Source organism: Pelobates fuscus, chromosome 3 (assembly GCF_036172605.1).
Source record: "Pelobates fuscus isolate aPelFus1 chromosome 3, aPelFus1.pri, whole genome shotgun sequence".
NCBI classification, from domain to species: domain Eukaryota; kingdom Metazoa; phylum Chordata; class Amphibia; order Anura; family Pelobatidae; genus Pelobates; species Pelobates fuscus.
Window position 1 is genome coordinate 269,410,781 of NC_086319.1, and position 288,358 is coordinate 269,699,138.

Sequence of the window (288,358 nt, forward strand, 5' to 3'; positions counted from 1 at the left end):
CAGACCAATTGCTTGATGTTATCAGATAAGAAGTCTGGTAGTTAATGAATTAACAGCCTTATTTGTCGCCAATTAGAAAGCAATTAATCATAGTGCTTCTATTTCTGAGAGGAGGTCTTCAGAGCTACATGGGGTAAGAAAAAGAAGACCACCCACACTCATTAATGACTCTACCATCTCTGGACCAGCATCTCCATTGGGATCTACTGTACGAGCAGTGCGTTTTGCTACCTAAACTAGATTATAACCTCATATGGTCTCTCTCTCCAGATACTGCAAGAATTTTTTTTTGTAATAAAACATTTTGAAAAAAAAAAGGTCCCCGTGTGTCCTTTATACAAGATAAAACAGCGTGTCCCAGTGTTCAGGATAGAACAGAATGCTGGGAGTGGGTTTCATTTATCTGACGGGGGAGGAGGGAAGGGAGGAAGAAAAAACGTCTATCGTGACTTGGTAACTAAGATGACCACATATTGTAAAACAGTCTGCTTGGAAGGACGCCAAGGAAGATTCACACAGTGCACATTTTTTCATTGACATAGGAGAAAGTACAATTTATTTCTCGAACATCAAGCAATAAAATCACTGGCTTATAGCTGCAGAGATTTTTGAAAATGTGTGCAATTTTAAGCAGTTGTGTGTTTTCTTTCACCATTACCTATGCAATAAGTATAAGTTGTTATGGTGAGTGGAGTGTCCCTTTAGGCTCTATATAAATTCCTGTTGCTCTATAAATACTGTAAATAATCATGAATAATTTGTTGATAAATACACATATTCCTATGACGTTTTTGCATACTATTACAAAACATTGTTTTAAAAAACGTTGAGCTCGTACACTGCATTAGGACCATTTGGAGAACTCGGTCTGGTTTATCCATCACCAGCCAGCAGGGAAAGTTTATTTCTTAACACTGAGATGTTTGTGCTGTAACTGGAGGTGACAGAGTTGCCAGAGGGTACTGTGAGTGCACTAATTAATAACAGTCATTATCTTCTTTATTGCCAGGAGGGGTCAAAGACACAACACATACTGGACATGGCTCCTGCTGTGCACTGATGGGTTGCAGAAGAGATACAATAAATATTCACTTTCTGGCACTTTTAAAAGGGCATTCCAAGGTTGGCTCACAACCCATCTTATGCATTTACTTATGGATGGTATACAAACATTATAATTGTTTTTATTGCCTAACATTGGGCAAAATAATCCCATTACAAATTTGGGATGGTGGAGTAAAAAGTGATGAGGACCTTGCTTCATTAAGCTTACAATTTAAATGATTTCTTTTTAATTCTAATGAATTTACACCATTGAATACAACATTGAAAATCACCATGTTATGTTAGATTTTGTTCATGAGATGCTCTCTTTTCTTTTGTATTGATATTAAAATTTTTTGCAAATTATGTCATAATCTAGTTCAGACAAGGTAAAACCAGGGCAAGTATTGCAAACCAAGAGAAATGATTAAATGTCTGCTCTTCTCTGTATGCTTTTGTCACGTATTCATCCGCACATAAAAATGTGATTGTTTCACATTTAAATTTTATTTTAGTCCTTGTATTTTGTGACCTGTAACTTTCAAAATAAGCTGAAATCCTACACATATTATGTACTCTTTAACCCCTTCAGGACAGAGTCAGTTGTACACGTTCTGATCAAAACAAAACGTAAACAAAACCTGGAATTTGCGCTATATGTCTGTTAAACCATAATTCAACTCTTTAATGTTAAGTACACCCACGCATTTTATATATCATTTTGTTCAGGAGAAACAGGGCTTTCATTTCATATCAAATATTTATATATGAAACATAATTTTATATGAATAAAAAAAAATGTAACTTTGAGAAACTAAGTAATTTTGTTATTTTTCAAGTTCTGCATGGCATTTTAACTGTTAATATCATAATACTGTTAGTTTTTACTACAAAAAAATACACATATTTGTATTCAGCGATGTCTCACAAGTACAGCAGTACCCCACATGTACAGGTTTTATGGTGTTATGGAAAGTTACAGGGTTATGTGTAGGGCTTGTAAATTAATGGACTTTCTGCCTGGGTTGTCAGGCAGGTCCCTTGAATTATAAATAATAAAATTAATTAATTATGTAAATATAGTATATAAATATACACGTTGTATATATGTATGTATATATATATATTGTCAGAAATCTTGAAAAAATGCGCCCACACGCAACTATGTGAATATTACCAACAATCAAATTATCTGACCCCTGATCAATCAGGGTTTCATCCAAATCTCTCAACTTCGACTGCCCTCTTACATTATTAATAAATGATCTGCCTAACGTCTGCAAATCCTCAACTGTACACATGTGTTTAAACAACACAGTAATCTACACTAGTGAACCCAATCTACCGCAGCTTGAGGCTGTGCTCCAAAACCAATTCACAGAGGTAGAAAAGTGGATAGCGAATAACAAACTCTTCCTAAACACAAAACTATTACAATGATCTTTGGAACTGTACCTAAATTACGTAAACTACAAAATCAACAACTATGTATCAGAACAAATTCAAATAGCACACTGACAGCAGTCTGTTCTTTTAAATATCTAGGTATGTAGCTAGACCTCAATCTACCCTTTGGCCTTCATATTGAAAAAAATATCTTCAAAACTTTACCCTAAACTAGGTGCCCTGTACAGAAACAAATCCTGACGAAGCCCTACAGTAAGGAAACAGATAGTGCAAAGATTTCTAATGCCGGTCATTGATTATGGGGATGTTGTTTATGCACCCACACCGCAAACCCACCTTAATAAACTTAATACGTTATATAATTCATTCTGCCGCTTGATACTAGAATGCAATTACTTTACCCACCATTGTGACATGTTAAAAGAGCTAAACTGGCTATCACTGGAATCCCGATGAACTCTTCTCTTTCAAGCCTTATGCATAAGAGCTTTTCTGGGAAGCATCCATCCTACCTGAGTAGAATGTTCTCACCAGCTGTTCCGACCTCATATAACCTCCAATCCAGTACTAGTAGGATATTTAGCATACCGCAATACAAAAATAAAGTGGCTCGATCCTCATTTTCCTACAGAGCACCGCAATTATCAAATAACCTCAGGGACACAGTCAAATCTTCAATCTAAAATCTTTTAAGCAATCCATGGCAATATACTTCAGCACAGAATGCACCTATCATGGTTGAATATATTTATCACCTGTTATATGTTAAATTTATATATGTGTATGTATATATATATATATACATATATCCACCAATGAAGAGGAGCACTCAGAAGGACTTTACAATCGTGAGTTTATTATTCAAGTAGTTTTACATCAGCATGTAAATCCTGTGATTCAACGTTTCGACCCCTCAGGGTCTTTTTCAAGACCCTGAGGGGTCGAAACGTTGAATCACAGGATTTACATGCTGATGTAAAACTACTTGAATAATAAACTCACGATTGTAAAGTCCTTCTGAGTGCTCCTCTTCATTGGTGGATATATATACGACGCTGGAAGCACCGGAGGCAAGTTTTATCTACACACCATTCAGGGGTGAGTGCCCAAAGGATTATTTTGTTTATATATACATATATATATATATATCGTTTGTATATTGTATTTTTGTAATATTGTACCCTATTGTAACAATGCAATGTTTTGTGGACCCAGGACATACTTGAAAACGAGAGAAATCTCAATGTATCCATCCTGGTAAAATATTTTATAAATAAATACATAAATAAATAAATAAATATACATGTACCCACACATACACGTACATACGCTTATGACATTACATTTTTTTTTTCAATTTTTATTTTATGTATATTTTGCAATATATGTATAATATATACATATAAAATACCGTATTTATCGGCTTATAACACGCACTTTTTCTCCCTGAAAATAGGGGGCAAATGATGTGTGCGTGTTATACGCCGATATACATATTTTTCGCTCCATAAGACGCACTTTTTTCCCCCTCAAAAGTGAGGGGAAATGTCTGTGCGTCTTATGGAGCGAATGTGAAGGTTTACTTACCTGTCTTGAAGCGTGGGCCGGTGTCCAGCGCGCACCGCGGTACTGGAACTTCAATTTCAGGTTCCGGTTTCCGACGGGACTGAAAGGAAGTGCGCACTCAGTGTGCACACTTCCTTTCAGTCCTGCCGGAAACCGGAACCTGAAATTTAAGTTCCTGTACCGCGGTGCGCGCTGTGAAGCCGGCCCACGCTTCAAGACAGGTAAGTAATTATGGGACAAGGGGAGGGAAAGTGCACTATGGGACAAGGGGAGGGGGGACACTATGGGAGGGGGGGAGAACACTATGGGATGAGGGGGGAACACTATGGGAGGGGGTGGAAAATACTATGGGAGGGGGGGAGAATACTATGGGAGGGGGGGGAAATTTCCTTCTTAAAATGAGGTACGTGTTATACGCCGGGGCGTGTTATACGCCGATAAATACGGTAAATATATAACTTAATTCTTAGTGTATTTTGGTATTAATATATAGATTAATACCAAAATACACTTATTGTTAAATTATATATGTATTATATATGTATAATATGCTAATGAGGTATTTTAACTTATTAACTTATATTATTAACTTATTATATATTATACAAGTATAATGTATAATGAGTGTGTGATTCTAACTTTATTTTTTACAGTTGAGGCACTAGGGGGACTGCCTGAACACTCAGGCAGTCCCCCTGCAGGCAGTCTCATAGACTGCTTTGCGGCCATGTGATTTGTGACGTCTGTGGCGATCACATGGCCCTGTAGGGCCGGAAAGGAAGCAGGGGGACTGCCTGTCTCGAGAGGCAGTCTCCCCGGACCGGGATCGCCGGTCCAGGTAAGTAAATTGCGGCCGGGGAGCTAACGATCGTTTAGGCTCACAAAAGGCGGGGTGGCATAGTACGCCCTAACGGCATTAAGGGGTTAAATCAAGACACCTAAATTAATTTATTTTTAATTACTTTTTCTAAGTCGGACATATTATGCACACGTTATTATTGCCAAAACGGTGAAAAATATGTTTTTTGGGGTTTTTTTCCACCCATTTTTTGCCATGTTTCTTTATAATAAATGAGAATTTATATATGTATATGTGACATCGAATTTTTGTCCTCTAAAAAACGGTATATAATATGTGTTGTTGCAATAAATGAGAAGAGATGCAAATTGTGGTTGAACACAAACAGCAAAAAATGCAAAAATTGCTTGTGTCCATAAGTCCAGCTTCTGAAGCTGTGTCCTTAACCCCTTAAGGACCAAACTTCTGGAATAAAATGGAATCATGACATGTCACACATGTCATGTGTCCTTAAGGGGTTAAGGGGTTAAGCAGTGAGACGTCAGCGGCATGATCTATACACAAAACCTTCTTCATTAATCTAAAATAGTTTGGGTGATTATCTCGTCTCTTTAAAGGGACTTCTCTAACCTGGAAACAAACCTAATTTATTCATAAACAGGCTTATGCATTAAAAATGTGCAAAAATATGAGCCTGAACATTTAGATCTTTGATGCCTCTCTCCCTTGCTGTTGAGTTGCCAACCCTTTCTTATTGTGCAATGTTTCCACCGCTGACAGAATGGGCAGTTTTCCCAAATCAAACATGGCCGCCCGCGCACATCCTGGGTCTCGCCGTCACGATTGCGTCATTTGCGCCACTCCAGCGCAGGGGGCTCTCGCGATAGCGGGACAGGTGTGCGGTTGCTAAGGCCGCCTGGTTACCGGGGCCTTTGACAGAGGGGACGGGTCCAGGCAGCTCCTCCCCCGTTGACGTGTCCTTCACCCGGTGCTGAGTGCCAGGGAGCCGGGTCCCAGGTAAGCGAGATCCTCCATGCCCCGTGTCTGCCAGCCCTGCCCTGAGACCTGCTCTCCATGGCTGGCCCCGCCGCGGCAGCTGCCCTGGGCTGCCTTTCCCATCATGCCTTCCCTGGCTGAGCATCATGGGAGACGTAGTCCACAGTAGCTGCAGCCCCACAGGTTGGCTATTGCTGTATTATCATACAGGACAGGTACCCTGTGTATTCTATAAAGCGCACTGACACATACTGTGACCCTGTGTGATGGTTACAGTCCTACCCCCTTGGGCATGGGCTCTAAGAGAAGGTGGTGGGGGGGGATCACAGCCCCCTCTGTGCTGTGTGACAGCTGCAGCCCTCCATACAGACACTCAGACTGCAGTATCCCCAGGGAGAGACACGGGCCCTAATACACACACTGCACCTGGCTGAGTGGGGATTGCTTCCTTGTCTGGTTATGCCGACATAGATGGTTGGCCTAGAAATACAGGAGCTCATCCTTATTAAAAATAAGAATGCCCAGACAGTGAAACATCTGTCATAGCCCATGTAAACCATGCAGTTGCTTTTTTTTTCTGCTTTAATTAACGTGCATTTTAGGTTATGTTATTGATAGTTTTGGTCTCTTTTTAAGACTGCAGCTTGGTTTGAAATTTGGTTATCTTGCTAAATTCTTATCTAAATTGCTCTTAAAAACGTTTGTGAGTTTACCAATTTAATGTACTCGTGACCGCCCAAGTTTACTACATCTTAGTAAAATGTTTTTTAACCTCTGGGACAGGACCTAAAGTTGGTCCCCTTTGCTATTCCCAAGAAATGGGACAGGTAAATAATATTTAATTTGTTAGGTCCCAGCTGCCCACAATGAGTGCTTGCTCAGTGCAATGATGAATCTTAAATCTGGGAAAAGTCTAATTAAAGTGGCACACTATGTACCACAACCACTTACTGTAGTAGTTATTATACCATGGGTGCTGCCTTCAAACTGTTTGGAGCAATTTAAGAAAAACGGGTGATTTCCTCAGGACCTGTAACATAGCACTCTGTCCAGCTTCAATGATTTATACATCATTTCAAGCCTGAATCCATCTGAGAACTCCTAAACCTAAACCATTATGTGTGAATGGGTCACTCTGCAAATTTTATAGCATGCTAATGCTATTATACATAATCTTGGTGCTGTTACAAATTGTTGAAGTGTTGGTCCAACCACCATGACCACTTCAGTGGTTTTCTCGAGTTAGTATGTGCAGCATTTTACTAGGAAACACTGTAAGTAATTGGCTGAGAGCGGTCAGCTGATGCTCTAGTCTAAGCCAATGAATGTCGAGGGCATCAACTTCTGCAGAAGTGGGAATAAAGTCCTCTGAGCCCAGCGGGACCCAGGTAAATTGGAAAATGGTTTAGCATTCAGGGGTACTCCTCACGTTAAAACAAGTAGGCTGTAGTTGTTAAGATGCTTGGAGTTACTCTTTAAGAGTCAGTGTGCTTGTGTTACCTAGCTAGCACATTGCCAAAACAGGAAGACAGTTTGACCACCCAAAATAGTTGCGATTTCATCTTTTAAAAAATAAATAAATATGTATATATTGACAAACAATAACAGTTATGATATACAACTGTAATATATGTTTATTGGCTTACATTTTTTTCACTGTGTACTTGTTAATGATAGTTTTCATATACAGAGTAATTGTCAATTATCCTCCCATTTCTTGGTGATATAAAGGAGCGGTTTAAGCAACATATTCTTGGTCAAACTGTTTTGAAATGGTTTGACTGAAATGTCAGGTTCCCAGGGCACCCACATCCTAACTTATAGGTACATAAGCCGAAAAGATGTGTCCATCAAGTTCAGAAGTTCTTACATCTGTTAACATAGAAACATGTTCTCAGATGACTTCAGCTTGCCAGAATTGCTTATAATTTTAATCTATATTTTAATGTAATTTCATTGACTCAGCATGTCAAAGAGTGGTTCTAAAATATGGATGAAATTGCAGCTTCTACATTAGCAATTGATGAGCAGAATTTTTGGTCTAATATGCAAAAATGGTTTGTCCACAAATACCTACCCTTATAGTGTTGTTTAGCAATGCTTATGTAGTATAGTGCCATCCCTGTAAAATATTGTATACTTTGTACAACAAACAAAATTTGTTAATACTAACTACTTCTATCTGTGTGTAGGTGGAATGCGTTGGAAACATTTATGGGAAGTACCTGTGCAGTTATGGGGTGAACTCCTCTTTCTCCTGTTTGTTTAACTTTGCTCTTTGCTGGAGTTCTTCAACATGGCAAGGTGAGTTGAGAGACCACATTGTAGGAACAACACTAAATGTAAATATATCTTTGGATAACACTAAAAAACTATATATATATTTATCTATATAACTTTTGTATTATCACACACACAGGGGGGGGGGGGGGGGGAGCACGGCATGGTGTAGGGGGGGCCATGGCCCACTCTGGCCTCCCCCTAGCGACGCTTGACTTCTGACAGAGACATAAGTCTACAAGTTCACCTGTGGTTTTTTTTATTTTTTTATTTCCTGCTAGTTTATCTCATTTTGTTATGGGAACCTGTGCTTGTGTAAACAACTGGTGTTCATGTGGGATGATTATATATATATATGTATGTATGTATATGTGTGTGTGCGCATCATATTTAATACAATGTTTAACAAAAATCTGCACACCAGTCAAGTCAAAAGACTTGCTTTTCCCAAAGAAATCACAAATTGCAGTGATGTTACTACTGCAAAGGATTCTGGGTGGGCATATGCAAATTCAACAAAGAATCACATTTTTGCCTCATTCCATTTTAAACATGCATTCCTTTGAGTCTGTGTTTCCTGTATATAACAGCTTTGAAACACAACTTGGGAAAAAGGGAAAACTGTATGCAGCCTTAAGTGGTACACAATACAAAGGGGGATAACCCCTAGTAGAAACAAAGAAAATAATTGGACATTGTGTACCAATGGAGAGGTATCAGGGAGAGTAGTCTTATAGAAAGTACGTAATGGCTCCAGAATAGATATAGGAGTCTAAGGTGCAGGTATACAACTAGAACCACAAAAAATAAGAAGAAGAAAGAAAAAAAGTATTTATTAATTAATTAAAAATTGCAATTAGCAATCACCCAAAGTGCTCCACACTAAAACAATAGTGGGAACCTGAAAATAATAAAATCAACAATTGATAAAGAGCGCAATGGCTCAATATAAAAATCTCTGTAAACATACAGTTAATGAATAATCAACAAAAGCACACTTCTGTGCTAACAGGGAAACTGAGATAGAAGTAGCTGAATATAATACTGTTATGGGGGGTATACACCTGGTAGTGGTCAGTAGAATGACATAAAGCGTATGAATACTGCATACAATGATTACAAGATACAAATAATTCTCATATATATTCAGTTGAACCAGAGAGTAAGTATGTTATATAACTGGGCAACATAAAAATAAATAGTATCTTGGTAAGTGCCTTAGGTAGATAGTTACAATGTATAGTTGGCGTGATAGAGAAAAAATGCAGAAAGGTCCAATGAGGAAATCAGCTGACCTCATAAGGAGTACCACTACACAACAAGAGTTGGTATATGGTTATGGTGCACCCAAATTCCTAGTGCAACGATAGAAAAGATGCAAAGCCAGTGAACCACTCATGGACAGCTGTTTCATTGTTAATGCAAATCATCAGCATGAGTTTGGTTACTGGCTAGCTTTGAGGCTTGGAGGTACTTGCGAAGCAACAACAAAGCAAAAAATGTGCACACCAGTCAAGCCATAAGACTTGCTTTTCCCACAGAAATCTCAAATTTGCAGTGATGTTACTACCGCAAATGATTCTGGGTGGGCATATGCAAATTAGTTCAACAAAGAATCACATTTTTGACTTATATATATATATATATATATATATATATATATATATATATATATATATATATATATATATATATATATATATATATATATATATAGCAAAAATGTGATTCTTTGAGGCAGTATTTACAGTTGCCCAATAACCTCTACATTAAGCTGTACTGATTTTAAATTGTCCAGTACTGTGGAATATCCTGGCACTATATATATATATATATATATATATATATTATTTTTTTTTACTTTTTTTTTATGAGTGTCTCTGATTAAACAGCCAAGCAGTCTACCTGATTCCTGCCAGCAAATTGATGTCTCTCTCTATTTCAAACATAGGCTCAGCATTGCTTGCCTCCTTCCAGCTTCCTGGCACTTTAGTCTCTCTCCAGCCGGATGTCCACGTGTTCTGAACACCACCCTCAGGCAACTTGTAATGATCAGTGCAGTGGTTGTCATCTTGTTTTTACTGATATACTCTCTGCTTCTGGTCCGGACAAAGTTCAGCCGCACAAACAAAGACAAAAAACACACCAGGTAATTAAATCTTTGAGACGCTGATATGTCAGATAAGGTCCTTTTGTCTGTGGAAATGCCAGCATAAAGTAAGAATACCTGTTGTTTGTCTTAGGAGTAGTTTCTCAAATAACTTTTTCATGCATATTTTGTAATTCGTTCCATTTGCCCTTTACCTTCGAGGTATCTAATGATGTATGTTGCTTATACACTACGCCAAGAACTGAGGTAACTTGACACGAGCGACAAATTCTGGACAAAAACCAAGCTAGTATTATAAGTTGGAGATGTGCAACCCTGGTGTGCAGTGGTTTAAGGCTGCATGCCGTACCCCTGTGGATGTACACAAATAGTTATTTTACAGCAGTGTGATACTCTGAAGTCAAACAGGAACGATTATGAATTTGAGGCAGTAGGGGGACATTAATGATTGACCATATGGGCAAGTATAAAAACAAATTAAGTTTGGCGCTAAATGAGCTTACTAATATGTCTTTCTGTTTTAATGAAAGATTAATCGTATTCTTTGCTGGTTTCAGCTTCTATCAGCTCACTTTTCATTTATTTTATATCCAATGTTTTCCTACTATTTTTTTTGTTTGTTCATATTTTGGCACTCTGCCTAAGAGTATGAGAACATTCTCAGATATTAGATTTGCACTTCTTACTCAGAAAAAGTAACACATTGGCTACAATTGGCATTAACATGTAACTCTTTTAGATTACATAATTATGTTGCAAATCCCTTACAAAATGCAATTCCAGGTATAGGGGCATTACTCCCTTTGCTTTGCGACTGTCCATGATTAGGGGTTACAAACTGTTGCTGTGTGTTAGTTGATTAATATAATTTTGCTCATACCTTCATTACTATTAAAGGTTCACTGAGAATAATAATGTGTCAGCTGTTGATAAAAGTGTCCTTTGAAGACACAAAACAAGTTTAGCTGACCTAGCATGTGCCATATCGCCTCCCCATCCCCCCATTATGCATAGATAGCACTTTGTTTATTTTGCTGCCTTTTCTGCTTCTATGCATTTTTTACAATTAGATACTAATTTGGATACTTGGTAAGCAGACGATATCTTTGTTTTAACTCCTTGGTATAATTTCTCATTTCTTTCATTGGTGATTTTATTTATTTTCTATTTATGTGGGGGCTACCCTATTATTTAACGCTTGTTGATCATATAATCACAAAAAGCTCTTGTTCCCATATTGGCCTTCAGATTGTAGAGCACATGTTTTGATAGCCTTTCCGCCCTTCAGTTTAATGACATTCTTTTAAATGGCTGCCTGGGTATGTCTTTAAATATGTTGACTTCCCAGTGCAGCTCCCTCAAGTCCTAGGTGTTATGTAAAAGGTATCTTTCTGCTGCCCCTTCAAAAATATTTAAAGCAAATATGACATAAGGAGCAGCATCGACACATTTAAACGTTTACTGGGTTGCCCAAGAATTAGTAGCCAGGATAGATGGAGGGTACATAATAACATCCTCCGGGTGGCTTTAGAATGTGCTGGGAGGGTGCTCTCTGGTGGGCAAGTCTGGAACAGCATAAAGAAACAGGAAAATTTACAAAAACACAGGGGAAGCATGGGAAACAAACCCTGCAGGATCCAGGTGGATATTATGTTAATCTATTTAATAAAATTAAATTACTTAAATAAAAGTAAATCTATTTAATAAAATTAAATTACTTGCAGATTAATATATCTTTTTTTGGTGTGTATTTCTTTCACTATATCTCCGGTGGATCTGCTGTTTGGGGGCTGATTTCCCTACACCCATTACATTTCATGTTTTTGTATGTTGGCAAAAAAACCTAGCATTTCGCTACTATTATTATTGTGTTTAGATTAGTAAGTCGCTAATATTATTTTTGTGTTCAGAACTGCTAATGCAAAATGTAAAAAAATATTTATATTTTTTTTAAAAAACAATTATTTTATTGACATTGAATTCTTTTTTTTTTTTTTCTTTCCCTGCAGATACCTAGCTCATGTTACAGATATGGAAGCCACTGACACAAGCAACCCTAACCTAAACTACGGTGTGGTTGTAGATTGCGGTAGCAGTGGGTCACGGATCTTTGTATACTGCTGGCCACGCCACAATGGTAATCCACATGATCTGCTGGACATCAAGCAAATGAGAGACCAGAACAGAAAAACTGTGGTCATGAAGATAAAGCCAGGTATGACGTTTACAGGAACATAGGAAGTAATATAGAAGTTGATGTTTTGAATCCCAATATGAGTGTCATCTTGTCAGTATTTCAAGTTTACTTCCTCGGCAGTCTGGATGATTGGCCACATCACTTCTTATACCCAAGGTCGATAATTATTATTATTTTTTTTTTTTTTAAAGTAACTATTTGTTTGTCTAATTTTTGTGGGGGGGGTTATTTTTAATAAAATGTTTTGTAGGAAAAATCAATCTGTTCTGGCAGTGTGAGGGAACACTGCTATATTAGTCTCAGAATGGCACTTTCAGTGTTCCCTGACTAGACTGGGTTAAAAAAAAAAAATCAGGCTGCTCTAAAACACTATTTAGGGAGCAACATAAACCCAATGCAGAGGGGAATCAGTCTCTCATGTGAAGAGCCGGGGCGGAGACAGAGACGCTGTGAGCCTGAGAGGCAGAGACTGCTAAACCTGTATAGCAAGAAAAGGTATTTTGCAAGTGTTTTATTTTGTTGTTTATTAAACTATTGGGCTCTGCTTAGCTACCCAGTAGCATAGAGTGTTCTATGTTAGTTAGTCTCCAGAGTAAAGTAGGATTTTATTTTTTGTTCAATGTTTTGTTGTGGCTATAACAGTGGTTCACAAACCTTTTAGGTTCAAGGCGCCCTTAATATTTCAATATTTTTCCAAGGCGCCCCAAGTTGTGGTAACAGAGGAGATCCCAGCGGAGCTGCAGGTTGGAGCTCCCCCGGGTCCTCTCTCCCTCCCTCCCTCCCCTGCCGGCTGCAGCAAAGTTGTCAGGGGAGAGGGAGGCACATTTCCCAGTGCTATGATCATAGCACCAGAAAAATATCTTGCGGCTCCCCTTGCGCCGCGGCACACAGTTTGGGAACCACTTGGCTATAGTAAGGCCAGCTTGCTAAAAAAAAACTTAAAAAAAAAAACAAACTTCACTGATATTGGGTAAAAGACACTGTTTCTGTGGATTTTTGTAACGAACCTCCTGTACTTTCGTGAAGTACGTTCGTTCACACACTCCCGAATTGCTAGAGGCTTAGTGATTATAGCCTATTCGCATAGTACGCTAGTTTGTTCTCTCTCCCGAAATCCAAGCCGGTCGTGAGAATAAATCAGTTGGTTCGTCGTTCACATACCCAAACATCAGTCGAGACTTGATGAAGGGTACACCTGGAATGTTTTATTCCGGTCAAATAGCTCACTTATATACACAGACACCCAGCATGGGGTCTCAAGCAAAAGCATAGTAAAACACGCACCAAACACTCCCACAACACGCCCCGTAGTCTCTGTGTCTGGGAGATAATTTTGTGTACTTTGCTTAAACTAATTATCTCCCAGGCACTAGAGTTACAAAGTGTAAAACATAAAATATAAAAAATACACATAATATATATCTGAACCCCCACAAGCATTATATCCCCGGATAGCCTGGATCTGAGCTCCCAAGTTGTCCAAATAGCTCTCAGATCCCACAAACACAGCCGAATCGCCACTGGGCTAAAGTTTTGACTGACTGCACATGCGGCGTCTGTCCAAATTAGTTCCAGAGAAATAGTGGTAGCGGTCAGTCAGTTTCGGGAGTTCAGAACCGGACAAAATGTCGAACTGTTCCCCCTGGCTCATAGATAGTGATTGTTCATGCAAACAATCCTACCGAACAGCGCTCTCTTGTCTTGTCGGGAAAAGAAGCAGGCGTTCGTGTAAAATCACCAGTGTTCGCAAGGCTTTTACATTTAAATACATGATTTTTTTTTTCTTTTCCTAGATCAGGTATTGTTATACATTATAGTACATGTTGTTGTTTTTTTGCATTGTTATTTTGCATTTGTCATTTGAAACAATGCATATTAATCTGCTACATAATGAAAATTACAAATACAAAATACTACAGTACTGCATTACAGTACTTTTGTAAAAAACACTGAATTATATTATGCCATCTCTTGCCAATACAGGGTATTGGGTCAAATTGTTTTTGCAATGGTTTGCCCTCTTACCTGGTCCTGGCAGTGCCTACTCTCCTGAACCTGCAACTCAACCCTATCTTTTAATATAATGATCCTTTCATCAAGTTTTGGAAGGACATTGATTCATTGCTAAATGAAGTATATGAATATGAGGAATATGAGGAAAAACCCGTTCCTACCTCTAGATATGACTGGATCCTTCAGCCATACACATGCATCTTGGGTCAGACAGTGTTTTAATTTGACAATTGGTCTGAAGCAGGAAAGACCATAGAGACTATATAGAGGAGAACTATTCTTTTGCAGAATAGTGCTCTGTGTTTCTCTTTCATCATTACAATTGTTCTCCATATTATGTTAGTTTGTTCAGGTTTCTAGAGGGGTTTTACATTTAAATACATGATCTTTTTTTTTCTAGATCAGGTATGTTATACATTATAGTACATTTTGTTTTTTGCATCTGTCATTTGAAACAATACACATTAATCTGCTACAAAATGAAAATTACAAAATATTGCATTACAGTACTTTTGTAAAAATATGAGCACTGAATTTTATTATGCCGTCTCTTGCCTCATAACACTGGTAGCAGTTAATTATTGGAATTCAATTGCTTTAAAAAGATGGATCCAAGGATACTTGGAAGCCTACCATTAATAGGTGGTGATCACATTCTCTAGATTTGCATAGTTCATAGTGTTTTTCTTATTTCCAAACACTGCCACCCAGTGTTTTGTAGATACAACATACACTTGTTTTAATCTCTTAACTGTCATCCATAAACATTGTGAATGCCTAGGTAACACCGATAACAGTCATTTAAAATATGTGATCATATTGGTAGGTCACTGCCATACTGTGCCATTTGAGTCTGTACTCTACTTATAAAGTGGCAAAAGATAAATTATATAATATGATTTGCTACAACACATACATGCATGAGCATTGACTAGTAAACAAAACAAACACTAGTGAAGTATATCCACCATATTATTCCTAAACTAATAATAAAAAAACATAATCTGTAAAATAATTTATTTCTGAACTTATTGGGCATTTAACATTGATCCCAATGATTTATTTTGTACAATTACTGAACGCTAGTGTGAGAGATCAGACATATGTAGTTGCTAAGTGATTCCACCTCCCTGCCTTGCCTGAAGCCTGGCAATCAAGATGGCTGCTCAGCCGGAGCCTGCTGATACAGATAGCCACCTGCAGTTGGCTACTCAAGTTTACAAGTTCATCCTGGTATTCAATGCTGTTTGTGAGCTATTTTTGGGCAAAGCTCTGGGGTCAGAGACCTACCTTTGCTCCTGCATCTCGAGCCGCGACTCCCCAGAGCCATCCTGTGGCCTTATGTACCAAACTATGCACACAAAAAAACAAAACACATTTATATAAACTTAAAATGCTTTAACAAGTTTACAGTTACTTTGGGTGTTTTAATTAGCAAGGCACAGTTAATTATATTTTTGTAAGGACATTAAAAACAATAAAGGAACATTCGATTGACACTATTAACAGGAGACCTGAGTGTGCATGTGTGAAATGTAACCGATTCTGATGGAAAAGGGCATGAACCTGGCAGGTATTAGTATGTGCATACAGGTTGAAAGTGATTCATGAGGACAGGTCCTTGCCTGGCTGGTTCCTCGAAATTTCCAAACTAGTGATAACTGACATTATCCATTACCTGCCTGTAGGCTTGTAATTAAGTAAGTGTTGACATTAATGTCTGATTTCCAATGAACCCCTTTGTTTCTGTGTATGCTTCTAGGGTGTGTCAGATAATGTGTTTTCTGTCAGGTGGAAAATGCTGTAATAGTAAATGAAAATTATTGTATGTCTTAAGAACAAATGTATGTGCATTTGTAATACTGTTTTGAAATGTATGTGACATACATATCTTTATAGGGTCCTGTTTTTTTTTTCTGCATGACTGTTAGAAAACAAAAACATGTTCCCTATATTTTTATCTTTCTTTTATAAAGTGTTACTTGGGTCCACTTTAACGAACATGTTTTGCTAATGTTTGCCATTTTTACCTGTTTATATGAAGGCAGTAAAACAAATCTTGTGATCAATACATATTGTCACACAAACTACAGATGCAAATGGTTCTTGTTAGATTGTACCCAAATCATTTTTATTGAGTGGTACAGATCACAGTAGAATAGGATTGGTTCACTTAATGCTGCACTTGACTGCAGAGTATGTTGGGACTTCATAAATATAATAATCTCATGACAAAATATGCACCACACACAAAACCAACTGTTCCAGATTTGTGGTTAGGTTGTAATAAAAGGCTTAAAAGGACACTATAGTCACCCAGACCACTTAATCTCAATGAAGTGGTCTGGGTGCAGTGTCTCTGTCTTAACCCTGTAATGTAAACATTGCAGCTTTTGAGAAACTGTAATGATTACATTGCAGGTTTAAGCCACCCCCCCCCCCCCCCCCTCCCCCTAGTGGCTGTCAAAATAAGTGAGATACAGTCACGTGATGCCTAAGCTCCATAGGAAAGCATTGAATCAATGATTTCCTATGGGAAAGTTTGAACTAGTAAGCAGTGCTCACGTGTAAGGAGTTAACTTGTGTAGTATATTTACTGATTAATGCAATACTGTAATATCTACTTCAGCCATTTTTTAATATCTCCATGGCAGGACGTCCATCATAAGTGCCATGGACAAGGGAACTATATAAGAAAAGAATCATTGATGGACTTGTTTCAACTGGTTTCTCTCCTTTACCAGGTATTTCTGAACTTGCCAACACTCCAGAGAAAGCAAGTGACTACATCTCACCTTTACTAAACTTTGCTGCTGGTCACATTCCCCGAGAAAAGCACAAAGAAACCCCCTTGTATATACTTTGCACTGCGGGTCTTCGAATCTTGACTGAGAGGTGAGAGTGACTAATGCCTCCTAAACTCTACTGACATTCAGGCTGTGTGCATGTTATGCACTGTTAAACCATTATACACAGTATGAACCTGTTCACTGCTAAAGGCCCTTGCAATAGACTAACTAATGTTGATTTAATTTTGAGTCAATGGTATATTATGTTATGTTTCCCATAGTATTTAATTTTCCAGTGAATATATTGGAATCTTTTAGAACAAAAGGTTTAAACCTTTAAATGCCAAAAGGATGACTGATTGGGAAAAAATGCTTTCCCCCACCATCTTTGGCATTCAAGGAATTAAAGACACTCTTTGTATCCGGCTTTATGACAGTCAGCACTAACTGTAGTTCTTGGTTTCAGCCAGCAGGAGGCCATCCTTGAAGATCTACGTACAGATATCCCAGTTCATTATGACTTTCTCTTCTCTGACTCCCACGCAGAGGTCATCTCGGGGAAACAGGAAGGTACTGAGGCAGCATAGTCTGCAGCACACACAACAGATCCCTGTCTTAGGACAGTACTTCCATTTTACGTTTAATCTACCCTTTCATATAGATATAACTTGTTCTTGCATAGAGTGTTCATAGCAAATGGTGAAAAGCTTATAGTCAGAAAATGAATTTGACTTTAGTAATGGCAACATGCATAAAAATCATGCTTACACCATTCTCATTGAATGTTGCCTTGTCTGCATTGTGAAGATACTTTAACTCTGTGTTAAATTATTTTTAGGTGTGTACGCCTGGATTGGGATCAATTTTGTCCTGGGGCGCTTTGATCATATTGACGATGGTGAGGAAGATATCACGATTACTCATTATGTTCTTGGCATTGTGTGTGAAGGGATTAATTATGGATAAGAGATTGCATTTTCACTACTGATTGACAACTGAATTGATATCCGACTTACAAAATTTAGCCCAAAATAGTCCATTTGCAGAAGCAAAATCTTCACTTCATAAAGTTGGTGTTTTTTTTTTTCCTACTCATTTTAGTTTTTGTAAGTCGTCATTGTAACAACTTTTTACTGAAAACACCAAAGATCTGTTACCCCTGGTTGTATTTTTCCCTCTTTCAGTTTTCTAGGATTTTAATTTGTGTATTAGCTGTTTTCAACATTTGCTGAGGCCCTCCTGAATTCCCTTCTGTAACTTCTTTCTGTATGGAGTGTTCTATATATGTGTCTGTCTATCTCACGCTGTCTGCTCCTACAGAGGATGATGCTGTGGTGGAGGTGAATGTCCCCGGTAGTGATGACAAAGAGGCCATCTTGCGTAAGCGCACCGCTGGCATCCTGGACATGGGTGGAGTATCAACCCAAATTGCATATGAAGTTCCTAAAAGTGTAAGCTTTGCCTCCTCCCAGCAGGTCATTATCAGGACAATTTTATTTATTTTTTTAATTTGCTCTTTTGTATGCTTTCATTTATATTTGTGCTTGTTTCATTCCAAGCTAAAGTGTTCTTTTATTTTTTTTTTTTAACCAAATCATAGTAAAACCCATTCAGCTGCTTCAACGTGTATTTAGATAAGGGGCTTGGCATTATATTTACAGTTTTGTATTAATTCTTAGGGCTGGAACAGTAATGCATTAAATAAATCATAATCCGAAGCTGAGGGCTTCAGACTCCTGGGTAATGTGAGGGAGAAAAGGAGATCATAAAATCTGATTTAAGATGCCCTGAAATGTATAAGCCTGCTGGTCCAGAGATCTTTGGGGCAAAGTAGAAGAGTCAAACTCCAGTTGTGGACACCTACCCAAAGTTGGTGAGGTTTCTTACAAACAGAAGCAAAGTGTGTGAGTTGGTAGAGCTGCACACCACTACTTCTCCCCAGAGATTAGTGGGCTGTAACACAGAACTTCCAGGGCAAACCCAGGAAGTTAACAGAAATTATAGAGTTTGAATAGGAAAACAGCAAGTGAATACTTATTCATGTGCTATATATGCCTATTTTAAATGTATAAAACCCTCTGATTATGTGATCTCTCTGAATTATTGGCCTATGCAAATTGGAAGATTTCTTATTGAGTGTTAATGCTAATTCGGGAAACTAAGACCTTTTGTATTGACTGAATGAAACTATTTTAAAATACTATTATTTGCGTTTGGTTTCACATTACATCCCTTTCTCTTCTCTGGTCATATACTATCACTAGCAGGTTCTAGTTGCAAAATGCTGGTTACTTATGTTCAGTACATGGAAACTTTTTTTTTTATTTTACATCTTACAGGTAAACCATTCCATAGCAGGTAGTAATACAATATTTGGTAAACAATTTACAGGGAGTTTTACCAAAGTATTTGTAATAGAAGAGTGGACAAGATTGTGAAAAATTAAGCTATTCCCATTGTAAACCAATGCTTCACTTTTAGGCCTTTGCCCCACTTTTAAGATTCACTTCTGCTCATTGTGTTGAGTTGTTTTACCAAAGCAATGAAGATGAGTGTCACTCTCTAATGCAGTTCCATTGAATAGTGATGGTTCTCTGATGGATACATATCTTTCCCAAAGGCATGTGCTATATTAACTCTGAGAGGTTTTTCAGTGTTAAGTCAATGATTCTATTGTTGGTCATCAGTAAACCACTGATTTGTCGGGATATCTTTTGACTAACCTTGACTCAAACGTCCATGTAAGAAATGATACTAATATCCATAAATAAAACACAAACCAGGTAAAAAGATAGTGAACTCTGTGTAGAGTAATGAGAAATGAACTCAGGACTGAGAGACACAAATTGCTCAACTTACAGGACTTTACAAAACCATTACAGGATGCACAAATCTGACTGCACAGGATCCGAATTAATCATTTACAATTGTTAGCAGTGAAGCTCTTTCCTTTAATTACCCTAGAACATTGTAGTGTTTCCCTAGGCTTGTGTCAATGTATATATAAATGAAACTAAATAAATTAATATAGTGTAACCTAGTACAACACCAACTTTGGTGTTCAAACGGCTTTTATTCGTGTCATCGGATACGTATAACAATGCGATAAGATAGTAAAATAGGAGACACGCAGGTCTCGCAACAGTGGGAGCAGCCATATAAATATAAAGTGATGAACACCAAAACAATATTAGCAAGTAAAAGGTAGTACAGTAGCAACATTGTTAGCTTCGTTACAGTACATGTAGTAAATATGCAAACATCTGTATCCTATAATCGGTTGCAAAAGGGTAGGTTTATCAATTCTGTGTGAGCCAGATAGTGACTGTGTAGTGTATGGACAAGATACGCCAGTCATCATAATGGCCGTGTACAGCCGAGGAGTATCTTTGAAGCGGATAGGGGCTATTATAACATCTGTGATAAGGTTGACCTGAAGAGATAAGTCAGAGAGGAGACTCGTCGTCCTATAAATTATTGAGGGATGATGGGTTTCTATTGGGTCCCATTGCCTCGCGCGGGCCCTATTTTGTCGTGCGGGCGGTGAAATCTGTAGGTTCAGTCTATAGTGGAGGGCAGCAATGATTTAGCGGAGCATCCGCATGTCACCTGAGGCCCCAGCCCATCTTACCCTACTAGTAGACTGTTGGTGAAACTAGTGTGCACGGGCAATGGGGACAAATTATTGCGTGGGGTCAGGGAAAGAGAGCCAGTGGTGTAGGAAAGAGAGCACAGTAACAGAAGGTGATATGGAAGAGAGAGAGGAGGGAAGAGAGAGAGAGAATAAGGAGAGGAAGAGGGAAAAAAAAAAGGGAGGGGGGGTGGGAGTGGGGGGAGGGGATGTGGGACCGAGGTGTTCCGCGTAATGAGGTGCCACTCGTCCAGGGGCGCAGGTGGATGAGGGGGGGGGTGTAAAGGGGCACCCTTCACGGGCCACGCCCCCGCCCATCCCCCCCACCCCGCCCCGCCACGTAAGACAGCCACGGCCGCCACCTCTCGGTATGCTTCTCCTCCATACCTATCAATGAAGCGTGGATCGATTCCGCCCTATATATCTCCTCCACCCTTTCCATCCAGAGACCTATCGTCGGGGTTACATCTTGCTTCCAGTGTAATGGGATCAGAGCCTTGGCGGCGTTCAACAGGTGTCGGAGTATAGATCTTCTATACACCCCGATGGTGTCTGGTGTAGAGTGTAGTAGAGCCACCTCTCTATCGAATCCACCGTCAGACCCCAGTATTTCCTCCGTTCGCCGTTTGATCTCGTCCCAGAATGGCGTGATGCGTGGGCATTCCCACCAGATATGCAGGATCGTTCCACGTCCCTCCCCACATCTCCAGCAAGTGTCAGGTACCGCCGGAAAGATCCTGTGTAGGCTGTCGGGCGTTCTGTACCAGAACGACAGGAGCTTATAATTAGTTTCCTGATAGCCGGAGCTAGAGGAGCATTTGTGGTGCAGGACCAGGATTTTTTCCCATTGAGTCGCGGTGAATGATATACCCAGGATGCGTTCCCAGCGTCGGCGAAAGGTGTCCGCGTTCTCCAGATGGCCTGTAAGGAGATGCTGGTAAATGAGGGACGTGGGTTTGGCTAGGTTGGTCCGTCGGTCACAGAGTGTCTCAAACCACGTCAGGTCTCTATGTAGAGATTCTCTGTGTGGTAGGGTTTGGTAAAAATGTGTAATTTGTGTGTAGCGGAAGATTTGCATTGCGGACGGTTGGTCGTTGTCTATCAATTCCCGTAATGGTATTACGCCTGTGTTATTCAGCAATCTATGGATGGAGAGGGATTCTTCCCCTCCTAGGATACTCCAGGATGCTGGTGGTAGTCCACCTCCTATGTGTGGGTTATGTGACAGCTGTATCAGCGGGCTCGGCGTTGGAGACAGTTGCGGTAGTTTTCTGATGGTGTCCCATGTTTTTAGTGTTTGTGCCACTGTGGAGGGGCAGTCATGGGGCGACATCGGAGGTCTCTTCGAGTTCCATACCGTAGTGAGAAGAGACGACCCCATGTGGCTCTTATCTAGTTCAATCCATTGTTTGTGTGCTGGATGAGTATGCCATTCCAAGATCCGTTGTAGCACTGTAGCATGATGGTATTTGCGAAGGTCCGGGAGTGCAGTTCCACCCCACGCTCGTGGCAGGCATAGGATCTCCTGTCTGAGTCTCGCCTGTCTTCCGCTCCACACAAATCGTATCATAGCGGTCCGGAGCGATTGAAAGTACGCCGTCGGTAGGGCTAGAGGTATCGTTTGGAAGAGGTATAGGATCCGGGGCAATATATTCATTTTCAGGATGGCTATGCGGCCGAACCATGAAATATATGGGTACGACCACGCCTGTAAATCCCGGCTTATTCTTTGCAGCAAGGGTAGGAAGTTTGTCCGGTACATGTCTCCTAGATCCCTATTAAGGGCGATGCCCAGGTATTGCATGTGGTTCGGGCACCATCTGAACGGGAATTGGCGCTTCAATGCGTCGACCTGCGCCGGAGAGGCCGAAATGTTAAGTACCTCACATTTAGGTATATTCAGTTTAAATCCCGATATCTCCCCGTAGGACTCAAATGCCGACATCAAGTGAGGCAGGGTGGTCTCGGGCTTATTGATGATGAATAAAAGATCGTCCGCATACGCCGCCACTTTGTGGGTGATGTCCTTGTTGGGAAATCCGAGGATCTCATCCGATCTGCGCACAGCTTCCAGGAACGGTTCAAGGGTGAGGGCGAAGAGCATGGGGGAGAGCGGGCATCCCTGCCGCGTTCCGTTCCGGATCTGAAAGGGTTCGGTGAGTGCACCGTTTACTCTTACTTTGGCGCTTGGGCAATGATACAGCGCACCTATCCACTTCATTATGTTCTCCCCAAAGCCCATCTCCCGCAGCGTAGCCGTAAGGAATGACCAGTTTACCCGGTCGAATGCTTTCTCAGCATCCGTGGAGAGCAATAGAAGGTTATCATTTGACCGTCTCGCCAGATGTTGGATGGATTGGACTCTGAGAGTGCTATCTCTGGCCTCACGCCCGGGTATGAAGCCTGTCTGGTCTGGGTGGACCAATGTCGGCAGAAGGCCTCCGATCCTGATGGACAGTATCTTGGTCAGCAGTTTTATATCTACATTGAGTAGGGAGATAGGTCTATAGCTGCTGCAGAGTTCGGGATCCTTCCCCGGCTTCGGGAGAACCGTGATGGTAGCAGCCAGTGATTCCTGGTGGAATCGAGCGTCTCCGATGAGAGCGTTGAATGCATTAGCGAGTTTTGGGATTAAGATGTGCTGGAATTTCTTATAATAGTCTAAGGTGAAGCCGTCCGGACCTGGAGCGCGCCCTGTTTTAGCTGCTTTGATCGCTCCTGCTACCTCCGCCTCTGTGATCGGTATCTCCAAGTCCTCCGATTCCCCTCGTTGCAATCTCGGCCCCACATAGGTCTCGATATAGTTCCGCATTTTTTCGTTTCTATCCGCTATCTCCTGTGGCTGCGTCGGTTGCGGAATGTTATACAGTGAGGAGTAGAACGTCCGAAATTCCGAGGCGATCTTATCCGGGAATTGTGTAGTAGTACCATCAGCTTGCCGTATTCTGTTGACCTGGGCTAGTCCCTGTGGACCTTTAAGCATCCTGGCCAGTAGCCTCCCTCCTTTGTTAGCATGCTGGTAAAAGAAGGCCTTCGAGCGTTGCAATGAACGATAATGACAGGTCGTCATGTGCGTCTGTAGTTGTCTCCGGGCTTCTAGTAATTCCGCGTATGTCGACTCGAGTTGTGATCTCTTATGTTGTGCCTCGAGTGTGGATATGCGGTCCAGAAGGTCGGTCATGTGTCGCTGTGATTCCCTCCTCTTTTTGGAAGCGATGTGCATTAGTGTGCCTCGGATAACGCTTTTATGCGCCTCCCAGATCGTGGTCGCGAGTTGGTCCTCCGTTGTGTTGAGCGTAAAATATGTATTGAGTTCCTCGGACACCTGTTCCCTGATTGTCGGGTCTAGTAGTAGCGAATCTTGGAGCCTCCATGTCCATGAGGTCGGGCGCATCCTTGGGGAATCTATCGTCATAGTGACGGGGCCATGGTCTGACCACTGTGCAGCCCCTATCTCCGCCGTTTGAATTGTCGACAATCGTTCTTGTTGCATGAATATATAGTCTATTCTCGAGTAGCGTTTGTGGATCGTAGAATAGTGTGTGTATTCCCTGTCATCGGGATGCAGTGCACGCCAGCAATCCACAAGCCGAAGGTTCCGTAAGGATTTCAGTATGTTGCGGAGGGCACCTTGGGTGATGCAGCTGTGTCCTGTAGACGAGTCAGCAAGGGGGTATAGCGGTACGTTGAAGTCGCCGCCTAGAATCAGGGTTCCTTCCGTGAAGGAAGAGAGCTTAAGGAGGGTTTTGCGTATGTATTGAGCTTGATTGTTGTTCGGGACGTAGATTGTAGCGAAAGTGTATCGTCTATCGTGAATATCTCCCTTAAGGAAGAGGTATCTGCCATTTGCATCCGATAGACGGTCCGCTTCGCGGAATTGAAGCTTCGCCTCCAGGAGGACAGCCACCCCAGCCCTGCGGGCCGTGGGGTGGTTACTACAGGCGGCGTTGGGGTAGTGCTTGCTTTTTAGCATTGGGGCTGCACCCTCCTTGAAGTGCGTCTCCTGTAAGAAGGCTACAGATATACGCCTAGCGTAGAGGTCCCGTAGGAGCTGCGTCCGACGTTCCGGGATGTTGAGACCGTGGCAGTTCAAAGATAAAACTCGGTATGGGTCGGGCTCGTAGGTCGCAAGGGGGCGAGAGGCCGCGGCCGTTCCCCGCGGCATCGTGGTCCGCACGGGCAGGGGGGGGGAGCGGGGAGAGGGTAAGGGGCGGGGAGAAGAGAAAAATAAATGAATAAACTTATGGGGGGGGGAATGAGAAGAAGGAGTTAGGGAAGAGCGTGAGAGAATGGAGGGGGCGTCAGTCACACCTTAGCTCCCTTTCCCCTCCCAGGTGACGTTACCTCAGTTAGAGTTGAGAGTAGTAAACGGGGGTTAGAGTGTACGCCTCAGATGAGAGACGGCAACTACACCTAGATGTAGGTGCAGAGGAACCCTCTTAGGAGGGTGTTTTCGTGTGACCACGGCGGCAAGCGACAGTCGGGTCTGCCAGAGCAAGTCCAGCAGCGTCCAACTACCGATTCCCCGCGGGAAGGGTTTGTTCACACGAATATGTTCGGGGTTAGTGGGTGTGTCCGGCAAGCATCACCACCTGGGGTGATACCTCTCTCGTATGAAGAGGTAGATTAGGGTCGTGGGCAGCCTACGGGCGCTCCGCCACCTCGTCAGTAGTCATATGTCACTTATATGGAATAGTGCAGTTAGCAAGTTGTGTCAGCGGTCCCAGGGGGCCTGGGTGAAGGGGGTCTTACGTCGTTTTTTGTTTGGGGTGGGGGAGTAAAGTGGGGACCAGGCAGGGGGCGAGCTTCACCTATATCACGGTCTTCTGTGAGGGCGGTAGGAGTCAGAGTAGATCGTCGGGTATCGCTGGGGTGTGGGATGGGGTGGGAGTACAGCATGTTTGCGGGCTGGGGGGCTAATGTCCAGGAACAGGGGTATCGGCCGGTCTAGTTGAGCTTGCTCAACGTCCATCAGTAGGTCCAGCATAGCCTGGGGGGTGTCGGGAAGGGGCCAGTCCACCACTACCAGCAGTAGCTCGTGCAGCGTCACCTGTGTGACAGGGGGTGTTAGTGGACTAGAAGACTGGCTGAACTAACATCAGATGCGTACCCGGGATGGGGAAGGCGCAAGTGTATCACGTGGGAAAAAGGCATAGCAGATAAGACATGTCATTTTTCACATTGATGCTTAAACATGGGACGTCCGGGTATTGAAATGCAGATATACATGTACATGTACATGTTCAGAAAACACAATACATTCCCCCCCTCCCCCCCCCCCCCCCCCCCCCCCGCAGCATGCAGGCCGAGAGTTGAGACAATAGGTTAAATAATAGCCTCCAGGTATTGCATAGTTACCAGGGTTGTCCCTCCACTCCCGCCAACCCCCCCCCCCCACACCCCTGTTATCTGTTAATTGCTCCCCTTTTTGCCTTTCCCCATGGCAGTCAAGATTCCTCCTCGTCATTAGTCATATGTCAGTCACTTACATGGGATAGTTTAGTTAGCAAGTTGTGTCAGTGGCACAAGGGAACCTGGGTGAAGAGGGTCTTAAATCGCCTTCTTGGGAAGTACAGCGGGGTCCTGGCGGGGGCAAGTCAGAGTAGGTCGTCGGGTATCGCTGGGGCGTGGGATGGGGTGAAAGTACAGCATAATTGTGGGCTGGGGGACTAATGTCCAGGAACAGGGGTGTCGGCCGGTCAAGTTGAGCACGCCCAACATAAGGTCCAGTGTAGCTTGGGGGGCGCCGGGAGGAGGCTAAGTCACCACCAACAGCTGTGGCTCGTGTAGCGTCACCTGTGTGACAGTACAACACCAACTTTGATGTATATAAAAAGTGAGGAAACCCACTCACATATATTGAAGCTCAATATGATGGCTTGGATATTTATTGCTTCTTTGCCTTTATGGAACACTATAGTGTGAGGAATACAAACATGTATTCCTGACGCTATAGTTATAATTCACTATTTAGGTCAGAGATTTAAAAATCCAAGGTCACCATGCGAGGGAGCTGTAAACTTCAAGCTCTTTTTGCTATGCTCCCTCGCGCACCCTGTTGTGATGCCAGGAACCAGGATATGATGTCACTCTGGCCCCTGCATCACTAAACAGTGCACGAGGGAGCAGAGTGAGAAGAGCTTGAAAAGGGAGGCTGAGTGGACTTAAATTGAAAAAATACCAGAAATTATTTGTGTCTCTCTCTTTGTCAGTGAGTGTGTTTGTTTAGGTGATCTGCCCCCTCCGATCACATGGGACAAGTGTTTTTACTCGCCTATTTTTCAATACCTGTAATGGTCTTGCTGCAGCTTTCCCGCCTGCATCTCTGAGATAATCAATCTTGATTATCTCATCCAATGCCATAGGAAAGCATTGGGAGGCTATTGCGTATGCACTACTTAGCATTTCCTCAAAGAGATACATGGAATCAATGCATCTCCATGGAGAACATTCGCCGCCTCCATGCAGAGCGTGGAGACACTGAACATAGGTGCAGCACTAGACTAGGAATCACCTCTAGGTGTCACTAGGCAGTAATGTAAACTTTGAAAAGCCTGCAGGGACAGGCTATAGATACCAGAATCATTTAATAACGCTGTAGTGGTTCTGGTGACTTTAGTGTATCTCTAAGAATTATATTGTTGTTGTTAAAATGAAGCTTTGTTATTTTTTTTTTTTTTTTTTTTTAAAACCTGGCTCCTAACTTTTTTTAAATTGGCTCCTAGATTCCAAGCAAATTTGTTAAGCCGTGATTTAGGTTTCCACTCCTTCTACACCTTGCCCCCTGTTAAAAAGGTGTTTCTACTCACCATAGTTCCACAAAATGCCATGCTGCACCAATCTGAACCTCCTCATAGAGATGCATTGAATCAATGCATGTCTGTGGGGAGCACACAGTGCTTGTAGACACTGAAAGTCAGTGTGCAGCACTGACCCAGGAAGCACCTCTAGTGGCCGTCTGAGGAGTGGCCATTAGAGGTATTCCTAGGCTGTAATGTAAACATTAAGCTGTAGTTGTTCTGGTGACTATAACCGCACTCCAGGGACTTCTCCAATCCAAAATGTAGAAAGTTAGCTTTTATTTACAAATTGCAAATTTAGGATCTACCGTCCTAAGGATAACACACTAGATCCTGTTTGTATCTCTGTGTTCCCTGTGTTCCTTTGAAGCAATAAGTCCCAGAGTTGTTTTTTAGGCGATGAGCCAACTTAAAGGCACAGGAAGCAATAAGGATCCGAGCCATCGTATTGGGCTCCAATATAGGTCAGTGGATTGGCTCATGTTTTATAAACATCAAGGGTGTTGTACTGTTTTATACTATATTTTATTCCATTTATATATACATTGACAAAAGCCTATTGAAACCCAAAATAGTTAGGGTAAGTTAATGAAAGCGCTCCACAACTATACACTCTCTAGCTTGTTTTAATTGGGTGTGGTGTCTATAGGAGGAAAATCTACATGAGCGTTAAAGCTGCTGGTTCACAAATGAATTAAATAGCACTATATACATAACTTTTGTACGATTTTTGTTGTCCTACAATTAGTAGCAGATTTGTGGCCCATTTCTCTAAATTGTGTTTGAACACAAAAGGTTAAACACATACTTTCTGGAAAGTTAGAAAACCAGATTGTAGCATATTATAGAGATAAAAGTATGAGAAACAAAGGGACATACTGTAAAATCAGAGAATGTGATCTCTTAGAAAGGATGAGCTCCCAGCAGAAGTAGTAATATAATGCAATAATGGGTAGCTACTAGCAATAGCTTTTATTACAAAGGAATTCAACAGCAACTGGTACTATTGCAGAGAGTTTCTCATATATCAGTGTTTTTAATAAATGTGGCTCTCTGTGCTTTTTAATCAAACCCAACCATGCTTTAATCTGGACGGCTACTTCCACATTTTTTTTTAGCTGTTTAAAAGTTTGTTCCTTTTTTGTGCCTCCTGAAACTGCGAGTATTTTTTATTGGATCCCTTCCTTTCCAGCTAAAGGGAAAACAAGCTTGCTGTTTAATGTTTTAGTTTAGGTAGGATTGACCTCTTTAAAAAAGGCAATGCAGTGAGCACTCTTTAACCCCTTAAGGACCAAACTTCTGGAATAAAAGGGAATCATGACGCCTTAAGGGGTTAAAGGGAAACTTTCACTGCCAGGTTGTCAGTATCTGTATATTTACAGCCTCTCTCATAATGAGACCAGATGTTCCCAAAGGCTTTATTTTCCTGATTAAGCCTTCAATGTGCTTTACAGCCAGCCACATATTATATTACTACTTGTCCTGTAAGATGTTTCTAGAACCTCAAATGTAGCCTAATCTTTTTCAATAGAAAATAGTTACTATGTAGTTTGCAAAGCATAATGGAAAATGTAATCCTATAACTTCTAGAGTGCTAATTATTGGATATACCGTATCTAGATTAAATCATAGAATATAACTGCATTCAGCCTTTACTTGTTATTCACAATTCCAAAAGGCTATAATGAACAGAACGAAAACACATGAAGCCTCTTGCATCATATTTGCTGCTAGGATGGACTATTTCCTTAACCCCTTAAGGACACATGACATGTGTGACATGTCATGATTCCCTTTTATTCCAGAAGATTGGTCCTTATGGGGTTAAAGAGTACTGCTTCACTTATCCTCGGTCCAAATCATAAGATACTTTTTTCGGTTTTCTGTGTTTGTGCTAAACATAGCAAATGAACTGTAGTGCACCATAAACACGGAGACCGGACTCATATTTACAATGGCTTTATCTTTTAGTCCCTGCTCAACAGCTGTCCCACCTTCTTATCTATTTGCAGGAAGAGATGGCTAAGAACTTGCTGGCAGAGTTCAATCTTGGCTGTGATGCCCACGAAACACAACATGTGTATAGAGTGTATGTTGCCACCTTCCTGGGTTTTGGAGGTAATGCTGCTCGTCAGAGGTATGAAACCTTTCTCTTCTCCAGCACCATGGAAAAGAACAGGTCAGTATGATGTAGGATCTCTCAGTAAAAGCAATTGATGACTTATGTTTGGCGTGGCAGGTCACACATTTGAATCCAAATCAGAAGAATTTATAAAACTTGTCAGAATAGCACGGTAGAAATATCACCACTGTTAACTGTGCTTATTAAAATAAATTGACTATTTACTGCTAAATCAGTAGCTGTGGAGTATGCATATGTGATTTACATGAGCCTTCATGCATGCATATACACTTATTTCACACTTGTAATTAAAATGTAGATTTATTAATCCAAAATGTATTGCAAGATACACCCAGTTACTCTGCACACACATTCTTGTATGTATTCATAAATATTACATCAGGTCATACAATTTAACTCTCTGTTCTTCTGTTTGTATACAACACTCATTCTTTGAGATAAAATGTATACATACTTGCATTCACAATCCTCTATATGTCCTCAGGCTACTGGGTAAGCAGCTTGGTATGTCCCCAGATGCTCCATACCTTGACCCCTGTCTTCCTCTGGACATCTCTGATAAAATCCAGCAGGGAGCACACACTTTATATGTGCGTGGCACAGGTGACTTCCAGCTGTGCCGTCGGGTCATACAGCCCCTTATGAACTTGTCCAATGAGACTCAGACTACCTTGAATGGAATCTACCAGCCACCACTTCCCTACCACAATAGCCAGTTTTATGGTTTCTCTGAGTTTTACTACTGTACAGAAGATGTTCTGCGTATGGGTGGAGACTTCAAAGCTGAACGCTTTCTACAGGCTGCACAGGTATGTATTGATATGTTTAGAATGTGTCCAATGTATTATATAGAATGTTACGAAGCGAAGGGATGTCCAATAACCAGCAATGGAGAGAATTTAGTTTGCACATTATGTGTTTCAACATTTGTCTCTTATATTCAATATGTTTTCAGGATTACTGCGCTACCAAGTGGTTAGTGCTGAAGGAGAGATTTGACCGTGGATTATATGCATCCCATGCTGACCTGCACAGACTCAAGTGAGTGTATGGAATGTAAAAACCTTTAAAGGCACTAAAAGGGCATATTTTAATGATAAGATGCATGAATCAGAACTAATTGGATCTTTTTCCTCAGAGAATCCTAATGTAGTATTTATTCATCCCCTTGGAAAATTATCATCCCAACTAGTCTAATGCAAAGTTCACTGTTCTACTCAGCCGTAAGAGTAACATTTGGAGTACTTATAAATGTTCACATTCTCTTCTAACAGCCGGGACATTCACCTCTGGCAGCTCGTTCCTAAGTGAAACAGTCAGAAATCTAAACCCCCATGGCAGAAAATCATGGGATGCTGGCACTGGGGAGCGGGTCTAATAAAACATGATCTAAAAACTAGAAAACTACATTGTTTTGAATGTTTGTGTGTAGGGGACAGTGGTATTTTTAACGGGCTCACCTAATAAATACATGTTGTATCTCTTTAAATGCACTGCAACAAAAGCCGGGTATAATGCAACGTACTTTATAGTTTTAGAGGTGGGTGCAAACTGTGGCAGACACATTCATCACACAGACGTTGACAGGACTGTTTATTGAGAAAACATACTTTAAGGGAAATCTATAGCCTTGAACGTGGTTCCTTTATTAGCTTTTGCATACCTTGTGATCAACGGTTAGAAATGGCCTGGGCCACCAATCAACAATCTTGGAAGAGTTTTCATTTGGCACATGTTTGTGCAATCGCTGTCTTGCCATATAGACCGTAAGAGTATTTTTTTTTTTTTTTTTTTTTTTAAGTACGGTAGTTTGAAATCTATTGTGTTCTTTTAAGAAAAGCAAATGTTTGTTAGTTTAATATTCAGACATTTCTACACTAATGCAGAAAATCCTGTATTAAAAGAAATGTGCTGATTTGTAGCCCTTCTTTTTAGTACAGGCCTACTTCTCCCATCATGCTTAGAACATTCTTCCTATTTGCCTCTAACTTATAGATACCAGTGCTTCAAGTCTGCATGGATGTATGAAGTTTTCCACACAGGCTTTTCCTTTCCTGCCAATTACAGTAATCTGAAGACTGTACTGCAAGTGTATGATAAGGAAGTTCAATGGACGCTGGGAGCCATTTTGTATCGGACTAGATTCCTGCCTCTAAGGTATGAAAGAAGATTTACTATGGTAAAACTCATCAACTGTCCAGAGATAATGGGTAGATCAGTGCTCTTAATTTAATATATATTGAACATTTGTGGAGGAGCAGTTTAGCAAATAACTTTTTTGTTTTTTTTTAAGTGTTTTTAGGAATTTAGTATTTGGGAATTCAGTATTTAGGCCAAATAGCCAAACTGGAAAACTCTAGTGAGCTATTTATTCAATTTGGCTATTTATCCAAAAAATGTGAAATTATTTTAAACTTCTGAACATTCACACTTTAATGAATGATTCTGTCACTCGTTCATTAGGCAATGTCAAGTCCAAAAAACATGAGAAAACTGATATGTATTTTAAAATGTCCTGCCAACACATTGCTCGAGTGAAACTTTAAGTACAGAGTGTGAGTATTTATAGGAGAGCCATAAACAAAATGGAGAATACAGCTGCAAATCTACAAACGAAAAGAAACAAAATAGTTTAACACTGTATGACCTAAAATAAAGGCGCAAATAGGTAGCACTCACAGGATAAAGTATGGTGAGTTCTACCTTATCTGCGCCTTTATTTGATGCCATACAGTGTTAGACTATCTTGTTTCTTTTCGTTTGTAGATTTGCAGCTGTATTCTTCATTTTGTTTGTTGCTCTCATACCATTTTGTAAAGAATATTATCTGGGATATTCCTGGAGAAGGCTGTCACCACTATCCATAGAGATAAGTGCCATCACACTATTTGATTTATATACAGTGTGGATGTGTTTTTGTAATTTATTTATAGTACTCTAACATGTTCAGTATAGTATTGTGGGCATACAGATCAAAGAAATGATGACAAATTAAGGTAAAAGTAATGTTACACACCACAATAGTTGGAGAATTACTGGTTAGTTACCATGTATTATACTAAATTTCATATCTCGTAAAAGAAAAAAAATCCATCTCAGATGTGTAATTGTTAACATTGTAGTAAAGAAGTAAAGTTAATTTGTGTTTCAAAATAAGTACAATGGGTGAAAATGTATATTCTATTTTTTTTGGTCTCCAGTCTTTATGGTCAATTAGAGTTAGTCACTAATCTCAAAATTGAAGCAAATTCAAATCTGAATGTCCATATCAAGGCAAATATGCTCATGCTGAGACTATAGCAGAGTGTCCAAATCAGTTTGTTTACATCAATTTTGCCAGTCGGAATTAACTTCCTTGCAATTTGGAGTTGAGATGTTAAGGTAATACTATAGGAGTTTTTTTGTTTGTTTCATAGTCCTTTTATCAACTTGATATAAGGGGATGTCTCTGTTAACTTTTTTTTCCCCTAACTGCTGGCCTCTTATTTTTTTTTTTTTATCTCCCCTCAGGGACATTCAACAAGATCACTTCCGTGGCAACCATCCACACTGGCGCGGTGCTTCCTTTGTTTACAACCACTACCTGTTCTTAGTTTGTTTTATGGTGGTCCTACTTGCCATTGTGCTTTACCTACTGAGGCTTAGACGCATCCATAGTCGCATGCAGCGCAACACCTCCTCCTCTGCTCTGTGGGTGGAGCAAGGAATGCAGCCCTCTGGGCTTCCAGGACCTCTGTGAGGTGCTGCCAGCAAGACACCGCACGGCTTTCCTTGTCTGCAGGTCGGAAAGGTTTTATTCACTCCCCACCCCAATGTCTTGCAGCTTCTTTTTAGAGTGAAGGAAGGACTAGGATAAATTCTCTGGCAGTGTGGGGGTAAAAATTGGCTCTTGCAGCAGCCATACTTGACAAGTGGGGAGACAAAGCCATGTTTATTACCTCAGGGTTCCCCGTTCTCTCCCTCAGTTTCTCCCAACAGCTCACATGGAGGAGAAAGGACTTTTCACCTTATCATTTGTCAACCATATGAAGGAGACAACAGACTTGTATGCACAGGAAATTTCTTGCATTAATTAATGTTGTAATTATACAAGTCTAAGTGTATTGTGACTGTGTGTAGTTACAATGCCCTACTGATGCCACAAGATATCTTCTCCGAATGTAGCCAGAGAGAGTATTTAAAATTATAGAGAATACTGCCTTAAAGATGATTTTACTATACAGCGAAGTGTGTCTTCTAATTTCTCTCCCTTCTTTGACTCCCCTTTCTCTCTCTATGGAAGTCATCTAGCTTTATTTTCCTTGCTTTCTATACTAATTTATGTGTAGTACTGTCGATCTCTGGCACAGTGTTACTCACTTGTCTTACCTTATCCATGCTCTGCCTGATGAAGTTTGACGCTTTGGAATGTTCAGGAGATCAACTATGAAGCATCTTCAGAAACTGGCTTTAATTGGAGGCACTGACCAGTCCTGTATAATCAATGGAAAATTCTGTAGTCTCTGAATGCTTGCGTTCTGATAGAGAGATCATTAAATATCTAAAATCGAGGTCAATATGTTTCAATTGACTGAACATTCATTCATTAATGGCATGCTTGTTTCTTTTGCCCCTTTGGCCATTGTTATTTTGGATGTTGGACTTAAATCATTCTTTCTCTTTAACTCTTTTTACAGCCCTTGCCCCTTTGGCACCTAGATGGTGGGATTCCATGGTCCAAGCATGTGTTGTACTGCAGTTGTCGGAGTAGTTAAACCTTTGAGGATTTTATTAGTGTTTCCAATAATGCAGACTTCTTAAAATATCACCCTTTCCATATTTATATTTATAACATGTAAGGCTCTATCACTTTGCATTTAAGAGTTAATGCAGCACCACTTTTCCGAAACACTTGTTCATCTGGCGTTAACTGCACCTCTGTGCATGTCTAGGTACCAGCACATGCACTTGGCTGCTCCCTTTGGCACGTGTTTTGTTAACAATTTGATGCAGTACTTTCCGATCGCTTTGCTTATTTTGCTTTAAAGTCACTGTGTTTCATCCCCAGTGTGTGTATTGTATTTAAATAGAGCCAAGTTAAAATCGTGATCTCTGCACTTTTACACCTGTATGTCTCACTGCGGTTGTAATGTAATAACAGGACTTCTGAATTCTTGAAAGCGGTTTGGCCGGGCATGAAAAGCCCGGCATGAAAAGCATCAAGTACATCCCATACAACAACAAAAAACTAAATTCAGGTTTTTACTGGATTTGTGCACAGGTGGTACGAACAAATCAAATTCCTTTTAATCCACACTTGAACGAATCGATTCACCCTGGATTTACCAATGGATTCTTACTCATTGAATGAGACTCCATGGGTAATTCCTGAATGTATCGATTCTTTTGGGCCTAGATTAAAATGAATCTGATGCACAAGTCTAGTTTTCATGGCAAATCAAATTAATTGACAAAATATAGAAATGTTGTTGCTTGGGAGAACTTTACATGCACTGATAACACTTTAAAGCATTTAAAACACGTTGATCTGCCTGCTAAGAATAAGGCCTTATGGTTTGTGCATATAAGGCACGTTCAGATGTAATTCCCAGAAAACTGCTATATAAATTTAATGATGGGTACAGTGGTATGAAGAGGTCCAGGATTGAAATCTTATAGATTATTATATGGAATTGATTTATCAATTTAAAAAGGCAAATCCATTGAAAAAAATTGGAGTTTTTAATGCAAAATGGGTTAAAGCTGAACACAGAAGTTGCTGATTTCTTTTTTCCTATCTTTGATGTTTTCAATTCAGTAGTTGAATATACTACATCCTAAATATATATCATGGTCCGATCACTTGCAGTTCTGGTTTTGGAGGAAAATGTTATCTTAATATAAATATATATATTTCATCTGTAGAAATAGCTGGAGGCTGCAACGTTAATATAATGGAATGCCTTAAGAAAATGCACTGCTTAGTTATAGTTAATATAAAAGAACATACCCCTAAACAGTGTCTTATTTTCTGGTAATAACTATGTCCAGACACTGCTTCAGATGAAGGTTGACGTAAGTTGGAAAGAGGAATTCCAGCTGTGAAATGAGAAAATGTTGAAGTAATGCCAGTACTTGCAGTGCTTCTTTTTGGGCTATGTCTCCTAGCCATTGCCCATTGTTAACCATTTGACAGCCTGGACAGTGACTGATGTCTCCTGAGGCACTAAGAAACATTTACCCTGCCCTGGTAATACATTCCTTCCTGCAGACTAAGTCCTTGTCCTTTTACTTAGTCTGTTCAGTACCCTGTTCATGGCCCTGTGTTTACACTTGCTTATCTTTCTGCTTGCTTCCTTTCAAGTTCCCACCTGCCTTCCTGCTAACTTGGTCTTCTGTAACACACTTCAAGTTTATATTGAATGTTTTTGTTTTCCCACCTCTGTTAATTTATAATTTTATTTAAAGTAAAACAACAACATAAAATAAAACTGACCCTTGGAATTTGACTGACTTGTGATTTGCCTTTAGACCATGCAAAACAAATTCCTGCCTCCAGCTGGCAATGCAATTAATTAGATCAAGATGCTTGCCGTCTGGTTCTGTCCTTGACACTAGTTCTGTCTAAACATGTGCAGCTTCTGCCGTGGAAGAAGATGGGGCGGGGACCAGTAGATTCTCGGAAAATGGGGATTTTGGAGAGGGATATCATATTAGCAGAGTGAGGAAGCTCAGTAGCAGTATTAATTATTCAATAGCTTAAAGGAACACTGAAGCATTATGAATACAAACCTGAATTCCTAATGCTTTAGTGTCCCCATTCAGCATAAAAGCTTTTAAAATAAAATAAAATAAATGATTCCAGCACTTAGGCTCCCTCTGTGCTGTTTACCTCTCCTCCTCCTCCTATAGCGTCATTAGGTTGGACTGTCGCCAGAGAAGCCACGTCATTGGACGTCTAATCCAATGCTACTTAGAGTACCTGCACGCCACATTGAATTGGCAGTCAGGGCTTAGCTCATTGGCTGAGATTTATCAGCGGACACAAATAACTCTCCATACAGGAAAAAGAGATGTGGGGAGCAGCACCCAGCAGACTCCAGTCCATGCTTTTAGCATATAAGTAATGCTTCCAACCAGGGGCGTACCTGGAGCATTTGGCACCCGGGGCGGATCCTTTATTTGGCACCCCATCCCCCCTCCCAACTTTGAAATGTAAACAATTGCACGTTTTTTAAATGTATTTGACACTGAGCAGTGTTTGTATATTTTTAATGTAAGCATGTTTTTGTATGGAGTTTGTGTGAGTGAATGTACGGGTGTGTTTGCACGTATTGGCATTTGAATGCAGGCGTGCATTTTTCTGTAGTGTGGTTTTTGAATATGGTGGTGTCTTTTTATGTAGTGTTGACATTTGGATGCAGGGTTGTATTTGTAGGTAGTGTAGACGAAATGCTGCTATGTATGTACGTATACTCACATATACACACACTGGCACACATACAGATACAGACACACAGGTACACACATCGTTATATAGAAACAGTCATACACAGACACACACACACACACACACACAGAGATATACAGATAGATACACAGACATACAGATACACATGTATATGGGTGTGTTTGCGTAGTGGATGCAGTTTGTGCGCTTGTATAGTGGATTCAGTCTGTGTAGTGTATGCAGTGTGTATATAGTGAATGCACTGTGCAGTGTGTGTGTATAGTGCATAAAGTGTATAGTGTATGCAGTGTGTATGTGTATAGTGTATGCAGATGCAGTGCGTATGTTGTGTGAAATAAGTGCTGCGACTTACCTGCTCGTCCCGTCCTCCTCGACTGGTGGTCCGGTGGCACAGCACGGATGGGCAGTGAAGAGGGGCCCATAACTCTCCATGCTCGTTTCACATCCAGCAGCAGCAGCCTGGTCCTCTGTTCTCGCGATCCGCAAGAGCGTTGCCGTGGGTTGCCCCCTCTGTTCTCGCGATTCACGGATCGCGAGAACAGAGGACCTGCAGCTGCTGGATGGGAATGCCGCCCCTGTGAAAGTTCACCCCATGCACCCCACTAGTGAGTGGCACCCGGGGCGGACCGCCCCCTCCCTTAGTACGCCACTGCTTCTGACCAAAGTAGACTAGACTAGAGATGGCCAACCCCACAGAACAAAGATACCATAGCTAGAAGATGCACTAAAATAAGTTAAAGGGACACTCCTGTCCAAAAATCCCCCCCAAAATAATATAAGATTTAGTCTATATATCTCCAATGAATACATGCACGCATTTTATTATGCTTTTTTTTTCTTAAATTAGGAAATATCTCAAAAGAATTTGCATAATCTGCAGATCTCTCAAGCCTTTGCAAGCCCTCCCTTGTAAACCAACCCAGACCAGCACTCTGAGCAATTCCCTGAATGTCTTGCTCCACTGAGCTAGACAACAAGGAAGTAATAGGACTGGTTGTGTCTGAATGCCAGGAAGTGGTAAACAAGGATAGTTTATAAAAGTTCAAATTTCAATAGAAATTTTTACTTTTTGTCAAATTAAAAAGGACACACACGGGGCAGGGCCGGACCGCCATGCTGACTGGGTTGCATGCAGGAGAGGCTCCGGAGAAATCGGGCCTCTTAGGCAAAATACTGCAACTCTGACACCCGCATGGAACCCAAAGCAAGTACCCGCGGCTGCGGACAAAGCAGCAGAACCTGAGATCGGGAGTTTTGGATCCCCAGAGGGAGGCACGAAACTTCGGGACTGCGACCTACTCGGGAGGGAGCGTGGTGGACGGCCGCTGCCCTGTCTCCATACCCGGACACCGCAAGCCGACCTCATGTAATGCCTGCCGGTCCTGTTTCCCCCCCCCCTTGGGACTGGGGGGGTTACGCCGGTCCCCATATCGGAGGGCTCGGGAAGTGTGGAGACCACGAGGCAGGATGCTCCTGGGGTCAACCTGCTAAGATGGCGACAACACCAGCAGCTCCCGCCCTATGAAGCCCCAGGGGAGAGAAACCGCACCACTCACCCACACATGCAACCGCAAGATCAGCCCAGCGGTGAGTCCTCTACTAATCTTCGCCGGGTGAACACAGCAAACCCCCGGCTTACACAGGCACCAAGCCCGCCAAGCAACAGCATGCCTCCCAACCGGGACAAGGGAGACTCTGCTACTGCCATGACTAAACAGCCACCTTAGACCTGCGGTAACACCTTCAGGTGATGGATTTTACGTCTCCAGAGACTAATGTACGGCACAATATGCCGATACAGAGCCCGCCTGGCCCCACACAGACGCCTGCAGGATCACAGCAGTTGGCTGACGACAGTGCAAACAGCGACCATCGCAGTGGTACCAAAGGGTGGTCTGGAGGAACAACTGGAGGGGCTAGCTTGAGTCCCGACAACCCAGGACTGCTTTCCCTATACAGGACTCATTTGCCATACGGCATTGCAGACGACACCAGATCAGGCGACACAGCAGAACACTACACTGAAATGTACTCTACCTGTCTTGCTAGCACGCTAGGCTACTTAACATGCAATCTTTCACTCTGCCTGGGACTCTACCACTCAGAGACCTCCCTCCACTATCACTACACAATCACCTTGCTCACTGTAGGCGCACTCATGATTAGCAATCTATACCTGATACAAGCTTAAATAGCCTGATTACCCACCACTCACATAACGACCATATAACCATGTATGCATCGACTAGCTACTCTACAAAAGTTCCACTCAATTATCACAAGCCTGTTACCTTTCACAAAAATTAAATGTGCTGGTAACTCTGCCATGATATTGTATGCCACTGAATAGCTTGTACTCGCTGTCGTGGCACTACAAGCTTGTCTGTAATATTGTGCACAAGGAAAAATAAAGAATAAAAAAAAAAGACACTTCACACATAATGCACGTCAACAAACTAAAGTGTTTTAGAGATCTGGAGTGTCCTTTTAATAGATAAATACATTTTAAAAAAGTATAAATAATAATCTCTATCACACACATTAAAAAAAACCAATTGGTGCAGAAGCTGTATGACTTATTAATTTTGATTAATAGCTGATATTGCTCTGTTTTCCTGTATATCCAACTAGCCTTCTTACTATTATTTATTAGCCTACCTATTGTACAGCACAACAAAATATATTGGTGTTCTAGTAATAACTTTAAAGAATTCTTTACACCTCTAGTAGTTCGCTGCATATTAAAAAGACGATAAAATATGCATGTCTTGAGGACCTGGAAGGCATAGATCTATCACCCAGGTGATTTATCACTGTCCCATTAATGGCCTCTATTCCTTTTGTAGTTTATTGTGCTGGACAGATTCACACCCAGATATTGCTGGCAGTCTGAATCTCAGCAGGACAGACATAGATGGCACCTATAAGAGGTTGAGTGGTGGCTAGAGGATTTCAGTAATCCTTCTAAAGTGTTTCCCCCATCCGGACCCCTGCCATGAGAACCCTGAGGTATTTTACCTGTGTGAAAGCATGCACCTTTGACATTGATCCTCAGGGCCCCTAAGAATTGAGGCAAACAAAGCCTGTGTTTATTTGTTTTTATTTATTTACATGTCTGAACAATGTCTATGCTTGCTCCCTGAATCCATTAATTACGAGGCATGGAGGAGAGAGAGAGCGAGACAATGACCTCTGACTCTTCATCAAAACCTCAGAGGGACTTGGTGACACACACAATGCCTCATCTTCATGGTTACTTGAATATGTCCGTCAACAGCTTCTAAGGTCTGTCAAAAACAAATAGGAGACCAGGAGGCAAGGGCCAGAACCAAAAACAAGACAATAGATCTAGCTAATGTAGTCTGCTATGCCCACCCATATATGTTTCTAAACACAGATCATCATTGACCGTTGGTAAACTAGGGTATTAAACGTCCCTCATTCTTTTTAATAAACTTTAGAAATGTTTATTTTTTGTGTTCGCCTTAGTGAGTAGTAGAGTACCAAAAGAACACAAAATCTACTGTTATTTCTGATATCAATAAAAACAGGCTGAGAAAACAAAAAAAATAAGAATTTAATGCATGCACTTTAGAGAGGAGAAAGAAAGCAGGAGGTTGCTCTAAAGGTTGATAGTTAATTTTAAAAGGTTCCACTGGGATCCATGAAATGGGTTTGGCTACATGACAATATAACGCTTTATAGAAAAGATGGTCTTTTCACTGAATAGGCGTCCCACCAATAAGAAGCAGCTGTACAAGAACTTGCTGCAGACAAATATTAATTGGTCCCAAGAACCAGAGGATGAGTTGGGATAAGCCCACTCCTTCATTGATAATTGCCGTATTAAAAAGAAGCATTACCAACACACACATTTATTCTCCTGGATTTTACACATGAAGTTGGCAAAAAAAGCCAAGTCTTCTCACAGAGCAGCTATTTCAATGCTAGCTCTTCCCAGAAAAGCTTAATGGAGCTTCATATGTATATTCTGAAGGCAGCAAGAGATGGTATATGATAGCAATGTGAGCATTTATGAAGCAATTAAAACGATGCAGGAGTCAAGTGATAAACTGCTTACCTACCACACACGTTCAAGCAAAGTACTCAGCACATGCTCAATGATGGAATCGAATGAATCGATCCATCCGCGATAAACTTGGAGTTTTTTTTTAATGAATAAGACTCCACATTTAATTATGCATTTATTTATTTTTAATTGGGCATATATCTAACAATAGCTTGCAGATCTCTTCTCTGAAGCCTTTGCAAGCCTCCCGTTGTAAACCAGCCCAGACAGTGCAACTGCAATTCCCTGCAATTTAGCTCCACAAAGCACTAAGTCATATACGGTTGATTCATTTGGGTGTGGATTATAAGAAATTTGATTAATTTGTGCAGAAAGACAGAGTGCTCTCTGCACTATGAATTTTAAAATTATGAAAAGTGGTTATAGTGCTTAATGATACACTTTAAAAGTGAAGACCGCTATTTTGCAAGTTTCTTTTTTTAAGCAGACATATTACAGGGCTCCACCGCTCTACACAACAAGAAGGTGGCTAAAATATCTGTCCAGCTGCAGCTTCCAATCCATTCTAGAAAATAGTGTTGCCAAATCTCTATCATTTTTCAAGTTGACATATTTATATTAAATAGGAGGGAGAGCATGAAGATGGATATTTGTTGTGATGTCACATTCATTCCTCATTTAAATGAACTAGTCCAATTTGTGGCAGCTTATTAATTGTAGATTATACTAGCTTTAGTGTAACTATAATCTTAATTTTATTAATGACCGGAGGCAAATATTTGCTTAAGTCTCTCTTTACTAGAACTCCACAGCAGCACATTAACATAGAGAGAAACAACCCAATTTTTTTTTTTTTTAAAAAGTCAGAAAACCATAAAAGGCCTCTCCCAACCAACTACTTCCTCTTTCAAGCCGCTACAAAAACAAAAGTATATGAACAATATAACTCAATAGTAGTACCATAAGAACTCAAACAAAGTCAGCGGATGACTCATCCAAGCTCAAAATGAACGTGGAACAGTAGATAAATCCTTGAACTTTATCCCGAAGAAAGTCTTGAACTTGGATCTGTAGACAAACCATTAAACTGAAACGAGATAAGCAGAGTCAAAAACTCTGATTACTGAATGAAATGTACTGTGAAAACATGTAGACCCATAATCAATTACAGATAGTACAACATCCATAAAATCTCACCCTGACTTCCCTCAGGAAGGGAAATAACTGACCTACCTAATCACAGCCCTGGAGAACAGACTATCAACTAGAGGTGGTCAAATAAAACAAACTAAGTACAAGGGTAGGGTGAAACTGGGAGGGAAATATTCACCTCCTGTCACTAATAAAAATTGATATAGTTACACTAAAGCTAGTATAATCTACAATTTTACAACATGACAGGAGGCTTCATATTTGCTTGTTTTAACGATCAGACAGCAAAGCAAAAGAAGCATGATCCGCTGGTCTAAAATTAAATTGGCGAAAGGTATCTTCTCGGGACCAGTTGGCTGAACGCATAATGACCTAGAGAGATGCGCCCGCCATGAAGACACCTGAGGCCGCCGCGCCTCGAAACGAAGGCACTCAGAAGGTCGAATTCACCCCTGCCAATGCTAACAACCATTTAATCCACGGCGCCAAAGTAGGAGACGAGACTGGTTTGTGAGGTCTGACATAAGAAATCAATAACTGACCGGAACGAGAAGGGCGAAGAGGGGAGGTAATTGCCACGTAACGAGACAGCGCAGTCGCTACGCAGAGTTTAGGCGAGTTGCGGAAATATGGATAGAATATAGCAGTCTAATTCAACTTAGTATATCTAGACACCCTGAAGAGTGAACCCTTTCAGAGAGAAAGAAAAGGCGTCAACATCAAAGGCCCGGACGTCTGAAGCACGTCTGAAAGAAATAAGACATAGTAAGATGGCAAATTTAGCCGAAAGGTATTGATTATCAGGCCAATCCTGGAGGAATGACAAAACTACACGTACGTCCCAGAGAGCGGATTACTTAGGCATCGGAGGTCGCGACAGTCTCATACCTCTGAGAAGTCTGCAAACCAGCGGGTCCTGACCAATGGGAAGACCTCTAAGCGGTACGTGGGCCGCCGAAATCGCCGATCTAGCTACATTAACCGAACGATACGAGCGTCCCAGGTCAAACAGGTGTGACAAAGTTCAGAGCGCTGGTTACAGGGCCCGTAAAGGGATTGGTATCCCGTTCCAGGCACCAACTACACCAGGAGCTCCATGCTGACAAATAGCATCTCCTTGTTCCAGGGGCCCAGGAGTCCCAGAGGAGGTCCTTAGCCGACTGCGGGCTTCCCTGAAAGAGTCCAGGCCACTAAGCGTAGGTGGCCGTCCATCACGAGGGGATGAGGATTGCCCCGGGAGTCCGAGAGGAGCATCAGTGGGGATGGCAGGAGCAGTGGATCCTGATGGGACAGATCCAGGAGTTCCAGAAACCAGGCTTGACTCTGCCATAGAGGAGTCAGTATGACAAAGATGCATTGCCCTGTAATGGAGTGGGCCCGAGTAGATCGCCTGGATCGAGGCAGACCACCAACATACATAGCGGGATCCGATCTTCGCATAGAATCCTCCTTATTTCCTTTCGAATGATCGCTATCTTGGATATATAGAAACGCAGGACCACCTGGGATGGAGAGAGCCGACTTCTCCTGGTTGATCACAAAACCCAGGGATTCGAATAAGGAGACCGCAGAGTGCGTCTGACACTTCAGTCTGGATGGTTCCTCGCAGAAGATCAGCAGATCGTCCAGGTAGACGATACAACGGACGCCTTTTGATCTAAGGCTTGCAATCACCGGTTTCAAGAGCTTGGTGAAGCACCTTTAGATCCCGTCTTTTGAACCAAGCTCCTGGCCAGAGGAGGTCTCGTAGGAGATGGATTCCCTCTATCTTTAAATGATGGTATACCACAAAGGCGTTTAGGCTTCTTAGGTTGATCACCGGGCGGAAATCCAGATACTTTTTCCTTACCAGAAAAATCGAGCTGAAGAAGCCCTGCGTGTCCGGATCCCACCGGACCACACCCTTGTCGAACAGGGCTCGAATCTCTGTATCTATCAGGGACTGTTGCACCCTTGAGGAGACTGGAGCCAGCGGAAGTCGAACCTGAGTCGGTGGGGAATGCAAATCCATGACATATCCCCGAACAGTCTGAAGTACCCACACATCTGAGGACATCTCCCACCACTTGTCCCTGCAGTGAAACAGTCTGCCCGCATGCAACAGGGGGAAGGAGAAATGGCAGGAGTTGCTCTCACCTGAAGATAGTCTAGCACGTCCTTGGGCTCGACTTCCTCTACCTCTGTCCGATCTCTGGGAGTAGAAGGACCGGGAATGGTAGGATGGAAAGAAGGATGGTCCAGTGGATCCTCGGCGACCAGAAGCGGCTGGAGACACGACCCCGCTGTCGTCCAGCCCTGCCAAAAACCCGTGAATTGTGTGGGCGAAAGATATGGATAGAATATCCATGGAGGTCTGGGCATTGTCCAATGAGGTGAGCAGATTCACATGCTTATGAAGCTCCTTTATGAAGGGTTCTCCGAAGAGAAGACCCTTAGCCAGGGGGCCCAATTCCTTCAACCCTAATTCAGACAACTTGTTATCCATGCGAAGGACTGCGTTCTGTGCAGAAAGCAACATTCGTATTGCCTAGCAGGCAAATAGAGTGCAGGACCCAGTCTTGTATGGAAGCTGGGTCCAGGGCAGCACCTTCTGAATAGTCCGCAAGCATGAGCATCCTGGATAGAGGGCCCAGCATGTCCTGCAGTTTGTCCTGCGCCAGATGGAGGCTGCGCTCAACCCCTTTCTTAGGGTCCCGTCCTGTGCACGTCATGTACGTGGTGACCAGGGGGTTAAAATCCGGGGTCGCGGCTACCTTGGCCTGGAGCACCGGCCTGGGGCATTCCGCCCAAAGTTTTCTGCAGACTTCCCAATCCAGCAGCCTGCGGACCCAGTAGTGCACGAATTGTGCTATGTGGTCGGGTAGAGACCATTCCGAGGACCTGGAATGGACCGAGGGTCGAACAGGGGTTCGCCGGAGGCGTCCAGGAAGACGTCATTGTCCACTACGGCAGTCGTCGTCCCTGGCACGGACGTGTCCTCAGCCTCACGGTGCCACTTGGGGTCGTCATCATGGTCCTCGCCCCAATCGTCCTCCCCTTCTGAGGGGGACTGGTCCGCCCGCCATTCATCTAGGACAGCCATGGGTGGGAGGGGTATGGAGACCTTCTCCCCTGCGCCAGATAGGCGTTGTCGTCTGGCCAGCAGCATCGGACCTAGACGCTTCGCCGGAGCCTTACCCTTTCGGGAGCGTGGTTCAGAGCCATCACCCTTCCAATAGCGCTTCTGCGCACTTGCCTGCTCTCGTCTAGGAGAGTCTGACTCAGCCGAGTCATCCGCCAGTTGAGGGATCCCTCTAGCGCCCCACTCTGGTTGAGCTTGAGGGAGGGCCCTAGCCAGAGCCTTTTCCACGGAGGTGGCCACGGCCCATTTATCATTGCCTGCAAATTTTGCTCCTGGGTAGAGGGCTCCATAGTGAGGTAGTCGTAGACACCTAGGAGTATAGAGGACAAGTGTTACCAGCAGAATAATTGGGGCAGCATCCCATATAGTGGCAGAGGCAAGTTGGGCAGCGCATAGAAGGTACAAGCGTAAGTATGTAGCAGTCAAGCTTGGCGTTCAGAGACAACGGCACAGTCAGCTCAGGCCAAATCAAGGGGCACAGACAAAGCAGGCCAAGCAGTCAAAGTAGGCCAATCAGAGTGTGCAGTCAATAGTGCCTGAGGGTAGTTCTGTAGGCATGCAGGAACAAAAGAATATATAATCCACAGTTAACGCCAGATACAATGGTGGAATAGACTGACAGGCCAGGGAAGGTCTAAATAGCAGGGGAAATGTGCACCCCTTACATGGACCTTCCACTATCTGCCTTATAGGTACCACAGAAAAAAGGGGGGCCTGGGAGCTTTAATACAAACAGATACCATATAAAAACGTGCGCCTGGAGAAAACTTTGCTTCATGCAAATCTAATCAGTTAAACATTTCTTTCAGCAGCCTGAAGAAATGAGCTTATCAATACTGAGAACAAAGTGCAAACTTCTCAATTAATTTGGTGACAAAATCTAGTATACACTTCCTAGCTTCATAACACTAATATACATGTGTGTGCTCCAACTATGGAGCAAAACAAAGAAGGAAATAGGAACACGTGGTGTGTACATATAGGTCCAATGCCTCCCGCGTGTAAACACACAGAGACAGGATGGGGAACAGAGTGAGGCCGGGAGCCGTTGCTCCCATATTGCCGGCTCGCCCTTTACCCTCCGCCCGCGAGCCGCGTTAATCCGACACTTGCGGCCGGGAGCATGGGAGGGAATGATAGAGGGTCGGAGCAAGCTCCCGCTCAGCGAGCAGTGTCGGTGGGCTGGATCTTACATGTGGGGCAGCCGGAGTCATACTCCGTGGCCCCGGAGGTCGGACAGCAGGGGTCGGTTTACAGAACCGCTCCCCGGCGACCGTGAAGAAGCAAAAAACGGAAGCAAAAAAAAAAAAAAAAGGGCGGGGGGAGGGGAAGGAGAAAGCGGAGGAGAGAGGTAGGGTAGGCAAGGGAGAACCCTCAAAGCCTCAAAAAGCAGACCAGCCAATGAACACCCCCAAAGGCAGTTAAAATAAAGCTCCCCACAACCATAAACACAATATAAACTTCAGTAACAAAAGTATATAAATAATTACCCACAGCCACCCATATGGAACAGAAGGCAGTGGTACGCTGACCTGTGCTTGATGTGGAGTAGCAAAGAAAGAGGAAGTAGTTGGTTGGGAGGGGCCTATTATGGTTTCCTTACTTTTTTCTAATTGGTTGTTTCTCTCTATGTTAATGTGCTGCTGTAGAGTTCTAGTAAAGAGAGACTTAAGCAAATATGAAACCTCCTATCATGTTATAAAATTTACATTTATATCAAGGAATGGTAGCTAAGGGAGACTGCATAGCCCCATTCACAACTATGAGAAAACACTACATAGGAGTTAATTCTATTTATATACATGTGACATTGTCCTGGAGCAAAAACACAAATGGAACTTTTCTTATATCACATTATATACAAAAGTGAAGTGAATGGCTGAGTGAAAATAAAATGGGGTTCTAGGAACCCTCCAACTACCACAAACAAGACCGCATGCTGTCGTGGGGATGGTGCGAGGATAACTCCCATTATTAGAAGCCAAATCGTTTGAGAATTGTTTTATGTCTTGGGGTGTACCGGGCACCTTTCCCCACCTCCACTACTTCAGTCAGGAGGAGTTTTGGTTAGCTCTCCTCAGCTAAGCCCTGAATTGCCAGGCTTAGCTCAAATAGATAGCATCCGGCTGTCTGTAGAAAATAGAAGAGGCAAGAAGCACCACCTGGCTAATCTCGAGTAAGAAGTCAATCTGTTCTAAAAAATTGTGAATACTTAAAATGGAGGGGCACATGGGGAATCATGGCACTATAACCACTACAGCACTTTGTAGTCATTATGAGACAAGGAGTGTGGTTTTTATGTTGATGAATTGTTCCTAAAACTTTATTTCTCCACGGATGTTAAAGGGGAGATTTTACCCAGTAGTATGAAAATTAATTTGAGCTGTGGTTACCTAACCTTTAATTTTAAACACAGTGTTTAGTGAGCTGACTCATAAAAGGGATCTGGGTTTTCAAAAGAAATGATAGCATCTTTTTTTGTTTTGTTTATAGACAAAAATAGGATCGTCAACGGCATCTACTGAGGTATTGAAATGGGCTTATTTACTAAACAGTGTTTACTTAAATCAAATTATTCAATAGAGATTGAGGTTTGATGAATAATTCTTCCATCCAAGAAAAAGATTCTTCAAATGCTTAGACTATCATATTCCTAAATCTTCCATTACATCTCTGGCTAGCTAAAACTCTGATTGGAGAATACTTTTCTATTACGTGGTGATGTAATCTGTCTAATGATTGGAAATGGAAACCCCCTATTAGTTTTCTTAGGGAAGCAGCTATGCAAGGGAATTTAATTACCTATTATAGATTTTCCATATGTGTCCTTACAAAAAAGCTACTGTTTTATATAAATACTGTACAGTATTTTTTTGATATTTTTTTTATTTTTGCTGTCCAAAGAATAACATATGAGCTCACAACAACACTGACCAGTTCAGTAATAGCAAACGATATAAAAAGTTGATATGGCATGCAGATTGACTGCACAATTTTTATAATATGTGTACAATAAAGGTAACTTGGTTTAATCAAGTACTACCGATTGAGCTGCATTCTTATGTAAAAACGAGAAGCCCGGCGAAGTGATATAGGTTACCCCTCACTGGGGGTGGAATTCAATGATATGCTATTTTTAAGGATAGTTCTGGTGCCTTGTGGCTGAATCTGGTGCGGTTTGTCTTTTTTTACCCTTGATTGGTCTCGCTCAACATTGATATGAAAATATGATAAAAATAAAATTCAGCTAGAAACTGTGGGCTTTGGTAGGTGGAAGTAGAACGGTTGGTTCTGTGCAGTGTGGGGGTTGTAAGTAGCCTAGGGAGAGAGGTATGGTAGGGCACGGTTAGTGATGGCGCTCGGCCGTTATGGCTACTAGAATAGTGGGAATCAGTTTGCCACTGTGCAGTACTCCTCTCCCTGCATATAGGGAGTGTAGGGGTGGCGAAGGAGATCGTATGGGCCCATAAACATTGGCCAAAAGGGCTAGAATATATAGTTGAGCTGAGTCAGGGGTCGTATAAAGGAGATTCTAATCCAAGACTGCATGCTCTGGTGCTTAGAAAGGAGCTCTATTAGCTCTGTTCCTTAGGAGAAATGGTGAGCATTTTTATTTTATTTTCCTGTGATTTTATGATTTTGGGTTGTTTTTTTTTTTTTTTTTTTTAAGCACTTCTGACCTGTGTGGTATATTCAGGTTTATCAAAGTGGCAAGATAAGGTGTGAAAGGGCAATACAGGTAGAGCTAAAATAATAATCCAACATGTGTAACAATATCTGCAGAAGCTTGGAATAAACCAATATAATAATCCTTAAATCAAGTTATGATGCGACAGCCTCCTTTAAGCATGGAGAGCGCTCCTGTGAGCTCCGATAAATGGAGCACTGGGGCTCGCGAGAGCATATACACTGGACCATCAGGGATCCCTTCATTGCAATGTTTCTCCTACCAGACCTGCAAGTATAAAGATTCATAAGGATGTATTTTTAATGCTTTCCCCTCAGCGTTTGTCTCTCCACTACAACCCATATTAAAGCCACTATTTCCACACTATAGCCCCTGTCACCCCACTACAACCCCTATCCCTTATACTATATCCTACATTACAACCACTATTTCCTCACTATGGCTCCTATCCCAACAATACAGCCTCTATCCACTCACTACAGCCCCTACCCCCACTACAAAATCATAGTACCACTACATCACATGTCTCCTTCACTACAGCCCCTATTCCGCCACTTTAACCATTATCACCCCCACACTACAGCCCCTATCCCCACAACAACAAAAAACCCTAACCCCATTACATCCTCCATCTCCCATTATATCCTGTTCTCACTTTCAGCCCCTATCCCCCTACACTACAGCTCATATTACCCCTGTCTCCCCCATGACAGACCGTGTCTCCCCATTTTGGCCCCTCTCCCCACACACTACAGTCTCTATGGATGGAGGCGTGAGATGAGCCCATCAGCAGAATGTTGCCTAGGGCCGTTTAATATTGAAGATGGCCCTGAGTATATGACAATGTAATGGCCAGACAGTGTTTGAAAACCTTTATCGTCTTTCTGCTTCAGACCGACTGCCAAATTCAAACAGTCTGACCCAAGGTGTATGTATATGGTTGAAACATCCTGTCCTGTACAAAATGTAAGGGATGAGTTTCTCTTTTTTTTTTTTTAAATCCAAATATACTTAATTTAACACAAAACTTGATGAAATGATTATTATATTAAAAGATATAGTGTTGAGGTGAAATTGACATTTCCTTATTCCCTGACCCCAGCACATGCTCTTTCCCTAGAATTTACTAGTATGAATACTGCAGCAGAGGTAAGGTAACACCCCTCCCCGCCCCCCCAAAAAATCCAAAACAACAAAATAACCCCACAAACAAAAACTTCTCATCCGCTGGACCATGCTGGTGGCTTCAGTTTTGCCTATCGGTCCAGAAATACTTGTTGAATGCAATCTCATTGAGGTATTCAGCTCAAGCCACGCTGGGAAAAGCATATAAATAATAAAGGCATTTTTTAAAATAAATAGCACAACTACAAGCCACATGCCATCCTCACTTTACACCTGGGGTCCCCAACCTTTTTCTTTCAGATGTTATTTGCATTTCCTGTACTTATCAGCATTAGGAAACGCCACAATAGACTCTTTTTCTTACTTTTTTTTTTTCTATTTAAAAAAAAACAAAAAGTTTACTAATAGGTCAATCATCATCCACTCTACAATTATTTAAAATTAAAATGAAAAGAGTTTTAAAATGAGCCCAACTCCTGTTTCAGGTTTTTTTTTCTTAGCGTGGGATTCACTGCATCAAATTTGCATAATATTTTGCAATGTTCTTTGCAATGATAGTATCTGGCAGCAAAAAAACAAACAAAAACCATTTCCACATTGCAAGCCAAATATGTACAAATAGAACATGAAATACCAGCATCATTTCTCAACACATACTTTATGAGACAGCAATGAGACGACGGAAAATTATAGAGTAAATTGATATTTGTTTCCAAATCAACTATTGTGGGCTAAATTTGTTCTTTAATGAGTTCATGCCTTGCATACAGTGCCGTACATACAGGGGTCCCGGCCGCCCTGCGGACCCCTGCAACCGGATGCCTGCCGCCATGTGTTGCATCCCCGGCCCACGCAGTAAAACTGCCCATGCTGTTAGGGCCACCCGATGGCTATGGATTTCCAGGGGGCCCGGTCAGCGCTGCTGCGCTTTAACAGTACGACTAGGCCCCCTTTGATGACATCACAGCTACGAGGAAGTGACTGCCCCGGTCACTCATCCCAACTATCAGATAGAGCAGCGCGGGAGGAAGAGAGGAGGGAGTCAGAGTGGGAACTCTGACTCCCATCAGGCTGAGCCTCCACTGGACCTCAGGGAAGTCACCCTCCTGCATCTAAAAGGTAGGAAACAGGAGGGTGACTAAAATATTTTGTATATATGAACGTTTCTCTGTCTGTGTGTGTGTGTGTATGTCTGTGCATGTGTGTGTATGTATGTGTATATATGTGTCTGTATGTATGTGTGCTTGTATGTATGTGTGTGTGTCTGTATATATGTGTCTCTGTGTTTGTTTGTAGGTTTGTGTGTGTACAGTGGCGTATATACAGGGGTCGCACCTGCGACCAGGCCCATCACCCCAGGGGGCCCGGCCGCCATGCGGACCCCTGCGACCAGGTGCCCGCCGCCATGTGTTGCAGCCCGGCCCGAAGGGGTGGGCTCACGGATCAGTTTTCGCACCGGGGCCCCATGGATCATCTGTACACCACTGCTTGCATATGTATAATACCAGGCCCAGTCCGGACTGACCATCTGGCATATCGATCACAGGATCTCCCCTGTCGGCCCATGCAGGGTCGGCACCATCCGAGCGCCGGCCCTGCTGTGTGCCTTCATGGACCGGTGGGGAGATCAAAGATCTACCTCACCAGCCCACAGGCTGTTAAACGCGGCCGCCGGCAGGTGAGGGAGGGAGAGAGGACCTGGTGGAGCTCTTACCTGCAGCTCCGCCTCGTTCCTCTCACGAGGTCGGAGCGTTGACGCAGGTACCATGGCAACGCTCTGATCTCGTGAGACTGAACTCTAGCCCCACAGGCTAAAGTCCACTCTCGCCACTAGGACCACCAGGGATGGCAGTACAGTCCCCCATCCTAGGCATAAGGTAAGAAGGAAGGGTTTCGTTTTTTTAAAATTTTATATATTTAAATCTATTCCCCCCTCCCCCCCCCCCCACACACACAATCCCAAACATATTCACACACTTACACTAACAGCATCCTCACACACACTCGCACTAACCGCACCCTCAGACACACACAGCACCCTTACAAACACACAGAACCCTCCGACCCACACTGCACCCACATATATAATATATAAAATAACCCTCAGTGAGTTAACAGACAAAGAGAATTAGAAACAAAGATTGTGACGGCAGATAAGAACACCCTCACACACACACACTGCACCCCTCTTATATACACACACACACACACACACTGCACCCTTCACACATACACACAGCACAACCAACACACTGCACCCCTCACACATACAATACATCCAAACATATATTCATACACTACAGCACCCCTCACACTACACCACTACACATATTATGCTCCAGATACACACTAGATCCCTTACCCAATTCTGGATCATCTTGTCTACACACACACACACACAATCTCCTATACACACTCTGGGTCCTTTACACACAAGATCCCCTACACACACACACTGCACCACATACACACACTACATTCCTGGCATACAAACTGGACTGGATCCCCTATGCATACACTACATTCCTTGTAAGCAATCACATACTACATTCTCTAAACACACACTGTCTACAACCCCTACACACACTATGTCACCTATACACACGCTACAGCCCATATGCACACACTCGCTACATCCCTTATACACACTATACCCCTATATACTTATATTACACAACAAACACAAATGAAATCAACCTATTTACACAATACCACACCACAATCAGCTCACTCCACACACACGCAATCCCACAAGCAGGCTCCAAACACATGCACAATACCTTTTCCTGGCCCTTTTGTCCTCTGGTATCCCACTTATGGAGACACCAGAGACAAGTTACAAGCAAACACAGCGCAAACATGTTATTAAATTTGCTTGTGCGGCGCAGAACAAATACAGGACCCTTTTCTCATACTAGAGCTCTTCAGCAGGGCTCAGCGCATTGAACCAACATGCTCACTTTGAGAGGGGGCGTGCTTGTCATTAGTCATGACAAAACACACCCTCTCTGACTCCGCCCGCTTCTCAGGGGGCCACTGTGATTGAAAAATGCCTGGGCTTAGTTTTTTTTCCCCAGTCCGGCCCTGTATAATACTGTATGTTTTAGTGTACTGCACCTCAGACAATTTCTTTCCTTTGCCATCACTGCTCTAGGGTAACCTTCAAAGAGTCCCATTAGCAATTGGGGAGAGTTGCTGTTATCTTCTCGGTAGCAAATGGACCCCCCTATAGACTTACTAGTCAGGGTTGTGTGGAGGTCTCCTGCAGTCTATAGGAAATTTCCTAGGCAGCGGTTTATTGGAGCAAGCCTGTGGATGCCAGCACATGTGAGTTTGCATCACGCATTGTGCACCCTCTATTGCATATGCACAAAGTTACCAAACCCAGAAGTGAAGTTTCAGTTCATTACTTTATAGGCTGGAAGGCCATGTGGGAGTTTTAAAAATCTGATCGGAGGTCTGATAATTGCTCACTTTATATGGTTTTGAGATATTATAGATGCAAGGTCAAAGGGCTGAGAGGGCATGAACCCAATGGTATACGGAGCAAAAAACTGAACGGATGCCCTGACCAGTAGTGTATGTCTGTTAGTATGTATGTGTGTATGTCTGTTAGTGTCACTCCAAGGGTGCATAATTCATTGTTGCACAATAGAATATTAATGTAATTTGTGTAGTGCATATATGAATTGACCACTTGGTAAAGATCATATGACAGAAGGTGTAGTGTGAATTGGAATGTGAAAGGGAGCAGATGGTTTACCATATGCATTGATCCTTTGATTAATCAAAGGCTCTGCAAGGTGTGAGAAGTCACACATAAGTGGCCTGGAAGTCTGGTTTAAATATAAACTAGCTCTCTAAATTGCCATATGTCTAGATTCCCTCTTAGATAAGGGGTCCTTTGATGTGTTAATGACCATTAGCCTTGTGTTCCAGTACCATATCCAAAATAATCATTAATATTTACCCACAGATTAATCATTAAGCCTCATTTTTATTATATTTAGAATGGGACAAGCACAATCTTCTAATCAAGCCCAAACATGATTTGCATAACTTAACCATATGGGAAGGGATTCGGATGTCTTCTACAAGTAAGAAGTGTGACATATCTATGGAATGGAGAAATGGTAATCAATTCATAGATGCAATTATTATTTCTGTGACAAGTACATAAGAGGAGATAGGACCAAATGTTTCCATTTGGATTGATGTTTGTCTGGAACACAAGGGGGTGGTCACTTATAGTTACTATAGGTACGCCTTATCTCCACCTCTGGCCTAGGTTTGGTAATCTACAGGGTATATATCTAATGATACTGAAGTGTGTATGTACTTGCTGGTGGGTCACAATCTAATTCTCAGGGAGTCACCATCTCCCTTACCAGAGACCCCGTGGGCAGTATTGTTACTTTAACCCCTTAAGGACCAATGACATGTCTGACATGTCATGATTCCCTTTTATTCCAGAAGTTTGGTCCTTAAGGGGTTAAAAACCTGAGTAAGTGATTAGGACTTTGTTATTTTATCCCTTTTTTAAAATTTTTTATAATTCTTTATTTTTGCGTGCATGTGAGTTACAGTTGTTTTGTCAATGCCCCAACAGTAGTGACAAACATACAATTATACAAAGCGTAACATTTAGAGGCATTCGATTATATAGCACATTTTTAAGTATGATGCGAGTAATTGTCAAGGTTATATTTAGGTTATTCTGGTGTCAATACATGTAGTGTAGGCATAGTATACTTGTCAATTGAACAGGCTAATGTGGTTTGGCTCGTTCCTATGGCAGCTGCTGTCCTCTAGCCGCTGTAGTTCCACTGGTAGGAGTTGCCGTGAGGGTGCTGTGAGATGGGGCGATGTGTGCGCGTGCCATCTGTCTGGACCAGATCGAGGGGTGGGCTGCTGCGTCTGGTGAGCTGGTTCTACGTTGCTTATACTTGTTTGCCGCTTTTTCAACCTCTTTGCCATGTGTGAGTGCAGGAGTCTTGGCACCTGCGGTCTGTCATGATCCGGCTGTCATCACTTGGTTCATGGGGGCTGCCCCGGGTTCGTGTGAGTTGCATTCCCCAGGGAGCGGGAGGCAGCAGTCTCCCCCGTGCGCTCTGCCTGGTTCATAGTTGCCGCCATTGTAGATGTGGCTTGGGCTGCGTCGTGGCAGTGAGTTGGGGCCTTGAGACCTCTGTTGTGATGTGTGCAGCAGGGTGTGGGCCGGGATCACCCCCACCGGCCCGCAGGGGGGGGGGGGGATGGGGCCCGGTTCGGTCTTCTGAGGAGGTCCGTCTGGACACCGTCGGGCAGGATAGTGGGGCAGCGGCCGTCCGCCCCACTCACCGCCTGAGTAGGCCACATCCGTTGAGGACGACGGTTGTCTCTCCGAGGGACTAAAATGAACATGGTCGCAAGCTCATCTCGGTTCTGGTGCTTCCTCTTAGGTTGGTGCCCGCTTTTGGCCCTCTGGCTGGGCCAAGAGTCCCGTTTTTGAGCAAAATAGTTAAAATATTTCTGGAGCTGTTGTTGCTTGCGACCTGCCAGCATGGCGGTCAGGCCCCGCCCCATCCCTTTTTTTTTTATCTGTTGTTGGTGTAACTAATTTGATTATCATCTATATTTTTGTATGCACTGTGACTATTTTTTGCTCATAATAAATATTCCTTTATTAAGTTCTTTCTTTGTCTGGTAAAGAATCACATTACCTGAAGAGACTAATTGGTGTTTCAATTGCTTAGATATTGTGCTAAGTTTTATTTGGTGGGTTTTATTATTAAGTTACCTGTGGGACCAAAGCACCCCATTTATAAATTGTCTTGGTGGCAGCGTTAAAAGAGTAATATTTTTTATTATTATTATTATGCTTAAGTGTGGGTGGTGTTAAGGGGGATTTTATCATTATTTCCGGTCTAGTGCAGACAAATAGTTAACTTTAACTCATCACCACTACAACTACGTCACACACACTCTTGAAGTAGGGTGTGTTCGTGACATGGAGTGGTCCTTTAAGTGGGCACAGGACCAGGATGTCATTCTATTTCTCATGGGGGTTCTACATATTAAATCTCTAAGGAAATAATTTTGTTCTCTTTAGCAATTGCTTTCCGAAGTTTCTGTCTTCTTCCTCAGCCACAAGACAGCTCTTCTGGTGGCCTTGGCCTCTGGACGCAGGATCTCAGAATTGGCAACTCTTTCTTCAAAGGTTCTTTATACCACCTTCTAGGAGTATTAGGTAGCATTACGTACTACTATGGAATTTCGTACAAAGGTGCTATCTTTGTTCCACATGAATCAAGACATTGTGCTTCCTGCTTTTACACTCCACTACTGGAAGTTCTGCGGACTTGGAAAAACTAGATCTTGTCAGATGTCTTCCCTATTTGTGATAAATTACAGCCTGGATGAAAGGGCTTCGGAAGATACTGCATTTGGCACAGCTGTTATTAATGCTTGGGCCAATTCTTAACTTTCTACAATAAATCTTCTTTTGCAGCAGTATTCTTTTTTTTGTGTCTTTTTTCCAACCCTGACCTATTGGCTTGGGAATAAACTTAGTGAGTGCTGCCATGGATATGGCAGAGAAACAGGAAATTTAATTCATACTTACCGATATTTATTTTCCTGGTAATATGCCATGGCAGCACTGCTTATTCCCTCACGACTTTTCTTAGTTAGTTGGACTTTGTAACTTACGGAGGTGAAAAATGACGGTGGCGGCCTTTTATTAATTTGGGTTTAACTGTCCAATGGGGGTTTAGAGGAGAAAATAAACTTACTTACATACAGTATCGCACAAAAGTGAGTACACCCATCACAATTTTGTAAATATTTTATTATATCTTTTCATGTGACAACACAGACATTTCCACTCAGGGGTGTATTCACTTTTGTTGCCAACGGTTTAGACATTAATGGCTGTGTGTTGAGTTATTTTGAGGGGACAACAAATTTACACTCTTATACAGGCTGTACACTTACTACTTTACATTGTAGCAGAGTGTCATTTCTTCAGTGTTGTCACATGAAAAGATATAATAAAATATTTACAAAAATGTGAGGGGTGTACTCCCTTTTGTGAGATACTGTTTATCTCTATATAAGACTGGGAATATGTCTACTCAGAAACAGCTGAATTGCAACTAAATTATCTAGATTTGTTTGATCCGATTATCCTGATGAAGACCTGGGAAATTACACCTCCAACATTATTCCTAATTCCTCTTCTTACTGTAGCTGTGTTTGTTTTTCCATATAGCAGGGATATTCAGCTGTGATTTGGTTGAGATTTATTCAATCGCCATGAGATTCATTAGTGTGGTTTCAGTCCAGAGAAATGTTTTCAGCCTGGCTATGGAAACTTTAGATGAATGAACTAGCTATAGTAAATTCAGCACTTAGTTAACAGAGCCCTTTGAAAGCACTGGAACTTTCCTACAGACATTCAACAACAATGTCAATCAACATAGTTGCCACTAGTTTCCCCAGAACCAGCACCACCAAATCACCTGTTTGTCTAATGCAACTGCATTTACGTCCCCTGCTCCCATTTCTCCAAAGTTACTGCCCCTTACTTGCCTATTGCTTACACTTTAGTCTCCCAGAGAGCAGCTTACCCTAATATGTCAAATGTCATTGACCGTTTCCCCATCTGCTGTAATATTTATAGGTCAATGACCCGCCTTCCCTAGTATAGTGTTACAAAAACAGTTTTAAGCAAAATGCTTCATATGGTAATATTAAAGGCTTTGTATATAACAGCTGGATTTGGTTAAAGTGATTTTATCATGTAACTGTTCTGTATCTTCCCACATCTTGCTCAAAAGTGAGCTCTCTTGCAAGGATCTCATTTGGCGGTTATAAATGTTCTTATAACTTCGTAAGGGGTAATGTGCAATGAACCAAGGCAGTTTATGATAATGTTTGTTTGATGGTTTCTGGAGATGTACCAGCCAGTGTACTTTGTTCAGAAGCGTGCACAGCTAAGTCTTATTACCAGCTGTAATAAATTCCGTTCTTCAGTGTCTTTTTCCAGGTTGATTGAATTAAGTATTTTATGTATATTTCTTCTTGGGTAAAAGGCTCGCCATGTTAATATACGTCTATATTAACCAATAATACTAATAAGCAATCTGACTTCCGTTTTTTTCAGGTTTATTCTTAGAGTTACGGATACATAATAAACCAACAAAGGATGTTACAGGATAATGGATGTTCAACAGCAGATGGTAATTGCTTGACTCCTGAAGGGAGAGTTAGTCTCTACATAGTTAGCCGGACAAGAACAACCTTGTGCAGCAAGCAATAAGCAACAGCAAACCCTCGTGGGCTTTTGGCCCCTATTCTATATAGATATGACCATAATGACGTCAGAGTATAACCCTAGCCATAGAAGGACAAGACCCCCAACCCACATTCCAGAGTTCTCAGACAAAGCCTTGTTACTTATTATCACCATCTGTTCCTTATGTGAATCCAGAAATCCATACATAATCAATAGAAACATAGAATATGCAATATTCTACACCAGCAGGGTTTTTTTGGACCAGCCGAAATCATTTTAGATATGACCATTGCTTCCATATAGTGTGCAGTCAGACACAGCTAAACTGGTCAAAATCAGAGCTTGGCAAAATGGCAATGACCCAAACACGGTTTCCAGTTTTAATTGACATGTATTGCATATAGACAGGGCCGGACTGGGGATACGAAGCAGCCCTGGAAAAAAAATGTATGCCAGCCCTATAAGTCACTGCGCCATATATTATCGCGTGTAATATGTAAGGCAATGTCTTGCCATGACAGATGATTGAGTAATATACATACATATATATATATACATACATACATGTCCCTACAGGCTTTTCAACGTAAACACTGACTTTTCGGAGAAAAGACAGTGTCTACATTGCTTTAAAGTGACACCGCTAGTGACAGTCACTCAGACGGTCACTAGAGGTGCTTCCTGTGTCAGTGCACCTACATTCAGGGCCTCCACACTCTGTAGGTGCTGAACGTTCCCCATAGAGATACATTGATTTAATGCATCTCTATGAGCAGATGCTGATTGGTGTAATGTTTTGCAGCCAATCCAGTGGTAAATCATTGGATTGGCTGAGATCATCAAGCTTGATGATCTCAGCCATAGAGGCAGGGCCAGTCGAGGGGAGACCAGCACGCTGCGATGGGGGAAAAAAAGGTGAGCAAAAACACTTTATAAACACACATATACACCATGACAGACACAGAAACACATATATACCATGACAGATACACATACCATGATACAGACAGACACACACATATATACCATGACACACACACCATGATAAAGACAGACACACACCCCATGACAGAGACACACACACCATGACACAGACAGACACACCATGACGGACAGACAGACACACACCATGACAGATACAGACACATACACACCCCATGACAGACACACACATGCACACACCCCATGACAGACAGACACACACACACACACCATACAGACAGACACACACACACACACACACCATACAGACAGACACACACACACACACACCCCATACAGACACCATGACACAGACAGACACACACATATATACCATGACACAGACAGACACACACCAAAACACAGACACACCATGACGGACAGACACGCACACACACCATGACACAGACACACACACACCATGACAGACAGACAGACACACACCATGACAGACACACACACACACCATGACAGACACACACACCATGACAGACAGACACACACACGCACACACCATGACACACACGCACACACCATGACAGACACACCATGACAGACAGACAGACACCATGACACACACAGACACAGACACACCATGACACAGACAGACACACCATGACGGACAGACAGACAGACACCATGACACAGACAGACAGACACACACACCCCATGACAGACAGACACACACACCCCATGACAGACAGACACACATGCACACACCCCATGACAGACACACACACACACACACCCCATGACAGACAGACACACACCATACAGACAGACACCCACACACCATACAGACACCCACAAACCATACAAACAGACACCCCCACACACAGACAGATACACATATACCATGACACAGACAGACACACACATATATACCATGACACACACACCATGACGGACAGACACACCATGACACAGACAGACACACACACACACACCATGAATGACACAGACATACACACACCCCATGACAGACACACACACACACACACACCATGACAGACACACACACACACCATGACAGACATACACACACACACCATAACAGAGACACCATGACACAGACAGACAGACACACACCCCATGGCACAGACACACCCCATGACACAGACACACACACCATGACACAGACAGACACACACACACCATGACACAGACAGACACACACACACACACCAGGACACAGACAGACACACACACACACACCATACAGACAGACACCATGGCACAGACAGACACACCATGACAGACAGACACACACACCATACAGACAGACACACCATGCCACAGACACACACACACACAATGACAGACAGACACAGACAGACAGATACACACCCCATGACACAGACACACACACCATGACACAGACACACCATGACACACACACACCATGACACAGACACACACACCATGACACAGACAGACACACCATGACACAGACACACACACACCATGACACAGACAGACACACACACACACACACACACACCATGATACAGACAGACACACACACACACCATGACAGACAGACAGACACACACACCCCATGACACAGACACACACACCCCATGACACAGACACACACACCATGAAACAGACACACACACCATGAAACAGACACACACACCATGACACAGACACACACACCATGACACAGACACACACACCATGACACAGACACACACACCATGACACAGACACACACACACCATGACAGACAGACAAACTCACATTGACACACATAACTCCTACCATATACACATAACTCCAGGGGGTCGTGCAGTGGCTGTCTGTGCTGGCGGCCGCTGGGGCACCCGTGCTGGCGGCCGCTGGGGGAGCTACGCTGGCTCTGCTCTCCCGCCCTTGCGCGCTGCTGAATGAGACCGGGGCCGGAATATGACGTCAATATGGTCTCATTAAGCTGCACGCTGGGGAGCAGAGACAGCGCAGCTCCCCCAGCGGCCGCCAGAAGACCTCCCCCAGCGGCCGCCAGCACGGGTGCCCCAGCGGCCGCCAACAGACCCAGGTGTCTGCCCGGCCCCAGGTGCCGACGGCCCACCGGGAAATTTCCCAGTATCCCGGTGGGCCAGTCCGGCCCTGCATATAGACAATGTTGCTATTAGTACTTCCAGACAAACCAATATTTTTAATGATAAAATTTACAATCTTGCACTTTTATTAGCAATGCCCCTTGAATCCCTCGATGCCAATCTATACAATCTTTCCTTTTTTTTTTTACGGAGCATAAACATTACAATCAGACTTACAATTCCACAATAGCTAGAACAAGTGCATGCAAACACAAAAGTAAACAGTGATATGGCATAGGACAGTGATGGCGAACCTTTTTGAGCCCGAGTGCCCAAACCGCAATACATGCCAACTTTTTTTTTCTTAAAGTGCCAACACGGCAATTGCGTGTGTGTGTGGGGGGGGGGTGCGTGTGTGTGGTGGGGGTGTGTGTGTGTGTGTGGGGGGGTGCGTGTGTGTGTGTGTGGGGGGGGTGCGTGTGTGTGTGGGGGGGGTGCGTGTGTGGGGGGTGCGTGTGTGTGTGGGGGTTGTATGTGTGTATGAGGGGTGCTGTGTGTGTGTATGAAGGGTGCTGTGTGTATGAGGGGTGCTGTGTATGTGTGGGGGGGTGCTGTGTGTGTGTGTGGGGGGTGCTGTGTGTGTGTGGGGGGGTGCTGTGTGTGTGTGGGGGGGTGCTGTGTGTGTGTGTGGGGGGTGGTGCTGTGTGTGTGTGTGTGGGGGGGTGCTGTGTGTGGGTGCTGTGTGTGTGTGTGTGGGGGGGTGGTGCTGTGTGTGTGGGGGGGTGGTGCTGTGTGTGTGGGGGGGTGCTGTGTGTGTGTGGGGGGGGGTGCTGTGTGTGGGGGGGGTGCTGTGTGTGTGTGGGGGGGGTGCTGTGTGTGTGTGTGGGGGGGTGCTGTGTGTGTGTGGGGGGGGGGGTGCTGTGTGTGTGTGAGGGGGGTGCTGTGTGTGTGAGGGGGGTGCTGTGTGTGTGTGAGGGGGGTGCTGTGTGTGTGTGAGGGGGGTGCTGTGTGTGTGTGGGGGGGTGCTGTGTGTGTGTTGAGGGGGGTGCTGTGTGTGTGTTGAGGGGGGTGCTGTGTGTGTGTGAGGGGGTGCTGTGTGTGTGAGGGGGGTGCTGTGTGTGTGTGAGGGGGGTGCTGTGTGTGTGTGAGGGGGGTGCTGTGTGTGAGGGGGTGCTGTGTGTGTGTTTGGGGGTGCTGTGTGTGTGTGTGAGACGGGTGCTGTGGGGGGGTAGGGGTACTGCTGGGGGTAGGGGTACTGTGTGGGGGGTAGGGATACTGCTGGCGGGGTATGGGTACTGCTGTGGAGGGTAGAGATACTGTGTGTGGGGGGTAGGGGTGCTGTGGGGGGGTAGGGGTACTGTGTGTGGGGGGTAGGGGTGCTGTGGGGGGGTAGGGGTACTGTGTGTGGGGGGTAGGGGTACTGCTGATGGTGGTAGGGGTACTGCTGGGGGTGGTAGGGGTACTGCTGGGGGTGGTAGGGGTACTGCTGAGGGGGGGTAGGGGTACTGCTGGGGGTGGTAGTGGTACTGCTGGGGGGTAGTGGTACTGCTGGGGGTGGTAGGGGTACTGCTGGGGGTGGTAGGGGTACTGCTGGGGGTGGTAGGGGTACTGCTGGGGTGGTAGGGGTACTTCTGGGGGGTAGGGGTACTGCTGGGGGGTAGGGGTACTGCTGGGGGGGTAGGGGTACTGCTGGGGGTGGTAGGGGTACTGTTGTGGGGGAGTAGGAGTACTGCTGGGGTGGTAGGGGTACTTCTGGGGGGGGTAGAGTGCTGCTGGGGGGGTAGGGTGCTGCTGGGGGGGTAGGGTGGTGCTGTGGGGGGTAGGGTGCTGCTGTGGGGGGTAGGGTGCTGCTGGGGGGGTAGGGTGCTGCTGGGGGGGTAGGGTGCTGCTGGGGGGGGTGGGGTGCTGCTGGGGGGGTAGGGTGCTGCTGGGGGGGGTAGGGTGCTGCTGGAGGGGTGGGGTGGTGCTGAGGGGGTAGGGGTGGTGCTGGGGATATAGGGGTGGTGCTGAGGGGGTAAGGGTACTTCTGGGGGGGTAGGGTGCTGCTGGGGGGGTGGGGTGGTGCTGTGGGGGGTAGGGTGCTGCTGGGGGGGGGGGGTGGTGGTGCTGGGGGGGGGTAGGGGTGGTGCTGGGGAGATAAGGGTACTTCTGGGGGGTAGGGTGCTTCTGGGGGGGTGGGGTGGTGCTGGGGGGTTAGGGGTGGTGCTGGGGAGATAGGGGTGGTGCTTGGGGGGTAAGGGTACTTCTGGGGGGGTAGGGTGCTGCTGGGGGGTGGGGTGGTGCTGTGGGGGTAGGGGTGGTGCTTGGGGGGTAGGGGTGGTGCTGGGGAGATAGGGGTGGTGCTGGGGGGGTAGGGGTGGTGCTGGGGGGTAGGGGTGGTGCTGGGGGGGTAGGGGTGGTGCTGGGGGGGTAGGGGTGGTGCTGGGGAGATAGGGGTGGTGCTGGGGGGGTAAGGGTACTTCTGGGGGGGGGTAGGGGTGCTGTGGGGGGTGGGGTGGTGCTGTGGGGGGGGGTGGTGCTGGGGAGATAGGGGTGGTGCTGGGGGGGTAAGGGTACTTCTGTGGGGGGTAGGGGTGCTGTGTGTCAGTATCCCCCCCTCCCTCCTTCTTACCTTTAATGAAGTGAGGGGGGGGGACACAGCCATCCCTGGTGGTCCGGTGGTGGTACCGTCATCCCTGGTGGTCCGGTGGTGGTACCGTCATCCCTGGTGGTCCGGTGGTGGCAGGCAGTGCTTCCGTGTCGGGAGGCAGGGGGAGGGATCTGTGATGCTGATCCCCTGTCCTCCCGCACGATGCTGTGTGGAGCGTTGCCATGGTAACGCTCGGCAACGCTCCACACAGCATTGCGCGGGAGGACAGGGGATCAGCATCACAGATCCCTCCCCTGCCTCCCGACACGGAAGCAGAGTAGGCGCCTGCCGTTTCGGGCAGGCAGGTGCCTACTCTGCAGTGATGGCGGACCTGTGGCCGCGTGCCCACAGAGAGGGCACGGCGTGCCACCTGTGGCACGCGTGCCATAGGTTCGCCATCACTGGCATAGGAGATACTTGAACTTTTTTTTATTATAACAGAAATATGTTGATAAAATGCATATATTTTATACCTTATAGGAGTACACAACTATTCAGTTTAGAGAAGTTAAAGGATCACTATAGGGTCAGGAACACAAACATGTATTCCTGACCCTATAGTGTTAACACCACCATTAAGGTGGCTTGCCCCGCCCCCCCCCCCCCCCACATAAAAGTGGGTCCACCCACTTTGTGACATCATCAAAATGGCAGATTTTTAGCCAATCCAATGCTTTCCCACAGGTATGCAGTCAAACTCTCCGTATATGATGGTTTCAGCCTACTCCCATTACAGTTGTGGTTGAAGACAGTGGTACAGTCTCAGCAGTCGGTAGAAGCCCGTGCTGCTGATACCCCTCAACCAACTGTTGGGGTGTCGCGATTAGGACAATAGTGTGCCAGTTCAACATAGTCCATAAGGGGAAACCGACGCCATCAGACTTCACCGGTAATGAAGCTGCCTGCAGGTGAGTCAGTGTAAATGCTCCCAGTGCAGTCTGCATAGTGGCCATTTTGTTTACGGAGCAATGGAAACCGGGTGACTGGAGAAGCTTGTAGGTTTCCATACAGCGTCAGATCCCTGCAGTGGGGACCGGTATAACCCCCACCGGTCCAAAAGAAGGGCGGGGGGGGCAAATAATCACATTCGATGGCGTCTGGCACTTTGAAGAGGTGTTTTCTTCACAGATTAATCCCGTTTCTTACTGTACAAGGCAGTTGGCAGACAGCGTGTATGGCGTCATGAGGGTGAGCGGTTTGCTGATGTCAACGTTGTGGCTCAAGTGGCCCATGGTGGCGGTGGGGTTATAGTATGGGCCGGCATATGTTATGGACAACGAACACAGGTGCATTTTATTGATGGTATTTTGAATGCACAGAGATACCGTGACAAGATCCTGAGGCCCTGTCAGGATCTTATCTGGACAACCAAGATATTGTTTTATTTTATTCTGTTTTATTACTGCAATACCTGTTTCTCGCCACTAGTCAACTCAGTCGCTCTCACCTGCATAGCATGATTATCCAAATCTGCTACAAAAGGCTACACCCAACTCATCACATTGCCTTGACTGCTGACAAGATAACCTACCCGATACCCCCAATAATGACATGACGCCTGAGTATTGGATAAGAGCAATGGCCACAGCTTTATTAAATCAACTTTTAAACACCGCCAGCATTATCACCACCTGGCAGCTGTTGGGGTGACTATCCAACAGACAGATAAAACCGTGTATTTCCAGAGTTCGTACAGCCTGTCTTCTGCCATCAGCCCTAGCAGGCTGCGACTCCACAAAGCCTTGTCTTGTGAATTACTCTGCTACCGTGATGCCAGCCCTAATCCCCATTTTCCGGTATCGCCCCCCCCCCTGCCGACAGCGCTTGTTCTATTCCTGCTTGTAGACCCAAATTAAAAATATCTAAACCAAATTTATCAAGGTGCACTCTATCCGCCCTCATTAAATTTCAATTGTCCTCCTCCAGCTCCACGTGTTGGACCGACACACCACCAGGTCAGTCGACGCACAAACATAGAAATGGTGACGTTCAACTGGCGTCTGCTCCTTTCCAAACCCTTAGCATGCGGCAAGGCTTGCCAGTATGGACGGGGAACAATCGAGGACCATTTCAAAGTACACTAAGAAAACAATGCCAGACACCATGCCAGTTCATGCTTGACAGATTGCACGAAATCCAGGGTCTTAACCCTACCTAAATAATTACCCGCTGCATGGATAAGAATGGCGACAGCCCCTGACACGAATCTGCTAAGAGCAATGAACTCCGGGTAAACTTGCTTGCAGGACAACCTGCGATACCCACTCTAAATCCGCTGGAATACCCAGGTTCCGTCCATAGGAGTGTGACTCTGCCCGTCGAGCTGCCCAATAGATAACCAAATGTCCTAATATCCACATGTTATGGGGAACACACCCTGAAACATGTTACAACAATTGAAGCCGGACGCACAGCTGATATCTCCTGGATGACCATCTACCTAAACGCTGCACAGCCGAACTAGCAAAACCCAAGATGCTAGATTGCGTCACAGCCCCAATTCTAAAGGAATGAGGAGAGAAACCCGTAGGATCTCACCCACAAGCCACCGACGCAAACTGAAAATGAATAAGCGGGGACCCATCTGTGTGTACCAATAGCGAGACCGACGATGGCCTAACCGCCATATAACGATGAAACATCCAAACAGGACAAAACTCACTCAGTATTACCCACCCGGAGCCAAATGCCTCTGATCCGTCTTCGACCTGCTAACATGTAAGTCCACAAAACGATCCGACCAACGCACATCTGATGATAATAACGGGGCAATTGAACGGCAATTGGGGGCTACGAGCTCCCCCACCAGCAAAGCTCCAAAAAAATAGAAGACAAATGCCACCTGGAATAACAGAGTATTGCCATCCGAACCGCAAATCCACAGAAATCGGCAGATGTCGATCCGGAGGCATCAAACTCCAGCCATGGAATATAAAGACCCGTTGCAAGCAAAACTCTTTTGTAATGTCTCGCCATCCCAAAAAGCGAAACAGGAACGATAGAGCAGACAACTATCGTTCCGCCGCTGCGCAAGAGTGACCCTGCTCAAGTAACCTATTCAAATATTTCAAAGTAACCTCAAACAGGGCCGTTTCAGACAGACGCACCGACCCATCCACGAATGACAACCAATCTGCCCATACTGACCTGTATGCCTTCCATGTAGAGGCAGACAACGAGTCCGACACCAAGGACATCAAGCCTCCAAAACTAGGTCCCATAAGTACGAAGGGCAGAGAAGACCCTCTTGATCCGCTCCCGGAGCAGACTCCCGAAAAAGGTCTGAATGAAACCAAGAGAGAGTCAGCTACCATGTTCAACTCCCCGGGACATGCCGTGCCTGCATCCACACATTAAACCTTAAGCTTAACAGCATCAGATGTCGCAAGAGAGCCAGAACTGGAGGAGACGCAGACGATCGATCACATGGGCAGCACTCATATTGTCAGTGTGAAAAAACAACCACCCGATCCTGAAGATCCTCCCCCCATAATGCCAGAGCCACCACTATGGGAAAAAGTTCCAAAAAGGTTAGGTTATGAATAACGTCCAACCCACGCCATTCCAAAGGCCATGCTGCTGCACACCACTTACCCCGAAAGAAGGCCCCAAAACCTACAGATGCCGATGCATACGCGAAGAGGTCCAACTCTGAATTGGACACCGCTTCCTTCAATCAGCATGACAGCCTACTTACCCAGGAAGTCATTCCAGACTTGCAGGTCAGACCGCAGCTTGGTCGTCACCCGAATAAAGTGGTGAGCCTCCCTAATCCCGACAGTCGACAAGGGCAAACGATGACAAAAAGCCCGACCCATCGGCAGAACTCTGCAAGCAAGAAAAGGATGACAAAGCAACACCTGCATAGTACGTAACTGAATCTTCCATGCCGACTTCACCAGATCAACCTGCCTCAGCAGCACTATGAGCTTTTCGTCTGGCAAAACGAAAAACCATGTCCACCGTGTCAATTTCTATTCCCAGGAAAGACAACCTAGTGGACGGCCCTTCTGTCTTCTGCTCCTCCACTGGCACGACAAACCATGTAGCCACTGAGCGGAACGACAACAATAACTGGGCACACCAGTCACCCTCCTGAGGACCCACAAACAGGAAGTCATTGAGATAATGAGTTACCAAATCGATACCCGAAAACTAAACCATGACTCACTGAAAAAACTAAGCAAAATTTTCATAATCCGAACACGAAATGGAGCAGCCCATGGGGAGGCACAGGTTATAGAAATAAGACCCCTGAAATTGACAACCCAGAAGGTGATAACATTACTGATGAACCGGCAACAACCGAAATGCCGATTCGATCCCGCTCTCCTAACCAGCGACAACGCCCGCTCAAACGTGGAGTAGCGCAGTCTGCTGAACTCCTTAACAATATCATCATTCCCCGAACTCCCAGCTGGGTAGGATAGGTGATGAATCATACGAAAGGAACCAGGCTCCTTTTTCGGCACAAACTCCAAGGGCGATGCCCGCAGGTTAGGAAAGGGGAGAACATCAAATGGCCCAGACAATGTGTCGCCCAATATATCATCCTTACCCCAAACCGACCATTATTCGCCAAAAGCAGCTCCAGTGAAAAAACAAAGGCTGACTGAAAAACCCTTCCTCCAACACCGCGGCCTAGCGGAGTTTAGGGTAGACCTCAAGCCACAGCAACATCCTTGCCATGCTCAGTCCACCTTGGAACAGTCCTCACGGGCCCCCGACTTGGGCAATGTCTGCTTTTCCCTCTCAAAACATCGAATAGCGTGATGAGCCCCCCCACAATGCGAGCACTCATGCTTAGACCTGCAGGAGGAGTACCACCTGCAGTGGCTCTCATTAAAGAGCCTACACGCTCCTTTTTTCTGACCAGCCGGCGCACTGGAGAGTGATCCGGCTGCCCCTGGAAAGGACGTGGGACGACTGGGAGTCATGAGCAACAGCCACAGGCTGCTGTCCTGAGTGCTAAAGTCCAATCCAGGACACGTCGCCATCTTTTGTCAGAACTGCTAGTCGTATTGGAACCAGTTCTGACCCCCATAGACCTTATAAGCACCCCAAATAAGGTCCAAATCCCCGAAAGACGACGGCACCCGCTCCGGAAACCGATGGGTCAGGATACTCAAAAAAAAAACAGCAAATCCCTGTAACCAATTCCCAAACATATGTGGGATTTGTTTACTCTTATCTGAATCCCGTGGATCGCCATGACGCAGCCTATCCACAGAATCATTCTCAGGGGGATTTAGCAAAAGTAAATCCACAAACTCCCCCTGGAGGATCTTGTCACGAGACTCCACTGGGACATTCATGCCCAAAGGAGACAACTCACATCCAGGCAGGGAGGAGCGAAAGCCCCCCCCACACTCCTCCCACGCCTGTGCCTCCTCCAGCACCCTGTGCGTGTCAACCCCTGGTCTAGGTGCCGCGATCCCTGGCAACCTATCCACTACAGCCCTAACCAAGCGCAGCAAATTCCCCTTTGCGCAGCCTGATCCTGTCCCAGGAAGCCCCCTAACACGCACTGCCCCCCTGCTAGGCTACCCCAAGCGCTAGTGCAGGCCAACTCACCGCTCACTGCCACGGTAGCAAGCGCCACGAACTCCCATCCGGTCCTGGGATCCGCCTCTCACTGCTCCACTGCCAAGTGCCGACTGCCTCCCGCTCGTCCCGACCTCTTTGCTCTGCTGCTTTGTTGAACCGGACTCTGTGAAAGGCGAGGAGGAGTCCTGGAATGCCTCTGCCTCCTACCGCTAGCCAGAGATGGACTCTCTGCCACCTGCTGCTCCGCTCCCATCAGCCCTGACCGGCCATCACCCCCAACCTGCTCCACTGGAGGCCAGGTAAGCCTGCAGCATCCCGATCGGCTCATCCTTGGACCCAGCAGCCATCATGAACAAGGGGCCTAGGACACTAACTCTCAGTTAACTCAACAGGCCCTAAGCTAACTCTTAATTTAAAAATAACAAAACAATTATTTTGAACAGCAGAAGGCTAAAGGGAAAACTGTTGCAGCCTGTTCCTTCTGCAACTGGTGAGTACCCTCCCCTCTACACCCCTTCTTATACCATCCCATCTCGCAACCTTGTATCTTCCTCAATCCCACCCCTTACTGCAGGGCAGCAGTCATGCCTCCCCTTCCTTACAGTCCAGGCGATCCCTTTACATTGAGAGAAGTTGTGTTCTGAACCTGACAAGCCTTCTGCTCCTGGCTGTTTCTAAAGAATACCTGCTCCTGATTTATTCAAACCCGGGGGCGGGCTGGGAAGGGGGGCAGGGAGGCAATTTCCCCCCAGGCCGCTCTAAACCCAGGGCCGTCTGCACCCAGCAAACAAAGGAAAAATCTGAATCCCCTGCCTCTGGCTGAGGACTCAGATTTTTCAACTTACCTCACTCTTCCTGCAGTCAGTGGAGTCGGCCTCTCCTGATGATGTCATGAGGAGGGGTTGTGACTTTCACTGCTCTTCTCACAGGATCGCTGGGGAGTCTAGGAGAAGAGCAGAGTAAGTCACGCCCCCTCCTCCTGACATCATCAGGAGAGGCTGCCTGCTGCTGCTGTCTGCTGGTTGCTGCACCTGCTGGCTGCTGCCCACCCCTCCCTGGCCTAAGGCAAGACTCAGGGAAGGGGGAAATACACTTTTTTTTCCCCCTCCTCAGCCCCTGTCCCTTTAGTTAGCCCCTGTCACCTTTCCTCAGCCCTGTCCCCTTAGTTAGCCCCTGTCACCCTTCCTCAGCCCTGTCCCCTTAGTTAGCCCCTGTCCTCCCTCTTCAGCCCTGTCCCCTTAGTTAGCCCCTGTCCCCCCTCCTCAGCCCCGTCCCCTTAGTCAGCCCCTGTCTAAAAAACAAAGAAAGGACATTATAGGAATGGTGTGCAACCAGAGATTGGTCAAAAATCATTGGGAGAGTGGAATGATCGATAACAAGTGAATTAATGAAGAAATTAAGAAATGTTATTTAGAGCTGTTTGAGACAAGTGTGAGTATTTTAAATGTAATACTTAGGGGTATGGAAACCACATAAGAAATGGCCAGAAAAGAATGGCCTTAGCCCCTGTCACCCTTCCTCAGCCCTGTCCCCTTAGTTAGCCCCTGTCCCCTTAGTCAGGCCCTGTCCCCTACCTCAGCTCTGTCCCCTTAGTGTGTCTGTATGCATGTCAGTGAGTGTGTGCATGTGCCTGTCAGTGAGTGTGTGTTTTTAGTGTGTGCCATATCAGCAAGTGTGTGCCTGTCATTGAGTGTCTGTTTAGGTGACTGCCTGCCCCCCCCCCCCCCTTTTCGATCACATGGGAAAGGTGTTGTTACTCTGCTCTTGGTGCAATGGGCAACTTGACTGGATTTGCCCCCCAGGCCTGAGGCTTCCAGCCCTCCCCTGTTCAAACCTGATCACAAAAACAAACCAACTTTATTTCTATACTGGACTTTGTTTTCATATTGATTTGGTTCCAACCTACCTGGATATACAGACCTTCTTATTATTTGCAAGTATCCTCAAAGACCCTGAAACTACAGTTCTGATTATAAACCAAAGAGGCTAAAAACCTCAATAGCTACTTTAACCTGTTTTACTTTATCCTTTATGTTAGCTTTATCTAATTGTCTCCCTGTTACCTAATAACCCGCTTAGAGCATATTGCCTAGAGGTCTACCTGGTCCTGTTCATGCCTCCACTAGCTCTCTGTCAGAGCAGGCTAAATCGAGGAGAGAGAATTGGGCAGAGTTATTATTTATTTTTAGGAAAAAGTGGTTGGATGAATCAGAGGTCTCTCTAGCACTCATAATTACTCTGAGTGATGTACAGACTCCGGTTCTCTTCCTTGCTGTATAATACAGTTCTTCATTTAGTTTAAACAGAGGGGCTAACTGTGTCATTAAAGGGTTCACCCCCAGGCTTCCTCCTCATTCACAATTGTAGTGAATAAGTGGGCTGCCCCCTTTGGACGCTGAATAGCTCATATCAAAAGGAGTCTGCCCTTAATCCTCCATCTCATTTAGCGAATAAAAGAAGCCCTTGGAACCAATAAACAATGTATTAAAGCAGCACTGTCATGGCTGCATCTGTTTTTTGTTTTTCTTAACCCCCTCCCAAATCCACTACATCTAATTGCCTTCCTAGTCACCCCCAAATGCCCCAAATGCCTCCCCCCCCCCCCCCCATATTACCTATTTTTCATCTTTATTTCATGCCGAGACCTAGGTCCTGGGCGCCGCTTTCTTTGTGTGGGCAGATGAAGCCCATACTAGATAGCGCCATGAAATTCCCGGGCATGCCTAAATACCTAAGCATTCGCTATTGTCCGAAATTCGGACGGCAATTTAGTTTATTCATTCGGCAGAAAGACTGAAAACAAAAGGGTCATTAAAATCTCCCGAATGTCCCTGCTCGCTATGCCTCGCGTAGGGGCATGTCTACTAAACAGTGAGCAGCCTGTGGCTGCTCACAGTTGTACAAATATTTAGTGTCCCCCCTGAGCCTCCACCTGTGCCCTGCAAGTGGGGGCTATTTAACTAAATAAGGGACATAGGGTCCCCTTTGGCCCCACCTATGAGTGGCGGGTGGGGGCCCTAAAAGCTAATGGGGGGGAGGGAACGTATTGTCCCCCCCCACCCCCACCCATGGGCGACGGGTGTGGGCTAAATAAACAAATACCCCCCTTCCCAGGTGACTAGGGGTCCCCAAGCCCATAGTAACCCCACACCCAAATTAAAAAAAACTAAAGCCCTCCCTCCCCCCGTATCCTATAAATAGTGAAGTGGGGGGACAATAAAACGAAATACCTGTAAATAAACAAAAAATATACTTACCGTTTGATGTCATCTTTTATCTAAAACCTTCCTTTTTCGGCCCCAAAAAGGGCAAATTAAAATCCGGTAAATTAAGCCCGAACATATAAAATATAAAAAGACCTGAGCACAAAAAAAAAAATAAAAAAAATCCAGACATTTGAAAAAAATGTATTCATCTTCCCTCAGCGAGGTCACTGCACAGACTGAGCTGTACAGACCAGGGAAAGGCTTATAAAGCCTTCCCACGCCTTGCAATTTGATTCAGAGCGCTCTGATTGGTAGGTTTAAGCCAACCAATAAGAGTTCTCGTATTGGTAAATAGTGAGCCTTACAGGTAACCAATCAGGTAAGGCTCACTGTTTACCTATCAGAGCACTCTTATTGGTTGACTTAAACCAACCAATCAATAATTGCCGCCCCCCCCCCATTGTCATTTAGGGCACGGTTGGGGGCGACACTATGTTCCCCCTGCTAGTTAATAGAATCCTCACCATCGGGCCATTTATTGGAAGTGGGGGGGTCTTTTTTTTTTTTTTTTTACAACAGACTCGCGGCATAGCAAGTAGGTGCAGATTATTTACTAATACCAAGTAATTTTTACTTAATATTAGTAAAGTTGGTTAAATGACCAATTTAGGTCTTTCAGCCTTTTCGTAGATAGCTCACTATCACTGTTCTCATTCTGTTAGGGTGAAATTCAGTAATTTCGCCTAAATGACAGGATGTTCGGGAATATTGACAGCAGGCATCGCTGGATCACGGAGGAAAGGTGAGGATTGTGGGAAAATTTATCTGACCCACACGAAGTGGGTCATAAATGGTTAAAGGGACACTCCAGGCACCCAGACCACTTCTGCAATAATTACCTTGCAGGGTTAAGTCCTCCCCTAGTGGCTGTCTACTAGACAGCCACTAGAGGTCACTGGACGATTATCTGTGCTAGAGCGTCGCTGGACGTCCTCACGCTGTGTGAGGACCTCCAGCGTCGCTCTTTTCCCCATAGGGAAGCATTGAAATTAATGTTCAATGCTTTCCTATGGGGTGCGCCAATGCGCATGTGCGGCATTGCCGCGCATGCGCATTAGGTCTCCTCGGCCGGCGGGCGGGTCAGTCTCGCCCACCGGCCGACGGAAGAAGAAGGTGGAGCGGCGGGGGAGGAGCAGGCAGTGACGTGGGACATGTCGCTGCCTGAGGTAAGTGACTGAAGGGGTTTTCACCCCTTCAGCAACTGGGGATTGGGGGGTGGGAGGAAGAGGGAACCTCCAGTACCGGGAAAACGGATTGTTTTCCTGGCACTGGAGATTCCCTTTAAGCGTCGGAAAAATACATAAGACAAATTAGTCCCTACTTTGTCTTATGTTTTAAAGTAAACTAGAGCATATAGGAAGAAAAGAAAAACAGATCCTGAGAGAGGGAGAGAAGAGGAAGCAATTGTGGAAAGGCAAGTTTGGCATGACAGTGCCGCTATAAGCCTTTCACTGAGTAATAGTGACTAAGGGTTTCATTATTTTTTTATTGGGGGGGAGGCGGGCGAAGAAAGAATATAATGAAATATTGCTGTGAGCAGGCAGGGTGACTAGAGAACAAACACGCACAGCATTACTTTTCTAATCAGTAGCTATCACAGGATGGGCAAGTGGTGGTCACAGATAGGTCCAGGCTCAGAGCTGACAGTATCGGTGTTGACCATTCCATTGAGGAACACATGTCTGCATACCGTGATCTGCAAACAATGATGTTCTGGGAAAGGTTTTTTTTACTGCACTGGCACAAAGAGGTAAAAATGCATTAAAAAAATGTTGGTTCAGTTCCAACCTGGAGAGCCCTTTTAATATCGATACCAGACATAACCGTCAGGAAAACGTACTGGCAAAAAGCTAGTTATAGGAAAATCATGGTAGATACAGACCATAGAGCTACTAAGGAACGCTGTCAGTCACGTGCCTGAGAGTTTAAGTCCGCACGAGAAAGTTAGATTCAAGGGATTTAACCAGAGGAGGAAAATTAGATGAATAATTCTAGAATTTGCTGCAGTTGCCAGCTGGAATACCCTTGAAGTGCATAGTCCAGGCCTGTCTTTACAGACCCGGCCCTTCAGCTACTGTGGATCAGCCAAGGTTTTGTTTTTTTTCACAAAATTATTTCATAATAAATCTTTTATGAACTTTGCAATTACTTGTTCAGACCTGAGGTATGCCATCAAAGGCAGTAGTAGCTAACCTTTAGCATTGCAGCCATAGATGGACTGCATTTCTTATGTCACCACTTATGGCAGTGGATACTAGCCTTTGTCAGCAGGCTTAGCATCAAAGGAAACCTCTGGGGTTATTCATTAATGACCTTACTTCTACTAAATGTCTAAAACTAGCGACTGGGCAGCCATTTAAGAAATGGGTGAAGAAAGATTATGTGCACCATGGTAAGGAAATTAAGCATGTAGGAATGTTTTGGCACTTATAAACTCTCAAAGAACATTTTATACCAGGTTTAAAAAATATATATTTTTTTTTAAACAGCTCCTGCTTTTTCCATGCTGCAGAAGAATTTGTTCTTTTTATACTTCCTTCAATCACAATTCTTCCACCTTTAAGAATAACATATAGAGATTGCAAATTTCTTAGCTAAAAAGCAGCAAGGTGAATTGTAAGTGTAGTGTTACTGTACTGCCACCCATCTCATGTGATATTAAAATAAAACAATATATAAGAACACTATAGCATTAGGAATACCAACATGTATTTCATACAGCTATAGTGTTCTCCTCACGATTTAGGTTACCTTTAAGCTTTTAAAAAGGTAAAACGTACTTACCTTAAATCCCACGGCGTTCTGGTCTTGCTGCAGCTGCCCAACCACCTCAGTTGAGATGATCTTGATCATCTCAACCAATCCAATGCTTCCCCATGGGGAAGTACTCTAAAATTAGCACGCATGTGTGGCAGATCACCACGCTACACCAATCAAATGGTCTCTATGAGATGCACTGATTGAATATCTGACTAACTGTTATTGCAGTGGACGTGCATGTCAGGAAAACAGCCATTAGATGTGCGACTAACTCTACAATGAAAACATTGCCATTCCTACAAAACGACAATGTTTTATACTGCATGGTTAAAATGACAGGGGCACTGCTCTCAAACTATATCACTGAGCTTTAAGTTCGCTTGAAATTACGTTGAAACAAAAACATAGCACAAATTCTAGGTTTTGTTTGGGTTTACATGTTGGACAATTGCCTATCTTTATTTTTTGTGTTAATGTAGAGATTTATTCTGGAAACTGAATTCCCTCATTCTCTATACTCCGTAGTTCTTGGTTTAGGGAAGACCCCTATATTCATGAGAACTTTTCACCCACCCCTACATTTTTGATACATCATATGCATCAGTTTCAATATCCACCAGGTGGCAACAGAGACTAAAACAATGAGCCGCACAGAAGGTGACTGAAAAACGGACCCAGTGTTGATCAGTGCATATACATTTTAAACTGTGTGTGATGCTCAATTGTCACTGCGTTTTTATCACCACACCATTAACAACAACAACAACAACAACAACAACCTTTAAAGACTCGCAACTAATATATACTGGTTAACTTTAAAACTACATAATAATTATTTATGGAAAAATATAAACATTGCCTAGCAATTCTGATGGCACTATATAATATAGTGTTAAATGTATGTTGGGTGTACCATGATGTTGCATGATTCCCAATAATCCCTAATTCAGCAGGACAATGTCCAATAAAGGCTTGTGTCCAGATTTTTGCACAAGTGTTTCAACTGTAGATCCACAAGGGTAGGGTTTGTGTTGAGCAACATGCACTCAGTCAGCATACATGTTCTGCACAATGGCTGCCTTAAGTGGGGCTGGCCAGAGCAGCTGGACCAGCTCCCGCACCCTGGGTGCTAAATTCATCCCCACCAATGTTGTGAGGTGTGTAGCCAAAAAAAGAGAGACAATTGCACAGCATGAAATATAAAACAGGATAAGGAAAAAGGATAAGATATATTAAATTCAAATTAAAACCAACTACAAAAAAATAATAATAAAAAAAACATGTTCTTACTATGTGGGCCCAGGAGAGTAGCTCAATTCCATGAATCTTTAAATGTTTCAAACAGCCACATTTAGAATTCCAAATATGTCAACCAACATGAGGTGATTTTACTCTTCTAATAAACATCCAACAAATGTTCCCAAATGTAAGGCCATAGATCAGGAAAATACTTTTTATATCCCCACAACATATCATCTGTCCTTAAAGCACCAAAACAACTTTATCTAAATTAAGTTGTTATGGTGCCAGACAGGATGCACTTTTACCTCAAGGGGTTAAACCGTTCGAGATGAACATGCTGCAGAGAGAACCTGGCCTCAGTGCTGGAAAGGCCATACGTTTAAACTATTTTCTTTATTTTTCATTTTTTTTGGGGTGTAATCTGGGGTGCAGTATAGGAATGGTTATTTTGACCAAAAGCAGTGTGTTCATAAAACACAGTTTTTAAGTTGTAGTAACCCTTTAAATGGTTACAATGCCTCTCTGTGCTGCTGATACACTGTGCACCACTTTTATGTAGTGCAACAAATACAATGTGCTTTATGACAATTTATATAGTTTTCCAGCTACAAAATGCCTTTCTTGAAGAACTGCTTAAATGATCCTTCCTTTCTGCATGATAAACTTAATGGATTAATTGGCTGCAGAGTAACATACATTAAAGGGACTTTAAATGAAACGAGATTGTGACATGGGATATTTTTGCACCTTGTCAAAACAATGGAGCAGAACGTTTTTGGGTGCTTGGATTGTCCCTTTAAAAATAAAAAAATAAAAAATAAAACATGCAAACCCTCCCCTTTTTTGTCATGAACTAAGATGATCTATATAGCGTTATAGCATAAAATGTAACTCCCTGGCTGAAGATTATACCATCCCAAAGGCAGGTGGTAAGTAGTATATCCATCTGGAGATGGATTTCAAATTTCAAGGAATTGAGGCCTCTGTTCGACTGTGTGAATAAGATGAATTGGTGGAGAGATACCGTATATACTCGAGTATAAGTCGAGTTTTTTGGCACATTTTTTGTGCTGAAAAACCCCAACTCGACTTATACTCGAGTCACTGTCTGTATTATGGCAACTTACATTGCCATAATACAGACAGGGGGCTGGCAGAGAGCGTTTACTTACCTCTCCTGCAGCTCCTGTCCGCTCCCTTCTCCTCCGCGCTGGTCCGGTCAGCTCCCTCTGCAAGTCTCGCGAGAGCCGCTGGGTCATAGTGCGGCTCTCGAGAGACTTACACTGGGACTTGCAGAGGGAGCTGACCGGACCGGCGCGGAGGAAGAGGGAGCTGCCAATGCCACTGGACCACCACGGAGTGAGAGCCCCCCTCCCAGGCCATGTATCAAACAGGGGGGGGGGGGGGGGGGGACGAAAAAAAATAATAATAATAAAAAAAATAATAAAAATGCCCACCCCCCACCAAGGCTCTGCAACACATACACAAACACACACGGCATCATACACACTCACACTGCATTCATTCACACACTGTACTCATATACACACACACTGCACTCTCACACACACACACTGCATTCATTATATACACACACTGTAAATAAATATTCAATTAACGTAATTTTTTTAGGATCTAATTTTATTTAGAAATTTACCAGTAGCTGCTGCATTTCCCACCCTAGTCTTATACTCGAGTCAATACGTTTTCCCAGTTTTTTGGGGTAAAATTAGGGGCCTCGGCTTATATTCGGGTCGGCTTATACTTGCCATCTGGGCATATTAATTTGGATGCTCAATTTGTGCACATTCACAAAGAGACAGAGTGGCCTGTGCCTCAGCCAGAAGACTTGTATGCTTTGCACCCTGGCATGGCCTTGCAACAAGATATTACTTTATATCCCATAGCTCTGCTAAATTAAACTAAATCACCTTTCAGAATTTAATAAAATGAGATTCTTTAGATGGAAGCAGATAATTTCTCTGAAATTTTATTTACATGTTACACACAAACTTGAGAATAACAACATGTTTACAACATGTTTACTGCATGCGTAGCGTTAAAAGACACAGAAAGCCCCAGGGAGGAGAAGAGCAAGAATTGGTGGGTGATGATGGAGCTACAGATAGTAAAGGTTCCAGCTCCAAATTTTATATTTCCTTTACTTTTACAGGGCAATTAATAGTGTTTGTTACATCTGGTTTTAGCCATATGAGAACAATAAGAAAGCAAAATCATGTTTGAAGTCCAATGAAAGATTCTAGGGACCTTATGATCGATCAGAATCATTACCTTCGTATAAAAGGTGACCTTTGTATAAAGTGATGTCATGTAAAACTTATTAGAGGAGGAGCAAGGTGGCATTGCCTGCAAACAAACCCTTTGGCAAACCTGTATCACCACAGCACTTCCTTTCACTGGGAATATCCAATGGCTCTTTTTACATTTGGAAATTACCATATTTGTCAGCCTTAAGAAGAGGGTATGCCAACAGATTGAGAAACAAAAGAGAAAATATAAAAATCAGAAAACACCTCAAATTGAAATCAACAAAATAGACAAGAACTGGATTGTTTAGGCAAAAAATATAAAATACTGGTAAGACGTAATTTTATTAAATTTTTTTTAAATTTTTTTAGGTAATCTTTATTTATGTATTTGTTGTAATTTTCTCAAGCAATAACATGGGTAACATAATGAATATCAAGAATCATTATATGCAGTAACTCTAACAGTTGAGCTAAGCATGAATAGGCAGGATACAGATGTAACCATTGATATACGGGCACATGAGTCTGCTTTCAGTGGTTGAAGCGCGTGCCTTCAGTATGTGTGATAGTCATGCCTCTCGGGATTTCTCTGCGGTTTCGTCAGGGGGTACCTGTGAGCAATAGCAGTGCACCCTTTCCGCTGGGCCCCCGCTCCCTCCCCCCCCCCCAATTTTTTTTTATTAATATCTAAACAACCACTAATGAAGAGAAAATAAAAATATTATTAATTTAGTGGAGTATCGCATAAATAATTATATGAGAGGAAAAACTCCCTATAGCATTAATATTAGTGTACCCTGGTGTCAAACAGCCCCCTCCAAAATGGATGGCTTATGATATATATGTTAAAAGCTGAAAAGGCAAATCTCACTTTAGAAGAAATACCCCAAAGTTCTCAGAAAATTAACATAAAAGAGAAATATCGCCTAAATGGAACTCCCTATGAAAGATGAGTGTTAATGGTATGACTTAAATACATTAGCATAAAAAAAAGCAGTAATTATGATCAAGTGAGAATATTCTAATCTCTAGGGAGTATTTTCTTATATATATACTTAAAGGGAGTATCCTGGCACTAAAGCTCCCTCTGCCTCCCCCCTCTCCCTCCCCTTTATTTACTTACCTTATCCCAGCGCCGATGTACCTCGGTGCTGGGTCGTGGCTCTGTCTGCGTCGATGTCCCGCAACAAGTGGGCACTAAGGCGCATGGACGTCAAATGCAGCGCTCGCGTTAGACCTCCCCATAGCAAAGCATTGAATCAGGGAAAAACCTGACGCTGGATGTCCTCATGCAGGTATAAACATTGCAGTTATCTGGAACTGCAATGTTTAACATTGCAGCACTAGGTGCAATAGGGACACTACACCCACACCACTTCAATGAGCTGAAATGGTCTGGGTGCCTATAGTGTCCCTTTAATGCTACAATAAAATATGAATGGATCCATCAGCTGTCACAAAGTTCACGTGGAACATTTTCAAAGAGAAAATGTAGCAAAAATTATGTAAAAAACAATATATTTCAAACATTTGCTGACATGCTGGTAGTCATGCACACGAGATGTGTGACGGCAAAAACACTTACTGCTAAAAATTTTATAATTCATGCAAATCTCTGAATTTGGTCTAGTACTATAAGCCTATCTCTGTTTTGGAAGTAGGTCTGGAAAATAATATTACACTCATTGATTTTCTGAAATATGAAGCATGGCAATGAACATAGATGATTATAACCATCCAAGCTGTGGTAAGCAGGCATGTTTTGAGGCACACAGTGATGCAACAATCTGTAGCACACAGAGGTCTGTAACACAGCTGGGCCACTTATGATTTATGCTTTCAAATTGTTAAACTTTCAATGGTTCCCTATACAACCCAGAAAGAGAAGGTCACCTGACATATGTGGGCCCAGGGCTGCCACTTAGACTGCTTGTACTAAGCACTGACCTGAGCATGAATGTGCTCTAGAAACACACATGCACAGACTTAAAACCACTGGACCACACTCATACAGATGTTTTGGAGAAATATACCAGGTTATATATCTGAGGTTTGAGTGAAAGTCTCAGCATCTGACTGTGTAGATGAAACACCACCATCTACCCCCTTGAAATTTATTTCATTAATGTGTTTCTGCAGTCATTTTATCAGAATTGTACCCCTCCTCCTCCCCAGAACAAAACACTCAATGAACGTTTTAAATTACATTTTTACTCACCTTAATCCAGCGTGGGGTGAAGCTCCCAAAGTCCCGGCACTGCTCAGTGCACCCCTGTCTGATTTCACGGGAGCCACGCCGATGTCCAATCAAAGGCTTCTCTGGGTAGAACAAACAGAGGATCCTCCACTGCGGTCCGCTTGACCACAGTACATGAGAGAGATGAACAGGGACAAGAGGGGAGATACTTCAATAGGGATGGTGGGGGCAAGAGGCACACAGAAGGGCTTTAGACATAAAGAGATGCACAGAGGGGTTTGAGGGGGGCAAAGACGCACAGAGAGGCAAACAGAAGGTCTGGAGTGGACAGACACACAAAGGGGCTGAGGGACGATGACAAAGTGACACACAGACGGGCTTGGCAGGCATGGGAACAGACATAAGGCGGCTAGGGGGAGACACACAGAGGGGCTGGGGAAAAGAGAGACACACAGAGGGGCTGGGGAAAAGAGAGACACAGAGGGGCTGGGGAAAAGAGAGACACAGAGGGGCTGGGGAAAAGAGAGACACAGAGGGGCTGGGGAAAAGAGAGACACAGAGGGGCTGGGGAAAAGAGAGACACAGAGGGGCTGGGGAAAAGAGAGACACAGAGGGGCTGGGGAAAAGAGACACAGAGGGGCTGGGGAAAAGAGAGACACAGAGGGGCTGGGGAAAAGAGAGACACAGAGGGGCTGGGGAAAAGAGAGACACAGAGGGGCTGGGGAAAAGAGAGACACAGAGGGGCTGGGGAAAAGAGAGACACAGAGGAGCTGGGGAAAAGAGAGACACAGAGGAGCTGGGGAGAAGAGAGACACAGAGGAGCTGGGGAGAAGAGAGACACAGAGGAGCTGGGGAGAAGAGAGACACAGAGGAGCTGGGGAGAAGAGAGACACAGAGGAGCTTGGGAGAAGAGAGACACAGAGGAGCTGGGGAGAAGAGAGACACAGAGGAGCTGGGGAGAAGAGAGACACAGAGGAGCTGGGGAGAAGAGAGACACAGAGGAGCTGGGGAGAAGAGAGACACAGAGGAGCTGGGGAGAGGAGAGACACAGAGGAGCTGGGGAGAAGAGAGACACAGAGGAGCTGGGGAGAAGAGAGACACAGAGGAGCTGGGGAGAAGAGAGACACAGGGGAGCTGGGGAGAAGAGAGACACAGAGGAGCTGGGGAGAAGAGAGACACAGAGGAGCTGGGGAGAAGAGAGACACAGAGGAGCTGGGGAGAAGAGAGACACAGAGGGTCTAGGGGAAAGAAGATTTTTAAAAATAGGCAATTTCTTTTTTTTGGGGGGGGGAGGAGGAGGGGGGGTGCAAGTAGATGGTCTTGTCTAGGGTGCAAAATAGTATAGGACTGGCCCTGGGTGGGGTCTATTTGCAACTTAAAATGGGCCATCCTTAGATATTGAGTCGGGTCTGAGCTGTAATACAGAGCAGTGGTATATTCTGCCCACAGACACATGGTGATTAATCTTTGGATGCTGTCTGCAAGCCCCATTTCCCTTTACAGAGATTGCTCATCAATCCCTGGTTATACATACAACGTGTGCAAAAACCATGTTGTTGAAGTAACCGTGTGAATTTACCATCTGCAATTTATGTCGGGTTATACTGGTCCATGTGGTTTACTAGTTAGAAACCAGCCCCACTGTGCATTACAGATATCGGACTGTAAAACTCTTCGGAAAATACTAATGACCCATTACACACACCTGATGAGTCACACAGCAAGCAGAGATTATGCATAGAACTGGTAAGTTATTTCAGTGGAATGTGTCCTTGTCATACAAGCCAGCAAGCCTTGCAGAGCAGCCAATGAGGGGCCCAAGGGACCAGAGGAGGGATGAGGAGAGGCAGCTGTCCGAACATCTTAAAGCCTGTTTATCTTCATCTCAATACTCAATCTTCCATTTTTTTCCGGCTCCTGCAAGGCATCTCTGGCCAAGTTTCCACACAAATCCTGTGTGTGTCTCAGAAAAGCACATTGTGTATCAGCTACACAAACCATGACAATCAGATAATGTGAGCAGCGAGGAGCCCCAAAACAAAAAGTTTGAAATCTGTATCACAGCAAATCCATTTATATGATTACAGGCACACAAAGATAATTCTGAAACTTGGAACTATGGATCTTCTGCTGAGACTAGGGTGACATTAATCATGTCTATACCAGGAGGGAAATGTACATAACTACATTCCTCTGCATAATACAAACATCATGTAACATTAGAACACTCTGCACGGAATGGAAAACTGAAATTCTGCATGTTGCAAATATTTCCAGCATGTTGTTTTTTTTGTAAACAGCAGAATGCAACTGCTCTGTGTAAAGAAAAAAATGCTGTCCTCCACATTAAATGGTTATCCAATCGAAAACAATGTTTTAATAAAACACTTTTTGATTAGAGTAACCCCTCCTGGCACAGTCCCCCCTAAAAGCCCTATTCTTTTCTGGTAATGTCCCTCCCCCTCATTGCAGGCTAAGGGAGGGACTTGAGCGGCACAGAGGGGAAGGTGGTGCGGGAGCATCTCTTCTCTGTCGCCAGCAAACTCTGCATGACTGAAACAGATACCAAACAGGCACAGATTATACATTACCCAGCACTGAACTCTTGTTCTGGGCTAGCTAGTTACACAGATGGAGGCAAGTCCATTGAGAAACACCACTTCAAATCACGGAAGTGGTCATGTGGCTTGGAGTAATCTTTTTATGATATGAATGTTACAGACGTATACTAGTCTCAATGTTACGGAGGTATACTGCCCTGCATATTGCATAGGCACAATATTCTGTAATTTAAAGGGATAGCTTATTTAAAGAATTTTGGTGTACAGATCACGTCACTGTAGTTGCACATATCCTCATTATTATTCTAAAGAGTATTTACTTTAAAAATTCTTATCTCCTGCTGTTAATTGGACATGCTCTAGAAGACAATCAGAAGTGAAGGAAGTAATATATTCTAAATAAAACATACTGTGCAATGAGGGAAGCAAAAACAGATTGAGCTCTTTTTTGCAGCAAGTGTGTTAGGGAGGTTGTATGAGCCACAGTCAGGGAAGGTGAGACTAGGGCTACATAAACAAAGTGAATTAAAGCAGATCTGTGACTGTCTGAGGTTATTGCATAATTTGCAAAGATTTCCTATGGTGACATCACCGCTGGGTGGGCAGGGAAAAGTGAAATTTACCTAATCTTAAACTGTGCCTCACGGACACCATCATTTAGATCCACCGCACCAGCTTCTGGTGCTTCAGTTGGCAGGAGCCAGCGCCGTATCTTGCACATGCATACGAGTACAGCACTGAAGTCTATGGAGGATCCCGTGAGATCCTCGATGGATAGCTTTTTGTTTTCCCACCAACAGCGGTGACATAGGTGATGACTGGCGGAAATGACAAGCTTAACAAAAAAGTAACCACTCCTTTTGTCAAAGGAAAAATAATGAGACAAAAGTACTTTATATCAGTACAACTTTTTACTGGGATTCTATCGTTAAGAAATACTACATTTGGAAGGGGTGGGGGTTGACAGAGCTGTCAACATACTAAATGGCAAAGAATAGTATAGTGACAATGCAACGGCATGACCTATATACCAAAACCACTTTATTAAGCTAAAAGTTGTTTAGGTGCTTAGAGTGTTATAAAAGCTTGTTTCTTGGTTCTAGGTGACTATTGCCAGAAGCTCTGGATAGCTTTATCCAGCATATTACAGAAGCTCTGTGTGCAACAGGTTATGTTTTACACATGCAATTACTCCATGCAGAACTGGCTCACAATCAAACAGAACAGAAACAGAAAGTAAGTTGGAATTGCTGTGTATTTTTACTGTTAATAGCTCTGGGACAGATGATGTGCTGCTATCCAAGGGTAATGTATCTGTCCTATACATCCCAAAGCACTGCTTTACTGTGAGAGTGCAATGCATATTATAGAAATGCCATATTGTACATTTTACAAAAGCTGTTCTGTTCTTACATTGACACAAAGCGGGGCATGTCACATACAGCTCTACAAGTCCTGGATCTGTCTCTTACTTATTAGTGGAATGTCCAGATGTTTCAACATTGAAGTGCTAACTCAAACTCACCACATTCAACCATCACCCCTGACCCACACTGCCACCCACACTGCATCTAGACACATCACTCTTCTCGTTCTCTTCCATTAATTCCCTGAATGTGCTTGCATCTCCTCAAATAGCTGGAAAATGTGTGGTGTGTGTCTCTGAACTACTCCTTAACATTACTGCTCTACTTTTTCTAGCTTTAATAAATATGTCAATTACAATACCCTCTGATACCCTGTTACACCAGGCTCCTCTTTAAATCTCAACTGCAAAAATCTATGACAGCAAGGAGGACACTTGTAGATCCTTCTCTGTCATGGTTATCATCACCATAATGGGATAGGTATGCATCTAAATCAATGATATCTCTTAACACAAAGGTAGTCAAGAGGTTGCTATCTAAGAGTTGTTGAACTTCAACTACTGTGATTCTCAACCAGTCTGTGTCTAAACGTTGGCTGGAGTCCCATGAGGTTATAAGAACAATGAATGCTTTTAAAATATAACAAATTATCCAAAAATTAGAAACTTAATTAAGTGGAGGCTGCATCTCCCTTAAAGTTTAGTGCACATTTTAGAAGAGCTATGGAAGGAAAAAGGGCACTGCAGTTACAGCGAGGGTAAAAAAGTATTTGATTCCCTGCTGATTCTGAATATTTGCCCACTGACATAGAAATGATCAGTCTATAATTTTAATGGTAGCTGTATTTTAACAGTGAGAGACAGAATAACAAAACAAAAAAAATCACGAAAAACGCATGTCAAAAAAGTTATAAATTGATTTGCATGTCAATGAGTGAAATAAGTATTTGACCCCTTTGACTTAGTACTTGATGGCAAAACTCTTGCTGGCAATCAGAAAGGTCAGACGTTTCTTGTAGTTGGCCACCAGGTTTTGTCACACATCTCAGGAGGGATTTTGTCCCACTCCTCTTTGCAGATCCTCTCCAAGTCATTAAGGTTTCAAGGCTGACGTCTGGCAACTCGAACCTTCAGCATCCTCCACAGATTTCCTATGGGATTAAGGTCTGAAGACTGGCTAGGCCACTCCAGGACCTTAATGTGCTTCTTCTGGAGCCACTCCTTTGTTGCCTTGGCTGTGTGTTTTGGGTCATTGTCATGCTGTAATACCCATCCACGACCCATTTTTAATGCCCTGGCTGAGGGAAGGAGGTTCTTTGATGCAGTGCAGTTGTCCTGTCCCCTTAGCAGAAAAACACCCCAAAAGCATAATGTTTCCACCTCCATGTTTGACGGTGGGGATGGTGTTCTTGGGGTCATAAGCAGCATTCCTCCTCCTCCAAACACAGCGAGTTGAGTTGATGCCAAAGAGCTCGATTTTGGTCTCATCTGACCACAACACTTTCACCCAGTTCTCCTCTGAATCATTCAGATGTTCATTGACAAACTTCAGACGGGCCTGTACATGTGCTTTCTTGAACAGGGAGACCTTGTGGGCACTGCAGGATTTCAGTCTTTCAGGGCGTAGTGTGTTACCAATTGTTTTCTTGGTGACTATGGTCCCAGCTTCCTTGAGATCAATAACAAGATCCTCCCGTGTAGTTCTGGGCTGATTCCTCACCGTTCTTATGATCATTGAAACTCCACGAGGTGAAATTTTGCATGGAGAACCATACCAATAGAGACTGACAGTTATTTTGTGTTTCTTCCATTTGCGAATAATCGCACCAACTGTTGTCACCTTCTCACCAAGCTGCTTGGCGATTGTCTTGTAGCCCATTCCAGCCTTGTGTAGGTCTACAATCTTGTCCCTGATATCCATGGACAAAAAAAAAGACACCCTGGAGCCAGATATCTTACTGATTGTTAGGGGATCAAATACTTATTTCACTCAATGACATGCAAATCAATTTATAACGTTGACATGTGTTTTTCTGGATTTTTTTTATTCTGTCTCTCACTGTTAAAACACACCTATCATTAAAATTATAGACTGATCATTTCTTTGTCAGTGGGGAAACGTTCAAAATCAGCAGGGGATCAAATACTTTCCCCCCTCACTGTATGTTATTAGCCCCACCTGCTTTCAAATCAGCTAAGTCCGTTTTGCCAAATCGCTGGCTCAAATTTTGCCACTTTTAAGCCATGACACACCCACAAAAGTCCTGCTAATAATAATGATAAATACATTAAAAAAAAAAAAAAGCTTAGTGGTGCCGTATAAATCTAACTTTACTAGAGTGGCAGGATTCAGTGGCTCCTACCTCTCAAGTTTTCTTCCTGAGTTTGGACAGGATTCGGGTTCTTGTCTCAAAGATTTCCTGATGTCCTTCACTGATTTCCTAGAAAACTGCACAATTTTCCATCCTCAAGGATTACACGTACGCACTAAACATGTGGTGTTTATAAGGCTCCGGAACATGGTCTGACAATCATCTGATCCACTCTGCTTGTTATCCAATAGGCACTGTGTTGCAGAGATAGCTGCTCTGTAATGCCTCACACAGAACATAAAGAATAAAAGAAAAGGGAGCTCCACAATCATGCTTTCAGGATGGAGAGGTGATACCAGCAAAACAGAACTTGAATCTAGCATATACATCCATCTATAAAAGGAAGGCTCTTTAAAGGGACAGGTCCAGAAAACAGAAGTGAATCTCTGAAGCTGGATGTGGGAAGTTTGGGGTATGGGACAGATGATTTTATTTCAAAAGGTTGTGACTGTATTAGACTGCTAGTTGCACATGATTTAGGCAGCCCAGAACTCTGATCCAGGTTGCCTAATGTCAATTCCGTGCATATTTTGTGTCTGTCCCCTCTCATCCACTGTGTGCTTCCTACTGCCTCACTCCATTGCAGGATTTTAGGGGTATATGCTCATTGCCCAATGAAAACAATGGCTGCATCAGGACTGGGTAAACCACTTCTTGGTGAGTGCTTACTGAAGAAGCTACCAAGCAACAAACACAGGAAACTCAATGGTTGGTATCATACAATGTAATTTTTTTTTCAAAACAATATTGAGATCCGCTGAAGGGTCTTGTCAGACCCTATGAATCTTTTATAAGCAGAGAATCTTTGGTGCGGGCATCCTTTTAGCCAGTCTCATGTAGAACACTAGCAGTGATGTATGTACACTGTCAGATCTAAGCAACAGATAAAGAAGAAAACTTCTCCCCTTGTGCGATTTACTTGAGTTATGTGACAGATCACAGGACCTGTTGAACAGAAGCAGCTGATCATACACCAGTCTCACTGCTTAGACCAGTCCCAAATCAGACAGTAGCATATCCCCGAAGTGTCCCTTTTTAGCAGGGACAGTCCCTATTCTGGACACAAATCCATCTGTTTCTCTTTTCTACCTTAATGCCCCACTATTATTGGTGTGTCTGAGTGTATAACAGAGCTTCACAGCTCCAAGTAATAGTGTCTTTAAAGGACCATTATAGGCACCCAGACCACTTCAGCTCAATGAAGTGGTCTGGGTGCTATTTCCCTCTAGTGTTAACACAGTGAGAAGACGCTGGACGTCCATAGGAAAGCACTGAGAAATGCTTTCCTATGGGCGAGTGAAATATGCGTGCCGCTCTTGCCGTATAATTCGGCGCTGACGTCGGCAGAGGGAGGAGAGTTCTGCGCTGGAGAAAGGTAAGTGGCTGAAGGGGTTTTAAACCCTTCAGCCCAGTGGGAGGGGGACCCTGAGTGTAAGGGGGACCTAAAGACCCTATAGTGCCAGGAAAACGAGTTTGTTTTCCTGGCACTATAGTGGTATTTTAAACTGAAATAGATGTGTTTAGAAATCAGTCTGTATAAATAAGATACATTGTTCTTGTTCTAAATTACATTTTAGCTGCAAAATTTGTTATTGTCAAGTCATCCATATTTCTCACAAGAGCCATGCCCCTGGCCACACCCCAATTTACACCCCTAAATGTAAGTGTCCTCCTTTGTCCGTATAAAATGTTGGAAGCCATCAGTCAGGCACACATGGGTTACTTAGCAACATCCAGTCGGTCAGCTTCGGCCACTAAATCTGGACCCTTTTGTCAATACCTGCATCTTCTCCTAGAATTGCAGGTTGTTCCATGCCATCCTACCGGAGTTTAAAGCTTGCTATTTCTTGGTCGGAATGGAGTGTTCTAAGAGAGCTTAAGAGGTTAATTATATACCCAAACATTCAAATATTTTGGTTTACAGATGCTAAATACTATAATCCCTATTCTTGCCACTGAATTTAGAAATGTAAAATATTTACCTAGCCAGGGTTAATCCAGGCTCAGTTATTGTGTAACTACCGGTAATTTGCTATTTTGGGTCACATTACAAGATTGTTCGTACAGTTTGCAATCCACGGGCACGTTTAGGGTTTATAAAATTCCCTGCTCTCTGTATTTTTAGGGTACTGAAATTGAACTCTTGTGGTCCCTTGAGGGCTGTTTCTCAGAATGTTGTTCTAACATTTCCTTTCCCTACTCTTAACACACTAGACACATACACATTGTGCTTATAGAAAGGAAAATAATCCCATCTGCAAATGAGTGATATTAAAGTCATGTAGAAAACATTTGATCTGGGTCCCAAGGGTATTGCCTTTTGGAAAGAGAGGGCAGTAAGTCAACCATGCATCTTTCTTTCTATTCAGGATGTCTAAATGTTTAAGGGTCTTGCAAAGAAAAAAACACCTTCAAGCCTTGTGCTTCAGACCAACTATTCTACTGTATGTATTGCAAAGATGCACGTGCAGGCAGACACACACACGTTTTGTAACGAGCAAACACTGGCTGTGTTTACTATATACCCTGGTGCTTATTCAGTCAGTGGCTTGAATGTGTTAAACTACTGATCGATATATATCTATATTATATATACATATCATAAGAACAACGTTAGGCGATTTATCGAGTAATAAAGAGCCATCAGTAAAGATGAATACTAGTCAACTACCTAGACTTTACAAAATTTAAGTTTCAATAACTAACATAGTATTGAATTAGCAATTCAGTGACCCTAAGACAAAACAAGTTATTCTTGAGCTCTACAAAGCTGAGATTTATGGCAGGTCTGCCCTTTGCAAACTGCTTGTATCCAAGTTCACAAAGAAGCATAACTTGCAGCTAAGAACACAAAATCTAGACCCCCCAGAGCAGCGGAAAATGTAATCTGATACAATGTCATTTTACCTTTTTTTCTATATCTAGACAGGTTTATAGTTGGAGAACTTCAACACCATGTGTGATGTCAGTTGGGTCCATTGACTGATCTGCATAGTCAAACAATGGGATATAAGGTCGTTTTACAGAGCCGGGTGCTGTTTGTGGTGCAAACATTATTATCCAATGATGATTTTTTTTTTCATGCACACTGCAAAACAAAGTCAAGAGTGAATTTATGAATAGACTGTGACGGCAAATAAGAATCATTCGGCCAATCTAGTCTGCCCAATTATAACGATTGCGCCAATCTCCCTTCAAGGACTTCACATTACCAGAACTTGAAATCTGACATTATGATGCTTCCTCTGAAAAAAAAATGGTGCAATATACCACTTCACAGAGCTCAGGATTTAGCCAAAGGGTACCTTATATCAGTGATATTAAAATTTGGGAAATTGATTGTTATTTTATCTCGCTTGTGTATAGGTTTGTGACACGTACACCTCCACCCCTAACCGAAATAACAAGTAAAAGCACAGATCTCCAGAAAGTTTGTTCCATTATATACAAATGTCTTTTTGATTTCACACAGATAGCTCTTTATACATAGTATGTCTGGCTGAGCATCAAAGGAACTGTAGTCCACAGCAGTTGGTGTGCAAATTAATATAGGGGAGCTCTGTGTGAAAGCATGCATGGGCACATATTGTACCTGAACACTGCTACACATGCAGGATTCAGTTATAATAATGATTTCTTCACACCCACATCTGGAATAGGAGCTAATTAATATTAACCTGTTAATTGTTGGTTGAGCCACTTCCCAGCTACTGGATAGGGATTACTGAACATATCCATGAGCTCACCCTGGATGGTTGGGATGTCTGAGTCTGCTGGGGGCTGGGAGAGAAGAAGAGGGGGGTGGAGGGGTGAGAGAAAGAGGGAGGGAGGGAGGTATGTTCAAAAAGTGAGCAAGCTAAGAGCTAGTCGGAAAACTGGAGACTTGAAGAAAGACTTTGCTCAGCCCGGCTCAATTTTCTGGGAAAAGACTCTGCCAGAAGGGAGGCCAGACTCAAAGCCTGCAGTTGCAGCTTCTGATTTGTAAGTGTATACTCATTACTTATGGAGGGAGGTGGGCTGCAGATCAGTAGGAGGGGAGTCAGTGTTTAAATCATGCAGGGTTATATCATATAGGTGAACTGCAAATGTCAATGTTGCTGGTCCTCACTGGCTAATGAGTAATGTCACAGTCTAGTGAGTGACTCTCACTTGATTTCCATTAGTGTCATTTCCAGCTGATGCTAGATAACTATCCAAGAGATGGCTAGCTGTTTGCACTTCAGCTGCTGTGAACTAGGTTTCCCATGATGCTTAGCAGCTGTCCTCATCAACCTATTGTTCCTGTAACATTTTGTAATTATCTCCTTTATGGTAAAATTAATATTGTAAAGAGTTGTGTAATATGGTGGTGCTGTATAAATGATGATAATAGGTCTGGCCACCACTGCATGTTTGAGTGCCACATAATTAGACATGTTATGGGCACTTCCTAGTGAGTTACAATGTTACATGTATTTATAGAGTTTTACTACAGTTAAATAGATGCTCTTCAGTGTAAGTCTGAGTGAACTGTGATCCTCCAGCTGATGCAGTGCTACAAATACCATCACTCTAAACCAGGCAAAGACTAGCAATCTAAGATATATTTGCTGTACTGATAACAGATAATCAACAGAATATTCACATGTTGAGCCTGGAAGACTGAAGAGAGAGAAGAAGCATGATAGAAAACATGAAATAATGAGGTTTATTCACTAAACACTGTATTTAAATATGGGTGGGGCTAATTTGGAAAGGTTCTCAAATTCGGGTATAGTCACAGCTTGGCTATTTTAGCCTAACTTTTGAGGTTTGGGTTTCAGTTCGCTACAATTCAGTGTTTGGAAAACAAACCAAAACGATTGCAGAAAGTAGCATTTTCAAAAAAGGTGAAGTAGTACACAATGACATCATACCATAGTGTTCCATGGCAAGACTAAGGGGCAATAGACGATGACATGATTCCAGCAGCAGGCGATCACTGCAAATTAACCACATAATGGGGTCTGCGCCCAAGGCTATCCTGAAAAACAAACAGCAATCAATCTAAGAGCTCATAACAGGCACATTAAATGGTTCTTATCTGCCACCACAATCCTGTAATTCCTACACAAACCTTAAATGTACAATTAAAGTCTGACTAACTCCCATCACCCTCAGTAATGGACTAGATACCGGTAGTAATGGACTAGATACCGGTAGGACTGGGTTAAAAGGTGCTGTGTATGGTAGTACCGAACAAATATTTGTCAAGATTGTTGACTGCTACTCTCAACACACTCACCCACTTATAGGAAGGTGCACTCTGTTAAAACTGAAGGGGAACTGATTGCCCACTCCTTTATTGTAACAATACAGAAGTCAGACTGTCAGCTTTATAACCATTTACAGACACCTTCCAGTATGCTCCATATATTTGTCTTGATTAATTGTGCACATGAAAAATATTGTACTTGTAGTTACAAGAACATCTCGGCATTCGGACACTTCCCTTTCTCAGCACAGCGTGTGTCTATGTTTAAAGAGATAATGTCATTAAAAAAAAAGACAGCTGTGCTGCCTCATCAACCCCTCAAGTGCCAGGCTGTGCAATGTATTGTTTTACACAACCATAAAGCAGTGGTAAAAAAAACCACAATGTGACATAGTCACATAATACAGTGCAGAATTTACAATCAATAGGTAGTGTGTCAGGACAATTACAAGTGCTATAAGTTCATTATAGCGTATTTAGTGTATATAGCGTATTTCATGTATTTGACCTTAGTACTTTGCATTAATGTACACAGGACAAGCAAAACATTTTGGGCATATAGGAAGAAAAGGTGACAAGGGCCCTGCTTACACACCTTTTCTTGATGTATATGAATAAAGTCATTATCTCTGTATAGAAATAACCATTATTAGCATATAGACCTTATTAGAGTATAAAGGCAGACATATAACTTTATAGAGAAATCGTGCATTATTAAAGGGATACTAAAGGCACCAAACCAAGTTTAGGTTAAAGGGACACTATAGTCACCAGAACAACTACAGCTTAATGTAGCTGTTCTGGTAAATATACTGTTGTTAGTCCCTGCAGGAATTGTTCAAAGAAAAGGCATGATTAACTTATTGCCAAGGACACCTCTGCTGGCAGTCACTCATCCCGTCTGCTTGGCTGAGATCATCAGAATTGACGATCTCAGGCAATACATGCTTTCCTATGGATGCGGATCTGGGCGGGGCCAGCACTGACAGACCCGTGCGGTGTTGGAATAAAGGTGAGTTTTTATGCTCTTTAAGGACGGGCCAGTGACTGACACTGTATGCATGGGGGGGGAAAAAAACAGTATAATTTCTATTAGATCTTAAACTTTTGTTGTATCTCCTGCTCGGTAAATTAAACTTTAATTACACATAGGAGGCTACTGTAGGCTCTAGCAGGCTAATTCGAGATCAGATTAGAAATTCTAAATTAAACAGAGTGTGCAATAAGGGAAGTTTAAACATTAGATTACTTTTTACAGGTAATGTTTAGGAAGGCTGTGTAAGTCACAAACAGGGAGGTGTGACTAGCCTGCATAAACAAAACTGAATTACCTCTTTAATGGCAGAGAATTGAGCAGTGAGACTGCAGGAGCATAATCTATACACCAAAACTGCTCCATTAGCTAAAGTTGTTTTGGTGCCAGTAGTATCCCTTTAAGCTAAAGTTGTTTTGGTGCTTAGAATATCTCTTTAACCTGCAGAGCATGTAAAAGGCAGGGCAGTATGCCTCTGTAACATGTAGATGTACACATGTGTCCTTCAGCTCTAACACAAGGCTTTAAGTTCCCAAAGCAATAGTTCTCCAAAATATGAACAAAACAAGTATAATGTTTATTTTGGAGAACTATTGCATTGGGAACTTAAAGCCTTGTGTTAGAGCTGAAGGACATTATAGCATTATAATAAGGAGGGGGTAATATATTTAGATGCTGGAAAACTGGATATCCCCAGCATTGAAAGGAAAATTCCCTATTAAATGCTAGGGATCTAGGCAAGCCACACTTACTGTATTGGTAATCAATCATTAATTGATAATATCACACATTTCAGCCATATTGGGGCAGCAGCAATAGAATGAACATGGGCCTTGCTGTGGGTGCTTCAGGGACAGGTTTTGGTCATATTGCTTAAAAATGATTTGACCCTGAACCAAGGGATGTTAACTGCAGCCTTGCAGCACCATAACCACTGCAATGGAATCTAGTAGTTATGGTACACCTTTAAAGGAAGAGGGGAAACAGTTTATGAGTACAGGGAAGCCCAATTAAAATATAAAGGGGGCAGAGGCTCATTGTAAAGGGATACTCATTATTGAGATAAATAATGTGTATTATAATAAACTATATTTATTAGGAGTTTGTCAGGATACTCATTACTATACAGGTAATACGTAGCACAATTTTGTTTATGTACAATGATATTTAACTATGCGGGTTTAGCTTCAGTGCACAGAAATGCCAATGACCACAATAAAATGCAAATTGTTAGAAATGTATGGTAATACTGATCTCCACTATAAAGGGCAGCATGGTAATTGTAATCGTGCAGGAATACTCATTCCCACTAATAATTGCAGCATGTTTAGAATTAGATTACTGAGATCCCACGGGTGATCCCCCTCGCCCCCCCCCATGTTTATATAAATCCCTCTCCAGCACACAGTATTTTTTAACATGCTACACTGGTTTCCACATTAGGGTTACTTCCTGCCTCTGATGGATTTTCCTGCCTCTTGTTCTGTTAACACTATCGTTGAGGAATGACAGTAAATGCTGGGCTGTTTTCTCTCTTCCAGTCTTTTTGGCACTACAAACTCCCACTATGGCCAGCCGAATGTGGCGACTGCTCTAGTCTTTTGACACTTTGTTGGGGAACATTTTTCAAACTATGCCTGTTCTCAGGAAATCACTGCTGACTGGTCACACAAAGGGTTACTATGTTCTTTATGAAGTGTTTTTGCTGCAGGATAACTAGTTTTGTGGAACATTCTCCAAGTCTATCAGACTTTATACCACAGTCTTTGTCCTACTCATGGGTGCATTTTATGACCTTCTGGAATTAGTTACCTCCATGAGACAATGGCTGGTAACTGAGGAGACGTGCAAACAATAGCCCGAAGAGCTTATGTTTATGAGAGATAGTTACTGACAGCTAAAGCAAACCGGATTGAAGACAGAAACAGTTATGTGAACCCACAAATCTGGATTAGGATTATTTAAAAGTTTAAGAGACAATGAAGTCTGGAATTGACCCACTCGCTTAACAAGTTGTAAAGATATTGCACTAAAATATGTAAAAACAATAAATAAATAAAAAAAAATACTCCATTTTAAATTTCCTTCTTTTTGTGCAAATTTCCAAACATATCATCGGAATTCAGGTTTAACCACTGCAGGAAGTAATCTGGCCAATCAGGAGCCTCTCAGTCTGGTCTATATAGTCTGACATGTTTAACTCCTTCACTGCCAATATGTATACACTCCCATACTCCAGAATCAAAAATACAGCTCGGGCAATTGCGAACATTTTTATGATTATATAAAAAACAAACAAAAAAAAAATTAGTGTTGGTTCTGCATGGATCCAGCCGGTTCATGGGGCTTACTGCTATTCAGAATGGATCAAGAGGTAGACAGCAGGAGCAAGTTGGAGCGCTTCTTCCAACTACAAAGACCAAAGGTTGGCAACCAATGGAATGCAGGCTGCACCCGGAATTACCCCTGTACGACACTGGACCTGCAGCTAATTACTGCAAATAATGGGATCTGGCCCACGGTCTACCCTCCAATAACCCAACAGCGGAGTCCCCTAGAATTCTACACACCACATCCAGTAGGGAATAGGACACGAGGGAGCCGTGTATAGAACTAATGCAAGCTGCTACTCATGGCTCCTTCATGCCACCAGGGATGAGGCTCTTCCAGGAAGTAAATGGTGTGCCTACCTCATGATGGAGAGTCCCCCTACTTAATTTTAGTGTGCTTGTGTATCTGTATGAGTGGAAGGAATGGCAATGCTGCCAGAGACGGGAGAGACCAATAGGGACAGAAGGGCATATGGAGAAACATGATATTCATGAGAAAAGAAAGGGACTTGGGGAAAGGTAACATGCATAAGAAGAGGAAGAAGAAAGGGGAGGAAAAAATACATTTTTCTTAAAGGGACACTATAGGCACCCAGACCACGTCATCTCATTGAAGTGGTCTGCGGTGTGTACCTACCCCTTTAACTTTGCAATGTAAAATATTACAGTATTAGAGAAAATGCAATGTTTACATTGCACGATTAATACTGCCTCCAGTGGCTCTCAGGCAGCCACTAGAAGTGATTCCTGACGCTTCTCGGAGTTTAATTCCATGAAACGAGGCTGAACATCCTCATGCTTAAAATGAGGACGTCCAACATCTTACAAACACCATAGGAAAGCATTGATTTATTGCTTTCCTATGGGGAAAGGCTAATGCGCACTGTGACATGGGCGGAGGAAGTGGGACATTGGCGCTGAAATCAGGTAAGTGAAAAGAGGTTTTGTATTCCTGTTCCTTTAATCTTGGTCTTTCAGCTGTTTAGTAGAGAGCTACCTAATTTGGTATCCTTATACACTATATAGCAATCCCACAGAAGATAACAAAATTAGGACATCATCTACTAAACTGCTGGAAGATCACAATTAAGAAACTGGCTTCTTTCCTGCGTTTGTTATTATTACCATAAACATCATTACTATATTACATTTTTAGCTTTATTGATGAACGTGGCCCTCCATCCATACACAGACATGGCATTCGGCCCTCATGCGGAAAAAAGGTTGCGGATCGCTGATAGACTCTAGAGTGGGATGAGACTGGATAATGACATCACAACCCTTCCCACTCACCCTAGTCTTTAAGAGGCTTATTCACTACAGAGAATTGTCAGGAATACAAAGTGAATTTAACCCCTTAAGGACACATGACATGTCTGACATGTCATGATTCCCTTTTTTTTCAGAAGTTTGGTCCTTAAAGGACCACTCTAGTGCCAGGAAAACATACTCGTTTTCCTGGCACTAGAGTACCCTGAGGGTGCCCCCACCCTCAGGGACCCCCTCCCGCCGGGCTCTGGAGAGAGGAAGGGGTTAAACTTACCTCTTTTTCCAGCGCCGGGCGGGGAGCTTTCCTCCTCCTCTCCATCTTGATCGCGACGTCATCGGCTGAATGCGCATGCGCGGCAGGAGCCGCGCTCGCATTCAGCCGGTCGCATAGGAAAGCATTTACAATGCTTTCCTATGGACGCTTGCGTGCTCTCACTGTGATTTTCACAGTGAGAAGCACGCAAGCGCCTCTAGTGGCTGTCAATGAGACAGCCACTAGAGGATTTGGAGGCTGGATTAACCCTCATTATAAAAATAGCAGTTTCTCTGAAACTGCTATGTTTATAAAAAAAAAGGGTTAATCCTAGAGGTACCTGGCACCCAGACCACTTCATTAAGCTGAAGTCGTCTGGGTGCCTAGAGTGGTCCTTTAAGGGGTTAAAATGTAGCTATTCTTACTTTAATGAATAAGTGTGTGTGTGTGTTGTGGAAAGATAAAAAGAAAGTGGAGACATCTGCTGGGGGATGGATGCAGGGAAATCTAAAACTGGTGTGTGGAGAAATGTACTGGGCATGTGTCATAAGTTGTACTGGGGATTTTTTTGTAGATCGTCCCTGGCATATAGGGAGAGATACTGCTGTTGGATAATGTACTGGAGAGTTATGTGGCTGAGTAGAGATGTACTATGGGGCTGCAGGGGAATACTCTGGGGGAATATAGTAGGGAAGGTGTACTAGGAAGGGTCAGGGATGAGGGAGACATACTTGAGATGGCTACAGAGTGATGTACAGTAATATGCATAAAAGTTGTGTTGCTGCCTGTTTTAAAGAGGTTATTTAGGCACTATAACCACTACAGCTTTGAATGTCCAACACCCAATGATTATGTCAAACCAAATAAATGTTAGATAAAAACAGTCTTTGGAAATGGCACTTCAGCCATATTGCTTCAGGATCCTATCAGAAGAAACAGTAACGCTAAAATGTAGGCATATCATCAATTATAGTACATACCTTTTTAAAGTGCTCTTTATTTTAGCTTCCAAATTCTCCAGTTCCTGTATCTTACCTGAAGTCCATCTTTAAAATGTGCTCATAATGCTTGGTGTATGTGAGTGCACAACACAGCTTCAATCAAATGAATAAAAATTACACTATTGTGAGTTTATACAACATAACTTCACTGAAATCCTAAAATTCTGACGCCAAAATACATGAACAGCTATAAAATGGTCATAACGTTCCTTTCCTATAGTTAGCAATGACTCGCCCTGTAACCACAACAAATTGTAAATCTGCTCATTTCAAACGTCTGGGACTTTTGCTACTGGAACAAAGTAAAAAGGAAGAAATATTTACATTTTTAAAATAAATTATTATGTTCAATGTGCCCTTACCTTCTCTGATAGGTAATTTAGTAGGTAAACGTCTTCCCTTTTTCAGCTGAAAAAATAAGTGAGTGTACTCCCACCGTCCATATTGAAATCATAGAGATAAATGTCCAGCCTCTTCGGGACAACTCTATGATTCATACATATTGTGTTTCCTGTGAGTACTAGACATAGAAAGACTTCCTGCTGTCTAAACAGGAAGTAGCACAGAAAGGCATGTATAATTTGACCATTTATGGCGGGAAGAATGTCAGAAAGAGGTAATTGTACATGTTATAATAACACAGCCATTTATACTGTATAGGCAGGGTATTGTGTGATTGCTGTTTATGTTATTAAGATGTGCTACATGAAGGAGTTTCAAGGTATGTATACATAAATATAAAATATTCAGACATGTTCCCTGCAATTCTTGGTGCATGCAGCTATATTATATAGCATTAACATCTCAGCATCTGTATTCTATTCTGCCAGCAATAAAACATTTATTCCCCATTATTTGTTAGACTATTACATGTAAAATACAGACACTATCAGGTCTAACAGGGTTAATTTACCAACTGAAGTTCGAATTTTAGCACAAAATTGATGAAAACAAAGCTGACTGAGGATATATCCAGTTTGGCAATTTTGGCCTCAGATTTGAAATTCCCAATGAAATCCCAACAATTCACACTTTTATTGAATAACACTGACAGGTTGAAGTACAAATGCAAACTATGATAATACATTTGTTAATTAATGAGGCTGAAGTTGTTTTTTTCATATGGCCAGTTTCTTTTTGGAAGTTGGTTTCTTAGTCGGCTCTGGTTATAATTTAAATTACAGTTATATATTTCATTCCAGTACAACCCACATAATAATGAAAACATTTGGAGGGGGGGGGGGGGGGGGGGGGGGGGGGGGATTACTACAATTATGTAATATCATTATAATTTTTTAATATTTTAGCCAGCAAACTATGTTCATCTCAGAATTAATCAACCAAAATACATTTTTAATAAGTATCTATATATTAATAAGTAAAATAACTGTTTGTTTTCAAAGGGTTTATTGCCATTGGGTCACTGATATTCATATGTATTTACACAAAGTAGGGTGCATTTGTCTTTAGCCTGGCCCAGTGGTGAATTTGGAATTAAAATCAGTGCCAACCCTGCCATGGGTGCTTTTCACAGGGCCCAATGGCAATTAACCTTTTGAAAATTCACTGAGACTATAGTGGGATTACTGAAATTTACCAAATCAGCTATTTTGGCCTGGATTATGCCTGACTTTAATTTGGTACAATTCTGAATTTGGTAAGTAAACTTCTATTTACGCCATATTTTTCTAGTTCCCAACTTCTGCTGCTTCCTACTCTTTCGGGGTTTAATTATTCCTTGTATTTCAACATCTACCCCTTCAGATTAATCCTTATAATGTATATGTTTATATCAATTCCTTATTTTTTTTTTTATACTGCAAGTAGTCCCCATTAATGCCTACTCTGCATACTGGTGGTACTAAAACCGCATTATTGATTTGTCATAGGGTCTCTTTTAGTACTGTCAGAATATTTTTGGTGCCAGGTTTCTACAGAGCACGTGAACATAACAGCAGGCCTTGTAGAGAAACATGATATGTCCTACTACTATGGCATGCTAGAAGGTTTAATTACATGTGCACTACAAAAACTTTATTGCAGCCAGCATAGCTCTCCTTTTCTCCCCAAATCTCTTAATTAGGGGCCCTGCATCTTGGAGCATTGTTCATCTGTGCTGAAATCTTTCTGGGATCAGTCAGCCCTGAGAGTCCTGAGCCTTTTCCTGTAATAAGGCTGTCCGGCACTCCTCTCTGAACTTGTGACTTTTTAAGGGCAGTCATTATTAATCATCTAAAATGCATACTCAAGCCCTAACCATTCCCAACATGCTTGGGTTACTGGAAAATAAGCGAATATCCTTGTCACAACAGCATAATCACAGAGTTTAGAGATTAGGTTGTATTTATATTAATTTTTTTAAATAACGACTAGAGATGAAGTTACTTTAAACCAGGGCTCGACAAATCCCAGGCGCCTGGTCTCCATGGCGACCTAGAATTTTGCCCAGGCGCCTGGGTGTTTGTCAGCCTGTTCAGCGGAGGCGGCCGGATGAAGAAGAATTCAGGAGGCTGTGAGGTTGCTGTAATCTCCAACCTCTTCTTGCTCTGCTCTCTAGTGCGCCCTGCTGTGATGCTGGGATATGACATCACTCCAGCCCGGCATCACTAACAGCGTGCGAGGGAGCAGAGCAAGAAGCCCTTGAAGAGTGCAAGATCACAGCAACTCCCCGGGACCAGTGAAAGGATTAACTCCAGCTCTCACAAAGGTTGGGAGGCTGATTGGACTTCAATAAAAAAAAATATAATAATAATTTGTGAGTATATGAGGAAGTGTCTGTCAGTGAGTGTGTATTAGTCAGTGAGAGTGTGTATGTGAGTATGTGTGTCAAATCAGTATGTATCTGTCAGTGAGTGTGTTTGTTTAGGTGATTGGCCCCCCTCCGATCGCATGGGAAAGGTGTTTTTACTCACCTTTTTTTTCTATTGCTAAGATTATCATTCTTGATCCTTTTTCTCTGAAAAGGCAGTGTTTACATTGAAAAGCCTGCAGGGACCTGTAGTAGTTATGGTGACCATATTGTTCCTTCATAATATTAATATTTTAGAGGAGAAATAGGGCTCTTTTTTGATACCCTATATGTATACAGAGCACAATATTAAATAGGAAAATGAAGGGGGGGGGGACACCAATTTTTTTTTTTCTCAGCTTTACATTTAATATTTCTACACACTAAGTGCAAATAAAGAAGACTAAATCAAATTAGATTCACTAATGAATCCTAATTAGTTAAAATGCCCAATATGTCTAGGATTTCAATTAATTTTTAGATTTGGTAAGTCAAATATTGAAAGGAGTGAATTCATGTTTTTAAGCTAAAACTTTGCAACATTTGCAAATCCAAAACTGCTACATAAAAGTATATATCTGTAGAAGGTACATCCCCCTATGCTATGTTACTAAGCATTTTTACACTTTTTATTTAACCATTATCGCAATCCCAGGTTAATTTACTTAATTTTATTTTAGTTTTTTTTTATTCTGCTACTGTTTTCGAGTACAGTAATACCCGACATGTATACCTTTTCCCCTAATTCTGCCTGTAATCCAACCCGTAATCCTAGATATAATTCAAGCCATAATCTTACCCCTTTACCTACTCCATATCCAACCTATAACGATAATCCTACGCATAATCCAGCACCTAATTCTACCCATAATCCCAGTCCTAATCCTATCCCCTTATCCCACCTCTCAAGGGATTCCCTCTGCTGATGTCAGTACTGAGATCAGCAGAGGGATTTCTCTGATCACACATTGCAGAGAGCTCTTTCGCAGGAATTTCCATCATCTCTACTGAGCTAAGCCTGCAGTGCTCATTGTCTTAGAGTGTTCAGAGTCAATAATTTAAATAAAGAAAAATAAACTGGTAAAAAAAAAAAGTGTTCAGAAACGGTTTCATTGCTTACAACGGGGGGATACTAGGTCACTTAGAATTCACACTTTAGTGAATAATCCTGTAAGTAAGCATCTGCACCCAATATGTGTTAAATTAATCCATATAGCAGACTATCCCAGTTTTTGTGATTGTGTTTAATAAAACTTTTAAAAGTTCAGTTTTGTGAGGTGCACTGTTTTTGATGTCCGTGGATACCTGGCACTCTATGGTTGTCTTCACACAAACATCAGATTTGGGCCCATGCTTTTTGTGTGGTATACTTTATGTCATGGTGATGTTAAATATTCCTGATTGTCAGACAGACAAATTATTTTCAGTGATCATGTTAATGCTTGAAACTGAAAATAAAGAACCTGTGAATGATAACTACTGACAGTCTCATTTCAGTGAAATTTTGCCCAAGAGTGATGGTAGATAAAGGCCACAACGTTCCTATGTTAGTTTATGGAACAATTCAAGGTGGTACTCCAGAAAGCCTGGCTGAGAGAGGTAGGAGCTGAAGTCCAGTGCCATATTAGTTGTGGAAATTATCTATGATTGACAACAGGAACCATTATATCCAACACTCTAATGGATTCTGTGCTACCTATAGTGACACCATTTTATAGTATAAAAAACAGGGTAAATTAGGTTGGTCAGTTGGTACTTCCATCCATCCATCTTCCATCATATTTTTTTGTTCCCTTGCCTCCATAGCCCAGCTCTCTTTCTCTCTCCTGCCACTGTTCAGTTCTCCACACAACACTTTTACCAGCTTATTTCGACACAGGTATCTTATGCATCGGTCCCCTCCTTCCATCTGGCATGCTGTTATTTCTCTTGTGTGTCTTTACCCCTTCCTCATATACATATTCTGTATGTCCATTACATTTTGTCAAATATCCCCATTTTAGAAATGTAAGGCGCTGCAGAATCTGTTGGCGCTATAAAGATGCTAATAATAATATTTAAAATGTGTATTTCTCTTTTTTGTGGAAATATTTCTTAATCCCTTTTCTCTCTTTCTTTTTTTCCCTTTATATCTCACTCTCACCTCTTATATATTCTAACGCTGCTCTTTCCCATTCACTCTCTCTTTTTTGGAAACTTTCTCTTGTCAGCTGAGGGTTTTATTGCTGACATGTCTAATGACACCAGGTGCTGGCAGCCAGAATGGCAGAAGGGATGCTCTCATTAAGCAATTCATTGCACTATGTACATTCTGCACGCTTTCAATCCAGTCAGCAAAAAGGTAGCAGTCAGCTATTTGTGGTTGGAACTTAATTCGTATATATGAAAACAGAGAAGAGGGGGGAAAGTTGGTAGTGGTGTGCCGAAACCAACATATGGGTAGGCCTGTAATAAAGAGGGCCCACCAGAGGTAATGTAATGATGATAGTAAGTTATTAGAGGGAGTGGTCGCTCTAACAGGAACCAGCATAGGTAAGCAGGGGGGGTAGAGCTCATATAGGGAAACCTCCTCCCACAAATTCAGGCCTATGGCCTTTTACTTGTGGTTGGAACTTAATTCGTAAATAAAAATAGAGAAGAAGGGGAAAGTTGGTAGTGGTGTGCCGAAACCAGCGTACGGGTAGGCCTGTAATAAAGAGGGCAAAAGATATTGCAGAAAACACACTTTATTGCATAATTTACAATGCTAGACATTTAAAGGCTTTCCTGAGTTCTTTCTCAGGATGTGGAATATAGGTGCTGTAGACAGAGGATTTCCATCTGCCCAGTCTTTTGATGATATGGACTGGTGTGTCCGTAGTGGAGGCTGAGATGGCTGCCCCAATTCTGAAGGAATGACTGGAAAATGAGGAGGAGTTATGTCCAATCTTAGCAGTAGTGTTCTAACTTGGAATATGAATTTGGAAGTGGTAAGTGGGTGTCCGTGAAGAAGTAGTAGGGGCGAGTTAGGTGGAAGACTGATGCGCGTGGATAGAAATAAGTTGAGTATTTTAACAGGACACCAACGGTTCTCTGTAGGAAACAGAGGGATTGTAGTCGGGTAGTTTGTGTGATTAGTTTTAGATGAGTGTAAAGAGTTAACGTAATGGTCACCGTGTTTGGTTATGTCCGATATTTTTAAACAGGAGCTGACATCCGTTTGACAGACCACAGTAAACTCTCGTCGTCTGAGGAAGCCGTAGAAGGCTATGTAAATGGCTACTTTGATGACCGCGTAAGTCTGGCTGTTAAAGGGATTTGTGTCCAATAGGTCTGACATGTTCCTGAATGGGGAACTCCGTCTCTGGGTAATCTATTGGTAGTAGGTCGATCTATTTTGTTGATGCCTTTAAGAATAGATTTGATGGGGTAAGTTGAAAGAAAAGGTGGGTGATTGGGAAAGGTCATGAGGATGTGGTGCTGTATACCTGTAAGATATAATTTAATACTGTTATGTGCTAATTTAAGGTGTAGGTGGCAAAAAGAGGCAAAAGCCACCATGGTCTCGATAGAATAATTATCTAACACGTGAAATTCCCCACCAAATTTGTGGAACACAGTCAAAGCCCTGTCGTAGGCCGTTTTGGTGTTGGCAGGCAGAGCGTTTTGTGAGAGTGACTGTGCGTGGGTCAATAATCTTGTTAATCCGTTATTAACTCTGGAAATGTCGGGATTCTGGATGGGAGCTTGTTGGCGAGGGGATGCACCTTGTAGAATGCCTGAAAGTTAGACCGGGACAAAGCGTCAGCTGCCGTATTATGAATGACCGGAATGTGTTCGCACACTAGAAAAAATTGTAGTTTTGCAGCCAGCCACGTCAATCTCCATATTAACTGCATTATGGTTAAGGAGGAAGGGCGCCCTTTATTAACGATCTCGCAAGCCGCCAAATTGTCTGAGAAATACTTGACTGCCTTACCTGCCCACAGATGAACCCAAGTATGAGCAGCTGCTACAATGGGATAGATCTCGAAAAGGGCTGAAGTTTCCCTAAAGGCCGGTAAGGCAAGTGTTTCTTGAGGCCAAACATCCCTGAACCAGTGGTTACCAAAAATTGCAGCAAACCCTGAGTGGGCTGCTGCATCAGTCCAAATAACAGTTTGCTCGGTCAGTGGGGCAGTACTTCCACATGAGTGCTAGGCAGTGCTTCCACATGAGTAAATCTGCTACGTCTGGGGGTTTGAGGACTATGGTGCCATCATCAGGCACGCTGGGTAGGAAGCAGAGTAACCTGGAGATGAAAGATCTCCCCTGTGGAATGATACACATCGCAAAATTTAGGTATCCCAGTAAAGACTGGAGATTCCTCTGTGTACCAGTACCTTTATGGAGGAACTGGTCTAGTTCTTGTCTGATGCGTAACAATTTCACATCGGGGAGGCGTGTCTGCATAGACACTGAGTTTAGTGAGATACCCAGAAATACCAACTGTGTTGTGGGGCCTATTGTTTTGTCAGGGGACAATGGGACGCCTAGTGCCGAAAACAGTGCAGTTGTGCTAATGATACTTTGTGAAGTGAGGGAACCTGCCTCCCAAAAAATTTGTCCAAATAGTGTATAGCTGTAGGGCATCTGACCATATTCAAGAGCAGTCAGCAAAGAGTTTCTGCAAATATGTTGAACAGCTTCGGGCTGCTCCATGGAGCCGAAAGTGAGTCTGGTGGTGAAGTAATAACTATCTCTCCATTTGATGCCGTGATATGCCAGAGAGACGAATGGATTGGTAGTAATATGAAGGCATTAGTTATATCTGTCTTACTGAGCCAGGCTTGTTCACCGGCCAGTAGAATAGCTTGTATGGCATGATCCACGGAGGCATAATGGAGAGAGAATTCTTCAGCCAGTATTAGTGAATTTAAACTAGGTTTTTTTTGAAGAATGAGGCGCAGACAAATCGATAATCAAACGTTTTTAATTAGATGTGCTGTTGGTAACCACTCCAATAGGGTTCGTGCGCAATGTGGAAAAGGACCAATCATAAAGCCTGATGTGATCTCTCTCCGTAGCAACTCGTCAACAGGAGATGGGTCATTTGTAGCCGAGAGTAAAATAGGGCATTCCAGTGTGCCTGTTGGGAGTGGTACTAACCCTGTGTGATAACCCTCAGAAAAAACAGAAATCAAATATTGCACCAGGGGAGGCGTGGGTGCGTAAATGGTAAGCTAAGGTGTCGATGTTGACCTCCGTTAGTCATTTCCTAGGGAAAAGCTTAGAAGGGCACATGGCTTTTGTATGTGCCCTGAGTGTGTGTGTGTGTGTGTGTGTATGTGTATATATATATATATATATATATATATATATATATATATATGTGTGTGTGTGTGTGTGTGTGTGTGTGTGTGTATGTATATGTATATGTATGTGTATATATATATATATATATCTCTTGAGGAAGACCCTGTAGGGTCGAAACGTCGTTCAGATGATGTAACTTTTTTATTTATTTTTTTTAATCAATACCAACGGATTTTTTGTAAAGACCTGAGAGTGCATCTCTTATTTCTCTATATATGAACACAGATACTTTTACAAAGCGTTCAGAGAAGGGCTACTAAACTGATTCATGGATTGCATGATAAAACTTACAAGGAAAGATTAAAGGATCTTAATATGTATATCTTGGAGGAAAGATGAGACGGGGGATGTGATGGAAATATTTAAATACATAAAGGGAATCAACACAGTAAAGGAAGAGACTATATTTAAAAGAAGAAACACTACCACAATAAGAGGACATAGTCTTACATTAGAGGGGTAAAGGTTTAAAATTAATATCAGGAAGTATTACTTTACAGAGAGGGTAGTGGACGCATGGAATAGCTAGTGGTAGAGGTTAACACAGTGAGGGAGGTGAAGCATGCATGGGATAGGCATTAGGCTATCCTAGATATAATATAAGGCAAGTGACCTAATGAAAGCATTTAGAAAATTGGGCCAAACATTTCTTATGTGTCATCACATTCTGTATTGAATTGAATTAAAATGTTCATGTCGTGTGGAAAAAGATTAAGCACCATGGAGCTGCCTTAAAGGAACATTTCAAAACTCATAACCACTACAGACTGCTTGGCCAATGGTTTGACTTCTTACCTGGGCACAGCCCACGTCTGTATTCTGAAGCTCTCTTCACTGATGTAAACCCGGCATGCAGAAGTTAGCTCATTGGCTTAGTGCAATCATCGTTTTCTTGGCAGGATCTTTCAACTTTTAGTAGAATCATTCGACTCCCAGCAGATAGGCAGTGGCATGCAGCAGACCCCAGGTAAGAAAACCAACTGTTAGCAAATAGTTTAAATATTTGCATGGGGGGATTTAAGGGTACTTCTGGCATCAGAACTACTACAGAGTGCTGTAATAGTTATGGTGCTTGAAGTGTTTCTTTAACATGGAACAAGAAAGAAATACCAAGCTAACTTTTTTTGGAGCTTCTTTTAGATGGCCGCATATTGTTAGTCCTAGAATATGCAGTTCGGCAAATTATGATTAGATAGTATGTGGCTTTCAAAACTACTTTTGGGGCCAATGTGTGAATATTTCCAACCGCAAAGCCCAAGCTTTGTTCTAGACATTGTACTAGTTAATGGTAGATCTCTCTGATTTCATATAATTACTACTCTAGATTAAAATAAAAGTGCATAGCTTCTGTCTAAACACCCTGCCACCTAACACCACAGACTCATTTCACCTAGTAAGCTGATGTTGGGTGCAATTACTTGTGTCACTCTGAGCCACTTAGTGGTAGCCCAGTGTGTATGTTTCTAGCGGCTGAATTAGATGATTAGCTTTATGTGGTATCGCCAGTTTTCATAGGATGTTGGTTCTCATAAGTCTGTCCGCTAGAGGTCTACCAGACCTGTGTTACCCACCCACACGTGTATCCCACCCACCCACATCTCTTTTCTTGTTATTTTGTATACTTTTCTCCATCCTCTCTTTTCTTCTCATTTCTGCAGACATTACCGACACATGACCTCGGTTCTTTATGAGGTTTTTGTAATAGAGCCTTTGGAGGTTTATTCAGAAATATTTCCCTAAGAGTAGGTTATGTGATCGTGGTAAACCCAGGAACTCAATGAAGTAAATTTAGGAGACTTGTACCATGGCCAATAATAGAGCTTATTAATGAAAATAGTAAATTTCATGGATCTCATAAAAATACCTAAAAGGGCTGCATTGTAAAGGATTTAAAGAGAAATGTAGGAAACTTGTGTGTGTGTGTGTCACCAAAGTGTAATTAGAAAGTGCTGCGGAACATGTTGGCTCTATATAAATGCTATACACTCACAGGTACAGCCAGTCAATACAATAGAATACAAGAAAGTGGAGGGTGCGCTAAATAAACAGCGTGACAACACTATGTATACTTTTCAATAGAGTAATAAATTGGTATCTCCATGTCAAACTCAAGTATCATGTATATGTATGTTTGAGTTTGACGTGGAGATACCAGTTTATAGTATACATATATTATAAGTATACATATTGTTTTCATACTTTTTAGCGCACCCTCCACTTTCTAATTTTGTATACACACACATGTCTATATACATACAGTTTTATCTCAAGTAAAATGTGATTATCCACATTTCATATTAACTTTTACCTTTCTGATAGTGACAATTTCTCTTTCTCCTACAAAAGTGTTTACTAATGTGAGGAATACAGTGAAGATAAGTATAAAACCTCTGTTACAGTTCTGGGTCAGTAGGCACTGTCCGTTTTCTGGGATGTTCTGCCTACATAGAATCATTTTGGAATTTGCATTGATTGTCAGGCTGATAAATACAGGTGTTTTTTTTGACCAGGTGATTTATTAACTTTCACATCCAATCCCAGACGGTTGTGCTTACTTGTTCATCCACCTCCTGTTATGGGTTTGGCTTTCAATCTATGTTTCTGTTACTGACCCTATCACAGGTCTGTTGCAGCTCAGCCGATACATTAGATTTGGGGAAGTACATGCAATTTGTAGTGCCTCACTTGTCTTTGATCAGTCTATCCCTTGAAATGTTCCACTGGTACCCTGCACACACACTTTCAGATATTAACAAAATGCCGGGTGCATACAGCCATAGCCAAAAAAATTGTAGAGTATACAAAAAGAAGGCTTGCACTCACGGTCTGTCTCATGGTAAAAGTTTCCTCTTTATTCCAATATTCTTAAAACATGATTCAATTCATCAACCTTTCAGCCATCTATTGTGGCTTTCATCAGGATCAGTTAAGCACCATGAAATCCCTTGAAATGGGTACACTTTCTCTCTCAAAGCTGGTAAGTCTGGGTATTTTGTTTACATGGTAGGATAAGTTTATTTCAACCCAGGGATTCAGGTCTCATTTTCAACCTTGTCACTATATACGGTACCTGCCGTAAGCAATCACTATTAACCCCTTAAGGACCAAACTTCTGGAATAAAAGGGAATCATGACATGTCACACATGTCATGTGTCCTTAAGGGGTTAACAACAGCCTGTAGCTAGTATGAGCCAATAATTACTGACTGGTTTCCAGCACTGTTGCTATTTTTATGAACTGACCCCCAACAACGTCTGCTTGCAGTGATTCCAGCCAGCCACAGATTAGCCTTTTACAGATTTATTTTGTATACTATATGTCTGTGTTTAACAGATTGCGCTATATATATATATAGCGCGCAAACAAAAAAGAAACCTCTTGCACTCCTACTAAAAAGGTTTTAAAATACCTGGTGCCAAGTCACAATAATATAATATCAAAAAATTACCGTCACTCTAGGCTTTGTTCATCCAATTTATTTGTAGTTAATCCAGGGTTGTCAACGTTTCAGCTCCCAATCTTTCATCAGGACACATAGAACAATATACATTAAAATGACAAACATATATAGGACTTATCAACTTATATATGTTTGTCATTTTAATGTATATTGTTTTATGTGTCCTGATGAAAGCTCCAATTGGGAGCTGAAAAGTTGACAACTCTGGTTTAACTACAAATAAATTGGATGAACAAAGCCTAGAGTGCCGGTAATTTTTTTATATTAAAATATATATATATATAGATATACCACCCCCCTCTCAGAGTGCTCCAGGCCAGAGCAAGATGGGAGAGAGCGCTAGCTTCACCTTACAGGTGCTCTGCAAGGGGAATATTTTCACATTTGTCAGTGGTGTTCAGTGTTTGCTGACAACAAATTATTTTATACTCAGATTTGACATTAGGCAGCCTCGAACAGAGTTCTAGACTGCCAATGCCACATGTGCTGGGGGAGCAAATAGCCCCCAGCACACAATTAACAATATCTCGGTATGTGCAGTGTTTCAAGCACAACACAGACAGGCTCCTACTGCCATAACCACTTCAAATCACTGAAGTGGTCATGATGGTTAAGTAACCCTTTAACATTTTCAAAATGTTTATATTCACAAAATATACTATATTAAATCTGCAAACAAGCTATGATACATAAGTCACCCTGAGTGCATTTAATCCGTTCTAACAATATAGCATATTTAAGACCTGTGATACATTATAGTAAATGCATAACAGGTGAGGTGGGGGTGCTGTAGCTCTTGGTGTGAAGGGTTTACCCGGTTCCTCTTATTCATTTGTAATAGAATGTTTAAAAAAAAAAAGAGGATTTAAGACTGATTCCACCCCTATAACAAGCAGACACAGGCTCCTTTACATTACATAGGGAAGAAGTTAGTGTGGTCGGGCCTGGGGCAGACACTGTGGAATCTGTGATCAGAGGCTAATAAAGAATGCACATTGCAGACCCAGAATCCAGATGGCCAACCCTGCAGCACTAGGTGTAAGCATATGCAGCCTATATACACATCATGAATACATTATATACCATAAAATAATTACACTCTGCATACCACGGCACACAGACAGTAGGCAATTAACAGATCAAAATACTCAGCTCAATTTAAACATATTTTTATTTATTTATTTATATATGTAATGGAATGTTAGCCGTCCATATGATGTAAACATGGGCTGACTCTATAGCCAGCTGCTTACTCCCACATCACATTATTTTATCTGAGCAATACAGTATGTGTTTCTCATTTAACCCTAACTAGTGCAGTTATAAGGCATATTCTGTATGCAACCCTTAGTTTGCTTACTGTCAGATAATATTTTAACTCTTTAAGCTTGGGTATATATCAAAGAGAGAATTTGCCATGATCTCTGGAGAACTGATACCTGCTACGTGCAATGTTAAAGTGGCTTTTAGCAGGTTTTGTTTTCAAATTAATCCTATTTTGTCTCTCTATTCCCCTGTTTTTTGTTTTTTGGGTTTTTTTTTTTTTTAAACTTTTTTACAAGCATACACTACTGGCAATTCTTCTATAGATAAATCCGACTTTATGTGTCAGTATAAGTCTTTCTAATTTTTCCTTGTGTTTAATGTGAGATGTAACATGCATGAGCACTTTTACAGCAAGTCCAAGCTGCACCGCAAGGCGTTGCTGAATTTATAGGTTTGTAAATTCTCCAGAATTGCTATAAAGTTGCAGCACGTGTCTATATTCAGAGTGAATTTAATGTCTTGCAATAAACATTGAATAAACAAACTAGTTGGTTTTTGAATCTGTGGAAAAGCCATTATATACATGTATAGAGGGTATTAATTAAAATATAGTTTGCATATTTCCCATTGCACTGTCAATATGCATTTCGCTGAGTAAGGAGGAAGAGGGGATGTAATAGACATCAGGGTTGAGGCTAAGAGCATCACATTTTGGCAGGAGACAAGTTAAAAACCTAGCCTGCTTGTCTCCTTCAACAGGAGGTGTTAATGGATCAATGGCCTGGGGTCCCTGGAGAATGAATAAGTTCTGCTCTGTATGGCAGGTTAAGGTCAACGCTGGGGTATCCCCTTTCTCCAGTGATGTCATTTTTAGTATGACCTCAGTCTGGAAATATTCATCCAGAACAGCAACCCCCAATCCCAGCTTACTAGTAGGGATGTCTGGGAGAGTCAGACAAGGAGGGGGCAGCTTTTGGATGTCTGGTGGGGGGAGAGCAATGGGGAAACAGTTTATATTACGAAAGGATACAGTACTTCCACACCGTGCCTCACTGAAAATTCCTTTGCTTATTTTAAACATTTATGTATGATATAATGACTCATTACTTACACACTGAGAACAATGAGCAGCCTGTCTTCCAAATTGAGCTGATTGGCAAGGGGGTACCACTATGCCTGATGTCTTATATGTTTAAGTGTCTGCATATGCCTCCGTCATTGACAAGACACAAGGGTTCTCTGGTCAAAGCATATTGCAGGCTAAGTAATTAAAATTACCAGTAACAAGGTTTCATTTCACTAACCAGAAAAATCATTGGGCAGAAAAATAATGTGTAAATAACTTTGTTAGTAGAATGGTGGATTATAACAATCCTTTCAAGCCATGGTCCAAGGAAGATGGTCTGTAGTGGTCCTGTGACTCCGGGGCACCTGGGAAATAATCACCTCCTGTTCCAGAAATTCATTATTCTCATATCTGATCTTGGGTTACTCAATCTGATCCACTTCACTGGCCTTAATCTGTAGTACCTTTACCTTTACCTTTACCATGGGTGCAAGAGGCAGAATTTACTTCTGTTCCTCAACCTTGGTGAATAATAGTCTCAAACTCCTTTCATTGTATATAATGTATATATAATAATGTATATAATGATGATGATGCGTATACATGGAATGATGCTCTATAATGATGCTGAGTATACATGGAATCCTAAATCATGTCAGATGTAGCTTGGCTAGAAAGCCAAAGGTTGCCAATAATGATGTTGAGAGGCCACTCTGATGCTGGGGTTATTTTGTGGGAATATGAAATTTCCAATGTCATAGGCTCCTCTAAGCGTTTATCTATATCTGTATATTGATACCGAACATTCTGCATTGTATAACAGTTCAGAGTATATCCACATATATTACACAATGCTGACACATTCTCTTTAATTCTAGGGGTGCCGTTACAAGCCATTGTCTCCATAAAATATGTTGGCGGCACATTTGTTCTTCATCTTTCTTTGCTTTGCTGTCCCCTCCCTGGGGCAGTATGAACACTGGCTCTATTATCCAGAATATCAGGAACCACAGGCACCGGAACCATTACCTACTCAGCCACCTGATACCACGACAAAGGTCTACATAAGGCTGGCAGGGGAGAAACGCAAGCACAATGAGGGGAGAGTGGAGATTTACTACAATGGACAATGGGGGACTGTCTGTGATGATGATTTCTCCCTCTATGCTGCCCATATAGTGTGCAGAGATCTGGGCTATTCAGAGGCAATATCATGGTCACCCGGCTCCAAATATGGCAAAGGAGAAGGTGAGTACGACTGTCGTGTTAAATGTCTGCATTGGTTCTGACAGTTGTTTTCGCTATTTATTACTTTTTGCAACTTTTGTTTTGTTGCAGTATTTATGGTATAGCACATCTAGTGATTTTTTTATTGAATTCATTCACACCAAAGACATTTGCTCTTTTCTGGTGTTCTAGGAATATGTTTTAAATAGCCACAAAATATTCCTTGTTATGAGTACCAAACTGTTGGCATAAAAATGGTGGCACTTTACAAACTGCTCACCCACTATGTGTATACAGTATGTGAGTGAGATATCCTGGGCTACCTTTATCACTCACTCTGTGATTTATTTTTTTTCCATAGGCATGATCTGGCTGGACAATGTGCACTGCACTGGAAGAGAGCGAAGTATTGCAGCCTGCCGTTCCAATGGATGGGGAGTCTCAGATTGCAAGCACAGTGAGGATGTTGGGGTACAGTGCAGCGATCGAAGGCTCCCTGGATTCAAATTTAACAATGAGCTGGTGGGACGGTTAGAGGTGAGAATTAATCTGAAAGGGAGTGTTTTTTCAATGAAGATGAAAGTATGTTAAGCAGAGCATAGATATTAATCACATACAATGCAGCGACCACTGCACATGTGATAAACAGATGTGCAGAGCAGTTCACACACTATGTACAGATCTACAGAGGAGTGTGACCATGAAATACAGATCTCTAGATCACTGCGTGTGCATGATAACCAGCAGAGCCCTACACATAAAATGACAAATAGGAGCACACTGCAACATGGAACTTTGAAGATGTATCATAAACATACCCATGCAAAAAATAACTTCATGGTATAATAAAACACTGCTCATGTTCTCCATATTGCTGGGACAGATTGTTGCAGGCATGCTGTGTAATGCTAACTCAGTTTGTAAGGAGTGCTGTCTATCAGTCAATTTGCTAGGTGTGCTGTCTGTCACTAGACTACATTGCTCAGCATGCTGCACAATGCTATACCAGATTGTAATGAGAACTGCCAGTCAGTAAGACACATTGCTATGTAAGCTGCATTCATATCACTTGGCCAGATTTCCAGCTGTGCTGTACTGCCCATCACTAGGCCAGCTTTATGGGTTAGCTGTACATCACTAAGCCTGGTTGCTTGGTGTGCTATACATTAGTAAGCTAGATCAGTCCTTTTTTTGCTGTGCCATGAAAAACTAAGTATTGCAAATGTCCTTCAGGTCCCTCTGGACTGCATGGTCTTGTCTCACCCCAGCACGTCTAGACTTTGAGTTGTCTGTTACATTAATCACTCAGTAATGTCAGCATTTTTCCATTAAACACCCAGCTGCTCTATCACATCCCCAAAAGTCCACATTACTTATGTATCACCCACCCAGTGTGCACATCAGTGCCCTATCATTACCCATCACAGGACTATAAAACACTCACGTGTCAGGCAGTAATCATTACTAACAGCATACCTCATGCACTCACATGTACAGTATGCTGCTAGGAGCTAACAATACAACTGGAATTCTAGGCCCGGTTCAGAAATTAGCCACTGAAAAAGTCTTGCAAGCAGGGGTGCCAGTTGCAATTTTTCTTTTTGAACTGGAAAGTCAATTTTTCAAACACTCTGGCCAGGAGTCACATTTGCCAATACTGGACAAGTTTAGACCTTCCTAAATCCACATCATTTTCTTTCTTTTGTTTTTTTGTTTTTTTTTGGTGGCACAGTTAATAACCTTTCTCTGCTTTACTTGCAAGTTCTCACTTCGAGATTGAGTGGATTTCGTGTGTATGAGAAATGGCTTTTTTTTGCATTTTTGTAGAAGCTTTGGAAACTCTGACTTTATGGAGAGTTAGTCCTGCAAAATAGGGTGTGAGAGGAAATATATTTGATTTTCATGTAGAGGTGGAAAAACTTATATTAGGATTTATTTCAGGACCCTGGCATATGTGCTGTTATTATCTGAGTCACCCAGTATATGAAGTGTCCCTGTATGTCACACACTGGGTATATATAATGTTCTCTTATCTCATTCACTCAGTATATATCATTTTCCCTTATCTCATTCACTCAGTGCATGTAATGTTCCCTTATCTCATTCACTCAGTGTGTGTAATGTTCCCTTATCTCATTCACTCAGTGTGTGTAATGTTCCCTTGTCTCATTCACTCACTATATGTAATGTCCCCTTATCTCATTCACTCAGTGTGTGTAATGTTCCCTTGTCTCATTCACCCACTATATGTAATGTTCCCTTATCTCATTCACTCAGTGTGTGTAATGTTCCCTTATCTCATTCACTCAGTGTATGTAATGTTCCCTTATCTCATTCACTCAGTGTATGTAATGTTCCCTTATCTCATTCACTCACTATATGTAATGTTCCCTTATCCCATTCAGTGAGTATATATAATGTTCCCATATCTCATTCACTCACTATATGTAATGTTCCCTTATCTCATTCAGTGAGTATATATAATGTTCCCATATCTCATTCACTCAGGTTGTGTTCCTGTAACTAGATTACTCCTTGAAAACCTGTGCTCATCCTCTGAAATGTGTTGTTTTTTGCATAAGTAGTGCTTTACATGATCTCTTCACTGTGTCCAAGCTATGGTCCCATTCTATATGTGATTGGTTTACTGTCTGCCTGGGCTGTACACATATAATGCCTGGTCTGTTTACCATATGACCAAACTGTGCTGTCTGTGCCCATACATTGCATCATCTGTTCACTACCTGCCCTCAGTATGCCCTACTTTTTCTGTGCATTCATACTACATAAAGTCTGTTTATTCTCTGTCCAAGCCCGGCCTAATCTGATTGTGCAATTACTATACATGATCTGTTTGATGGGCCCATGCTCTGCATTATCTAGTTACTCTGTGCCCAGACTGTTACTAATCAGTTTAATTTTCTCTTTGCGGGGGCGTGGTTTACAGCCGGAGCAAGATGGACGTCTCCATGTGAAGCTCCGCTGGGACCACATAGCCAATAGCTTATTTTAGCACATAAACTCACAGAGAAACCTGGGGTGCTACCGGGGAAACGGACATGGAGAAGCGGACCCTGAAAAAACAGCCCAAAAAGCAGACAGAACAGGGCAACACAGTCTCTGAAATGTTCGCGGCCTCCCGCGCCATGCGATCCACGCCTCAAGATGGCGGACGGGTGAGCCCGCGAGTGTCCCACTCACCTTCCAGCCCCGGAGTGGCGGCGACGTCGGAGGTCTCAGACACTAGTGCCGCACAGATATTGGCAAATCTGGCGGAGGTGCGTAGCTACCTAGCCACCGAAATCGCCAGAAACACGAAAGAAATTAAAGCGGAAATATGCGCCCTGGGCGCGAGAACGACCGAGCTGGAAACGCGGGTTGAGTCCACGGTCCTGGCTCACAACACTGCTACAGCTCACATTAACACGCTGACCTCGCGACTGTCTATGGCGGAAGCTGCCCTGGATGACATGGGGAACAGATCCCGCAGGAACAATATTCGACTGCGGGGTCTGCCAGAGAAGGAGGGTGAAGGCCCCCTCATGGAGGTCGTACTGGAGATACTGAGGCCGCTTCTCCCCGAGATCCCTGACTCCCACTGGCATATCGAACGGGCACATAGGGCACTAAGGCAACGACATGCGGATGATAAACGCCCCAGAGACATTATAATTAAATTCATGTTCTTTCAAACGAAAGAAGCCCTTATGAGACGCGGGCGTGAGGCCCCCATCAGACATGGCGGTATTGAACTTACCCTTTACCAGGATTTGACACCGGAGACTCTGCAAAAACGGAGGCGGTGGCGGCCGGTGACAGAACTCCTCCAGAAAAATAAAGTGCGGTATGCTTGGGGCTTCCCTTTTCGTCTACTTGCATTCCGGGACGGGCGTACCAGAACCCTGTACCCGGAAGGAGATCCGGTTGCCTTCTTGCGGAGCGTGGGGATCCAGGATGGCCTCGAGGCAGCGGCGTTACCCCCGGCGGTAGAGGAGCTCCGACCCCTCCCACGAGAATGGTACTCGGTAGGCGACCGAGGCCAGATGGGTTAGCGGTCGGCGGTGAGATCCCGCCTGCATTATTGGCTGGGTAGGTGAAGGACCGTTGGGGGGGCTCTTGCGGGTGGCGGGATAAGCCTGGGGGGCCCCAACGAGTAGAGGGCCAACTTATAAAAAAAAAAAAAAAAAAAATTTATTTTATTTTTCTATTTTCTCTCTCCCCTTTTTTTGCTATTTTTAGGAGGGGCGCTTGGCAAATGGGTGGGGCGCACCAGGGCCGCCGGAGCCCATCTTTGGGTGGGTTAGGGGTGAGAGTTTAGGCCACCGGCTGCCTGCACGGGGGCATTGTTTGGGTCGGAGGGTCTCTGGCCGGTGCAGCGACCTTTTTCATCTTTTTGGGGGGGGGGAAAGCCTCGGTGGGGGGACCCCTCCACCCGCTGGTTTTATTCCCGCCGGGCTGCCCCCACGTATGGAGGCCTGGGGGTCGTTAGTAGACTGAGACTTCAAAGTTTCTACACCCTTGCGATGTATAGACCATGTTTATGCTCATGCTTGTTCAGTGTTTAAAAGTGTTTAACGTATGTGTTTTTTTTGGGCTTGTATATTCTCCTGTCCTTTCCCTTCGTTGGACGGGTGGGGGCAGGATGGCAACCGAGCGGAAGTTGGGGCTCTCACGCTCGATAGTACGCAGTTTTTGCGGTCATTTAACAGGCCCAAACCTCAAGGGATGCGCTGGGGTATTCCCAACGCTGCTTGGTTCTCGAGGAAGGGGCATGTGGGACTCGAGTCGATGGGGTCACAGGCCGGGGGTGGGGGAGCGGGGAGCGGGGGCAGTGGCCTGACGCCCCGGGCTAACAAACTTAGAGCCGGTTTTCTAAGAGGTGCGGGATGGTAGCTTTACCGACAAAGGGGGGTGGGGGCTTTTCAGGCCTGGATCCTTATTATACTGATTGTAATTTTAACACGGGGGTCCGGTAGGGGGCGGCTGCTTCCTATGAGTCACGGGGAGGGTTGAGGGGCAAGCCGGTCCAGGGGGGGTCGGGGCAACTGGGGTTGAAGCGTTTCCCCTCTATCACGTATAGATACGCTGTCTCCGGATATCACCGTGCCCCCCTGTATCGCCTAATCACATAACAGGACGGGCTGCTGCCACCGCCGCGAGAGGTCTGTCTCCCCGATCGGGGACCTCCAAATAATTGCTAGGGGGAATGCGTAACAAAGTGTGTATTACTGCTGGTGTCCGGACGCGCTGGTCCCTGGGCGGCTGAGCCGGCGGCAGGCTTCTCGTATGCTAATTTGCGTGGGGGATGACTGTGGCCGGCTCGGTTGTGCTCCATGGGATTGCGCTCCTAAAAGGCGGATCCTCCGCCACGCTAGCGAATTACAGGCAGCACGATTAACATAACGTGATTTCCCATCTAGTCCAGTCCCTTCAGGACTGAACACTGAATGTTTTCTCCTCATTTCGGCTATAGATTATGTTTGCCTCATGATTTGCCTAGTGTACTGCTGTAAGCACCAAATCTTTAAATGTGCAGCGGCTTTCATGAAAGTCAGGCCTCCTCGTTCCGCTGCTATAAAAATGTATACTGTTGTGGCGTTTGGAATGTGTTCGGTATACAGATGTGGATGACTGATGCTTTATGACACCTCTCCTGTATACCTTACAGTAACGCACATGGTTATAGGTCATATGCCTCTATCTTATATGTTGTTGTTGTTGTTTTTTTATGAATAATTGCATTTTTGCCAGGCTGAGGCCTCGGGCATGGGCTCTTGTCACCCAGGGTGAGGAGTTTATCTCTTTAGATGCAAGCTGGCACTGGACAGTGCCCGCATTGGCTGGTCCATGTCCCTTCTGCTCCAGGGCTTTCTTATCAGGCGCTGGGGGGAATGGGACATTTACCCCAACGTGGCCTGGCTGTGGGTAAGACCAGGCGATTTCTGTACAAAGTTATTCTATCACTTTCTCTAACCCTCTTCTATTTTCCCTTTACCCCACTCTCCACTCCCTTGCCCCTTCTCCCTCTTTTATCTCGTAGGGGGTGGCGGGAGGAGGCGGCCCAAAATCATAGACAAGACACGGGGACGAGACACGGCCTATACATAGCGGTCCACCATAGTTTGACACATGCCCATTAAACTGGTTTCACTTAATGTAAAGGGCCTAAACGCACCCAAAAAAAGGCGGCTCTTATTTAGGGAACTTAAACGTTTAGACCCGGATATAGCTCTTATACAGGAGACACATCTTCCCAGATCGGCCAAATTCGCACTTAAAGACCACACTTATAACACCACCTTTGAAGCGAGAGCCCTCAACAAGAGGAATGGCGTCGCCATCCTAGTGCATCGGAGGTGCCCGATTAGCATCCATAGAGTTAGCGCAGACCCAGCAGGACGTAACGTACACCTGTCAGGTTCCCTGTTCTCCCACACGATCCACATCTCCAATGTTTACGCTCCCAACGACCCTTCCAAAGAGTTTTGGGCAGACCTCGCCAAAGTTGTCACTACACTCCCGAATGGTATGGTGATAGTGGGCGGAGACTTTAATGCAGCCCCATCCCCGGCGGCAGACAGGGGGCCATGCAGAGGACTCCCACGGTCCCATAGAAGAGGAGGCCAGGACAAGCTGCTTCATACGTTTATACAACAGTCGGGCCTTATCGACATCTGGAGAGCCCAGCACCCGGACACGAACGACTACACGTTTTATTCACAGCCCCATAACACGTATTCCAGGATCGACTTGTTCCTGGTCAACCCCCAGACTGTTTCTAGGATTGTGGACTCCACGGTAGGATCCATATCCTGGTCGGACCACGCGGACGTCTCCATTACCCTGGACAAACTGAGCGCGGCAACTCCATGGACGTGGAGACTGAATAATTCCCTGTTGAGGGACCCGGAGATAGTTGAAATTGTACGCAGGGAACTGGCCGACTACTTCTTTAGAGAAGCCGCATCGGGGGTATCTAAAGCCGTAATATGGGCGGCACATAAGTCTGTCATTCGGGGAATACTCATCAGAGAAGCGACCTTAAAGAAACGCCGGAAAACCCAATTGCTGACGTCGCAGTTGAGCGCTCTGAGATCGGCGGAACAGAGACACAAGTCGGATCCCACACGGACCAACTTGGACACAGTACAAGAGTTGAGGCACAGTATTCGCGACTTACTCATGGAGGATACCACGAGAGCTGTCTTGTGGTCTCGGCGGTCCTTTTATGAGAAGGCCAATAAAATGGACACCTTGTTGGCAAGATCCCTCAGGCCGCGCCCGCGGAACACGCATATTACAAGGATTAAAGATGCTGCGGGAGCATTCCGGACGGATCCCAATGATATCGCCAAAATATTCTCCGAATTTTACTCTGACCTATACAACCACTCCAGAGGTGAAGACACGGAACCTCAAAAACGTATGGAAGAGATTCGTGGTTTCCTATCGGGGATCCATCTCCCGACACTGAGCGAAGCCGATGCGACCACCCTTAGTAGCCAGATATCGGCGGAGGAGATAGACGCAGCGATATCAACTCTGAAAAGCAATAAGGCACCTGGTCCGGACGGCTTCGACGGAAGCTACTATAAGACCTTCCGGGAAGAACTGGTACCCCACCTCGAGTCATGGTTTAATGACCTCCAAGACGGGGGGACCACGGATCGAGATATGTCCCTTGCGAATATTGTCTTACTGCCAAAACCAGGAAAGGATGACTCCCTACCGGAGAATTTCCGCCCGATATCTTTAATTAACCATGATTCCAAGATCCTAGCGAAGGTGTTAGCGATCAGATTGAACCCAATCCTCACTAGCCTGGTCCATCCAGACCAGGTGGGTTTCGTGCCGGGGAGGCAGTTGTTCGAGAATACGAGACGAAACATCGATCTCATAGAGAGACAAGCTCGACTACAGATCCCGACGTTGATGCTATCACTGGACGCTGAAAAAGCGTTCGACAGAGTTAAATGGCTGTTCCTATTCGAAACACTGCGTCAATTCGGGATGCCGGATCGTTTTATCACGACAATACAAGCCTTATACACTAATGTCAGGGCACAGGTTAGGATAACAGGAGCGAGGTCGATCCCATTCCCGCTGAGCAACGGCACGAGACAGGGCTGCCCCCTGTCGCCGCTGCTATTCGTCCTATCATTGGAACCTCTCATGCAAAAGATACGCACCACCCCAGAGATCGAGGGCATCGCGATACGGGGACAGGAATACGTAATCTCGGGCTTCGCCGATGACGTACTACTGTCATTGACGGCTCCGTTGAAGTCAATGACAGCCCTGCAGAGGATATTGGCAGATTACGGCATGGTGGCCGGTTACAAGGTTAACCTCCACAAGTCGTCCGCACTCCCCATAGGGATGAGCGATGCCGAGATTACGCACATCGGGAGAGTATTTAACGTCCAAGTGGTGAGGGATCATATTAAATACTTAGGCATCTGGCTAACAGCCGACCCCTCCCTGCTACACAAACAGAACTACGTGCCCCTAATTAGACAATTAATGCGTGACCTGGAGGTGTGGGTAGATAAACCGATTTCGTGGATCGGGAGGATTCATTCGGTAAAAATGAATATCTTGCCTCGGATACTTTTTCTCTTTCAAGCCCTCCCGATACACTTGACCAAGTCCAGCTTGGGGCCACTCCAACAGGCAATCGGTAGGTTTATCTGGCACAACAGGAAACACAGGACGTCGCGAAATATACTTTACAGGGCGAAAGAGAGGGGGGGCCTGGGGCTGCCAAATCTTTATTATTACTATGTGGCGGCCCAATTGGCCCAGATTGCGTTGTGGCATACACCCCCTGACGAGAGGCGGTGGGTGGACTTAGAATCCTCTTTGTTGAACCCGGACCTCCCCCAATTCCTCATATGGACCCCAAAAGAATTTAGACCCCTAGACAGAGTCCCGTGCCAAGCGGTTCAGACCTCCTTGAAGGTCTGGGACACGAACGCCCTTAAACATGACCTGACTGCCGCTTTATCCCCGATGACTCCGTACTTGAGAAATAGAGATTTCCCTCCAGGTATGCGGGCCCGAGACTTTAAAGGCTTGGAAACCGCGGGACTGCAGAGACTGCATCATCTATATGTTAATCAGTCTATGATCTCCTTCGAGGATTTGAACGGCAGGACCCCGCTGAAGCCTTTTGACTACTTCCGTTATATTCAACTTCGGGATTATGCCCGAGCTGCCAGGATCAAACGAGCGGCACAGATGCCCTTTACGTTCTTCGAGAAGATATGCTGCAGGGAACAGTTTCCGAGAGGACTCATCTCCTGCATATACGCACACCTGAGTACCCACACCTCGGAATGGGGGACCATGAAATACACTGATCAATGGGAAGCGGACTTAAACGAAGTGTTAGAAGGAGCTGAGTGGCAAGAAATTTGGGAAGCAGCCGCGGCCTCTTCAGTGTGCGTAACCCTGCAAGAACAATCGTATAAGACCCTTTTCCGATGGTATGCCACCCCGGCGACACTTTTCCGCATGGGAAAGGTTCCGACGGACGTATGCTGGAGAGGCTGCGGCCAGAAGGGTACGTATATTCATATGTGGTGGGAATGCCCGATAGTGCAGATATACTGGAAGAAAATAGCGACGTTATTAGGAGATGTATTTGACAGGGTGGTGGAGCCAGACCCGTGGGTATTCCTGTTATCGAGATCCCTAGAGAATTGGTCACGAACAGAACAGACCCTCCTCCACAGAATAACCCTAGCCGCAAGGCGAGCCTTAGCGCAAACGTGGCTACAGAGCGACACCCCCACCTTAGCATTCACAAAACATAAAATAAAGGACACATATCTGATGGATAAACTGACGGCTCAGGTTAGGGGGACTATCAGGAAATTCGAAAAGATCTGGGACCCGTGGGTTAGCAGCATAGCTAACGACTGAGATGTAACCAGACAAGATTGTTCTTGATTAAAACCCCGCCACACTAACGAAGTCGGGGGGTTTGGACTCCCACCGTCCCACTTGTATCTTATGTCGCAGAGCGATTGCTCACAGTGACGCCTAGGACAGATAGCTGGTGGAGGGGGATCACTCCCCCTTCCCTATTATCGTTACTGGAACAGAGGTGCTGCTCGGACCGACCTCCTTCCCATAATCCGCCTCATCCCCACTCGCCTCCCCTCCCTTTTTTCCTTCCCTTTCTCCTTTCTTTTTTCTCCCCTCTTTATATCTGCATATCTCCTTCTCCTCGAATCTTCGAGGAAACTTACCTTCTTTTCTACCTTTGAAATCACGATATTTTGAACTATCTTATGAGACCAGCATAAGGGTTTACTTGCAGCCGCCGGGGTTATGGGGGGCTTGCCGCACAGCTAGAGATGCAAATGCGATTATTCATAACTCCCTTAGTTGCATAGTATTGTGACTACATTACGATAGTTCATTGTTATATCTTGTTGTTTTAAGATTTAAAAAAAAAACTAAAAACACTTTGCGAGATGTACAGCGATACTTAAGATCGCTTTATCAGGACTGGAAATTATGGGCAACACCATATTGGACGAGCATGGACATTGGAATGTGACACACATGCATAGTGCGTCGTCACGAAAGAGGTTATCATGGACTACCATTAACATTACATAGTTGCACACCATCATACCGTATTTCCGTTCTGTATTGTTGCTTTTATGTATGATATGTATCTGCTGTCTTGCAATGAAAAATAAAGAATATAAAAAAAAAAAAAATAATAATAATTTTCTCTTTGCCCATGCTTTGGATAAGTTTACTTCCTCTGCCCATCTTTGCCTATCAAACTGTTATATCTGTGCCCTTGCTCAGCAGGCTGTTCTTACGCTTTGTGTGTGTAGTGTCTGCTTTCTCTGTCTGCATTTCATTCACCATGAGTGGTTGGTCTCGATGCCCTGGGAATCGTCTGGGTCACAAGTTCAGTGTCTCTTTTGCAAGTAAAAGTTATGTTTACCCAGTGCGTGGTCACAGCTAAATGTGGCATAGACATCCCACAAGCTATATCCAGACTGCAGCTGTGTGTATTCATGTGTTTTGTGCCTTTTTGAAGACACCTGCACATTGAACATGTTGTACAACAGTGGGCAATGAGGAGAAGGGGTACTTATTAATAGTGAGGCAGGTTTTTTTTCATGGAAAATGGGGAAAATACATGACAATTTAAGAATATTGAATCTCTTAAAGAAGAACTGTCTGTTTATGACATCGGATAGAATATTGAAACCAACTTATACTTTGTGTTAACCATTGTTTCTTGAGGTACTCTCTCTCTCTCTTTTTAATTTTTTATTTGTATTAAAGATTTAGCAAATTACATCATAATCCAGTTTACATAAAGAGGGGACCGGAATATAAAAGCAAAAAGCAACATTCTTACATAAATATATTTATTGTTAATGCAAAAGTGTTCCTTCCTATTATTATTATTATTATTATTATTATTATTGGTATTTATAAAGCGCCAGCATATTCCATAGTGCTTTACAATAGTATCAGAGGGGGAGATTTAACAATAAATGAGGCAATTATAAAAACAATAGATTGAAGAGGACCCAGCTCAAATGAGCCTAAAAGGAAGAGACCGTTGCCTGTCACTACCAGCCTATCACTGGCACCCAAGGGAACGACTTCCACATTGGAAAACAGTTTAGCTGCACAAGGTAAGACATAGCCCAGGACCTCCAGACACCAGAACAACTTCATAGACATAACGTGTTTCTGGTGCCCTGAGTGTTTCTTTAACAAACCATTTTGTTATTTATGACATGAAGTGAAAAGAAGGCTACGCAGACCTGTCGTCCTTTTGTAAGAATTATTTAATATTCTCATGTGGGGCTATATACAGCAACTTAATTGAGCATCTATTGACAATTATGATTAAGGACATACAGATGTAAAACTGGTTAATGGTGATGACTGCATGACTGTTAACGATAGGTATGCAGTATACAATATTATTTATTGAATTCTCCAGCTACTCCTTTTGTTTGTTAGAAACATCATGTACCCTGATTGATTGTTTTATCCCTGTGCTGCAAGCAATTCCGGGGTAACACATTCTGGAGCAGCTAATTGAGCTTTTTTTTTATTTAAAAGCTTAAACATACACTATAGTCACCAAAACAACTTTAGCTTAGTGAAGCAGTTTTTGTGTACAGACCATGAACCTGCAGTTTTACTGCTCAATTCTCTGCCATTTAGGAGTTAAATTACTATGCAGATCTAGCCACACCTCCATGCATGTGACTTACACAGCCTCCCTAAACATTCCATTTAAAGGGTCATCTAATGTTTACACTTCCTTTATTGTAAATTCTAATTAATTGAGAATGTATTATCTCCTGCTCTGTTAGTAGCGTGCTAGACCCTGCAGAAGCCTCCTGTATGTAATTCAAGTTTAATTTACAGAGCAGATAAGAACTTTTAAAGTTGCAGCTGATAGAAAATTTAATCATTTTGTTTTTAGTGCAGGCTGTGTGAGTCACAGCCAGGGGAGGTGTGGCTAGGGCTGTGTTTAGAAACAAAAGTGATTTTAACTTCTAAATGGCAGATAATTGAGCAGTAAAACTTCAGAGGCATGATCCAAACACCAAAACTGCTTCATTAAACGAAAGTTGTTTTAGTGACTATAGTATCCCTTTAACCGACCATTCTGTCTCTTTATAACAAGTATACTATATATATATATACAGTGTGAGGAAAAGAGTGAGAGAATATGAAGATGTGTGAATGTTTTATACTAGCTCCTTGTTATAGTGTATCCAACTCTGTTTATCAGTGTGTAAAAAGAAGTTATACAATTGGAGACATGATTCCTGGCCAACTTAGGTTTTGATTTAAAGGATCACTATAGTATCCTGAGGGTGCCCCCACCCTCAGGGTCCCCCTCCCGTGGCGCTGAAGGGAGCTTGCCTTACTTCAGTAGCTTACCTTATTCCAGCGCCGGGCTCCCTCGGCGCTGGTGACCTCTCCTCCCCCAGCCGACGTCAGCAGAGCCGAATGCATATGAGCGGCAAGTGCCGCGCGCATTCAAAGTGCCCATACGAAAGCATTTCGCAATGCTTTCCTATGGACGCTCTGCGCGATGGAGGCATAATATGCCTCCAGCGTCGCAGATGTGCCTCTAGTGTCTGTCCGGAAGACAGCCACTAGAGGCTGGCTTAACCCCAAATGTAAACATAGCAGTTTCTCTGAAACTGCTATGCTTGCATCTGAGAGACCTGGCACCCAGACCACTTCATTGAGCTGAAGTGGTCTGGGTGACTATAGTGTCCCTTTTAATAAGCTTTCCAAATGATTCAATACTGCCAGAAAAACTTTCTATGTGATCTCTGAAAAGGCAGTGTATACATTAAAAAGCCTGCAGGGACAGACTATACACACCAGAACAACTACATTAAGGGACCACTATAGGCACCCAGACCACTTCAGCTCAGTTAAGTGGTCTGGGTGCCAGGTCCCCCTAGTTTTAACCCTGCAGCTGAAAACATAGCATTTTGAGAGAAACTGCTATGTTTACACTGAGGGTTAATCCAGCCTCTAGTGGCTGTCTCCTTGATGGCCACTAGAGGCGCTTCCGCGATTTACACGGAGTAAATCGCACTTATTTGACGCGGAGTCCAGTGTCAAAAAAGATCCTCATAGGAAAGCATTGAGTAATGGTTTCCGATGGGTGGGTTTGAATGCGCGCATGTGCATTCAGCTTCACTCGGGAGGTGACGTCGATGGAGGAGGAGAGGTCACCAGTGCTGAGGGAGCCTGGCGCTGGATTAGGGTAAGCAAATAAATGGTTAATTAACCATCTATTCGCCGCGGAACAGGACCCTAGTCACCTAAACGGGGACTAGGGCTCTATAGCGTTAGGAATACATATTTGTATTCCTAACGCTATAGTGTTCCTTTAAGCTGTAGTTGTTCTTGTGACTATAGGCCTTAATCAGAGGTCAGTCTTTAAGTTGCAATGCTTCTGAATATAGTTTAACAGCCTTTATCACTACCACTCATCAGTCTTTGGATCTAAGACCTCTTGGGTCCAAATCTTTGGGTGTGCATTGTGTATTTTGCCTGGAAGCTTTAGTGCTCTGATGTTGGCCCATGTTAATATTCCATTTCCCTTTGTATACAATGAATTCTCTGCTCTTGGGCATGTTCTAATATTTATTCTCTCTCCCCCTCCTCCTCCTTTATTCCAACTCACCATCTTCTGCTTAAGCCAGTATGTTAACCTGCTTTTCCCTATTCATTTCATCATCACACATGGTATAACATATGCATTGCAATAAAACTTCTTTTGATCTCTCATGTCTCCTCATGGAGCCTCATAGCAAAGGAACAACATGTTAACTCTTGGTATGGAGAGAGTTTATTCATTGCTGGATTGTCTTGACCAGCTAAGGTTTGCATTTTAATATTTAAAAAACTATTATTGTGTATTTTCTAATGTAATACGAACGTATCAGTATCTGTTTATAGGTCCATACTTGACTTGGCGATCACCGATGTTTGCACTGCAAATGTTTGAAACTTCAAATTACTTTTCTCATTATAGTCAATAAGCATCTGCAATACAAACATCATTCACCACTCATCTAAGTGGTACGTAGTATGGTTGTTCTGATTGTTAAATCAGTCACAAATATATTTTGATAGGTTATTTACCGCCATCATTTTCAAGTGACTATAATGCATTTCAATATAAATGTCTCTCTTTGTTTTCTGACCTCTGTCTGTCTGACAAGCTTTTATGCCATTAATGTGGGTTGGGTATCATTTGAGTACCACGCTGAACCCAGCCATTATTTAAAAAAGCACCAGGAGCATAGTCCCCTTTTGTGTCTCCAACTCCTATGTGGGATTAGCCATAACTAGTCTGTAAAACCTTCTCATTTCTTTGCTAATTTCTTACTAGGAAAAATACTACAACATTGTGCACCATGGGGGCTGGGAAGAGGATGTAGGCTAGTTTGTAATTGGTGACTTAAAGTGTTCATATACATATATTCTAGGAAAACACAGAGTTCTAAGTGTGTGCAATACTACATACTGGCAGAGCCCACGCAGTGCAATACTGTAATCACCTGTACGCTGATGACACTCAGATATACCTCTCCTCCCCGGACCTCTCCCCTGCCGTCCTGCAACGTGTCACTGCTTGCCTTTCTTCCATCTCTGAATGGATGTCGTCACGCTTTCTCAAACTTAACCTCTCTAAAACTGAACTCCTTGTCTTTCCTCCTCCTAATACTGATCCTCCTCTCTCGCTCTCCCTTCAAGTCAGTGATAGCCACATAAGTCCATCCCTGCAAGCGCGCTGTCTTGGCGTCATACTTGACTCTGGTCTCACCTTTGAGTCTCACATCCAGTTTGTTGCCAAGTCCTGTAGGTTCCAACTGAAAAACAGCCCGCATCCGCCCCTTTCTTACGCAAGCCCCTCTGCCAGTCCTTACATTCCTATAGGAGTCAATTCATAGTGCTAACCCATACATTTAAAGCACTGAACAATTCCAGCCCCTCTTATCTCTTCACTGATCCATAGGTATGCCCCTCCTCGTACCCTCCGCTCTGCCCGTGACCACCTCCTAACCGCTGCTTGCACCCGTACGGCCAACTCGCGCTTGCAGGACCTCTCGCGGGCGGCTCCTATCCTATGGAATAGCCTGCCTACCGCCATCAGACTCTCCTCTTGTCTTCAATCATTTAAGAAGGGCCTTAAAACCCATCTCTTCAGGAAAGCTTATGGCCTCCCAGAGTAATCTCTACCTTTCATACCTGTCTCTTGCTCTCCCCTATGGGACAGTGCTTTGCTCTCTCCTCCAGCTCTGCTTCACTCCTACTTGATATTTCCTGTCCTAATGTTTCTAATACCCCACCTCCTATAGTCTGTAAGCTTGTTTGAGCAGGGTCCTCTTCAACCTATTGTTCCTATAAGTTTTCTTGTAATTGTCCTATTTATTGTTACATCCCCCCCCTCTCAAAATATTGTAAAGCGCTAAAGAATTGGTTGGCGCTATATAAATTGCAATAATAATGTATGTAGACAATTGATTAAAGGGTGTGGACATGTAGATGGTGGCGTTATATACCTCAAAGCTTTAAAGACTTTAGGGTTAGGAAGAGGTATTCATTTCTGGAGGTGGTTTGTAATTAGAGTTTGGAGGGCATATTTGGTGACCTTGGTGTGGGAACTGGAAAGACCTCAGATGGCATATTGGTATATTTAAACCTCTTAATGTTTAATAGTGTATATATAAGACATATAGTATCCTGGTAGATTTGTACAAAGTCAATGGAACAAGGCACGCTCTGTAACCAAATTTGTAGACATTTGAAGACATTCAAAGACATTCAGTGCTTGCTTTCAGTGAAAAGAATAGGAAAAGTAAACCCTTGATGGATCGTGAAACGCCTCAGGGTTTAACACATACTTCCATTCGATACAATGCAGAAGCACAGATTTTGTGCTGTGGATTTATGAAAACCTACAAAATCGGAAATGTTTGCTGAAAAAGATTTACATTTACACTTGTAGATGTGATGTCTGATAGCATGTACTCAGTAACTGAGCGTGTTCCTACATTGCCCGTCTGCCCGATCGGAAATATGACTTAAGGCTCACTCCAAAATAGAGGAGATGATCACAGGTATTAAAGTTAGTGCGCATTTTTTCCATTCTTTTGTCAGTCATATTATTCTCACGTTTTAGCATCAGCTCTCTTTGTATCAATGCATTTCAGGATAATAAAAGGTGAAATGGTAGAATCTTTAATATGTCATTCATTTAGGGAGTGGGCAGGCTGTGCTTGACAGAATAGATACTGCATGTGCAGACTGCATTGCCACTCATTGTTCGGTGGAAACAATGCTGGATCTGAATTCCAACTTGCCATTTCTGCTACTATACAAATTAAACATTTTAATATTTGAGTTTAATAAAGTTCAGGGGATTGCCAAATGCTTCAGTACACAAGGAAGCCTTCTGTATTGGGAATCATGCTGAGAATCATGAGTCCATTTTGTTTTGAATATTTTTATTGTTTTCACAATATAAACGCATTTATCAAACTGATCTGCAATAAAGCAGGTAGTTAGTACGGGCATAAGCATTGGTAAATAAAGGTGCAGACATTTCGTTGCTTACGCAGAAGCGGATTTGTCATAGCCTGTATAGCAGAACATATTGATTCATATTGTCAACTGATCTATGCAATTAAATTGGATTATCGCTTCGTGAGCCGGTTGTGTACTCTATGCAATCAATTTTCCTTATAAGATCAATGCAAACATTAAAGAACGTACGTTGTATTCACACAGTATAGGTCTTTAAGCATCTAGTATTTAGGCTAATGTAATTAAAGGAGCGAGTAGAGGAAAAATTCACATATAAGTAAACGCTCTAGGGTATTCCTGTGTACTGTTAATCTAAAAGCTGTATGGTCTGACGTATAGCGCAGGTAATCAACTGAGCCTACACTTTGGTGTATATTTGTGAGAAGCAAATGTAATTTCTGGTTGAGGCGTGAGTATGCAATTATCTATGTATTGATCATGCTATTAAATAGGTAAAAGACAGAAGCACCATCTTGGATAAGCGTTGGACTACACTATTAGCTATATATCCAGTTAATTTAATTCGTTCTGCTCTGGCTAAGCCTCATTAAAAACTTAGTAAACAAAAATAAACTAGAAAAGGAATTAAATAAAAGTTAGCCTTGATTTGCATGCCCATAAGTAACACTACCAAAAGAACAATCAAACCTATGCACAAACAATGGCTCTTCAAGGGTATTTTTAGTAATACCGTACTTAGTGCCTTACTGTGTGTTAACCCTGTCTGTGCCCGAGGCGACATTGCGGCCCCCACGCAGGCTCTATGAAGGTCAAGGCAGACATAACTGTGGTTTGCTTGGCACATTAGCCTGTTATCCTTTATAAACCAAAAACTACATTGCATGCATTTTCTCGGTTACCTTGGCAATTCTACGAAAACAAATGGTGCATCGTTTATTCGGAAACCTTGGAATTAAAGGTATTAAGAACAATCCTAATCTTATAGCAAAACACAGATGCTAGAGAGTCCAACTTTCCCATCCCCCATGAGACTCAGACCCAAAACAGTTGTCACTTAGTCAGCTTTTAAAAGGATCTAAATGTTGCTGGTGTCTTTCTGGTTTTGGGGTGAAAGAAGAGTGGAGAGCGGCAGTGGGGCCACTGAGCTTATCCAGCTGACTGTGAAAGGTTCCCTTTTACTGGGAGAGTCCTGCTTCTTCACTAGATTCGGGTTTGTCGTGAGCGGCCACAAGAGACGTGGGTGAGTATTTGTATAACTGCTACTCGTTCATGTACTCCATATAACCATAGATACTCTGCTTATCAGAAGGTATGTGCTGCTCTGCTGCTGTGGCTACTGAAGTACAGCACATCCAAAGCAACACCATGACATACAGGGTTAAAGTGGCAGTATGAAGCCAGGTTAAATCCATGTCCCTATGAGTCCATTTTGAAGGCTAGTAAAATTTAACTCTAACACCAATGGTTCTCAGCCAGGCTGACAAACATGGGAGTTACAAAACACAGCATTTTGCAGGTACCTCTAACCTTAAATGACCACTATAGTGCCAGGAAACCATACTAATTGTCCTGGCACTATAGTGCTCTGAGGGTGCCCCCACCCTCAGGGTCCCACTCCCGTGGCACTGAAGGGGGAGGAAGGGGTTAATCCCTTACCTTTTTTCCAGCGCCGGGCTCCGGCGCTGGGACTCTCCTCCCTCTTCTGACTTCACCGGCTGAATGCACATGCGCGGCAAGAGCTGCGCGCGCATTCAGCCAGTCCATAGGAAAGCATTCTCAATGCTTTTCCTATGGACACTGGCGTCTTCTCACTGTGAAAATCACAGTGAGAAGCGACTCTAGCGGCTGTCAATGAGACAGCCACTAGAGGCTGGATTAACCCATATGTAAACATAGCCGTTTCTCTGAAACTGCTATGTTTACAGCAAAAAGGGTTAAACCTAGCTGGACCAGGCACCTAGACCACTTTATTAAGCTGAAGTGGTCTGGGTGCCTATAGTGGTCCTTTAAGCCCCCACCCTAATATTAACTCCCTTAAACAGTGAAACCAGACCCTATTGCATTATAATAGGAACTTTTTTTAAAGTCAGCATTTTCGTGGCAACATGTTAAAATGTCATAATATATTATATATGCTGTAGGTATTTGTGTCCCATAATCTCTACCCAACTCAAAATAACTGGATTCTTTCCATGTTCTGGATATTTTTCCCTGGAAACGTATCTTTTTAGGGTCCGGCGGGGCTGTTTATTTTTTTTTTTTTTTCTTCTTTTTTTTTTTGTTTTAAACATCTGGCTGGTAAGCCACATCTCTTACCATCTCTCCTTCCATGCTGCTCTAGTCACGTACAATGGAACATCTGATGTGACTCATTAGCATTGTGTGGAGGTTAGTGGTGAGAGAAAAATGCAATTACCAGAACCATTACTATGCTGAAGAGCTGACAGTCTTACACCCCGTTGTACAGCTATCTCTCCATCCAGCTCAGCAAGAGCACATTAACACATCTGTCAGCACACACTAATCCAGTTTGAAATTACCTCAGTTCATCCGATGCTGCCCTCCCCCCTTCCAGTACAAACACACACGCCGAGAGTGCCATTATCACTTCTGCTGTAGGCTAGAACCTGTCAATGGCAGCTAGTTGTACCCTGTGAGGTACCTCTCACAGGGATACCATAATGAATGGCTTAATAAATGGCCATATTGCTAAAGGCAGTGTGCCAGTTTAGCTCCTTCTTCCCATCTTTTAATCATTTCACAATTCCCAGAATGGAATGCTGCAGTGGCTGCAAATTGTATACGGTTTGCTCGAGCTCCAAAATGGCAGTACAGATTGTGAAAAACCATAGTTTGTTAACCGACAGTTAGTTAACCCTTGGCACACCACATTTACAGACTCCACAGCCTATGCTACATAGCTAGTCCCAGCTGTGCATAATGAGATATGTAGTCCACAGCACCCGCCATTAGAAAGGTTATTCTTAAGTACTCTAGAAAGTGACCCATAGGCCTTCTTTAGTTAGCAATTGTTATATCTTGCTCAATAGTCAGGAGTATGTATAAATCCCATAAATTTCAGATAAAACTTTTCTAGAAAAATCTGGTTACTGGCTCCCCCATGTGGTCATATACAGGGTTATTCACTAAAGTGAGAATTCAAAGTCAATGTCTCATTTAAAAATTGCCGACATGGAAACACAACTGACTTAGAGAATGTTTGTAGCTTGGCTATTTTGGTCTTAGATTTCAGATTCTCTTTGAATTCTCACTTTAGTGAATAACCCTAATATTATATAGACCATTAGCCATTGGCAGAACTAATTGAGGGCCCTGGTGCAAGAAATATTATAGGGTTATATTTGTGTGTATTGTTCCCACAGGAATGCAGTGATGTAGTTCTATGCAATGTTTTCGTTTGTGTTGCAGGGGTGTTTTTGCAGTGTTAACTTTTAAATGCAGATGTACTTTTGTGTGTAGTGTTGGTGTTTGAATGAAGGAGTGCTTTGTATATGATTTTGGCATTTTAATACAGGGTAGTGTTTGTTTATAATGTTTGCATTTGATTACAAGGTTGGGCTTGCATAGAATGTTGGTATTTGCATTGCATGTATGCACATATATACATATACTGACACATACAAATACTGACAACTAAGACACACAGAGACATATGCACACATATAAACGCACTGACACACAGCAGACACATGCACACAGATGCGCACACTGACACATACCCTTAGATGCAAACACTGAAACATACACACTCACATACACTCAGATAGACACACCCATACATGTAATCATTTTTTTTTTAAATATTTTTAACAACCTCACTTTTAATATACCTTTTATGTGCAGAAGGGGGTGTATTCCTTGGGGTCCTGGTGCTGGCTAAATTTGGGGCTGGCACGGTCCTTGCTTTCCCTCCACTCCTTTGCATACTCTCCCTATATCTGGGAGGAAGTGACAGACACTCACTATCTCCCAGATTCGGCGATATTACAGTGGCCCGGTCACGCTGTTAAAGAACTACTCACTCTGACCCGGTCACAGAAATACCATTGGATGGCCTATGCATGTAGGACAGTTCGATGGGCATCCCAGCTTGCAGAACCTGGTATCTTCCAAACGTCTACCTCATATCTTTTTATTACATTATAGGAGCTGAATATTCAGGTGGAAGATTTGCGTATACGGCCCATCCTGTCTGCCTACCGTAAGCGTGTGCCAGTGACTGAGGGCTATGTGGAGGTAAAGGAAGGGGGGACATGGAAACAAATGTGTGACACTCAGTGGAACAGCAAAAATAGTCGGGTGGTGTGCGGCATGTTCGGCTTTCCTGCGGATAGGAAATATAACGTCAAGGTGTACAAGTAAGTACCTTTGCTAACAGTCAATTACCGTTTCATCTCTGTCCCAATTTTTAACAAACATATACATCAATATATACCCTGATCAGCCACAACATTAAAACCAACTGTATAATATTGTGTTGGTCCCCCTTGTGCTGCCAAAACAGCTCTGAAGTGTTGAGGCATGGACTCACACCCTGAATGTGTTCTGTGGTATCTGGCACCAAGACATTTTGTAAGGTGGGGTCGCCATGGATGGGATTTGTTGTTCTACCACATCCCACAGATGCTCAATCGGATCGAGATCTGGGGAATTTGGAGTTTGTAGAATTTGGAGTTGTGGATGATTAGTGTATATCCTTCATTATTTGTGGGTACATAGGACCAATAGATCCAGACAAATCGCCTTTTCTACTACGTGATCTGGCTTTTTGCCGTCCAGGAGCAGATAAGATGTTCTAGGTAACCTTGGTCACTCTAAGGTGGCTGTTTCACATATTCCATGACTCTTTGCCAGCTCAAAGGCTGAAAAAAGGGGATTAAGTTAATATTTCAGAAAACCCAGATATTCTGTGATTGAGCATGTTCTGTCACCCTGTTGCAAATAATAAATATTAATCTTAAAGCAGAGGATCACATAGGAGGTGTCACCCACACATATGGCTGTTTTTAATTAACAGTGCTGTCTGTGAAACTGTGGGAAGCAGCCTGCACTACAGCTGAACACTAATGTGGCCAGATTGGAATTAAAGTAGTGTTGTGAAAAAACTGAGACTAAATATTTTCTTCCATTCAAGATGTTACCATTTCACTATAAACAAGAACAAATTAAGCCATGCCTCCCCATAGGAAAACCAAGTTCTTCCACAGCATCTAGGGCAGGGGTAGGCAACCTTTGGCACTCCAGATGTTTTGGACTACATCTCCCATAATGCTTTAACAGAAATAATGCTGACAAAGCATCAAGGGAAATGTAGTTCAAAACATCTGGAGTGCCGAAGTTTGCCTATCCATGATCTAGGGTCTCTGTTTAATGACATGCAGGTGAATATAGACAATAAATTTGCCTGCAAAGGAAAGATAGGTTCTTTACAAAATCGCACCTTCAGGATACATACACTTGTCAAAGTCTCTGCTCCAATATTTAGTCATTTCAGTGCAAAATTACAACGCGTATGTTTAGCTAAGCATCACATGATCATTTAGAACACTGTGGTTATTTGTCCTGCCAAGAAATGCTGTGCACAGTTAGAATACTAGAATATCTGTAATTCATGAAAAATATATTTATTTTGATCAAACTCCGTTTTACAACGTAATGCCTTTTTCAACGTATTCAGTAGCGTAAAAACTGAAGAATATATTGTCACATACTAACACATATAATAAATACACCATGCTGTGTTTTAAATTTCATAGCATAATAAATTGGAAATGACAAAAAATGTGACACTACCACTACATGCATCACATCATAATAGGAAATGTAGTGCAACTACATCTGGAGAAAAAAGGCTGGACAGGACAAAAACAACTAAAACAGTTCAACAGCTTTCTGAGAAGTATTTAATAGAGTTTGAATATACTACTTTCTGTCAAGATAAAACATTAACATGTGTTTTTATAAATATAAACATGTTGTTTTGCCTCAGAAGAGCTTGAAACATAAATATTATAAATTCCTTGTCTTAGCTACTCTTTTTCTCCGTTAATTGACACTGTTTTTCCTCTTTCCTAGGATGTTTGCGTCTCGTAAAAAGCACACCTATTGGCAGTTTTTCCCAAACTGCACTGGGAATGAGGCTCACCTCTCTGCCTGTAAAGTTGGAGGGAGGGTTTCCTCAGATCTGAAAACCAACCAGACCTGCACAGATGGCACCCCCGTTGTGGTGAGCTGCACCCCAGGAAGAGCTTTTGCCCCAAGTCCTTCCATAGGCTTTAGAAAAGCTTTCCGTCAAGAGGTGAGCGTCTATAAGTAAGAGGGAAGGGGTGTGTTTATTGGGCATAACAGACAGATCATAGCTGACAACATATTTGTAAAGATATGTTTTCTCTTCTCTATGGTAATAAATGAGAAGGTGAGTGGAAGGGCTGTTTTTATCTGATAGTTGTAAAGAGTCAAAACGTCCATGTTGCTCTTGTGTTTTTATGTAATATATTATTTTCGTTGTGATAATAACTTTTGAGCACACTCATTGCATGCACTTTTTTAGATCGCTTGTATCTATCTCTCTTTAAGCCGTGGATTTGTTTTTCATTTCACGGATTTACAGACTGAAGCTGGCATTTTTACCATATATCATGTTCTTTTCCTGCTACAACCTTTTTGTGTTTCCTCAGTGGAGTAATAAACGACAGCTAATCGGTTTATGCAGGGGTCTCGCATCATTGATCAGCACATCACCAAGCATAATTTGGAATGCTATGTTGCTTTAAAGAAATATGGAAACCATTAGAAAAAAGAATATATATACAATGGGTTTTATTGATGTAAATACAGCCATGTATTACGTGCAATTTTATCGCTGTGTCTAATTCATATCCTGATCTGGAAATCTACAAGATGTCATAAGATGAAAATAATGTCTTTCACGTTGATCACGATTCCATATATTTAGCTCTATTATTCTCCCTTTAATCTTTGTGCTGCCGCTCTCATTTAATTAATATTTCAAACAGATAAAAGTAACAGAATGAAAGCCCAAATGTGTACTGTTGCACTATTCTTTGAACACTGTTAAAACTTGTACAATTGATACATATATAATGTCTCATGTTTATACACACAGTTTAGATTGAACGATAGATATTACCAATATAAGCATAAATGATAGAAGTCTAATAAGTCTTGTAGAACCTAGTTCTCTTTTTGTAAAACACCTTTCCTGCTTGGAAAAAGAAGAGGTACTCCAAATGTGCATGCAACAGTGCACATTTGTGCTTTCATTGTGGTACTTTTATTTCAGGTGTTTCATGTCTTCCCTGAAATGAAACATTTGAAGTTTATGTCCTGTTTTATTAAGATTCATTTTTATAAAGTGTGTTTGATTGATATTATTTAACATCAGGCAGATATGTGGTTAGTAGAATATTCAACTCACATGTTTCTACTTTTTAACTCCAGCAACCACTGGTCCGCCTCAGGGGAGGAGCAAATATTGGAGAAGGACGTGTCGAGGTCCTAAAGAATGGCGAGTGGGGGACAGTCTGTGATGATAAGTGGGACTTGGTGTCTGCCAGTGTAGTCTGTAGAGAACTTGGATTTGGCAGTGCCAAGGAAGCCATGGCAGGGGCACAGCTGGGTCAAGGTATGTGCTTTGTCACACATAAACTACTCTATTTTCATGATCAGTATACATAGCTTAGGCAGCCTGCCCTAATATATACCATTATATACCTTTGGCAGTGTCAGCCTGCCTTTCAGATGCCAGTGAATAGGAATACATTTGATTAAGCCTTTTGATCAGTCTTTATCCCTAATATGATTGTCTTCTTTGGAGTATGAAATGTTTCTGTAAAGAGAAATCTAATGTTTAAACTTCCTTTATTGCAGTCTGTTTAATTTAGAATTTCTCATCTTCTGCACTGTTAAAGCTTGTTAGACCCTGTAGGAAACTTCTGTGTGTGATTAAAGTTCAATTCATAGAACAGGAGATAAAAACTTCTAAAGTACGTTAACATCTGCTTGAAATTGAAACCATTTGTCTTATGCAGGCAGTGTACGAGGTCCCCTGCAGCCAGGGGAGGTGTGGCTTGTGCTGCAAATACAGAAATAAAAGAGATTTGGCTCTTAAATGGCAGGGAATTGAACAGTGGGACTGCAGGGGCATGATCTATACACAAAAACTGCTTAATTCAGCTTAAGTTGTTTTGGTGTCTTTAGTATGCCTTTAACAATTGTATTCCTTAGTGTGGCTGCATTTAGTGTAGCATTGTTGGGTGAACCTACCCACATCAAATAAACCCACATAGTAGTACTTTTGTGTTGTTACAATCTTTGGCATACCTTTGTGCCTCTTTATCTCTGTAAACCCCTAACGAGTCATGCAGTGTCTTGTTGAGCATTATAACATCTGCAAATCACTACACATGGATTTTTTTTCTCCTGAGAATAGGGTATAGTAAATCTAGTGAAATTTAGATATTTATTACTGCCATTTCCATCAAGTGTAAAAATGTAGTGTGAAAACATCCCAACTTCCATAACCCCAAGCCTCAGCATAACGTCTAACTCTAACTTCAATGAACCCTAAGAATAACCCTAACACGCATGACCTCTAGCCTTATCCTAACCTTTAACCCTAACTCCTTTAACTCTTATGCTTACCTTTACCCTTACCTTAAGGGTTTGAAAACATTGCATTTTTACGTGCTGCCAGAACCAGTATTCATCAGCAAAGTTCTAGAGATAACCTTGAATCTACCAGTAAAATGGCCCTCTAATAGACTTGATATCTGTAAAGAATACACTACTGCTCCTTCTACTTACCATCTCACTATAACTCCCCTTTCTGCAGAAATGTGTACCAGTTGTACTTTACTACCTAATATATTTATTGCCTGCCATATCCGTCTTTCCCTAAAATTATAAATACTAAAATATTTTACTAATTTTGTTGTTTTCCAGGCCATGGAAAGCTTTCCAAGTACATAACCCTTGCATGTTTATTACCTATCTAAATCTTCTGAAGATAAGATCTAGTATTAGACACAATAGAATCATACATGCAGATAGCACAAGTCAGGATACTGAGTTTACTCCTATGTCATTTCAGGAATGGGCAATATCCACATGAGTGAGGTTTGCTGTAACGGGTTTGAGAAGTCGCTCATAGATTGCAAGTTTAATGCTCACTCTCCGACATGTAACCATGAGGAAGATGCATCTGTTAGGTGCAATGTACCAGCAATGGGCTTCCAAAACCAGGTACAATTATTGTCCATCTATGTTTCTTCTACACAGGGTATGACCCTTAAAAATATATATTTTTTTAACCAGCCTTTTGTATGAGTCTTTCCCATAAAACATACACAATGTTGACCGTTCTCTTCTCTTAAAAGGTGCGTCTCAGTGGTGGACGCAATCCCAGTGAAGGGCGGGTAGAGGTGCTGATGGAGAACAATGGCACCCTCAAGTGGGGAACGGTGTGCAGTGACAACTGGAGCACAATGGAGGCAATGATAGTGTGTCGCCAACTTGGATTAGGTTTTGCTAGCCATGCATTTCAGGTGAGTGGAGAGTAGTAATACATATCCACATTTAACTAGATAATGAATTCACTCAACTTGGATAATGAATGGCAGTAGTAATTAAATGTATCATCACTATAATGCAAAAGGCAAACTGCCTCGAATTGGAGCCTCTCGAAACAGACCAAATTGTCTACCCATGCCCTCAAATTGTCATAAATACTAGAAACATAGAAAAGTGACAGGAATGTTGGAAACATTATGTATTACTTGTAAATGTGGTTCTGAAGGTTGAGATCTTGGTTCCTGCCCCCAAAAGTGTGAGTGCTTTCATGAATATCGTTTGCTTTACAATGCACACCTTATGGAGCAGTAGTAAAATATTTCTCCACATGTGTTTTGGATAAGCTGAACTCATCTGCCACCATTATTCTTTCTTCAGGGATTGTTTCCTAGGAGTAATCTTAAAGCTAACCAATATGTGGACTATTCAGTCTAGGTTCCCATATTGATTAGCTTTGCTTTAATTCTGCCCTTTCTATTGGCCAGCTTTACCTTTATCCAACCCCTTGTATTGACTAGTTTACCTTGATAATGTCAATTATACTGACTAGTTTTAGTTTAATCCTGCATGTTTATATTGGCACACTTTACCTTCGTACTGCCCTTTAATTGGCTAGTTTCACCTTAATGTTGCCTGGTTTTACCTTAATAATGCTACTGTGAATAATTGCTTTAAATAAGTTACTGTTCATTTTATTGCTTGATATCGGCTAGGCCACATCTTAATATTACCCTTATTTTGATATTCTTCATGTTCGTTCCAATTCTTATGCTGGCTTGTTGGCACCCTGCCATTGCCCTTTAGTTTGTCATCATGTAACTCACACTTTAGTGAATTTCCATGCTTATTTGTTCCAATTCTGATATATTTAATATGAACTGGGTCTGATCACCTGTAATCAAATTTAATTTACAATGGTCTACTTCAATGTAATTGGTATTTAGATAATTCATATTTGTTGCAGATAAATAGATCCAGTTCTACAGAATGTGAGCAGCAGTTACATGGTCTAGATCTGTGTTATATTCCACAGCTTTAACTCAGTGGTGATTATTTAGCAATTTGTCAATTTGGGTGCTTTCTCACAATTCATGTATCATTTATATGATGCATCAGTGAGTGTGTTTGTTACTATTTGTGCTAGCCAAAGTAATGGAAAAATTGTTGCAATGCAAAAATTAAAGTCTTCCCTTCTGTCAACATTTCCAACCACCACTCTATATTCTTGAACAATAGTGCAAATACCAGACACTTTCTCTTTCCCTGCAGGAGACCTGGTATTGGCAAGGCGATGTATCTGCAGATGATGTCATCATGAGCGGAGTAAAGTGTTCTGGCACTGAGATGTCATTGTCACATTGCAGGCACGATGGAGCAAACATCAACTGCCCAAAAGGGGGAGGACGATTTGCTGCAGGAGTGTCCTGTGCAGAGAGTAAGTGGACCACACAAGTAATAATAATGTGTGACAAGAAACAAACATTAATTCAGATCTAAAAGAAAGAAGGATCTGTAAAAGAATAGAACATTCTGGTGGGCTGCAGCGACTTTTTGCCATTTATAGTCACAGGTTTTTATTTTTAAGTAATTGAAGTGCCAAGTCAGACATTTTGTTTCATTTTTTTTTTTTTTTTTAGAATTAAAGCAGCATACCTTTACCTTGAAGAGTATTGATGTACCTCTTTTCCTTCTATGTCTTTCCTTGCATACACATATTCTATAACTAGTGAGACAAGTAAATCCTGGTTCAACCTTGGTGCACCACGAGTGCAAACCTTTACTTAGGGGTTGTGGACTTCTCTGCTTGCATTGGCCTTCTGTGAACCGTTCAAAGGTTCTGGCTTTGTAAGTTTTATTACAAATGTAGGAGTAGGGAGTGGTAGAGATAGATGGGGTGAGAGATCAGAGGGAGCGTGTGAGGTAAAGGAGAAACAGAAAAAAAAGCATTTCTTCCCCCCTTTCTCTCCCCCTTCTACCCCTCCTGCACTATTTGGGGTTTCATCAATATAGTTACCAAGATCAGTTATGTCTTGATCTGTACTATCAGGTCTATTAGTCTGGTCTTGTGAGTGGCGTCCCTCTTAGTGTCGTAGTGTTTTACCTCACCGGTTCGTGTAGGGATTTGCCTTCAATTTCCCATCTGTCGCTTCGGGTTCGTAAAATGGTGAGTGCCCATTGTTGGAAGGTTGGTGCACCTGTTTGCTTCCAGTGAGTTGTGATCACGGACTTCGCGGCCATAAGTAAGTGTACGGTTAGCGATTCTTTTTGTAAGTGGCTACCATGCTGTTTGTGTAGTGAAGGAGCACGGGAAGCGGCTGGTGAGGGAGATCAGCTCCAGTGACTTCACAGATTCTTGTGTTAACCATTTTCCATAATGGGGCAATCACCGGACATGACCACCATATATATAAGCCGGTCCCGATGTCCCCGCCACAATGCCAGCGAGCTTCGGGGTCTCAGAGTTTATGTGGTGTAGTATGTCTGTGGTCGGCTATCTTCACCCATCATTAGTAGGGCATAGAGAGCCTCTCCTCCCCCCGTGCAAGTGTTCTCTAGCCGTACAGTAGGTCTCAAACTGTGTGATCTATGAAATTGTTGTCGGCCCTTAGTTGATGCATTGTAAGTATGTATCTGGTGATATCGGAATCTCTCCATAGCGGTTGGCTGTCTATCAGGGATCAGGACTGAAAGGGCTTTAAGTTGTGTGTCTGAGCACCATTGGTTTATATATATATATAAAGTGAAAAAATACCGGCACTCCTGGGCTTTTCAAAGTATAATCTTCTTTATTCAGAGGAAAGACACATCAACGTTTCAGCTCCGCTTGGGAGCTTTCATCAGGATACTCATCTCACTTACAATGAAGAAGCTTATATAGGGCAAACAATTAGAATAAAAAATTACTAAATTACAGTTGATTACTTACCCACAGATGTTCTGCATTCGCCTCTCCCGATATATCCAGTCTGAGCCTTGAAACCCTGCTAAATCAGTAGACTTTAGGCCATCCGCCAGGGCAGGGTTGTGCACCAATGGGGTCAGCGCAGGGAATGTGTCATTGTCAGTTGCCGCGCATATCTGACTGAGCACCACACCCACATCGTTGCATCTATCATTGGGTTGCTAGTATGCAGCTGCCCCAGCGTAGCCCCACCGAGCCATAACCTCGCAGGTGTGGCGCCTCATGCATACTGGGTCTCCATAGAGAGTTTTGTTGGACATCGGACATGCAAGTCTATTATCCTTTACAAGTGTGTGGCTTGATAATACGTGGATATGGATGGAAGGCCCACCCTACCGGAGTGTTTCGGGAGTATCAACTGGGATTGACGTATCCGAGTAGCCTTAACGTTCCAGACAAAGTTACGGATAGTGGTTGTTAAAAGGCTTTAGGGATTACTACTGGTAGGGCCTGGAAGAGATCCAAGAGACGTCGTAAGATAATTATCTTAACTGCATTGATGCGGCCAAACCACGAGATATAAAGGCCCGTCCAACGCTGCATATCGGTTTGCAGCACGATCAGAATGGGGACGAAATTCACTGGCGACAGGTCTTTAGGCAGCCACGTGCCCAAATATGAATTTTGGTGTAGTTGCAATTAAAGTGGAATTGTGGTCGTAATGAGATACTAGGTCTTGTGGGAGTGTGATGGCCAAAGCTTCTGATTTTTCCAAATTCAGTTTGAGGTTGGCAATCTGACCGAACCGCTCAAAAAGTTTCAAGAGGTTGGGGAGGGAGACCAATAAGTTCTCCTGAAAGAAAAGTATATCATCGGTGTAGGCCGCTACCCAGTGCTCCACATGTCTTCTATGAAACTCCGTAATCCCCCTTCCTGTCTGACTGCCTCCAGAAATGGTTCTAGAGAGAGGGCAAACAGAATTGGGACAGGGAACAGTACGGTGAGAGCGCCATTAACTCGTACCCTTACCGTTGGTGTCATGTATAGCAATGACACCCATGTTCGGAAGTGGGGACCAAATCCCATGTGTTGTAGCATGGCTGTGAGGTATCTACCCATTGGGTCTGCTAAAGTGTCGGTGCATTGGAATGGGATTGTCCTGGCGAACAAGATTGCCACTTTTGATTTTTTTCGATTCACTGTGGTTTGTGTAGAAACCCAGGGGGTAGTTTGAAATGTGTTTCCTGTAGGAACACTACCGTCGCCCTCTGTGTTCTTAGTGACCGCATGAGTGGAGTACGTTTTTTTTGGTACATTCAAGCCTTGAACATTGTTGGACCAAAGCTTCAGCGGGGCAGGCCTGAAATGGGGCATTGTGAGGAGAGGGGTAGAGACAGAGGAAAGAAGAGAAAAGGAGAGGGGGAAAGAGGGTAGAACTTGTCTCTTAACAAAGTTATATTCAGTTTCTATAGCTAGGGAATGATACAGCCCACTAATTAAAAATGGTTATAAAACACACATCCTGAAACCATACAAGTCAGAATAAGTCAATGCATCCCTGAGTGAAAGTTAGGTACCTGTAATGTAATAGGCATAAATACACCTGTGACATTTCATTGACAGCTTTGTTTCTTTTCTTCAGCTGCCTCTGATCTTGTCCTGAATGCCCAATTGGTGGAGCAGACCACATATCTGGAGGACAGACCCATGTTCATACTGCAGTGCGCCCATGAGGAACATTGCCTCTCATCTTCAGCTGACAAAACCAGTCCTACTACTGGTGTCCGTCGTCTCCTACGCTTCAGTTCACAGATACACAACAACGGACAGGCTGACTTCAGGCCTAAGAATGGGCGCCACACATGGGTGTGGCACGAGTGTCATCGGTGAGCATGACCCTTTATACTGTTGACTTTTTTGTTATAGTAATTTCTTCATTTTATTACATTATTATAAGGATAGTGTAGTTGATTACATTTCCTCATACACTATAATATTACAATGTGAAATATTAATACCTTGCTAAAAACGTTGTTCCCTTCCTGAATGAGAATACTGCAGAACCAGGCTACATTATACACTATTCATTCCACAGCAGGGTAAATACTTCGTGCTACCTGAGGATGAAAGATATTAAAGTCCCCCTGAAGGTTGCAGTTGCAAGCCCTGATGATGACAGTTGCAGTCCCTTTAAGATAAGAGCGTTCTAAGAATCTCTATATGTGTCCTTTAAAAGGGAGAAAAGGAAAATTTAACTAAAGCATCTAGTGGTCAGCAATAGCTAAAGTTGTCCTCAACCCACCTCTGTGACCTATAAAAACATTAGATGTAGAATTATTCATAGTGGACCCGCAGGAGGAATAAATTGACTGGGGTTCCCAGAACCCCCAGGTAATGTTTAAAGTCTGAAAGAGGACTTTCTTTTTCTCTCTGAAAATTTTCAATAGATCTCCATAGGTAATGATTCACAAGGCAATTAGTCTTGTAGATTATAGGTGTAAAAATAGGCTGATTGTATTCTTTTTATAATTTTTTCATGAACACTAGACTAGACTAAGAGAGTTTAAGTGATATATTCTATGAAAACCTCTCTCTGTAAGCACTCAATTCCAGTTCCTTTCCCACCTCTTCATTTATATGCTTGTGATCAAAATTAGATTTGCTCATCTAAATTTAAAATCTTTTACAAACAAACAGGTCAAAATAAAACTTAATATAGCACAGGTGCTATTCCAAGACGTATCTGACCTCTAATTATATATACCAGTAAGGTAGTGTACCAGACAGAAGGGAAGGGGTGCGATTACAGTGTTGAAATAAAGACCACTCAGTGTACATGAAGCTCTCCACCCCTTGGACTGCACAGAACTGTGATTTATAAGGTGAACTCAGGACACAGAAGGTTTAGAGAGGTGTTATTAATAGTTGAGATTGCTGTATTGTAGAGGGTTTGAATATTTGCTATGAGGTTTAAAGTCATTATGGTTATAATCACCATATTAAGCATGTTTACAAGTGATGCATCATCATTTTCTATAGGCAACTACAGCATATGGTTCCCATATGTTTTATGGGTGAAGGACAATAGGAGTATAGGACATAAATAGATGGAAAAATACGCAGAGGAGCATGTATAGATATCCTTGGTGCCCCAGGTGTTTCTGAAATACATCTCCCATGATGCTTAGCCAACTTTAAGGCGGATTCTAAACTATGATTAAATATACTTTGATACCTTACAGGATATTATCACTGACTGACTGTTACTCAACATTGCAGGAACATTTATTGTAATATGCCACATACATCAAGACAGTTATGCGTGCTAGTCTAGCAGACAGGCAGAAGTGGACTGCTCATGTTTGTTTGCAGTATAAGGAGACCTGTTCGCTGCTAGCAGCACGGCCATTTTCGGACATGGCTGCTACCCACCCTTTCAATTTATCATAGCTCTACTCATAGAGACTTTCCTTCCTCTCCTGCACTGCTCCTTCCCCCAACTGTCTATATAAAGAAGAGATGCATAGCTTGCATCCGCCCCTATTTAACCCTGGATGCGGCTACGGTGCTGGTCTATGCTCTTGTTCTTTCTCACCTTGACTACTTTAATCCCCTTCTCATTGGTCTTACGTGTTCCCAGATTGCACCGCTTCAATCTATAATGCATGCAGCGGCGAGGCTCATTTTCCTGTCCGCTCGCACCTACAACTCCTCCCCACTCTGTCAGTCCCTGCATTGGCTTCCAGTTAAATATAGGGTTCAATTTAAAATTCTGGTGCTTGCTTACAAGTCCCTACATAATGCTGCTCCAACCTACCTATTCTCCCTATTACACAAGTATGCGCCGTCAAGGCCCCTACGCTCTGCCAAAGACCTACGTCTATCCTCTGTCCGTATTCCCACCTCTAATGCTCGCCTCCAAGACTTCTCCAGGGCTGCACCTCTTCTGTGGAACTCCCTTCCCTTCTCCGTAAAACTTTCACCCAGTCTCCACTCATTCAAAAAATCTGAACGAGCAGCAGGGATGTGGACTTGAGTCGCGTGACTTGGGCTTAAGTCACAAATTTGATGACTTACAACTCGACTGAACATAATTAAAGAAGACTTGTGACTTGACTTAGATTTTGAAAGCAGTGACTCGAAACTTGACTTGGACTTGAGCCCTATGTCTTGGAAAGGTTTTATACCTTTTAAAACCAAAGGTCAGAGTTGTGATCAATCTTGGCTGGACCCTGGAGAATGACAAATAAAATATTTATTATTATTTTTTTATAATTATCACCCTTATATATTTATTTTTGGTCAAACGATAAAATTTAATAGTATATCATGTCAACAAATTGAGTCATTACTAGTTGATACTAACACCTTAGAGTCTCATTTAACCAGTGTTGTGTTTAAAATGCTGGTGCACAGGGCATATTTAAATACACTTTTGAAACAGATTTAATTCACCTATGTACATTAAATTTGGACCGTGAAGTCTATTTAAGTTTGTTCCTTGTTCAATTTAGTTTGTATTGAGTTTAATAATATTGTGTGCAGTGCAGTACTCCTACCACAGGAGTGTCCTGTATTTTCCTTTATCTGTAAGGAATGACAAAGCAAGCCGTCTCAGTCGTGTTGTACAATTTGAAAAATGTCTAATTGCCATCAGGTGTTGATGTTTTGTTTAGGAGGGGCTTAAGAAATTATTATTATTATTTATATAGCGCCAGCAAATTCCGTAGCGCTGTACATTGTGTGTGCTATAGACAATCTGCACACACACAAGTCACAAGTGCAATTATATCTTTACCACTTAATATATAGATTTCTATACCATAGCGTAATCATTTAAACCAACCAAAATAAAATAACCTCACAACTTTTCCAAGAGCAGATTTGCACGTCTTCTCAGTGCACGTGCACATGCGTGAACAAGGGCAAACACAAAAATAAACATTATGTGCCCTGACATCACCTCTCACATGCGCAGATGAACTTTATTGATACTGTGTGCGGACACATGTAAACCCGAACAAGCACTAAATGAACGCTTGGGAACAAACGTAAACGCACTTACATATATACTGTATTGTAAGAGACCAGAAAGGGAAGGAGAAGGGAGGTTTATAAATAAGACTATATAGAGAGAAAAAGAGTTAATAAGAGATTTACATTATTCAATTTTATTATTAAAAAATATATAAAAATTTCCCTCAGGGGGGCGGGGCCGGGCCGACTGGCCGCCATCTACATGGGCTCCCGCATTAAACCTCAAGAAACAGCCTTTCTACGGCCCCAGACTGCTTTAAAAGCGAAATCCGCATCGCCCTCCGACGAAGGAGAGGCTCCGGTACACGCCAGCTACCCGCACGTTCCTTATTGCTTGAGAGCAGGCGGGGAGAACCGAGCCCGGCCTACACGCAGCTCCTGAACATAGGCATCCGTTGCCAGCAGCATGGCACCGCGGAAAGGTGCACCATCACCCCACCACTCGAAGAGCACTTCAGGCATGGGGGGACCTCGGCCCGGGGCGCGGCCCTGCTCCCCCCCTCATGGTCGGCGGGGGTTATCCCGGCCACATGGCGGCGACACGGGCCGCAGCGGGGTGTGCTAACCACCTAAACTGGCAATGGCCGAGTACTGGCAGGCCAGCCAGCTGACAAGAACAATGAAACTAGGGAAAGGAAGCCCACATTTGAGGGGGCACCCTGATAGGGACCGAGACGTCTTTGCAAGGTCAGAGCAAGGGGCCCTATGAAGATTGCTCACCGAGCAGAACCTGGTGTTGCGGGGCGCCCGATGGACCCCCTGCGGCAGATTCCGGCCGGCAGGAAAAGTGAGTGCCCAAGCTTCTGGGTCTGCGGGGTCCCCAGAGAGTTATGTCCCTGCTGCCGCGAACCCGGTGGGGCGGGACAGCGCGGCGGACCAGTGGCCGGGAGCGGCGCGCACCGGCCCTAAGTATGTGGCCAGCACAGGAGAGACACCGGGGCACAAGCTTTGCTGGGTCTGAGGTTGCGATGGGGAGGTGCAGGGAGTGGGTGGCCCACGGACTCTAGGTGTGGGGAGTCAAGTGATCTGCTTCAACCCCCGAGTGCCCACAGCGCTGCGGAGGACTCAGATGCTGGGTTGGGACCAGCCCGGGGGGGGACAGATGGAGTCCTGGCAGCATGGGAGACTCACCGCGGCCGAACCAGGGGAGACCCTCATCGGACAGCTATTGAAAAATGCCCTGAAACCAGTGAGAGACATTACTACTTACCTGAAAAGCATTATATAAGCGGTACAATCTGCAGCATCATGCCTTATGCACGTTAAGCTTCTGTTCCAAGTTCTGCGGTTTTTGAGGACTAAAAAGCTTCTATTATTTGCTTATGCTATAAAATTTTTAGACATGTAATCATTAGATACTATATCATATCAAATACGCGGTCTATGCACTGAGAGTGATGCTGCATACATGGTAATTGATTGCTGCATTATGGGCTGTGGAGTTGCCTCTTGCCGCATACTTGATAACCAGATCGCTATATCAAATAATAATGCGCCATAGCGAAGAAACGAATATGCCCCTTACGTTAAACGTTTGACACCCTAGGAGTGTTAAAGCCGCGCTCACGCTAACATGCTCTCTCCACGTCAGCTAGATATACAAAGAGCTTTTAAGCTAGGCGCGATGCTACCTGGCACAGTACTGACACATTTTCTTGGTTAATTACCCTCAGTTTAGTAGATTTTTAGGTTTTCTCTAAAGCAAAAACAAATCTTGCAAAGTTTATGTACACTTAATTTAATTAATAACATGTTTATAAAAAGCTATGACTAAAAAGCCTGTATAATGCGTTAATATACCTGTCAAATACGGGGGGCAGAGCTTGACCGCCAAGCGGAGTGGACACGGACCGCATGAGCTCCTGCCCGACGGGCAAAATCAAACGAAGAACCCGCAATTAAAAAGCCCACAGACATATTAGGGTGCACTGCCCAAGCTAGGGGTGCACCACACAAGCGACAGACACAACCTCCCCCCCCCCGCCCTCTCTGGACCGGTGGGGGTCATCCCGGTCCTCTCCAGCCACTCCAAGCACACTTGAGGACGGGCTGCGCAGACTGTAGGGGTGCAACACAGCCAAGGCACAGCCAAGATGGCGGCCCAGCACAGGCCCCAGTCGAAAGGTACAGACACCCAGCCATCACTCCAGCCCATGGCAGCGCTAGATCGGCTCTGTACAAGCTTTTGGGCAATACTCCGCAACAGCGGAGCCACACACATTCAAGCTATGAGACTAGTGGCCGCATGGCTTCGCCCGGCCACCAGACGCCGCCATTACGACGCCATGCTGAGGGCCCCCAGAACAACTGCCCTGGTGGGGCAGCAGTAAACGACCAGCAAAGCAGGAAACTTTACCCGGGCGTAGGGGCGCACGAGCGCAAACACCCGACCTCACCCACGCAGGAACCTAAGTACCGCACAGGCCCCACAAGCAAGTTCCCCGCTGAGCCGGAGACTCAGAGCCCAGCGCGGCACTCGGGGCCCCTCTGCGGCTGCAGCCGCCTACCGGATCGCGGTGAGCATGTCCACACTGACACCCGTTGGAGGCTCTGAATCACAGCATAGAGGTGCCACTGAATCCACCTGTCAACACAGACTGGGCCCACAGGAACCCCCGGAATCGCCTTCCAGGGAACGCAATCAAGGCATCCAGAACGGGCATTGGCTGATGCAACCCGGATTGCAGCCCGCGACCCTGCCTACAACGCAGAGACTCTCTTTCCCCAAGGACAAAAGTACCCCAGTTGCATCCTCTTATCCACTTAATAGTGATTAATCGTTACAACCTTTTAGCTTACTCTTGCCACAGTGAGGCTCAGAGAATACACTCAACCTACACAGCTTAGCAACCTACATATGTATACACCTGTCGTATGCCCAGTAAAGTATAAATGTAAGCTTTTAGTAAACTCACACAGCCATATCTGTCTAGCCTTGAGCACAGCTACCACTGTATGCACGTTTAGCATAGATACCTCCTTACAAATTGTTTTTCCTACTGATGAGTATTCAGATAGTTATCTAGCTTGCAATATTCTTGAATGTTAAGCCTGACAATTTAATCACCTAATGTGTGTCTACGATGTTATATAGCCTACTGACTCTCTATTTTAATAGTTTACCTAGACAGGCATTGCTTCTGGTTATAATATGTTTTTGCTACATAACAAGCCAAAAAAATGTTTTTAAACAAATGAGGCATCGCTACTCAGGAAATGTAGTTTCTTCAGATTAATGATGTACGAACCCTCCGTTGTAAACCATTATTGCATTTCCCTCTCTTTATTTTGTACCCCACTTTGTATGCCTCAATAAAAGAAAGATTGACAAAAAATATATATACCTGTCAAATACCCTTGATGTACCACAAGTTGCAAAGTCAATGTACATCCAATCTACTTTCTTGCTTGCCTATTCTGACTTATATGCCTCTGAGCAGGCAACCATGTGTTGTTTTCACCGATCCGTACAATGTCTGCCTATTGCGACTCTAATAAACATATTCAAAAAAATAAATAAATAAAATTTCCCTCAGCACTGATGTGGAGACCATGCGAGGGAGGGACAGGACACGACACCCGGGTCCCACGGAGTATACCACATAGCCTAATGACCCACCCATGTGTGGCAGATAGTGGGCGCTGGACCCGTTAAGAGATGACCGAACCCCTCCTATACTATACGCCTCTGAGTACCCCATCCCGACACCTGCAGATTCACACAAGGGGCTTTAAGCACTCTCACCACACCTAAGCTCACGCCCACGATCATTGAGTTTACACCGATACATAGCCGAGCTTAGTGTGCCGATAATGACGCAGATACTCTGGGTCCTAAACCTGACATTCGGCACCCGACACGGGAACACTTCAGACAATCCAGAGCACAGCTAAGATGGGCCCTATCTACAACTAAACACGGCTTTACACCCTGAAGTGTATTTACAAAAGCTTTAGGGCGAGAGGCAACGGTTGGGTTTTTAGCTCCTTACTCTACTGTACCCCTGACCCCTAACATCACAAAAACCAGTGTGCGTCATACAAATGTTATGCTGTTCTAATGTGTCATTTTTGTATATGTAACTTGCAACCATTTACAATGTTATCTCATTCTTACCATTTGCACGACTAAAGGTAAATATTTTTTAGTTGCAACTGTCTTAACTCAATTAGCATAGGGAAATATATGCCAGCCCTAATTGGAAAGGCTAAAATGTTTATTTTGATCTCCCGGTTTAACACACTAACAGGAGAGGTGTATAAAAGGATGGTACACCTTGTGAACCATATCATAATCAAGGGGCACCAGGAGTTGTGTGACTTTCAAACAGACAAGACCACAACAAACTGCAACTAGAATATTTATCGAATGCGTAGCAGCAGAAATATAGAAGGAACTACATTTCCTAGTATTCCGAGTAGGGAGCCAGACAACAGAAATCCGTCTCTGTCTTCTACTGAATGCCTGAATACTGTTACCACTAGGCTTCTGGAGTTCCTTATTCTTGTAAGACAGTATTCGCTCATCGTGTAGGAATTCCTGGAATTTATAGCCTCCGCAAACCTAACCTACTCCTGAATACACTATGCTGACAATGTACCTCTTTAATAAAATGAATGCTATTTTTCCAAATGATTTTGCAGCAGGGTTTCTTTGTCTGTCTGTTAAGATCAGTTTGCAAGACCATATTATTAAGGCCAGGGGACCTATGTTCCAGTTCTCCATGTAGTCTGGAAAAATGAACATAAGTACAGTGACTCATTCAGTCTGACTCATTGCTTATATAGTATGACACGACTTTTCTCTATCCATCATAAAACATAGGATAATTAGGGCAGAACATAACATCTAAATTAATTAACTGCATGATTTCACACAGTAGAAATAAACGGACTTTATTTTATTATAATTCTTTCTTTGTTTTTGTAGTGCATAAAAAGGTATACAAGCTTTGCTTGATATTTTGTGGGAAAATTTACAATAATGCAAGTCAAAACGATATGACAAAATATCAAGAGAAAATGCACTGTTTTTAGTAATGTACAAGTTAAATCTATGCATATAGTTTGTGAGGATAGACGGTGATGCACGACATAGATGAGAAATAAAACATCAACATTATCTTTGGTAAAGCATAGGTGCATGTTTGTTAGGCTGGGTATAGTGTCCCCCAACTCAATAAGGTAGGCTTAGAAAACGTAGAGCCATGGCGATAGGGCGATACACCGTGGGTGCCGAGGAGGGAGTGCAAACTTGTCTATAAGAACTATCCTGGCTCATCATATACTCCTATGAGGCAGATAGTCCAGTTTTGGTGAGACATAGGACCTATAGTATAATCATACACCTGACACGTCAGGATGCCCTGCACTTTTGATAGTAGACAAGAGATAAGGTAACAAGGCTAGATATGCATGAGGGACTGTAGATTAAGTGAGTCACTCAGCCAATGCCTCTGCGAGGCGGACTCCAGCGGTGTGCCAGGGGATCCTGATGGGTACTGGCTATGGGTGTCCCTTAGAGAGAGTCAGCAGGATCTCTGTGGAGGTGTGTTGGAGCCTGCTTGTCTCTGGACTGTCCTATTCGCTGATGGGGGGTCAAAGCAAGGTGGACACTGGGCCCGATGCCTCCTTCCTCTCGGGTGTCTCCTCTGCTTGGTCAGGATGGGGTGGGCATGCCGTGACTCCCCACTCCCGGCTCGCTACCCCCGCAATGCATGGAGGGCTCTGTCTTAGTTGAGAGCAGTTCACCTCCATGGATCTATGTGGCAGCTCCGGTGCTGGCACGTGTTGCTTGGTCTGCGGTTGTTTGCTGCAGGCTTGAGTCTGCACGCTGCTTCAGGCAGCAACAGGCTGCACACATAGCATCGAATGCTGCCAGGGAGCTTTCAATAGGCCTAACATGCCTCATGAGGTAGAGCTTCGACGTCATTTTGGGTGCTGGACCTAGGCCTCCTGATTTCTGCTGGATGTTCTCAGGCCAGCCCTGGATGATGGTAGGTTGCTTGGGGTGCCGGGATAACCCTCGCCGGCGGGGGGGGGGAGGGAAGATCGTGTAGTCCACCGCGGGTCCAACTAAAACTTGTGCTGAGGGATCAGCCACCTCCAGTACAGTCAGGCCTTAAAGGAACACTATAGTCACCTAAATGACTTTAGCTAAATAAAGCAGTTTTAGTGTATAGATCATTCCCCTGCAATTTCACTGCTCAATTCACTGTAATTTAGGAGTTAAATCACTTTGTTTCTATTTATGCAGCCCTAGCCACACCTCCCCTGGCTTGATTGACAGAGCCTGCATGGAAAAAAAAACTGTTTTCACTTTCAAACAGATGTAATTTACCTTAAATAATTGTATCTCAATCTCTAAATTGAACTTTAATCACATACTTTAATCACTTAGGAGGCTCTTCCAGGGTCTAGCAAGCTATTAACATAACAGGGGATAAGAAAATCTTAAATAAACAGAACTTGCAATAACGAAAGCCTAAATAGGGCTCTGTTTACAGGAAGTGTTTATGGAAGGCTGTGCAAGTCACATGCAGGGAGGTGTGACTAGGGTTCATAAACAAAGGGATTTAACTCCTAAATGGCAGAGGATTGAGCAGTGAGGCTGCAGGGGCATGTTCTATACACCAAAACTGCTTCATTAAGCTAAAGTTGTTCAGGTGACTATAGTGTCCCTTTAAGATCGGGCCGTCCAGCAGCTGTAGCAATGTCGGCTTCAAAACATGCTGAGTGAGAGTTCCAGGTGTGTTAGCAGGGTCATGTAAAGCCAAATTTATGGTGAAAGAGTGTTCTCCTGGAGCTCAAGCAATGTCCGATCATACGACATGTCAGGCCCCGCCCCCTAAACTGACTTCTTAAAACAAACTCTCTGATTTGCCTGTGATGGCCTTAGTTTAACTTTTATTTCTTGGCATTTACACATAAAATATACTATATCTTAGGTATCATAAGGCAAACCAAACACCAGCTTTATACAGAATGCCTTGCAAAGTATGGAAATGGACAAATTATACAATGCGACCCTTTTATGACTATTTGCCCTCATTTATGTACATTATCTTAGCAACAACCAGCTATTTGAAAGAAAATTGTTAGATTGGAGCCATATTGGGGTGAGACCTTCTTCCAGTCCTGAATAGCCTCTTTTGCTCACACTTTCTCTCTCCTGTCATGCAGACACTATCACAGCATGGAAGTGTTCACTCACTATGACTTGTTGAGCTTAAATGGGACCAAGGTTGCCGAGGGCCACAAGGCCAGTTTCTGTCTGGAAGACTCAGAGTGTGAATCAGGTGAGCAATATGGTGTGCTGGCACCAGATCTTATATTAGAGTAATGGGTAAATGGTGTTAATAACAACCCCGTATTTTCTTCTGTGCTCCAATTGCTTTTATCCCAGACTCGTCATGTCTTTCTCGACCTAATTTCCATACCCCCTAATATCTCTGTTCATAACTTTTATCACCTTTCTACTCTTTCTGCCTGCTTCTGGACATCCTTCTAAAATGTACTAGTTTAGACAGATTCTGACAAAAAATGGTGATGGTTACTGTCCTGGTATAGAGTGTCTTAAAACATGTTGGGAGTTAGGCATATATATTTTTATTTGTGATGATTTATGGAAATTAGGTTTTCGGATCTACAGATATGGGTAGTGATATCCTTGCTCAATATTGAGATGAGAAATAAAACAACTGCCTACGGTCTAACCGATGGATCTCTTATCTTTATTATTTCTCTTACCCAAGTTTTGTGAATATCATTCCTGATTTCCAGCATCATATTACCTTCCTTTCATTTCTCTCTTGTGTAAAACTCCTATCCCAACCTGCATTGTGTCATCTTTTCTGGTTTAATTACACACACTGCTTTACCTGACATATTGCTTTCATTTGTCCTCTCAAAAAGTCACATGTTCTTAATCATTCTTTATATGGGTTCTCTTTGTAGAGAGCCAAAAGCAGTTTGTGTGTGCCAATTTCGGGGAGCAAGGAATCAGTGTTGGCTGCTGGGACATCTACAGACACGATATAGATTGCCAGTGGATTGATATTACAGATGTGGCCCCAGGAGATTATTTCTTTCAGGTAACTTAATGCAGCAGGCTATGTGAATAGGCTGTGCATCCTTCTCTGTGCCTTTGCAGCAACACTACCACTGCTACTCATTACAATGACACTCACCCAATGGAGGCTGACACTGACAGGCTAAGGAACATGATAAGTGCATGTTTAAAAATAAATAAATATATATATATATCTATCAGCAAATAGACACCTACATGTTGTATATGTTACAGCTAGTTTTCTTCTTCCATTATTAATGGCTGATGCTGAGTAACCAATCATGTCAAGATTTGGTGTTCGTTTAAAAATAAATACCCTTTTCTTGGGTATAGATCCCTAAGTCATGCCTCGACTGCTCTAACAGGATTTCTGACATTACCAGTTGACTTGCATTGGACTGTCAAATCCTGGACGCGCTAAATGACAGGCCTGTTTTTTGTCCTGTCTTCTGGGGACTATCAATGGATAACATCAGGAAGTGGAGTCAAACCTCTCCAAAGTAGTTGTTTCCCAAATATGTGAATGTATGTTTGTGGTGTTGAACAGGGCAAGGCCTCTTATTATGTCAAAGGCATTAAATGGGCAAAGCCAAACTAGTCAGCGGGCAGTGTCAGATTCCAGAGGACATCACCACGAGAATACCTTTTTTATTGTTATTGCTGTGGCTGGCTAGAAAGTACACCTGCTTAACCCTTGTGCCTCTGATGGTTACTTAACTATTTGATTGTTGGCTGCTAATGCTGAAAGCAGGCAAATAGTTTGAATTTGAAAAATCTGGGTCTGGATTTTAAGAATCTGTGCCCAGATTTCAGCCATCTGGCAGCATTCAGTAAGGGTGAAACCCACACCAAATTCTGGCTCATTTAGAGCCTACTCTGCAAAACCTAGATATTATTAAATATTGTGAAAAAGGTCTGGATTTGCATTCCGAATGGGCCCTGTACTGCACCACATGGTTTTGCCACAATCAAATTTGGATGAATTACACTGTGAATATCTGACTATATAGATTATAGAGGCAGGACACGGATCAAGGAAGTTAATCCCAAGTCTAACGACAAACCGAAAACTCCTTAAATGAATACAAATGTTAATGTTATAATGCCCTGTTAAATGTTTAGGTCCCTGTCCCCCTTGTAAGGAGTTAGAACGCAGTATTATCTTTTCTCCCTTGTGTTGCCAGTCTCCATGCTGCCATCCTACCTCCTTGCCTGTGATCATTGAGATGGATGATCACAGCAAATGCAATGCTTTCTCAGAGGACCATCTAGTTTTGCTTGGCTATTTTGTCAGAAGCTCCTCTCGTGGTTGTCTGACAGCCACCAAAGGCATTTAAAGGACCACTCTAGTGCCAGGAAAGCATACTCTTTTTCCTGGCACTAGAGTGCCCTGAGGATGCCCCCACCCTCAGGGACCCCCTCCCGCCCGGCTGTGGAAAGGGGAAAAGGGTTAAAACTTACCTTTTTCCAGCGCTGGGCGGGGAGCTCTCCTCCTCCTCTCCGCCTCCGTTCCTCCCCGTCGGCTGAATGCGCACGCGCGGCAACAGCTGCGCGCGCATTCAGCCGGTCACATAGGAAAGCATTCATAATGCTTTCCTATGGACGCTTGCGTGCTCTCACTGTGATTTTCACAGTGAGAATCACGCAAGCGCCTCTAGTGGCTGTCAGTGAGACAGCCACTAGAGGATTAGGGGGAAGGCTTAACTAATTGATAAACATAGCAGTTTCTCTGAAACTGCTATGTTTATAAAACAATTAGTTAACCCTAGCTGGACCTGGCACCCAGACCACTTCATTAAGCTGAAGTGGTCTGGGTGCCTAGAGTGGTCCTTTAAATTCTGCAATGTGAACATTGCCTTACTGCAGAACAGCACTGTTTTACATCGCATTGAGAAAACTACAGCGACATGGCACCCACACCACTTCATTGAGATGAAGTGTACTTGGTGCCTGTAGTGTCCTTTTAAAAATATCATACAATACAAAGAATAAACGTATAACGTAACAAGCAAGATTAAGCTAGGTATGTGTGTTTGTGCACTTTTTTATTCTGGGAATTGTGAAGAGTTAACAAGAATATTGATAATTTAAAGGACCACTATAGGCACCCAGACCACTTCAACTCAATGAAGTGGTCTGGGTGCCAGGTCCATCTAGATTTAACCCTGCAGCTGTAAACATAGCAGTTTCAGAGAAACTGCTATGTTTACATTTCAGATAAACTGCTATGTTTACATATGGGTTAATCCAGCCTCTAGTGGCTGTCTCATTGACAGCCGCTAGAGGGGCTTCCGCGCTTCTCACTGTGATTTTCACAGTGAGAAGACGCCAGCGTCCATAGGAATGCATTGCCGCGCATGCGTATTCAGCCGATGACGTCGGAAGAGGGAGGAGAGTCCCCGGCGCTGGAGAAAGGTAAGTGTTTAACACCTTCCTACCCCTAGAGCCCAGCGGGAGTGGGACCCTGAGGGTGGGGGGGACCTAGTAACACTATAGTGCCAGGAAAACGAGTTTGTTTTCCTGGCACTATAGTGGTCCTTTAAGGCTAAAATAAAGACACTTTGAGCCTTTTTACATATTCATATATTTGGCCTAAAACCTGCCAAACTCGATTTAGTTTTGCACAATGCACACTTTATGAATATGTCTCTGTTTTTTATTTTCTATCATATCACGTAGTTGCTTTTGTTGTTTTGAACTGTACATTTTCAGCACTCCATAACCCTTAACCCTTCATATTGCTTAAAATATTTCTTAAAATATTGCCATACTATAAAAGGATCTACCTGATTCATTTTCTTTTTCTTAAAGGTTACATGTAAAGGCTAAATGGTAAAGGCTGCAGAATACATCCTATTGAATGTGGAGTAATTTAGTGCAGCAATCCTTCATGTGTTTTGTGAGTGATATAAGTGTTTTATTATTTCATTTTCTGCCTTGCTCAGATTATCATTAACCCCAATCAAGAAGTGGCTGAATCTGACTATACCAATAATATCATGAAATGCCGCTGCAGATATGATGGTCAACGAATATGGATGTACAACTGCCATATAGGTAAGTCCTCTTTGCACCAGAGACCTAACTCACCACGATTGGGCAGTAATGTACAAAGCTTTCTAGACACCAAACAACTATGCAAAATATGAGCTTAGAATAAGTTGTAGGTGGACATACGTACAACAGCATGTATGGCATAACTGGCTTACCCTGTACCCTAAACTTTAATAAGGTGATAGAGTTTGATGCCTCTGGGTATTATGTGCTGTTAGTGGGTAGCACAGTAGCAGTAATAAGCACACACCTTACACATGACGTAAGAAGTGTACTCACATGTTAAGTGCAAGTAGGAAAACAAGTTGTTTAGCAAGGATGCACTCAACTCAAGATATACCTCCCATGTAGCACCAGATAAATCTACTAGAAAAAAAAAACGAGAGAGAGAGTGAGTGCCTGTCTTGTGAAGGAGTTGTATAAAAACATAACCAAAATATATCTGTATGCATCATTTATCCTAACAAAGAACTAGAAACAAAATAGGAAAATGACCAGCCTTATAAGGCTTCTCCACTAACTCATAATAGGAGTATAGGGTCATCCAGTAAATTGCTTAAACTAATGGTAGCTTTATTAAACTGCTTGTTTTAGCCCAGGATTTACACTGATCCCAATCTTGATTAAAATAAAATCATTTATCCTAAAAAGGATCTTGCAGATCATATGTAAAGGAACACAGCTTTCTGAATTGCTATGTGTCTGGAGTCGTCACATTTGTGACTGTTTCTAAAAGATTTCAGCAGAAACATTTGGGTTCCTCTTGCGTTAGCTCCACGGCCTGCGCTTACCTTCCCCCTTTCTCTGCTTGGAGTATTCCCCAGTACAGGCTGGAAGTGGATTTGCAGCGTTTGCAATCTGTTTTTAGATATACCCCCGATGGAAAAAATGCTTAAACAAATGTGTGCATGTTTTCATTGATGGTACATCTACTAAATAGAAATAAAAAAACAGGCAATGGAGTCTTAAAGATAATTTGCTGTATAATTGTTGGTATTTGGCATCCACTATTCTTTGGCCAGAGCGCTACAGAGGATCTTTGTATAATTGTTGTATTTATGTTCCATTGATCCTGTGCCTCTACTAGGTGGATCATACAGCATTGAGACGGAAGAGAAATTTGAGCATTACAGCGGCCTCATCAATAATCAGCTCTCCACCCGGTAGAAAGCTCAAGATTTCCCTCATCCGAAAGAGGACAGAACCAATATCCATATACTTCTACAACCAGCAGCACCTTGGGGACATCACCACCTGATTACAGCACAACCTCCTCCTACTGCAAGGAGCAGGAATGCATTAATCCCTAGTTATTTTTACATTCCTGGTACCCTTAAAGCAGCCCTGACAGAACTCCTAGTGTATATGAGGTGGTTTACAGCCATTGTCTGCTTTACCTTTAGAATGTATCATGGTATGCATAGCCACTGTGTTATTGTCCACATTCCATGCATTGACAAGATGTCTAGGGACAGAGGACACTGAGATCCCACAGCCTTGTATTGTATTCAGAAGAATGTCTGTCTGAATCTGAGAATTCCCCCAGAGGAAATGAAAATCAAAACACATGACACATTAATTTATACAGGATTTTGGCATGACTCACATGCTTTCTTAAAGTGCACATCACAATTCAATAATATTTCCTACCCACACAGTAATGGGAAGGTTACTAATGTAACTATTTATTCAGATAAAATGAGGTGTGCACTATTTGGCTCATGTTTTACTCATATAGGGTCCACACCTATGTAACACGCTGGCCTTGTCCCCCTACCCCTTCTTGGACTATTGCACACAATATTAATATCCACTTGGCATTTTGGTGCTATTCTTTTTGTGCCAGTGGCACCAACAGCACTTTTCTATTACACAAATGTAATGTTTTATATGTTGTGCTATAAATATTGAGTGTTTTGTCCGTATTATCCTAGTGGTAGGTCTGAACCAGATCTGCATTAAACAATTAATGCATCTCTTACTCAGTGTGGCAAACCGGTTCTGGATTCAATTCTCAAGGAGAAACACATTTTTCAATCTTCCTTCTCTCTTTGAATGGTAGATCAACAGAACCTAGACCACTGTGGGTCCTTGATAACTGATTCAAGATACTCTGGCCTTGCTGCTAACTCACAGTCAGAGTGAGCATTCTGGAAACGTGTTCCTCATAATAACATTTTGTGAGCATTTTAGCACTGAACCATGTCACGCCATCCATTCCAATAACAGTTACTTACATACATGAGTGTGTGTGTGTGTAACCTTTCCCTCTTCAGAGTGAAAAACATTTATCTGCAAGGATTCTCTCTTTTCCTCTGCATCTCTACATAGACACTATAATTGCCCCCACCTCACACCCTACAGTACATTCTAGCTACTGGAAATGGGAAGGGTGGGACTCTGTACACTACAGTGATTGTTTTTGAAGGCTGCAGTAGTTTCACTCTGAATTATTGCAATGTATATAGAAACATCAAAAAAAAGTGTTATCTTCAATATTTTTTATAAATAGCGAGCAAATAGACAACACCTTAGGTTGTGTTTGTTCTAGGTTTTATATGCATTCCAGAACAGTAATTTATTAATTGTAAAAATTGCTGTTTTCCATACATTTATGTGCTAACGATATATTAGTTTATAGGCATTATAACCACATCATTGCATTGAAATAGCTATGGTCCCAGTACAGTATCAAATAGTTTCTAATAGTTTTTAATTTGTATAAGCTGCCCACAGCAGCGGAAGAATTAGGCAGGTCAGCAGTGATAGACTGAGTGCACCAGCTGAATGCTTTCAGCCCATCAATGGCATGAGTTGGTGTAGCTAATGCAGGTTACACTATGCCTTAGCCATACTCCAGCAGGGGGAGTTTGACACTTGACAGAGGGATGGTGCCAAGGGACTGCAGGAACCAAAACAACTTCCATGAGATGGTGTGGTTATTGTTCCTAGAGTGTAACTGTAATGAAAAAAAAACTTTGTATTGAAGAAGTTGAGTGCAAGAGCCATCGGATTGCATAGAAACCTAGAGGTGCTCACAGCAAACTGAAAGAAAGATGAATCACTCACAAAAAGTCTTACGAGGAACACTGTAGCCCAGTGACAGACATACTCTGTAGCGAGCAGCTCTACAGCTATGCAATATAAGCTATATGTGGCCTGTAAGCTGGGATGTACAGAAATGCTCTGTATTCATATCCTTTATAGGGAATAAGATGTTGTGTGTACACATCTCCCTTCTGTGGGACGTACTCTGTGGTGTTTGCTTATTCAGTATGTGAAAAGTGCCTTGAATGCCATATATTCTGCTCCCAGCAAGCGGACTGCTATAGGACAGCAGGACACATAGTACTGTGCATCCACTTCACAATCAAAGCATTTAGCAAACCAAGTTCTTCTAAATCATTACCGTTTTTGTTTTGTGCCATTTTCATTTTCTTTAAGAGGTGCACTAAGCAGTGCTCTTGTCCAGTATGCGCCTCAATATATGTCTAGGAATAAATAAGTTATTACTATTTAACCACGTTGCACTCACTTCCCTGCTATTCTGCATGTGTTCATACCAACCAAAAGCTTGATGAATTATCCAAGAGCTGCATGTGTGACAAAAGACAGGTGCAATTTTACAGAGACTACGGAGCACCTAGATGAGGCTTGGTTTGAAAACGTCTAGTTTTCCCCCTCCATAAAAATGATGAGATAATTGGGGAAATAAAAGTTTTGAGCAGATTGGTGTCATTTATTGCAGCAATAAAGGTCACCTATGTTTTGACACCGGAAAAATCAGCATTTACTAGAATTTGTCATGTGACATTGACCATCAATCATGATCATCTTTCTGCCAAATAATTTTCTAAACTATATACTGCAGAAAAACAGAAAGGCCTTTCCCTGTACAAAATATTTAAGGGATTCTATAGCACTGCAAGGGTTAAAAAATACTTTTAGCACTCACCCGATTCCAGCGCCGATCTGTCGGCACACCACCTCCTCCAATATTACCAAACAGAGGAGCTAATGTGCATGCACAATTAGCACATTAGGCTCTCCCCATAGGAAAGCATTGCTCCAGTGCTTTCCTGTGGGGATTTAACTAATGCTGGATGTTCTCATTCCGAGCGTAAGAATGTCCAGCGTCAGTTAAGCGACCTAAAGTTGCCTGACAACCAGTAGCGGCTCTTAGTTCTGCAAATAAATTATTGCAGTTTCTCGAAAACTGCAATGTTCTACATTGCAGGACTAAGAGTGATAGGGACACTGCACCCAGACCTCTTCAATGAGCTAAAGTGGTCTGGGTGCCTTTAGTGTCCCTTTAAATGGTTTATTACACTTTAAGATTTTAGTGTCTGTTCTGTTTACCTATTGTACTGTGTTGCAGAATATGTTGGCACTGTAATTGTTCTCTGCCATTCCATTTGTTTACAGGGCTAGACAAGTACTACAATCTGTGAAGGTATTTACAAGCACAGCACTCACTTTAAACATCATGCCAGCAATTAAACATATCTGCAGGTCTGTGTATGCTTGCATATTTTGTGTAATGTGCATGAGCTGATGTGTGTTAACATACATATTTCTTCATTACATTAGTATGAGAATGGCAAAATGTGGGCAAATGACTGAATGGTCTATAATATATGCAGACTCACCTTTCAGGTGTTCTGTAACGGACTTGGTCTGTGTTGATGCCAGTGTTATCTGGTACACAAGTTCACTGGAATACACAGATTTTCAAAGGCATGCATGATAGCTAAAACACAAGGAGCAGTGTCTAAATGGCAGAGAACTGTGACTGCAGAGACATGATTTATATATCAAATCTGCCTCATGAAGATGCTTATAGTGCCCCCTTTAACAAGCCGCTGACTCCATCATCCCCCTGTGTCTTTCTATGGTGTGCGCTAAGGGCAGTGTGAGAATGTTAGGGTTACTCATTACGTGTGAATCAGAAATTTCAAGTCCATATTACCAAATTGGAAAAATGGGGGGGGGGGGGGGGGGAATAGGGGATAAAATAAAATAAAAAAGTTCCAGCAGGAGGCACATGCTAACTTAATTTCCATTTTCATGGCTGTCTTCATAGAATAAGGAACTAAAATGTTTGGCCAGGATTTTACCTCCAAATGGACCCAGATCATTTTTGCAATGTAATCATTTTTTTATTGAATATACAAAATATGAAGCATCCATAGTACCTTTAATTTAAAATTATAAATGTCAGCTATGGAATGTTTCACAACGGATTGCTTGAGTAAAAAAAAAAAAAAAAAAAAATAGTACGATGACTTAGAATCTGAAATATAACACCTCTAAACTCAACTATTCAGGCATGAGTCTTATAAATTAGGTGTTTAGAACGGTCTGTTTTGCTTCATTTAATTGCTTTATAGGCAACTGTGTGCATATTTCAGCAAACACTTACTCCCACAACACTTAAACCTCACAAGTTGAAGCTAAATGAGAAAGTAGGGGACTTTAATGTTCTAATCTAAAGAGTATTCTATAGTACTGAAAAGTGACAGTCACCATGGAAACCATCAGATACATTTCAATGGTGAATCCTCCCCTTTTCCATTTTATGTACCATTTTTTAGTAAAGAATACTTTGATAAATCTCCTTAGTGAGATGCCTAGACTATTTGTGGTTAATTGTCAGCGCACTAGCTTGCTTTACTTGGTAATGTGCCATTCATGAGAGGTGGGCAGACTATTTGAGGGAGTGGCTTTGTCATAGGTGGACAGGTGTAGCTTGAACACTACACAACAGAAATTCTGAGTTTCTCAGCCCTATTTCCAGCTTGTAATTCATATTCTAATAAAAAAGTCACAGGTTGAGCAAAAACTGTAAAATTATTTCTGCTTTAAAAACTAAGGAAAAAAAGTTTTATACATCTTGTAATTATTTAATAGGATGTTCCCTTTACCAAATTTTACAATTTCTTTCTCAAATATAATGTAAGGAGCAAAAGTCAAGTATCACTTTCAAAAATCAAGTACGCATTCAGACCTCTTTTATACACACACACAAAACTTGGGCAAGTCTCCCATGCAATCTTCTACAGCTCAGCCTCAAAAGTGATCCATATGTTGGACACGGACACCACTGGTGCTCTTATCCAGTGACCTCTTCAGCAATTTAGGAGAGAGCGGATTCGGTCTATATAGCCATAAAATGGCATAGAAGTTGGTAGTTTAAAGGTTGCTTTGCTGTGTATTGTTGCAAGCAAATATAATGTGGAGTGACATTTCCCCATCAAAAATCCTTAATATAACTGTCAATATTAATGTTAGAGGCATCAGTCGAAAAAAAAAAAAACACAAATTGAATAATGTAATTTTATTAGAAACTACACTGAAACAAAGAAAAAAAAATAAGTTACACCATTTATATGGCCTAAGTGATGTGGACTGTTGGTTACAACACCATGCCACCTGCAGGCTATCAGCCCCATGAGATAGATATACTATCTCCTTTAACATGTAGTTGCACATATTTTAATAGTTCAAACAGATCAAATTAACTCCCAAATATGGACAAAGGTGCAGCATGCAAGGGGATTCCTCCCTTCTCCACTGCAGGCATATAACTACAAATCATTCTCTGCCATGCAGGGAGGTTCCTCCTCTTGCTTCGGCAGGCCCAGGGCCCTGTTAAGCATTCGCTTTGCTACAGAAACATCGGATTGTGGTCTCTCCTTGAAAGGTAGAACATCTGGAAAACAGGAAGAGTGGTAATAACATAAAAAAGTGTCCAACATTTCCCTCTGCTGCGTCTGAACTTTCAATATGTCTCCTGATCGGACAGAGAGTTTATTGCTAAACAAGTGAATTGTGGTGAGATGAGTGACAAGTTATAAAGCACAGGGAGCATGGCCCAAGGCACTGGTCTATTAAACCCCCATCAGTTTTGGGGATTTAGACATATAAATATATTATTAACTTAAGTCTATTGTGAAATAGGTGTACAGCACATTCTTGGTAACGGTCGTGAAAATTCAGACTAAAGTTACATAAAAAGTTATAGCCGGAAAAGCGGACAAGTTTAGCCTCAAATCTGTTTGAAACACTTTTTTGATTTTGCAACAAACTAGGGGGAAAAAAATCCTTCTTGGACTTCAGAATGGCAGTCAGATCTCTCCTTGGATCAAGAAGCTATTAACACACTAATTAAAAATTATATCCCTGAATATAAATTTTTTGCAAGTATCATCCAGTTGCAGTTTAAACACCTGTACAGACTGATAAAACCACCTCTACAGGCAGAGAAATCCACATTCTTATTCTTTAAAGGGACATTGTAGGCACCCAGTCCCCTTCAGCTAATTGAAGTAGTCTGGGTACACTATCCCTTTTGCACTTAGTGCTGAAATGTAAAACAGCTCCAAGTCTGCCCTCAGTGGATGTCTACTAGACAGCCATTTATTTATAAAATATTTTACCAGGACAGATACATTGAGACCTCTCGTTTTCAAGTACCGTATTTTTCGCTCCATAAGACGCACCTCACCATAAGACGCACCTAGTTTTTAGAGGAAGAAACCCAGAAAAAAAATATTCTGAACAAACTGTCCCATAGTGTTTCTTACTATGGGACAGTTTGTACAGAATATTTTTCTTCTCCTCTCTCCCACAGACTTCATCTCCCCCCCCCCCTCCCCACAGACTTCATCTCCCCCCCCCCCCTCCCCACAGACTTCATCTCCCCCCCCCCTCCCCACAGACTTCATCTCCCCCCCCCCTCCCCACAGACTTCATCTCCCCCCCCCCCCTCCCCACAGACTTCATCTCCCCCCCCCCCTCCCCACAGACTTCATCCTCCCCCCCCCCTCCCCACAGACTTCATCCTCCCCCCCCCTCCCCACAGACTTCATCCTCCCCCCCCCTCCCCACAGACTTCATCCTCCCCCCCCCTCCCCACAGACTTCATCCTCCCCCCCCCTCCCCACAGACTTCATCCTCCCCCCCCCTCCCCACAGACTTCATCCTCCCCCCCCCTCCCCACAGACTTCATCCTCCCCCCCCCCTCCCCACAGACTTCATCCTCCCCCCCCCTCCCCACAGACTTCATCCTCCCCCCCCCCTCCCCACAGACTTCATCCTCCCCCCCCCCTCCCCACAGACTTCATCTCCCCCCCCCCTCCCCACAGACTTCATCTCCCCCCCCCCCTCCCCACAGACTTCATCTCCCCCCCCTCCCCACAGACTTCATCTCCCCCCCCCTCCCCACAGACTTCATCTCCCCCCCCCCTCCCCACAGACTTCATCTCCCCCCCCCCTCCCCACAGACTTCATCTCCCCCCCCCCTCCCCACAGACTTCATCTCCCCCCCCCCTCCCCACAGACTTCATCTCCCCCCCCCTCCCCACAGACTTCATCTCCCCCCCCCTCCCCACAGACTTCATCTCCCCCCCCCTCCCCACAGACTTCATCTCCTCCCCACAGACTTCATCTCCCCCCCCCCTCCCCACAGACTTCATCTCCCCCCCCCCTCCCCACAGACTTCATCTCCCCCCCCCCTCCCCACAGACTTCATCTCCCCCCCCCCTCCCCACAGACTTCATCTCCCCCCCCCTCCCCACAGACTTCATCTCCCCCCCCCTCCCCACAGACTTCATCTCCCCCCCCCTCCCCACAGACTTCATCTCCCCCCCCCTCCCCACAGACTTCATCTCCCCCCCCCTCCCCACAGACTTCATCTCCCCCCCCCTCCCCACAGACTTCATCTCCCCCCCCCTCCCCACAGACTTCATCTCCCCCCCCCTCCCCACAGACTTCATCTCCCCCCCCTCCCCACAGACTTCATCTCCCCCCCCTCCCCACAGACTTCATCTCCCCCCCCTCCCCACAGACTTCATCTCCCCCCCCTCCCCACAGACTTCATCTCCCCCCCCCTCCCCACAGACTTCATCTCCCCCCCCCTCCCCACAGACTTCCACCCCCCCTCCCTCCCCATAGACTTTATCCCCCTCCCTCCCCATAGACTTTATCCCCCTCCCTCCCCATAGACTTTATCCCCCTCCCTCCCCATAGACTTTATCCCCCTCCCTCCCCATAGACTTTATCCCCCTCCCTCCCCATAGACTTTATCCCCCTCCCTCCCCATAGACTTTATCCCCCTCCCTCCCCATAGACTTTATCCCCCTCCCTCCCCATAGACTTTATCCCCCTCCCTCCCCATAGACTTTATCCCCCTCCCCTACTGTCCCCCTCCCCTTGTCCTATAATTACTTACCTGTCTTGCAGCGTTGGCCGGCAGCACAGGGCGCACCGCGGAAGTGGAACTTGAATTTCATGTTCCGGTTTCCGGCGGGACTGAAAGGAAGTGCGCACAAGCTGAGTGCGCACTTCCTTTCAGTCCCGCCGGAAACCGGAACATGAAATTCAAGTTCCACTTCCGCGGTGCGCCCTGTGCTGCCGGCCAACGCTGCAAGACAGGTAAGTAAAGCTTCATATTGCTCCATAAGACGCACAGACATTTCCCCTCACTTTTGAGGGGAAAAAAAGTGCGTCTTATGGAGCGAAAAATACGGTATGTCTTGGGTCCACAAAACATTGCATTGTTACATAAGGATACAATAAAATATATTAATACCCAATATATACTAAATTTAACATAGAACAGGTAGAAACCTCTTACTCATTTACTGTACCCACACATTTTATATACCATTTCTCGACAGAAAATTGTATTTCTAAAGATGCCATTATATCATATCATATAATTTACTATAAAAAAAAAAAGATAAAATATGAAAAAAATTTTTAAAAAAAACACTTTTTCTAACTTTGAACCCCAAAATCTGTTAGGCATCAACAACTGCAAAAAAAAAACACCCGTGCTAAATAGTTTCTAAATTTTGTACTGAGTTTAGAAATATCAATGTTAACATGTTCTTAGCTTTTTTTGGAAAGTTATAGGGCAATGTGTACAAGTTGCACTTTGCTATTTCCCAAGCATTTTTTTCAATATGAATGCAAATTACATTGTAACACTGATATCTGTCAGGAATCGCTGGATAACCCTACACATGCATATATTTTTTTTAAAAGATGACAACCTAAGGTATTAAATTTGGTGGTAAAATGGTTGCATGAAAAGAGTCAAAATACCCCAATCTATGGCAAATTTAAAAAAAGATATATATTTTTTTTTTGACACATCGCAATTTAAGAATACATGTACTGAGAACGTTAAGGGTTAGTGCCATAGAACACCCCAATATGTGTTCAGCAACATCTCCCTAATACAGTGATACCCCCCATGTATAGGTGTGTCGGGTTCTCTGGGGGCAAAAATACCTTGTATGGCGGGTGCGCATTCCAGTTTTCCAACTTGGTATTTTCACAGCTGGTCATTATGCACCCATGTCCTATTTGGGACATTTTTGAAGCCAGCCAATGTAATTTACCCCCAACAAACCATATATTTTTGAAAAGTAGACACCCTAGGGTATTTCAAATGGTGGTATTTTAACACTTTCCATGCACCAATTCTGCCACCAGTCTCTGTCAACCTTTTAGGTAGTCATTTTTTGTGTTATTTTTCTCTCACATTGTATTTTAGGCATGGATTCTCAGTTCCTGTTCTATGTTCCTGACAAATAACACCCTGATATGTGTTCCGCAACATCTGAGTACAACAGCACCCCCAACGTACAGGTCTTATGGGTTTTTGCAAAATTACAGGGGTCAAATATAGGGCTTTCTCCTTTTCCATGTTTGCACATTAAAATTTGCCAGATTGGTTTGCTGGGCCAATGTTGCCTTTGAGGCCACATAAGAGCCCAGGAATAAAAATTAACCCCATCATTGAGACCACATAGCAGCCCAGAAATTAAAATTAACCCCATCATTGCATTTGTAAAAGAAGACAACCCACGATATTCAAATGGAGTATGTCCAGTCTTTTGTATTAACCACCACCACAAAAGCTGGCCAAAGTTAGTGTTTGATTTTTGGCTTTTTGTTTTTATAAACAAAAACTGCATTTTTACTGGTGATTGAGTGCAAGGTGGGAAATGTGTCGTGCACAAGTCAATAAGACATTTAATCAAATCAACCCAACCACAACCCCATAAACACCGGCAAACCCAGAGTGAACAAGAGGCATTCTATGCTGTTCCTACACTCGGCCAAAGTGAGATGACAGATGCGTAGGTTCCGGGCCATACAGACCACCCATGGGCTTAGACCTGTCTGCACTGTTCGGCAGCCTCAAACCTTTTGAAGACTTTGGAATGGAGGCTTTCCCAAACTCTCCTTTACCGGATTAGACATCGACAAGAGGGCGACGAACACAAAGGCCGACTCAAGAGCAATCTTGAGGGTCCAGATATATCAGGTCCATGCTTCCCAAAATGGTAGCCGCATCCCAAGATTGCATAGACGTCAGGACTTGAGGTCATGCGCAGGCTCAGACTGATACTACGCAGCCTTGACTCAGCTCCCGAACAGGTACCTCACTGTGCGGGTATCTCCGATGGGTCGGCCCCATTTACGCAACATGATTTTTGCAATCTGGTCACAGATTAAAAGCCTATTGGCAGCCATAAAAGTCGATATAGAAATCAATTACAGACAGAGTAGAGGCCTCAGAGGAAGACGTTGCAGACGTCAAGATAGGCCTGTAGTCCCTAATGGACCCAGTTCTAACCCTACAAGCTAATCAACAAGCTCCTTACGCTCTTGATGACAAGTCAAGGCGCAATTACCACAAAAAAAAAAAAAAAAAAAGCCCTGACCTAATCACGCCTGATGAACTTCCTCATTATATGAGGCAACTTGTGGCCTCAGTACTGCCACTAAGACAGGCAAAGAAGTTCTCCCTGGATGGGATTTACCAACTGGCAATCTCAGCTCCAGCCATCGTGATATGAGACGTCATCGTCCGCTGTTCCTCCTAACAGGATAACAGGGGCAAGATGCTGTCAACCTTTGAAGGCGCTAACCTCTCTTTCCACCAAGACCTCACTAGGTCCACACTACAGTGGCAAAGATCCTTGAATCCTGTCACCAGCCAGCTTAGAGTGACGGGGCTTAGAATATCACTGGTGATCGGCCAGGCTCCAAGTGGTGTCACACAGAGGGACCGTACACAAAATATCTACGCTTGTTGAACTCTGGGCTTGTCTGACCCGAAGAGTAACGCTGCACAACATCCTAGCACAGATGCCCAGGACCAAACGAGAGTTGTCCATTCCATGGCACACTTGACCTTCCTTCCAGGGACATGAATATACAAAGGGTGCTGTTGCTAATTAGCAGTTCAAACTTTTATGTTTTGTTTAAGTAAGTTACCTATTCCATTTTCTTATTTAAAACTTTTATTATGGTTTGGCCATATGGAGTACACGTGTTCAGCCTTAGCTCAACTATTTACACAGAGCCTACTTTCCTATAGCCAAATGCTCCGGCTCTCAGATGACAGGTGCTTGCCACACCAATGCTCCCCCACCCTGCTGTCCCCTTGGATAGGGGTATATTTAGAAGATAGCCTGACTGTACCTTTTTCAATGGGTTGCACTGTTATGTTGTGGATCTCCCTTTCACCATTTCCCAAGTGCTCCCTTACTTTAATGTTTGTCAAAAGATCCATATTGCTTGTTATAACCAGGCCTAGACCAGTGTCATTTCTAGTTGGTGCTTGTACCAGTTTTGAGATGGAGTCATTTAAAAAGGTTAAAAATACTGATCCCCTTGCTGAACTACTAGTACAACCCAATTTATGTCCAGGTAATTAAAATCTCCAATAATTAATGTGTTACCCAGATGTGCAGCTTTCCCAATTGCCTCTAACAGCTGTTCTTCCTCATCAACACCAACATTAGGTTGTTTAGAACATATCCCAACCAAGAATCAACTTAAGCCACTCACTAACACCCCTAACCTCTCGCTGCCTTTCTACTGTAGCACAGGTAATATTTATGAAAATACTACCTTGGATGTCCTTTTCTTCAGTTTACTTCCCAATTCCTTGAGCTCATTCTTTAGGGATCTCCATTTTCCTCTTTGTCATTGGTACCTATATGGACTGTAACGGATCCCTTATACTCAGACTGGGTATATCCATTGTAATTGTCCCAAGTGAAGCAGTGATTATAGCTCTGGTATACCCAAACATCAGCCCAGACTTGATGAAGGGTACAAGAGGACTGATTTATTATGGCCCAGTGGCCAGCTTATATACACAGACCCCCAGCATAGGGTCTCCAGCAGTAACATAGTAGAACACTCCCACAACACGCCCAGGAGTCTGTGTCTATGAGATAATTAAGTGTACTTTGCTTAAATTAATTATCTCCCAGGCACTAGAGGTACACAATATAAAACATAAAACATCCTAAAACATACATACATAAATAATAATAATAATAATAATAATAATAATAATAATAATAGGGAACCCCACAATTCCTATATCGCAGGATAGCCTGATCTGAATGATTAGAGTGTCCAAATAGCGCTCAGATCCCACGAATACAGCCGAATCGCCACCGGGGTAAAGTTTTGACCGACCGCACACGTGGAGTCTGCCCAAAATAGTTCCATGAGAAAAATGGTAGCTGTCAGTCACTTTCTGGAGTCCCAAAACGAAAGAAATACTGAACGGTTTCCCTGGCTCATAGGTAGCGATTGTTCAATTAGTTTGTGCGAACAACCCTCCTGAACAGCGTTCTCCTGGCTTGTCGGAAATCGAAGCAGGCGTTCATACAAAATTATCAGTGTTCGCAAGGTCAAGTGTCCGACTTAAGAGTTCCAGACACTCTACCAAGATAGCCGTTATTTTCCAGCACACGTGTTCGGTTATGCGAACGGCTGCCACACAGAGAGAACACGTAAGTTCGTGTTTTTTTTTGTTTTTTTAATTCTTTATTTTTCCGTGAGTTTATCATAACAATCATACATGTCTTGCCCCAACAGCAGTGACATGTTGTAGAGGAAACAAAGCATAACAGTTGTGGCATTTTTTTTATACAGTAGAGACATCGGTAAAAGGCAAGGTAATAGTCAGTGGTGCAGTAAATGATTAAACATAGGCTATGCTGGCTGACTATTTGAGAGTAAGTTTTAGGAATAGAACTAACTAGTAATTTGCACGTTTGACATAATATGAAGGAGGTAGGCTTAATAGCTGACTGAGTGCTATATATGATTCACGAACATGCGGTTACTAAGAAGGACGAGTGTAGCTTTTATGCTAGGGCTAGTTAGGTCATTGTAGAGACGGTAAGGGGAATAAAGCTACGCTTTGCATCCCTAAAGCTCTTCTCTGCATCTTCAAAGCTACATTCTGCATCTTCAAAGCTGTACTGTGTCTTTAAAGTAAACGCAAGGTGATAGGGTGCTTAAGTATATGTTTGTCGGGCTTTAGTTCCACTGGTCATAAGCAGAGAAAAAGAAAACAACAATATAAAGAGTGAACTTGAGAATATATCATGCATAAAGAAAATAGTGATACTGCATAAAAACAGGTATTAGAAAACATGTATAGTGGAGTCTCTAGCTTAGTAGGGACTTTACTGATCAATGATCTGTGTCCAGTCAGCCAATTCCCAAGTCTGGGAAACAGAAACCTTGAAAGTGGGGTTTCAGTAAGGCGATCCTGACTTCCCTGGGTGTGAGTCCCTCTCCGGCTTGTTTTCTCGTCATGTTTTTCTGTGCTGTGGCGTGGTGTTTTGCTGTAGCCTCGGATTGCAACCAAGTGACTTGCTGGCCTGAGACAATATGTTCGGGTGTGTTGCTGGGACTGTGGGGTTGCCCGGCGGTCTCATACCTGCGTGAGTGGGAGTGGGTGCATGCGCCCAGGTTGCTCGGGTCCTTTTTCAGCCGTTGCGGTTGTCGGCGCTTGTTTGGCAGGCCGGCCACCCTGAAGGCTTGTAGCGGGAGTCCGTAATGGCGGCGGCGTGGCGCAGGACGGATCCACGAGGCAACCACCCGAGCCGCTTGAAGGTAGGACAAACCCCTGTCACGGAGAGTATTGCAGAAGCTCAGGCAGAGTCGATTCAGGGTCTCCAAGGGGTGAGAGTGTGGGTGGCTGTCTGTGTTCCCTATTTTTGGCTTTTGCTGGGCGGCCATTTTATATTTGCTCCGACAACTCAGCTAGTTAGGGTGAGTGTACTTAAGTTTCTTGGTTCCAGGTACAGGCTAGGGTGGACCGGGATGACCCCCACCGGTCCGGGGGGGGGGGGGGGGGGAACAGGGCTCTATTACAGGCTTAGGAGGGCACTAGGTTGCGCAGAGCGGGGGATCGGCTGCCTCACCCATCTGGCGATACTACTAGGCCTCACTCCCGGCACCCTCGGTGGACGATCCGTGCACCCGTGGGCGGCAGACCCGGGGCACCTCGGCTGGCTCCTGAGGTAAGTACGATCAGGTTAGGTGTTTTTGCAGGTCCTGGCTGGCTGGAGTGCAATTATTCCGGCTTGGAAAGAAGATTGAGCTCGGAGCTCACACGAGGCACGTCCAGCCACCATGAAGCTCAGGCCCCACCCCCAGTTCGTGGGGTTTTTTTGAAGTTCAAGGAGTCAGAAAGGTCGTCTGTGTTCAGTAGATTACATGTCCTGTACTGAGGAAACATTTGTGTTTGGGGAAACTTAACACAAACAAGGAAGGAACGGTCGATAGAATAAGAGAAAGAGAGTTTGTCACATTTTATATGGCCTATAGTCTGTGGACAGGAGACCAGCTTCCACACTTCTCCAGAAGTTCGTGGCAAATATCCAGGGTAAAGAGGGTTTGTCACATGGACCATGACAGCTGGTTTATCCAGAGCCCATCCCAATAATCTATCCACTCTGCTGTCTTCCGGGTGCTCGGGTCTTGCATGTTTTTTACAAACTGTCTGGATGAGCCGATCAGAGCGACAGATTACTCTTTAAAGATAAGTCCCCTATACCACAGCCTGCCTAGATTTTTACATTCTTAACCACATACATACTAGAGGGGCTGTTCCCTTGAGAAGGAACAGCTTCCTCCAGTACATCTACTCCTGATCTGATGCTCCAAACATCTTCACTCAAGCACTAAACTCTGCTCAGTGAGCAGCAAACACCTTTCAAGATTGTCAATCTGTTACAATGTTGCAATTTGCTTCACCAGATCTCCAAAATGAACTTCTAAAGAAGCCACTAGGTCACACCTGCCACAGGGGTATGGAGCCTGGACGGACTCATCATGCAGCAAGATGTGCAGCAAGTCAAATCTTCAATGCCAACACCCATTTCCACAATTACAAGACAGTGATACAATTACCTTGATGGTTTAAACTCCTGGATTTGAACATCTACTTAAGAGACTACTTTTAAGCAACCCCAAGTGAACAAGAGATTACTCCAAGTGTTCCCCACTAGACCTGATCACAGCTGTATAGCTACAATACCAATATATAGATACAGCCATACTTGACCTATATATTGAGTTTTTGGTAAAAATATATATATTTTTTTATTTTTTATTTTTTTATTTTAAATAAAATATGGGGTGGGGGGGGGGGGAGGGGGAATCCTATATATTTGGAAAAAAATAACATGTAGATGTCCCCCTTGTGCTGCAAAAACATTTCTGATGCGTCGAGACATAGACTCCACATGACCTCTGAAAGTGTTCTCTGGTATCTGGCACAAAGACATTAGCAGCAAATCCTTTAATGCAAGCTGTGAGGTGGGGCCTACATGGTTTGGATTTGTTGATCCAGCACATCCCACATATGCTCAATGGATGGAGATCTGGGGAATTTGGAGGCCAAGGCAACAGCTTGAACTCTTTGTTATGTTCTTGAAATTATTTCTGAAATTTTTTTGCAGTGTGGCAGGGTGCACTATCCTGCTGAAAGAGGCCACTGCCGTCAGGGAACATCATTGCCATAAAGGGGTGTACATGGTCTGCAACAATCTCTAGGTAGGTGGTACATGTCAAATCAACATCCACATGAATGTCAGGACCCAAAGTTTCCTGACACAACATTGCTCAGAGCAATGTTCTTTCCCTTAGTGCGTCCTGCTGCCATCTCTTCCACAGATATACGCACACGCAGCCGGCAATCCATCTGATCTAATTATCTAAAAGAAAACGTGATTCATCAGATCAGGCCACCTACTTCCATTGCTCCGTTGTCCAGAATTGACACTCGTGTCCCAATTGAAGGCTCTTTTGGCAAAGGATATGGGTCATCAAAGGCACTCTGGCTGGTCTGAAGGCCCCATATGCAGCAAACAGCAATGCACTGTGTATTCTGACACCTTTCTTTCATGACCAGTATTACATCCTTCAGAAATTTAAACTACAGTAGCTCTACTGTGTGATCAAAACAGACGGGCTAGCCTTTGCTCCCCATGTGCATCAATGAGCTTTGAGCGTCCATGACCCTTACACCGGTTCACCAGTTGTCATTCCATGCCCTACTTTTGGTCGATACCAACTACTGCATACCGATAACACGCCACAAGATTTGCCTCTATGGAGATGCTTTGACTCCATTGTCGAACTATCACTAGTTGGCCCTTGTCAAAGTCACTCATCGTTTTACTTGCCCATTTTTCCTGCTTCCAACACAAGAAATTCAAGAACTGGCTGTTTACTTGCTGCCTAATAAATCCCATCCAACCCCTTGATAGGCACCATTGTTATGATAAATATAATTAACTTCATCTGCCAGTGGTTTTAATGATGTGGCTGATCAGTGAAATGTATCAGGTGTACATTGGAAGGATATATACATGGATGGTATCAGTATTCACGTTTTCTTATTTTTCTAATTTTTTCATTATTTTCTTAAATGAACATTAGGAATGGCTAAGGATTTTCCAACCCTTCACAACTCACCGTATCAGTAAATAAATACCACAACATAAAATGCTGGTATTTTGTTTATGGTGTGCCATATAATGGGTACTTGGACACAATTAACAAATACTGAAAGCCGGACATTTTACTGTAAGAGACACAAACACGATTGGTAACCCAGTAAAGCACCTTGCTCACACTATAGTCACAGTTACAAAAAAAATCTAATCCCCTCTCACCTGCTTGCTCATGAGCTACTATTTTGGACAAACGGCTGCCTTGAGAAAGGGGACGGAACTTCATTGCTGAATGCATCCGACAAGAAGCTGCATAAGCTAGAAGAAAGGACAGAGTGCATAGTTCAAAACAAAGAGGTTTAAAAAAATTAATGAAACATCTTACACATCTCAAATCAAACACCAGTACACCATATGAGGAAAGTGCAGCTGCACCAGCATTACATTTAGCAGCAGTATAATTAACAAGAACGGACTATGTATACATTACTGTATAGAGAGTTAAGCATCTGAGTACTTTGTCTGTGTCCACTCTACACTATAGAGGTTTATTAAAGAACGTTCTGTTAATACAAACACTGGAGCATACATAACATTAGAGGTTTTCATTAAACACAAACTGTTTAATTTTCAGACAGACAATTTTAAAATGACTTTATGTCCAATGCCAGATAAGTGGTGGTCACAACAGGCAATCGACCCCACATGACATGATAATCAGTCACAGATGGTCAGAGTGGCATGTGTCGTTTGGTACCCTGCATTCATAACCGTTACTTAACATTTACTGGTGTTTCCATTTCTATATTAGCCCTTCACATATATTCATAAACAATGTTTATACCATCCTCTGGACTGGAGAATATTGCCAGGGCATGAGCTTCATCAACCCATTGTAGACGGAAACCTCGATCTCTGAAAAACAAAAGGAAATTCTTATTTATAAGTAGTGATGTCCCGAACGGTTCGCCAGCGAATAGTTCCAGGCGAACATAGCTTGTTCGCGTTCGCCACGGATGGCGAACATATGCGATGTTCGGTCCGCCCCCCTATTCGTCATCATTGAGTGACCCTGTACCTCACAGTCAGCAGACACATTCCAGCCAATCAGCAGCAGACCCTCCCTCCCAGACCCTCCCACCTCCTAGACAGCATACAATTTAGATTAATTCTGAAGCTGCATTTTTTTTTTGTGTTTGTGTTTATTATACATTATCCCCCCTTATAGCCAGTAACCTGTGTTTATTATACATTATCCTCCCCATAGCCAGTAACCTGTGTTTATTATACATTATCCTCCCCATAGCCAGTAACCTGTGTTTATTATACATTATACTCCCCATAGCCAGTAACCTGTGTTTATTATACATTATACTCCCCATAGCCAGTAACCTGTGTTTATTATACATTATCCTCCCATAGCCAGTAACCTGTGTTTATTATACATTATCCCCCCCATAGACAGTAACCTGTGTTTATTATATATTATCCCTCCCATAGCCAGTAACCTGTGTTTATTATACATTATCCCCCATAGTCATTTATCGTTGGATCTAGGCAGCATGATGTCTTAGGCCGGCACAGAGAGTGAGGGTGAATAATATAATATATATGTTCAGAAACAGATTAGTAATATATGTAAATCGGGTTCATGCAAAGAGGGTGAAAAGGTATTAAAGAAAAACACACTTATTGCATCAAATTTACAAAGCCGAACTTTTAAAAGCTTTCCTCATTTCTTTCTTAGGTTGAGGAATATATCGGTTGTAGACTGAGGATTTCCATCTGCCCAATCTTTTAATAATATGCACTGGAGTGTCAGTGTTGAAGGAGACCGAAGCTGCCCCTATTCTAAATGAAAGACCCGAGACATGGATACAACCCAATCTTAGGAGTAGTGTTCTGATGTAGAAGATGAATTTAGCCATAGTCAGAGGGATTCAGTGAGAGTAGTGGTGAAATGTGTGTGGCATGACTGAGTGTGGGTAAGTAAGAGTCAAGTATTTTAATTGGGCACTAGTTCTAGGTGGGATAAAGTGGTATAGCGGATGGATGAGTAGTTTGGTTCGTTTTAGAGGTTTGTAGAGAAAGTATATAGTGATCATGATTTTTAGCGATATCCAATATTTTTCTGTCAATCTTTGTTTTTATTGAGGCATAAGATTAGTCAGTACAGAAAGTGAAACAAAAGGGTTAATGCATGAAATACGTGCGAAATGTATAATTGATTGTACAATTGTTGCATGTAAACCTTAGAATGACAGCCTCATTTTATAAACGTTACAACAGTAGTACTTTACAGGCTTGACAGGTTGTTTTTTAAAGGTTTTGTCGTTGAACTAGGATTAGAAAGTACAAGATATGGATCATAGGATCTGAGTGGTAACATGCTAACTAAATAACACAGCTAAAAGTAGGTGCATTGTTGTAGGCAAATAAAGGAAAATGTGGTATCACGTGTTTTAACGAAATAGCAAGGGCACAGCACAGTCATGCACGTCCTATATATATATAGTGTTACATATTAGTCGGTCAGTGTAGGTTATACAAAAACGTTCATACTGAGATATAGATTAGCTAACAGACCTGTTTATGTATGTGATTAGTTTGGCCGGGTATGTTGCATTGGTTCAGTAAGTGCACAGGCAAATGCCATTACACATGAGCGCTTTGCGTGTATGCCATGAGTTTTCACAAATGCGTGCTTAAGAAAATAGAGTAGCGCAATGTATATAGTATTATGCTGGGCAATTTAAAACACGCTGAATGAGTTGCATATAATATTGACCGCATATGCACGAGGGTGTGAGCCCCCATTTGTTAGGGTGTGTGGCATAGACCTGTGGGTAAGTGCATGAGTATAAATATACAGGAATTGCAGCAAGATAGAAGTATACAAAGGCCCGCCCAAGCGCAGTAAGGCAAGTTATCACGGTAGAAGGTAAGTCAAGAAACAAGCATTACATAGTTACTCGAGTTGCACAACGCTATCAGTTAAGTAGAGTTTAAATACTAGGCATGCTGAGCCGTTGCGCCCTGGTTACCAAGAGGTGAACAACAACGAGAATAAAACATAAAGAGTGCACTTTAAGTTGTTAAGGCAGGCTGGCGACCCAGTGTATATCTATCTGTTATGTGACATTCGTAGAGTATTGACCATAAAAGGAAAAAATTAAACTAAACATTGAACATCACGGAGCATGTGAAAGGAAACCTTATGGGCAAAATCCTCAGGGTATGACAGTGTGTCTCTCTCTGTTACTTGGAGCAGTCCAAGGCATCGAGTGTGGTAGGCGTCCATGCTGTTATTCAGCCCACCCCACATGGAGGAGTTAATAACATTTAGACATAACGCTCATAATCACAAATGGTTAATCCAATATTTTTAAGGTGGTCTCAAACAAACATAAAATGCTATATAAAATTTGTGGGAATATCGAATAGTCATGTACAGTAAATCAGAGAGGGCTCAGAATATCTAACCATCGATCGGTAACCTGGATGAAGTAGGGGGTCTGTTTTATTAAATACGCGGTAATATGCTTTTAATGGGATAGGACGTTAGGAAAGGTGTGTGATTGGGATAAGTGGTTGTGGCTGTATTTACCTTATCCTGGGACCGACCTGGCTCCTAAGCTTGAGCCGCGGGTGGCTGGATCACTCCTGCCTCCCAGGGCCGTCTTTAAGGAGGGGCAAAAGGGGCAGCTGCCCCGGGCCCAGTTACTCCTGGGGGCCCTAAGGCAGCTGCCCCATGGGCCCCGTGCAGCGGCAATCAGGGGTTCCCAGCCCTTAAATACTGCTCCGGACCGGGGCCCTGTAATATGGGGGTGGCTGACTACATACTCACAGCTAGCCCCCTTACACACTGCCCTGTGAGTTTCTTTGTTTCCCGGGCATGCTGGGAGGAAGTGAGGTCAGACCCAGTAAGAACAGATCACTTCCTTCTCAGTGCCGCTGGGGAGGGGGCACACACCACACAGGGAATGCAAGCATTGTGGAGGAGAGGGACTGGGGCAGCTGAATGCAGACTCCCATCAGCCAGGGCCAGCAAGCTCCCACTGGACCCCAGGAAAGCCACCCCACTGTACCCAAAATGTAAGGAGACAGGAGGGGGGCTAAATATGTTTTGTTTTTATTCATAAGACATTACTAACACCCATGTGTTGGTGTTTGTAATGAAACACACAGGGGATAACTACATGTTACAAATCCTAGAATAATCTGACAGTTCCCTAGTAAATATAAATAAATAAAACATTGACAAATATTTATTTTAACTATGTAAGAACAGAGTTGAGACATTATATTGGCCAAGGGTGTTGGGAGTTGCTATCCAGAAGCTGCTAGAGGGCAGAGATTAAAATATGTACATTGACACTTATATATGTGTGTGTACATGGGTCTCAGTAAGTGTGCGTATCTTGTTGTGTGTGTGTGTGTGTGTGTGTATCTGGCTGTGTTTGTGTCAGTGTGTGTGTGTATCTGGCTGTGTGTCAGTGTGTATGTATACCTGTGTATGTGTGCTTGTGGGTCAGTGTGTATGTTTACCTGTGTGTATGTATGTGTCGGTGTGTAAGTATCCATCTGAGTGTGTGGTAATGCATACATCCCAGCATTTTAATGCCAACACTGTACACAAATACACCCCTGCATGTGTACCTCTGTGTATGTGTGTATCCGACTGTGTGTACATATGTGTCGATGTGTGTGTGTGTGTCTCTGTGTGACTGTGCCAGTGTGTGTATGTTGATGTGTGTATCAAAGTGCATGTATCTGTGTGCCAAAGGGTGTGTATCTGTGTATGTGTGTGTATATGCCAGTATGTGTCAAGGTGTTGATGTGTGTATCTGCGTATTAATGTGTATGTTTATATGTGTTAATATGTATGTACATACATCCCAGATCAAACAGAACATGGAAACACACCCATGCAAACACAAACATTACATATAAACAAACCCCTTTGCTGAAACACCAATACTACACACAAATGTACATATGCATTTAAAAGACAACACTGCATCCAAACACCCCCCTGCATGCAAATGCAAATAATACATGCAAACACACCCCTTGTATTAAAACACTAAAATTATATTAAAACATCAACTCTACAGACAAAAGCATGCCTGCATTTAAACGCAAACACAAGTACACCTCTGCATTCCAATGGTAACAGCAAATACAAATACACCCCTACATGCACACATACACTCTATACAAAAACATGCTTACCTTCAAATGCACAAACACTGCTCACAAATACAACCCTGCAAGGATTGTAGATCCCCAGCTGTCATAGCATTGCTTGACTTATATGAAAGATGGGGATTTCTCTTTTCTTCCCTCTTGCAATACAGGGAAAAATATTCTTGGGCACTCTATACATTAGTTCTGCCGCTTAGTTGGAGTTGAGGTTGTGATTGCATGCCCGGGAGGTGGGGGGCCAGTGTCCAAGGGGCCCAGGCAAATGTTTTCCCAGGGTCCAAGCAATATTAAAGACGGCCCTGCTGCCTCCACACGAGCCGCATACGGCTTGATCTCTTCTTCTGACTTAGCCACGTGCACTGACCGCAGTGATCGTCACGAAGCCCGCCTGGCACTAGGAGCATGGCTCGAGTCACGAGCTCGCTCTTAAAAGGGCAGTGGGAGCCAAAAGTTGATTCAGGCTCCCATTGGCCCACGTCATTCCAGCACCCCCACACACGAACGTTTTGGGGGCATAGGCATACGTGGGCCAATCAAATGTTAAAGGATATTTAAACTTCCCTAGCCCTATCCACTTTGTCCTATCGTGGTTTCTGTGTCAGTACCCTTTAGTGCGTTCCTTGATCTATTTTGTTTATTTTGGTATTGACCATGGCTTTGTTCTTGACTCTGAATTTATCTTTAACCCTTTCCTGTCTTGTTTGCCCGTGTGACTGATTACCATCTACCTGACTCTGGCTTGTTCTCGTTTTTGTAGTCTCTCTGTTACCATGACCTCGTCTCGTTTCTGATTACGCTTTATCTCTGTCTGACGTTTAGTATGGCCATTCTAAGTCCAGGTAATAAGTTATATCCTAGTCTTGTCCCTTGCTAGCCTAAACTCTGCGTGTTGGGGTATCACATCATGACATTATGATAGGACCATGGGCCCTGCAGGTTTAGGACAGCAAATGGCCTACTATGAGGCAAGATTTTAAGAACAGGATCACCGTATGGACCAGATTGCCAAGGCCCATCAAACACTTTTGTCCAGAAATGCTTATTTGGCCCCTGAGACACTGGTATGCGTACCACCTCAACCCGTACCTCCCATTCCAGAGGCATCTATCCTGACTAGAGATGTCCCGAATAGTTCGCCGGCGAATAGTTCGCCGGCGAACATAGCTTGTTCGCCACGGATGGCGAACATATGCGATGTTCGGTCCGCCCCCCATTCGTCATCATTGAGTAAACTTTGACCCTGTACCTCACAGTCAGCAAACACATTCCAGCCAATCAGCAGCAGACCCCACCTCCTGGACAGCATCCATTTTAGATTCATTCGGAAGCTGCATTCTTTTTTACTTATTTATTTTATTTATTTATTTTTTTAGACAGAAGTGTGTTATATTTGAGCATGCTAGGCTGAACGTGCGTATATCATGGCTAGTTGCACTGAGGGTATGAGTATATAGCAGTACATTGTTGTGAAAGATGGCTGTCATGTTTAGGGTGTAGCTTGCACGTTATCAACTGTGTGTTTATATCAGCAGCTCCACCACTAGTTATAAATCAAGTGTGAGTCGCCCCATGAGATGAGACTAGTGAATAACATAATACATGAACGGTTAAGGTAAAGGCATGTAAGGAACTACGACAACAAACTCTTTAGGAGGTGAAATAATGACATGTTTAACCCCTTAAGGACACATGACATGTCTGACATGTCATGATTCCCTTTTATTCCAGACTTTTGTTCTTAAAGGGTTAAACGCTTGCTACTTTACGATTAGTTAATGTGCAGAGAGCAGTTCATGTGATCAAAGGTATGGTGTGGAGGATCGGCTATAGTGGGACATGCTTGGCAGGCGGCTGTTTACTGCTTGTGCTCATCCGATCCCTTCTGGGCGCCAGGTGCAGACCCTGGGAGTCCCTGATACCTGGAACAACAAAGGCAAGTCTCTGGCTGAGTGCCGGGTTCGCGGCTGGAGGTGGTGGAAGCTTGTTTTGTCGGGTGGTCGGATCTGTCCCGGTCGTGCTTCACGTCTGGTGCGGGATTGTGGTGGCTTAAGGTGGAGGCGAGTGCTTGACGTGGGGCAGGCTCTGCATTTCTGTTTGTGCCTCCGGTCCCGTCTTCGACGCCTTTTGCGTTGGTGGATTTTAATGGGGACTGCTTCGCTTAGCTGTGGTGGAGCTTGTTGGGGCTTCCTGCTTGTTATTTGCTTCCAAAATTGATTAAAGAGTCTGTCCAGCTTAGACTCAATATCCTGCCATGCTTTGCTGGTACCAGCAGGACACGCGGCTGCCGCCATATTGGGAGAGTCGCAGATGAGTATGTCAGCCTGGGTGGCTGTGCTCTGTGCGTCCGTTAGCTCCAGATAGCCTCTCAGGGGTGGACCGGGATAACCCCCACCGGTCCGAGGGGGAGGGTAACAGAGCTCCTGCCGGGAAGTAGCTGCAGCTGGGCATCCCAGGATCGGGAGATCGGCCGCCTCTCCCGCCTGGTGAGCACCAGGCCACACTTGCCACGCGGAGGTAAGTAAGACTCTGTCGAGTTGCTGACCGCTATTAAGCATGTCGGGTCGGTCAGGTAGAAGCAACATTGCTGGGTATCACGGGGGGGGGGGAGCGATGATGTGACGTGCACATGGTGACGTCGCGCGGACGAGGGGAGCGGAGGGAAGAGGAAGCGGCAACCGAAACCGTCTGATGGCGGACGCTGTGTGTTGTTAGCGTAACTGCTGAGCTTCTATCGTAATTGCCATCGCAAACTGCTGACGACTGCCGGGAGGCCGGGAGGTGTTGAGGAGCTTTGAGGAGTGAGAAGGGGGAGACGGAGCAACACGGCGCAGCACGGTGGGAGGTGAGGCGGAATAAGCCGGAGTAAGACGACGGGAGATTAAGGGAGACGCAGTAATTTCGGATGAAGTTTGAGAGGTGGGCCCTTTCTGCTCCTAGTTCCCGCCCTGGAAGCTGGGAAGGTACAGCAAGAATATAGCACGCTGAGGTACTGCACGATAACACTTTTTTGCACGAACCAGCAAGTGTATTTAGAACGAGTACCAATATAACTAACCTAATCCAATATGAAGAATGCACTCAGAACTTCGGAACCAGTTGATATCTAGCGTTAATCTTCGAAAACAGTGTTCAAATGCTAAACGTTAAATGATAAATGATAAACGATAAACGCTATAACGTTATAAAAATTCCCTTCATACCCTTCTTACTCACTGCTCCTCGAATTTTGCTTGTTTTTACCTCTTACCTCTTACTGTGAATTGTGGACATGGAGGCTGGGAAACGATTGGTGATTTAAGGCGATTTGGTGATTTAAGGCTATAGAAGGCCAGAAGCCTGAGAAGCTCCTTAAAGCTTCCTTAACCCCTTAAGGACCAAACTTCTGGAATAAAAGGGAATCATGACATGTCACACACGTCATGTGTCCTTAAGGGGTTAAAGCCTTTGAAAGAAAGAAAAAAAAAAAAAAACATCACCCAGAGAACGTTTATTGGGATGTATTTTTTTTCCCTTTTTCTTCTTTGGGACATATAATTACTATACCTAAAGCTTATTTTTAAAGCTTCTATCATTTGAGGCAGAGGGTTTATAACCTATCCAATCTATACATATACATATCTGTCCTTCTCAAACGTGCCATCTAAAATTGAATGCAAAACTGAGGGCACTTTGAGGGCACTTTTTTTTTTTTCTGTTTTTTTTCCCCCCCGTATACGCTTGCACGCGTCAAGGGAAAAGATGGGGGCAAAAAAAGGTGAGAACAAGCCTAATACTAGGAAGGACAGAGATAAAAAAAAGCTGAATTCAGATCAGAATCTAAAGCCGAACCAAAATCTGATTAACGCTTGTCAAATTATTTTTTTTCACAAGAGAAAGAAAGGAGATTAAGTCAAGTGAGCTCTGTCAAGCCCAGCGAAGAAGACATGGCAAATTCAAGTCTTGTGGATATAAGCGGTCCTAACTTGAACTGTATTTCTCCTCCAGCTGATCTTCTTAATATCGATAGAGACACTTTGAATAACTGCTTCGATGCTCAAATGGAAAAGATAAAAGGCGAGATGCACCTTATCACTACTACTTTCAAAGAAGAAATAAAGAAATTGAATACTAAGATTACCTCCATTGAAGAGAAGCTGGAATGCTCGGTGCTTAAACATAATATGATGGAAGATAAGAAACTCCTTGGAGCAGAAAATAAATCTCTTGGAAACAAAATTGGTGGATTGGGAAGACAGGTCCCGGAGAAAAAAATATCAGGATTAGAGGAATCCCGGAGAACATATCTAACCAAATGCTTTCTACTTATCTGATCGAATTGCTAAACTTTCTAGACATCCAGCTGCCGAATATTCCAATCATTTTTGAGAATGTACATAGACTGCCAAAAGCAAGTAGTTTACCGACACATATCCCAAGAAAAGTTATAGCAAGTTTTCATTCTCTTTCCTTGAAGACTAAATTTAATCTGGCCCTAAGGATGAAACCCCTAAAGGACTCAAAATTTGAAGATCTAAAATGTTTTAATGATTTATCCTTGGCCACAAGAACTGCAAGGAAGAAATTCCTAACTTGCACACAAAAGCTTAGAGAAAATAACATAGGCTACACTTGGTTATTCCCTACAGGGCTAAAGTTCTATCACAAAGTTAATTTGGAAGTCTTTAAGGAAGTGGATAAACTCCACCAATGGTTATTACTAAACATTTAGATTTGATCATCAGATTAAGCATTTAACTGATGGAGGGGCTAGTAAGTTTATGTATTTTTTATTTTTTTTTCTAAAGGTAGATTAAGGATTTTTCTGTGAAGTATAGATAGATAAACTTTTTAAGTGTTTTTTACACAATTTTACTTTGCAAAAACACGAATTACCACGGGTTAATGTAAGGCTAGGATAATGGCCCTCTTGAAGTACGATTAGATAAAATATTGCAGTGGGTTTAAACTCAACCACACTTGAGATTAATATAATAACGAGACTGAGACAAAGGAAATTTATATAGTACATTTATAATTAATATAAGGATTACACTTGATATAGAATTGGTAAAAATTTTACTAGATAAAATTGGTTATTCCACGTTACAGTGCATATCACGAATAATATATACCCATCACACATAGCTATAAGTTCACTTGTTTAAGTGGGACAGGCACTGTTAAGTAAGGCACTGTTAAGTAATGTTACTAAGTTCGCTAAGAAGACACATTTGATAAAGGATTAAGGGATGATTGCCGTTAATTTTATTGTAACGGTATAAGGCCAAGATTCCACATATTTTTTTTTTATATTTTTTTTTGCCTCCCTGGTGAATAGGGGATACTTCTATTATCCTCTTTGCTGATAGATTCCAGATAGTTCATAAATGAAGCTTACGGGTTGATAATTATATATAATCTTCTGCTCCCCCCAACCGCCATGCGGTTGAGTTTAATTGACCTGCACCTTGGTAGGTAACGGTCAATATTGGGTAAAGGATGGCTCCTATGGAAGGAAGGGCAGGGAGCCACTGGGGATTTAATGTTTTTTGTACGTGCTTGTTGTTTAGTTATGTTTTGGTCATATATGGTCTTTCTCATCATGATGGTTCCACGGGAGATTGTCTAAATTTCAACTGGTATTCCAATGGAACATGATTTTACGTGTTTCTCACAGGCACATCAGGTATACTCTAGGATTGACTTGATAGTCTCAGATCCAAGCATCTCAAAAATGTTGAAGAAAGTCTTTATTAAAAACATCTCATGGTCAGATCTTAATGCGTTAATATTGATTTTAGACGATGGTTTGAAGGAAAATAGATCTAATTGGAGACTGAATGATCGTCTTTTAAATATTCCGGACTACTTAAGTCAAATTAAGTTAACTACTGATTTATTTTTTGAAGAAAATACTAAAGATGATCTCTCTTTTCCCATTATTTGGTGTGCTTATAAATGTACAATTCGAGGACACCTCATTAAGCTGGGGTCTCTAGAAAGAAAAAGAAAAAGAACTCCCATAATCTCGCGCACCTCTATATAGAATTAGATAAACTAGAGTATATAAATAAGAACAACCCTTCTATAGATATTATTAAAAAACTGACGACTATCAAGGATAATATCAATGACTTACTGATTCAGAAAGCAAACTTCTCATTAGAAAAACTAAGAAGATCATGGTATTACAAGGGTAATAGAGCGGATAAATTACTCTCGAATAGGTTGAAGAAGGACTCAATCAAGATGAGGGTAACTAAGATCATCCAAGAGGATAAGGTTCTCTTAGATCCATCAAAAATAGGCCAAGCTTTCCAATCATTTTACACCAAACTATATAATCTCCCGGATAGACAAGCCCCAGTAAATTTAACAGAATATTTAGAGAATTTAAAGCTGCCCAAAATATCGAATTCCCAACTGCAAAAATTGAATGAACCTATTAATTCAGGAGAAGTCATTCAAGCTATAGATAAATTAAAAACGTCTAAGACCCCAGGCCCGGATGGCTTTAGTAATAAATTCAATAAGTCCTTGACGGAACACTTAGTAAATAGTTTAACGGATACTTTTAATGAGTTTATGATAAAGGGTAATATCCCGCCGGAGATGCTAAAGGCTAATATAATCCCCATTCTCAAACATCAAAAATCATCAGAGTTAATAACTAACTACAGACCTATCTCGCTGCTGAATGAAGATTTAAAACTTTACTCATCAATAATGGCAAGTAGATTAAATACGATCATGACGGATATAATCCATAGGGATCAAGCGGGTTTTATTTCTAAAAGATCTTCGGCATACAACGTTAGACGTCTGAGAGATGTAGTGGACTGGGCCCAGTCGAGGAAATGTCCCCTCCTGATCCTGTCTCTAGACGCAGAGAAAGCGTTTGACAGGGTCAGGTGGGATTTCCTCGACGCGGTCCTACAAGCCTTTGGTCTACTAGGGAACATAAGAAAGGCAATAATGGCCTTATATTCAACTCCCTCGGCAAAAGTCATGGGGGCTGGATTCAGCTCAGATTTTTTTCCGTTGAATAACGGGACAAGACAGGGCTGTCCGCTCTCACCACTTCTCTATTTAATGACAATAGAATCTTTAGCATTATCAATAAGGAAAAATGAAGCAATAAAAGGCCTTAATCTTAAAGACGACCGTATTAAATTAACAATGTACGCTGATGATGTCGTATTAACATTAACAGAGCCTTTAAACTCCGCAATAGCTCTTTTTAACTGCTTAGACGAATACTCATTATACTCTGGTTATAAACTCAATGTTAACAAATCTACTGCTCTAGCAGTGAAATTTCCTCAGGAATTGAGGGCCAGTCTTAGTCAAAGATTTGAGTTTGATTGGGCAGACTTGTCTTTTAGTTATTTAGGAATTGAAATCGCAAGAGACGTTAATAGGATTATGGAATTAAACTTTCTACCTCTCCTTAAGCTTACTGCAAAGAAATTGAAAAAATGGAAAAACTTAGATCTCATGGTGGGGCCGCATTAATGTAATCAAGTCATACATCATCCCAAAATGGGTTTACCTTTTCAGAATGGTGGCTCTACCGTGCCCTGACAGCTGGTTAATGTTAGCTCAATCCCTTATAAATAAATTTATCTGGCTACATAAGCCCCCAAGAATAGCCCTAAGCCGTTTATCCTTAAAAGTGAAAATGGGGGGTCTGGGGATCCCTATTCTAAAGGAATACCAAAAAGCCGCGACTTTCACACACGCGGCCATCACTAAATTAAATGATAGTAAGAATGAGATCTGGTATAAACTAGAACAAGACCTTACCCCCACTGAGGGATTTTTGGAGGATCTGTCTCCGCTTTTCTGGCCCTTAAAATTAAGGACTGATCATAAGCCGAACCCCATATCACTTAGTATTGTTTTGGAAAATATTCTAAGAGAGTGGGGGAAAATTAAAAAATCCCTAGGTCTTTACAATAAGCTAATTCCCCTCCTTCCCTTAGGAAATATATCACATTATATGCTCAACTTCAACTCAAAAAGCTGGATCGAGAAGGGGATACATAAATTTCAAGATCTAATGGATAGTAACGGGCGGATGGACTTTCAGACTTTAAAACAATTATATAAAATAGATAATAAGGAGATCTTTAATTATCTTAGGTTAAAAGGTTTTTGCAATCAATATGTTAATTTAGAAAACTCTAATCGATTGAAAGATTTAGGCAATATTCTTAACAGAGATTCTCCCAAAAAATTATTATCTATGGGATTAAGCCTAATGCAAAAAGACCTAGATAAACCTTTGGAACCCATAATAAACTCCTGGCAAAAAGACCTGGATATTCAGATTACTTGTAAACAATGGAGAGAAGCTCTAAACTTGGTTTATAAATATATTCATTGTCTTAACCTGGTAGAATGCCAATTTAAAGTTGTAAACAGATGGTATATGGTACCTACCAAAATTAAGAAGTTTAATACTTCAGGTGACTCCATATGCTGGAGATGTAATCTGGTCTGTGGCAACTATTTACATATATGGTGGAATTGTGGCTATATACAGAAGTTCTGGAAAATGATCCTGGCTAAGATAAAACATATCACCACGATTCAATTAGCCCCTGTACCACAACTGTGTCTTTTACAATTAGATATCCGCCAGGCTAGTCACAATTCACTTCCGCTCATTCTACATATTCTTTTAGCAGCCAAATGATCTATCGCAAGGTATTGGAAAATGGCGTTAGTGCCATCCTGGTCGATAGTTAAAGAACAAATTAAATATCAATTAAAAATGGAAGCTGGGTTAAATAGAAAATATCAAGAGCGCTATAACTCCTGGCTTGGGAGGCTAGATGCTTGTTGGTGATTTATAGATACTCTTCTGAAATACTTTGGGTTCATGATCGAGACCGATATTTCCATTAAGTGTGACCTCATATGACCAATTGGTGTTTTGTTTTTGTTTTCTGTTTTTTTTTTTTTTGTATGTTTTTGTTTGTGGGGGTGTCTACAGTGGGAATTTTAGATAAATTATGGATGTGTTCAGAACAACACTTATTTCGTCTACTTATATGTAATAGGAATTCGATTGTTAGTTTGGCCCACTGTTTGCTATGTGAGGTTTTTTACTATTTTTGTGAACAATGTTTATCTTGTAAAAAAAAAAAAGAAAAGGAAGAAAAGGGAAAAAGGAGTTGATCTCCGAATAAAGAAGCAACATTGCTGGGTCATCCCCTTCTGGGGTGAAATTCGCTTGTTGATAGCTGCTTAAAGTGAGATATTGAGGGAGCTCACACGAAGTGCGTCTTTCCTCCATGACAGCTAGGCCCCGCCCCCCGGATGCTGCATTCTTAGTGAGAGGAGGGACAGTGTAGCTGCTGCTGATTTAATAGGGAAATCGATAGCTAGGCTAGTGTATTCAGTGTCCACTACAGTCCTGTAGGACTCATCTGATCTCTGCTGTAAGGACAGCACCCCAAAAAGCCCTTTTTAGGGCTAGAACATCAGTCTGCTTTTTTTTTGTGTAATCTAATTGCAGTTGCCTGCCTGCCTGCCAGCGTGTGTGTCCGGCTCACAGCGTATACTGTGCCCACTTGCCCAGTGCCACCACTCATATCTGGTGTCACAATAGCTTGCATTTAAAAAAACAAAAAAACTTTTTTGACTGTAATATAATAGCAGTCAGTTTCCTTCACAAGTGTGCGTTTCAGGGCATGCCAGGGCACAGTGTCACACCAGTGCAACTCATATCTGGTGTAACAGCAGTGTACATTTAAAAAAAAAAATAAATAAATAAATACAGGGGGCTTGTTGTCACCTTTCGGGGACCCTTGGTGTTGTACGTGGCTGGGTGGAGGAAGAGACCTTCAATGACATCAGTGAGGACAAGGAACGGGACATGGCTAGCTTGGTATCCAACCTTGTGCAAATGGGGAGTTTGCGGTTGTGCAAATGGACTGTTTGCGGTTGTTTGCGGTGCGTTAAACGGGGAGTTTGGTCTGTCACTGTGAAGCGGACGTAACCCTTACACTACCTGATCGATACAACCTCATACCTGATGTTTTAAAGCACGTTATTCCAAACAATTTAGGAATGTTAGGTGATTTATGCCCTTTATGGATTAAAACCAGACTCTGCATCAACTATGTAATTTTCCATGGGAGTTTTGACATGGATCCCCCTCCGGCATGCCACAGTCCAGGTGTTAGTCCCCTTGAAACAACTTTTCCATCACTATTGTGGCCAGAAAGAACCCCTGTGGGTTTTAAAAATCGCCTGCCTATTGAAGTCTATGGCGGTTCGCGAACATTTGCGGATGTTCGCGTTCGCCGTTTACGAACGGAAAATGTTATGTTCGCGACATCATTATTTATAAGTTCTATCTTACTATATGAAGTCTTCCTCTGGTTTCTCCCATTGCGCCACATATTCCCACCCCGTAAACACTTTAAGGCTCCATATCTCTCCTACTGCTCAACACATTCCCTCCTATTACACCATATAAAAATATCTGTACAACATATCCAAATGCTGGAACAAACACGCACCCCTTTCTTGTTTACCTGTACTCCATGAAAGGTTCCTCTAGATCTGCTGTGTGAAGCTCAGGTGTAAAGCCATACACCTCAATAATATGGCCAAATTTTCCATGGTCTGTTTGAATTTCCTTAAACTCTGCGTAATCCCCGAGGAGAGGCTGAATGCACACATTTTCTTCAGATACATGGGAGCGGATCTAACCAATAGCAAAGAAAATGTCAGTATTTTACAGGAATCCATGTGCCGGTTGAGCATAAAATGTTCTATGCAAAACTCACCACTGGGTGACACTAAAGTATCATGAAACATATGCACCAAGTGAAGTTGTGGCTAAAAGTAAAAACAGAGTTTCAAGAAGCAGGTTATGGTTACAGGAACAAGTACATTATTAATGTGACTAGAGATAGCCAGGATTTTGCATTTGTTAATTCCCTTGCATTTTTTTCCCTTCTTACTTATTTACAAAGTGAGAATAGTCAGGAATTTTAAATTTAAAGGGGATTGCAAGGCAAATTTCTAATGTAAAGCCAAATTAGCTGAACTGGAAACATTGCAGACATAATTTTCCATTTTGGAGTTACATTTTAAATCCCTAATAATTCACTTTAGTGTTTAGAGTTCTGTATTGTATGGTTTCTCCTCCACATTTCTTATGGTGTGATTTATAAATCATAAAACTACCAAAGCTCATCTCCCTCTTGTTTCTTTGTCCTACCATCTTCCCCACAGGTTCCTCTATGCTGCTCTCCATCACCAACATGCTCAATCTTATCGGTGTCTTTTCCATGTGCCCACTCCCCATTACCACATCAGGCTCATACCTTCCTCACCATCTCCCACAAATTCTTGTAGTCAGCTACACACTTTATTCTCCATTTCTCAAAAACGAATGATCTTGTCCACCGTTTTATTTGATGGTGTTCCTGGTCTATCCCAAACTACCTGCTCTATTTTTTCTTGCCCATCCAACCCCACTTTCAGTAGTCAGATCTTTAATTCTGTCTGCTACGAACTGCTCTTCTTGCCTCCATTGTCCTTTTCTCTCCCCCAACCATTTTACCTCTGTCTGCTTCCACATTTTAGTAAATTAAATGCAAATGTTAAAAGGAACTCTGTTCTGGATTGCCAATGTCAATTCTATGCATATTGTACGTTTGTGGTCAGCGCACATGGCTGCCATATTTAATGTGAATTCAGAGCCTGCAAAGGGAAGTCTTGGTTATCACTGTGGGAATATTTTTTTTTTTTTTTTATGTATTTATTTTTCATTTCCCTCCCTCTGGAACAGTGTGCAAGCATATACACTCTTAGCTGGGGCTGGGCAAATGGACCAATCGAAGGCTTCTCATAGAGCCTTTGATTGAACAGCTCCAAGGGGCTAATTTTGCATTATTCATGCGTTTAAAAAACTAAATTTACAAGTGTATGGGTAACCCTTTACATTAGTTTCAACAATTCAGAGTTTAGTAAATAACCCTGTATGTGTTCCTCTTCTTGCAGAAGGCATGAAGATGCATTAGTTGCTCCTTAATCACTACAATATTATACCCCAAATTTCTTGCCACACAATCACCTCGCTCAAAATTTGCTCCAGTTCGTCTGGGTGTTCTATCCAGGTACTGGGTGCCAGTTTGTCTACAGTCTCCTTACTCAAGTCATGTTGCTTCACGCTTCCCTCACTTTCTCCAACAGGCTCCTCTTCTGTCAGAGTGCACAAAACTTCATTTGTCCTCAGCACTTTAGCACTATTAAGACACTCTGGTATTAAGTTTGAAAGGAGTCCAGTTTGTCCTGTAGGTTCCATATCCACTGTATTCAGTGTCCCAAATTCCCCTGTACCCGTTTCAAAGGTTTTAGCATCCATTACATTTACTTGTATTTCACTTCCTGTGCTCCCAGAATCTGGAAGCTGTTCCTGGTGATCAGAGGACACAGGCACTGTAGATTTAGTCTTTGCCAGCAGATCCAGTTCTACGGCTCCCGGACAATCATTCAAGGTAATTGTAGCCATTCTATGGGTCTCGGAAATATTTAATTCTGCCATGCCAAGTTCACCTACTTCTGAACTCCTATCATGCTCACAAGATGCAGGTTTACTTTCCTCCACTTTCTTGGATTCTGAACTTTGTGCCTTGTTCTTCTCTTTTTCCATATTATTACTTTTCGGTCCCTCTTCTAATTCCATGACATCATTAATTTTGCTATTTTTTTCATGCATATTGTATACTCCCTGTGCACACTCTTTTCCCCCATCTTCTATGCATTCATTCTTCTCCAAAAGACCTGTTTTAAAATGTTTTTGCTTCAAACCATCACCTGTGCTCTTTACCTCCACTACATTATCACTAGACTTCCCGGCTTCCACGTCAAGGCAACACTGGCTAGTTTCCACATCACTACTCAAATCTTTATCAGTTAGGCCTTCTATCATCTCTTTCAATCCTGTTTCATGCTGGTCCCCCTTGCAGCAGTCTCTATTCCACATTTCCAACTCTCCTACCTCCCTATTTCTGTACCTTCCATCTTTTCCATTTTTACTACCTCGACCCTCCCCTCTCTCTTCCCTCCAAACCCTATCCCTAGAATCATGTAGTGGTGCATCTGGTCTCCAATTCTTTCTCTGTTTATAGTTAGCTTTTCCTCTTCCTGACTTGTTGTATGAATTCCATTTCCATGAAGAATTTGTTCGGCGGGTGTTGATCCTGGGATCTTCATCAGGTACAGGCAACCTGAAAAGAGAACATGAGGAATATGAGAGAAATTAATTGCAGTAAAATTAAAGGACCACTATAGTCACCCAGAACTCTTCAGCTCAATGAAGTGGTCTGGGTGCCAGGTCCCTCAGGTTTTAACCCTGCAGCTGTAAACCTGGCAGTTTCAAAGAAAAATCGCATTGCGCACGCTGGACGTCCATAGAAAACCATTCAGAAATTCTTTCCTATGGGCGTTTTTAATGCACGCGCGGTTTTGGCTGCGCATGCGGCTCCACTTGAGAGTGGACGTCGGAGGGGGATGAGAGGCGCTGGATAAAAAGTAAGTGGCTGAAGGGGTTTTAACCCTTTCAGCCCAGCGGCAGGGGGGCCTTGAGGATTATATAGTGTCAGGAAAACGATTTGTGAAAGTTTGTTTTCCTGACACTATAGTGATCCTTTAATGAATTGAGATAGAGATTATATATAGATTATACAAATACATACTGTTTCCCCCAACACTTGAAAGCCATTAGGAGCTACATTGCATTGTCTAGGTGGGGGGCGGGGGAGACCAAAGACCATCAAGTTCAACCTTGAAACCCTTTCATTTAGGTGTTTTTTCCAAAAGAATGCAAAAAAAAAAAAAAAAAGACACACAAAAAAACCCAAAAACATTTGTTGCCATATACAATTGTGCCACAAAATTAAAAAACAATATATTAAAAAAAATATTCCTTGACTCCATAATGGGCAATTTCTCCTTGTATTAACAATTTGTTTACATACTTATATCCTTGAATATTCTGTTAACGCAAAAAATCTTTAAATCTTCTATAGATTCTGATATGACAAGCACTTTAGGAAGAGAATTACACATATTTACTGTTCTTACTGTAAAAAAACCTTTCCTCTGCTGTAAGCAAATAACACTTTACTAGTGGCCCCTTATCTGTTGTATATTCCTACTGACAAACCGCAAGGGTTGGGCTAGATCAGTGGTAGTCAACCTTTTTCTAACTACCGCCCACTAATGCATCTTTTTGGTTGAAAAATTTTCCTTACCGCCCACCAGTTTTCGCGCAAGTGCGGAATATTTTTTTCGAAAGGAGGGTGTTTTTAAAAAAAAAAAAATGTATGTTCATTTATCTTTTTATTTCTACTTAATGCATGTTTATAATGTTTTTAACTTTATAAAGTTTAATGAGAAAACAATAAAGTAAATTGAAATTACCTTTACTAGTGATTAATGAGATCCTTGAGGCTGATGCTGCAAGACTAAATATTTGATATCTGGTTCGATTTTCGTAAGGAACAAACGAAGGTCTCCTCTTTCGGTGATATTCAGACGACTTCTCTGTTTGCGCATAATAGGATTTCTCATCTGTGCGTCATCTCCCCTCTTCTCCCTCCTCAATTCCACATCCCACCTTTTTTTCCCCCTTTTTTTAACCTTCCTTATAGCAATGCCCAGTAGGAAGGCTGAGCTAGGTATCCCACTATAACAGACTGGCACACAGGGCCGCCATCAGGGCATGACAACCGTGACAATTGTCACGGGCCCGGCGGCCCTGGGGGGCCCTGGCCCCACGTGTATCAGCGGAACTGCCGCCGGTGCATCTGCACTGGGGCCCACACGCTTATGGGGCCCATCAGGTGGCCCAAGCATTTAGGGCCACCCAATGGGCCCTATTATCTTCAGGGGCCCGGTCAGCACTGTAATAGCGCAACCGGGCCCCCTTTAAAAAAAAAAAAATGCAGCCGGAAGCAAGTGCTGCTGGGAGGAAGTGACGTCCGGTCACTTCCTCCCAGTTTACTCCGCGAGGAGAGGCAGCTGACTCACATCATCCCCAGCCACCCTCCTGCGACGAAATGGTAAGGAAGAGAGGAGGGTGGCTGAAAATGAGGTGTATGTGTGTATGCCAGTGTGTGAGTGTATGTATGCCAATGTATGTGTATGCCAGTGTATGTGTGTATGCCAGTGTATGTGTATGCCAGTGTGTGTATGTATGCCTACGTATGTATGCCTACGTATGTATGCCTACGTATGTATGCCTACGTATGTATGCCTACGTATGTATGCCTACGTATGTATGCCTGTGTGTGTATGCCAGTGTATGTGTGCCAGTGTATGTGTGCCAGTGTATGTGTGCCAGTGTATGTGTGCCAGTGTGTGTGTATGCCAGTGTGTGTATGCCAGTGTGTGTATGCCAGTGTGTGTATGCCAGTGTGTGTATGCCAGTGTGTGTATGCCAGTGTGTGTATGCCAGTGTTTGTGCACTGTGTGTATGCATGTGTGTATGTCTGTTTCAGAATTTGTATCTGTTAGTGTGTGTGTGTGTGTGTGTATTCCTGTGGGCAGGATTTGGAGGCTTGCCCTGTGGGCGGGCTTGAAGGGGGGCCCAGACCTTGAGCTGTGTTAGGGGCCCCAAAATTTCTGATGGCGGCCCTGCTGGCACACATACATACATACAGACACACATACAGACAGACAGGCACACATGCAGACACACACACAAACATACAGACAGGCACACATACATACAGACACACACACACAGGCACACATACATACAGACACACACACAAGACACATACAAAGACATATATACACATACAGACAGACACAATAAACATATACATACAAAGACAAGACACACATTCATACACACATATATACAGACAGACACGACACATACAAAGACACATACACAGACACAAGAAATATACATACAAAGACAAGACACCTATACATACACACACACACATATATATATATATATATATATATATACACACAGACAGACACACACACACGACACATACAAAGACACATACACACACACAAGACATACATACAAAAACAAGACACATATATACAGACACACACAAGACACACACAAGACATACATACAAAGACACATACACAAACAAACACACATTATATTTAAGTCACCCTCCTGTTTCCTACCTTTAAAGTGCAGGAGGGTGACTTTCCCTGGGGTCCAGTGGTGGCTCAGGCTGGTGGGAGTCAGAGTTCCCACTCTGACTCCCTCCTCCTCCTTCCTCCCGTGCAGGCTCTCAGTATGCTGGGAGGAGTGACCGGGGAATCACTTCCTCCCAGCAGAGATAATGTCATCACATGGGGCCCGGTCGCGCTGTTAAAGCGCCCAGCGCTGACCGGGCCCCCTCACAATCCACATCCATCGGGTGGCCCTGACAGCATGGGCCACCCGATGGACCCCTCCATATGCGGCCCCGGCGGATTGCCGCCAGGGCCGCAAGTGGTGATGGCGGTACCCCTGCGACTCGCACCCGCCCGCTCACCCAACAATCTATAAAAAAATTTGAAAATCCCTACCGCCCACCTGGAATCCCGAAACGCCCACTAGTGGGCGGTAGGGACCAGGTTGACGACCCATAGGCTAGATGGTGGTTTTAACACTATAGGGTCAGGAATACATATTTGTGTTCTTGACACTATGGTGTTCCTTTAATGTTTTCCATCCCCCTTACTAATTTTGTAGTTTGCCTCTGCACGTTTTCTAGTTTTGCCCTAACCTTCTTTAAAACTGGTTCTCACATTTTCTCTACATATTTAAGGTGGGATCTAACCCTTGATTTGCAAAATTAAATTCTTATGTGAATCAATACCAATTTGTATACACAAAAAGCACCTTACAAACTTTTGCAACTGCAGACCAGCATTGCATACGGTTGCCTAGTTTGAGTTCTGTAGTGGTTCCCAAGTCCTTTACATTTCAAGGTTATGCCTAACTCAACCCCATTTAATGTATAGGGTGGGCCAAAATTCAGAGTAGGGTTTCAGGTGTCTTTTTTGTTAAATTAACAAACCAATTTCAGTTATATTACATACAATGAATGCTTAACGTATGAAGATTTGTTTGACTAGGTCCGGAAGATGACATCTTTTAAATGAGCTTAATTTTCCATCTCGAAAAGTCGGGCTCTTTCGATTGCATTGTTTAAAATATTAATGTTTGCGGCTCCAAACCCTCCTTGCTACACCAAGATACACATTGACCTCTGATCTCCTGCTGCCTTTCCACTGCAGCACAACTAATCTCTCAGAAAATACCACCTTGGAGGTCCTCTTCTTGAGTTTGCAACCTAATCCCCTGAACTTATTCTCTAAAGGTCACTATCTCTTACTTTGTCATTGGTACCAACATGGCTTATGGCAGCCGGGTCATCCTCAGCACTTCTCAATAATCTATCCACTCAGTCAGCAACAGGAGGCCGCAAACTGCCCAGGCGATGCGATTAGAGTGGTCAATTACCCTATTCTTTTAACAATAGAATATCCTACAAACACAATGTCTAGTCCTTCCTTCATTTAGGATTCCATCTATAATAGGAGGAGCTGTTCCCCCAGCTATTAGAAGGAGCAACTTCCTCCAGCACAGTCACTCCTGAGCTGATGTTCCCAACATCTTCACTCAAATGTACAAATCTGTTGGGTTTCACAAAATCTAGACTAGCAACACCTTTCGTCTCCCTCCCCTGACCTCACAGTACAAAGAGTATCCTTTCAAAACATAAAGTCTTTCTACATTACCTGATATCAGCAAAGCAGATAACAGTGCGACGCTGCCATCCCTCTCCCACAGAGAAGCTGCTCAGGGCAGTGTGAGGCTCTGTAAGACGGTGAATCAGGTATCGTAGACGGCTAGAAACCGGAGGGAACAGAAGGACTCTGCAAAGACACAGTCATATGTAAGAATCATAATTTCATGAGGGGAGGCAGCATAAGAGGCAAGGTCCTGAGCTGGTAGGGATGTGAAGGGACTCTTTAAGCTATTTGACCAAGTTATATTGAAGATGTATTCTGTCACCATATACCTGTACACACTGTCTAATAATTGCACTGATTAACAAAATACGTTTTTTAAAAAAAATAATTTCTTTATTGAAAAATATATCTTCATATTTTATTATACATACGGTGATGTAAAATAATTGATACATATTATTCATGATTTGTATTAATTTACAAATTATCTTTCTTTAGAAAAAAGGGGGGGAATAAATTATATATATATATATATATATATCACAAACAAATAACATTCAATTACATTCAAACTGCTCATTCATACTTCCGATAATGGGGTCTCTGTGGGATTTGAGGGGGTTCCCAGGTGATTTATCGGTTGTACAATCAGGAGAGAGAAACTGACACCACTAAGAATTTGTGTGTCAGATTAAATAATTATAAATTGTCAGAATCTATATTTCTATGCATTTCTTACAAGGTAACCACAAGGTCTCAAATTTCTCTACGGTCTTTAAATGTATAAAAGTTGCGTTTCATTCTATATTGATATGAGTTCTGGTTACATATAGATGGCCAGTTTAGGTCTGAAGCTTTCAAAATAAATTTCAGTAAAAAGTCCACTATCTCAAAGAGATCACATGAAGAAATTAAGGGACACTCCGGACACTTAAAGCACTTTGAAATACTGTGTGTGACTTCCTTTCATTTTACAAATAATTGCACATATCAATACAAATTGGCACTTTTCTAAATTAACCTTGTTATACCCCCTTGACTTTCAAGCAATCGTTCCAGTTACTTCCTAGTTGCTTAACTCCATGGATATAAAACTCAAGAGGCTCACTGAACTGCATTGGGCTGAAATTTATGCCAAAATATTTTTTTCAGCCCTCAATGGAAACACCAAAAGGAAAATGTACATTGGAAATATATATGTTTGGAGCAGTAATAAGGTAATGGGGTTCACCAAATTCTAGATGAAAACCCCTCCTGCATTATGCTTACGTTTTACGGTCTCCAAGGTGCACAAAATTGTCCAGTTCAGTATACACCACCTGGTAGAATGCATTCTCCAAGCTGGAGAGATAGCACCCGTCAACACAGTGTTGTTCCAGTGTGCCAAAGGGTTTCTTACCAAAGGAGATATAAAGCTGAGGAAAAACAGAAATACAAGCCATGTTATCAGCAAACCTTCGACAGCATAATATAAAGACGCATTGAAAAATCTCTAACGTTTTCCAAGCAAAAGAATGAAGGTTACCAGTAAGAAAGTGAAGAGATACTATCCGAATAATGAAAAAAATAAAAAACAAAACATTTTATGGCTCCACATTAAATACACAATATCAAAGATTAAGCTATTTGCCCTGCTTGGGACACATCACCAAGCAGAGCTGATCTTGTCAGGGACATTGCCAGCTTCCGAATAGAGAAACATCCGTTCCTATACTTCCTAGCCAGCTCTAGAAGAGCAAACTAGGGAGTTTTCATAAAAGTATTATGCTCAATCTAACGAGCATAAGTTGTTGGGGTCATGACAGGTGCCCTTTAACCCCTTAAGGACACATGACATGTGTGACATGTCATAATTCAATTTTATTCCAGAAGTTTGGTCCTTAAGGGGTTAAAGAAAAGGGAAAATGTATCCATACTTACCTTAGTTCTCTTTTCCTGGTCATAGGCCATAGCAGCACAACAATGGGTAGCTCGTCCCTATCCCCAATTAGACAGGAACTGATTAAAAGAAATGTATAAGTACCACCTCCTATCCCACCTCCTATCCCCTCCTCCCTCAGTCTTGTTACTAGCAATATCCCAGGGTGGGACCTTTGTGCTGCCATGGCCTATGGCCTATGACCAGGAAAATAAAATTACGCTAACTATGGATACATTTCCCCTTTTCCTGGCCATACCCATGGCAGCACAACAATGGGTAATACCCAAGCAATAACCAAGGGAGGGAAGAAGAAATAAAGAAACCACAGAATCCATAATATGAAATGCAAAGTGTATTGGTACCACAAACCAAGTGACAAAACACCCAAACTTCAGGAATCATGGTTTCATACAGAAAGGACACCCTTAACAAATTGGTCCAAATGACCGGCTCTGACATCTATTCGGTAATGTCTGATGAAAGTATTAGCTGAGGACCAAGTGGCAGCTTTACAAATCAGCTTAGGAGCTTTGGAATGGGCTTTGAGTCCGTCAGGGCCTGGAGCCTTCGAGGCCTGATACAGCCCATCTGCTAATGGTAGATTTGGGAGCCTAACTGCCCTTTCTACATCCATTATGAAGGACAAAGAGACCTGGAGATGAACGCCAAGAAGCGGTCCTGGCCACATAGATTCCGAGGCATCTCACCAGATCCAATGAAGAAAGATCTCTGTTGTCCCCGAGCTGTGAGAGCGTTAAAGAGTCCCACTTCAGCAACTACCGATATCCCTGGAAATGTAGAAGGTTCTTGGAGCTCTGAGTTGAGCTAGTGGTTAGCATTTCCCTACAACATGAGTCGAGACTGCGAGTTGAGGGTAAGAAGACTGGTTTTAATGGGTACAGGCATCAGCTTTATACAAGTTTTCCAGGCCAGGGAACACCCACTGGACCTGGTGGGGCACTGAAAAACAGGTAACATGAACCAATCACGACAATTAACAGTTTTCCAAACCCTCCCCTCTACCCTGGAGATAATTGGCTTAAGTGGCCGTAGTAACTTCATTATCTCCAGGTACAGAAAATATCTAAAGACTGTAACAAAAACACATTAAAATACATAACTCCTATTCCAAATCACTAAACCCCCATGTTTGACATATCCCCAGATAGATTGGTTCTCAACCCAACGGTGGCATATTGGCAAAGAAAAAGGTTTCAGGGCTTCGAGAGCTCCACAGAGTTCCAGGAGATTGAAAGGCAAGTTGTCCGTTGGAAAACTTCCATTCCTCTTGCGCGAAGTTGCGTTGACAGTGGGCTTCCCAGCCCCAATGGCTGCCATCTGTCATTATCACTATCCATGACATTTCTCCCAGAGGGAAGCCCTTGGCTAAGGAGACCAAATCAGGGAATTGTGAACGGATAACGGAATCTTGATGGGTTGGAGCAGACTCAGAGAATTGGAGGAGGAAATTTGCTTGAAAGCTTCTCATTCTCCACTGCGCCCACCTTGTTAGTCCTATCGTGGAGGACATGGAACCCAGTAGACTCCTAGCCGCCTTCTCCAAATCACCTTGGACCCCAACATCTCCAAAACCTGTTTCCGTATTCTCAGGATCCTCTTTTGGGAGAATTGAACCGTTCCTGCAGATGTGTCGAACAGAGCACCCAGGTATATCATGGACTGACTCAGGCAAAGATGGCTATTTTTAACATTGATCCTCCAGCCGTGATGTTGCAGGAACTGAAGGCAAATGAGAGCGTGGGAGGACAAAGTGTCCTTGTCGTCTGCCACAATCAGGACGTCGTCCAGATAATGGATATGCCTGGTTCTCTCAGCCCTGCAATGAGAACTAGTATTTTCATGAAGGACCTTGGAGCCGTGCGGAGACCGAAGGGCAGGGCTCTGAATTGGAAATGACCCTCTCCCACTGCGAACCTGAGTTATTTCTGATGTGTCAGGGCAATAGGGATGTGGAAATAGGCATCCAATAAGTCTGACAACATCCATTGATTGGGAAAGACAGCCTTCATGATAGATTGTAGGGACTCCATTTTTAAACCTACGGATGTGCAAGTGTTGATTCAGTCTGTAGATCTAGAATGGGTCTCAACCCTCCTGAGGATTTCTTGGTTAGAAACAGGTAAGAATAGAAGCCGTGAGTACTTTTTGACTCTGGGACTTTCACTATGACCCCTTTTTTTTGTAGTGATGAAATGAAGACCTGGAGGGCAAGTCTTTTCACCTCATCTCCCAGCCACTTTGTGATTTGGAAGGATCTGAATGGTGGTTTTCTGCAAAATTCTAGAAAATATCCTCTCCGGATGATATCTGAACCCAATTGTAGTTTACAGATTCCTCCCATGCCATACGGAATTGGAGCAAGCGGGCTCCAACACCAATAGACAGGGAGTTGAACCAGTCAAATATACCTGTAGTTCTTGGAGGATGCGGACCCTCGAGACTTGCCTCCCCTAGTGCCAGGCTGATCACTCCTCCAGAATTAATTTTTTCCATATTCCCAACCTGGTCTGTAGGATCTACTACTATCTCAAAATGGGTAATAGTCCTTTTGGCACAAAAGGGTCCTTTGGGCCTGCAGTCTTGAGGCAGAAAGGCCCTTTTACCTTCGGCGGCTTGTTTAACACAGTCATCCAGATTCTTGCCAAATAACATTTCATCATGAAATGGAAGGGAGCACAAGCTGCCTTTGGGGGAAGCATCAGCAGACGACGATCTGAGCCATAGTGCTCTCCTAGCAGAAAGAGAGCGCCATATTTCTGGCTAAGGACCTCACCAGGTTTACTGCGGCCTCAGACAAGAAGTCAACAGCCAATTTCAGGGGCGGGGCCGGGCCGCCGAGCCAAGCGGTCGCAGGCAAGCACAGCTCCCGCACAAGCTACCCAATTTCACCTAAAAATCGACAATAAATCAGAAATCAACTACTACCAACCTCGACCCGCAAAGCACACGGGCTACCGGAGCCGGGGAGAGGCTTGCTCGCGGAGTTCTAGCCCCCCGGAGGAGGGCTACCCTGCAGCAACCAGCGGGTACCTGCCTGGCGGTGAGTGGAGTGGACGGCCGCCGCTCCACTATCCTGCCCAACGGAGCCCGGAACACACTGAGCGCAACGGCGGACCCGGTCCTGTCTCCCCCCCCACCGGACCGGGGGGGTGATCCCGGTCCATGCTTTAACCCCTTAAGGACCAAACTTCTGGAATAAAAGGGAATCATGACATGTCACACATGTCATGTGTCCTTAAGGGGTTAAGCAACAAGCGGAGGAGCTAGCAGTACATCATGCAGGCCTCAGACACGCGGCAAAGATGGCGGAGGCCGCGAGAGCGGTGATCGCATGAGGCCGACAGCAGAAACGATCTGGCATGGTACACAGAGTCGCCTGAATTCCAAGACCCACATTCTACAGCAGCATTACAGTCCAGAGAATTACTGTTGCAGAACACACGCTTATCAGCCCCACACACGTGCACCAACATGCAACCTAGACTCGTGCACAAGATGGCGGAGACCAGCAGGACGACCTGCAGCCACCATCCGCTCTGGCACCCGAGGCACTTTCAGGTACGGGCACAGACACCCAGAAATACCCCTGACACATATACCGCTACGTTGCTGAGAGGTCCGCACACGCTTCATCTGAGCTGGGTGCTCATCGGGAGGAATCCCCCCCCACAGCCTGCCATACACCCAGGGAGAAGCTAGGGGCCCGGCGGAACCCTGGGCCCACGGTCCTGAAGATGGGTCCAATGGCACACAGGCGCGAGTGCCCATCAAGGCCTCAGGCGGAAGACGAGCGACCCTCGAAAACAGCATAGCCAACACAGAGACTCTGGTCAGCAGCTTAACGGCACCGAAAGCAAGCGGGACTCTGGGTCCTGATCTGGCCCCCTGTCACTGGACATGATGAGGACTAGCCCGAGTGGCAGACCACTGGTGGTATTTGCCCCTTCTCATGCTACCAATAGACCCCCTTGTGCCTGGCTTAGCATTTTACATAATTTTGCTCTAGCAGGAGATGTCGGGGCAGTGTTTTTGTCTTAGCTCAGAATCAGCGTGTCCTGTTTCTGTTAAATATGTTATGTTTTAGCAGTGTGTTACCCTAGTCCAGATGACTGGAATGATTACCACAGAAACTAACCTATGCTACTTAATCGAAAAACATATACCTGTGTACTACCTGGCAGACCCCTCGGGTAGCCTAACATAATGTAACTTACCACCAAATGCTGTACCAGACCACATGCGATCTCGCTATACGTGCTCTTAACCTGTTATTAGCATTATTTGATGTATTGCATCTATTTCTAGCTTGCTTAAAATAGTCTTCACCGAACGAACCATAAGCGTAATTATCTTGTAACTCTTTTATTTGCTTAGTCTGTGTAACCTATACGGATAACTCTACTGTTAAACTTTCAAAAAAGAAAAAAGAGGCTGCTACTCTTGGGAATACATGCAACTATTGTGTACACCTATGCAAACTGTATGTTTTACATGCATTAACCCATCACTTTATTTTCTGTACTGTACCATCATATGCCTCAATAAAAACAAAGATTGACAAGGTGCAGGCCAGTACCTGAAGCCACATATGCTTTAGAAAGGCTGAAATCCATTGAGTCTCTGAAGGACCCCGCATAATCAACAGGTAAAGTGGTACATTTGGCCAATCTAACCACGGTGCATCGACCTTGGGGGAAGAGTCCCATGTTTCGGCATCCGCGCTTTCAAACCGATAGAGTCGGGAAAATTTGCCTTTTGCACAGGATTTCCTTTCTGATCTGGACCACTCCTCTTTAATGAGGAGTTTTATAGCCTCGTGGACTGGAAAAGTAGCCCTCTTTCTCCTGAGGTCAGAGAAGTGGAAGGTTCCTCCTTAGAAGATTCCTTTCAACTGAGAGTCTTGCGGACTCTAGATATCAAGTGATCAACTTCTGCAGGTTAAAGGAAGTCTGGAGCTGAGAGCGCATCACCCTCGGAAGAAGAACCTAGGTATCAGGGGTACCCTAGCCATACACTCCACATCAGAGACATCTGGAGAACACTCTGAAGGTTCTGAACACCTCAGCCTTTTGCGGTGCATCCCAGCTTCCTTAATACCCAGAGCGACAGCTTGTGTAATATATTGTATTATGTCAGGCGCAAGTTGGATGGAGGACTGCCTTTGAGATGAGCCTGCAGCCACTGATAGGCAAGATGAACAGAGGTGTTTCCCCTCCAGGGCTCTTTTCACAGGATTCACATTGTGTCCTTCTGGACGAAGCTGAAGTTCTAGTACCTCTAGCACTGTAGAAATACAGAAATACGGGCACGTCGTCCGTATGATAGGTCTGCTGTCTTTAGAGGCCCACATGGCGAATTGGGGGACGTCGGATCCAACCATCATGGACTCTATGTCCACCCATCTCCTCTCGGCGGGTGGTGAGTGCCACATCGCAATCTGCGTCAGTTGAGCAGCCAGGTAATAGAAGTATAGGTTTGGGAGGCCAAGCCCGCCTCTATCTTTGCGTCTGTAAAGCACCTGTCTGGCTATCCTGTGCCTCTTGTTGTGCCAAACGAAATCTCCTATTGCCTTTTGTAGCGGAGCCAGCTGTGATTTAGCGACCTGTATCGGCAGGGCCTGAAACAGGAACAGGATGCGCGGTAGTATGTTCATTTTCACCGCGTTTACCCGTCCTATCCATGATATTGGTTTGTCGTCCCATCTTTCCAGGTCGGAGATCAAAGATCTGAGCATGGGAGTATAATTAGCCGCGTATAAGCGTCCGCTGTCCGCGGTCAGATGAATCCCTAAATAGGTCAGCGACCCAGTTTCGATCCTGATCTTATGAGCCTCCCTTATCCGTCCCACTGCTTCCTCTGGAATTCCTATCGGTAAGGCGCTTGACTTTTTGGCCTTATAGCCTGAGTAGGTCCCGTACTCTGTTATTACGTTCCGCAAGGTTGAAATCGATTCCTCTGGGTTTGTTAGCGTCAAAAGAATATCATCCGCATATGCTGAAACGGTAAATTCTTCTCCCCCCACCGCAACCCCGCTGATCCCAGGGTCACGTCGTATAGCCTGCAGTAGAGGTTCCAGTGCCAAGGTAAAAAGTAGGGGAGATAAGGGGCACCCCTGCCTTGTCCCGTTAAAGAGTCGAAAAGGAGACAATGGGGCACCTGTAATCTGTATTTGGGCTCTCACGTTGTGGTACATCGCTTGTGTCATCGCTATGTATTCACCAGGGAAGCCCAAGTGCTTCATAACCGTAAATAGAAATCGCCATCTGACCCTGTCGAAGGCTTTCTCAGCGTCAATAGACACCACGAGCGTTGGGGCAGCTACAGCTGTCTGTTTCCATATTAAATCGATATTCCTCCTGGTGTTTTCAAACAGCTGCCTGCCCCGTATAAAGCCTACCTGGTCTGCGTGGATAATCGAGGTCAGAAGTGGGTTTAACCTATCCGCTTGTATCCGAGCTAATATTTTCAGATCATGGTTGATCAGAGATATGGGTCTAAAATTCTCAGGATATAGGGGGTCCTTGTTCGGTTTGGGCAGTGAGATTATGGTAGCCAAGGTCATATCAGATTGTAATTGTCCCCCCTCTCGCAAGTCCGCAAAGAGACGTACCATATGTGGGGTCAGTTTCTCCCTAAAGGCCTTGTAGTAGGCTCCATCGAAGCCATCAGGACCCGGTGCCTTATTGCCTTTCAGATTAGAAATGGCCTTGTCTATCTCTACCTCCGTGACTTCCATGGCCAGGCTAGATGCTGCCTCCCTAGTCAGTTTGGCCATCCCCAATCCGTTGAGATAAGTGAGAATGTTTTGTTCTTCCTCCAGCTCAGACAGCGTACTCTCTGGTGTGTGGTTGTATAGTCGCTTATAGAAATCTTCGAAAACTCGTGCAATCTCACTGGGTTTGGACGTTGTCAAGCCATCAGGGCGCTTAATCGACGTGATATGCGGCCTACGGTTCCGAGGCCTTAATGTTCTGGCTAGGAACGTGTCCATTTTGTTCGCGTTTTCAAAGTAAGTGCGCCTGGTCCACGTCATAGATTTAGCTGCGTCGTCGAGCAGTAGCGTTCGAATAGACCTTCTCACCGAATTACGTCCGGAGTATCGTTCATAGCAAAATACGCCGTTATCTCCTCCCTTATCTGTTCTGTTACTAGGGGGTCCCGTAGGAGGGACGCATTCAGTTTCCACGTCCATGGTGAGGCTATACAGAGGTTCCCTAAGCTTATAGACACATCGGCGTGGTCAGACCACGAGATATCTCCCACCTCCGACTTGACTACGCGTGCCATTCCAGTCCCGTTGGTCAGGAAGAAATCTATCCGGGAATAGGTCCCATGAGGAGCGGAATAGAACGAGTAGTCCCTAGTATCTGGGTGATGGGCACGCCATATGTCAATTAAGCCGGTACTATCCATGAATTGTTTAAGGAGGCGATCCTGACCGCCGCGGCCTTGTGAGCGTGGTCCTCCGTCTCTTGAGCTCCTGTCAGCAGCTGGGCATGGGGTAGCGTTGAAATCTCCCCCCATGAATATCATGCCATGCGGTAACCTCAGTATCTTGTCTCTCAATAGCGTCCAAAAGTCAGGGTCAGGTCTATTCGGAGCGTATATATTTAAGAAATGCACGGAGTGAGAATGAAGGGTGCCTGAGACTATGACATAGCGGCCTTCTGGATCCGCCTCATGAAATGTCACTTGAAGAGGGCAGCTGAGCCTGATCAGGGTAGCTACCCCATTACATTTACGGTGAGCTCTGGACTCATATGTGCCGCCGTACGTTTGATCTCTTAATTGAAAACTTACTTGCTGGGGAAGATGGGTCTCTTGTATGAAAGCTATGTCTGCGTTCATCCTCTTCAGTTCCTTAAACATGAGGCGACGTTTCTTAGGAGCGTTAAGGCCCTTAGCATTCAGAGATATTATCTAAATCCCCATCGTGAGAGGCAGTAGCTATGCGCGACAACGAAAGCGGGAACACGTGTAATATATGGTGGATGCGTCCGGTACCCCATCATCCGCATCCCCGGAGGTTCAGCGGGATCCCCGTCCCATCCTCCCTGTCCCCTCAGAACGAGGTAGGTAATAAGAAAGGTGTAGAGAAAAAGAAGAAGAAAAAGTATAGTGGGAATGAAAAAAAGTAAGAAGTGGCATACGGACATAGTCCTTTGCCGTAGGATTCTGGACTTACCGCCTGCCAGAATAGGGTGGGGACCATGAGCCCACTTCCCAGCCACGATCAACGTCGGAAGGTTCAGTGGGACCTAGGCTCCAACACCCGTACGCCCAATCAATTATCTCATGGACCATATTACTCAGTATTAGATCTTAGCGGTTATGTGGTAGTACCGGGGGCAGCAGGCCCCTCAGCGACAGTGAGAAGTTGAACATTGAACATTAAGAACAACAGTGTGGGTCAGAAATTGAGCCCCTTTCAAAATTGTTTGCTATACGCACAAAAGTTTTGTTTTTGTGTTTTTCATTTTACAATTTTTTTTGTTTTTTTTTGTATTTGTTTTTTGTTTTTTCCTTTCCTTAACTTTTTACTTCTATAATGCATTAAAGGAGATTTTCTAAAGTTCATCCCGGGCCCAAAGCGCTAATCTTTGCTAACTGGGGACCTCTCCCTCCCCCCCTAGTATCCCGGACCCCCTCCCCCCCCCCCCCCCACCGATTAGATGAAAAAATAAAAAGCTATAAGACATTTCAATCAAATAATACTGTCCTGAGGGAAGTAGCACATTACCCTTTGTTGTTATTTGCTACACATATCCAGGGTCAGCCCCCCCTCTCTACTGATCAGCTGTACATAGAAATGTTCCTATGAGTAGGGTACTGTACAATTTGAAGGCCCTGATGGTGTAATATATGGGCAAAAAGGAAAAGGTCGAAGTTCTCCCCAGGTTAAAGCATATTTCCCCCTATATGGCATGCGCAGTCCCAGTGGAGAAAAAAAAAAAAAAAAAGGGAGGGGGTATACCCCAAATTTGGGCCCTGCATATAGAAACCCCCTATGCTATGTAACCATGAAAGCTGATCTTAAGAGGGGTTACGTGGCAGCCCCACCCGCGGCAGCCCCGCTAGAAAAAAGAGGGGTAGCCTTACATGCCGCTGCCAATATGTACACTCCCCCCCCAACAGCTCTCGAAATGGGGGCCATCTCGCACGGCTAAATCCCCACTGACCCGGCCCAGTCAGGTGGGGGGGGGGGGATCTGTGTGTTGTGGGAGTTATCTTTAAGGCTCACATTGGTGGCACCCATAAAGGGCAAGTGCAAAGGGCATCAGGGGTACAGCAATAGCACTGGGACTCTCCCGTACGATTTCTAACGTAATGAAAAAATAAAAATAAAATAAGGTAAAAATGGAATCGAAAAGAAAACCTCCCTCTCCCCACCCACTATTACACCGTATCACAGGCTGAGGGTGTTAAAAAGAAGCATTTGCGTATATGTAAATATCGGTAGCCCGACAACTATATGAAAGACACATCAATATACATTCCCACCGCAAGCCTAAACATGCCATAACTATTAACATATATATATCCCCCCCCCCCCCGGGGGATATATATATGTTAATAGTTATGGCATGTTTAGGCTTGCGGTGGGAATGTATATTGATGTGTCTTTCATATAGTTGTCGGGCTACCGATACCGATCCGGCGGAGGGCGCACGTCCAGCTCTCTGAAGAATCGAAGAGGGTCGCCTCCAGGCAGAAGGGTATGTACTCTGTCTCCGCGGAAGACATTCAGCTTAAATGGGTACCCCCACGAATATTTGAGGCCTGCTCCGCGTAGGGCCCCTGTGATAGGCCTCCAGTCTCGTCTTCTCTGCAGCGTGGAGGGCGATAAATCCTGATAGATGGACAATACGGAGCTCCGGTACCTAATGGGACCGTCTCGGCTCCTCTTGATGACTGCCTCTTTAGTGGAAAAGTAGAGGAATCGGACGATGATATCTCTCGGGTTGTTAGGGTCGGGCCTCTGTTTTCTTAACGCTCTATGCGCCCGTTCCAGGACCCAGTGTTCCGCCGGTATTGTAGGTAGAAGTGGTTTGAGGATGTCAAACAGGAGCCCCTGCAGATCCTCTCCTCCGGCATGCCACGTATCCAGAGGTTGTTCCTCCTAGAGCGGTTCTCCATATCCTCCAAGGCCAGTTCAGAGTCTACCATATGCCTGGTTACGTGGTTAACTCTGTCGGCCATGTCGTTATAGGCCCGAGCTGAGGAGTCCATGCGTTCCTCTAAGCGCGACGTGCGCTCTCCCAAAGCCCCCATTTGGGCCTGGAGGACTGCAGTCGATCTGGCGATCTCCCCTGCCAGGTAAGTCTTAACCTCTGCGAGGTTCGCCAGTACGAGGTCCTGGTCTGCGGGGGGTGTCCCCGGTGCTGCACGAGGCGAGCCCTGTGGTGAGGCCCCGTCGCCATCTTGGGTTCCGGCCCTGCCCGGCCTGTGGGTCGTTAGGAGGTCGAGAACGGTGCTCCCTGACTCGGTAGCCCGTCTCAATTGCTTCTTTGGGGCTTTCTTATCCATATTGAGTACCCCAAGGGGGGGAATAGCCAAAGAAAAGGTCGCTTTTTGCAGCTTTTGGGCTGTAGGGCTGAGGAGCTCTAGCAAGGCACGTCTATTCCCATCGACGGTCAAGCCACGCCCCCCGTTGTGTGCATTTAAAGGTACACTTTGGGCACCATATTTACTTTAGCTTTTTTTTTTTTTTTTTAATCAACATTGCTAATAAAAATGGCTACCTGAGGGGGGCGGGGCCTGACCTTGGAGCAGAGCAGCCGCACGGTTTCACAGCTCCTGCTCCAGGGGGTGATTTTTACCTATTTACAGACCGAAATAAGCTCCTACAAGCCCAAAGCCGGCTACCGGGAACCAGGAGACAGTATAAGCGATCTACTCATACCAAACAAGGCGAATTTCTAGCCGACCCATACCACGTGGCTTCTGCGGCTTACGAGCCTGGCCAGTGCGGGAGAAGTGGCTGCTCTCCCGCCACTGCAATCAACACCGACTCCCGGAAAGGGCACCCGTTCCCGCCTCCTCCCCCCCTCAGACCGGTGGGGGTTATACTGGTCCAAGCAGAGACAAACCTAAACTCATCGCACAGACTATCCTGGTTGAAGCAGCACCCACGCGGCTCAAGATGGCAGCCAACTACCCAGTCACTCAGCATGATGCAGGGGTACTCGCCTCGAAATGGGAGACTAGATTCCTGAAAACATTCAACGACATCTGCCAGCAGTTTTGGAGGAGAATAGAGGCAAGGAGGCAGCAGCCGACCATACCCACTCCCAAGTCACAACCGACAGACGGAGCTCTGGCGCAGCGCCTTACTCCCAAGCGGAGGATCAAGTGGCCCCAAACACCAACTGTCACGTTTAAACATTTCATATGAAGGAACACAACTGCAGATTTCTTATAGTTCGAATATTTATTAGAAGTAATTGGTATTGACTTTAATTCCAATATACAGGTACTGTAGCATTAAGTAATAAACGATAAATGAAGTCCACAGTTACATGCACTGTAGCTTTAAGGAGTAAACGGAACTGAAGCAGCAAGAGTCCTTTAGTAGTATTAGTTAATTAGATGATAAGAAGTTACAATAGCTGTTCCATAGACTTTAACTGAAGAAAGATAGATGCAGCTAACTGAGACAAGTATGTGTTGAAGTTAGCTGTAACGGTTGGCTTTAACGAAGGACTTTGGAGACAGGAAATAACAGCTTTAGATGCAACGTTTATCAGAGAAGTTTTACTTAGCTTCCGGCTTATAGAACACTGGTTCCCGAGATTCCTCAGAGGCAGATTATCCTGCATGGATAGAGTTCAGCTTTAGCCGTGGATGAGGAGAGGCGAAGGGAACTTGAAGTCTTCTATTCCGGTCCGGTAACAGCAGGATTTCACAACTAAGTTGCAGCCGGTTCGTGAGTACAGAACGTAGTTCATTAATCCAGCCTCGATCAGCTGGTGCGGTCAGATTAAATAGGGAGACCGAGTCATGAAGAGGTGTGGCTAAGCTCCGTGGAACCAGGAAGTAAGGGGATATTATAGTTAAGGCATGACACCAACCTATAGAAGGTACAAGCAGAGGATACACAGCCATCTGAGATCACGGGACTTCCACCTTACAACGACAAGCCGGCGGACCCCCCCACCCCCAAAAAGGCACGGGACCCCAACTCGACCCAGGTTGGAGAGAGTGAGAGGGCATGGTGCAATCAAAGGCCCACTGGGACTGTCGACAAAACCCCACTGCCATACTAGCTTGATTCTAAACTCCTGACATCCAGGTCTAGCATGACGGACGTGGCAAGCGCGCAGCTCGTAGCTTAATTCACTTCTTCATTGTTTCTTGCACAACGAGCACAGCCTTTAACATTCCTTTACCAATATATGACTAGCCACCTGTACGAATGCTATTTACTTATAAGCTAACTAACACGATTGATTTTCCTATGTTATTAAAAAATGTGCGATGCTTCTCGTAATGCCACGCTACCTTGAATAATTGTTATAACTAAGCTTGTGGACGCTGTTGCGGCTAGACAAGCCTGTATTGTTGATTTAAGTACAATAAAAATAAAGAATTTTAAAAATAAATGGCTACCTGAATATACTTGCAAAGGTAACGGTAATATATGCCAACTACAAAATTGCACATTTTGAGCACAATAAGAGTGACCAGTGGCGATGAAAAATAAGATTATGGTCATTCATATGGGCTGACTTGCCAACAGAATGGTTAAATTTTTAGTTATTTTCTTAAACACTGCACAATATGACAGGACAAGGAATCAATTCGTCATAAAGAGGTTAATCAGAACAGTGGATAGTTTTTTCTATAGGTCTATAATGTGGAGATATAGATAAATATATATATATAAAAATCAATTTCACCTAGCAAAAACAATTTATCTTTTTAAATAAAAATCGATGGTAGGTTTTCTAAGTTACTTTACTTAACTGTTTGAACAACCAGCGATCTGAGAGGCACCCGCATCCTTCCCGCAACATTGGTAATTAACAATGACAACTTTGGTGACCATGAGCTAGAGATGTTACCCACAGCCTACTGGCACCATAACCACTATGTCTTTTTAAGATACAACACTTATATAATGTAACTCACTTAACCTCTGTTTTACACAGAGTTTAAAATTACAGTAAAGAATGGGCTCCGATTCATATAAAAATGGCCACATTTCTCATACTACTGACCATGAGACGTTGTTCCATAGGAGGCAAGATTACTGCAAGGGTTATTTTGAAATAAAATGCAATGTATACGCTCACTTGCAAACTTGCTAGCATAATCATTCTAGACATTATATTCTCTGCTCAATATCACCATTATTATTATTAAAAGCTAGCCTTGTATGCTACACAATCACTATAGTTTTATATAGGTTTAAACTATTTCAGAAACCTTTCCTAAAGCTAGCACTGAGTAACCCACAATTCATTACTAAGGGCATTCTGTCTCTTACAATGAAGCACTGTGTGCGCTCACTCTGTATCAGTCTCTGTCAGGGATGCAGTACGTACAAGGCTGTCTCTTGCAATATGTCTCAGGGTGTCAGTCTCACCAGCAGCACACTCTGTATAACTCGTGCAGCAGACACTTCCTGGCCGCACAGCGTTCTATGAGGCTCCGGGTGACAGACAGCCGCTCTCTATCGCATTCTCTCCCGCAGCGGGGCTACACTGACTTAGCGCCATCTGGTGGCTCTCAAAGCTGCTGCTGCTGCTGCAGTGGGATAGAATTGAAAAATAATAAAGATTAAATGTATCACAGCATAAGTGCACTCACTGTTTAGGACACAAGGGTTTATTCACTGAACAGTGAATTGTGATGAGTTAAAAAATGTAAATAATTATAATAACATATTTAAGCCGTGACTATAGTGGAGTTATGGAATTTTTCCAAATCATCCACATTTGACTGGATTTTGCTTTGCAGTTCTCAATTCACTACAGTTACTGTGCATTTACATCACAACAGCTAAATGCCTTTTTGTTGTCACAATTCAGCTATTAGTTATAAGCATATTTGGTTATTTCCTTTCACAACTTGATGAAAGGATTGTTAAAATAAAAATTAAGGTTATCAGGGAACAGTTGTCCTTTAAAGGACCACTATAGGCACCCAAACCACGTCCGTCATCCGGTGTTAAGTGCTTCCCCAGCATGACGGACCCAGTCCGTCATCTGGTGTTAAGGGGTTAAAGGAACACTATATTGTTAAGAATACAAACGTGTATTCGTAACACAATACTGCTGGAATGGTTGTTTATGTCCCCGGCCCCCTCAGATTGTAGTGAAAAGATATTTAAACATATCAATGCATGCCTATGGGTAACGTTCAGCACCTCAATGCTGTGACTTGCATAGTTTACACAAGGGTGTGGGCCACTCCATGCAGTCTACCCTGCTCTACTGTCGGGTGAGGGGTGATCCAGCTCCTCTGGTTTGCATATCTGCTGGGACCAGAGAGGCAAGGTTCCCACCCCCTTGCATTACCCAACACATTGGACCACAAGGGTTTAGAATAGATCCCCTCGCTGCACGGTAACAACAGGGTGGAACGCAGGGCCGGCCCATCAATAGCTCCATGGGGTGCTTTAACAGGGGTGGCCGTTGGGGGCCCAGGCCACCTCTGCTGCATATATAGCTCACAGAGAGTTGGCATGAGTTACCACAGCAACGTTCTGACTGGAGTCTCAGTTTTTCCATTTATTCTCTAACATTTTGGTATGTACTGAATAAGTGTGATTTGTTGGGAATTCAAAATCAACTCAAACAAAACTAAAACCAAAGCCGACCGTAAGAATTTTTCCAATTCACCTATTTAGTCCTACAATATGAAATTCACTTTGGCATTTCTTCATAAAACTCCAAAATATAGTGAATTGGCAATATTTTGGCTAAAATAACCAATCCGTGACTAACCAATTTAGTACAGCCATGCATAATTTCATACAGCTGTTTTTGAATGTGCATGACATGATTAAGGGACCATTGTCAACACAAAGGTAACACATTTGACAATTCAAAGATCTCTTTATTTATGTGGCTTCTTGTAACCATGTCACACACAACTTCAGCAATACACTCGCCCACCCTAGCTCCTATAGCTCACTGTGCAAAAATATGTGGAACACACCCACCAACCTCTGCTAAAAAAAATTTAAATAAAACCACTTAGCTTTCTTTTTCTTCCCCCAAATAACAATAGTTTCCAGGTGTGTGCAGATATATTTAACAGACAGTTTCTCAAATCTGGGAAGAATATTCCATTGCTAAGGGGAACTTTCTCTGAATGTCAGACCTTGCACCCACATTAAACACAGTGCCCTTGTCAACTTTTCTCTGGACAGCTGTCACATGGCTATATCTTTAAAACTCTGGGCCATTTATTTAGCCATTTATTTAGTTGTATTCCTTACACTATAGAATCCCTTTTAATGTGAGCTTCCATTAGCTCTCCTGAGCTAAGCTCATTGGCTGAGAACATCAGTTGATCGCTCTGAGTTCTGGACTGCTGGGGATCACTCAGAGAACTTTGGTCTCCATTGGCATTACTGGAAATGGGAAGCAGCATCGGAAGGACCCCAGGTAAGAAGTCATACCAGGTTAAATTAGTTTGGCTACTTACAATGGAGAGAGGAGAAGGGTGAGCTGTAGTGGTTATGGTGCTTGTAGTGTTCCTTTAAGTAGGTGCTCCCTGTAGATGGGAATTATGGCACATGTCCATTACATTGTAACCCCTCGGCAACTACACATTTTGTGAAGAGGAAGGGAGTTCATTACTGTGGATTATAATCTCCCCAGAGTCAGTGGTGAGTGTGAGAATATAGGATACTATAGGCTCTCTGTAACCTCATCCTATGGCCTCACGCACTGGTCTAATTCAGCAACCCATACAGCGGAAAACACTCTTGATCTCGCCTTCAGCAACCTCTGTACCGCCTCTAATCTTTCCAGTATTTCTTTTCCTCTATCTGACCACCATCTGCTGACTTTTGACATCAGCACACCCAAGACCCAACTAACATCACCCTAAGCACATGAATGTCACAGAAAACTGCAATGTCTATAGCGCTTCTCCCCTAACCTCCAAACTATCCTTTTACCTATCTCAAACCTCACCTGCCCTAGCTCTGCAATCTCCTTCTACAATTCCACCTTCTCCTCTCAACTAGACATCATGGCACCTCCTATACTTAAACGCAGAAAGCGCCCCTAACTACAACCTTGGCACACCAAGCTAACTCGATATCTTCAAAAATGCTACAGAACTGTTGAACGCTGCTGATGAAAGTCTCACTCCACATCTGACTCTTTCCACTATAAATTTATGCTGTGCTTGTATAGCTTGGCTCTTTCCTCTGCAAAAGAAAATTACTTAAATATCCTCATAACCACACTCTCCCGTGAGCACGAACAACTATTTCACACTTTTAACTCTTTTCTTCGCCCTGTTGCTCCTCCTCCTCCTACCAACTTTACCGCCACAAACTTTGCAACTCACTTCACTGACAATATCTCTCCAATCAGGGAAGAGATCTCTCATCTCTCTCCTTCACCTTACAATACTTCCCCCAACCTCACTCCCTCTACTACTGTTCTATGTTCATTCACACCCGCTACAGCGGAAGAGGTTTCTGGTCTACTCCGGTTCTCCCACCCCACCACCTGCTCCCTTGATCCTATTCGCTCGTATCTCATTATTATTATTTTATTATTTATATAGCGCCATCAGATTCCATAGCGCTGTACAATGGGTGGACTAACAGACATGTAATCTGTACTCTGTCTCCTTCTCTTGCTTTGCCTCTCACTAAAATTGTCAATCTCTCCCTCTCATCTGGCATATTTCCATTACCCTTTAAATATGCAACTGTAACCCCGATTCTAAAAAAGCCCAACCTTGACCCTAACTCCCCGTCAAACTACCGCCCTATCGCGCTACTGCCTTTTGCGTCCAAGATCCTTGAAAGACTTGTGTATGTGAGATTGACAGACTTCCTCGAGTCCAATTTTCTGCTCGACCCACTTTAGTCTGGTTACTACGCTCAGCACTCCTTGGAAATAGCTCTGAATAAAGTATCAAACTTTAATGCTGGTCCATGCCATTGTCCTCTCCCGCCTTGACTACTGCAATCTGCTTCTCAGTGCTTCCAACTTGCCCCAATGCAGTCTATAATGAATGCGGTGGCAAGGCTCATCTTCTTGTCTGCCCGCACCTCCCATGCCTCACCCCTCTATCAGCCCCTGCATTGGCTTTCCATAAGATATAGGGCTCAATATAAAATTCTGGTTCTTGCTTTCAAATCGCTAAATAATGCTAATCCCACCTTTCTATCCTCCCTAATACACAAATATGCCCCGTCTAGGCCCCTACGCTCTGCCGAAGACCTGCGTCTATCCTCTGTTCGTACTCCCACCTCTGATGCTCACATCCAAGAATTCTCTAGGGCTGCACTGTCCCTGTGGAAATCCCTTCCCTTCTTCGTTAGATGCTCACCCAGTCTCCACTCCTTCAAAAAAATCATTAAAAACTAACTTTTTCACAAAAGCCTATCAATTAAACTGTTAATGGCTCAAAAAAAAAAACCACACGTCATTGAATACTAATCTACCAATCTACTTCCCTAATACTTCCCTTACCTCTTGTGTCAGTTTACCCCACTCCCTCTAGCATGTAAGTTCATTGAGCAGGGCCCTCAACCCCTCTGTTGTCGGTTACAATTACATGTTTGTTAGTCCACCCACTGTACAACGCTACAGAATTTGTTGGTGATATGTAAATATAATAATAATAATAATGAGTGGAGACTCAATGTGCGATTGTAGAGAGCCAATGTAAATGCGTAGCCATTTTATATACTGAGGTACAGTTACTGTGATGTAATTCCAGTAAAATACAAGTTTAGCAGGCTAAGATTGCCACAAGGCATATGTATGTATATGTGTTTGTAGTATCTAGTTAATTACACGTAGCTAAGATACTGTCATCACTGTACTGACCAGGTGCAGGAATGTAAGAACTGGAATTACGCGTCCCTCTCCTTTGTATCAGATGAGCCACGTGGTTAGACCGGATGGATGAGTTTAGACTCTATTCATTAAATAGGTTAAGGGTATGTGTGGGTGTAGTTAATTGTGGGAGGAGCTACAGTGCTATATAAGGAATGTACTCTATGTATTCAGTACTCAGACTTTGCTGTATTTTGGTGACGCTAGTCCCTCTGAGTCCCGATCGGTGATCCAATAAAGAATCTCTTCCTTCCTGAAGAAACCTGTGTCCATCTCTCTGTGCTTGGCTTCCGTCAGTTTCTCCGGTATCATTTGGTGCATTGGCCGGGAAGCTCATCGTTCAACGGTAGCTGAGAGGCAGAGGCGTGAGACGGTCTATCTTTGCCCACGTTCTCTACGGCTGCACCCCTGAACTTCTGCGTGGACCTCCCTTCGTCTCGGCGCCACTGGTCTGTTGTCCAGGAGATCATCGGCCTCTACGTAAGAAGTGCTGGGGTGTCCCCGTCGATGAGTGTGAACTCAGGTTCAGGAACGAGGAGGTAAGATAACTGCTGTTTTAGACGGCAGGACCCGCTAGGGGTATACCGATTGTGCGGTAGGCCCAAAGGGGTTTTTGAATCTGTATCTGCCCCCTCTGTCGGAGGGAAGGAGCGAAGGCGCACCGCTCGATCGAACGCTCTTTAGTCAGACCGTTTGATTTGGTTAGTCAGGCGGGGTCCTGGTGTAAATAGCCCTAGCCGGACACCGGTGTCTTGTCTAGACTAGCGTTCTAGGGTGTATATTACGTTCGCTAGGTCGGAGGGACCGGGAGACTAAGCGGCGCCTGTGTAAATTCGGTTCGCTAGTTCTCATCCTATCTGGGCTAAGTGGGAAGGCGTGTAAATTTGGAACCCACTAGACTTTTGATAGTGCGACTAAGAGGCGCCTGTGTAAATTCGGTTCTCTAGCTCGCTATATATGTGGTGATTGGGCAGTGTGGCTAACCAAAACGGGTGTATATAGTTTTAGGTAGTCCATTCAAGGTACTGGCCAATAGTTTAGTTGGGAATTGTAAATGTGTTAACGATTGTTTAGTAAAGTGTATATCTTGTTAGATAGCGCGAGCTCAGCCGTCTAGCGAGAGTGTTAATAGTGTGTTGCTGTATTATAGTGCACGGTACCATAACCCTGTATATTTACTGACATTGTATAATAAGTACTAATCATTGTCGTCCATTGCATGTTTAACACCATAACCACTAATAATTGTATTGTGACCTTAACTTGTGCTTTGACCTATGCTAACCGTACTGTAACCGCTATTTGTAAAAGACGATGTTACTGGGGTGTGTTATAGACGGGTAATTCATATATAGAGAATTATAGCGTGGGTGACTGTATAGTTACGCCAAAGGGCATAATATTGATTATATAGTGACTGGTGTAACAGCTGTGTGTGTACGGGAATTCCCTGAGTGTTTATTGTTATTGTGTACGTTTCACTTGGTAACCGTACCACGTGGTGCTGTTGCCAGAGGAAACGGGTGTGACTGTTGAATAGTACGCGTGTATAGTAATCGTTGTCGACGACGTTCCACTGTTAAATATGGGTGCGTCGCAGTCAACGATTCCGGATCCCTTAGGATGTATGGTTAAGAATTTTAAAAAGGGATTCAAAGTTTGTGATTTTGGGGTTAAGATGTCCCCTGTACGTTTGGTCACTTTGTGCACTAGGGAGTGGCCTACTTTGGTTGCGGCATGGCCGCCACGTGGCAGTTTGGATCCAACTCTGGTACAGCGCTTACACGTGGCTGTATCAGGTAGGCCTGAACTTTACGGCCAGTTTCCTTATATTGATTGTTGGAGACAGGCCGTAAATGACTCGCCAAAATGGCTCCAGACATGCCACGAGGAGCAGTGTCGCCTCATGGTAGCTAGGACTTGTTCGTCCACTAGGACTGGTGTTAGGCCCATTTTGGACACGCCCCCTGAGTCCGAGATCCCTTTGCCGCCCCCTTACTTTCCGGTAAGAGGAAGTGACGCAAATACAGGAAGTCCTGTAACCCTTCCCTCATTACCCTCATCCACTTCCGCTTCCTCCTCCAGTACAGGATCCACCCCCCCTCGTACTAAATCTCCCCTTCCGGAACCAGAACCCACCCCCATTAGAAACGAATATCCTGATTTGGCGCCACTTCAGACTTCCGGTCAAGCTTCATCTAGCTCGGCTCGAAGTGTTTTATTTACAACCTTTTCCCAAAACCGACCTCCCACATCCCCATACCCTATCTCTCCCCGACCGGAACCCATGACTGACGCCTCTCTACGTAGCCCCATCCAAACCCGACAGTTGACTGGTGCCCAACAATTAAAGCACTATCAGATGCCTCTTCGCTTAAATCCCGGGTCAGCTTATATCGATGCCGCAGGTCAAATGGCACACGCTGACCCTGTCTTCGTATATGTCCCTTTCACCACTACCGACCTTTTAAACTGGAAGACCCATAATTCCTCGTATACTGAGAAACCACAAGCCATGACTGATCTGTTCACCTCAATAGTACAGACGCATAATCCGACATGGGCTGATTGCCAGCAGTTACTAATGACTTTATTTAACAATGAGGAAAGGACAAGAATAAATCAAGCAGCCATTAAAGCATTAGAGGATAGAGCCCGTGCTTTGAACCAAGCCAATCCAGCAGCATGGGCCGCGACACACTATCCCAACACCGATCCCGATTGGAACGTAAATGGTGCTGATATGGTTCAACTCAGAGCCTATAGAGACGCTATAATTGCTGGCATGAAAGCCGGAGGAAAGAAAGCCATTAACATGTCGAAGACAGTTGAGGTGATCCAGAAAAGCGATGAAGCGCCCAGTGTCTTTTATGACCGATTATTGGAGGCATACCGCTTGTATACCCCCTTTAATCCGGAAGACGCAGACAATTCCCGAATGGTTAACTCCGCCTTTGTCAGCCAAGCTTACGGAGATATTAAGCGCAAGCTACAAAAGTTAGAAGGGTTTGCAGGTATGTCAATCTCCCAACTAATGGAGGTAGCTAATAAGGTCTATATGAATAGGGAAACAGAAAGCAAGAAAGAGGAGGAGCGCAAGATGCGTAAAAAGGCTGATATGCTAGCGGTAGCGATCGCAGGCGTAGATAAACGGGGCCCAGATAGAGGCAATAATAGATGGAGTAGGGAGCCTTTGAGTAGGGATCAGTGTGCGTATTGCAAGGAAGAAGGGCATTGGAGGAACGAATGTCCGCAAAGAGAGCAGTACGAGAGGGTCCTACCCAGGGCAGGCTACGGAAACTTTAGAGGCAGAGCGAGAGGTAGAGGAGGCCCCGGAGGGAGTAATGGTTATAGAGGGAGTAATGGGAACAGAGGAAGTGTTAGGGAAGACAGGTATATTCCAGCAGCGCAAAGGTCCCGCGATAGAGAAGGTAGGGACTTTGTAGGATTGGCTGACACTGTCATGGAGGACTATTGATACCGACCGGGCTCCATCCCCCTTGGTCGAGCGGAGCCTATGGTCGATGTATCAATAGGGGGGAAAAGGAGTGCGTTCATGATCGACACTGGTGCTGAACATTCAGTGGTGACTAATCTAGTTGCTCCTCCATCTGGAAGGACTATTACTGTGATAGGAGCAACTGGAAGAAGTGCTGAAAAACCGGTTCTTAAAAGTCGACTCTGTACATTGGGAGGCCACGTAGTAAAACACCAATTCCTTTATATGCCTGAATGTCCAGTCCAATTGCTGGGACGTGATATGCTATCAAAATTACAAGCGCAGATTACGTTCCTACCAAATGGAACAACATCCTTAAAGTTTAATGGACCTTCAGGTATTATGACTTTATCCGTACCAAAGGAAGAAGAGTGGCGACTTTATACAGTGTTGACTAGCCAAAACCCTAGGAGTGATGAGACATTGTTTAACATACCAGGAGTTTGGGCAGAGAACAACCCACCAGGACTGGCCCGCAATATTCCACCAATAAAAATTGAACTGAAACATGGGGTTTATCCAGTGAGCCTAAGACAATATCACATTCCGCAGAAGGCTAAGAAGAACATCCAATCCTATCTGGATAAGTTCATACGGTATGGTATCCTAAAATTCTGTACTTCCCCCTGGAACACCCCATTGCTGCCTGTTCAAAAGCCCGGCACAGATGAGTATCGACCTGTGCAGGACTTAAGAGCAGTCAATGATGCGGTTGTTAGCATACATCCAGTTGTACCCAATCCATATAACCTGCTTGCTTTAATTCCGGGCGGGGCTACTTACTTCACAGTCTTAGATCTCAAAGATGCCTTCTTTTGCCTCCGAATTGCCGCAGAAAGTCAATGTATTTTCGCTTTCCAATGGGAGAACGCTGTAACGGGCTCAAAACGCCAAATGACTTGGACAAGACTGCCCCAAGGGTTTAAAAATTCACCTACCCTATTTGGTTCAGCCCTAAGTCAAGATCTATTGGATTTCGAGTCCATCCCAGGAGAGTGTGTATTGTTACAATATGTAGATGACTTGTTGATAGCAGCAGTTACAAAAGAAATCTGTCAGCAAGCAACGCACGATCTACTACACATTCTCTGGAAGGCAGGATACAAGGTGTCTAGAAAGAAGGCTCAGTTGTGTTTGCCAACTGTCAAGTATCTAGGATTCCATATCTCTGAAGGTCAAAGAATTATGGGGCCAGAGAGAAAAGAAGCTGTCTGCCAAATACCAATACCCAAGAATAGAAGACAAGTGCGAGAATTCTTGGGGGCAGCAGGCTTCTGTAGGATATGGATTCCCAGTTATGCGATACTAGCAAAACCTCTGTACGCAGCCATCAAAGGTACAGAGCACGACCCCTTCTTATGGACCCAAGAACAGCAAACGGCATTTGAAGATGTGAAGAAGGCTTTGATGAGTGCCCCAGCATTAGGTCTACCTGATCACACACGACCATTCTACTTATATGTACACGAGCAAAGAAGAATGGCTGTGGGAGTATTGACACAGTACTTGGGATCATGGCAAAGACCTGTTGCCTACATGTCTAAGCAACTGGATGCAGTGGCCAGCGGACTTCCACCTTGTCTAAGAGCCGTAGCTGCAGCCGCCCTGCTAGTAGCTGAAGCCGATAAACTCACTCTGGGTCAAGAACTTTATGTACGAGTCCCACATGCAGTACAGACGTTGTTGGATTACAAAGGAAATCATTGGTTTAGTAACAGCCGTATGACCAAGTATCAAGCAATGTTGTGTGAAAACCCAAGAGTGCATTTAGAGACTGTAAACACCTTAAATCCAGCTACCCTTTTGCCACAACCTACTGAAAGTCAACATGATTGTTTGGAAGTAATGGATGAAGTATTTTCAAGTAGACCAGATCTTCGTGATTTTCCCATCCAGAACCCCGATGTTCAATATTACACCGACGGCAGTAGTTATGTGAAAGAAGGGATCCGCTATGCAGGATATGCAGTGACAACAATAGACAAGGTGATAGAAGCTCGGCCACTGGCGAAAGGAACATCAGCACAAAAGGCAGAATTGATAGCACTGACACGAGCGTTACAATTGGCTGAAGGTTTAAGAGTGAATATCTATACGGACTCTAAGTATGCGTTTTTAACCACTCATGCCCACGGAGCTTTGTATAAAGAAAGAGGACTACTGAATTCAGAAGGCAAAGAAATCAAGTACGCAGCTGAAATCCTACAACTATTGGAAGCAGTGTGGGAGCCGAAAGAAGTCGGTATCATACATTGTCGAGCGCATCTGAGAGGTGATGGTGATGTAACCAAGGGAAATCGGATGGCAGATAGTGCAGCTAAGCGTGCTGCTGAATCAGGAAGACAGGAGTATGTAGGGCATATAGCTGCTCTTATACCAACTCCACTGTCCCAATGGACTCCAGTTTATACAGCTCAAGAAGAGGAGTGGTTAAAGACTGAACCGGGAAAGTATCTGGAGAACAAGTGGTATCAGCTAGAAGATGGAAGAATAGTTATACCAGCATCGCTAGCGGTAGAAATTGTCCAAAATTATCACAACGGGACACATTCTGGGAGAGACAGTACTGAAGAATCTCTCAGGAAACATTTCTACATACCAAGATTGTCCAACTTGACTCAGGCCATTGTACGCAGATGTGTAACGTGTGCTAAGAATAATGCAAGACAAGGACCAGTAAAGCCACCAGGAGTCCAGTTTATGGGGGGACTCCCCATGTCCGATCTACAAATAGACTTTACAGTGATGCCTAAATCGGGTGGACATCGTTACCTGTTGGTAATTGTGTGCACCTATTCAGGTTGGGTAGAAGCATGTCCTACTCGTACAGAGAAAGCAGGAGAAGTTGTGAGATTCCTGCTACGAGAAATAATACCCCGATATGGACTACCCTGTTCTATAGGATCGGACAATGGTCCAGCTTTTGTTCATCAGTGCCTACAACAACTGACTCATATGCTTGGTATAAAGTGGAGGCTTCATACTGCATATAGACCCCAGAGTTCTGGTAAGGTAGAGAGAATGAATAGAACTATAAAGAACCAGTTGGCTAAAATGTGTCAGGAAACCCAACTTAAGTGGAACGTTCTCTTACCCATAGCTTTATTGCGAATCCGCAGTACCCCTACCAGAAGGATGGGCCTCTCTCCTTTTGAAATCATGTATGGGCGACCACCTCCCGTACTTGGTAACTTAAGGGGGGACTTGAGTCAGTTGGGAGAAGGAATTACCCGGCAGCAGGTTGTAGAGTTGGGTAAGACTATGGAGGAGGTACAGAAATGGGTACAAGATAGATTACCTGTGAATATTTATCCCCCTGTTCATAGTTATCATCCAGGAGATCAAGTGTGGATTAAAGAGTGGAATAATGTACCGTTAGGGCCCAAGTGGAGAGGTCCTTATGTTGTTCTTTTGTCTACCCCTACAGCAATAAAAGTAGCAGAAGTGACTCCGTGGATACATCACTCCAGGGTTAAACCAGCAGCAGTCGATTCTTGGCAAGTTACAGCAGATCCAGAGAATCCCTGCAAGATCCGGTTAAAACGCACTACTCAGTCGGAGTAACGAGGAATTATTGTGGATTACAAATTTTATTGTTACAGGTGTGAGTGAGAAGGCCATAATAAAGCCTGTCCGCTTACCATCACATAGTGTATAAGCCAGGAAAGTCTCGAAGGGACACCTGTGAAGATGAGCAGAACTCCATTCCCTGCAGCCCCTCACATCCTGGAAGCTGAGGCGCCATCGCACGGACGAAGACTGAGGATGACGGCGAAAGATGTGCTTTTGATAGTGTTTATTTATATGTGTTTTTATATTCAGGAAGGTAGAGGTACCGACACTCCTAGCTGTGAGGTATGCATTAAGACTACGAGAACAGGTAACCATATTTCCCAAACCCTAATTTGGCATTCACAATACGAATGTAAAGGAGATGTATCGAGATGTAGATACTTAAATATAGATTATAGTGTGTGCCATTTAGGAGTAGGAGAACCTAAGTGCTTCAGTCCGGAGTATCAGCCTCGTACAATTTGGTTGACTCTCAGGAATGGAGATCCTCAGGGGACCCTAATTAATAAAACGGTGTTAGAATCCGTACATTCTTCGGGTGTTCTGCTATTTGATGCGTGTAAAGCGATATCGAGTGGTAGAAAGCCGTGGAATGTATGTGGGGATCTTAGATGGGAGAGGACGTATGGGTCTAACGATAAATATATTTGTCTCAGTAGCAAAAATAAATATGTAAGTCCTAGATGCCCAAATAGAGATTATAACTTTTGCCCATATTGGTCTTGTGTGGGGTGGGCGACTTGGGGACAGACAGTAGATAAAGACATGATAGTGACTAAGTTGCCGACTAGCCCTTATTGTAAGTCTATGGAATGCAACCCAGTCCATATACTTATTAATAACCCCGACAAGTTCCTAGATAAGTATGGAAATTTATTTGGGTTTCAAATATACGGGACGGGTTTAGACCCTGGGACAATATTATTTATAGGGATAGAGACTGATACGGTATCCTCCCAGACTCATCAAGTATACCATTCCTTTTACGAAGAGATGAGTATAGATAATAAGATCCCCCATAATGCTAAAAACCTGTTCATAGACCTAGCTGAAAGTATTGCCGGTAGTCTTAATGTTACCAACTGCTATGTGTGTGGAGGTACTAACATGGGAGACCAATGGCCTTGGGAAGCAAAGGAGGTAATGTCCGGTTCTGAGGCAGTTGACCAATTAATATCTACACAAGCCGATTATCATATGAGTGTTAGAGGTAAATCTGAGTGGAGATTAAAGACCTCCATCATAGGTTATGTTTGCATAGCAAGGAAAGGAATAATGTATAATACTTCTGTAGGAGAATTAACTTGTCTAGGGCAAAAAGCTTATGATGATGATACAAAGAATACAACTTGGTGGTCGGCTTCAAATGTCTCAGAACCATCTAACCCGTTTGCTAGATATGCCAATTTAAAGGATGTGTGGTTTGATCTATCCATCACATCTACTTGGAGAGCCCCAGCAAATTTGTACTGGATCTGTGGTAAGAAAGCCTATTCGGAGCTGCCACAGGACTGGGAAGGGGCATGTGTGTTGGGTATGCTCAAACCATCCTTCTTCTTGTTACCGATTGAAACAGGTGAGACTTTAGGTGTTAAAGTGTATGATGTGAATCATAGGAAGAAAAGGGGACCCATAGAGATAGGCGCCTGGGAAGATGATGAATGGCCTCCCCAGCGTATTATAGATTACTATGGGCCAGCCACGTGGGCTGAGGATGGTACCTTTGGTTATAGAACCCCTATTTATATGCTCAACCGTATTATAAGGTTACAGGCGGTGGTTGAGATTATCACTAATGAAACATCACAAGCGCTCAATCTTCTAGCGAAGCATAACACCAGGATGAGGACAGCAGTCTACCAAAATAGATTAGCCTTGGATTACCTTTTGGCAGTAGAGGGAGGTGTATGTGGGAAGTTTAACCTAAGTAATTGCTGTCTTCAAATAGATGACGAAGGGCAAGCAATAGCTGAGCTTACTAGCCATATGGTTAAACTAGTGCATGTGCCTACTCAGGTATGGAAAGGGTACAATCCAAGTAGTTGGTTTGGTAGCTGGTATGAGTGGTTTGGAGGGCTTAAGGCAGTGGTAGGTGGAGTCCTACTGATTTTACTGTTGTGTCTACTCCTACCGTGTCTTATACCCTTAGTAGTTAGGTCTGTGCAAAGCCTGATAGGAAGTATAGCAGAGAGGAAGGCTGCTGCACAGATAATGGCGATATATAAGTATAAGGCTCTAGATCAAGGAGAACCAATGCAGGAAGATGAGTGTTAAAAGATTCACATCATAAGATAAGTCTGGTCTGGTTCATGGTAACCTGAGGTATATGCAAACCAAGGTTAAGTGATGCCTCAAGTAATTGTGAAATATCAGAGGCATCAAAGGGGGGAATGTGATGTAATTCCAGTAAAATACAAGTTTAGCAGGCTAAGATTGCCACAAGGCATATGTATGTATATGTGTTTGTAGTATCTAGTTAATTACACGTAGCTAAGATACTGTCATCACTGTACTGACCAGGTGCAGGAATGTAAGAACTGGAATTACGCGTCCCTCTCCTTTGTATCAGATGAGCCACGTGGTTAGACCGGATGGATGAGTTTAGACTCTATTCATTAAATAGGTTAAGGGTATGTGTGGGTGTAGTTAATTGTGGGAGGAGCTACAGTGCTATATAAGGAATGTACTCTATGTATTCAGTACTCAGACTTTGCTGTATTTTGGTGACGCTAGTCCCTCTGAGTCCCGATCGGTGATCCAATAAAGAATCTCTTCCTTCCTGAAGAAACCTGTGTCCATCTCTCTGTGCTTGGCTTCCGTCAGTTTCTCCGGTATCATTACATCAAGCACTCACAATTATTAATATTAAACATGGAAAACATCACAGAAATGCAGCATTAAAAAAAATATGTAACACAAGAAATCACAATTGTGTTCTCTTTTAAATGGTCTCCTTATGAGATTTTGTTTTGTCTGAATTGACTCTTGTTACTTTTTGACATTAAAATCAGTCCTTGGTTTTCTGCTTTGCTACTATGCAGCATGTGGTTGATATAGTCCCATGATCCCTATTATAAAACAAGGTCATGGGTCAAGTAGGTAAGATGGGTGCAGACTGGGTGGGCCAAGAGAACCTGCTGTCATCGTCTATGTTGAATGTAATGGTGGCGTGGTTAAGGTCACTGCAAAGTGACAGTCACATCTTGCAATGTGAAAAGATCCTGTTGATTTGGAGAAAAAAAAAGTTAGAAGGGTTTGAGAGCGATCCTGAGTGAAACAATAAAGTCTCCATTCTGTGCAGCTGGGACACACACTGTGCTCTGTGTATTTCTACAGACTCCATTGGGGAACAACTTAAATTACCCGCGTTCAGTGGAGCAGAACTGCCCTGACAGCCAATTCTCAGGACCCCCCCAATAATGGCCATTGTAATTTAACACTGAGCAAGGGGACGGAGAACTATGTGTAAGTGAGATGTCTAGGATGTTATGACCTTGACACAAACGATCATTCTTTCTCCCTACAAAATTATTATTCTAATGCAGGAACTCAGAGCCAGGAGTCTGAAAAACAAGCCTACAAGCCTGACAAGCATTTCAAGGAACAATATATATAAGTTCTGGAAGGTTTCACAGTGAGAAACGCTGTAGTTTAAGTAGATATTCCTGCATACTCCGTTATTTGGAGTCTCAGTTTGCTCAGAATTTTTCATTTTAATTCCCGTTTGACACTAAAAGCCCCGAGGAAGTAAAGGCCAAAGCTTGTGCAGGAAATTAAAAATCATGTCCTGGCAGGCTTCATTTCCGCAATCAACACTTTTGGCAGGAGGAGCAGAGAAACTGCTCTGCATTCATTTACATTGCTCTGCATATTTACCTTGCCCTCTGCCCAATATAGTTATGCTAACACAAGTGTAATACAGCGCTGCAGAATTTGTTAGCGCTTTATAAATAATAATAATATTAATAATGGACATCATTTGGTTACAAAGGATATGGAACTCAATTTGCTATTTTCTTGTACATAACTGCAATTAAAATACTCAATCTTAATATAATATTAATATTCACCATGCATTCATCATGGAGGCTGAAGTAAAAGATTTGGTTTAATGACAATAGGAAAAAGATGAACTACTGCTCACTAACCATTCTATTAGCCTATAGTGGGAGCATTCCAAATGTTATAAAACATTAAATTAAATATCCTTTAGGCTACAGCCAAGTTCAGAGTGAAGCAGATGTATGTTAAAAAAAAATCCCATGGGGGGCGGGGCCGGGCTGCCGAGCTGAGCGGTCGCAGGACAGCTCAGCTCCTGCACATAGGGCCACAAATAGCCCACAAATAGCCAACAAAACGCACTTTTAAGAGGAAATCCCGGCAACTACTTACCTGCGACCCTCGATGTAACCGGGCTGCCGAGCCGAGGTGAGGCTTGCTCTCGCAGTTCTAGTCCCTCGGAGGATGGGGCCCGCTGCACCAGGCGAGACCCATGCTGGCGGTGAGTGACGCGGACGGCCGCCGCAGCACTATCCCGCCCGACGGAGCCCGACCAGCGTGAAGAGCCGGCGGACCCGGTCCTGCTTCCCCCCCCACCGGACCGGGGGGGGTGATCCCGGTCCAAACCAAACCGAGCCAGACTCCTCTACCCTCGGAGACACGGATAACGGGTAAACCGCGGCCAGCACACAATATGGCGGTGGCCATGCGAGCACAGCAAGCTACCTCGAGCACAGGCCGACCAACAGCCTTCCTGTATTCCTGCATGAGGGGTAATGCCACACGGGGTCCCACACACCCAGAGATGCCCCTGACTTATGTCACCCTCCGACTACCACACCTATGCATGCCACCGTTTAGAGGCCTGCCCACTCTTCTTCTGAGCCGGGCGCTCACAGGGGAGGAAGTTTCCCCCCACAGCCTGCCATACACCCAGGGAGAAGCCGGGGAAACTCCTGCTGCTTCGGCACTGATACCTTTTGCCGAACAACTGACCGACTACTGTACCGACCCGGCGGAAGCCTGGGCCCACGGACCGGGTGATGGGCCCAATGGCAAAAGCACCTACACAGGCCTCAGGCCGAAGACCAGTGGCCCTAGACAGCAGGGCAGCCACCAAAGGGAACGTGGCGTAGCGACGCCAGCCCACAGCAACCACCAGCGGACCCGGGGCGCACATCAGCGGACCGACACCTAAGACCTACAAGCCAGGAACCGGCATGGGCCAAATGGGACTGTTCTGTGGACTAGTAATACCTGTTCTCTCTACGTCCCCCTGCAGGAACTCTCACCAACTCACGCTTTGATTAACCAGTTATGCCTCCCCTCACTGATTCTGGATGGGCTACCATACAGAAGCCTGCTACCACTTTTGTCCCCCTGCTTACCACATAGTATAATGTTATCTGGGCTACAGAGATGCTTTTGCCAGCTAGCTTAACGTGATCTTCCATATAAGCGTGTCTTTAATCTGCATGTAACCTATGGTGTAGTTTTACCGTGTTTTTTAGTAGCCAACACTGCAGAATCGTATGTGCCCTACTATACCTCTTGCTGTAATACCCATAGTGTGACATCAATACTTACAATAGCAACCGTAGTAAAGCATGTACACCCATCTACAACGAGGACACTCAACGTAAATGTTAAATTAATGCTCTTAACTGATTGATATTCATTTGTATTAACTAAAAAAAAAAAAAAGTGCTCTGTTCATCTATTACCCTATGTAACAAATGTTTTGAAACCTACGTATGGATTGCCGTTGGGGTACCATATGTAAGCATGTAATTACCATAAGCACTGCAAAAATAAAGATTTACAAAAAAAAAATCCCATTTTATTAAAACACCTTTCAGACCTTGTCGTAGACCTGGTAAGAAGCAGCAGCCCAACAAACGAGGCGCTGGGCCCAATATGGCGTTGTTCATAAATGACTACCCAGTTTTCTTGGAAGAACAGCTTCAAGAGACTGCAACCCTCCCGAATATCATCTAACCATCTTTAACAACAGATACAGCACAGTTAAGATTACAACGTGTATCTATTCGGGTTGCATGCAATCAGCAATTACAAAAGACAATAGTTTGAAAATGCCCAAACATTTTGACATAACCAAAAACATGTTTGGAGAGCATTCATAAGATAATTAAACCTTTGTATTCCATCAATATTTCTATTACATATTACAAGTAAATATATAGCTCAATTAAAAACAATTGAAATTAATATCAAAACCAAAATGTAAAGAAAAACCTAAAAAAAAAAAAAACTAAGAAAGCCACACGTTCTGCGTTCACTCTTTTCAGTAATATTCTCCTCCCAAATGTGCATTATCAGAGTGTTAAAGGGATACTTTAGGCATCAATACAACTTTAGCTAAAAGAAGCAGTTTGTTGTATAGATCATGTCCAGTGGTGGGAACTGCAGGGGTCGCACCCCAGTCAAGGAGTCGACAGGGTGGCCAGGCCCCTTGAAGTGACGGGCCCAGTCGACCCACCAGCACTGTGGTGCAGCCCTGGCCGAGCGGAACAACCGCTCGAGCCGCATTGAATGGACCCATCGGGTGGCCCATGCTCTTGGGGTCACCTGAAGGCAATGTATGTCCTGGTGCCCTGTGGCGATATACCCTCTCGAGGATGGCCTGTGGTCGCCCCTTCCCAGTTGTGCCCAGCCCAAGAGTAATTAGAGCGGCTAGCCAGTGATTATAGTCGCTTGCAGGAGGGCAATCATGGTATCACTCAAACCCTAGTCGAGTGAAGGGTGAAATAGAACTGTTTATTGCAGGCAAGATACAGTATTATATAAATACACAGTATTTATGCACAGACCCCCACAGGGGGTCTCCATTTACAGCAATACAAAACATAAGCCTACCCCGGCGTTGCTATGTCTTGAAGATAATGGTATCTCCCGGACACAGGAAGCCAAACACACAAAAAAAAAACAAAATACACAAAAAAATAGCTCCATAGAATCACTTAGTTTTGGCCGGTGATTCAAATTTCCCGTGTAAACTATGCGGTGGCCAATCAGGAGAAGGGGCGCAAACCAATTAGCCCCAATCGGCGCTCAGGGAAGGGAGGTGTCTCGCTGGCCAACTGGGAGAAAGGGCACAAAACCAGTTTGAAATGTCAAATATCAAATATCAAATTTAATCAGTTGAACTTAATTTCCAAGTTTTTATCTCTTGCTCTATAAATTTAACTTTTTTTTTTATTATTCTTTATTTTTGTTGTGCGTAAGTATACAGAAATCTCCTGCAGAGCCGCAACAGCAATGCATGAGTATTGATTAACAAAGAAATGCACACATATATTGAGTTCTGAAATATACAACTGTCTAACGTTATATGTCATTCGATATCATTGCACAATTTTATAATAAAAGGCATAACTGAGTGAACATGTCTATGAGGTAAAGAGCATGTAAGATACGAACAAAAGAGCCACTGCAGACATGGGGCATGTGAGGTAAGAGAAGGCATTGAGAAAACATGTACAAAGAATTACATAAGCTAAACTAGCCTATATGGTTTCTGCTGAGTTGATATACATGAGTAGATTACTGCACACTCCAAGATAAAAGTAAAGGAAGTAATGGAAATGAGAAAGAAGATGGGGCCAGGAGAGAGCAGGAAAAGAACCAGCTATATTGCTAATTTTGCAGATCAAATGATATGTGACATTGCTCATAAGATGGATCTGGTCTCTGCTTCAGCTTATCCCCGTAAGTATGGGGAACATCTATGAGAGTTTCTGTTAGCGTCCATAGTCCAGTGCCAGAGTACTGTTCCCCTCCAGCCTGGATCATCCTTGGTCCACATGCTTGGAGACACTCTGGTCTGGGGTTTCCAGATGGTGAATTTCGCTGTCGGCGGTTGTTCTTCGGCCTGTGTGGTCGGTGCTTTAAGGCTAAAGCCCGTGAGACTCTCATCGCAGGATGACGGGTTACAGGATAGGTAGGCCTTTGCGGGCGAGATTTGCACTGAGGGGATTTTCTCCTCTCCATCACGGTGCTACTGTGTCGTTCTGCCTGTAGCTTAAACACCAATGCTCTTTGCCGGTCTCGTAGTGTAAGCCAGAATCGCTGGGCTTGCTTTATGCTTGTGCCAGTTGGTGTGCTGCACGGCTTCTCTCCTCTGGGGCTTCATGAGGCATCCACGCTGCTGCCATCTTGGGAGGTAGGTCTCTGGAGTGCCGTGACGCTTATTCTCCACCTCTCACCAGCTCTCTGCAGTGGGGACCGGGATAACCCCCCCTGCCCAAGGGGAGGGGGAGGGGGAACGGGTCCGGCTGGTGTCTCAGGGGCTCGGCATGTGGCAGCCAAGTAGGGAGACAGGGCAGCGGCCGTCCACCCCGCTCCCATCTCGAGTAGGCCGCAGTCCCCAAAGCTTCATTCAGCCCCTCAGGGTCCCAAAGCTCCCGATCTGCCACCTTTTCCACCGCCGTGAGCAAGTTTCTTGGGCTTTTCGTGGGTGTCAGAGCTGCAGGAATAGCCTAAGAGGCCAGATTTCTCCGGAGCCACTCCTGCATGCGACCGGTCAGCATGGCGGTCCGGCCCCGCCCCTATAAATTGAACTTTAATCACATATAAGAGTCTCCTGCAAGGTACTACCACTTACAGATGATTTTATTTTATCCCATTTGTCTTTTTCTTCTATTTTTAATATTTATGTTTCTACTATCATTCTTAAAAGATATATTTAGACTTTCTTATCTACCAGACAGTCTTGTCCCCCTTGAGTTTCTGAATGTGTTTTGAGCAGATTTTTAGCAGATTTCTTTACTGCAGTCTCCATATATTATCATTATTTCTATATGTTACCATATTGAGACAAAAGGTATTTGAGAAACTTTCCAGGGCAATATTCATACCTCTCGCCAGGAACTTTATGTTTTGCACTCAATTCTAAAACTTTTATAAAACCACTAGTACTTATTCTAAAGGAACACTATACTGTTAGGAATATAAAATGGGATTCACAACACTATAGTGCCCCCCACCCTCCAGGAGCAAATAAAGAAGAGTTTAAAAAAAAAAAAAAAACCTTTAACCCCTTAAGGACCAAACTTCTGGAATAAAAGGGAATCATGACGTGTCACACACGTCATGTGTCCTTAAGGGGTTAAACACTTACCTGATTCCAGCGCCAAGGTTCCTCTCGGTGCTGGGTCAGGCTCCTCCTGCACCAATGTCAGCTAATGGGGAAACCTAAGGCACATTACTAACATGTGCCAAATGCAAATAAGATCTTTCCCCTCCTTCCTTTCTTTGTTATAAACCAAAAATGTGCTGTGTCCACCTGTTGTTCTGTTGAATATTGTAATTTGCACTCAGAAGCTGGTGTAGCTTTGAGTAAATGATGGAGATACATGCACGACAAAAATAAAGAATTTAAAAAAAAAAATAAGATCTTTCCCATAGGAAATCATTTAATTGATGCTTTCCTATAGGGGTTTAGAAGGAGCTGGGAGTCCTCAAGCAAAGCGTAAGGACGTCCAACATCGTTTCACATGCCAGGAAGCATCTCTAGTGGCTGTTTGAGAGACAGCCACTAAAGGAAGGCTTTAACCCTGCAATGTAAACATTGCATTTTCACTGAAACTGCAATGTTTGCAGCTGCAGGGCTAAACTATAAGGGACACTGCACCCAGACCAATTGAACGAGATGAAGTGATCATGGTGCATATGTTTCCAAGGTAAAAGAATCCCTGAAATCATTCTTCTTGCGGATTGTGAGAGCTTTATACTTTCTGTACCCATCTGTCTGCATAGTTTGTGGTACAATACTTGCTTTTGTGATGTGAGATAACAATATTCTTAAGACCATCATGTCCCTATAAATTATATTTATTAATAATAAAGTCAATACATAAAAGCACATGGTTTGTTACAATTACTTAATATACACAAGGTGGGCAATTTCAGAAGAAAATGGCATGGGGTTCTATTTGACACCAGATAAGACTGATAGTTACCAAACACATTGAAGGTGTTAACCATTTTACTACCTGAAGCTTACACGAAGGAGCACAGTTTCAATGTTTGCCAAGTAGCTTTAGGTAACAAACACTCATTTCACACAGTTTATGGCCTGGGCTGCTTAGAACTTCTAAAATCAGTGAAATGTAAAGTCACATTTAAGCTGATCACTTGTACAAGTTACCTGTTTACAGGTTTGAGAGAAAAAAAAAAAAAAGAGGTTTTATAAAGCACAGGCCAAAATAATGCATGAGGAAAGGAAGGGGGTGTTTTTTTACATAACCTCAATGGTGAAATCTGTATATTCCCTTAGTGTTTCTACATTCTTTTTCTATCCAAAAATACACCACCAAATGTTTTCATTAATTAGAAATAAATTAATACTCCTCTGATATCCAGAGAAGGCAATATTAAGAAAACAACTTTTTTATTTTTTTTAAATTTAGGGATATGAATGGTGGGTAATGTAGCGCAATGTAATAGGGGTAATGTAAACGAACAGTGCCATTCAAAAGTCTTCTAAATAATCTCTTAACATTTTAGTGAAATGTGAAGATTAGCAAATGTTTTAAAAATGTATTTGTCTCATGTTCTGGTTGCAAGTAACCTGCGCAGAAGTTCCATGCAATCATTTCCCTATCCCTTCCTTTGTAATCTATTCTATGTGATCTGCTAGCTTGCAATCAAAGCGTGAAATGGAACATGAAACATGGGATAATACTTTAAAACGTTTGCTAAATTTATTGGTTCAGTTAAAATTCAAAATGTAATTTAAAACATGACTCGGGCTCAAAATGACAATGTCATTTTTTGAAATGAAGATGTGTGGTTTAAAGGTGCAGCATTCTGCAGGGGATTCAACAAAGCAATAACACAAAGGGATCTTCAAGCATCTACACGTTAGATATAATGTGTAGGCTTAGTTACAGGTCATTATGCTGTTTGTTTTGTTTAAATTTATTAATCTGCCCATTCCTGTAAGATTTCCCTTTCCAATCCAGAATTACAGCTGTATAGTAGGCCATGACTACAAAACAGAAAGCAGACAATTTAACTATAACAAACTAACCTTGCTATATTCATGAACTGTATATGGATGAGCTCAGCACTGCCTTAGGAAGGTAGTTGAGCATTATGAGTCGCTTTCTGCTCTGGGCAGCACAAAATACAATACCAAAATACTTTGCAAAAGCTGCAAAACCCAGGAATTTACAGCAAATTCAGAAACTTCAAAATGCATCTTTTTTTCCCCCTCTAATTTTATATATCTCTCGGAATGCGTTCTTCACAGATTTAAAGGTGTTAACTGAGGTGTCCCTTTAACTATATCAGACTGAAAGAAATAGTAATGTCATTGAGTAGGCGAGAGAAAGCTAGTGGATACATTTGTGTGTGAAAGAGCAAAATTTGTAGAGGATGACAACATGAAACCCTTGTGCAATCTGGAGACAAACAAAAAAGTAAAACTGAATGCAAAGTGACAGATATTGGTTAATTTGACACAAAACATTCTTGTAGCTCATCCCACTGCAAAGATGCCTATTTTGTCCTTATTTATCACAAGCCTTTTCTGTTTCCTTGAACCAAACCAGCCCCTTGGTCATCCTTGCAGTTCACCAATGCCATTCAACATCAGTTTTGAAAAAAAAAAAGGAGGGAATCTGGGTAGCATCCCTAGTACAAAATTAACTACCTACATTTCACAGAAAATTGGCACAATCCCCAACCCCCCATTAAAAAGACTCTGCCACTCTGTTAATTTTACTCATTTTCCCCTAATGTCCTGGAGAAGGCGAAGTCCCATGAGGTCAAAAGATGCTTAATGTTTATTGCGTCGGAGAGTGGATGGGCACAGGTTGGCACAAAGTCAGTGGTTTAGGTCCATTACATGATAGCATAAATGAGTTGGTGTGGGACTGCTGCAAAACACAGGAATGGCGAATGTAGGAATGTTGGGAGGGCGTCTTAGCAGAGGACAACGATATATACTGTAGAAGGACCGACCCACCTAGGGATAAGAGACATAACATGTTACGCAAGACCATTACATACTTTTATTTAAGTGGAATCATTCATCTTTCAGATAATATATGAATCTATATACGGTGTATATATAAAAAAAAAATGTTCTTGCAAATTACAACGAGCCATTTCTTTTCAGAGGTGCCAGGATTTATGCCTGTTTTGGATTAAGGTTTTAGGTCTCCTATCCAAGTCTTATTTCCAGGGGAAAAAAAGCAGAAAACAAACTAGATCAATAAACCATGTTACTTTCCTCAGGACTCATAGGATTCATATTTTTGGGGAATAGAACAGCTCTGTATTACTCGGATATCATTTACCATGGGTGGTTTTATATTGTGAATAAGACTCAGACATGACTCAGCTATTCCGGAAGCACAGTATGTTATATGATTTTTTTTTATTAAATACAAAATCTTACAATTAACCCCTTAAAGGGCCAAAGAGTATTCAATGTAGTGTACAAAGAACATATGTTAGCATTCCATGGTTGGCCTATTAGGAAAATGGTCACCTGTGCCATTTGCATTCACATTGCAAAATTCATTAATTAGATAAAAGGATAAAGGATAAAAGGAAAATCTTTGTTACGCAAGCACTGCTTCTGACGACCTTTCTTTAAAAAAAATACCACACAGGTCTATGACGGAGCAATAAAAAAAAAATATTTTTTTTTTTTATTTCTCTGTCTGCATGGAGTTTAAAGGGACACTATAGTCACCTGAACAACTTCAGCTTAATGAAGCAGTTTTGGTGTATAGAACATGCCCCTTCAGCCTCACTGCTCAATCCTCTGCCATTTAGGAGTTAAATCCCTTTGTTTATGAACCCTAGTCACACCTCCCTGCATGTGACTTGCACAGCCTTCCATAAACACTTCCTGTATAGAGCGCCCTATTTAGGCTTTCTTTATTGCAAGTTCTGTTTAATTAAGATTTTCTTATCCCCTGCTATGTTAATAGCTTGCTAGACCCTACAAGAGCCTCCTGTATGTGATTAAAGTTCAATTTAGAGATTGAGATACAATTATTTAAGGTAAATTACATCTGTTTGAAAGTGAAACCAGTTTTTTTTGCATGCAGGCTTTGTCAATCATAGCCAGGGGAGGTGTGGCTAGGGCTGCATAAACAGAAACAAAGTGATTTAACTCCTAAATGACAGTGAATTGAGCAGTGAAATTGCAGGGGAATGATCTATACACTAAAACTGCTTTATTTAGCTAAAGTAATTTAGGTGACTATAGTGTTCCTTTAAAAACAGGTAACAATTGGACTGTTAAATATAGTACAAGAAATAAGATCTATGTAATGAATCTTACATATTAATTACCTGGTGTGTTTTATCTTCCAGTCAAGCTTCTGTCCTCATAGATGGTAATCTCAATCTGGTGGTGCAGTGAAGGAATAGCAGTGATATCAGTGACATACACCATCTGTTCACTAGTTCAGATATGCACTGTATAAATCTATAAACAGTCCGGTAGTTACAGGTAATTATCAGTAGTGTAACACGATTAGTACTGCACTTGCCAACAGCTGCAGTTAGCATTGTTGCAGGAACCTGGCAGCTGTAGCACTCACAAGATGGCATTAGTTGTGATGAAACTATAAAGCAACAGGGACTATAAATGGGGCAGGTGAGGGCACAATAAGTGTTCATTAGCAGGGTTAGGACATGCAAGGAATTGGGTGAATCTAGGGCAGCATGAGGCAACAACACCTATACATGGATTGTGGTGAGGTGTGGGTAAAGCATTAAACCAGACTGAGTACATTTGGGAAAGCTGGAGTGCAATAAAAATGATAAACAGCATACATGCAATGCATGACACATGCCCTGCCTGAATAAATACCTCTAGTTTGAAAGAAAGGAGCAGGTGTTATAGGGTTCATCTACTTATAGGAATCCTCCAACCCCATAACACCTTGGTCTCAATGAAGTTATGGGGTCTGGAGGTCCTCCGCACCGTCTTGCCTTATATGGATAACCCATTTTTGAACAGTACAGAATTTTGCATTGAACCTCCTCCAGACATACCAAGAAGCTTTTCCTTTAGATGCCAGTCATAGGCTGAAAGCATCAGCTGACATCCTCAGACTATCACTGGCCATTCATTGTGAGAAATGCTTTAGAAAGTCCCCTGCACCAAAGGGAACAGCTTTCCTACAAGTGCTGAGGACAGAGAATGAGGTAGAGGGGCAGAATGTCAACAATAAAACATTCTGGAAAAGCATGCCACAAATTTTAAGAATGTTCTTCGATTTAATAATTAAAAAAAAAAAAAAAGACAAAATAAAAACTAAACTAAAACCACTGGTAGCAATTCCTGCTTTCACAAAACATAGAACTTGACATGTATTTGGAAACAATGGACATTATATATATATATACACATACATACATACACACACACACATGCTAAATGTGACACTGCCAAGACTAGAGGTTACATCTGCCTGCTTGTGCTGGAAAGGTGGACTATAGGTCTCCATGTGCTATTAACAGACCTATACTGTATCAGACAAATTCTGTAGAAAGAGGCTGGAGAAAAATTGTCATTTTAGATGTAAATACATCTCAGATCAGTAAAATTGTTTTCAGATATGTTGTCAATAAATACTTTTCTGCACAATCACACAACTACAATGTCAAATCAATTTCAATCTCAGGGTTCCTGTTAATTTTCAGAAAAATGTCTAACTTGTCAGGGAAGTATGGACGATAGTTTGTATAAAAAGGATACTACTCTGAGACCCCTCTCGATCGGGTCAGTAAGGAGTAGCCCCTGGGGAGCATATATCTTTTCATTCTGCTCTTGGATATACTTCGCTATTTTCTTCAGAACCTATGAAAAAAGAATTGAAGATACAAAAGGAATTAGAGCTTTCAATAAAATGTAAAAAAAAAAAAAAAAAATTACATTTCTTTTTATAAGTATGAAAGACTGTGTAGAAAAGACAGTTACCATTACATGTCAAGGGCTGTTCAAAAAATACTTTGCAAACAAGTGGTCAGACCACCTAACCAGGGACATTGATAAAAGCCAGCCGCCATCCAAGATCATATAGAAAAAAAAAAGTTATTTCCTTATATTCCAGTCTTAGATAGAGGCTGGCTTTTTCAGCATGCTCTCTTAGGGGTCCGACCCGTTGTTTGTATGGCAGGAAACAGCATCATGCAACACTTCTCCCAAATTGTAAATGGCAACTGCTGTCAGCAAGCAGTACATTGCAATACTGCTGTTGTACTGTGGCCATGAATTATCCAGTTTTATTAAACTGCTGAAGAGATAATTGCAACAACACCAGCATCACACCACACACCTCCCCATCAATGCTGAATGAGATTTAGCCACAGTTAGCATGCACAATTCCATATTATACACTGAGGAAAATAGGATCTAGTTACTAAGGAAATATGTTACATGACTCCCTTTACCCCAATGTCAGAAGACATTATCACGAATCAATTGTATTTTTATCCACTTATAAACAATATGACTGCATCTGGTTTGGTTGTAATTTGTTTTATCCGTTAATCTCTCTCTCTAATCAAACATACACTGGCAAATCTAGATCTGGAGCAGTGGTACATTGTATGGTTCGTTTTCTGGCAGGAATGTACAATTAATGTATAGTGTGTTAGGTCTACTCATCTATACACCATTAGTTTCCAACTATTAATTCTATGAGATATTAGGAGTGTTCAGCGGGCTGTGACTTATTAGAATCCCAGGCCTTTTTTATGGAGCACAGATCTTTGTTACAGAACACGTTGGATAAATATTGGAACAACCACAGCGTTTGTTGTTCTTACATAGAAAATACTTAAGATTTTTTTCACAACCCACACATTTTTTGAGTCAGTATTTACTGAAGCAAGGATATAAAATTTCAGTCTTTCTAAAAGAAAAACATGCCCAGCCATCGTCATTTCATCAACAGGAAGAGAAAATTTTGCTTACAGCCCTAGGCAAGGAGAGAGTTAAATCGCCAATGCTGCCATCAGCAATACTGTTCTGAATATGTATGTGTATTGAAATATTACACTGTGTATTTTGTATACTATTTTGCCTTTTTAATATACTGTACCCTATTGTAACAATGCAATATTTGTGGTTCTGGGACATACCGGTACTTGAAAACAAGAGAAATCTCAATGTATCCTTGTTGGTAAAATAATAAATAAATATTCTGGTGGAAGCCTGGGACATTTGTTTACTATGCACTCCTATCTTGCTGGGATGTGTCAGAGCGTCAACTTGTACAATATCTGCAGCAAGCGACAGGATATTATTTTAACCTATTTTAACCCTTTGGAGACCATTTATGTCACAATATAAAGATATCGGTCTGGTATCTGGTCTAAGGACTTGTAGCCAAAGTTGAAATATGATCAATGTATTTTTGCTCTGCATTGGCAATAATAGTCTGTACTATGTACACTTGGGTGCTTTCCAAAAAAAAGTCGTACTTCACTTTCCATTGTGGCAGTTGGCGTTTAGCTTCAAAGCAGGTCATTATGAATTTGTATTTCTTAGCTGTCTTAAGGGGGTGGACCAACCAAGTTAAGGGTTCAGATTCGACTGAAACAACTGACCGTAACAGAACATGCTGATATTACCAACAGTGAGCCTGCTAAATGCCATTGAGGGCCATTTCTAACCAAACGGATATATTTGGGCAGCCCTGTTGCTCTCACTTTCACAACCTGCTTCAGGACTGAAAGAGAAATGATGTATGACGCAAGAGCATTACATTGAAGGGTATGGCTGGGTTGGATAGTCACTGTAATCTAAAGAAAGGTGAATGAAATTATATTCTCAGATGTAAGAAGGTGAACACCTTCAGCGGAAATAGGTTTATTTTACTTCTTTAAAAACACCTAAGATCTCATCCATTGACAGAATACATAACATAAAATGAATATAAATTATTCCAGGTGAAGATCATAACAAGGCAACAGATGAACCAAAAGCATGGTAAAAATTAAATCCTACAAGAAAAAGAGAATCCACCTCAAAAACTTGACACAGCCTGCAATAACAATGATACAGAGCTATGATACCACCTCAGTCCATACCAATTCATACCAGGGATTAGCATAGTGACTGGCTAAGAGTGCTCAACTAATGGTTTTAGCCAATCACAGCCTACTGCTCTTGGTATGGCGTAAAGCCTAGCATAGCTCTTCCTCTGCCATTTCATCACTGGAGGCAAAGCTTGAGGCTGCTGGGTACAGAGAATATTTACCAAACATAAAGTAAACGGTTTAGTAATGTTACGGACACTAGAGGCTGACTTAGTGCTGCAATGTAAACATTGCAGTTTCTCTGAACTGCAATGTTTAACATTGCAGCACTAAGGACAAGAGGGTTCACTGTACCGTGTACCTAGACCACTTCAGTGAGCTTAAGTGGTCTGGCTGCCTACAGTGTCCCTTTAAAGATTCAGCAATCACCAGGACACACAATGCATTTCAGGAGGTAAAATTAAATGGTTTCGGTTTCTTTCCCTCTCTCTATGCAGATTGACATGTGCAAAGGCAACATTTATAGCATAGATCAACAGGGATCCAAGATGAAGGCACTCAGTAGCAAAATAGAGTAAAACAGGAGGTGTAGATTTTATTTTTTAGCCATCATAAATATTTGTTAAAGACAAGGCATAAGTAAAGGGAATATTAAAAACGATAGAAAGCGACTGTTGCCCTGTAAGGAGCATGCATAACTTTTTCTCAGCATAACTTACAGCGTTAATTGGGAGAGAAGGTAGGAAAGGTGAAGAAATATAATTAAAATAGATTATGCGGTTGCAGAAAAGAAAAAAAAAAAAAAAAAAAACCCTCTACAGACACGGTTAATGAATGTTGACATTTGTATATTCCTGTAAAAATTGAATATTTAGGATTACTGTTGATATGAGAGAAGTGATGACGAGATAACTGACTCTGACAAAAGAATGAATAGTCTTGGAGACTTGTGATGGGAGTGTGTCTCTTGTTCATTGTGCAGGTAATGAGGGTATTAGAGGGAGGAGGAAATTGCAGGGAAATTCTAACCCTAACTATTTTTTTTAGCAGAAAAATTAGTGATTCAGATAAGCTGCCCACTGCCAGCCAGTCAGGCACCACTGGGCACTAGGAGTAGAAAGGAATATTGTTGGTTTACATAAATCAATTAACTCATTTATCACCATCTAGTTTACATCCAGTATGGGATGGTCTTCTTTGCAAGCAATGCTCTTGAGCACAGTTGTCCCGGTCTGCAGTATGCCATGTAGCTTAAGAAGTTGACAGAAGCCTACTGAAAAGAAAACATCATCTGGAGGGTCTCAGTTGGATAGCACTTCAAATAAAATTCTCTGCACAGTCAGCTGCTGGCACGAATGATTAAAAAGGTAATCTATGGGGGCAGTATACTTCTGCTATAAACTACTGCTTGGTCATGTTTTATTAATCTCTTTCCAGTTCAAGAATGTAACTTCTACTTGACATATTTCCATCCAATACACTGCTACATTAACACTTTTTTGAAGAATGTTTTAACCCCATGATGCCAAAATGTGAAAGGCATTTCTATAGAATGCTACAGAATTTCTAAATCCTTGTTCAATCTCTGACACAAATTAGCTGCATAAAAATGGTGCACCTTTGAAATCAGAAGCTAAGGGAGGCCTTAACATACACAGTACAGGAACACTGTAGCATTAGGTATACATATATGTGTCCTCCTAAGGCTACGGTCCTGATGTTACTAGATAGTTTAAGCCCCAATCTGTACACAACAAAATGGAGAAAAAAAAAAAAAAAAAAAAAAAAAACACAAATTACTCACCTTTTCTCCAACGCAGAGCCTCCATCAGTGGTGCCACAACCACTCCCCTCAGGTTGCGTTATCCTGGTGGCATGCCAATCCAATGCTCCTTATAGAAGAGGATCGGGGGAACATAATCTTAGGCACTGCACTCGCAGCAACGGGTCTACAATTCCTCCAAGAGAATCATACGTATTTTTTAGAACTATTTTTATACTTGGCTATGGGGACAGTGGTGTCGTGCAGAAGTAGCGATTCAGGTTTAAATGGGTGGCCTTTCCCAATTATGGCAGTGAAGGCCCCATGAATATAGTCTTGCAGAGTAGAACAGCAGACAGTCCTACCTCAAATGAAAAGTTACACACTAGCATAAATCAGGTATTGAGGTAAAAAGAAGGTGTAGTAACCAAGGGGAATGCTACCACCATGTTGGGTATATAAAGTTTGTTTCATGCAGTTTGGGATGAAGCAAACACTGATGAGCAGTGCACCAAAATGTCCTTCCTCTCTCATCTGTGTTAATTTAGCCTAGATTTTCGTACAACATATAATAAGATAGCAAAGCGGATCAAACTCCAGCAGCAATATTTCAGTCACAAGGAACATCATGCAAAGAACACCCTTTCCTGGAAGAATACTTTGATACTGTAATTGTGAACGTTGTACGAAATCAAAATATGATACAGTGTTCTTTTAACACATATCTTGCAGTTTCTGGTCACATTTTCCTTTATTCATCACAGCAGCAAAATTATAAATCTCTATAGATTTTAGTTGGTTAAATGACAAAGAAAAAATACAATTGGAATAATCATAATTCTATTTTTATTCTTGTTACTGCATGCCTTCCACCTGTTCAGAAAATGGCTTGTATGCACATTCACAAGGCAGCACACTATGTAACTTTACAGTCTGACAGTGTATGGGTTAACCAACAGTACTGAGCAGAGCCCAGCCATGGAGGTTATAAATAAATAAAAGACCAATTTATTAACAGTAGGTTTGTGTGTCTGGATCATATACCTCTCACAGAGGTGAATTCATCCAAAGCGTTTGCTCTTTTCGACCACTTAGGGAGAGCTGTCCAACAGCCCAATATTTACAGTTGGCTTCAGGAGGGGATGAGGACACAAGCTGTCTGCGTGTAACCCCTTTGGTGCTAGGTAGGGATGGGTATGTGGGTGGGAATTCAGGTTTTAATGAAAAATGTGGCAGGGAGAGGGTTTTTATGCTGGCTAGTCCTTCTTGAATAAATAAATCTAAAATCTGTCTGTACATTGCAAAGCATTTCATCTGAAAGCTGCTGAAAGGCCTCAATTCATTCTCCTTAAAAAACTTCATCTAAACACAGCTGAACGGGAATAAAAAAAAGTCCGTTTTATATCTGTACTCTGCTTTCTTTTGAAAGCCCCAAAAGGAACCATTTGAATGCCTTTAACATAGGGCAGGGCAACTGTGTCTCTTTGGACCAAACCACTGTATAAATGAGCCCTAGAAATGGTATTAGGAACATTTTGAGAGACAATCTTAAAGGAACACTATACCATTCGGAATACATGTATTCCTAACAATAGTGTTTCTGCAAACTATTTAGGATCGTGCCCCCTCACCCCAAGAATGAAAAGATAAGCTTACTTTCAGCTACATTTTATTCCTTTCCGTGCTGGTCTCTGTGCTGCAGGTCCCACCTCCTTAGCTGAGATCGGCAATCTTTATGATCTCAGCCGAACCAATGCATTGAAAGGCTAGTTTGCATGTGCGGCAAATTGCCAAGGTGTGCCAATCAGCATCTCCTCATAAAGATGCATTAAATCAATGCATTGCTATAGGGAGCATTGAGCATTGCCATACAGAGAGCAAATACACTAAAAATAGATAATGGAAAGATTGCAGGACTCATGCAGGAAGTCCTACTAGTGGCTATCCAAGTACCTTTTTCAAGCCATTTTTCATAATGAATGGGGAGCTACTGATTGCTCTTAACCAATCAGTGAAGGCCCTTCCCAGCAGCTCTCCCAGACTTCTATTCTGAAGATTTTGAAAAAGCAGATGTGAAGGGTGCAGAGACAAACAGTGCTGGAAAGGAGATGATGAGGTTAAACCATTCATGAAAAGTAAGGCAATGCTATGCACCTTCTAGCACCATAACAACTTTATTTCAACTAAGTTATTATGGTGCACAGAGTGTTCATTTAAAGACAAATATGTATCAATGTTGAAAAAAAAGTTTACTTTAGCATATCTGGGAAAAGTGATCATCGGTTATTGTCCCTCTAGACTTAAACTTGTTTTGTTTTAGATCACATATCTTCATTGTACAACACTGTAAAATAATTTTGTAAATAACTATAACATTGCCCTAAAAGGCCCCTTTTTAGTTATGTGACATTTTGGCCACCCTGTTCCGTAAAATAACACTGTGGGTGGTTTTTAAGGAAACTAGTCATCTTCACAGGTTTTGGCAAGAACAAGGGCTACCCCTATACATAATTTGTGGAACACATTCTTTCCCTTTTAAATAGTTCGCTTGGCAACACTAGTCCGTTTCTGTCTTCATAATGTATTACCCAGTACTGCAGAATTTGAAAATAATAAACAGGTTATTTATCAAGGATGCTTCTCTCACCTTCTCGTAGTGTGTCTCCATGCACAGAAATACTGTATATGCAGTGAGGCAGGCGAGACAGCCTTCCAGGTACGACGGACTTCCAAGCTTCTCAGCCTCAGCATACAGATTATTCAAGGTCCGTACAGTCTCCTCAAATTGCTGCCTGTCAACCTGAGATAGAGGAGAGGGGGCAATTATTAATACAGTCTTCATCCAATGAAATTCCTCTCATTCTTAGCTTTTCAAATGGTTTGGTGTTTCTGAATAAATTACAGAGCTCCGCAAAAATAGAGTTCACAGTAATGTGCGGTGTATAACGTACTCACAGGATGCAACAGTACTAAACACAGGGTTACTAACTAAAGTGGATTTTATATTTAAGTTTAAAATGGCTGATTTGGAACAATTCTCCAAGTCAAATGTGTTTTCACTTTAGCTTATTTTGGACTAAACGCCTGCCTATTGACACTCTCAGAATTGTAGTGAACTGATGGTGGTAAAACCCAAAGTTAAACTAAGCCGTGAAACTAGAGCAGTTGTAGATTTTATTTACATTTCTTTTTCACATACACAATTTGAATGACATTTGGATTTTAATTTACTACAATTCGTAGTCTTAGACAAATAATGGATCTTTAACTATTGGAACTATGGAAATTATTAATTTTTTTTTTTTTAACTCACAAACGTAAGTGTTGGAGTAAATGTAAAAGTTCATGGTATTTTTACCTGATTTGGAGGTATAAATCATTTGGGGAGATAAAAAAAGATCTACTCTGATCTCCACCCTCCCACTAGCAACATAAAATGTAAAAAAAAAAAACAAAAAAAAAAAAAACCATACATCTCTTAAAGGGACACTATGGTCACCAGGACACCTTAATGTAGTTGTTCTGGTGAGTATAGTAAGTCCTTGAAGGCTTTTTGATGTAAAACCTGCCTATTCGAGAAAAGGCATTGTATACATTGCTGACTAGGCACACATCCAGTGGCAGTCACTCAGATGGCAACTGGAGGTGCTCTGCATGGAGATGTTGACGTTTCCCCATAGATATGCACTGATTCAATGCATCTCTATGAGGAGATGCTGATTGGCCAGCAGGGTGTTTGGCCCTTCAGAATTAGTAATCTCAGCCAATCCAATGCTTTCCTATGGGAGATTAATTCTGATGTCAGCCAAGGAGGCTGATTGGGCGCGGTGCAAGCGCGGCACTGGAATAAAGGTGCATAAACTACTATATTTAAGGGGGTACGGTGTGGTGGGCTGGGGACCTAAATAGTGTTTTAACCTTTCTATTCCTGACCCTATAGTGTTCATTTAATTTGATAACAGAAAAATAAACAATGTACATGGCAGCGCTCTTTAACATATATGTATGCTTTTAATAATGCTGCCTTTTGTCGTCCGGCTGGCCTACCAGCATTCTTTTGGAGGTTGAAACATACACTTTAATTTGATTGATAAATTAAAACATTTAAAATCAAACCAAATTCATTTTTTATACGTTTTTAATAGAATTTTTAATCAAATGTTATGTTTTATCAATCAAATTAAAGTGTATGTTTCAACCTCAAAAGAAACCTATTTGGATAGGTAATTTTGTTCTCATTTCTCTAAATTTATATTATATAGCACTAACATATTCCTCAACACTTTACAAATTATAGAATGGGGATATTTTACAATTTGTAATTGACATACAAAATAAGACCAGAGTTGAAGAAGGCCCTGCTAAAACAAGTGTACAATATATGAGATATACTTAGATTAGTGCACTTACACATACATATTACACACCAAAATCGTATTATACCTATTTAATGAATAAATAAATAAAATAAAAAAAATATGTATATGGAATGGGACACTTGTTTTAGTTTCTCACACACGATAGGTGAGTAGACTAGTGGAATTTTCCATCCCTACATGTATTCACTAGTATGTTAAATGTAGGAAAGAAGGGTTCCTCTCCCTGAATCAAGTGTGCAGACTGTGCACCAATTATCTGCAAGAACATATACCATAAAGGACGTGACACAATCCATCTCTACCACCAAAAGGAAAGACTTTTATTCAGCCTAAGATGAGCCAAGGAAATCAAATCTGCTTTAGGTTTTCTGCAGAAAAAAATATTAGCTTTGTACATGGATTATTGAGATGCCCTGAGGCTACATGTAGAGAGCAGCCTGGAATGTTTAGAAACAACACAGGGGGAGAATGGATGAGACAGGCTAGGATTGCACAGCTTAACCAAAAAAGAACACACTTATTCACAATGGCATATTCCTATATAAAACCATGGGCTTGATCAGCGCAATTTCACATAACCGCTCCAGACGAATTCATCACACTACCAAAGTTTTCACAGTGACAAGTTTGATCTGTAGGGTAATCAAACACCAAAACTGGAAACTTTGAAAGAGTACAGCCTTTCCAATTCTGGAATTTGATTGAAATTACAATGCAATTTGAAGATAAAATAAATACACACAATTTTATGCAAGAAGGTTTCTCCTCTGCTCAACAGATGTCAGACACCTTTTTTGCAAATGTTGAAAATGCATGGTGAATCATGCAAAGACTTCCATTTTGAAAACATGTAAATGATTGAGAACACCAATGACACAGTCCTTGACAGATGAAGTCACGACAAGTTGATGATGAAATCGGACAAAGAAGCTCATGTAAGTATATCAGACATCCCCATGTATTATGAATTGAGCTGCAAACTCCTTCGCAGTGATATGTGATCTCATGCAAGTTTGCATAATTATTAATACCCTCATTAGAACATTGTTATTGTAAAGCACTGCGGAATAACCTGGAGCTATATAAATACCAAATGGAATAATAATAATAATAATAATAATAATAAATAGAGTTAGCTGGGATTTCCAAGCCAATGCCTCTAGAATGTAAGCTCATTGAGCAGGGCCCTCCACCTCTGTTCCTGTACGTCCAGTTTTCTGGTTACAATTACATGTTTGTAATTCCACCCATTGTACAGCGCTACGGAATCTGATGGCGCTATATAAATGATAAAATAATAATAATTAGAACATTTTTATTGTAAAGTGCTGCGGAATAAGCTGGCACTATATAAATACTAATAATAATAATTAGAGTTAGCTGGTATTTCCAAGCAAATTCCTTGTTTGACAGGAAACCAATTAAGATAATGCAGAAAATCACCGGTACCCAAAACAATCCTTCCGCATCAGTGTGGCGGCTGAGAGAAAGACAGAGGAGGCAGTGCGGAAGGGCACCCAAAGGCGCGAATTTGCAGTTTACATATTATGTTTTTTAAATCACCGCGTAAGTGACTCGCTTTACGATACTACCTCCCTTCTTACAACAACCACTCGCTCTACAAAACTTATCTTTAGCTTGGTCTGGCTGTACCCTAAGTGGCCATAAGTAGTTGTCGGCTTCTTGCGCCATTATATAGCTGTCCTGCGAGGCCAACTCCCATCCTCAACAACGGAGGTATTCGCCCCTCGGGCCAAATCATAGTTACTGCCTCGCATCTCCGCCCTCTTGGCAAAGCAGTTAGGGCCTCACCTGTCACGGCCAACTTATTTTGAATCTCTTTAATCCTCACCGAGAGGCCAACACCCCACCACAACGCTTGGTGGCAATCATACCCAATGGGCCAAATCATAGGTAGAGCCTCTCATCGCCACTTGGCAACTAGTTAGGTTCCCAAGTCACCAATTTAGCTTACCGTATATACTCGAGTATAAGCCGAGTTTTTCAGCACATTTTATGTGCTGAAAAACCCCAACTCGGCTTATACTCTAGTCACGGTCTGTATTATGGCAATTTACATTGCCATAATACAGACAATAGGGCTGGCAGCGAGCGCTTAACTCTCCTGCAGCTCCTTTCACCTCCGCGCCGGTCCATTCAGCACCTCTGTCAGCTCCCACTGTAAGTCTCGCGAGAGCCGCGGGGTCACAGTGCAGTACAGTACAGTGGAGCTGACAGAGGTGCTGACCGGACCGGCACGGAGGAGAAGGGAGCTGACAGGAGCTGCAGGAGAGGTAAGTGCTCTCTGACAGCCCCCCCCCCCCACTGAACTGCCAATGCCACTGCACCACCAGGGAGTGAGAGCCCCCCTCCCTGCCATGTATCAAGCAGGGAGGGGGGGGGACGAAAAAATAAAATAATAATAAAAAAACTAATAGTAATATAACAAAAAAAAAATGTAAAATAATATTTTTAAAAAATAAATAAAAATGCCCAACCCCACCAAGGCTCTACAACACAAACACACACTGCACTCATTATATACACACACTGTAAATACATATTCAATTAATATAATTTTTTTTAGGATCTAATTTTATTTAGAAATTTACCAGTAGCTGCTGCATTTCCCACCCTAGTCTTATACTCGAGTCAATAAGTTTTCCCAGTTTTTTGGAGTAAAATTAGGGGCCTCGGCTTATATTCGGGTCGGCTTATACTCGAGTATATACGGTAATTGTTTCACCACTTGGCATAACATAGGTCAGCCAGTATATTGGTGTTATTGAGTATCTCCCACTAACCAATTTTCTCTTTCCGGTATGGTTATAAATGTTGATAAAATGTAAAAGTATTGGTGGTGTAATGTAGACACGTATTAAACTTAACTTTTTGCCCTCTTTTTACAGGCCTACCCGAATGTCGGTTTCGGCACACCGCAACTCGGCTTATTGTCCCTGACCACAGAGTGTGTATATTCCAACACAATGAAAATGAGTATTACAGTTTATATCGCTATGAAATACAAATTTTTCAGGTGGGACCAAAAAAAGTCACCAGGCCCACTTCATTGAGATAAGTCTGGGTACAGTCACCATGTCATTTAATCCTGCAATTTAAATAAAAATAAAATATTCCTAGCACTATAGTGTTTCTTTAAAGGAAAAACAGTATGAATAAATACTGATCTGTTGGTGACTTTATAGTGTCCATCGTTAGCCTAGATTTTAATCTATTTTCAAAGTTCAAAAAGTGTAGTCCCCAATTATCCCCCATGATAACATGACAAAACTAAAGCAGTACTTTAATGAAGTATGAACAAAAAGTTTTGCTTGGTTTTCATGGGCCCCAAAATTCACCCCGTTTCAAATTCCCAATCATTAATGTGTCTGTAAATATTTTAATGCATTATCTTTAGAACATTGAAATAAATAAATTAATAAACAAAATAAAGGAATGGCTCAACTCCACTCTAGAAGGTCTCTTCAATACAGCAATAATACAATTCATCTTTTTACATGTGCAGAATTCCATCCAAATTACAGTGTCAATATGCTAGAGTGGTCCACAACTGCTGAGATTTTGTTTTTTGTATACACTAATATTTCAAATAGAAGCTTGTCTGTTTAGAACATGGTAAAATCTACGCTATAACCACGTGTTCAGTAAATTCTATTTACGTGAATGAGGAGTAAACTGATGCCCACCACTTTGTGTATGAGGGTAATGCTATGTTGCAGATATGCCATGCCATTGTATGCTCCATTTACTCAGAAAACAAACAAAAAAAGGAATCAAGATTTGAAAAACACAAAACATGTAAAGTAAATACAGAAAAACATATGAAAATAGTTTTTTCCTCCTCATGTATTACTTTACATAACAGAGTATCACTTGCCCTCAAATGGACATAGTACTATGGCAGCATTTTATTGCTGCAAACGTCAGCTGAGCAATATCTGACATGTTCCAATCAGTTTTGATAACTAACCAAAGGTTTATTCTAAGGTATGTATTCAATATTCCATTCAAAGCTTTTTATGAACAGTCATAATTTTAAATACTATAAGCCAGGAGTTGACAAGGTTCATAACATTTTTAACATTGTTCCTCACTGAAGACCAGGGAGCATGATCATCAGTTGAAACCTTTACATAATGTACTCATCATAAACATGTGTTTTCTTAGACACAACAGATGCCTGCTGGCAGAATCAGTATGTAAATAGCAATGTATGAACAACAGTTATTTAAAGGGATGCTGTATTCCTTGAATAATAGCTCACTCTGCCTCCCCCGCCCCCTGACGCAGTGAATAAAAAGGTTAATAAAATAAGTGATCCTGAGTGCCCGGACTACATTTATTGTTTTACCATGGAAAACTGCAACTGACATTCAATGCCAAATCCCCAGATTGAGATAGAAAAAACTCTGGAAATCCTATAAAGCTTTGTCCACACCACCCAAACATGGATTTAATTCTCTGAATACAGTGAAAATACCAGTTACAGTGCAGGGATAACAAAATTATGCTGCATTCACAAAGAAGCAAATATAGAAGAATTACACATATACTTTTGTGGAGTTCAAAGCATTTTAGGCATCTTTTTCTCAAACATACCCGGGTCTCCAGCTCAGTGGGAAACTTTGTCTGAAACTGACACAGAGTGCCATTGGTGTAGTCTCTCTGTATGAAGACTTTCCCGGCCACAGCCGCCTGCGGTCTCATAGCCATGAGTGGCGCAACCTGCGGGCAAGAATACAAATCCAAAAATTTCAAATACTTGCACTATCCATTATTTTATTATTATTATTTATTTTTTACACAGCTTATGGATAATTTGGTGAACATGCTTGACTTGGGCGCATTGCAGGCAAACCTTCAGCACTCCAACTGTTGTGGACTATACAATCCATGAATTTAAGTCCGTGTGTGCCGAATACCATACTCCACTAGATCTCTAAAATAATTTTATCCAAATATGGACTAGCTTGATATATAAAATGCAGAAGAGGCTTCCACTTTATCCATGTTTTCAAGACATACTGACAATCGGCACCAGATGTACCCAGGTGAGTAAGCTGTAGTGGTTATGATGCTTAGTTTGTTAATTTGGGGTGCAACAGGTTGGAGACACTAAGCTCCAAAACTACTACAACTTCATGTATGAAGCATTTCCTAGTGAAGACTTAAAATTTAGTCTTCAAATTCTGCATCATAATGCCAAGCGCACTTAAGTCTGCCCATAGAGAAGCACAGTACTGCTTCTAAATGAAGCTAAAACAATTGCTTCAGTGTGACGATTGCCGCAGATGTGCAGTAGGGGCCTCAGTGCATCTTGATGATGAAGCATCTGATTGTCCATCCGCATAATCTCAACAGAGAAAAGAGTAGTAGCCACAGAGTGATTGGGATGCCACTAGAGGAAAGGGGAGTATGTATATGTGTTTTTGTTTTTTTAAAGTGGCCCTGTTGAGACTTTACCACAAGACAAAATTGTCCATATTTTGACTAACGATATCTTTTGCATCTTTATGAAACACCCCAAAAAAAAAAAAAAAAAATTGGGAGTTAAAGCCACTTTAACTTATAGAGGAGGATCTATGAATACCAACTTTATAAACACCTATATGTAATTATAACATTAGTGGTACTTTATAATTAGTCCCAGCATTAAAACCGGTATTCCTATCAGGTATTTAAAAAAAAAAAAAAAAAAAAAAACACACAACTCCATGCACCATAACATCTACAGCACACTATAGTAGTTATGGTGCAGGAGTTTCCTGTTGCTCTCCCATTTTAGAACAGTTTAACAACTTACCTGAGTCATTAGTCATATTGCTTAAGATGTGGGTGCCCATCTTAAGGTAAGTTGCCAAAACATTTTAACACAGAGGGTACCATGTTGTATTGTGTGTTGTCTGTGAGTATGTATATTCATGTATGGAATAAATGGCCTGGGATTTTGTTTTATATTGGCTCGTTGTCTAATTATGATTTATTACTGTTCTACTATAATAAGTGGCATATTCGGATTTTATTTGCACTCTGTTTATGTGACCTATATATGTGTACCCTGTGATTTTACTTTACGAATATCTAATAAAGTTTATATTTTAAGCTATAGGTGCGGTCATTAGCATAATATGTGGTGTTGCTCTTTGAACAAGCGGTTATACATAGTTGAGCACCTGGTCTATATAAATCTTGGTTGTTTACTTTATCTGTGTGCCCTCCTATTAATGGTACTCTTTTGGCACCATAAGTAACACACTGTGCTGCAGTGGTTATGGTGCTTATAGTTTTGATTATTTTAAATAATTAATACCAATATGGCTGAAAGTATTAGTAACGAGTCAAGTACCTGGGACATTGCTGATTAAGGTATAATAAAAAGAGGGGGGGGGGGGGATTTGGGGTCCAGAAATGGTTGTGAATCACTGATTTTCAGTAAACAACATAATACAACTCAGCCTTGGGCTACAACCAGACAGTGTAACAAATACACTCAGAATAGCTGGATTACCATGAATTGCTGTCAGACAGATAGAGAGAGAGAGGCGGATATAGAGAGAGAGGCAGACAGATATAGAGACAGAGAGAGCTCTGTCACCAGGATATACAGCATTAAATCCTCATACACAATAATACATGCTGTAAGATACTTACATTAAACTATTGCCCGATCTGGTAATAATCTCAGATGATTAGTACTAATACCGGAACGCCCGCACTCACCCCACTTCCGTCAGCTGGATCTGGTTTACGGCCGTCGTAAACTAGCAGTGGGCCGGGAGATGATCACGTGACTGTAGAACACGTGATCCTTCAAGCATTCCTACTGTGTGATGTGTGCCTCTGCTAGTGTCACTAGTGATAGAAGGACACATCCCATGTGGGTAATGAGTGTATGTAGTGTGAGCCTGCGAGTAGTTGGATCTTTTTTTATGAAGTCGTGTGGTTTTCACATAATGTGGTGGACAGCCTTTACGCTGGTCTGCGTCCCTTTATTTAAAAAAATAAATAAAATGAAGTGTCAAAGTAACAGCATTAACTTTCTTACTGCAGATATCAGGGTGAATCTAGAAAGTACCCTAAAGACTTTATAAATGAATGTATAGTGAGAGTGCATTATTGTATATAGATTTCTTTCTTTAAAGGGACACTATAGGCACCCAGACCATTTCATTGAAGTGGTGTGGGTACAGTGTTCCTGTCCCCCTTAGTACTGCAATGTAAAACGTTTACATTACATGGTTAAAGGAATGCTATAGTGTTAGGAATACATAGCTATATATCTAACACTATAGTCTCTGACCTACTGCTCTCCCCTGCCATGTAAAGGGTTAAAGGAACTTTTAAACATCAGGGTCAGGCTCCTCCTCCGACGTCAGGGGGAGGGGGGATTTAATGGCATGCGCACATGAGGACTACCCCATTGGAAAGCATTGATTAAATGCTTTTCAGTGAGGTTTTTCAACATGCTGAACATCCTCATGCAAACTGTAAGGATATCCAGCATCGTTTCACAGAAACAAACTCAGTGAAACTGCAGGAAGCAACTCTAGTGGCTGTCTGGTAACAATACACTATATGCAGTCTTAAAACTATGAAAACATTGCAGTTTCTCTAAAAATGTAAAATGTTTTACATTGCAGGGTTAATGAGATTAAGTGGTCTGAGTGCATGAGATTAAGTGATCTGAATGCCTATCAGTGTCCCTTTAAGACTGCGACTAGTGGCTGTATACCAGACAGCCACTAGAGATGCTTCCTGGCCTTTCACAGAGTTTAACTCTGAAGCGACACTGGGCATCCTTACACTTTCCCTGTGTTCACAAATCCCCCATAGGAAAGCAATGATTCAAAATACTGCACTGTCAATCAGTGTCTCCACCCTCTGCACGGAGACACTAAACTTTCCTCTATGAGGAAATGCTGATTGACCAGGGCTTTGTTTGGCTTGTGCTGGCTCTGCCCCTGATATGCCTCCTTGACAGTCTTCGCCTATCATGTGGGGAAGTATTTTGATTGGCTCAGAGAATCACTTCTGATTATGTCAGCCAAGTAAACTGATCAGGGGCAGACTTGAATACAAGTAATATTTTACTATATTTAGGAAGGGCTGTGGGACTAGATGGTGGTATTAACACTATAGGGTCAGGAATACATGTTTTTCTTCCAGAACCTATAGTGTTCCTATAATTTAAAATGTCTTATCTCCTGCTCTGTTTATTGCCTGCTACAGCCTGCAGGAGTCGCATGTGTGTAATTAAAGTTCAATTTACAGAGCAGGAGATAAAAACTTCTAGAGAAAATTAGCATGTGATTAAAACTTAACCATTTTTTTCATGCAGGCTGTGTCAGTCACAGCAAGAGTAGCTGTGGCAAGGAATGCATGGACAGAAACAAAAGTGATTTAACTCCTAAATGGTAGAGAATTGATCAGTGAGACTGCAGGAGCATGATTGTCACTTGTGGGATTGTTGATTTTTTTTAAAATACATGCATGGTGACATGTCTTGATGTATGGTGATTGACAAAAAAGGAAGATGTAGGGAGATGGTCTTACTTGATATTCTCCCTCTTGACTCCACAATCTTCCTATTGTCATATTTCTTCATTTTCAGGTGCCATACCTGCCAGGGGCCTTGTCAACTGTGTAGTCTCACATGTGCAAGACCACATATGCAAGAATGAATATGTGTCAAAGCTATTTTCAAAAATTTTCAGAATACTTTTATTTTGGAATGTATGCGTATTATGAGCCAAAATGGCTGTGTAACATATGTGATATCTCAAACACAAAATTATTGTGAATAATGTAAGACTTGTACATTTTATTGCAGGAGAAGCAAGAGGTCTCCAGTAGATACCCAGATCCATAAATGGGGTCTTTCATGTTGCTGCAGTTGGGAAAGACTAAGGAAGGTGGGGGGAATCTTCAGTAATACCAGTTCGCAAATATCATCTGGAGCACAATTAAGTAAATTGGTGTTGACCTCCCAGTGTGGTGGAGTTTATATGCAAACATTACAACAGGCATAACTTTTGACTGTCTGCTCATTATGGATTGAAATGAAGCCATTCCAGCCCACGTCAGCATTTCAGTGCTCTTCAATACAGACTCAAAAGTTGACAGTATGCAGGCCCCTCTATTCCACCCCACCCCTGTACTTCCCACAGACCCCCTTGTTAGAAACATATGACTGTGTTTATTTTCCAGAACATCTATTCTGTCCCACTGTGCTATCCGTCAAGTAAATACTTTCTTTTACAAATTACCTTTGCCCTCCCTTTACCTTCTGGACAAACTTCATCATGCCTAAAAAAATAAACAAGACTTTTTCTGTTAACAAAGATGTGATCTCTGAGAGTCAACATTTTTTCTTGGAAAGTCTTCAAATGAAGTCCCCTGTAGCAAGGTGAGCATGGTGAAGCAGTATTGAGTATGTAGTACCTTCACACCAGAGGGGAGTTATCCAAGAAATTCATGATTTTTCTAAAATGCAGCACTTTGCAAAAGCACATACACAATATAGAAAAAGACTGGTGTTGTGTCTCCCAATAAGTCAGCAGATGGCAAGTCTTCTGATTAGAAACCATTGGCTTTCTGACCGGGACTCTTGAAATTACAGATGAGTCAATCACCCCATGCCTCGTATAGCCTCTATTTGCAAATGTTGAAGATTTATTGTTTCTCCTTGACATCTGGTGTTACACTTATACTCTTATGCTCTTATGTTACGCTTTACAATCAACTGTTTAGGCCACTTCTCCTTGCTAGCGATGAGTGCACACCTCACTAAGGACACAAATACTGGGGGTCTCCCTCCTAGTGGTAAACTCCCTACCCCTTAGTTATGCCCACCAGCTGTCCATTGCAGCGGGTATGTCAGTGGCAACCCGAGAGCTGCGCTGGCACCTGAGAACATAGCAATTCTTACCAAACCTGAACACGCTAACTAACCCACTGTAATTAATCAGCATTAACTAACACGAGTATAAGCATGTACCAAACAGTTGGCAAAGCGCAACTTTTTCATATGCTATAGGGCTATGTGTAACAACGTTGAAATGAATCATAACTCAGCCTGCATAACCCACCATAGCATCTTTAGACTTAGCTTGTTTCTATATTCCTGTATTAACTCATAAAATGTGCAACGTTAATATGCCATACAACTGTTTTTCTATGTTTATGTCTAGCCTGCACCGGCTGTTGTGGCTATGCAAGCATACATGTATAATAAATGCACTACTAAAATAAAGAATGGTAAAAAAGTAAAAATAAACTGTGGCTTTCTGTCCCAGTTTGCCAGTCTGCTACCCCATTATGTCAAGAAAGTGAAACGAAAATAGACTTATTTGTCCTTTGCTGTAGATTAAAACCTAACACTGTTTTGTGGCAGCTAAAATGTGAGGCTGGATTTGTTAGGTAATTTTGTCCTGTAAAATAGCCTTTTACATTTGCATATCTTTGGCAATTACCATGTATGGAAGAAAAAAATCATGCTACCAGTGAAAGTGCTGAACAATGTCTCAGCATACAGACATTATGTCTACTCACACTTAGAATTGTGGAATGGTACTCTTTTTTTGGAGTGCTTTCCTAAAGCATCTATTAAAAGGTCAACTGCATACTGACATGGAAGGTGGGCCCAGTGCATGGATAGTTTCTCTGTTCTCACTCTGCTTACGAAGCCTCGTAACTCTACACGCTATACAAATTCTTCACCAACCCTCTGTCCCTAAAGTTAAAGCACACCTCACAAGTGTCTCTATTTAGAAGGAACAGTCACTATGTCCCTCTTTTTTGACCGAATGTCCCTCTTATCCAGGAAATTGTTGGTCGGTCTGAGGGTATAATAGAGTTCCTCAGCAGTAATACACACAGTAATATGTCTTTACACAACAATAAATGTGTTTAGAAATCACTCTTTTTATAAATAAGATACATTGTTCTTTTTCTAAATGTCATTTTAGAATGCTTAACCATTTAACAACGTTAGGACTGGGCATTAATGCCTTTTTGGACCTAATGACATGTCATGTAGATTTGGTGTAAGAAGGGTTAAATCCATGCTCACACCAGAAAACCTGTTTATCAATAGATACCTGCGGCTTCCCTCTGTCAGCTGGGGCCATTTTAGTGATGCGTGCAGTGCAAAAAGCCTTTAAAAACCATAGAGAACACTGCAGGTGGGTGATCAAACTCAGCCACAGTGATCCCCTTACTGTATCTCATGTGATTTGGAGGCCACCAAGTCTGAACATACCCTGTAGTGTATCCCTCCATGCCCCAATGGTATTTTGATCAGTGCTCGGCTTTGTCAGTTGCCCAGCACGAAACGCAATGCATTGGGCATATTGTATTCAATGTTAAAGATATATGGCTGTCATACATAACCTGTAGATGGCAACATACTAATCATAGATTTCCCTTTGCTAAAAGTAATGATGTTAGCAGAGGTAAACCTTTGGGGTTAGGATTAAATTAAGGATTAAGATTATGAATTAACATTAGGTTAAGAATAAATATTACGTTTATGACTAGGTTTATATTTAAGATTGGTTTAGAATTCATTTTAGGATTGGGGTTAGGTTTCAGATTAGGGTTTGGATTAGGCCCAAGAAGAGAATCCCTTGAAATCAGCAAGGGAATTCCTGTGCTGACATCAGCAGAGTTAATCCATCCAACAATATTTATAGTGTTAGGATTGAGATTTGGATTAAGATTATAATTAGGGTTAGGTCAAAAATTACGGTATGAGTTAGGATTAAGGTGAGGTTTATTATTAGATTTAGTGTTACATGTGGGATTAGGATTTGGTTTAGATTTACGGTTTGGTTTAGGATTAAAGATTTAGACTGGAATTAAAGATTGTTACTTTGCAAAGGTATTATTGTACTCAGGAGACTTTGCTGAGTGTAGTCAAGATAATGTATTACAGTGGGGCACATTAGATTTAAAAATAAGCAGAAAAACAAAACAATAGATATGTAAAAATAAAAGTTAATACCATAAGCTTTGGAGAAGAAAAATAATGAATAAATGGCTCAAAATATATCATGTGATAATCCCCATTGTGTCAATTTTTACAAATGGTATGCATTTATGGAGTAATTAAAAAATATGAGCTACTAAAATGTCCCAAAATGCATCATAGACCGATCTTCAATTTGCCATTTAAAAATAAAAAAACTGCAATGGGCAAGTTATAAATTCAGCTCTGTATTTTTACAAAAAAACTTGACAAGGTATATGAAGGAGGTCATTTTGTATTCAGGGGATATAAATGAGCACAATGTAGTGATTTTTAATACAGTAGCACTTGTCACGTTTACAAAATATACTGCTAAATCGCAATGTACATGTGAAAATAAAATAATACCATAAACCTTAAAATAAATTAGTGCTGAAATTATAATATAATGAAGGCTCAATATACTATGTTGTATGCATTTATGGGTAATTTTATTTGTCAAACTGCTACAATTTCCCCAAAATGGAGGGGTTTCTATTGGGGTTTTCGTGACGCTAGATGCAGAGCATTGAGGACATTCAACGTTGTCAAACACTGTGAAACTGCAGGATGCGCCTCAAGTGGCTGTCTGGTAGACAGCAGATAGAAGACCAAAGGGGGCATGGACAGTGCACCCAGACCACTCCAATGAGATGAAGTGGTCTGGGTGCCTGCATTTATGGGGTAATTTTATCTGTCAAACTGCTACAATGCCCCCAAAATGGAGGGGTTTCCATAGATTCCAAAATGGAGATGCAGAACGTTGAGGACATCCAGCGTTGTTTCACAGAGTCAAACACCGTGATACTGCAGGAAACGCCTCAAGTGGCTGTCTGGTAGACAGCAGAACAAAGGAGGACAAGGACAGTGCACACAGACCACTTCAAATAGATGAAGTGGTCTGGGTACCTGTAGTGTCCATTTAAATCAAGTTTACAGTGAAGCAGGTTTATAAACAACAGTGCACTTAAGTTGTCATTGTAGAGTTATACTATCGCTGAACAGTGGAACTTCATAAAGTGTTCCAAAGAACCAACCTGAAAATGGAATGCCCTTCATCAAGATAGTCACTTAGGATATCAAACTAGATCCATCCAGTTCAAAATAAAAACTATTCTGTTTTAAGTAATGTTTTTTCTGTAATATACTTCTAGCTCATTTTCTCCCTGGATGTGCTCTTTTCAGAATGCCCCTCGAGCACTGAGTGACACAATGAGACCTCTGTCACCCTCACACCATCCCTGCCCATGCCTGGATTTTGTTTTGTTAGGAATCTTAAACTCTGAGAATTGAGCGACCTTCATGCTGCAGGTCCTGGGTGTACTCAGTTGATAAAACCCTTATCACAAAAACTGTTAACCTCTGACCTCTTAACTCTGTGTATGAGAAGCAAAGCTTAACTCTAAAAACAAAAACAACGAGAAAGACAGAAATAAGGAGAGAGAAAAAAAAATATCCGAGATTACGACTGCATTTCAGCTTTCCCACATGAGCGTTTTCAAATCACTGTGCATGAAAATAAAAAATATATGTGTTGTAACCTGCTGAAATCAGGCCTGAATGCACCCTGTCAAATTAGCAAAAACAATCCGGGACTATCTGGGGGCATTTCGACTGCAAAATCTAGACATTGTTTTGAAGATTTATCATTGTTTGTATTTTGCAGTACAGCCTCCAAATTTATTCACATATGGACCGGATTTCAGTCTGTTTGGATTCAACCAAAAAAACCTCAAATCCAGAACTGAAATACACAAATGAATGCTGAATGAGGAGCCTCTCATTCTGATCTCTCTGGTCTGATATTATCCAATAAAATCCTGTCCAGCGACGGCTTTTGGAAAAAGTAGTTTACCATTAGCTGCAGTTAAAACTAATCATATGGGATAAATATAACTACGTTATAAACAGCTAGCAGTTAGTTTAAACAGTCTAGCTTGTTTGAGCAGGGTCTTCTTCAACCTATCGTTCCTGTAAGTTTCTTGTAATTGTCCTATTTATAGTTAAATCCCCCCATCTAATAACATTGTAAAGTGCTACGGAATCTGTTGGCGCTATATAAATGGCAATAATAATAATAGTTGATATTGTTGTGACCCCAACTGTATGTGGCGATTGGCAGAGTAGAGTATCCAGACCATCCACACACCGCTTCAAAGAAATCAGTACAGTAATATCTGATTGACAATTCGGGGAGCTGTTTGACAGCTCTAGTGTTAGGTGATCAGCATACTCGAAAGAGCAGGTAGGACTGTGGATCACAATTTTACCCAATCACCCCTGTGTTGGAGTTATGAGTCACTGGAGTAGCAAATGCATAGCTGGTGGGAAAACAGACTAAATTAGGGACGTCAGAGAAGCAGGAAATAGAATTAAGAAATATCTGAGTAATTTTATGTTAAAGAAATCTAATTATAGTACTTTTATGTGCAATTGCTGTTTTAAAATCTATTTTAGTTCTTTTTGTACATGAGTCCATCTTGAAATCGCATCACAATTTTTAGCCCTCAAGTGACAGTTAACTATTAAAAGGAAGGTTTCTGTGGGCACATGATGTCATAAACAATCAGAATAAATAGTTGAGATTAGTTCCCAGTGCTTATAATTTCCCTTTGACTTCACTGAGCCTATTGACCTTAGTAAGTTCTTTGAACGCTACAGGAAACGAATGAAGCAATGTAATTAGCTCCTTCAGTTACAAAACTTGGGCTGTGGGCCAAAAGTAAAGAATACAGACTAAAATCATTTCAACATTTATCAATTAATCCAAAATAAATAACTCTACTTGGAAGGGCTATAATAATGCTAGACATGTCAAGTAATACAATTTTCTCGTGTGACACGCCATCTACAATCTGTCCATTATTTAGGTTCTGTTATTTGGTGTCTAGAGGACTCATAGAAAATATACCACATGTGCTCACTTGGAGTGAATGTCGGGGCATGTGAAACCATATGTGAGCACTACAGGAGCGCTCAGGATATGGGCAGCCTCTGATCCTGGCGCTCATGCACGCCAAAATAACAGGACCCTCTTTTCAATCAGACACGCTCGGGTCGGGCCCCGCCCTGACCTCCACTTCACACTCCTTATATCAGACCTGCAAAACAAGGCAGTTTTGTAATGCACTTCCAGTAGCTCCTTAAAAAGGGACATGCGTCACTTTGAGACAACTGTCTAATTCAAAATCTTCAGTAAAAAAAAATGAGGTGTAATTGGCGATAGTAAGGGGCAGCACAATATTCACAATGCCAATGATCACCTACTTTAGCACAGCATAGAGTATTACAACAAAAGAAACAAAGTGGGAAGTGCACACATAATACTGACAGTAAATACCTATGTATATCTTCTCAATAAATATAGTTTTCTTAGATCTGTATCAGAGACATAAGAAAAAGTGTTGCATAGCATAATAACGTTTTTTTTTAAAATGTTTATAGCAAGACGTTTTCCATAGACCTACTCACATTTACCAGAGCCTCTTATAGCATGCTCTGGCTGTCAGGGCATGTAGTTGGGCTAAATATTTTCACCACAAAAGTCTGTTCCACGGCTCAAGGTAAAAATGTTCCAGGATACAGCAGGTAAGTGTAAGTAAAATACATTTAATATCAGATAAGATTAAAAGAAATTACTCAATAAAAATAAATAATTAGAACGCTGTGTCAAAATACCTATTCCAGGTTATGTAATGATATAGCGCTATAGTAACGTTCCTCTATCTCTATAGTGCAATGAAAATCAAATATAAAGTGTATGGAAAACACAGAGGACCTGTTCAAAAGTTTCCAGCGTACCTCTGGTAGATCTGAGCTGCAACAATACAATCGCAATGGATCCACGGATGGAAGAATTTCCAGCTTCATGTTGAGCGGTTCTGGTGACAAGTGCTCAGATGGGTAGGTATTACAAAAGGGCATAGGCTAGATGTAAGGGGAAACAGAGCAGATATATTTAGAGGTGCAATGGATTGGCTCCATCGAATCTGCTCACCATGATCTTATAATGTGGATGTTTAGGAATCTGTCCTTTTATCCACTTATGGTGGAAGCTGTATAGTATTTAATGCTTTCTAAATAGAACATTAAAGGACATAATAAATAATCTTGAGTTGAACTCAATATTTAATAAGACAAGATTAGTTGAACTGTATTTTAGTTGAGGAATATAGTGATGAATCCTAAAGCATGCTCTAATGAAAATAAAATAAACTAAATTAAATTAAACCAAAGTTAAGGTGTTTAGCAAGAATTGTAGTCTAAAGTTGGCTGTCGTGATCAAATGGCCATCACTAAAAATTATAGATGTATCTATGTGTATGGAAAAAGATGGAAGCCACACAAGAAACGTTCTCTGTACAATCTATATATTATTGATTAAAATGTCAATTCAGTTGGATAAATAATGAGTCATCTATAAAGTGGAACCTTTGATCGTGCAGATCATCCATATTTAGTTAACAATACATAAGAGTAAAAAGCAGAATGTAGCTATAGAATATAGGTAGCAAGTGGAGGTAGTATATCAATCCTATGGAGTGGAAACCATGAGGGAAACTTATAGTTCCTAAAATTAAACAGAAAGGTGAATTAACATGATCTACCTGTAACAAAGGTTAAGAAGGACATAATAATGATGAAAGTTATTAATAAAGGGTACTTAAATAGAGGGCAGAGGAGAGCACACTAATGTGAGTGGATGAACGGGGTGAAATTAAATTCTTCGTTCAAACCCTCTGGAGCAAGGGTTTTGAACTCATAGATCCACCGAGACACTTTTTGGCGAAGTATAAGGTTGACATTTCCTTTTGTAGAGTTAAGAGTGACTCTTTCCAAAGCCTGAAAAGATAAGTGGTTGGGGTTTCCATCGTGGAAATTCCGTACATGATTTGCAACAGGAGTACTTAAATGGAGGTTTTTCACTGAATTCACATGTTGTAAAGTACGTCTCCTTAGTTCTTGATAGGTTTTACCAATGTATTGCATACCACATGAGCATGTGATGACATAGATGACACGTGTGGTTCTGCAGTTTATAAACTGTTTGATTCTACATTCTTTTTGAGTTTTGGTACATTTGACAATTTTGGACTGATTTATAAAAGGACAAACCTTACAATGTCCACATTTGTCCACATTTGATTCCCATAGGTGCAGTGAGCCAATTCTTGGAGCAAGTTTTTCTCTCCAGATGACTGTGTACCAAGAAGTCACTCAGATTCCTTGACCTGCGTGCTGTAATATTGGGGTATGCAACTGATTCTGCAACCCAGGAGGATTACCAGCATTATTTTCGTTGTACCACAGGAAAAATGAAAAAAAAAAAATATGAATGTAATATTACTATAGATTATTCGATTTACTGTTAGAACCGGGCAGATTTTGGTGGCTAGTTTCCCCCTTTTATACTAACAGACAGGCGGTTACGATTTTTTCACCGCTATCTTTATATATATATTTTTTGTATATGGGTCACTGCAGTCTAGTCCACCATTAGTCTATTCCCAGGATTTCGTACAGGCTTATGACCTATAGTCAGCCACTTTAGGCTATCTGGTGATTTTTTTAGTTTTAGCTAACTGGCAAAACTTTTTATACTAACTGTTCACGTTCACTCTATAGTAATATTACATTCATATATTTTTTATTTTTTTTTTTTTCGTTTTTCCTGTGGTTATAGATTTTGATGCAAGGCTACTCAGCATTATTTTCGTTGTATCAGCCCAGACAGCTACTTTTAGATTGGGCTTTACAAACTATGTACACTAGCATTTGCCACAGTTAATCAATAAACTGCAACATTGTATTGTTGCAGCTCAGATCTACCAGAGGTACGCTGAAAACTTTTGAACAGGTCCTCTGTGTTTTCCATACAATTTATATTTGATTTTCATTGCACTATAGAGATAGAGGAACGTTACTATAGCGCTATATCATTACATAACCTGGAATAGGTATTTTGACACAGCGTTCTAATTATTTATTTTTATTTAGTTATTTATTTTAATCTTATTTATTAAAAGTTATATTTTATTTATTTTTCTCAGGGCACTCAACAGTTCTTTGTTTGTCTATTACTACCTTGGTAGTTTATTGTGGGTCAACCCCACTTAGAGTGTATCCTTATAGCTTCCATCCCCCCTTTTCTCTCTTCTACATTTAATATCAATTTCAGATATAAAAACAATTATAAGCACAATGCGTTTTGACAAATAGTCTTTTTCAAGAGCATATTCAACATAACATACATTAAGTTTTTTTTGTTTGTTTTTTATAAATTATTTCAAGGTTTTTGTTTTGTTGGGTGGGGGTACAGAAAAGAAGAGGGAAAGGGTAAAAATGCAGGCTCAATTACATTGCGTATCGTACATTTGTCTCATTGATGAGTACATGCAAAATATTCCAATAAGCGATATTTTGTTCAACCGTTGTAACATATTTCAAACTGTTAATATTTAGCAAGTTTTAACCGTAGGGTGAGCGTAGTGGGGTATTCAATGCAACTGTTGGTTGGTAATGTTGGGGAAGGTGGGTAGGCTTTTGTGGGGTGGAGGGGGTGCTTACCTTTTTTTTTATAAATTCTTCATTTCATGGGTTTTGGGGTTGCTTTATTTTTGAGTCCTGTTTGGCCTTTAGATGGTCAGTCTGTGTGGGTTAGTTGGGGTTTTGGTGCGATGGTGTTTGTTAGGTGTATAGTCTTGGTTTTCCAAGACCTTAGGTGTCGTTTGGTCATGGCTGTGCAGTGGTGTATGACACGATGGTCCTTGTCAGATGCTTTCTCTGCACGGTATGGCTTTAGTCATAACAGAAGTGTGGGAGGGTGGTGGAAGGGGGGGGGTGAGGAGTAGGTTAGGGCTAGAGGTTCTAGGGTGGGGTTTAAGGTTTAGGAGTTAGGAGAGCCTCGGTGGCGGACTTTTGTATGGGCCTCGGCCCTTCATGTAGGGAGAGGAAATTCCGATAGTCATGGTTCCCAGATTTTGTCGTAGTGTTTGGTGGTGTCATGTATTAGTGCAGATAGGCCATCCGTTTTTCTAGCTTCGTGCACTTTGCATTTTACTCTATCTAGAGGGGACTTTGGGACTTCTGGACTTCCCAATTTTTCTGCAATAGCCTTCTTCATGGCCAGTGCGATTTTAGTGATTAGTTTGTTTTGGGGGTTCCTTGTGGGGCTTGGAGAGGAGCCATATCCATGGGTCCAAGGGGATTGTGGTGTGTAGAATTTTGTAGGTGAGTTGCAATATTTCAAGCCATAATGGTGAAATTTGTCACACTCCCACCCTAGGTAGATATATGTTCCTTTAGTCCCACATTTTTTCCAGCATTCGTCCGTGTCTGCACTGCCCATCTGTTTTAGCCGATGTGGGGTGAGGTACCACCGCAACATCTTCTTGTACGGCTGCTCTTTGTGATTTACGCATACCAAAATTGCTACCCAACTGGAAGGGTCCCTAATAGGACCTATGTCCCTCTTCCAAGCCGACATGTAGGCCAGTGATCCTTAAGTTTTATTCTGGGTTATGAGGGTGTAGATCATGGAGATTGGGCCCTTTTGGTGGGTTTCATGCAGGCTTTCTCAAACGGTGTTAAGGGTTTATGAGTGGGGGACGATAAGAAGCTTTTAATCTTCTTATCTATGTGTTTATGAGTGGGGGACGATAAGAAGCTTTTAATCTGAATGTAGCAGAAAAATTCGAAAGTGGTGAGTTGAGTGGTTTGTGGGAGGTCGGTGAAGGGGATGAGTTTTTGATCGTAATAAAAGTTGTAAAACCTGATGAGGTTGTTGTCCTCAAAACAGGAGAAGTCTTTCGATTGCATGCCCGGGGGGAACTGTGTATTTCGGAGGATTGGAGTAAGTGGCGAGAGTTTGGAGACCAGGTCGTATTTGGTTGTTATTTTGTCCCAGATCTTTATGGAGGTGAGGGTTGCAGGTGATGTGGAGGGGAAGAGGGGTCTCGCCTGTTGTGGTAGCCATATGTATAGAGATGGAAAATCTCTTCCAAAGGTACTGTGTTCCAGGTCTACCCATTTTTTAGCACCGTACGGAGCATGGAGGTTTTGTAGTTGTGCCATATGGGCCAGGTGGAAGTAGTGTGTAAAATTTGGGAGGCCCAGTCCTCCAGCTTTGTTTGGTACATAGAGTTTGGCGCTTGATTCGGGCTCTTTTGTTGGCCCAAATAAATTTATCTATGTGTGTTTGGAGCATCTTGAAGTCTGTTGTCGAGATGGCTATGGGGAGGGCCTGGAAGAGGTATAGGAATCTCAGTAGGAGGTTCATTTTTATTGTGGCCAGGTGTCCTAGCCAGGAGATTGGCATGGTAGTCCAGGCCGTTAAGTCTTGTAAAGCTTTCTGTATGAGTGGGGTATAATTCTGTGTGTAAGTTTGTGTGACGTCAGCAGGGAGGTTTGTGTCTAAGTATTTTATTGTGGTGTGTTGAAATGTGAATGGGTATTGGCCTCGGAGGATGTTGAGAGTAGGCGGGTCTACTTATACGGGGAGGACCTCTGTTTTGTCTACATTTAGTTGATAACCCCAACTAGAATGGACGCTTGTCTGGACCTGGTTTTTAACAAACGACGTTGATCTTTTGACCAACATTCAAGTAGGTGAGCACTTGGGAAATAGTGATCACAATATAGTGTCCTTTGAAATAAACTCAAAAAAACAAAAGCACATGGGGTATACTAAAACATATAATTTTAAAAACGCAAATTTCAATAAGTTAAGGGAAGCTTTACAATATATTGACTGGCATAAACTCTTTAGTGAAAAGAACACTGAGAATAAATGGATCATCTTCCAACAAATATTAGAAAGGTACATTTCTCAGTATGTACCATTGGGAAATAAATATAAAAGAAACAAATTAAAACCAATGTGGCTTAGTAGAGAAGTAAAACAAGAGAATAAAAATAAGAAAAGGGCATTTAAAGCATTTAAATCGGACAAAATCAGATGCATCTTATAAAAGATATAAGAAAGCAAATAATGCGTGCAAAAAGGAAATTAGACTTGCTAAACTTCAAAATGAGAAAATGATAGCTAAAGAGAGCAAAACCAACCCCAAAGCATTTTTTAAGTACATACATTCTAAAAAACCCAAAAATGAAAGTGTAGGTGCACTAAAAACTGAAACTGGGGTGTTAGTTAATGAAGACCAGGAAAAGGCAGGAATTTTAAATAACTATTTCTCCTCCGTATATATTAAGGAAGAACCCATGGCAATAGATGTGCAAATGATTGCTACTAAAAACTTGCAGAATAATTGTAATTGGTTAACTCAAGACAAGGTGCTGCAGCAACTAAAGGAAGTTAATATAAACAAAGCTCCAGGGCCTGACGGTATCCATCCACGTGTACTTAAGGAACTAAGTGTAGAAATAAGTGAACCTCTGTTTTTAATCTTTCAAGATTCTTTTCTTTCAGGAAGTGTTCCGGAGGATTGGAGGAAGGCAGATGTGGTTCCTATATTCAAAAAGGGTTCAAAATCCTTGCCTGGAAATTATAGACCTGTGAGCTTAACTTCTGTGGCTGGTAAAATATTTGAAAGGTTATTAAGGGATAATATTCAAGAATTCCTTGAGAAGAATATGGTTTTAAGGGATAATATTCAAGAATTCCTTGAGAAGAATATGGTTATCAGCAAAAATCAGCACGGTTTTATGAAGCACAGGTCATGTCAAACTAACTTGATTGCGTTCTACGAAGAAGTAAGTAGAAGTATATATCAGGGTGTTGCAGTGGATGTGATCTATTTGGATTTTGCCAAGGCATTTGATACAGTTCCACACAAAAGATTAGTGTTCAAACTCAAGGAAATCGGTCTAGATGAAAATGCTTGTTCTTGGGTAGAACATTGGCTTAAAAACAGAATACAAAGAGTTGTCGTTAATGGTAAATTTTCAAGCTGGACAGAGTTGGCAAGTGGTGTCCCTCAGGGGTTTGTTCTGGGACCCCTTCTATTTAACATGTTTATAAATGATCTTGAAGACAGCATTGAAAGTCATGTTTCAGTGTTTGCAGATGACACAAAACTTTGTAAAATAATACAATGTGAGCAAGATATTACTTTGCTGCAGAGGGATTTAGATAGACTGGAGGACTGGGCACTCAAATGGCAGATGAAATTTAATGTTGAAAAATGCAAAGTTATGCACTTCGGCGTAAAGAATACACAAGCAACGTATACCCTTAATGGAAGTGAATTAGGGATAACAACACACGAAAAGGACTTGGGAATTGTTATAGACAACAAACTATGCAACAATGTGCAATGTCAATCAGCAGTGGCCAAGGCCAGTAAGGTATTGTCATGCATGAAAAAGGGCATTCATTCTCGGGACGAGAATATCATTTTGCCTCTTTATAAATCACTGGTAAGACCACATATTGAATATGCTATGCAATTTTGGGCACCTGTTCTAAAGAAGGATATTATGGCACTAGAAAAAGTGCAGAGGCGGGCTACAAAATTAATAAAAGGAATGGAACATATCAGCTATGAAGAAAGGTTAACAAATTTAAACCTATTTAGTTTAGAAAAACGTCGCCTGAGAGGGGATATGATAACATTATACAAATATATTCAGGGCCAATACAAACCATTGTGTGGAAATCTATTCACAAACCGGACTTTACATAGGACACGAGGCCATGCGTTTAGACTGGAAGAAAGAAGATTTCGTCTAAGGCAAAGGAAAGGTTTTTTTACTGTAAGAACAATCAGGATGTGGAATTCTCTGCCTGAAGAAGTGGTTTTATCAGAGTCCATACAGATGCTCAAACAGCTACTAGATGCATACTTGCAAAAACAGAATATTCAAGGATATAATCTTTCAACGTAGGGTAATAACTGCTTGATCCAAGGATAAATCTGACTGCCATTCTGGGGTCAAGAAGGATTTTTTTTCCCTAGCTTGTTGCAAAATTGTGCTTCAAACAGCAAAAAAGAAATGTGAGGAAGGCTGAACTTGATGGACGCAAGTCTCTTTTCAGCTATCTAACTATGTAACTATGTGTCAGGGTACCTGTGGTCTCTACCTCCGAAAGAGGTAGAGACTTAGCTGTTCCTCCATCCAGACGGCCTGATGGCTCCCTTCCCCACGGTCTATCCGGTCATGCAAGGCCGGCCGCGAGGGAGTGACTGCCTTTTACAGCATCTAGGCAGGAAGTTGTCATCAGGACACTCCTCCGGAACGACCTGTCACTCAATTGCTGCAGGACCAATCAGGACGCCTTGGAGGCGTGGTTACTGCTCTAAACAGGGTATTTAACAGAGCTTCTTTCATTAGCTCATTGCCCTGTCGTGGTTCTAGCTTGTTCTAGTCACTCAGTGCTTGTGTATTCTATTATCCCTTTTGGTTTTGACCCGGCTTGTTTACCTTACTCTGCTTATCTCTGTTACCCTTGATTCGGCTTGTCTCTCGCTTACCTGTCTTCTGTTACCCTCGACCTCGGCTTGTCTTTGACCATTCTATACTGTACTACTTACGTTAGTCCGGCCATTCTAAGGTCCGGTATACGTATCTGGCTACTGTTTGTACTCTGCGTGTTGGATCCCTGTCCCGATCCTGACATTACGACAGGGCCAATGGATCCTGCAAGTACAAACAGTCAGCTGGCTTCTCCTGATCCTAGGTTTGAAGCCATGGATCACAGAATGGATCAGATGGCGCTTGCGCTACAGGCTCTATTATCTCGTGCCAATAACCCACCAGAGGAGATACGTAATACCCCTGTTTCTCCTGTCGGTTCAGGTCTAGAGGTAGCCACAGTGGGTGCTTCTTCTCGCATTACCCCCCCAGTACGCTATGGTGGGGAAGTGTCGTGGTTTCTTAAACCAAATTAGTATCCACTTTGAATTGCAACCTCGCTCTTATCCTACAGATAGGGCAAAGGTAGGATTTATTATCACCCTACTTATTGAGAAGGCTCTGAGATGGGCCAACCCATTATGGGAGAACGATAACCCATTAGTTTATAACTATAACGCCTTTGTAGCTGCTTTTAGAAGAACATTTGACCCTCCAGGTAGAAAGGTTAATGCAGCCAGATTACTGTTGCGTCTGAGACAGGAGAACCAAACACTGGTGGATTATGCACTAGAGTTCAGGTCTCTGGCGTCAGAGGTCAAGTGGAATGAGCAGGCGTATATGGAAGTATTTTTGAATGGCTTATCTGAAGTAATCCTTGATGAGGTTGCTACCAGAGAACTCCCTGAGAATTTAGAGGATTTAATTTCGTTCATCTCTCGTATAGATGAACGTTTAAGAGAGAGACAGAACACTCGAGAGAGGAACCGGAGACCTTCTTTTATGTTAGCTCCCGCTTTTCCAAGTCCTGACTCCACGGTATCTTTGCTTCCTGAACCTATGCAGATAGGGTATACCCGCCTCTCTGAGGAGGAAAAACAGTACAGGAGAAGAGAGGGTTTGTGTATGTATTGTGGAGCTAAGGGTCATTTACTCTCGAACTGTTCTAACCGCCCGGGAAACGCTCGCACCTAAGTCTCTCTAGAGGACAGGCCTTGGGTGTTTCTATTTTGTCCTCTACTCCTAATTATAAAGATCACAGGCTTCTGCTACCAGTTTCCTTAACTTGCGGGGGGGGAAGTAGTAAGGGCTATGGCATTGATAGATTCTGGTGCTGCTGAGAATTTTATCGACCAAGCCTTTGCTAGTAAAAACAATTTCCCATCCCAGCTAAGGGAGACACCCTTGGCCGTTGAGGCCATAGATGGTAGACCACTACTAGACCCTGTTATCTTTCGTGAGACCATACCCATTGAGTTAAATGTTGGTATCCTACACGTGGAGAATTTATCTCTTCTGCTCATTTCGTCTCCTTCCGTTCCCATAGTTCTGGGGTACCCATGGTTGAAAGAACATAACCCTATTATCGATTGGGAATTAGGGGAGATACTCTCGTGGGGCCAGGGCTGCCAGGATCGGTGTTTGTGCAAGGTTTCTCCATTAGCTAATATTAACATACAGGAGAACCCTACTCAGGCCACAGAAAGACAAATACCAGACCTTTACCTAGACTTAAGGGCAGTGTTTGACAAGAAGAATGCCGATTCTTTGCCGCCACACAGGTCATTTGACTGTAAAATTAAGCTTCTACCCGGGACTATGCCTCCGAGGGGCCATGTATATCCTTTGTCTGTTCAGGAAAACTCGGTTCTAGAGGAGTATATTCAGGAGAATTTAGAAAAGGGATTCATCAGGAGGTCTTCTTCTCCGGCCGGGGCGGGGTTCTTTTTCATTAAGAAGAAGGATGGTACGCTGAGACCGTGTATCGATTACCTGTAAAATACCTGTTACCTGTTAAAATAACTGTCAGAAATGCCTATCCTATCCCACTGATTACCGAGTTATTTGATCGTCTTAAGGGCTCCAAAATCTTCACCAAGTTAGATCTCAGAGGGGCTTACAATTTGGTGAGAATCCAGCAAGGTCACGAGTGGATGACGGCATTCAATACCCGGTATGGCCATTACGAATACACTGTTATGCCATTTGGACTATGCAATGCTCCTGCAGTATTTCAAGAGTTGATTAATGAGGTACTTAGGGAGTTTCAGCATGATTGTGTTATTGTTTACCTGGACGACATACTAATACACTCTAAGGAGATTGAGACTCACCATAGACAGGTCAGAAAGGTGTTACACAAACTTCTGCAACATGGTCTATACTGCAAATTGGAGAAGTGCAGTTTTGATCAGTCTCAGGTAGACTTTCTTGGGTACGTGATTTCTGGGGAAGGTTTTAAAATGGATCCTGGTAAACTCCAATCTATTTTAGACTGGCCTTTGCCCAAAGGACTCAAGGCTATCCAAAGGTTTATTGTTTTTTCCAACTACTATAGGCGCTTCATTAAGGGTTACTCCTCTATCATTGCGCCTATTACCAATATGACCAAACAAGGGGCTGATACTAAGTTCTGGTCTGAGGAAGCTCTTGTTGCTTTTAAGACTCTCAAGGAACTTTTTGCCTCAGCTCCCATTCTAGTTCATCCTGATACGACTCTGCCTTTCTTGCTCGAGGTCGATGCTTCTGAGACAGGAGTTGGGGCTGTTCTGTCTCAAAGGTTAGGGGTGGATAAACCGTTACACCCTTGTGGTTTCTTCTCTAAAAAATTTTCTGGGCCTGAGAGCAGATATGACATCGGGGAGAGGGAACTGTTAGCGGTCATTAAGGCTTTAAAGGAGTGGAGACATTTACTGGAAGGGACACTACACCCTGTTACTATTCTAACGGATCATAAGAACTTGTCTTATATTGGGGAGGCTAAGCGCTTGTCCGCCAGGCAGGCTCGCTGGGCTTTGTTCCTCACTCACTTTAATTATGTTCTTACGTATAGACCTGGTTCTAAGAACTCTAAAGCCGATGCTTTGTCTCGTCAATATGAACCATCCACTATAACTGAACCACTTCTGTCCTCCATAGTTCCTAAGGGGAATATCATCGCGAACACGAATCTCAGGATTCACTCTCCATTGCTTTCTGAGATCATGAAGTTTCAGCATTTGGCACCCAAACAGACTCCTGGGGATCGACACTTCGTTCCTGCCGCTCTCCAACTGGAGGTGCTACGCTGTCTCCATAACAGCAAGGTGGCTGGGCATCCTGGCATCCGCAAGACTTATGCGCTGGTCTCTAAAGATTTTTGGTGGCCTGACTTACGCAAGGATATTAAAGAATTCATCGGGGCATGTGAAGTTTGTACCAAGACCAAGCTACCCCATTCGCTTCCATGCGGATTTCTGCACCCTTTAGAGGTTCCTGAAAAGCCTTGGTCCTGCCTGGCAATGGACTTCATTGTTGATTTGCCTATTTCTAAAAAGCAGACTGTCATCCTCACTGTGGTAGACAGATTTACTAAAATGGCTCACTTCATTCCCTTACCTAAACTCCCATCTTCGCCCGAATTAGCGGAGATATTCGCCAGGGAGATTTTCCGTTTGCATGGGATACCTTCCCAAATTGTCTCTGACAGAGGCTCCCAATTTGTTTCCCGTTTTTGGAGATCATTCTGCTCCCAACTAGGCATCAAATTGAATTTCTCCTCTGCCTATCATCCTCAGTCCAATGGAGCTGCTGAACGCACTAACCAAAAAGTTGAACAATATTTACGTTGTTTCGTTTCAGAACACCAGGACGATTGGGTCGGTTTGATTCCTTGGGCGGAGTTTGCACATAACAATCTCATTTGTGATTCTACGCATTCTAGCCCTTTTTTCTTGCATTATGGCTTTCATCCTTCCATCCTTCCTTCGGAGTCTTCTTCTCAAGGGATACCGTCGGTGGATGTTCATGTTGCCAATTTAAGAAAGTTGTGGGATCAAACTCGACAAATCCTTCTGCACAATTCTACGCTGGTTAAAAGACACGCTGACAAACGTAGAAGGGCAGCACCGGTGTTTGTTCCAGACGATAGAGTATGGTTAAGTACTAGAAACATTCGGTTAAAAGTGCCGTCTATGAAGTTTGCTCCTCGATATATTGGACCTTACAGGGTACTGTCTCAAATTAACCCAGTTGCGTATCGTTTAGCGTTGCCTAATGCCTTACGCATTCCTAATTCATTTCATGTTTCCTTGCTAAAACCATTAATATGTAACAGGTTCTCCTCCACGATCGCCCCTCCCCGCTCAGTTCAGGTGGAGGGTCAGGAGGAGTATGAGGTCAATTCCATCGTTGATTCTCGAATCTCCCGGGGGAGACTGCAATATCTGGTCGATTGGAAGGGTTATGGTCCTGAGGAGAGAAGTTGGGTACCTCAGGAGGAGGTGCATGCTCCCCGTCTCCGCAGGGCGTTTCACTCTAGATTCCCTTCTCGCCCTGGTGTATTCCGCCCGGTGGGCGTATCTGAGAGGGGGGGTACTGTCAGGGTACCTGTGGTCTCTACCTCCGAAAGAGGTAGAGACTTAGCTGTTCCTCCATCCAGACGGCCTGATGGCTCCCTTCCCCACAGTCTATCCGGTCATGCAAGGCCGGCCGCGAGGGAGTGACTGCCTTTTACAGCATCTAGGCAGGAAGTTGTCATCAGGACACTCCTCCGGAACGACCTGTCACTCAATTGCTGCAGGACCAATCAGGACGCCTTGGAGGCGTGGTTACTGCTCTGAACAGGGTATTTAACAGAGCTTCTTTCATTAGCTCATTGCCCTGTCGTGGTTCTAGCTTGTTCTAGTCACTCAGTGCTTGTGTATTCTATTATCCCTTTTGGTTTTGACCCGGCTTGTTTACCTTACTCTGCTTATCTCTGTTACCCTTGATTCGGCTTGTCTCTCGCTTACCTGTCTTCTGTTACCCTCGACCTCGGCTTGTCTTTGACCATTCTATACTGTACTACTTACGTTAGTCCGGCCATTCTAAGGTCCGGTATACGTATCTGGCTACTGTTTGTACTCTGCGTGTTGGATCCCTGTCCCGATCCTGACACTATGTAACCCGAGACGGATGCGTACTCCTGTAGTGCTGCCAGTAGCGGGGGCATTGAAGTTATGGGGTTGGTTATTGTGAGCAAGTTGTCGTCAGCAAAAGCTGCTGTTTTAAATACTTCCCCTCGTATGTTTATGCCGGAGATATCCGTTTTGGTCCTGAGTGTCTGTAGGAGCGGATCGAGGGAGAGGGCAAAGAGTATCGGGGAGAGGGGAAGGGAGAGGGGGCAGCCCTGTCTAGTACCATTAAGGATACAGAACGAGGGAGGTTGTGAAAAGGACAAGAGGAGGTTAGCCGTTGGGGAGGAGTATAAAGTGCGTATGGCATCCGTGAAGGGTTTGGGGGAGCCGAATTTCATGAGGGTGGCGAAGAGGAAGGGCCAAAGTAACCTGTCAAAGGCTTTTTCGGCATTAAGAGAAAGAAGTAGGGTGGGGATACATCAGGAGTCTGCATACCAGATGAGGTCAAACATTTGTCTAGTGTTGTCATTAGCTTGTCTTGTTGGTATGAACCCTACTTGGTCGGGGTGTATGAGGCTGTCTGCCATTAGTTTCGTAAATATTTTTATGTCTATGTTCAACAGTGATATGGGGCGGTAGTGGCCTGGTTCCAGGTGGGTCTTGTCAAGTTTTGGGAGGAGGCATATGTTTGCCTGTAACATATTGTGTGGTAATGTGTCCCCTTCGAGGAGCGAGTTAAACAGGGTGTTTAGGTGTGGTATCCGTAGCGGGGCGAACATTTTGTAATAGAGGCCCGAGAAGCCATCTGGGCCTGGACATTTGTTTGGTTTGAGTGTTTTGAATGTGTTAGCTATTTCTTCTGGTGTGATCGGGGTGATCAGTTTGTTGGCTCCTGTTGGGGAAAGGGTCGGTAAGTTAATAGCTTTCAGGTAGTCATTGTGCAGGTTCTTCTAGTTTGAGGCGTGTTTGTAGGCTGTGGCCGTAGAGCGAGGAGATATACTCTTGAAATATTTGGGCTATTTTTTCAGGTAGGTCTTGTATTTTGCCCTCTGTGGATTTGATCTTATTTATGTGCTTGTGGGCAGCTCTGCGTTTGTGTTTGTGTTTGTGGGCTAGTAGTGTGTCAGCTTTGTTGGATTTCTCATAATAAAGCTGCCTTGTCCACTGGAGGGCATTAGCTGAGTCAGCGGCCATGAATTATTTTATCGTGTTTTGGCATTTGGCTATTTGCGTGTGTAGCTCAGGGTGGGGGTGCGCTTAAATGTTGTTTCTAGGGTGCAGAGCTCAGCCAGAGTGTGTTCCAGGCGTTACTTTTTGTTGTGTGATGCCAGGCTGATCAAAGTGCCCCTGAGGACCGTTTTGAGGGCGGCACACAGTATGCTTTTAGAGGATACCGAGTCTTTGTTCAGGTTGAAGTAATCTGAGATGGTGCTGGAGGTAGATTCCCAGATTGCTGGGTTGTGCAATACTATGGGTTGAGGCGCCAGGACCAGGTTTTTGCCACGTCAAGTAACGTGATCTGCATTGAGATGTTGGCATGGTCCGACCAGGTTATGGAGCCTATGGAAGTGGTTTCGAGCTGCGGTGCTAGAGAGGGGGAGATTAAAAATAAGTATATACAAGAGTGGGAGTGGGGTGGGTGTGACTAGAAGGTGTAGTCTAACAAAGTAGGTGTAGTCTAACAAGAGGACCTTGTGTTATAGTGGTGTACATTAGTAGGGTTGGTTTCTGAGATGGGAATAAAAGGAGGGGTGGGCCCAGGCCGAGGTCTGTTTGGGATTTGCCGCCCTTACGTCAAGGGGACACCAGGGCCCCCGGTCGGAGTCACCCGAACAAACAAACTATATATATGCAATAATAAACATCAATAAACATATGTAACCATCCTATGCATATTTATGAGTTGTGTACCTCTTAGGGAGAGTCAGAGCGCATGTCCTCGTAGTAGTGTTTAAGAGTTGGCTCAGGGTGGGTGGTGAGGGTCCCTGAGTGGGGTTGCGGGGTTCTTCGTGTGCATGTAACCTTTACCTTTTATTCCTTTTATACCAGGCCCCATCCCTTACGGTAGGGGTTCTCAACCCAGTCCTCAGGACCCCCTACCAGTCCAGGATTTGGGGATTACCTGGGTGTGTCTAAGGTGTTTAAAAAAAGGGGAAAAAAAACACCTTAGACTCTAAGGTGTTTTTTTTTCCTTTTTCTAAACACCTTAGACACACCCAGGTAATCCCTAAACCCTGGACTGGTAGGGGGTCCTTGAGGACAAGGTTGAGAACCCCTGCCTTACGGGAATGTGAGATGGGTGGGTTCATACGGTGCCTAGAAGGTAAGTACATTAGACATTAAAGGTCATCTTTGTTTAAGACTTAGTAGCCTAGTGCAGGGGAAAACTTTCCCATTGCCCTCCCTCGGTGTGTGTCCCACAGTGGTCCTTGCCCCTGCTGGGTTAATCAGAGAGTTGGCTTTGGGCTCACGGGTTTGTTTTGGCCGCAGTGGGCCTGGGTGCTGTTTATCGGCTTGATGGGCCTCGGGTTGGCTTCGGGGGTAGCCTCTTTCTGCGGGCCTTTGTGATGGTAAGGGCCTAGGGTCCAGGTTCGCGTTGTATGCTTTTTGTTAAGGGCCTAGGGCTCAGCCTTGGGGTGAGGTGCTGTTAAGGGGCCCATCGGGACGTTGATGGAGTGCGGCTGATGGCACATAAAGAGGAACAGACACAGGGGTGGCAACCTCAGCCTAGACAAGTAGGGGTAGGTGTCCTTCTATCGATACCTTAGTAGGTCCCTGTGGTGTTTGGTGCCCGTGCGAGTACAGGGTAGGGGGGTGGGCCTGGATTATGGGGGGTGCAGAAGGCTAAAGCCTCAAGAGGTAGTGCTAGTAGCGGGTGTGAGGCTGTCTGTGGGGCCCTGTTGGCCATCAAGTGTAGCTGGTAGGGGGTAGGTGGGAATCCTCGGGCCTCTACGGGCTTACGATGCCAACATAACCAATAAATGTATAAGAATAAGTATAAACATCAACTCAGTCGACTAAAACATAGTAATGGAAGAGTGTGAACTTGTAAGGGGTTCATAAAACCTGATCCAGGTGTATGGTGTGAACTGCTGTTCTGATGCTGGGTGTCCTTTTCTGTGTCAGGTCAGTTCAAGTGGTCCCCTGTGACATTTTAACTGTGAATGTCATAATACTGTTTGCTTTTACTGCAATAAAATACACATATTTGTATTCAGCGATGTCTCATGTGTAAAACAGTACCCCCTATGTACAAGTTTTATGGTGTTTTGGGAAGTTACAGAGTCAAATATAGCATGTTACATTTTTCAGTTTTTTCACATTTAAATTCGCCAGATTGGTTACGTTGCCTTTGAAACCGTATGGTAGCCCAGGAATGAGAATTACCCCCATGATGGCATACCATTTGCAAAAGTAGACAACCCAAGGTATTGCAAATGGGGTATGTTCAGTCTTTTTAGTAGCCACTTGGTCACAAACACTGGCCAAAATTAGTGTCAATATTTGTTTGTGTGTGAAAAATGCAAAAAACTAATTTGAACGCCAATTTTGACCAGTGTTTGTGACTTATGTGGCTTCTAAAAAAGACTGGACATACCCCATTTACAATAACTTAGGTTGTCTACTATTGCACATGGTATTAATATAATTCTACATGTATTTTGAAAGCCATTGATATCTACACTGCTTCCAGGTAAACCAGCATGGGTCCCACAGGGTTCTGTCAGCATGAAGGAATCCTGGGGCAGTGTGGGGGTCATGGCACATATATTACTTTGTCCGTCCGCCGACGTGCCTCTTCTCCTGGAATGCCGAGATACACGTGGCGTCCGGGAAGTGAGTAGGACACGCCAAATCCTCCCTGTGTACCGTGACATCTAATTTGACAAAATAATAGAAAAGTAATAGAAAAAAAATCACATTAAAACACTTAATTCTAGGTCAAAGTTAAGTCCTTTAGGGGAAATTGTGTCCAAATTAAAAATCCATTTCATCTCACTTTTACTGAGATTGGATGGCACATTATTCCCTTTCCAATGTCCTAGAATCTGTTGAACACAAAAAATAAAGGTTTATTTGGATCTTTGTTGTGGTGTTATAAAAAATGTTGGGATACACTATGGTTTGCATACCCTCCCTCAATGTTATATATATGTTCCCATATCCAAAAATTATTGTCAAGTGATACATTTCCCTTTAACACAGTTTTTAACACTTTTAACTTAAAGTTAATTAGAAGGTATGAAATCAGGACATGTGATAATCGGGCCTATGGAACCGGGTCAGTGATGCACAGTAACATGCCTGTGTAATACAAAAGGAAATAGAAACATAATGGGGGAAAAAGCTCTGCACTTAAATTCCCACTACTGTTGGAGCTTATTTCTGTGTTTTTTTTAAATTTATTTTTGTATTACACAGCAATTCCTTAGTTAGTTCTAAGGGTTAAATAACAATACCCTAAAGCCTAGATGAGTAGGAACTACCAACGACACACTATTTTTCTCTTGTGATTATAGTATCACTGTGTTAGGCCTAGTTAAAGGGACACTATAGTCACCTGAACAACTTTAGGTTAATGAAGCAGTTTTGGTGTGTAGAACATGCCCCTGCAGCCTCACTGCTCAATCCTCTGCCATTTAGGAGTTAAATCCCTTTGTTTATGAACCCTAGTCACACCTCCCTGCATGTGACTTGCACAGCCTTCCATAAACACTTCCTGCAATGAGAGCCCCATTTAGGCTTTTTTTATTGCAAGTTCTGTTTAATTAAAATTTTCTTATCCTCTGCTATGTTAATAGCTTGCTAGACCCTGCAAGAGCCTCCTGTATGTGATTAAAGTTCCATTTAGAGATTGAGATACAATTATTTAAGGTAAATTACATCTGTTTGAAAGTGAAACCAGTTTTTTTTTTTTCATGCAGGCTCTGTCAATCATAGCCAGGGGAGGTGTGGCTAGGGCAGCATAAACAGAAACAAAGTGATTTAACTCCTAAATGACAGTGAATTGAGCAGTGAAATTGCAGGGGAATGATCTATACACTAAAACTGCTTTATTTAGCTAAAGTAATTTAGGTGACTATAGTGTTCCTTTAATATGTCGTATCATACTATGATAAACTTAAAATGTGCAATGTTCTCAACTGTCACATACATGTTTATACCTACTGTGCAAAGTATGATATGTTTCCCATTTCTGTTTTCTTACACCTGACACACTACGCCTGAGTAACCTATTGAAAAATGTGCAGGTCTAAACTATGCCATGCTGATACCCTTGTTGAAACACTGATACTTCTATGCACTGTTATGGCTTTGAATGCATAATTGTTAATCCTTTGCACAAACAAAATAAAGCATAAAAAAAAAAAATACAATTTTCTGTCTAACCAGATATTTTTCCTTTCAGCTGAATGCAGCTAGTTCAGGGGTGGGCTATCTGCGGCCCTCCAGATGTTTTAGACTTTATCTCCCTTGATGCTTTGCTAGCATTATGGGCAGGGCCGTCTTTAACGCGGGGCAAACGGGGCAGCTGCCCCGGGCCCAGTTGCTCCTGGGGGGCCCAGAGCAGCTGCCCTGTGGGCCCCGCGATTTGCGCAGCCCCCCTTGGACCCGGCGGTGCGGCTGCACAGAGCCGCACCGGCCCGCACGCTGAGGAGGCTCCCCGGGTGGCTCATGCACTAAGGGCCACCCGGAGAGCATGTGTGAGCAGGGGCCCGGTCTGACGCTGTGACACTTAAACAGTGCGACCGGGCCCCTTCCTGTACCGGCTGGGAGGAAGTGACACTTCCTCCCGACGGAGAACACAGCCGCGCGGGAGGAGAATGGCAGGGAGGGGAGTTCCAGAGGAAAACTCCCATCTGCCTCAGCCTGCCACTGGACCCCAGGGAAACCACCCTCCAGGAAAAGGTAAGAACCTGGAGGGTGGCTAAATGTATGCTTGTGTGTAAGTATGTTTGTGTGTGTCAGTATGTCTGTCTGTGTGTAAGTATGTTTGTGTGTGTCAGTATGTCTGTCTGTGTGTATGTATGTGTGTGTGTCAGTATGTCTGTCTGTGTGTATGTATGTGTGTGTGTCAGTATGTCTGTCTGTGTATGTATGTATGTGTGTGTGTATGTCAGTATGCCTGTGTGTCAATACTTCTGTCAGTGTATGTGTCTGTGTGTGTCAGTGTATGTGTCTGTGTGTGTCAGTATATCTGTCAGTGTATGTGTTTGTCTGTGTGTCAGTATATCTGTCAGTGTATGTGTCTGTGTGTGTATGTATGTGTGTGTGTCAATACGTCTGTCAGTGTATGTGTCTGTGTGTCAGTATATCTGTCAGTGTATGTGTGTGTGTAAGTATGTCTGTGTGTGTCAATACGTCTGTCAGTGTATGTGTCTGTGTGTCAGTATATCTGTCAGTGTATGTGTCTGTGTGTGTCAATACGTCTGTCAGTGTCTGTGTGTGTCAGTATATCTGTCAGTGTATGTGTCTGTGTGTGTGTGTATGTATGTCTGTGTGTGTGTGTGTCAATACATCTGTCAGTGTATGTCTGTGTGTGTCAGTATCTGTCAGTGTATGTGCCTGTGTGTGTATGTATGTATGTCTGTGTGTCAGTATGTCTGCCAGTATATATTTGTGTGTCAGTGTATGTGTGTGTCAGTATGTATCTGTGAATGTTTTAATGTCTGTCTGTGTGTATGTGCCAGTACGTCTGCCTATGTGTATGTCAGTATGCCTGTGTGTGTCAGTATGCCTGTGTGTGTGTGTCAATACGTCTGTGTGTGTGTGTGTGTCAGTATGTCTGCCAGTATATATTTGTGTGTCAGTGTGTATCTGTGAATGTTTTAATGTCTGTCTGTGTCTGTATGTGCCAGTACGTCTGTCAGTGTGATTGCACATTGGGCGTAATTGGGGGGATGGATAGGAGGGGCAGGGCCCAGGGGGCCCAAGAAAATGCATTGCCCAGGGTCCTAATCATATTAAAGACGGCCCTGATTATGGGAGATGTAGTCCAAAACATCTGGAGGGCCGCAGATTGCCCACCCCTGAGCTAGGTGAATTGTTAGCATATGAGTCACCTGAAAGGTCTGCCTTGAAGTTGGCAGGTGAGCGTTTCAGACTACTATCTTATTATCCAGATCTTCTGTGCTTACCAGCAACTTTTAATCTCTTACTAAATATGAATATTTTCTATTATTTGACTTTGCCAGGAGTTTATGGGAGGACTGGAAAGGTGGGTGTCTGCCTCCCTGGTCACTAGCACAAAGAGTTTGTGGGATGTAGCCTCACAGAACCATTCTTCAGTGGATTAGAGTAGCAGGAGGTTTGTTGGGATGTTCGCTGGCTCAGTACTGCAGGAAGAAGGCAGCAGACAGGATTTATCCAGGCTTTTAGCTAGCCTATCACTGTCAGTGCCATCTTATCAGCATCATGTGTGTGTGCCCAGGAAAAAGCAGTGCACTGGGGCCCTGTCTACACACAACTCACAGTAATAATAATTTAAATTATAGATAAAATGAAGCTTATATTTATTAGTATCTCCAACAAATGCAATACATACATACAATACATACACACATGCTGCTTAACACAGCCACAGACTGCTGAACACATTCACACACCGACTGCTGAATACACACCCAGACAGACTGCTGAATACACGCACAGACTGCTGAGTACACACAGACAAATACTGCATTGAGGGGTGCAGTGTATGTGTTTGCGTGTACGAGTGCTGGGTGCTGTGTGTGTGATGAGTACTGTGTGGGGAGGGGTGCTGTGTGTGTGTGGAGTGCTGTGTGTGTGGTGCTTTTTAAAAAAATCCTATATATTAATAAAATCTTCATCCCCCCTCCCTTCTTATTACGTTTGGTGAAGGAGGGGGGGATACAGCCAGCCCTGGTGGTCCAGTGGTGGTAAGTTCAAAGTAGGCTGCTGCTCTTGCTGCAGGCTCTCCTGTCCATGGTAACTCCACACAGCCTGCTCGCGGGAGGAGCGATCTGCTTCCCAGACCCCTCCCCCTGCCTCCGGTTCCTCTCTCCACGATCGGAAGGGCCCTTGGGCCTGTGAGGGAGATCTCTGATCTCCTCACCGGCCCGAGAGGGCCCACGGCCATAAAACAGGGCCAGCTCTCCAAAGGCCGGGAGGGGAGATCAAAGGAACTCCCCTGACGGCCGGGCACGCTGGACAGTGAGGCGGGCCCCCATGCCTGTAGGGCCCCCGGTCAACTGCCCAGCGTGCCCATGGGGAAAGACGGCCCTGATCACTGTGTGTGTATGTGGGCTGATAGCCAGGATTTTTTTAAAAGCATCTCTATAATGCATTGCATTAGTATAGCACTCAGACATACAGGTGGAAAGAAAAACTTAACAACAAAAATTGTTTCTGCAACATGAAGGACTGCACTCACAAGACTTCAAAATAAAAAAAAGGTTTTATTTTAAAGGATCACTCTTAAGTTTGCTCTTAACTATAAACCCCCAAATTCATAAAAGTGGCAATTTCGAAAGAAGTTGGCACCTGTATGAATTAATATAGGAACACCCCCTCGCAGTCAAGCTGACCGTCAGGAGGGCTTTCTGATTCATTCCAAGTAAATGATCATTGAAGTGGAAGTGAGAGCTTCCACAGGGAGCTGGGCCATAGCTGCATCTGAATTGAGCATTTGCAGCAACTACTGCCGATGTGCCAATTCTCTCCTGATAAAATGGGGAGATCATTGTTTCCACATGATGGATTAGCAGCAAGAGAGAACTCTCTGCTGGAGTTATATTTAGGTTATCCTTTAGAGGAACAATATTGCATTAGGAATACAACATGTATTCCTATACTGTCACGTTACCTATCTATGCCCACCGCCACGAAGGGTTTGAAAGGTGGATTTTACTTACCTCGCTAGTTGTCATTGGTGGAAACATAGAATGCGTCATTTAGGCATACAGAGATCTCTCTACATCTACCTTTTGGCATCGAAGAACGAATGCTGAACACTAGCATTTCATGTTTACCTGTATATTCTCACAGTTCTGTATAACCTCTGTCCTGTCATCGTCCTTTTTACCAGAGAGTGCGCAGTATTACCTTGTGCTGCTT

At 42.8% G+C, this 288,358-nt stretch overlaps 4 protein-coding genes across 5 annotated transcripts; 2 read left to right on the forward strand and 2 right to left on the reverse strand.

Annotated features, from left to right (window-relative positions):
- Positions 1-5,700: 5,700 nt before the first annotated feature.
- ENTPD4 (ectonucleoside triphosphate diphosphohydrolase 4) lies at positions 5,701-34,816 on the forward strand. Of its 2 annotated transcripts, none has more exons than XM_063448509.1 (13): positions 5,701-5,833; positions 8,005-8,116; positions 10,044-10,241; positions 12,212-12,417; positions 17,157-17,307; positions 17,668-17,771; positions 18,040-18,099; positions 18,522-18,652; positions 29,645-29,811; positions 30,260-30,584; positions 30,731-30,816; positions 31,771-31,932; positions 33,286-34,816. In XM_063448509.1, exons 2-13 carry the CDS (start codon positions 8,109-8,111, stop codon positions 33,512-33,514), a joined length of 1,827 nt encoding a protein of 608 aa, XP_063304579.1. In that variant the 5' UTR covers positions 5,701-5,833; positions 8,005-8,108; the 3' UTR covers positions 33,515-34,816. The 2 variants fall into 2 exon arrangements, with proteins under 2 accessions (XP_063304579.1, XP_063304578.1); XM_063448508.1 differs by having other exon boundaries at positions 5,702-5,833; positions 18,522-18,676.
- Positions 34,817-99,540: 64,724 nt separating this feature from the next.
- Positions 99,541-163,603, forward strand: LOXL2 (lysyl oxidase like 2). The gene is given in 15 exon segments (XM_063448510.1): positions 99,541-99,587; positions 113,765-113,844; positions 113,847-114,134; positions 114,475-114,650; positions 135,366-135,577; positions 137,295-137,517; positions 138,681-138,864; positions 140,332-140,483; positions 140,618-140,785; positions 142,080-142,245; positions 145,355-145,598; positions 155,932-156,047; positions 156,706-156,842; positions 159,766-159,877; positions 160,962-163,603. Coding segments are annotated over 15 exon segments (2,382 nt in total). The 5' UTR covers positions 99,541-99,543; the 3' UTR covers positions 161,042-163,603.
- A 2,629-nt stretch (positions 163,604-166,232) lies between these two features.
- Positions 166,233-216,193, reverse strand: R3HCC1 (R3H domain and coiled-coil containing 1). The gene is made up of 8 exons (XM_063448519.1): positions 216,100-216,193; positions 201,880-202,025; positions 200,656-200,793; positions 194,960-196,115; positions 193,410-193,582; positions 178,517-178,587; positions 177,895-177,990; positions 166,233-166,586 (listed from the first exon to the last, which is right to left on the reverse strand). Exons 4-8 carry the CDS (start codon positions 195,869-195,871, stop codon positions 166,462-166,464), a joined length of 1,377 nt encoding a protein of 458 aa, XP_063304589.1. The 5' UTR covers positions 195,872-196,115; positions 200,656-200,793; positions 201,880-202,025; positions 216,100-216,193; the 3' UTR covers positions 166,233-166,461.
- Positions 216,194-238,605: 22,412 nt separating this feature from the next.
- GOLGA7 (golgin A7) lies at positions 238,606-257,655 on the reverse strand. The gene is made up of 6 exons (XM_063448511.1): positions 257,516-257,655; positions 255,464-255,589; positions 249,112-249,264; positions 242,415-242,516; positions 241,001-241,055; positions 238,606-239,657 (listed from the first exon to the last, which is right to left on the reverse strand). The coding sequence occupies exons 2-5, from the start codon at positions 255,575-255,577 to the stop codon at positions 241,011-241,013; spliced, it is 414 nt and encodes a 137-aa protein (XP_063304581.1). The 5' UTR covers positions 255,578-255,589; positions 257,516-257,655; the 3' UTR covers positions 238,606-239,657; positions 241,001-241,010.
- Positions 257,656-288,358: the final 30,703 nt, after the last annotated feature.

Bases quoted from the DNA above. Each gene is read 5' to 3' on its own strand.
- ENTPD4 (XM_063448508.1), top strand. The intron at 17,308-17,667 runs GTGAGAGTGACT...TCTTGGTTTCAG, and splicing joins CTTCGAATCTTGACTGAGAG to CCAGCAGGAGGCCATCCTTG. The intron at 18,100-18,521 runs GTGAGGAAGATA...CTGCTCCTACAG, and splicing joins CTTTGATCATATTGACGATG to AGGATGATGCTGTGGTGGAG.
- R3HCC1 (XM_063448519.1), bottom strand. From the start codon at position 195,871: ATGTGGAATAGAGACTGCTGCAAGGGGGACCAGCATGAAACAGGATTG. The intron at 193,583-194,959 runs GTGATTGTGTGG...GCTATTGGTTAG, and splicing joins TGGAGCAAATTTTGAGCGAG to ATCCGCTCCCATGTATCTGA. The intron at 177,991-178,516 runs GTATAAACATTG...CCTTTCTTCTAG, and splicing joins ATTCTCCAGTCCAGAGGATG to CTTATGCAGCTTCTTGTCGG.
- GOLGA7 (XM_063448511.1), bottom strand. From the start codon at position 255,577: ATGGCTATGAGACCGCAGGCGGCTGTGGCCGGGAAAGTCTTCATACAG. The intron at 249,265-255,463 runs GTATGTTTGAGA...CCTCTATCTCAG, and splicing joins CCACTGAGCTGGAGACCCGG to GTTGACAGGCAGCAATTTGA. The intron at 241,056-242,414 runs GTATCCTTTTTA...CTGCACCACCAG, and splicing joins TCGAGAGGGGTCTCAGAGTA to ATTGAGATTACCATCTATGA.